The sequence below is a fragment of the Solanum verrucosum genome, unplaced genomic scaffold, assembly GCF_900185275.1.
Source record: "Solanum verrucosum unplaced genomic scaffold, falcon-dt-bn FXZP01000271.1, whole genome shotgun sequence".
Taxonomy (NCBI): domain Eukaryota; kingdom Viridiplantae; phylum Streptophyta; class Magnoliopsida; order Solanales; family Solanaceae; genus Solanum; species Solanum verrucosum.
In genome coordinates this window covers 1,332,335-1,620,692 of record NW_026019951.1, presented here as the reverse complement: position 1 = coordinate 1,620,692, position 288,358 = coordinate 1,332,335, and the positions used below count along the sequence as shown (strand labels likewise).

Here is a 288,358-nt window from a genome sequence, read left to right as displayed (position 1 = left end):
GGGCCTTAGGAAGATGGAGTGCATGAACAACCAACTGAAGACCACGGAAGGTTCCACGGGCCGTGGTCACCATAACGGCCCGTGGTGGTGATCGTGAAAAGTATCCAGTACTTAGTCCTCGAGAAGCTTAAATAGGAAGTGACCAAGTAAACACCACAGACACTATGACAGACCGTGGTCCCTATGACGGTTCGTGGAGTTGCCCGTAGTACCTACCCAGTGAGTTGACCTTGAAGATCCAACACTGCAGAAGTATCAAGTGAAGACCATGGGGGACTTCACGGACCGTGAAGCCCTTGACGGGTCATAGAAGTGGTCGTGAAGTGTCTGACAAGTCAGTCCTAATTCGAGTAGGACTTTTTCTAAAACACTTTATATGAATTAATTATGGCGTTTTTTGTTTTTTTTGGATATCTAGTCTGATCTTGAACGAAGAACATAGTTTCGATTATTCGAATCTTTTTGTTTTTGATTTTAACATTTAATTAAGTTTGAAGTTTGGATTTCCGGTTCTTGAATTATCGAAGTAGCTTATTGATATGCTTATTCTCTAAGTACTTTCTCAACATGTTTTCATTATATATTTCTAAATGTTTACGTGAAATCATGAGTGGCTAAATACCACAACTGGGATTGTGGGATCTATGACGTGAATTGAAATGTAATTCTGTAAAACGAATGATAGGCGATTATGTTTGCAAATTATAATCTAGCGTTAATTATTAACGTATTTTGATTATTGCACGCATTGGAGTGAGACTAAATTTATTATTTGTTCGAGAGAAAATAATAGTTAGGAAAAAGCTAAATTAGCTAGAAGAAATAGAGTCAATGTTAGAGTTCGAGAGAAAAGAACATTAGCATCATTGTAAACGAGGGTAAAACTAGTAACACTCTGGGACCGAGAGGACTTGAGTGAACATTATCTGATTAGATTGAGAAGTATCAAATATATCAAACTCGTCTGTATTTTGTAGAGTTAAATTGCTTGAAACTCAACTATGGAAGAACATTAGGTGAACGTTATGGGGAACACAATCCTAGTTTCTTTTAATCATCGAAACAAACTGAGAACTTAAAGCTCTGTTACTTGTTAATATGGATTTTGATTACAAATTTTAGTTACTAGAACATTACAACTAAACCCACTTTACTTTCTATAATTGTTTCTTTAGGAAATAATAACGACATTTGAGTAAACGCGACACTGAAATCATTTTTGTAAAGAAATTCTCGATGGGATCTACCTCAACTCACGTTGAGTTCTGTAAATTGACTTCGATCGTTTATATCTCTTAATTGAGGTGTAAGTTTGGACGTATCAAATTTTGGTTCCGCTACCGGGGAATTTCAATTTAGAAGTATTTTACTATCTTTTATTCGATTTGTAGTTATATTTCTTAATTTTACGTCGTGTTCTTTGTCTCTGTCTCTTTCTAGTGAGTTTGACTGTGCATGCCAAATACTAGGAGTAAAGGAACTCCATTGATTCCTTATGGTCCAGAACTTTGAAAGACTTTGAAAAATGGTGAATGCATAAGAACTTGAGGAACAGAGGCAAAGGCTGGGATTGGAAGCTGAAATTGATGCAAGAGGTGTTCAGCAGAACGTTGGGACTAACCAGCCTAGAGTGGTGGAAGAAAACCGAGGAGTAGATGGACTAATTCCACCCAACCGCCAACCAAAATATCCAAGGGGTAGAAAACAACATCCAGCTCACATGACGTATCAAGAAGATGATTCTGACTTGGATGGAGCTGGAGCTACAGGAGCGATAGTGTTACCTACACTACCTCCAGGTGTGAAATTCACAATCTCCAGCACTATGATTCAACAGTTGAATCTGAAAGGTATGGTGATGATGCTAATCAGCATATAATGAATTTTGTGGCGATCTACAAATCACAAGAAATCCCTGGAGTTAGACAAACAGCGATAAGATTAAGGTTGTTTCCATTGTCTCTTACCGGAGAGGCAACCAACTGGTTGAATGAGATGTCAGATGACTCAATCAGGACTTGGACTGAGTTGAATGAGGCTTTCCTGGGATGATTCTTTCCAAAATCAAAGCAGTTATCAGGAGAAGCAATGCATGACACTTGGTGGAGATTCAGCCAAAAGCTGAAGAAGTGCCCAAACCATGGTCTTACTGAGAGGCATCTAAAACAGGCTTTCTATAGATCCTTAAATTATGTTACTAAACATGTTGTTGATGCAGTTTGCGGAGCATCATTCATGATGAAGCCATTCTTAGAGAGCATGCAGCAGATGGACAAGGTGTCAAAGAACAAAAGGGCATGGTACACCAGAGATGCAGAAGTAGGAGATCTTGGGTACACTTTTCAACTTTCAGTTGAGCAAAGGAAAATAGAAGAAGAAAGGGATTAGGACATGGCACACATGAGGACCCAAATAGATATACTCACGAAGCATAGTGCCTTAAAATCTAAAAAGGTAAACGTTGTGGGTCAGCCAAACAGGTATGATGATAAGCATATTTATCTCGATGAGGAAGCTAATTATCTGGGCAACCAAGGAGGTTTCCAGAATTATAACTCAGGAAACAAGGGTTACAACTCTGGAAACACAGGTTAGAACTACTCTAGAGAAGGACAATATAATAGGTCAGTAAACAGAGAACAGGGAAACTGGCAGAACAGAGATGGGTATAGAAATGATCGCAGTGGTGTGTATGAGCCCAAGGTAATAGAGACCAGACAAGTGGTAGTTCCAGTGGGTCTAAGCTGGAAGACATGTTGGCCAAAGTGCTCCAAAAAGTTGAATCAACTGATGTAGGGGTAATGGAGATGAAAGGTCATTTCTCCAGTATGAGTCAATTGGTAGACTCTCACACTACCTCCATTAAACAAATTGAGCAGCAGTTGGGGCAACTTTCAGCCCCATTAAATCAGAGGAAGAATGGGTGACCAAGTGACACGATCCAATCCTAAGAAGGACGGGTATTGCATGGCTATCACCACCAGGAGTGGTAAGATTCTTGATGACCCAATTTCTGCAGGTACTAAACATGAGCAGGTGTTGGAACAAGCTGGAAGAGAAGAGGATGAAGCTCACCAAGTAGATGATTTGGAAGATGCTCAATCAATAGCAAAACCAGCAAGAGCAAAAGAAAAAAAGGTTGAGGGAACTATGACTCTTCAGCAGATACCAAGACCACCTCCACATTTCCCTCAAAGGCTCAAAAAGAAGGCCGAAGGTGGGAAGTTTGCAAAGTTCATCACCTGGAATAGATGCCAGGATATGCAAAGTTCATGAAAGACTTGGTTACAAAAAAGAGAGTTGTAAGTATTGATTTGACTAATAATGTTCATCATTGCAGTGCTATTGCTACCAGATCTCTGGTATAGAAGAAGGAAGATCCAGGTCAATTCACTATACCATGCACCATTGGATCAATCAAATTTGCAAAGGCCAAGATCTAGGGGCCAGTATAAACTTGATACCGTTGGTCATCTACAAGAAATTGGGGTTAGGAGTTCCAAGACCCACAACAATGAGGTTGATGATGGTGGATAGGTCAGTGAAGTGGCTTGTGGGCATCCTATATGACTTGCTCGTAAAGGTGGAAACGTTCATCTCTCCGGCAGACTTCATGATCTTAGATTGCGAAGTGGATTTTGAGGTTCCCAAAATTTTGGAAATACAATTTCTGGACATAGGATGGTCCTTGGTAGATGTTGAGAGAGGAAACTGAAGTTCAGACTCAACAAGGAGGAGGTAAAGTTTAATATCTGTTGGTCAATGAAACAACCACATGACATGAATGTGGTGTCTGCAATAGAAGTTGTTGATGAAGAAGAGATGGGATCAACCATTGAAGAGAGGTTGGTTGTTGAAACATTAGCAGCTGTGTTGATGAACTTTGAAGCTTATTTTCGGGATGATTATGTAGAGACCGTGAACGCTTTGCAAGGAATTGGAGCATACTCTTAAGTTCCAGAGAAACTGGACTTGGATTTGAAAAATATGTCAAGTCCTCCAACAAAACCATCTATTGGGGAGTCACCTGTGCTGGAACTGAAACAGCTGCCCAGTCACCTGAGGTATGTACTTTTGGGTACTAACAACACTTTACCTGTGATCTTAGCTGCAGATTTGAATGATGAACATGTCATAGTTGTGATTAAAGTGTTGATAAGGTACAAAATGGCAGTTGGGTGGACCATTGCTGACATCATCGGGATACCTCTAGGTATATGCACTTATTAAGATCCAACTTGAAGAGGATTGCAGCCCAAGCATTGAAGATCAGCGGAGGTTAAACCCACCGATGCATGAGGTGGTCAAGAAGGAGATTATCAAGTGGTTAGATAATGGGGTGGTGTACCCCATTTCTGACAGTCACTAGGTCAGCGCAGTGCAATGTGTACCCATAAAGGGTGGTATGACTGAAAGGTCATGAATGCAAAGAATGAGTTGGTCAGAGAAAGACCAGTCACTGGATGGCGAGTGTGCATGGACTAAGGAAGCTGAATAAGTGGACCTTGAAGGGCCACTTACCGATGCCATTCATGGACCAGATGCTTGACAGGTTGGCTGGAAAAGAGTGGTACTGTTTCTTAGATGGATACTCTGGCCACAACCAGATATCAATTGCTCCTGAAGATCAAGAAAATACCATATTTACATGTCCTTATGGAACTTTTGCGTTCAAAGGCATGCCATTTGGACTATGTAATGCACCAGCAACTTTCCAGAGATGTATGATGTCTATCTTCTCGGACATGGTGGAGGACACTTTGGAGGTATTCATGGACAATTTTTCAGTGGTAGGTGATGCCTTTGATGATTGTTTTCTTAATCTTAGCAAGGCCCTACAGAGATGCGAGGAGGTAAATCTAGTGCTGAACTGGGAGAAGTGCCATTTCATGGTCAAGGAAGGCATATTCCTTGGGCACAAGGTATCACAGAAGGGGTGATTGAAAAGTTCCTTCCACCTATTTGTGTGAAGGGTGTTCGAAGTTTCTTAGGACTTGCCGGATTCTATAGGCATAGTATTAAGGACTTATCTAAAATTGCACACTCCATGTGCAAGCTTTTTGAGAAGGAGGTGAAATTTGCTTTTGATAAGGCATGTCTTAGAGCCTTTGAATGCCTAAAGGAAAAGCTTATCTTTGCACTAGTGATCATTGGCCCAGATTGAGCTGAGCCATTTGAAGTAATGTGTGACGCTAGTGGTACCACTTTAGGAGTTGTGTTGGGGTAGAAGCACAACAAGATGTTTTATCCGATTTACTATGCTAGTAAGTCACTGAATGGAGCACAACGAAACTACACATTTACTGAACATGAACTACTAGCGGTGGTGTATTCTTTCGAGAAATTCAGAGCTTACTTGCAGGGTACTAGAGTGATACTCCATATGAATCATGCAACTCTGAGATACCTCATGGCAAAGAAAGATGCCAAGCCAAGGTTGATCAGATGGGTGTTACTTCTTCAGGAGTTTGATTTTGAGGTTAAGGATAGGAAAGGTTGTGAGAACAAGGTGGTTGATCACCTGTCGAGGTTGGAGGCTGTAAATAAAGAGGAACTCGAACTCGAAATAAATGATTTGTTCCCGGATGAGCAGGTATTAGCTGCTACTCTTGATCTTATTCCTTGGTTTGCTGATTTTTCAAACTTTCTTTTTAGTGACTTGATGCTTGAGGGGATGATGTTTCAGGTAAGGAAGAGGTTCCTGCATGATGTGGGTAAGTATTTTTGGGATGAAATTTATCTGTACAAGGTGTGTGCTGATAATATCATCAGGCGATGCATTCCTGAAGCTGAGATGTTGCACATTCTAGAGGCATGTCACTCCTGGAGGTGCTCGGACAGCCCACAAGGTACTTCAGTGTGGGTACTACTGGCCCACAATTCATCAGGATGCGATGGACATAGTAAGGAGTTGTGATGTGTGCCAGCGGCGAGAAGCCATCTCTCGGTGCCATGAGTTACCCATGTCACCTATTCTGGAGGTAGAGCTGTTTGATGTGTGGGGCATCGATTTATGGGCCCATTTGTGAGCTCCTATGGACAGAAGTACATATTGGTGGCAGTTAACTATGTCCAAATGGGTTGAGGCAGTTGCTTTGCCTGAAAATGATGGCAAGAGTGTTGCTAATTTTCTGAAGAAGAATATTTATTCAAGGTTTCGCACACCCAAAGCTATCATCAGTGATGGCGGTTCCCATTTCTACAACAAAGTATTCAATGTGCTTCTGGCCAAATACGGAATTAAACAGCACAAGGTGGCAACTGCTTATCATCCACAGACCAGTGGTCAAGTGGACGTGGCCAATAGATAGATTAAGGTGATTTTAGCTAAAATAGTGAATGTGAATGCCAACAGAACAAATTGGGCACGAAAGTTAGATGATTCTCTATGGGCATATTAGACAGCTTTCAAGATGCTTATTGTTATGTCTCCATATCAATTGGTGTTTGGAAAGTCATGCCATTTGCCAGTTGAACTTGAACATAAAGCACTCTGGGCTTTGAAGAAGTTGAACCTTAGTTGGAGCGAAAGTGCAAACCTTAGACTAGATCAGATTAATGAGATGGATAAGTTCCGTTTGAGAGCTTATGAGAGGTCTGCACTGTACAATGAGAGGATGAAGTTTTATCATGATAAGCATATTGAGAAGAGAACCTTCGCTCCTGGTGACTTGGTGTTACTTTTCAATTCTAGACTTCGTCTGTTTTCGGGAAAGTTGAGATCTAAATGGTGTGGACCTTTTAAGGTAACTCAGGTGTTCTAGTCAAGAGCTATTGAGCTAGAGAATGACAAGGGAGAGAGGTTCAAGGCTAATGGCCAGTGAATCATGGCATACTTGGGGGTTCCTAAAGAAGTGAAAATTGTGGAGGAATATAAACTTGAAGAAGTCTGAGTAATCAAGTTACTTGTGTCGCACCACGAAGTTAAATTGTGTGCTGCTTTGGAGGCAACCAAAGATGTTAATTGTGATAGGTAGGTTCCTTTTTATCATGTTTCTTTGTTTCTATAGAGTCACTGTGTGTTGATGTGTGCAGGAGAGACTGGGTTAAGAATTCCAGGAACTTAGTGTAGACAACTCTTCACGCTTCACGGGAAACTTCACGGCCCGACAATCTCAGCACCAACCTAAGGGAGCTACTAGAAATTGCAAAAAAAGGTGTTCACGGTCCGTCACGATTTGTACGGGCCGTCTAGCCTCTCGTGAACTACAGGTAAGCACTTTGCCTTTAAGTCAGGATCACGGACGTGTCCACGGACCGTGATACCTTTCACGGGCAACTTCACGGTCCATCATCAACAGCCCAGTCTGACAAGTACTTGACTCGACCCGCGCTGACATCAAAAATTAAAAAAAACGTATATTAGCTTCCTAAGCACAAAAGGTCGGGTTTTCCCCTTATTTTCTCTCCATTCTTCATATTATAACGGTTACTGAAGGGTTAAAAAAATGATTCCCTTCATCCTGAAGTTCTAAATATCAACAAGAATTGAAACCCTAGTCCTATTGTTTTCCAAGGCTTTAACATCAAGTTCATCTTCTGTTTTTGGGCGATAATTTTGATCCCATTCAAAGTAAGTTTACTATTACCTTGTTATATGCATGATCTTATCAATCAACGAGTTTAAACTACCTTGATTGTGTCGAATTTGAGCATTATTGTTGATATATGATCATTGGTGATTCCTAATTGTTGTGAGTTAGTTTGAATTGGATAAATATGATTGTTCCTGTATGTGGGTATGATCACAGTAGGTGGTAATTGTTTTTGTCTAAATTGGTTGTGATCTTATGAGGGTTAGTTGAATTTATGAAGAAAAGTGTTGATGTGTGGATATGTGTTTGGTTGAATGAGTATTATGTTCAGTTGCCTTGTGTTTGATGGATATTAGTATGCGTTGGGTAAAACTAATGATTTCTGTGTGGGTATGACAAGGGCATGTGCGTATTGAATGAATAGTTTTCTTGTTGGCATTGTGCTTGTTGAAGTTCAGTAGTGTTAGTAATTGCATTTTGATCCTATGTAAAAATGGGGGTTTCGTACTGTCAACCTACACTATAGTGTGAAGTTGGGGGAGAAAATGATTGGATGAACGGTCAAGTGTAAGATCACGAGAGGCTTCATGGACCATAGAGGCCACCACGAGCCGTGAAACCACTCGTGGACCACACTTACATTCCATCAACCCAGTAGATAAGTTCACAAGCATTATCACGAACTGTGGTTCACTCCACGGGCTGTGCAACTGTCCGTGAACAATACTTAGTCAACCCATTGTTGCACACTAATTCTGTTATAAATCCACGTGAGGTTTTACGGACTGTGGTACCTACCATGGCCCGTGTGAGCTCCCGTATAGTTTACTTATATTTTGTAAAGTTTACTTTTTGTACTTTTATTTCGGTTTTGTCTTTTGATTATGTGGCCCTTCCCAATGATAGATTGGGTGACAACATCCTTAACGCAAGGCGTCACGATCTAATTACACAGGGGATGTATGAGTACCGGATAGTGTGTCATTTTTCTTAAATTGGTTCTTAATAGGTATTTGCTTTGTTCAGGTTAGGGGTGTGCATTCGGTTTTTTGGTTTGGTTTTACACTATTCGGTTTGGATTTTCGGTTTTTAGTTTTGTAAAAGTGTAACCCAATCCGATCCAAAATAAATTTGGTTTGGTTTGGTTTTCCTCTATTCGGTTTGGCTTTCTTCGATTTGGTTATTCGATTATGTCAATAATTAATAACATATATAACCAAAGTAATAATATTTAATCCCTTAAATATACTTTCTAATATAAATCATAAGTAAAACTTAAAACACAACACTTATAAGTATACCTATTATAGATGTAATTCAAACATAAAAGGGAGAAGACACAAGTACCCCCTAGACTATGACCGAAATCACAGAGACACACCTTAACTAAATTAAGGTCCTATTACCCCTCTTGAACTCATTTTTTTTGTAATTTTGTACACCTTTTGACTTATGTGGCACACCACGCGACTCCACGCAGTATATATATATATATATATATATATATAAAATTCGGTTTTTTCGGTTTTTTGGTTTTTATCTTTTAAAATCCGAAACCAAACCAAAATATCAAACAAAGTAATTTATTAATCCAAAACCAATCTGAAAAACCAAAAAACCAATCCAAATAAAAATTCGGTTTGATTTGGTTTGGTTATTCGGTTTAATCCGAATAGTGCACACCCCTAGTTTAGGTACTATGCCTCCCCGAAGAAAGAACGCAGCTCCACGGTCCTCACCTACTGCTTCGCAATCCGAAAGTGATCATACTTAGAAATCTAGTAGTGCGGACTGAAGATCACCCACCTCGAGCTACTATGTCCAGAACAGCAAGGGTCATTCTCCAGGACACTCCTCCTAGTATGAAGAGTGAGGTAGTAGTTCCAGTAGTGGTAAGGAATCGGGATGCAAATCTGATGCTGGTTCGGGAAGCCAGTCGGGTTCGGGAGGCAATGCAGAGTCTGACAGCGGGTCTCAGGATAATGCAACCACATCACTACCTGTGGTAAATACAGAAGCTGAAACTGAAGTATGGGAGAAGGCAGATGCTGTAGATGATATAGAGGTCACCACAGATGACACCATGGTCCAGTATGTTCACATCCATGAACATGATCCTGCAGCGAGAGAGCAGCTGATGGACTGTTTCCGTTCCATCTGGATTGTGAACCGGTCCGAATAATTTTTTGACAATGGTATTTTGACCAAAACTGCCAGCTTCAAAGGCGAGCAATCATGCCTGAAACTAGAGTGGTGGTAGCTGATATCGAAGCATTCCCCAAAATTTATCAGACATTTCAGTTTCATTAGTTCGACTGGATGAACAATGCACCAGGAGAATACTCTAGCCACCTGGCCAGAGAGTTTTATTCAACTTATACAGCTACATTGATGAACTTTGCTGCGGAGACAGAGATAACAAAACGTGGATAGAAAGACATTGCCAGTACCTGGGGTCCATATAACTCATTATGGTTCGGGGAAAATCGGTAGATGTTTCCGAGGCTACTATCAACAGGATGCTGCATAGCCCAGAATACACAACACCAGCCTCGATTGGCCTTTTTTAGGGCAAACATCATGCAGCCACCAGTGATACTGAGATGAAGGTTCAGATTTCTAGAGAGCGAGTCTTGCACTAGATTGTGAGGAAAATTGTTGTAGATGGAGAGAATGCAGTTTGGGTGAAAGGAACGCCAATATTCATCATGAAAGCTTTCCTATCTTTTCCAGCCAAAGTGTGGTGGGATGTTGTCCGTGTATAATTGAGACCTAAAGGTAATGATAACACCTTGTCTCCCTTATTGGCATCTTTGGTAGCCTGCCTCATGGTTGGTTACCCGGTAAATGTGGGGAGAATCATAACGACTGAGATAAGAGATAGGGCATTGAATGAGAGAGTCAAGTTTCCATTTCCCCGTCTGATAGGGAAATTGTGTAGACAAGTATACATCCCCCCAAACAAGATAATTGACATTGGGGTGAAACATTCAGACTAACCCAGGCCTCGAAAATCAAAGATGTCGCTAACCATCTGATAACAGCAAGGTTAAGGGAGATCACAAATAGAGAATTGAATATTAGAATGCGGAAGCACAAAGAAAAGAAACAAAAAAACTAACTAAAGATATGGAAATTTCGAAGGAAAGATCCACGAATTTCCAAGGATTAGATGTTCTAAGGCCTTGAAAAGATCGAAGTTTACGTATAGATTTATGGAAGAAATCTAACGCCTTTACTTGAGAAAACGAATCAAAACGATAGATTCGGATCTTGACCGCTTTATGAGTAACTAAAGACAATAATTAATATGTAGAAACTAATCACCTTCTAAAGAATACCAAAAAGAAACCAAAGATATCACAAGAAGAAGTTATTTTATACCTTAAACTATGAAACTAGTAAAGGTTTAAAGATAAATTCTCAAAGAACAAGTCACAAAGGTTCAAAGAACTCTCTCAAATATTATTAATATCAATCTAAAGTGTCTTTAATGAATAAAAAGGACTCCTATATATAGGAGAAGGGGATAAAACGTCCAAGACCCCTTATAAGAAGCTAAAAAGTCAGCCAAACCCTAGAAAGACAATTACAAGGAATCCTACTCTAGAAAGGAAATAAAGTAACCTAACTAGGAACAAATTTAGTACTTCTAGGAAAGCATTAAATGGTACATAGGAGACAATAAATAGACTAAGGAAAATATTAATAACCTATATATAAACAAAGAAATAAGGTAAATCCCAACTAGGAAAGAATCTTGACAATCTTGGAAAGTTTGACTAGTCTTCTCTCAAAACTTGGGCAGAAAGCAACTCTTGTTGTGGCTGATTCTTGGATTCTTCTTGACCTTATTTGCACGAAGTTGGGCCTTAAAATTCCTCATCTTGGGCTTGAATTTGGGCCACCAAATAATTGTAGCATTTGGACAATTCCTCTCCCTTGGGCTTGAGCTCTTCTTCCCCAATAAGAAATCTTTGGATCAGCGATTGAAGCCCATTGAGCTTATCATTGAACTCCTTGGTTTGAGATCTTGTTATGGGCCTCCTTGGAGTTTCTAAAGCTTCATCCTTGTCCTTCAATGGAGTAGAGATTCCTTGGATGCTATCATTCCCCTCTTCTTAAAGAGAATTCGTCCTCAAATTCAAATCTGCATCAAAATGGGAAAGATCAGAAACATTAAAAGTAACACTAACTTGGAACTCACCAGGAAGATCAAGTTTATAAGCATTGTCTCCAATCCTTTCAAGGACTTTGTATGGCCCACTTCCTCTAGGATCTAGTTTGGTCTTTCTTTTGGAAGGAAATCTTTCCTTTCTCATATGCACCCAAACCAAGTCACCAGGTTTAAAAACAACATATTTTTTGCCCTTATTCCTTCGCAATGCAACTTCCTTATTCTTCTTTTCAATTGCAAGCCTTGTTTGTTCATGAATTTTCTTCATCATATAAGCCTTCTTCTTACCATCAAGATTAGCAAAATCATTAGTAGGCAGGGGGTAAGGGGTTGAATCCATATACAACTTCAAAAGGAGTCTTACCAGTAGAAGAATGGAAGGTCCTATTATAAGCAAATTCTACAATAGGTAAGTAATCTTCTTAAGAAGTCAACTTTCCTTTCAAAACATCCCTCAACATGTTACCTAAAGTTATTTTAGAAAAGATTTTGGAACCATATTGTTGGTCCAACATGTCATCAAGACGAGGGATAGGATGGCGATACTTTACCGTTATCTTGTTGATGGCTCGAAAATCTACACACATCCTCCATGTTCCATCCTTTATGGGGACTAATAGGACTGGAACAGAGAATGGACTCATACTCTCTCGAACAAAACCCTTTTCAAGCAATTCTTCAACTTGCCTTTGTAATTATTTGGTCTCTTTAGGATTGCTCCTATAGGCAGGCCTATTAGAAAGTTGAGACCCAGGCACAAAGTCTATTTGGTGCTCAATCCCTCTCAAAGGTGGCAATCCCTTTGGAGTGTCATCAGGAAAAACATCTTCAACATTCTGCAAAAGAGAAGAAACACTATTTGGCAAAGAAGGAGTTAGTTGTTCAAAATTAATCAATACTTCTTTGTAAGTAAGTAGTATTATGGGCAGCCCCTCTCTCCTAGCATTCTAACACGCTTTGGCTTTTATATAAAGGCTCTCATTTTTCTTTTCCTTAGCCTCTTTCCTCTCACCAAAACATTTTATTTTTTTACTCACACCCTCTTTTACCTCTTTACTTAGATCACTGCCCTCTCTCTCTTTCTCTCGGTCATCTCTCTTTTTTTCTATATCTTGGCCCTTTTCTTTTCCCTCAAGCTCACTTTTTACCTCTCCCTTTTGTTTCCCTCAATCGTTTTTGATCTTCAAACACTTGAGAAGGTGAAAAATGGTGCAAGAGTATACTTCTTACCATTATGCTGAAGACTATACCTATTCTTTCTCCCATGATGAGTAGTATCCCTATCATACTGCCAAGGTCGGCCAAGTAAAACATGACATGCTTGCATTGGAACTACATCACAAGAATTTCATCTTCATAACTACCAACATTGAATGAAATCATGCATTGTTTGTTTACTTTTACTTCTCCACAATCATTCAACCATTGGAGCCTATATGGGGTAGAGCGCTTCATGCATGCAATTCCTAGTTTATCCACCAAGTATGAACTCACCACATTTGCACAACTTCCCCCATCAATAATCATAGAACAAGTCTTCCCTTTTATCCCACACCTAGTATGAAACAAATTCTCTCTCTGCCCTTCATCAACACTACCCAAATTGATAGTCATAATTCTCCTAACCACCCCAATTAAACCATCATTAGGCAGTTCCAAATCATCTTCCTCACTTACACCTTCTCCCTCTTCTTCTTCCCCCTCACTTTTTTCACGCTCATATTCTCCATTCTCTCTAAGTAGGATGTTTCTTCTACTTGGACATTCATGCATCATATGTCCCCTTCCATGACATTTGTGACATTGAATAGAACTTGAAGGTTTAGAAGATTTAGGATTAATGGTTTTACCTCCCTCCTCAACTTTACCTTTACCTCTATCATCTTGAGGTTTGGAAGGAGCTTTCCTCTCTTGAGTTGACTATGGCTTTTTAGAGATAGTGTTTGGTCGACTTCTCCATGAGTTATTTTGCTGCTTTTTCTCAATTTGTTTTTCAACTTTTACAGACAAATCAACTAACTCATCTAAAGTTACATATTGTTGTATTTCTACTACATTAGCTATTTCTGTATTTAAACCATTTAAAAATCTAGCTATTGTAGCCTCTTCTTCCTCCATGCAGTTAGCTTGGATCATAGCCATATCCATGCTTTTGAAGTACTCATCCACCGACATGGAGCCTTGCTTCAAGTGTTGAAGGCGAGATTATAGATTTCTTTGGAAGTATGATGGAATAAATCGCTTCCTCATTACCCTCTTCATCTCTGCCCACGTAGCAATAGGTGGTAGCTCCTCTTGCAATCTGTCCCTAGCAAGCTTTTTCCACCAAGAAGCAGCATAATCAGATAACTCAACAACAACAAGTTTAACTTTCTTACCCTCAGAGTAGTTATGGCAATCAAAGATGGCTTCAACTCGTCTCTCCCAATCAAGGTACAAGTCTGGATCCCTTGTCCCCTTGAAAGATGGCATCTTCATCTTTATAGTATTTATATTATCATCTTCTACTCTACCTCTTTGTCCCTTCCTATATCTTCTTTCTAGATTAAATTCAACATCAAAATCATCATTATCATATTCAGGATTTACAAAAGGGATATGGGGTACATTCCTTGTAACTTGGGGTCTAACATTATTTGGGGGTACAACATCATTCTCCCTCCTAATTGCAGCTATGGTGTCATTCTGCTCGATAATCATATCTCTCGTCTCTTGAAATTGAAGGGTCCATCTCTCAAATTGTTGGTGCATAGCTTGAAGGGTGAAGTCGTTCCTTCCTTTGACCTTGGCTTCTAAACGAGCCCTTTCCTCATCACCACCTGAATTAGACATCTAAAAAAAAAGAATAAATGATCAAGTATCACACTTTTAATATGGCTTTTACCCTCTTTTAAACTCACCCACACTTGCCTTTTTCCACTTAAAATAACCTTTGAACGAGAATACTTTGTAGATTTATAATTAAACCAAAACGTGTATCTAGTTCTTACTAATAAAGTATTGAATCTTGGGGTACAACAAGAAAGTAAAGAACTAGTCCTAGAACAAGTAGGATCTTATTCTTAAAGATCTAGAATCCCCTCTTCTTGCTACCTTCTTGCTTGGAAACAAATTAATGCAAAACTTGGAGAGCAAGTAATAAGATTTCTTGAATAGCAAGTAATAAGCTTTCTTGGGTATCAAATAATCAAATTTCTTGGAAGACAAGTAATCAGATTTCTTAGAGAGCAAGTTATAACTTCTTCTTTTTTCTGTTCACGCTACTTAAATTTTATTTTTTTCACGACGCTACTGTTCACGCAACAATTTTTTTTTTCTGCTCTAATATAAGAAGAAATCCCAAGATTTATCAAGAACGGAATCTTGATAAAACTGCTCTGATACCACTTGATAATAGCAACGTTAAGGGAGATCACAAATAGAGAATTGAATATTAGAATGCGGAAGCACAAAGAAAAGAAACAAAAAAACAAGAAGAACCAAAACGATAGATTCGGATCTTGACCGCTTTATGAGTAACTAAAGACAATAATTATTATGTAGAAACTAATCACCTTCTAAAGAATACCAAAAAGAACCAAACATATCACAAGAAGAAGTTACTTTATACCTTAAACTATGAAACTAGTAAAGGTTTAAAGATAAATTCTCAAAGAACAAGTCACAAAGGTTCAAAGAACTCTCACAAATATTATTAATATCAATCTAAAGTGTCTTTAATGAATAAAAAGGACTCCTATATATAGGAGAAGGGGGAAAAACGTCCAAGACCCCTTATAAGAAGCTAAAAAGTCAGCCAAACCCTAGAAAGACAATTACAAGGAATCCTACTCTAGAAAGGAAATAAAGTAACCTAACTAGGAACAAATTTAGTACTTCTAGGAAAGCATTAAATGGTACTTAGAAGACAATAAATAGACTAAGGAAAATATTAATGACCTATATATAAATAAAGAAATAAGGTAAATCCCAACTAGGAAAGAATTTTGACAATCTTGGAAAGTTTGACTAGTCTTCTCTCAAAACTTGGGCAGAAAGCAACTCTTGTTGTGGCTGATTCTTGGATTCTTCTTGACCTTATTTGCACGAAATTGGGCCTTAAAATTCCACATCTTGGGCTTGAATTTGGGCCACCAAATAATTGTAGCATTTGGACAATTCCTCTCCCTTGGGCTTGAGCTCTTCTTCCCCAATAAGAAATCTTTGGATCAGCGATTGAAGCCCATTGAGCTTATCATTGAACTCCCTGGTTTGAGATCTTAATATGGGCCTCCTTGGAGTTTCTAAAGCTTCAGCCTTGTCCTTCAATGGAGTAGAGTTTCCTTGGATCCTATCACCATCTCTTTGGTGCAAAATCTGGAGTTGTGGGATCGTTAGCAGTTGTTCTCATGTACCACTTGACATGCCACATGCTGATAAAGGGCTAGAATAGGAGGAGTCATCACAGTCATCTACAAAGGCACCACCACTATCAGTTTCCACATCACAAGCTCCAGGTACCTTTGTCACAATTCCTATGCTTTTTCTAGAAAAATTGGTTGCTGATCAGTGCCATATTAGGACCCTAGTCGACCAAATGGTCCAACGAATGCCCCAACTGATAGAGCGAGATGTGTTAGCTTCGAAGAAAGAGATAAAAGATGATATGCGGAAGGAGCTGGGTTCCTTAATAGACAGGATGGATGGTTTGGAGATCCTTGTCCATGAACGATTCCAGGTTGCTGGGACTGTAGATACTGACGAGTTCAACTCCCAGTTGGCAGATATGCAAGCTCAAGTTGTAAAACAGGCGGAAAAGCCAGTACAGGTACTCACCCCGGTCATGCCAGAGATGTTGATGCAATTGTTGAATCGGGAACCCTTCACTCAATCACTTGATGACTTCTGGGGAGAACTACCAAAAAGTAAGTCCAACAAGAGAAAACATAAAGCCAGTGAGTTTGACTAGGAGCTACCTGCCGACCTGGCTAGAGAGGAAAGAAGGCAAGCAAAGAAATCTCGCATGGCATCGAGGAAAGAAGCTAGAGAAAGAGAAGCAGTTGAGCAACAACAACAAGATACAGTGTTAGTTGGAGCTTCTGGTAACAGAGTACCTGCCCTGGTGAGTGGTAGCTAACCTGAGCCTTCTTTGGTTTCTAAGAGTTCACCCGTTGATAAGGGTGCGATGTTGATCTAGATACCAGCGCCTAGAGCGCCGTAGGTATGACCCCTCCTCATAGCCCTATTTTTATTTTCTTTATTGACTTTGAGGGAAAAGTCTTTTTGTTTTGGGAGGGGGTGGTGAGCAACCTGCCATTCTAGTTGTTAGGATGAATGGAGGTTGACTCTCTGTGTATTATGTGAATAGTGATGGTTTTGTTTTTGTTTAGATAAGAATATGTAGTGTTTGTGTTTTGAGCTGTGCAACAACTAGTTTGCGAAAAATGAGGACCTTAATCTGAAATTTGACTGTTAGGATCTTTAGATGACATCTTAGATACTTACATGTTGAACATTGCTAGTCTGATAAATAAATTGGTGAACCAAGAAACTGGAGAATGTAGTCCTATGTCATGTGTGTGTGTGAGTGTTGTTCGAAGTCTAACACTAGGAGTAGAAACTAGAACTTGCCCGAGTAGTCTTGCTTAAATCTAAGAATAACCGGATAGGAAAGGATCACTAGGCCATTTTTGTTAAGCCATTAAAACGCTAGAAATAAAACAACCAAATAAAAAGGATATCACTTGAACCCGATTTGAGCCTAAAAATCAATTTTTGTTCTTACCCAATAAATATCATATCCTTTGGTCTCCGAAGATACGAAGTCATAACTCAAGACAAAAGCCTAATTTGAGGGTGATTGCAATTCGAGCAGAAAGAAGAAGTGAAAATGAAGGTTCAACCAGTGAGCTGAGGTCATATAAAAAAATGCATATAAAAAAAGTGTGAAGAAAAGAAAAGAAAAATAAAGGTTGCTGGGATGAGCTGAAATGAAGAAAAAGAGGGAATCGTTCAGAAAAGAGTTGTGTGCAAACGAAACTTTGGAAAACCAAGGGACTAGTCACTCACAAACCCAAATATTCATTCCCTAGCCTGAGCCTATGTTACAAACTGATAAAGTCCTACAATGATTCCATTCCAGGTGTTTGAAAGATAGAGCGTAGAAAACAAGGGCAAGCCTATGGTAGTTCGTTGTTAGTGTTAGAAGTTCTTTGAGAGTGCGAGCATAGTACTTAGTCCTAATTACCATGAGTGAGGGACTTCTTTGGTGTGAGGACACAGAGATTGCATTTGAAAGTAGATTGTGTTAGCTGTTAATTCACAGGCATAAGCATGATCGGTTGTGAGTAATGAGATGTCATAGATTGATCCTTGCATGTTAGATTCATGGTTTTGGATACAAATTGTGTTTGAGATGGCTACTGCGTGGTTTCAAAATTGTTTGAATAATTTGAGGACTGAATGTATTTGTAACAGCCCGTATTATACGCATTCTATTCCTGTGATACTTGACATAGCCTTATAGTATAGGTGAGGGACCATGTTTCTTATATGATTAGCGTTGGTTTAAACTAGCTCGGAAGGTGATGTGATGCCTTGCGCGTTGCAGCATGTGTACTGCAAGTTATAACTCCAACAGAAGTATTTAAACTCGAGACGGGAAGGTGGTAATTGAGCTTAAAGTTGAAAGTTAAGTTCTAAGTTAAAGAAAAAGAGATTACTAATTAGAGAATGGAATAAAATAGGTGAGTTGCTTGCTTGACTTAACTAAGCTAGTAGGTGACAAGTAGGTGCATCACCTACTTTGACTTATTGACCAGTCCAAAGAACCAAGTAGGTGCATCACCTACTTGAGCTATATGGATCTAGTTAAAAAGGCCATGGTTTATGGATCAGATTTGGGCCTATGCTAATGGACTCACTTGAGGCCCAAACTATGTTAAATAAAACAAAATGAAATTAAAGCCCAACAGCCAAATCTGCCAAGGCCCAATATATTTAAGCCCAAGTGAAAGCTAGTAGGTGCATCACCTAGTTTGACCTTTTGAGCTGCTTGATATACATAAGCAGGTGCATCACCTACTTGACCAATTAGTGGCTGAAAATGAAGCTTTCTAGTGGATATTCTTAAAGGTGAAGAAAGCTTAATATAAAGATATATTGGCTGCTATTCTCACTCATTTTAACACACATTATTGAGGATTAGCTCCAGCTCTTTCTCTCTCTTTTCTCTTAAGGATTAAACAATAGCCTTAAAGTTCTTCTAGGGTTCTTGAAGAAACCCTCATCTGTGCAAGACAAGGTAAGTGAAAACACTTATGGATTTAGCTTAACTCTCCCATGGATGATTAGGAAAACATTTTATTCATGCTCAAGTATAGATATAAAGGCATAATATTTCCAGAAGCTACTGCTCACTTCCTTGGTTATTAAGATACTTTTCTCTTATTCTTTGGTTTAAGTGTGAAGGGAAGTTGAAGTTCTAGAGGGATTCAAGTTATAAGGAGAAGTTGCAGAAATTGAGGTAAGGTGACTGCTCCATTTTCTTCCTCCTTATGTATTAGTTTGAGTGAGAAATTATGGGTGTGCCGTCATAAAGAACTCAAGGGGGTGGTGAGTTCAATAATTGGTTGTATGATAAAGAATACTTGAGGCTGTTTTATGTGTATTGTTGTTGGTGCAGTTTCGGTAATCTTGGAAAAGGATATATAATGCATGTATTGGGCATAGAAGGAGGGTGTGGTGATACACATTGTTTTAAGGGCTGTATGGGCTCATTATCCGTCAAAGTTAGCTACTAATTTACGAGGCTCACGGTGTGATAGCTGCTAATTTAAATTTATCATGACTTATATTGTAGATTAAAACCTGAAAGGGGAGGCTGAATCGTGATAGTTTTATTGATTATAAGATAAGGTATGTAAGGCTATTCGATTCAATATTCTTTGGCATGAAATCTGATACTTGAGATTAATATCAATAAGTGAATTTCCTAAGTTATATTCCTAGTAAAGGAATCATAGTGGCAGCGTATGATCTCCAAATAGCTAACAATATTTGCCCCTTCTCCTTAGTGTATAGAATTACTTCATTATATGTTTAGTACTCTATACTTGTGTAATTATCCTCCTATGTGCTGGTATAGAAATGGTATTTGCAAAACCAAGTTTGGTGAATCCTCCTCTTAGTCAGTTGAAGTCAATTGTGTCATTCAAGCTCACAAGTAATGCATTGATGTTACATAGCTCCTTATGTCATTGTTACTGCCTTGAAGTATTATTTTCATGTCTTCTACCACTGGTTCGTAGTTCCAAATATAAAAAATGATTATAACCACCAAAACAACAATCTCAAAGATTTAAGAATCTAAGTAAAGAAATCTATATAATTAAGGGTAGCAGCCCAGGTGTGAAAGCCTAGCATGGGCCGATCCCAATTGGTATAGAAGGGTGGTAACTCAGGGGCGTAAGCCTAGCATGGGCTGATCCCAATTTGTGTAATTATGAAGACCGCATCCCAAGGGTTAAAATGCATAGCATGGGTCATCCTCTTCTACCACTGATCAGCTGGTCATTCGTATCACATGCCTTATAAAGATTAAGGTAAAGACAAGAATGTAACATACATGATCCCACAAGAGTTAACAAAGGTGGTCTTCTGTTCTGATTTATGCACACATATATTGATACTTGGTTTCATTCGAACTCTTATTTTATATATGTTATTGCCTTACATATTCAGTACATTTTCTTGTACTGACGTTCCTCACGAGGGACGCTGCATTTCATGCTACAGACACAGGTACTTCAGCTAGTAGACCTCCTCAGTAGGAGCACACGAAACTCAGCTACTTTTGGTGAGCTCCAGATTGATTCGGAGCTTTACTGAGTCTTTGGTAGATTCATTTTGGGTATTGTATCGTAGTTAAGAGTAAGGCGGGGTATGTCCCGACCTACTCTAGGGTTTTCTATCTTTTAGACCTTTGTAGACTTATGTTTATGGTTTAGTTACGTCTTAACAAGTTGTGGCCTCAACGGACAAGTCTTGTATATAAGTTTTAGGTCTACTTATGATGGTTCGTATCGCTGCATCCTATGTAAACTTGTCACAAGATTCTAATAGTTATATGCATAGTAAGCGCATGTTACATGTTGTTCTCTTGGGCCTAGAGGGCATCGGGTGCCTGTCCGTCTTAATGGGATTTGGGACGTGACAATATTGCTTTCTCATCACTTGAGAACAAGTAGTGGTTTTGAGTTGAGGGTGTTGATGTGGCGCGAAATCTTGGCACATTTGATGCTTTAAAACTAAGGATTAATACTAGAATTGAGTGTATTTTTGTATGCTTTGATGTGTTCGTTGAATGTGTAGACATATTCTTGTTTGTGTGGAAAAATAGAAAAAGAAGCAGAAGATGATGGTGATCAAGGGAAGACCACGAGTACCTAGACGGGTCGTGGTCCTTGCCACGAACCTTGGTGCCAGTCGTGAAGTATTTCTAGTATGAAGGCTTGGAGGAGTTGAGATTTGGTTGGATCAAGTAAAGATCACGGCCAACCTCACGGACCGTGGTCCTCATAACAGTCTGTGGTTAAGCTCGTGAAGCTGACTCAGTGCTTGGGCCTTAGGAAGATGGAGTGCATGAGCAACCAAGTGAAGACCATGGAAGGCTCCACGAGTCGTGGTCACCATAACGGCCTATGGTGGTGATCGTGAAGATAAACCTGTACTTAGGCCTCGAGAAGCTTAAATGGGAAGTGACCAAGTAAAGACCACAGACACTATGACAGACCGTGGTCCCTATAACGGTCCATGGAGTTGCCCGTAGTACCTACCCAGTGTGTTGACCTTGAAGATCCAACGTTGCAGAAGTATCAAGTGAAGACCACGAGGGGCTTCACGAACCGTGAAGCCCTTGACGGGTCGTAGAAGTGGTCATGAAGTTTCCAACAAGTCAGTCATACTTCGAGTAGGACTTTTTTTAAAACACCTTATTTTAATTAATTAGGGTGCTTTTTGTTATTTTGGATATCTAGTCTGATCTTGAACGAAGAACATAGTTTCTATTATTCGAATCTCTTGGTTTTCAATTTTAACATTGAATTAAGTTTGAAGTTTGGATTTTCGGTTCTTGAATTATCAAAGTAGCTTGTTGATTTTCTTATTCTCGTAAATACTTTCTCAACATGTTTTCATTTTATATTTCTGAATATTTACGTGAAATCATGAGTGGCTAAATACCACAACTAGGATTGTGGGATCTATGACGTGAATCGAAATGTAATTCCATAAAATGAGTGATAGGCAATTTATGTTTGCAAATTATAATCTAGCTTTCATTATTAACGTATTCTGATGAGTGCACGCATTAGAGTGACCCTGAATCTATTATATGTTCGAGAGAAAAATAATAGTTTGGAAAAAGCTAAATTAGCTAGAAGAAATGGAGTCAAAGTTTGAGTTCGAGAGAAAAGAACTTTAACACCATTGTAAACGAGGTTAAAACTAGTAACACTCTGGGACCAACAAGACTTGAGTGAACATTATCTGATTAGACTGAGAAGTATCAGATATATCTAACTCATCGGTATTTTGTAGAGTTAAATTTCCTTAAACTCAACCAAGGAAGAACATTAGGTGAACGTTATGGGGAACACAATCCTAGTTTCTTTTAATCATCGATACAAATTGAGAACTGATAGTTGTGTTAATTGTTAATCTGGATTTTGATTACAAATTTTAGTTACTAGAACATTACAACTAAACAAGCTTTACTTTCTGTAATTGTTTCTTTAAGAAATAATAACGACATTTGAGTAAATGCAACAGTGAAATCATTTCTGTAAAGAAATTCTCTGTGGGATTCACCTCAACTCACGTTGAGTTCTGTAAATTGACTTCGATCGTTTATATCTCTTAATTGAGGTGTAATTTCTAAAGTATCATTGAGCTTGTAGCTTGATCTAGCTTTGTTGAGTTCTTGTTGAAGTCTATATAAGCTAGAGTTAGTTGGTGTAGTGAGCAATAAAGTTATTTCTTGGTTTTGTAACAAAGGTATTACAAGGGGGAAGGGATTAAGAATTTAGTTCTCAGCTTACAAGAGTTTGAAATCTAAATCTTTGCTCGTTGATCAATGGAGTTGTTTTTGAAATCCTTTGAGACATGTCATGGCTTTTTCCACTTTTGAGCAAGGAGATTTCCACATACACATTTGTTCTTTATTTTACGCATTACTTTCTGCATCGTATGTGTTTGTGTTGAAGGAACTGGTCAGTTGCGTTGTGATGGACTCATAAGTCATAAAAACCATCAATTGGTATCATAGTTATAACTCTATTAGGTAAATACCAAGGGAGGATCCTGTTCAAAATGGTTTCTTCCCCAAACATAGAGGAAGGACAATCTACCACTAGACCTCCACATTTTAATAGACAATACTATAGATGGTGGATACGAGGATGCATGATTACACTATGGCAGAAGATAATTAACTTTGGGAAATCATTCTTGATGCACCTCCTGTTACCACGAATGATCTTAAGGAAGAAGAAATGACTTGCTTTGTTCCTAAAACTCGATAGGGAATATAAAATTGATCAAAACAAGGTCGAGAACAACTACATGGATAATAAGTTATTGGTCTGTGCAATAGGACCAGATGAATACAACTAAATCGTAGCTTGTGAATCTGCCAAGGAGATTTGAAATTGTTTAAAAATAGCACATGAAGGAATAAGTCAAGTGAAAGAGTCCAATGTGGACATGCTTGCTACTCAGTATGAGAAATTCACTACTGTCACGCCTCAAATCCCATTAAGACGGATAGGCACTCGATGCCCTAACGGCCCGAGAGAACCAACATGTGACCTGTGCTTACTATGCATGTAACTATGAAAGTTTTGTGACAAGTTCGCCAGGGACACAACGATATAAACCGACATAAGTAGACCCAAAACTTATATACAAGACTTGGCAATTGAGGCCACAACTGGTTAAGATGCAACTGAACCATATACATAAGTCTACAAAGCCTCTAAAAGATAGAAACTCTTAGAGTAGGTCGGGACAGACCCCGCCTTACCCCTAGCTACGATACAATACCAAAATGAGTCTACCAAGGGTTCAGTAAAGCTCCGAAGCAACCTGGAGCTCACCAAAAGTAGTTGAGTGTCGTATGCTCCTACTGAGGAGGTCTACTAGCGAGAGTACCTGTGCCTGCAGCATGAAATGCAGCGTCCCCCGCGAGGGACGTCAGTACGAAAAGTGTACTGAATATGTAAGGCAACTACATATATAAAAATAAGAGTTCAAACGAAACCAGGTATCAACGTACAAGTGCATAAATCAGAATAGGAGGCTGCCTCTGTTAACTCTGGTGGGGTCATGTATGTTACATTCTTGTCTTTACCTTTATGTGTGTTATGATCTTTATAACCCATGTGATATAAGTGACCAGCTGATCAGTGGTAGAAGAGGATGACCCATGCTAGGCATTTTAACCCCCGAGATACGGTCCTCAACATTGCACAAATCGGGATCGGCCCATGCTAGGCTTTTGCCCCTGAGCTGCCACCCTTCTATACCCATTGGGATCGGCCCATGCTAGGCTTTCGCCCTTGTGCTGCCACCCATAGTTATACAAATTGCTTCACTTAGATTCTTTAATCTTTGAGATTGTTGTTTTGGTGGTCACAATCATTTTTGAGATTTGGAAATACGAGACAGTAGTAGGAGACATGAAAATAATACTTTAGGACAGTAGCTACAATATAAGGAGCTATGTAACATTAATGCATTACTTGAGAGCTTGAATGACACAATTGACTTCAATTGACTATAGAGTACTGAACGTGTAACTAACTAATTATGTACACTTAGGAGGGTGGGGATATTGTTAGCTATTTGGATATCGTACGTTGCCACTATGTTTCCTTTAGTAGGAATAGAACTTAGGAAATTCACTTATTGACATTAATCGCAAGTATCAGATTTCATGCCAAGGAATATGGAATCGAATTGCCCTACATACCTTATTTTCTGACCAATACCACTGTCACAATTCAACCTCCATTCTTGGATGCTAATCTACAATATAAGTCACAATTAAGCTAATGTCAGCAGCTAATCAAGGCCCTAAAAACAGTAGTTAACACTTGACGGAAAGTAGGCCCATACAACCCTTGCTCCAATGGTGAACCACCACACCCTTCTTCTATACATTAATACAACTTCATACATCCTTTTCCAAGATACCCAAACAGCCCCCAACAACAATATACATAAGGCAGCCACTATTAATCCCTAAAACTCTTTCAGCATTATAGGAAAATATTAACTCAAAGATTTATCACCATCCATTAGTTCTTGATAAAGATATACAAAATTCTCCACCCAAATCTGTATTTAAAGAGTGGAAAAAAATGGGCAGTAGTCTTACCTTAGTTTCTAGGAATTTATCCTCTAAAGTTGTACTCCAAGAACTGAAACTCTCCTTCAAACTTTTACTTGAAAATGGGGCAATACTCAAGGAACCAAGGTTTTCTAGGGCTGCTGATTGAAGCCAAGAGAGACCAAGAGAGAAACTTAAAAAATCTGAAATTTTTGCAAGTTAAAAATGAAGCAAAAGATCTGATCTTTATCCCTTTAAAAAGGAGGTGTAATGGCCGAATTTCTTGATTAATTTTGGCCATATATTGTCAAGTAGGTGACCCACCTACTTGGCCTTTTAACTTGGGCTTTTGGGAACTTCAGCACTTGTTGGGCCCTACTCCTAATTATCCCTCTATTCATGTCAATTTGGGCCATAATTAATGCAAGTAGGTGGTCCACCTATTTGGACTTTTCACTTGGGCCTTTTTGGACTTAAGACTATTGGGCCTTGGCTGTCCATTTTTCCGTTATCCTTCTACTCAACTTGGGCCAAATTAATGCAAGTAAGTGGTAGTGCATTTGGCCCAATTACCACTTTACTACCTCTAGTTTAAATACTTCCGTCGGAGCTAACTTGCAGTACACATGCTGAAACGTGCAAGGTGTTACATCACCTTGCGAGCTAGCTAGTATAAACCAACACTAATCATATAAGAAGCACAGTCCCTCACCTATACTGTAAGGCTATGTCAAGTATCACGTGAATAGAACTAGCATATGCATAATACAGGTTGTTACATTCTTTCCCCCTTAAAAGCATTCGTCCTCGAATGTTAGCATGGTTACCCAGCCCAAACAAGTTCAAGCCTAAGTTAGTGCTACTATTAATCACATCATACAAATAGACTTATACTTACCTGTCAGCGTCTAGGCTAAGCATTTTCATCCTTCACATGGATCTGAAAGAGATGAGGATACTTCAATTTCATTGCTTCTTCCACTTCCCATGTAACTTCTTCTACTTGTTGGTTCCTCCGTAATACTTTTACAGAAGCTACTTCTTTATTTCTTAACTTCCTAACTTGTCGATCCAGAATAGCAATGGGTACTTCTTCATAAGTGAAATCTCCCGTAACCTGTACATCTTCAGTAGGAGTAATATGAGATGGGTCACCTATGCATTTCCGAAGCATCGAGACATGAAACATCGGATGAACTGATGAAAGGTCTTGTGGTAGCTCTAACTCATAGGCTACTTGGCCAACTCTTCGAATAATCTTATATGGCCCTATATAGCGTGGACTCAATTTTCCTTTTTTACCAAACCTCATTACCCCTTTCATTGGTGACACCTTCAAGAACACCCAATCCCCTATAGAAAATTCTTGTCCTCTCCTTCTAACATCTGCATATGATTTATGTCGACTTTGAGCTGTTTCTAGCCGCTGCCGTATCACTTTGACTTTTTTACCAAACCTCACTTGTGTTCCTAAACACTTCTGAAATGACTTCCAAAAATTTGCAGTGAATTGAGCTCCGCTATCAGATATAATAGAGATTGGCACTCCATGTAGACGAACTATCTCTTTAATATACAACCTCGCATATTCCTCAACGTATAAGTAGTCTTGACCGGCAAGAAGTGCGCTGATTTGGTCAGTCTATCAACAATTACCCATATAGAATCAAACTTCTGAAATGAACGAGGCAAACCAGTGACAAAATCCATATTGATCATATCCCACTTCCAAATTGGAAGTTCTATACACTGCATATAACCTCCGGGCTTTTGGTGCTCTACTTTCACTTGTTGACAATTTGGACATTGAGCCACGAATTCCGTAATGTTCTTCTTCATGTCCCCCCACCAATACATTTCTTTTAAGTCATGATACATTTTAGTTGACCCCGGATGGACAGAATATCTCGAATGATGCTCTTCCATCATAATCCTCTTTCTTAATTCATCTACATTAGGTACACACAATTTGTTTTGACATCGAAGTACTCCCTCTTGCGTAAGCTCAAATGCCTTTGTCATACCCTATTGCACATTCTCCTTAAGCTTTAATAGAATAGGATCCGTGTACTGCTTCTCTTTCACTTCTACTACTAATGAGGATTCTGCCGCATTTTGCACAATAACCCCTTTGTCAGGAGATTCAAGAAGCCGAACCCCCAAGCTAGCTAGTTGACATAGATCCTTAGTTATTCCTTGTCTTTCCACAGACCGCCCATATATGCTTGCCATTATTTAACGACTTAACGCATCAGCTACTATATTTGCTTTCCTGGGATGATACAAGATATCAATGTCATAATCTTTTAATAGCTCCAGCCATCTTCGCTGCCTCAGATTTAGGTCCTTTTGCTTAAAGATATATTGCAAACTCTTGTGATCAGTGTATATGTCAACATGAACTCCATACAAGTAGTGGCGCCATATCTTCAAAGCAAATGCAACTGCGGCTAGTTCTAGATCATGTGTTGGATAATTTTTCTCATGTGGCCGCAGCTGCCTTGAGCCGTAAGCTATTACCTTACCATGCTGCATTAAAACACATCCTAGGCCCACCCCCGAAGCATCACAATAGACTGCATACCCTTCTGTTCCTTCTGGAAGTTCCAATACCGGTGTAGAAGTTAATTTATTCCTTAGCTCTTGGAAGCTTCTTTCACATTCATCACTCCATTGAAACTTGGTTTCTTCGTGTGTTAGCTTTGTTAAGGGTGCAGCAATGGAAGAGAATCCTTCAACGAACCTTCTGTAATAACCTGCCAATCCAAGGAAACTACGGATCTCCGTAGGCGTTGTAGGTCTTGGCCAGTTTTTCACCGCTTCTATCTTCTGATTATCAACCCTTATTCCTTCATCGGATACAACATGACCTAGGAATGCCACTGATTTTAACCAGAACTCACATTTAGAGAACTTTGCATACAACTTACGCTCACGAAGAATTTGTAACACCTGTCGCAGGTGATTAGCATGGTCCTCTTCCGATCTTGAATACACCAAAATGTCATCTATGAATACTATCACGAACACATCTAAAAATGGCTTGAACACCCTATTCATCAAATCCATAAAAACTGCTGGTGCATTCGTTAGCCCGAATGACATGACTACAAACTCAAAATGACCATATCGTGTTCGGAAAGCTGTCTTGGGTATATCTTCGTCTTTGACCCTCACTTGGTGATAACTCGATCTCAGGTCAATTTTTGAAAAACACCTAGCACCTTGTAACTGATCAAACAAATCATCAATTCTAGGGAGGGGATATTTGTTCTTAATCGTTACCTTATTCAACTGCCGGTAATCGATACACATTCTTAACGAGCCATCTTTCTTGCGTACAAATAAAGCTGGTGCTCCCCATGGGGACATACTAGGCCTTATGAATTCTTTTTCTAATAAGTCTTTTAATTGCTCCTTCAACTCCCGTAATTCTGCTGGGGCCATTCTATATGGAGGGATGGATATAGGTTGAGTATCTGGAATCACATCAATACCAAACTATATTTCTCGTTCTGGAGGCAAACCCGAAAGATCTTCAGGAAATACATCGGGAAATTCATTTACCACTGGAATGGATTGAAGAGTTGGTGGCTCCGCATCTATATTTCTCACTCTCACTAGATGACATATGTATCCTCTGGACATCATCTTCTTTGCCTTAAAATAGGAAATAAATTTACCTCTTGATGTCCCAATATTACCTTTCCATTCAAGAACGGCCTCTTTTGGAAAATGGAAATGCAGCGTCTTCGTTCGGCAATCTACCGTGGCATAACAAGAAGCTAACCAATCCATACCCATTATAACATCAAAATCCACCATTTCTAGCTCAACAAGGTCAGCCAACGTATCACGATCACAACAGTTACAATGCAATTACGATAAAGCCTTCTAGCTATAATAGAGTCACCAATCGGTGTAGACACCTCAAATGGCTTCACTAATAATTCGGGTGTTCTTCTGAACTTTTTAGCAATCAATGGAGTAACATATGATAGTGTAGACCCCGGATCAATTAATACATATACAATATGTGAAAAGATGGACAATGTACCTGTAACCACATCCGGCGAGGCTTCCAAATTTTGTCGATCCCCGAGAGCATATGTGCGATTCTGAACTCCACTAGAACTAGCTGCTCCCCTAGCTCCTCTACCACGACCAGTAGATATCTGTCCTCTACCTAAAGGAGGTGTTGATGACGAGGATGCAACAACTGACCTAGTAGGTTGTGCCACACCACCCACACCTCTATGAGGGCAATTTCTCATCATATGACATGGTGTACCACACCAAAAACAAGCATTTGTCCCAAACCGACATGCACCTAAATGATTCCTTCCACATTGTTTACAAAACTCTCGAGGAGGTCTTGATTGGCTCATACTTCCCTGCTCTTGGTATCCCGCTGTTCGTGAACCTTGACTTTCACCTCTTTGCCCAAATTGATTGCCCCTAGACCCTTGAAATTGAGGTGGGTACTAGCTATAGAGTAGGAAGATGATGGCCTAGGCGGTCTGTTAAAGAACCTAGACCTAAACTCACCTTGGGATGGTGTAAACTGCCCCATAGATCTGGCCCTCTTAGATTGCCCTATTTCTGACTCTTGTGTCCTTCTTCTTTGCCTTTGATCCTCTAACTTTTGCGCAAAAGCTTGCATCCTTGCTATATCCATATCTTTATTCAATGAAGCAATGGTACAGTCTCTAACCAGATATGAATCTAATCTATCCACATATCGGTGAACTTTATCCCCTATAGTAGCAACTACATTAGGAGCATACCTGGCCAAGGAATTAAATTTGAGACTGTACTCTCTCACGCTCATACTTCCTTGGTGGAGATTTAAGAACTGATCCGCACGGGCCTCTCGGATTTCCAATGGCAGGTATTGGTCAAGGAATGCCTTTTTGAACTCTTTCCATATAGCTGAAGGTGCATCTGTTCCCCTGGATTGCTTCCAAGCTTCATACCACAATATTGCCACACCTTTTAATCTATATGCTGCTAGCTCGAGTGCTTCTTTACCACTTACATGCATAACATCGAAAGTGTGTTGGATCTGATCTATAAAGTCTTGTGGATCTTCATTAGGATCTGTCCCGGTGAATGATGGAGGGTCCAAATTAAGGAAATCACGTATCCGCGTGCTAGTCGCTCTATCTACAGTACTAATACCCGCAATTGGACCTTCTTGCCTTTGGCCGTGGCCAGCAACTATACGAGTCAACAATTGGACTGCATTCCTCAAATCTTGCTCGGTAGCATTAATAGGGGATTCTTGAGGTGCAACTTCCCTCCTTAGTTCTTCTGGCGATGCAGGGGTGGGGGAAGTCTGTGATAGAGACTCATCTTGAGCCTCACCTTGAACAGCTTGACTAGGTGGTGGTTGGCTGGTCCCTTCTTGGGCAGCCACATCCACTCGCTTACCTGTACTTTTACTCCTTCTCGTAGCTGGCATCTTCGCTATAATAAAACAATTCAGAAGTTAGGTACTATTCACCACAACATTGGTTCTATCGCACGATCTAAGAAATGAAAGAAAAGAGACAACTCCTACATGTCCCGTCCCGTAGCCTCCTGTTTATAAATGTGGTGCACAACACATCCATAAGCAAGACTCTACATAGACACGGCTTTGTAGACTCACTAGGATGACCTGCTCTGATACCACTTTGTCACGCCTCAAATCCCATTAAGATGGACAGGCACTCGATGCCCTAACGGCCCGAGAGAACCAACTTATGACCTGTGCTTACTATGCATGTAACTATGAAAGTTTTGTGACAAGTTCACCAGGGACACAACGATATGAACCGACATAAGTAGACCCAAAACTTATATACAAGACTTGGCAATTGAGGCCACAACTGGTTAAGATGCAACTGAACCATATACATAAGTCTACAAAGCCTCTAAAAGATAGAAACTCTTAGAGTAGGTCGGGACAGACCCCGCCTTACCCCTAGCTACGATACAATACCAAAATGAGTCTACCAAGGGCTCAGTAAAGCTCCGAAGCAACCTGGAGCTCACCAAAAGTAGCTGAGTGTCGTATGCTCCTACTGAGGAGGTCTACTAGCGAGAGTACCTATGCCTGCAGTATGAAATGCAGCGTCCCCCGCGAGGGACGTCAGTACGAAAAGTGTACTGAATATGTAAGGCAACTACATATATAAAAATAAGAGTTCAAACGAAACCAGGTATCAACGTACAAGTGCATAAATCAGAATAGGAGGCTGCGTCTGTTAACTCTGGTGGGGTCATGTATGTTACATTCTTGTCTTTACCTTTATGTGTGTTATGATCTTTATAACCCATGTGATATAAGTGACCAGCTGATCAGTGGTAGAAGAGGATGACCCATGCTAGGCATTTTAACCCCCGGGATACGGTCCTCAACATTGCACAAATCGGGATCGGCCCATGCTAGGCTTTCGCCCCTGAGCTGCCACCCTTCTATACCCATTGGATCGGCCCATGCTAGGCTTTCGCCCCTGAGCTGCCACCCATAGTTATACAAATTGCTTCACTTAGATTCTTTAATCTTTGAGATTGTTGTTTTGGTGGTCACAATCATTTTTGAGATTTGGAAATACGAGACAGTAGTAGGAGACATGAAAATAATACTTTAGGACAGTAGCTACAATATAAGGAGCTATGTAACATTAATGCATTACTTGAGAGCTTGAATGACACAATTGACTTCAATTGACTATAGAGTACTGAACGTGTAACTAAGTAATTATGTACACTTAGGAGAGTGGGGATATTGTTAGCTATTTGGATATCGTACGTTGCCACTATGTTTCCTTTACTAGGAATAGAACTTAGGAAATTCACTTATTGACATTAATCGAAGTATCAGATTTCATGCCAAGGAATATGGAATCAAATCGCCCTACATACCTTATTTTCTGACCAATATCACTGTCACAATTCAACCTCCCTTCTTGGATGCTAATCTACAATATAAGTCACAATTAAGCTAATGTCAGCAGCTAATCAAGGCCCTAAAAACAGTAGTTAACACTTGACGGAAAGTAGGCCCATACAACCCTTGCACCAATGGTGAACCACCACACCCTTCTTCTATACATTAATACAACTTCATACATCCTTTTCCAAGATACCCAAACAGCCCCCAACAACAATATACATAAGGCAGCAACTATTAATCCCTAAAAATCTTTCAGCATAATAGGAAATTATTAACTCAAAGATTGATCACCATCCATTAGTTCTTGATAAAGATATACAAAATTCTCCACCCCAAATCTGTATTTAAAGAGAGGAAAAAAATGGGCAGTAGTCTTACCTTAGTTTCTAGGAATTTATCCTCTAAAGTTGTACTCCAAGAACTGAAACTCTCCTTCAAACTTTTACTTGAAATTGGGGCAATACTCAAGGAACCAAGGTTTTCTAGGGCTGCTGATTGAAGCCAAGAGATACCAAGAGAGAAACTTAAGAAATCTGAAATTTTTGCAAGTTAAAAATGAAGCAAAAGATCTGATCTTTATCCCTTTAAAAAGGAGGTGTAATGGCCGAATTTCTTGATTAATTTTGGCCATATATTGTCAAGTAGGTGACCCACCTACTTGGCCTTTTAACTTGGGCTTTTGGGAACTTCAGCACTTGTTGGGCCCTACTCCGAATTATCCCTCTATTCATGTCAATTTGGGCCATAATTAATGCAAGTAGGTGGTCCACCTATTTGGACTTTTCACTTGGGCCTTTTTGGACTTAAGACTATTGGGCCTTGGCTGTCCATTTTTCCCTTATCCTTCTACTCAACTTGGGCCAAATTAATGCAAGTGGTAGTGCATTTGGCCCAATTACCACTTTACTACCTCTTGTTTAAATACTTCCGTTGGAGCTAACTTGCAGTACACATGCTGAAACGTGCAAGGTGTTACATCACCTTGTGAGCTAGCTAGTTTAAACCAACACTAATCATATAAGAAGCACGGTCCCTCACCTATACTATAAGGCTATGTCAAGTATCACGTGAATAGAACTAGCATACGCATAATACAGGTTGTTACAATTACGAAGAAAGGTGAAACCATCCAAGAGATGCACACTAGGTTTACCTCAATTACCTATGAGTAGAACTAACTTGGAGAGGCATTTCTTCCAAGCAAATAAGTAAGGAAGATTTTGAGAATTTTTCATAAATCTTGAGAAATTAAAGTTCATGTTATCTCTAGGGAAGAGAATCAAGTTGGCCCTTGCGAACAACTTGATGCACTATCTCCCTTCAACCATTTGGGAGTGGACAGCTAATGCGTTCCACTTATTGATTGGGGTTCTATAGTTGGTCCGTGACCCGTTGATGCCAAATGCGTCCTTGGGTTGATCTCATAGTTCCTATGGGATGGAGATGATGGGGTCAGTCTATGGATTTTCCTTCTTTCTGAGGCAAGTGACCTTAAAACCCTTGTCATGTTTGAGCTGATAGGAAACCTCCAAACTCATAATGACCTGAACAGAAAACCAGATCACTCCAAAAAGGATCAGAGAAAAGACAAAACTATGGCTCTTACGGCCTCACAATGCGATGAGAGTGAGGAGACAAGAAAATGGCCTACCTGAATAGAAGGTTTCAAAAGGTTGTGAGAAAAATGATGGGTTCTTGAAGAAAGTAGGCTCCAAGACCAGAAATACTAATGGTCTGTGTCACAAATGTGGAAAATTTGGGCATTATATATGGGATTGTCCTATGCACAAGCTAAAATACAAAGATTGTGTCAAGGCTAGAGAAGACAAAAAAAAGGTGTATGGATCAGGTCTTAGATAAATTCAAAATGAGAGTTGGAGCTAACTATGTAGTCAAAAGGACTCTCGCAACCTAGGGAGACACATCAAGTGACTCAGATTAACCAGGCCATCCTAAAGATGTCTCAATGATGGTGCTCAAGGATGATGAAGCTGTGTTTCATTCTCTGTTTTCCTTGATGAAAAAAATGTAGATAGAGTAGATGAAGAGATAACCTTATTTGACCTCAATGAAAATCTAAATATTTACTCTATCAAGAAACTAAGAAAATTAGCTAGTGTCCTGATCGACTAACTTTGTGAGTTAGCTGATATAAAATTTCAAACAACAGTATGGATATTTTTCAAGATGAGAAAACTGTTTTGACTGCTTAAATTTTAGAAATTGAAGGAAAAATTGTCTCATTGGAGATAGAAAACACAAATCTCAAAGAGAATTTAAAGAAAATTCTTGAAATTGATATATCAAGGGTAAGGTAGAGGCTAGTAGATTTGAGCTAGAACTTGAAGAAAGTTTTAAAAACTCTGAACTGAAGTTAATTATGTTTTTGAGATAAATCTTCAGTTAGAAAGGCACCTAGTTCAACTTAAAGAAGATTTGAATAAATATCTTAAGTGTACTGCCTCCTCCAAAATACTAGAAACTCTCACAAATCAGGGTTATAACAATTGAAAGAGTCTAGATGCGTGAAGATAGATCCTCCATACAATCCACATAGCAAATATGTCTCTGTCTCTGACAATTTGTTGTGCATACATTGTGGTCGAAATGGTCATTTTAAGAATGATTGTGATGCTAGGAAAAGACCAGTAAAGAATTTTTCAATTTATTCTAAATAGAAGGAAAATTTGAAAATGGGATCTGACATTAAGATAAGGAAGCAAAAGTTTCCCTTTTGGACCAAGAAGTCGTTGATTACACCTTTGTCTACATTTTTGGAACTCAATCTCGAGTGGGTTCCTAAATCTAACAAGTGATTCTTCGTGTAGGTGAGAGTAGTAGGAAGTAATCATTGCTGATTTATACACAATGCATGCTCAAAGCACATGACTAGGAAAACTGAAATCTTCCTATCACTCTAGGCACTTCAAGGTAAAGGTGCCTGTTTTGGAAATGGAAAGAAGGGTTACATTCTTATTGTAGGAAGAATTGTAATTTTTTTTTGGAGCAGTCTATTGAAGACGTGTACTATGTAAGTGGTTTGAAGTATAGTCTTTAGTGTATCACTTTGTGATAAGAAAAACGAAGTCAAGTTCTTATGTAATAGATGAGTTATTACAAATCTAATATCTTGGGATGTTATCTTGACTGCTAAAAGATGCAAAAATATATATGCAGCTGATGTGGATACTGCTCGAGGAGATAATCTTATTTATCTCAATACTAAGTGAAAATGTTGATCTTAGGTATAGAAGACAAGGTTATGTCAGTGCATCTCTTCTATAAAACATGTGTTAAAGGACCTGGTCCATGGGTTGCCGAAAATCAAATTTTTAAATGACAAAGTTTGTGATGCTTGTGTTAGATGAAAACAGAGAAAATCTTCTTTTAGATCGAAGAAACGGGTAAGCACTACCAGGCCTTTCAAACTACTTCACGTGGATTTATAGAGATATTACTTAATAAATAAATTAATAAATATTAATTTAAAGAGTGTTTCGACACCACAAAAGTCGTTTGGGGATGAAATTTCAGGGAATTTAAATGAATCCACTTATGAAAACGTCATTCATAAACTTGAGGTCTTGAGCAATGATCTCGATTCCCCCAATAAAATTGACATTAATAACTTGTTGGATGGATGAAAATGATACATGTTCAGAGATCAAAGCTTAGAAGAAATATGGATATAATTGAAAAAAATAATATTGAAGATAAAGTAGAAGATGATACAATATCTTTGGAATCAGTTACGGTTAAGAAAACACTTATCACATTTCGAACTCTTCACAAATTTATTGTGCAGTTTGAAAAGACAACACCAAAATTTTTGGATACAATAAGAAAAGTTAGAGATGAGCTTCAACAAGATTTAAATTTTAACAAAAAAAATAGAACACAATAGAGTCATGTTTCACTATATTGCTTAGATATATTTGTACTTTTAACGAATTATTAATTTATAATATTAATAGGACCATACATTTATATAGGGGTCTTCTAAAAATATATTATCTCATTATCTTATCGAAATGAGTGCTTTTTTTCATTGGTCCAAGTCGGGACCGAAGGGAAAATATTATCTTAGAGAGGTTATTAATTATCTGAAAATTAATTTAGTGAGGTTTTACTGTATTTGTGATTCTAGATGATTTTTCAAGATATACATACACTACGTTTCTCAAGTCATAGGATGACACTGTTGATGTATTGATGATATTTACAAATTTGATTCAGACGATGCTAAACTGCAATATCATAGGGAACAACTCAGACTATGGTACTGAGTTTGGAAATGCCAAAGTAAAAAATTTATGTGCTGAACATGGAATTCACCACAAATTCTCAGCTCCCAGATATCCTCAGCAAAATGGTATAGCAAAAAGGAAGAACATAACCCTAGTTGATATTGCAAGAATTATGTGGATAGATTATGATCTTCAGAAAAAAAAATTGGGCTAAAGTAGTAGACACTTCTTGTTATGTTACAAACCACTATCTAATAAAATCTATCCTATAAAAAACCACATATGAGTTGTTGAACAATTGAAAGCTTAAATTGAGTTATCTTAGGGCTTTTGGTTACAAATGTTTTATTCTCAACAATGGAAAGGATGATGTTAGCAAATAAGATCCAAGAATGACGAACGGGTGTTTATAGGTTATCCATCAACCAACAAGGTTTACAGAGTGTATAATAAGAGAATATTATGCCTTTAAGATCAAAATGTTCATAGTTTCTTTGATGAATCTGGTAGAATTGATAATCTGAAAGACAAGGATGATTTAGAAATTGAAAAGCTACTTCAAATTCAGAGGGATAGCCTTATTGATATAGTCACTACTGATAATAAGGCTAAGGAAGTTGATGAACCTGAAAAGGATAACGAAGATAAAGAACCTTAAGAGGGATCTGGTCATCAGGAAAACTCTAAAGAAAATTATCAGGCTCAAGTTGTGTAACACCCTCAAAACTTGTAGGCTAAACTAGAGTTTGACATAAGGGTTAGAGTCGTAGATTTAGATTCTCATACTTAGAATGAAGGGTTTATGGGTTTAACGTCATGGTACGACTCCCCAAGAACCAACCAAGGGTCCTTGAGGAGGACCCTAGGACTGACCTAAAATTAAAGCTTCCCCAAAATAGTCCACTCACGTGAAGGACTCACGGGCAGTAGATGGACCCACGCGTGGGTGAGAAGTCATGGGTTAAAACCCCAAATGTGGACATGCAGAATCCCATCCACGAATGACAACACAGACCATGGGTGGACCCACAGCCCGTGGGCGCGGTCTCGTGGGTTGGGGGGTAGTGAAGTCTTAAGTCAGTTAAGTTATAGGGTTAAGGGGAGGTTCTAGAATTAATTAGTTATTAGGTGATGTCCTCTTACCATGGATTAGACCTACTATATAAAGACTTTAGACCCTTAATTAAGTGATTCCAAATCATTAGTTCAACTCTCCAAAAGAAACCCAATTCCCTCAAATATATTCTCTCTCTAGAAGAAGAAAAAGAAGAAGAAGAGGAAGAGGAAGAGGAAGAGGAAGAGGAAGAGGAGGGGCAGGGGGAGAGGGGGATAGGGAGGGGGAGGGGGAGGGAGAGGGAGAGGAAGAGGAAGAGGACGAGGACGAGGAGGAGGAGGAGGAGGAGGAGGAGGAGGAGAAGGAGGACGACGACGACGACGAGAGGGAGGAAGAGGAGGAGGAGGAAGAGCAGGAGGAGGAGGAAGAGGAAGAAGAAGAGGAGGAGGAAGAGGAAGAGGAAAAGGAAGAAGAGGAGGAGGAGGAGAAAGAAGAGGAGGAGGAGGAGGTGGAAGAGGAGGATGAGGAGGAGGAAGATGAGAAGGAGGAGGAGGAGAAGGAGGAAGAATGACGAAGAAGAAGAAGAAGATGAGGAGGACGAAGAGGAGGAGGAGGAGGAGAAGAAGAAGAGGAGGAAGAAGAGGAAGAGGAAGAAGAAGAGGAAGAGGAAGAGGAAGAGGAAGAGGAAGAAGAAAAAGAAGAAGAGGAAGAAGAGGAAGAGGAGCAGGAGGAAGAGGAAGAGGAAGAGGAAGAGAAAGAGGAATAAGAGGAGGAAGAGGAAGAAGAAGAGGGTGAAGAAGAGTTGGAAGAGCAAGAGGAGGAGGAGGAGGAGGAAGAGAACGAGGACGAGGAGGAAGAAGAGGAAGAAGAGGAGGAAAAGGAAGAAGAAGAGGAAGAGGAAGAGGAGGAGGAAGAGGAGGAATAGGAGGAGAAGGAGAAGGAGGAAGAATGACGAAGAAGAAGAAGAAGAAGAGGAGGAGGAGGAGAAGAAGAGGAGGAAGAAGAGGAGGAAGAGGAAGAAGAGGAAGAAGAAGAAAAAGAAAAAGAAGAAGAGGAAGAGGAAGAGGAAGAGGAAAAGGAAAAGGAAGAAGAGGAAGAGGAAGAGGAGGAGAAAGAGGAAGAAGAGGAAGAAGAATAAGAGGAGGAAGAGGAAGAGGAAGAATAAGAGGAGGAAGGGGAGGAGGAAGAAGAGGAGGAGGAAGAGGGAGAGGGAGAGGGAGAGGGAGAGAGAGAATAAGAAGAAGAAGAATTTATATCCAAGGGATGGTATCTCTTCATCCATGGATAGAATTCATCCATGGAGTCCCTTCAAAACCCCAATTTCAAAGTTAGAAATCCCAAAAGTTAGGGTTTGATTCCAAAGTCATGGGTTCTTCTAAAAAATGCTTTTAATGATTGATTTACGATATATTATGTATTAATTTATGATTTCCTATGGTTTTTATGTTTAATTTACCCTAGAACCCATGAAACCTCATATTACTCTATTATGATCTTGTGATGTGGGTTTGTTGATTATAGAAGTATGTTATGAGATTATGCTTATAGTAATTGAGCTAATTGAAATCATGTTATTATAAATGTCTAATGTAGTAATTTTAGATATGTTGATTGAATATGATATATGGTCCTTGAAGGGCAAAGTATGAGCATTATGCCTGATTATGAGATTTATGTATGTGCCTTAAGAAAACTTTGAGATTGAAGTGTCCATGATTATGATGATGATGTTGTGTAGGTTGAAAGGCTATTCTCAATTATACACTTATGAATGATGATGTTGTGAAAGGTCTTCTCACAATATGATGATTTTTAGGTTGAAAGGCTATTCTCACATATTGAATGTATGAGTTATCTTATGAATGATGTTGGATTGAGTGTTGATACATTCTTCCAGAAAATGAACTCAAATTATGATATGATAAGTACTCTGTGGGGTTAATGCTTAGCACCAAGTGGATAGTGATGAGATGGAAGCCTTCACGTGAGTTGAGGCGGGGTTTCTAGTAGCAATCTCTTGAGATGGATGCCCTAATGTGAGTTGAGGCGGGGTATCTAGTATCAATCTCCTTGTCCCATAACTATGTGCCCACATAGGTATTTAGCTAGTGGATTCCACCTATGCTATGTTAATGGTTCCAACTTAGGCAAGTAGCACACCCTTTTCGGTGAGGGTAACACGGGATTCCATGTTTAGCTCCCATAGTCTATGTCGGTTAAGGCTTATCCCCACTATGAATGATTATGAACTATGGCTCCTCAAGAATCTCTAATTAGTGTGGGTAGGAGTATGGGATCTCATTCATGTATTGCACAAGTAGGCTTTGAGGGTAGTTATGGTGTGTTTCTCTTATGTTATAAAGGCCTATGAAATGATGTATGCTTAATGTGGATTGTTACTATGAGTTGCTTTCCTTGTCTATGAGTATTAAACTAAGCATGAGATCAAAGGATGGTAAGTATGATTATGGTGGCCTAAAAGTGGTGTTTCGTATAGATGGGATTATGGGATCTTATTTATGCATTGCACAAGTATGACTTAGGGTTACTTATGAGATGGTCCTCTTATGACATGAAGATCTAAGTATTGACTATGTATATGAACTATGCTTCATGATGATTAATGTTTACATTATGTCTATGATGGAGGTTATGCTTATGATTATGTCTATGCTTACGATTTACATTTTCCAACTATCTCTATGATGATGTTCAAAATTGGCATATAGCATGGTTTCAACTAAAATGTCCCTTTTAGCATGATTTCAAGATTTTTATGCATGGCTATCATACTTAGTGAATTTTTGTACTAACCCATATTTTCCTACATTTTCCCCAGTGTAGGGTCCGGTTCTTGAGGTGATCTTCTATTGGTTAAAGTTTGGATCGACTATTCTCCTACTTTCTGGTGAGTCCTCGTGATTCGAGGACAGATGAGTCATTTGTAGTTCCTTTCTAGAATTTCATTTTCAGAATATGTTGCAAGGGTTATGTCCCTATTTTGATTCAAGGATTGTAATAGATGGCTAATTAAGACAAGTTTAGACCTCCGCTTTACTTTTATGAAAAACTTTTTAAGACTTGAAATGAATTTTACTCTTTATTGTTCTATGCTTATGTTATGACATGCTAAGGGGTTGTGTTAGGCCTTTCGAGGTCTAGTACGTATTGTCACATCTTGGGTGCATCCCTAGGTCGTGACAAGTTGAGCCTACTGATTTTGATTATGAACAATCAGGTGTAGATCAAACTCAAAAACTTTCAAGAAATCTTGTATAGAAGCATAAGTCATCTCATCCATTGGATAATCGGATTTCCCCTTGGGATTCTAGATTGCATACTAGATTTAAAATAATATATTTAGTTGCATTCTCAGATTTTACATCTATTATTGAGCTTAAAAGTGTGAAGTATGCTGATGGGGTAGACTCAATGCAAGAAGAACTTCACAAGTTTGAAAGAAGTAAAGTATGACACTTGGTCCACAAAGCTTTTGACAGAACTATCGTAATAACCAAGCGGGTATATAAAAAAAAGCATGGGATCATTACAAGGAACCAATAAAGGGTAGTGGTATTTGTACTAACACATATTTTCCTACATTTTTCCCAGTGTAGTTTCCGGTTCTTAAGGTGATCTTCTTCCGGTTAAAGCTTGGATCGACTATTCTCTTAGCTTGTGGTGAGTCCTCATGATTCGAGGACGGATGAGTCATTTGTAGTTCCTTTATAGAATTTCATTTTCAGACTATGTTGTAAGGGTTATGTCCCTATTTTGATTCAATGATTGTAATAGATGGCTAATTGAGACAAGTTTAGACTTCCACTTTGCTTTTTTGAAAAACTTTTTAAGACTTGAAATGAGTGTTACGCTTTATTGTTCTATGTTTATGTTATGACATGCTAAGGGGCTTGTTTTAGGCTTTTTGGGGTCTAGCATGCCTTGTCACATCTTGGGTGTACCCCTGGGTCGTGACAAGTTGAGCCTGCTGATTTTGATTATGAACAATCAGGTGTACATCAAACTAAAAAACTTGCAAGAAATCTTGTATAGAAGCATAAGTCATCTCATCCCTTGGATTATCGGATTTCCCCTTGGGATTCTATATTGTTGCATTCTAAGATTTTACATCTATTATTGAGTTTAAAAGTGTGAAGTATGCTGATGGAGTGAACTCAATGCAAGAAGAACTTCACAAGTTTGAAAGAAGTAAAGTATGACACTTGGTCCACAAAGCTTTTGATAGAAATATCGTAAGAACAAGGCGGGTATACGAAAACAAGCATGGGATCATTACAAGGAACGAATAAAGGCTAGTGGTACAAGGGTATAATCAAGAGGAAGGCATTGACTATGATGAGATTTTTTTTCTTGTGGAAAGAATGGAGGCCATAAGAATCCGTATTGCGTTTGTAGCCTTCATGGGTTTCAAACTCTATCATATAGCTGTGAAAAGTGCTTTTGTGAATGGATATCTTAAAGAGGAAGTTTATCTCAAGAATTCACCTAGTTTTGAGGATATTGATCAACCAAACCATGTGCTCAGGTTTGACAAGGCTCTCTATGAACTGAAACAGGCTCTAAGAGCTCGGTATGAAAGGTCGTCCAAATTTATTCTTAATAATGGGTTCAAAATAAATAAAATATTGGCAATACTCTTTTCTTAAAGTCTTGAGGAAAAGTTTTTTTATAGTTAAAGTATATGTTGATGACATTATCTTCGGAGCAACGACAGATTCTCTATGCGAAGACTTTCTTACACTCATCGGGAGTGAATTGAAATGAGTATGATGGGTGAACTAAGTTTCCATTTAGCATTACAGATCAAACTGCCCCACATGGAACCTCCATGTGTCAAGAAAAGTACATTAAAAAGCTATTGAAGAAATTCCACATGGTTCATGCCAAACGAATTTACACTCCTATGGGCACAAACTCCAAGTTTGATGCTGATAGACATAGTCCAGATGTGAATGAAATTATGTGCAGAGGAACCATTGGATACCTTCTGTATCTGACTGCCAATAGACCTGATATTGTGTTCTGTGTGGGAATATGTGCTAGATTTCAAGGAAAGTATGAAATAATCACATCTGAAAGTTACAAAGATTTTGAGATACTTGAAGAAAGCAGGGACCTAGTCCTATTCTACCCATCAAGAGATTCTGTTGATCTGGTTGGATATTTTGATGAAGATTATGAAGGATACCTGGTCAACAGAAAGAGCACCTCGTGAATGGCTTGTTTTCTAGGATCATCCCTCGTCTCCAGGTTTTTGGTTCAAACAACAACTTAAAGGTTTTGGAGTAATTACTCGCATTATTTATCACTTATGTATTAACACTAGCAAGAATGGCAATGGGATGGTGCGGGGTGGGGGTGGGGATGGGGTGGGTTGAGCCTAACCTGCAAAAAAATTAATCTGCCCTGCCCTGCCTTGCGTAACAACTTTTTTTCATTTTCAATCTGCCCTGCATAATTTTTTCAATATTTTCTTTTTCTAATTAAGTTTGATACTAAAAATAAAATTCATAAAATAGATTCATTTTTTCATAAAGTTGTATTAATTTAATAGATAATGACTTAAAAAATATTTTTAGAGGTTAATTGAGAATCATGTAAGAAATTATATTATTTTTTATTGAACCATTTTCATTTACTATCTTGAAACTTTTAGTAGATTAAAGAATTTATCTTAATAAATAATGTTATATCGCTCTTATAACATGTAAAAAATTTAAAATTAAGTTTAAAACCACATAAAATCACATATACCCATCCCGCATTAATTTTTAAAACTCCAACTTCAACCCACCCTATATCCCTCCCGCCACGCCCTGCCCCTGCATCCGCCCAGCATCACCCCCCACCCCATTGCCATCCCTAAACACTAGTGCTCTCAATATGACTAAAAATCCAATTTAGCATAAAAAAAAATTAAGTGTATTGATGTGAGGCATCACTTCTAAGGGATATTGTTGAGAAGGGTAACATCTGCATGAAATTTTGCAAAGCTGAAGATCAATTTTCAAACGTATTCACTAAAGACTTCGAATAGGGACCAGTTATATAAGAACAAACTGAAGTTTGGGATGATCAAACTCGACTACTTGATCCAACTTCATGCAGTCAACCTCTTCTTTGACTATGCTTGGGGAGCAAGTATCCTTGTTATTTACCACGTTTGTCTGATAAAAATTTAGTTCCATACCTTTTGTAGGTATACAGACATGGTGGATCGACTGAAGTAAAAAGGATGACAAGAAAGGTCTGGGAAAATTACATTCAACAAATGTAGAGAGAGACATGGTACTGTCTCAGAGGTTAGCATTCGTAACACTACTATTGAAATACTTGTAAGAACCGTTGTAACTCTCACATGTCAATCATTCCATTTCTAAGTCGTTGTCACATCATTTAGAAAACCCAAAAGACACCTCATATGAGGGACTAGACACATTGTTTTATTTTGTTTTATAATCGATCTATCCTCTTTCCACTTTATATCAATTTACTTTCTCAATTCGAATTTTTCTTTCTCCAAATCATCTCTAATCTACCTAATTCCTAATTAAACGCAAAAATATCTCAACCTTCCTCCCCAATTGAGAAAATTACCTACACTAGTAATGAAGGTGAGGAGTCGTCCAAAATCGATCTTCTTCATGAAAACCCTCCTCCCTCAACCACAGATCAAACTTCAATTGTTGATGAGGAAATGGAAACCTCAAATACTGAAGTTCTTGTTACTCCTAGTATCCCAACAAAATCCTCCTTCTCAAATTGCCACCCCCTCCCCCCTTTGTTCTCATACCCTTAAAATTTCCCCTTATCAAGGGTCTTCTTCAAATGCCTCTACTTATTCATAGGCTCAATATATGCTCAACCTCTAGATATGGAACCTTCAGTAGAAAATTTGTCAAACTTACAACGTGGTCATGTTTCTTCAACCATGTCTAAGCAACTCTTTGATGGAGATCTGCCCAATGAGCTGACCACTATTTCTAACATTCTATCAGAAAGTGATGAGTGAGTAGTGCAAAGTCTTACTGAAATGAGTGGGTAGTGCGAAGTCTTACCGAAATGAAGGATGATCTATAACTTTCATTTTCATATTTTGAATTTAAGTCACTAGATTCATCTATTTTTTTAGTCTGGGCATCTATTTGACTAGACTCCTGGACTGTTATATCAGTCATTCCCACTAAGAAGGATGAGGATTAAGATGAACTTCCATTCGTTCTGAAAAAAAAGGGGAAAGGAACTTGTTGGCTAACAAAAGGACATGGAGTATATTAGTCTTGAAAAGGTAAAGGTTGTTACTTATAAATCTATCAAGCCTAAGTTATATCCTACTCTAGGCTTAGAAAGGAAGTTGATGAGTGACGCAATGGAAGCTAACAAGGTCAAAACTTTGAAGAACATGAAAAGGAGAAGTTGTACAGTGATTGACAAGGATGAACTCCTCCAGAGAATGTGGATGATGACTCCAAATAAAAAGGGGAAGTGATACTGAGTTTGATGATATTGTGAATGAAGTTGAGAAAAGACGAACAGAAACACTCGCTAAGAAGCATGTGCAAGGAAACAAGAACCATAAATCCTAGGCCAGAGAAAAAGGATAAGGTTGAAATTGGAAAACGTAAGAGGATAGAAACTGTGGAGCCCAGTTCACGTCATGAGAAGGAACTAGGTTCCATTTTTAAGAATAGAAAGCTTGAGAAAGTGTTAACCAAAGCTAAAAGAGTTAACATCCTGAATACTCAGAAAGTTCTTAGTGGGAGGGTGTTTGACCGTGAAATCACGAATAGGGATAAAGGATCTAGTTGATGATGTCGAACTTCAAAGATGGTCTCACCTCTTTGATTGTCTTGAACTGACACTATATGAAAATAAAGTGAGGGAGATTTATTATAGTATTGAATTCATAGAGGAGGTGAGTCTAAACACTAAAGTGAAGGGTATTCTGATTTACTTGAATAAGGAGATTTCGAAGATTACTAGGAAAGGAATTGATACTTTTGAAAGGCATCCCCTAATTCACACTTTGTAAAGGAGGCTAGTACACTCTCTGGTCTGAGTTGTGGGGGTATTCCCAAGAAGTTTCTAAAGGGACAATTCTAATTATACTTAGGGGCCATTTGGTGTGAGGGATAAAAACAAATAGTGATGGGATAAATTTTTTGTATCTTGTTTGGTTGCCATGTTTGGGATAACTTATCCAATTATCAATATCATAGTGATGGTATAAGTTATCCCATACATATGGTGGAATAAGTTATCCTAGAATAGCTAACCCCAGGATAACTAATCATGGGATAACTTGTTCCCAATCAAACGACCCCTTTGAGTTTGTGAACAAGGTGGTTCTTCCCAGATCAGAAAAGAGGATTGTGGCTTTTGCGGCAGACCTGATCCTCTTAAAGGCACTCATTAAGGTTGATGAAATTAATCATCCAGCAATAATATTGGAACACGTGTTAATGACCATGACTGTGAAGAATGGTCGTCATGGAATGGGGTATGGTTACTTATTGCTTCGGTTATTCAATCACTTCGGCATTCCACTAGGAAAGGGTATTAAAGGGACTATCAAACATGCCTTTTCTCAGATTACTCTCATTGAATGTGAGTGTGTCAAAGGTAGAGCTGGAAATAATGTCAAGTCACAAGTGTCTGATCTGTTGGAACAACAAGAGCACTTGAAGCATGAGCTTGAGAAAATAAATGTCACTTTGGCTAGTAGGAATGCTAAAATTGTCAAACTTAATGCTCAGTTGTTGAAGGCACAAGAAGAGGGACCTGGTGCAGGTGAACTTTCTGCTGTAAAAGCTCAGAATGAAAGTCGCACTGTAGAAGTCACGGATCTCACCAAGTAGCTACTTTAGACTCATGCTGAGGGAAATTATCACATGACCTTACTTCTCCAATCCTTAGCCCCTAAGCCTCCTACTTCTTGAATTCTCAAATTACCCCCTCCTTGTGTTCTTTATTTTTGAACTCTGTTGGCAGTCCTCTAGTTCTTAATTATAATTTTATGCACTGTCCTATAATTATGAATGTTCTTGCCTTATGTCTACTTTCTCTCATTTACTCTTTATGCATTTCTATTCATGTTAAGTGTTGCCCAAGTGGCCATGAATTTACATGAACTGCATGATACGTACTTGGTTGATTGTTCTACTTTTTATGATGTAAAAAGATGGAGGTTTGTGTTAATACAAGATAGCTAGTAGTTGTGTGGGACATGTTTATATTGAGAAGGCGAATTCTCGTGAAGCACATGCATCACACGCATAATTGTAGTGGGAACTTGTTGTTAGGGGGAACAAGTTTGGTATGGTTTGTCATCATCAAAAAGGGGGGGCGGGATGTTATATTCTGATGTTTTGATGATTTAACAAATCATGGAATCTAGTAGGGGACCTGATCCATAAGCGACTGAAGCTTCAGACAGGCCTCAAAGGACAGTTGAAAAGTTGCCACAACTGCAATGGTTGGTAAGGCATGGTAACTGAGAAATTGTCACGACCCAGGGGTACCCCCTAGATGTAACAAGGTGTACTTACCCCGAAGGGGTCTCATACAAGCCCCTAAGAATATCATAACATAAGATAATAGAAATGATTCGGAAATTTTAAAACTTTTTCCATACAATCGAAGTCTTTATAAAAACAAGTTGAAGTGTACAAAACTTTGTCTCAAACCATCTAAACTCAACTTGAATAAAATTTGGGACGCAACTCATACAATAGTATAAAACATAAAATAAAGACATAAAGAGGGAAATGTGATCACATCCTCGATGCTATTGAGGACTCACTAAGTCTTCAACTCCGTTGCTTTTCTAGGAACCTATCCTCAAGAAATGAACTCAATATCGCCAAACCCTACATTTGATAAGAATGTAGGCAAGAGTATGCGTTAGTACAAAATGTACTAAATATGTTAGCTAGCACAACATCATGAGAACATATCATAAAGATTAGTCAACATGAAACATAAGCATAAGAGACAATAACATAATTATAAGAATAAACTATAACCTAGTCATAACATGAGCACAAGTAAACATAAGGCATAATCCAATAGCATAAGAGATATCACATATTCATAACATTGTCATTACTTAGACCTTCATATCATACAAGAACCATCTCATAAGTGGCCTCCAAGCATAATTGTGCAATGTATAAATAAGATCCCATAATTCTATTCACACTAAGTATTACTCTTAGGTCATCATAACCATACTTACCAACCTTTGGTCTCATCCTTAGCTTACTACGTATAGACAAGAGAACTATCACCTCTAGTCAATCATATCATGGAAGGAAACTATAGCAATAATCCAATCTAAACATGCATCATACAAGAGAAATACTACCTAGGCAACCTCAAGTAGTACTTGTGCAACGTAGGGACAAGGTCCAGTAACCGCACCCATACTAAGTACCACTTTAAGTCATCATGCATATTGATCATCTCTTTTGATCTCATATTAAGCTCAACATAAAGGACAAGGGAATATTCACCTTTAGTCCCACAGGCATTGGAAGGACCTTCCAAGCTACAATCCAAACTAAGCACATATCATGAGCATAAGTCATAAGCATAGATCATCATATCATATAAAGGAACATACCATAACTACTCTTAAAGCATACTTGTGCAATGCATGAATAAGATCCCATAATCCCATCCATGCTTAGTAAAGCTTCTTGAGTAACAATAATTCATAATCATATTCTAGTTTTTAGGAATTAGCCTTAACCGACATAGACCATGTGAGCTAAACATGGAATCCGGTGTCTACCCTACACCGAAAAGGGGTTGTCCTACTTGCCTAAGGTAGGACCATATATTTATGCTAAGTGGATCCAATGGCTAAGTAACCTATGTGGGCAGATAGTTACGGGATAAGGAGATTGCTGCTAGAAACCCGTACTCAACTAAAAGGCTTCCATCTCATGAGGTACATATTTTTGGGAACCCGGACTCAACTAGCGTAAAAGGAACCCATTTGGAAGGTCGTACTCAACTAGCGTAAAAGCCTTCATTGGGAAGTCGGACTCAACTAGCATAAAAGCTTCCATCTCATATTCATATCCTCTCGGTGCTAAGCATAATTCCCATTGAGTTCATATTAAGTCTTGACTTAAGTTCTTATTTATGGAAGAATGTCTTGACAGTCAATCCAACATAACTCATACTATAGCTCATAGATTCAATACGTGAGAATAGCGTTTCAACCTTAGAATCGTCATATTGTGAAGAAATCTTTTCACATCATATCATTTTCATACATAGGTGTGCATATGAGGATATCATCCAACAACACAACAACTACATCATAATCATAATCACTTTACTCTCAAAGTGTTCATTAGCATGTACATAATCTTCATAAAACATGCATACTATCATATTTTTCCCTTTCAAGGTCAAAGCTCACATCAAATCAACACGTCTAGAATGACTACATTGGACATGGATATAATCATAGCTCATGTGATTCTATCAATTTATGCATTCAAACATTCATGAGGTATGTTTGGTGAGTAAAATCCTTCCACCACTATTCTACCTAGTAGTCTACCATTATTAGGTAAGCTTCACTCTTAAAGACTTAACATGCATAATTCATCAAGTTGGTTTTACTCTTCAAAGCCCTAGTGATCAGCATTCATAATTACAAGCCCTACTCTCAAGGCTTTGCTTCTTACAATCATCATACATATCTAGATCACCATATATCTTCTAGTCATATACTTCATCCTTAAGCAATTCTAATCATATATCATCATAAAGACTCAATCCCAATCATTACTAATCATGATCCATCACATATACTTCAATCTAGTTCAATTTATGTTTACATGCTTCTATTCTTTAACAATTACTATGCATATCAACAATTTTAGAATATGACTTATGAATCCTCAATTTCCCTTCACAAGGCATAACCCCACATACTTTGATTTCATCAATTAGACTAGGGTTTACCATGGAATCATGTAATTTCATCATACTATCATCATTCACTATCAATTCAATCATAAACTATTATTTACTCAATTGGATCAACACCCATCATAACCCACAACATTGAAGAAACCCAAACTTTGAATTGGGGAGTTCTTCATCAAATTGGGGAATTCTAGGGGACTCCATGGATGGAAGAATCCATGGATGAATAAACTACCATACCTTGGATATAAAGCCCTACAAAGCTTGCAACAATGGAGACTTGACTTGACCTAGCTTGATCTTCTTCTTCTTCTTCTTCTTCTTCTTCTTCACTTTCTAGAGAGGATTTTTGGGAGGGCATTTGGGTTCTTTGGTGAATTGAAAATAATGACTAGGATCCATGTATTTAGGGGTCTATTAGGTTTATATAGGTGGTCTAATTATTAATAACATGACCCCACTTAATAACTAATTAATTCTAGACCCTTCCCTTAACCCCTAACTTACCAATTTAAAGGACCCAAAACTGCCTCACCCACGAGACCACGCCCACAGACCGTGCTGGTCCTCCGTGGGTGGTGGCCTGCAACTCAACAAAATGGGGTATTGACCCACGACCCCTTCCCATAGGGCGTGGGTTCATCCACTATCTATGGATCCTCCTCGTGGGTAGGCTGTTTTTTGACAGCTTTTAGGGCATTCCTAGGAGGAGGACCCTTGGTTGGTCCTTGGGGAGTCGTAAGTTGACGTTAAGCCCCTAAACCCTCCATTCTAAGTACGATGAGCAAATTTTACGACTCTAACCCTCACATCAAACTCTAGAACTCTCACGTAAAGCTCTAGTTAAGCCTACAAGTTTCTGGGGTGTTACAGAAACAAAGCTCTCAGCCAATGGCGTTGAACACTTGAACTACGTTGTTTTGTCCATCTTATATTGGTCATTTGGAAAAGAAAAAACCTAGATTTTTTTATCAAGTTTTTCACAAAAGCAAAGTCTTTCTTCTTTAAAAGGCAGATATTCTCTTATGCAGCAAGGGACCTACTCGAGGGATCAAGTGAAGTTTTTACTTGCTATGTGAGGTTAATGTAAGTGTAAGATCCATTCATATGTTATAGAGGAATTTAGATCATTTCAGTTGTAATCATTGTCGAGTCAAGTTTGTAGCTAGAGTTAGCTTTGTCGAGTTCTTATTTGAAGTCTATATCAGCTATAGTTAATTGGTGTAGTGGGGCAATAGAGTTATTGTTTGGTTGTCTTGTAACAAAGGTGTTACAAAGGGGGGCGGGTTAAGAGTTTAATTCCCACATGACAAGAGTTTGGAATTTGAATTTTGACTCATTGATTAATGGAGTTATTGTTGAAATCTTGTGAGGCAGTATGCGGTTTTTTCCTCCCCTGAGAAAGGAAGTTTCCATGTAAACATCTTTTTTTCTTTACTTTACGCATTACTTTATGTGTCGTTTGTGCTTGTGTTGAGGGACCTGGTTTGTTGTTTTGTGGTGGACTCATAAAAGCCATTAGAAAACATGGTTAATGACGATTCATTTGATTATATATTTTTTCAGCCCAAACCCCCAATTAATAGTTTGATCTAAAAATCTCTGTCGTTAATAATTTAATCCAAAAATGCTTTAATCGTTGTTAAATGAGCCAAAAATATTCTTTTTCCAAATAAATATATTATTTCTTTTTTTTATCATACCTTTTCTTAATAATATTTTTTTATATTAACAAATATTTATCTTACTTTAATTCGTGAAAGATTAGGATATACAAATATTTTCTCAATTTCATTAATTTTTTTATCGTTATCAAATGAAATTAATAATGAGGTGACTATGATCTTATATATATGATCGACATTATCAAATAAAAATAAATAAAATGGGTTTAGGAAGAAAAATTTACTTTCTACTTATTTGTTATTTAGAGTGATTTTAAAAGAAATAAGAAAGAGGCAAAGATGGAAGTTTCTCCACGGCAGCAACATTTCTTCATGTGTCCAAGTGTTTGAAAATTTGGAAAGTGAGCATAATAGGAAACCCTATCTTTTATAAAATATTTAAGCGTCGTATAAAAAGACCTGTTTTAAAAATGCCCTTAAATGTTTCAAAAGACGTATAAAAACATCTCAATAAAAGAAAATTCATGTCGATTCTTGAAATTTCAATTGTGTTATATTCTAGGTGTTTTGATAATCCTCACAAATGCAGGGACCTGGTCCCTGGCAGAGTGCTCTCGTCCAGATACAAATGGAGTACAGTTGTAAAGTTGTCATGACTGGTGGTAGGTGAAAAGTGCAGTGCCCTACACAATTACGAAGAGTGGACGAGATTGTATGCTTCAGTGTCTCACAAATGCAGGGACCTGGTCCCATGCAAAGTTCTCTCATCCAGATCTATAATGGGGTACAACTGGAAAGTTGCCCGTGTCAGAAGTTGGTGAAGCCGTCAGATGTACTACACCAATCAAAAGGGACGAGGTTGTTTGTCCAATGTGTATTAACTCTTTATGGTTGACTTAGTCAAATGACAAACAACAAACTAATTCACTCATTCAAAAGGAGAGAGAGCCAGCATGTCTTCTCAAGAACTTACTAAGAAAAGTCTGTAAGGGACCTGGTCACTGCAAGACTGCGTACGTGAAAGGATGACAGTACATCTGTAAAGCTGTAAGTTCTGATGTGATAGGTGCACGTCTTTACAAAAAAGGAAGGTTCTTGGCCAATGGGCTATCCCAAGGAGATTGTGTTCATTTTCATTATATTATGTCTTTCCAAAATACACAAACTCAAGACTTGGCAAAACAAAAACTTAGATTTTCTCTGAAAGTTCATAAGATTTAAAAGAAGGCCATCTTCAAGAAAGACCAATACTCATGCTCAACAAAGGGGCCTGACAGAGTGCTGAAGCGTCTTTGTTGAGTTTGAGTTTTGTTAGTTTTTGCAACTTGAAAATTCTCAAGAACACTTGCAAAGACTCACTTTCAAGAAGTATTCTCCGGCAAGCACAACAAGGACCTGATCAAGCTGCAATCATCAGAGTGTGTCTTAGGAGTTATACTTCCATGCATATATTGTAAATCTGTTCCTAATTTATAAAGGATTCAGATATTTGTTTTGGTTTCTAAAAGCCTAAATCAGTTTAGTTTAACTGGTTTAGTGGGCAACATTGTTTTGCTGCTTAGTCAAATTGTAAGTCATCTAGGAGCTAGTTGATTTAGTGGGCGGTGTGGTATCTGCTTGGCAAAGTCTAAGTTATCTAGGGGTGATAGCTAAGTGGGCAGTGTTATATATGCTTTGGCTCGTCTAAGTGATAGGAGGTATTGCTTAGTGTTGGAGATTTGCAGGCTAATCATTTTGTAAACTGACTTTTACTTTTGCTTGGAGAAGATTAGTGGAAGCAGTTTGAAAAGTCTTGTGTGATAGGTCGTGGTTTTACTCCCTTGAGCAAAGAAGTTTCCACGTAAAATCATTGATAACAACAAGGTTAAGGGAGATCACAAATAGAGAATTAAATATTAGAATGCGGAAGCACAAAGAAAAGAAACAAAAAAAACTAAATAAAGATATGGGAAATTCGAAGGAAAGATCCACGAATTTCCAAAGATTAGATGTTCTAAGGCCTTGAAAAGATCCAAGTAACAACGTATAGATTTATGGAAGAAATCTAACGCCTTTACTTGAGAAAACGAATCAAAACGATAGATTCGGATCTTGACCGCTTTATGAGTAACTAAAGACAATAATTAGTATGTAGAAACTAATCACCTTCTAAAGAATACCAAAAAGAAACCAAAGATATCACAAGAAGAAGTTACTTTATACCTTAAACTATGAAACTAGTAAAGGTTTAAAGATAAATTCTCAAAGAACAAGTCACAAAGGTTCAAAGAACTCTCTCAAATATTCTTAATATCAATCTAAATTGTCTTTAATGAATGAAAAGGACTCCTATATATAGGAGAAGGGAAAAACGTCCAAGAAGCCAAACCCTAAAAAAAACAATTACAAGGAATCCTACTCTAGAAAGGAAATAAAGTAACCTAACTAGGAACAAATTTAGTACTTCTAGGAAAGCATTAAATGGTACTTAGGAGACCATAAATAGACTAAGGAAAATATTAATAACCTATATATAAATAAATAAATAAGGTAAATCCCAACTAGGAAAAGAATCTTGACAATCTTGGAAAGTTTGACTAGTCTTCTCTCAAAACTTGGGCAGAAAGCAACTCTTGTTGTGGCTGATTCTTGGACTCTTCTTGACCTTTTTTGCACGAAATTGGACCTTAAAATTCCTCATCTTGGGCTTGAATTTGGGCCACCAAATAATTGTAGCATTTGGACAATTCCTCTCCCTTGGGCTTGAGCTCTTCTTCCCCAATAAGAAACCTTTGGATCAGCGATTGAAGCCCATTGAGCTTATCATTGAACTCCTTGGTTTGAGATCTTGTTATGGGCCTCCTTGGAGTTTCTAAAGCGTCATCCTTGTCCTTCAATGGAGTAGAGCTTCCTTGGATGCTATCATTCCCCTCTTCTTGAAGAGAATTCGTCCTCGAATTCAAATCTGCATCAAAATGGGAAAGATCAGAAACATTAAAAGTAGCACTAACTTGGAACTCACCAGGAAGATCAAGTTTATAAGCATTGTCTCCAATCCTTTCAAGGACTTTGTATGGCCCACTTCCTCTAGGATCTAGTTTGGTCTTTCTTTTGGAAGGAAATCTTTCCTTTCGCATATGCACCCAAACCAAGTCACCAGGTTTAAAAACAACATATTTTCTGCCCTTATTCCTTCGCAATGCAACTTCCTTGTTCTTCTTTTCAATTGCAAGCCTTGTTTGTTCATGAATTTTCTTCATCATATCAGCCTTCTTCTTACCATCAAGATTAGCAAAATCATTAGTAGGCAAAGGCAATAAATCAAGGGGGGTAAGGGGTTGAATCCATATACAACTTCAAAAGGAGTCTTACCAGTAGAAGAATGGAAGGTCCTATTATAAGCAAATTCTACAATAGGTAAGTAATCTTCCCAAGAAGTCAACTTTCCTTTCAAAATAGCCCTCAACATGTTCCCTAAAGTTCTATTAACCACTTCCGTTTGCCCGTCCGTTTGTGGGTGACAAGATGTAGAAAATAGCAATTTAGTTCCCAACTTTCCCCAAAGAATTCTCCAAAAGTGACTTAAGAACTTGGCATCCCTATCGCTAACAATAGTTCTAGGTATTCCATGCAATTTAACCACTTCCTTTACAAACAAGTCAGCCACATGAGATGCATCATTAGTCTTTTTACATGGGATAAAACGAGCCATTTTAGAAAATCTATCTACTACCACAAATATACTATCCTTACCATACTTAGTCCTTGGCAGCCCCAATATGAAATCCATAGAAATATCAATCCAAGGGGAATTAGAAACAGGTAAAGGAGTATAAAGACCATGCGACAATGTTCTAGACTTAGCCTGTTTACATTCAAGACAATAAGAACACACTTTTTCAACATCCTTTCTCATGCTAGGCCAATAAAAATGTTCAGAAAGTATTTCCAGTGTTTTGGGTACACCAAAATGTCCCATTAGCCCTCCACAATGTGCTTCCCTAACAAATAGTTCACGCAACGAGCAGTTAGGAACACATAATTTATTTTCCTTGAATAGAAATTCATCTTGAAGATTAAATTTCTCAAAAGGACCTAACTTACATTCAGCAAAAATCTCACCAAAATCAGAATCATTAGCATAGAGGAACTTGATTTGGTCAAAACCCAATAACTTTGAAGTAAGAGTAGAGATCAAAACATACCTTCTTGAGAGTGCATCAGCAACCACATTCTCCTTTCCTTGTTTGTAAGCAATTACATAAGGAAAAGTTTCAATAAACTCTACCCATTTAGCATGCCTACGACTAAGTTTACCTTGGCTCTTCAAGTATTTTAATGACTCATGATCAGTCTTGACCACAAATTCTCGAGGCCACAAGTAGTGCTGCCATGTAGCTAACGCCCTCACCAAGGCATATAGCTCTTTATCATAAGTTGAGTAGTTCAATGTTGCTCCACTTAGCTTTTCACTAAAGTAGGCAATTGGCTTGGAGTCTTGCATCAAAACTGCACCTATGCCCTTACCAGAGGCATCACACTCAACTTCAAAAGACTTAGAAAAATCAGGCAATTGCAAAAGAGGCGCAGAACACAATTTATCCTTCAGCAAGTTAAATGCATCATCTTGTTCCTTTCCCCATGTAAAAACCTTATCTTTTTTTATAACTTCAGTTAAAGGAGCAGCAATGGTGCTAAAGTCTCGCACAAACCTCCTATAAAAACTAGCAAGTCCATGAAAACTCCTAACTTCAGTTACACTATTAGGTTTAGGCCATTCTTTTATTGCCTTGATTTTCTCATCATCTACTTCAACTCCCTTAGAACTGACCACAAACCCTAAGAAAACCACACGATCCACACAGAAAGTACACTTTTTGAGATTAGCAAATAAGCGCTGATTTCTAAGAACTTCAAAAACTTGTTTTAAGTGCTCTAGGTGTTCATCCAGATTTTGAGAAAAGATCAAGATGTCATCAAAATACACCACAATAAATTTTCCATGGAAATCTTTAAAAACATGATTCATTAGTCTCATAAAAGTGCTTGGTGCATTAGTCAAGCCAAAGGGCATAACTAACCACTCATAAAGTCCATATTTGGTCTTAAAAGCAGTTTTCCATTCATCTCCAGGATTCATACGAATCTGATGGTAACCACTCTTTAGATCAATTTTAGAAAAGATTTTGGAACCATACAGTTGGTCCAACATGTCATCAAGACGAGGGATAGGATGGTGATACTTTACCGTTATCTTGTTGATGGCTCGACAATCTACACACATCCTCCATGTTCCATCCTTTTTGGGGACCAATAGGACTGGAACAGAGCATGGGCTCATACTCTCTCGAACAAATCCCTTTACAAGCAATTCTTCAACTTGCCGTTGTAATTCTTTGGTCTCTTCAGGATTGCTCCTATAGGCAGGCCTATTAGGAAGTTGAGACCCAGGCACAAAGTCTATTTGGTGCTCAATCCCTCTCAAAGGTGGCAATCCCTTTGGAGTGTCATCAGGAAAAACATCTTCAAAATTCTGCAAAAGAGAAGAAACACTATTTGGCAAAGAAGGAGTTAGTTGTTCAAAATTAATCAATACTTCTTTGTAAGTAAGTAGTATTATGGGCAGTCCCTCTCTCCTAGCATTCAAACACTCTTTGGCTTTTATATAAAGGCTCTCATTTTTCTTTTCCTTAGCCTCTTTCCTCTCACCAAAACATTTTATTTTTTTACTCACACCCTCTTTTACCTCTTTACTTAGATCGCTGCCCTCTCTCTCTTTCTCTCGGCCATCTCTCTTTTTTTCTATCTCTTGGCCTTTTTCTTTTCCCTCAAGCTCACTTTTTACCTCTCCCTTTTGTTTTCCCATTGTTTCCCTCAATCGTTTTTGATCTTCAAACACTTGAGAAGGAGATAATGGTGCAAGAGTATACTTCTTACCATTATGCAGAAGACTATACCTATTCTTTCTCCCATGATGAGTAGTATCCCTATCATACTGCCAAGGTCGGCCAAGTAAAACATGACATGCTTGCATTGGAACTACATCACAAAGAATCTCATCTTCATACCTACCAACATTGAATGAAATCATGCATTGTTTGTTTACTTTTACTTCTCCACAATCATTCAACCATTGGAGCCTATATGGGGTAGAGCGCTTCATGCATGCAATTCCTAGTTTATCCACCAAGTATGAACTCACCACATTTGCACAACTTCCCCCATCAATAATCATAGAATAAGTCTTCCCTTTTATCCCACACCTAGTATGAAACAAATTCTCTCTCTGCCCTTCATCAACACTACCCAAATTGATAGTCATAATTCTCCTAACCACCCCAATTATACCATCATTAGGCAGTTCCAAATCATCTTCCTCACTTACACCTTCTCCCTCTTCTTCTTCCCCCTCACTTTTTTCACTCTCATATTCTCCATTCTCTCCAAGTAGGATGTTTCTTCTACTTGGACATTCATGCATCATATGCCCCCTTCCATGACATTTGTGACATTGAATAGAACTTGAAGGTTTAGAAGATTTAGGATTAAAGGTTTTACCTCCCTCCTCAACCTTACCTTTACCTCTATCATCTTGAGGTTTGGAAGGAGCTTTCCCCTCTTGAGTTGACCATGGCTTCTTAGAGATAGTGTTTGGTCGACTTCTCCATGAGTTATTTTGCTGCTTTTTCTCAATTTGTTTTTCAACTTTTACAGACAAATCAACTAACTCATCTAAAGTTACATATTGTTGTATCTCTACTACATTAGCTATTTCTGTATTTAAACCATTTAAAAATCTAGCTATTGTAGCCTCTTCTTCCTCCATGCAGTTAGCTTGGATCATAGCCATATCCATGCTTTTGAAGTACTCATCCACCGACATGGAGCCTTGCTTCAAGCGTTGAAGGCGAGATTGTAGATCTCTTTGGAAGTATGATGGAATAAATCGCTTCCTCATTACCCTCTTCATCTCTGCCCACGTAGCAATAGGTGGTAGCTCCTCTTGCAATCTGTCCCTAGCAAGCTTTTTCCACCAAGAAGCAGCATAATCAGAAAACTCAACAATAGCAAGTTTAACTTTCTTACCCTCAGAGTAGTTATGGCAATCAAAGATGGCTTCAACTCGTCTCTCCCAATCAAGGTACAAGTCTGGATCCCTTGTCCCCTTGAAAGATGGCATCTTCATCTTTATACTATTTATATTATCATCTTCTACTCTACCTCTTTGTCCCCTCCTATCTCTTCTTTCTAGATTAAATTCAACATCAAAATCATCATTATCATATTCAGGATTTACAAAAGGGATATGGGGTACATTCCTTCTAACTTGGGGTCTAACATTATTTGGGGGTACAACATTATTCTCCCTCCTAATTGCAGCTATGGTGTCATTCTGCTCGATAATCATATCCCTCATCTCTTGAAATTGAAGGGTCCATCTCTCAAATTGTTGGTGCATAGCTTGAAGGGTGAAGTCGTTCCTTCCTTTGACCTCGGTTTCTAAACGAGCCCTTTCCTCATCACCACCTGAATTAGACATCTAAAAAAAAAAGAATAAATGATCAAGTATCACACTTTTAATATGGCTTTTACCCTCTTTTAAACTCACCCACACTTGCCTTTTTCCACAAAAAAATCACCTTTGAACGAGAATACTTTGTAGATTTATAATTAAACCAAAACGTGTATCAAGTTCGTAGTAATAAAGTATGGAATCTTGGGGTACAAAAGAAAGTAAAGAACTAGTCCTAGAACAAGTAGGATTTAGTTGAAACAAAACGCGAATAAAAAGGGACTTATTTTAGAATTATAAGAACAAGAAAAAAAAAAAAATTCCTCTTATTCTTAAAGGTCTAGAATCCCCTCTTCTTGCTACCTTCTTGCTTGGAAACAAATTAATGCAAAACTTGGAGTGCAAGTAATAAGTTTACTTGGAGAGCAAGTAATAAGATTTCTTGAATAGCAAGTAATAAGTTTTCTTGGGTATCAAGTAATCAAATTTCTTGGAGGACAAGTAATCAGATTTCTTTGAGAGCAAGTTATAACTTTTTTTTTTTTCTGTTCACGCAACTGTAATAAATTTTTTTTTTTTTTTTTTTTATTTTTTTTTTTTTGTTGTTGCTCTAAGAAGAAATCCCAAGATTTATCAAGAACGGAATCTTGATAGAACCGCTCTGATACCACTTGATAACAACAAGGTTAAGGGAGATCACAAATAGAGAATTAAATATTAGAATGCGGAAGCACAAAGAAAAGAAACAAAAAAAACTAAATAAAGATATGGGAAATTCGAAGGAAAGATCCACGAATTTCCAAAGATTAGATGTTCTAAGGCCTTGAAAAGATCCAAGTAACAACGTATAGATTTATGGAAGAAATCTAACGCCTTTACTTGAGAAAACGAATCAAAACGATAGATTCGGATCTTGACCGCTTTATGAGTAACTAAAGACAATAATTAGTATGTAGAAACTAATCACCTTCTAAAGAATACCAAAAAGAAACCAAAGATATCACAAGAAGAAGTTACTTTATACCTTAAACTATGAAACTAGTAAAGGTTTAAAGATAAATTCTCAAAGAACAAGTCACAAAGGTTCAAAGAACTCTCTCAAATATTCTTAATATCAATCTAAATTGTCTTTAATGAATGAAAAGGACTCCTATATATAGGAGAAGGGAAAAACGTCCAAGAAGCCAAACCCTAAAAAAAACAATTACAAGGAATCCTACTCTAGAAAGGAAATAAAGTAACCTAACTAGGAACAAATTTAGTACTTCTAGGAAAGCATTAAATGGTACTTAGGAGACCATAAATAGACTAAGGAAAATATTAATAACCTATATATAAATAAATAAATAAGGTAAATCCCAACTAGGAAAAGAATCTTGACAATCTTGGAAAGTTTGACTAGTCTTCTCTCAAAACTTGGGCAGAAAGCAACTCTTGTTGTGGCTGATTCTTGGACTCTTCTTGACCTTTTTTGCACGAAATTGGACCTTAAAATTCCTCATCTTGGGCTTGAATTTGGGCCACCAAATAATTGTAGCATTTGGACAATTCCTCTCCCTTGGGCTTGAGCTCTTCTTCCCCAATAAGAAACCTTTGGATCAGCGATTGAAGCCCATTGAGCTTATCATTGAACTCCTTGGTTTGAGATCTTGTTATGGGCCTCCTTGGAGTTTCTAAAGCGTCATCCTTGTCCTTCAATGGAGTAGAGCTTCCTTGGATGCTATCAATCATTGTGCCTGATTTACTTTGTGTTATTCATTTTCTGCACTTTATTCTATCGTGGACTTGGTCCCAAGAACACTGGTGGACGCGTACATTCCAACAATTGGTATCAAAGCTTGGACTCTCTATTTGTTTAACACCAAGAGAGAGATTCCTGAAGGAAATGACGACACCAGTGAGCATGCAAAGAAGTCAGTCTCCCACAAGACCTCATCTTCTTAATGGTCAGTTCTATAAACATTGGACGATTCGAATGAGAGACTATCTCATGGCTGACGCCATTGAAGTATGGGACGTCATATGCAAATGTCCTTATGTGCCAATTATGGAGGTTAAAGATGGAGAGGTCACAAGAGTCATTCCCAAAACTCGACAACAGTATAATGACTCTGACAGACGATTAGTCCAGAAAAATCACAAAGCAAGGAAGGGTCCCTTTCTCAAGGGAAAAAACAAGAGGACATATCTGATTGATGAGGCCAATCAGAAGAAACTAAAATCATGACAAGGCTACCAGCTCAAGTGAAGTGTGTGGGAAGTGTGATCAACCAGGTCACTCCATTAGAGACTTCTCTATAAACAAAGCTGACCACGGAGAATATGTCAAGTCTGGAGAAAGTAAAGACGAAGAGGGGGACCTGGTCCGTCCCAAGCTAAGCAGAACAGAAGCCTTTTTCCAGGTAGTGAAGAAGGATGTGGCTGCATGGGAAAATTCCTCAAGTGATTCAGATGATTCTGAGCACTCTAATGATGCTTTCATGGCAAAGTCAGATGAGGAGGATGCTGATGAAAAGGTAACCCTATCATATTTCAAGCAAAACTTGAATATGTTGTATTACTTGATGTGATAAGTAAGCTAACAACTGAGGATGATCCCGTGAACAATAGCCTAGACATCTCTCAAAATGGAAAAACTGCTTTAGTTCCCCAAATATCTTATATTGAAAATCAAATGGTTATTCTAGAGCTGAAAATCTAGAACTGAAGGAAAAGATAAAGGGGGTAACTACTACAGTTTTTAAAGGAAAAAACGAGGCAAGTATCTTGCGGAGCTTGAAAATAAGTTGCATACTGCTGAAATGAAGATGAAATTGACTTTGGAAATAAATCTTGGTTTGGATAGAGATCTGGTCCGTGTAAAAGAGGAACTTGAAAAATCCCTCAAATGGACCAATTCCTCTAAGATCCTTACAGATCTAATTGGTCAAGGAAACAACAGTATAAGAGGGATGGATTGTAAGAAGATAGATCCCCCGTACAATCCTCACAACAATTTTTTTTCTGATGCTGATAATTTATTGTGTGTGCATTGTGGTAGAGATGGACATCTTAGAAAGGATTGTCCTGTTCTGAAAAAATATGGAGAAAGTTCGTCAAACTATTCCCAACAGAGGAATAGATTGAAGAAGGGACCTGGTCCTGCTTTTGGTCTCAAGTTAAAGAAAACCAGTTTGCCTTACTGGACAAAAGACTTTCTTATCACTCCGTTATCTACTTACTAGGAACTCCGTCTCAAATGGGTTCCCAAGGCTAACAAGTGATTTGCTATGCAAGTGAGAGGAAGTAGTAACAGTCAGTGGTGGTTCATGAATTGCAAATGCTCAAAGCACGTGACTGGGAAAACTGAAAACTTCCTCTCTCTCAAGGCACTTCAATGTGAAGGTGTCTATTCTGGCAATGGTAAGAAATGGTGCATTCTTAGTGTAGGCAGGACTTGAAAATCTGTGGAATACTCCATTGAATTGTGTACTATATCAATGATTGGAGTACAATCTTTCAAGTGTTTCACAGATTTGTGATGAACAAAAATGAAGTCAAGTTCTTATCATACAAATGTGTGGTCACAAACTTGCTCTCTCGGGTGATGATCTTGAAAAAAAGGAGATGCAAGAACATGTACATTGCTGATCTGAATACTGCTCGTGGTGATTGTCTAACTTGCCTTAGTACTCAAGGCAAGAATGTTGAGGTATGACACAAGAGACGTGCTCATGTGAGTGCTTCTCTACTGCACAAACTTTTGTCAAAGGACCAGGTCCTCGGTCTACTCAAAATGAAATTTGCAGATGACAAGGGTTGTGACGATGGTGTTGAAGAGAAGCAGATCTGACCATCCTTCAAGTGGAATAAGCAAGCTTTTAATCTTTCAAAGAACTTTCGGGCTGAAGTGGTGAACACTACATGTTTTGAGACCAAAAGGATGATATTGAGAAGTTTGATTTCAATATTGATGAAAGAATAGTTGCGGTATACTCTTCCTCCAGCAAGGCTTATGGGGTGTATAAAAAGGTGATCATGTGATTTTTTGATGAGTTTGGAAGAGTTGAGAAGTTGCAAAAGAAAGAAGATTCTGAAATGAAAGGGTTGCTTCAGATTCAGAGAGACGGTTTTAATAGTGAGCTTGATAAAGAACATCCTCTTCATGAATACAACAATCTCAAAGAAGATGATGCAAATGATGAACCAGATGAGGGACCTGGTCTGTTAGACAGTGTTGAAAAAAGATGACTCATTTCAAACTGATAATGTGAATTCTGAAGGTGAGAATGAAGAGGCTGATAAAGCTCAGTTTGAAAAAAGCAAAGTATGACACTCGATTCCCCAACAAGCTGATAGGTTATCCAAATTCCTCCTCAACAATGGCTTCAAAAGAGGTTAAATTGTCAAAAACTCTCTTGTTGAAATCACAAGGAAAGGAATTGATGATTATTCAAGTACATATTGATGATGTCATCTTTGAAGCAACCTTTGAGGTGTTATGTGAAGAGTTTGTTGCACTCATGAATAATGAGTTTTGAAGTGAACAAAATGGAAGAATTAAATTTCTTCTTGGAGCTGTAGATCAAGCAAACCTCTAAAGGTATCCTCGGGTATCAAGAAAAGTACATCAATGAGCTGCTCAAATGGCTTAACATGCTTGAAGTCAAGACAATGTTAAAGAGGGGTAATGTCATAATGAAGTTTTGCAAAATGGAAGATCAAGAGGCTGACTTCTTCACTGAAGCCCTAAGCAAGGACCAGTTGTATACTCTCATAGGAACTTAGCTACAGAGAAGAAGATAACACAGAGTTCAAGGCAATTGATGTTTGAAGAAGACAGGGGACCTGGTTCTATTCTATCCATCAGGAGACTTTTTTATTTGGAGGAACATGTAATGCTGATTATGCTGGGTATCGAGTTGATGGAAAGAGCACCTCAGGAGTGACTTATGTTAAAGGATGAACTCTCACTCATGGGGAACTAAAAGGCAAGATTCAATTGCTCTTTCAACAACTGAGGTAGAGAATGTGGCAAGTGCAACTTGATGTGGTCAAATCTTATGGATCAAGCAGCAGACTGAAGCTCTTAAAGATTTGGCTGAAATAATCAATTGATGATGGAAATGTTGAAACCTTATTGATTCGGTCCTGCCTGAAGCAATCAACTCTCTCATGACTATGCAAAGGGAGCAGGTATCCTTGCTTTGCAGTTATGTATGCTTTAGCAAATTCAGTTTCATACCTTTTGTAGGTATACACACGTGGCAAAAGGGCTGAAGGAAAGGAGAGGTCAGAATAGATACAGGCAAATCACATTCAAACATCAGAGAGGGACCTTATCCGTTATCCAAGGTTAGCACTCTTAACATTGCAGTTTGAATTATCCATGTGAACCGTTACAATTGCCACATGTCTGTCAGTCAGGTATCTGATCATTGTCCCATCTTTTGAATGCCTAAATGACACCTTCTTTCCCATAATACATCCTTTCACTTTCTTTATACTCCATATGTCTTTTCAAATCCCCCTCCAAGATCAGAAATTAAAAAAAAAAACCTTTTTTCTCCTCTCTCAAAAACACTTCAAATAGTTAAACTCTTTGTTCTTACTGGAGATTTTTATGATGAAGATGTTTCAAGTGTGAAGAGGGACCAGGTCCACCAAGCAAAAGGAAGATGTGGAAAAGATGTTCAAAAGCGGGAAGTTGATATTCTGAAAAGTGAAAGTATTCTAAATAAGAGGGTGTCTGATTTTAAATAAAATTAGAATGAAATGAAATTTTCTTTTTGGTTCCTCAATATTGATCTATTCATCGCGGAGGCTTTGGGTAAGTTTGATTTTACCAATCTTTTTGTTATGAGAAACTCAGGCTAGTGTTGGAAGCTATGATAGTTGCTCTTGCTAACTGGGATACTGAAATGGGTTGTCTAAAAGCTCAGCCTTTGAAACAGCACTATCAGAGGGACCAGGTTGAAAAAAAAACTGGCAAGAGCCCTGAAGGTTCAACATAAAGGCTGGGCAGCAAAGAATGTGAGCTTCAAATGAGGCTTCTGAAAATACCATGCTAAGGGATATGCTCTACTAATTCTATTCTTTCAATCTCTTTCCTCTAAGTCATCCCTTCTCTTCCTAACTTTCTAAGTCAATCATCGTTCCTTCTTTTCTATTGAACCTAAGTAGGCATTATCTTGGTTCTCATTCGTAATATTATGTGCAATGTTTTGATAGCTGATCCTTTATTTTTGAATGAAAAAATGTCTTGCTTCTATTGACCTATCTCATTACTTTATGCATTTATACTCATGCTCAGTGTCGCCCAAGTGGCCATGAATTTGCTTGAACTGCATTTCTGTCAACTTGGTTTACTGCTTTAACCCTTTTTATGATATCAAAAGGGGGAAAGTAATTGTTAAAGGTATGAGATCAATGATGTTAGCTACCTTGAAGAAGACAAGGACATGCCGATAAGGGGAATAAATGCTAGCTACTTGAAGAAGACAGGATCTTGCCAATAGGGGGAATCAATGCTAGCTACTTGAAGAGGACATGGTCTTACCGATAGGGTGAAGAAGTTGTTTGTCAACATCAAAAAGAGGGAAAATGCTATTTTGATGTTTTGATGATTTGACAAACTTCGAGGATGATGAAATTGCAGTTACCTGAAGAGTTCTTGTTGATAGGGGAAACTGGTGAATAAGTTTGTTATCATCAAAAGGGGGAAAATGATATTTTGATCTTTTGATGATTTGACAATCTTCGGGGATGATGAAACTCAAGTTACCGAAGAGTTCTTGTTGATAGGGGAACTGATGAATAAGTATGTTATCATCAAAAAGGGGGGAAATGGAGAATGTTAGTTTGAAGCTGAAATGAGATGTTAGTTCGAAATTGATATGAAGTTTTGATGATTTAACAAACTTATCAATCTAACAAGGAACCAGATCCTTGTTATTGGGACTACTGACAAGGAAATGAATGAATAAACTTAGTGTGAGGAATATTTGTGTGTAATCATCAAAAAAAGGGGGAAATGTTATATTCTAGGTGTTTTGATGATCCTTACAAATGCAGGGATCTGGTCCCTGGCAGAGTGCTCTCGTCCAGATACAAATGGAGTACAACTGTAAAGTTGTAATGTTAGGTGGTAGGTGAAAAGTGCAGGGTCCTACACCAATAGAAAGAGCGGACGAGATTGTATGCTTCAGTGTCTCACAAATGCAGGGACCTGGTCCCATGCAGAGTTCTCTCGTCCAGATCTATAATGGGGTACAGCTGAAAAGCTGCCTGCATAAGAAGTTGGTGAAGCCGTCAGAAGTACTACACCAATCAAAAGGGACGAGGTTGTTTGTCCAATGTGTATTAACTCTTTATGGTTGACTTAGTCAACATGACAAACAACAAACTAATTCATTCATTCAAATGGAGAGAGAGCCAGCACGTCTTCTCAAGAACTTACTAAGAAAAGTCTGTAAGGGACCTACCACCCTACAAGATTGCGTATGTGAAAGGACGACAGTACAGCTGTAAACCTGTCACTTTTGATGTGATAGGTGCACGTCTTTACAGAGAAGGCAGGCTCTTCGCCAATGGGCTGTCCCAAAGAGATTGTGTTCATTTTCATTATATTATCTTTTTCCAAAACCCACAAACTCAAGACTTGGCAAAACAAAAACTTGGATTTTCTCTGAAAATTCATAAGCTTTAAAAGAAGGTCATCTTCAAGGAAGAACAGTACTCATGCTCAACAAAGGGACCTGATAGAGTGCTGAAACATCTTTGTTGAGTTTGAGTTTTGTTAGTTTTTGCAACTTGAAAATTCTCAAGAACACTTGCAAAGACTCACTTTCAATAAGTATTCTCCGGTAAGCACAACAAGGACCTGATCAAGCTGCAACCATCAGAGTGTGTCTTAGGAGTTATACTTCCGTGCATATATTGTAAATTTGTTCCTAGTTTATAAAGGATTCAGCTATTTGTTTCGATTTCTAAAAGCCTAAATCAGTTGAGTTTAACTGGTTTAGTGGGCAGCATTGTTTTGCTGCTTAGTCAAATTCTAAGTCATCTAGGAACTAGTTGATTTAGTGGGCGGTGTGGTATCTGCTTAGCAAAGTCTAAGTTATCTAGGGGTGATAGCTTAGTGTGCAGTGTTGTATCTGCTTTGGCTCATCTAAGTGATAGGAGGTATTTCTTAGTGTTGGAGATTAGCAGGCTAATCTCATTTTATAAACTGGCTTTTACTTTTGCTTGGAGAAGATTAGTGAAAGCAGTTTGAAAAGTCCTGTGTGACAGGTCGTGATTTTACTCCCTTGAGCAAGGAGGTTTCCACGTAAAATCATTGTGCCTGATTTACTTTGTGTTATTCATTTTCTGCACTTTATTCTGTCTGGGACCTGGTCCCAAGAACACTGGTGGACGCATACATTCCAACAAACTGTCATATAAATTAGATGGATGGAGTAGTAATAATTAGGTGTTCTTTTTTCAAAATGAAAAAAATATTCTGAATTATTTTTAAAAAAAAAACTATAATTCAAATATTTTTCGTGCAAACAAAGGATTAATAAAATTCTAACAAGCTGAAAAATCGTAAGTTGTTATGATAACTTTTGAATGATTTTGACTTATGAGCTTAACCACACACATAAATAAGCCACAAATATCTGTAAATCAACTTATAAATTTAGCCTAACACCCTCACATTTATTTGTGTTTGTCCACTCAAAAGTTCCGTGCCTCAATAGTTCAATGTTAGGGCAACATTGCATTTGTCTCGAAACAATGTGTCAAATCTGAACCAAATATCTGGCTCTAATGCAATTTCAAGGTTCTAAATGCAATGTATTTTCGTTCACAAAGTGCGGTGTAACGTCTCTTTTTTCTCCATTGTGAAAAAAGACGATGAACTAATGGTCATTATTCTCATAGGGGGAACCTTTATTAATGAATAAGTATGTATCATCATTTGCATGAAGTTGAGAAATCAGCTTATAACCGGGGTGTGACGCGAGGGGGATCCCAAGGAGTTGTGATATGGCTACGACTAATTTCCTTGATTGAGCGACAACCACTTAAGGCCATTGTCAGTTCAAACTCATCATGGAGCATCTGAAGTACTTTCCTAACGCCTGCCTCCCCATCGACAGCCAATGAAAACACAACTGGTCTTCCAATCTGTAAATGTATCAAGCAAAATAGACGGCTGTCAGCACCTCCACACAAATGATCTCTTTTGTCCTAATGAAAAAACGTTTGATTTATGTGTAGAAGAATTTAACCTTAAAGATACGATTTTATCAGCATTATGTGCGTAAGAGGTGATGAGAGAAGGGTAGGGTAGGGTAGGAGGATGAAGAAAAAAGGAAATATGGCAAGGGAGGAAAAAGAGAATATTCGATCATGTGAATTAAATAAGAATGCGAGTAAGTTGGCCTCTTTTTGAAGTAGGTACACTCTAGAATTAGTGACACATAATGTGATAGCTTTACTTACAAATACACCAGATGCTCCCAGAGCCAGTGCTTTAAAGACATCTGTCCCACGGCGAATTCCACCGTCAAGGAACACAGGAAGTCTTCCTTGAACTGCTTTGACGACCTGCAAGTTTTTAAGAGGCGGAAATTTTATCAGAAGAAACAAGAAATAAGCTCATGTGAAACACATCTGGAAATTATGATCACATACACTCCTTTAAAAGAGGTCATGGGGGGGAAGCCCCAGCCCCCTACATGAATTAAGCGACAACGGCTCAAGCTAACTAAACTATTTGTCATAAAAGAATAGAAAATTACAACAAAGATCTGATTAAGAAAATGACTAGGAAAGAGGCAGTCTAAAGGTTCAACGAGTTGATTAGCAATAGATACTTGCAATAGCCAGTAATAAAATCTGTAACAACTCAAGTTACCACACAACGAGGATATATATTATAATCGCTGAAGAACACAAATACAATTGAGAAATGGAAACAATTAACATCCTTACAACGAAACTGAGAAAACTTAACCGAAGGGAAAGAAGATCAGGAAATATAGAGCTAGATAGAAGGAGATGGGAAACTTAGACTAAGAAGGGAGATGAGAGGAAACAGACTCTTTTCTTAACAATTTTCATAATCCCTAAAACACATATCACTACCCTTTTTGTTGGAACCGTTTCATGCCCACTACTCAACCCGGATTCCAAATTAACCTGGCCCTATTGCTCGTTCTCGGCCCAATAGCTCTTGTCAGCCCAATAACAACTTGTATGTATCTACATGGACTTGGTTCATAACAATACTCCCGTCGTCAATAAGAACCTTGTCCTCAAGGTTCAAGGCAATAACAATGGAAATAGCATGCTCCTCACCAATTGCCTCAGATAACAGTAGCTGAGTAGATTGAACAATCTTGACCCATTTAAAAGTCACAATACCTGCAACATAGATGCACTCAAAACCACACATGCAATTTATATTAATCATTGGACACACACTAGTATGAGTATCAACCCAAAATGAGATGTCATCAGGAGAAATATATATCATTTTCAAACACCAATAAGCACATTGATCTGTTGACACTTTTTCATGCTGCATTATAACTTCAACAGTTAAATATTTGTCAATCCATGCACCAAGTGGTTTCGTCATTGATATTGTGATTTTGTGCACTACTTGAAACAATGAATTAGTCCCAAATAAAACCAAATCACAACTCACTATTTGGGATGAAGTTTTTGCACTGAACATAGGCATGTTGAAAGCCATATTTCTGAGATTTGGGTGAATCTGTACTAACCAAGGAGGTAAAATGTACTCTTGACCTTAAACCAACACAATTGTCGTTTTAGGCACACTGATAGGTACCATAAGAATTGTGCAGTCAATTGACATATATTGGCCATTATAATGGGGTTGTCCATTATAAACAGGTCTCTCCTGCTTTGGCTCCAGTAACGCAACATAAACAAGAGTAAGAACACAAAGCTTAATATCACTAGGCATATACTTAGCTTCCACGCACGTATATATATCAAGTAAAACTTGCCATCCATTATCTTGTGACAAACTCAACCACACATAAGAAAATACCAAGAGTCCCCTTAATGTCGTCTTCCTCCTTTTTTTAGATTGAGTACTCTCTTTCAAGTGAGCATCAAAAAAGTAATGAAAAAGTCGAGAAGTATTATCAATAAATTCGAACAATAGGTGTGCCTCGGTGGTCTCCATAAGACCATTTTGGTGCATAGTCTTGGAACTGATTCCCGGATCCCACACACAATTAACCTTCACCGTTCCACCAACCTTAACGATGAACATATTCACTCCGGCATCCATAGAAAGAAACATTCAGCATGTCTTATTCCCTCGTTAATTTTTTCCTGTTTAACATCATTCCTCACATCATAAGATTGAATCTCACTCTTTGAAACACCACCCTTATTCTCAAAAAGTAGTTTATCAAGATATAGATCCTCAATTATGGTAAGTTTCAGGAAAATTATGTCAGCATACATTTTGTCAGATGCCACCAAATCAATTTTATGTCTAGAAAAGCCACTACAAGGAAAGTTGGCATCTAAATACCTCATTGGTAGGGCGTGTGTGGATTGTGAGGGTGACACTACAGGTTCTCGACCACCAAAAGTAATAAACAAATACTCTTTGTCTGTTAAGTGCAGTTGCTGAATAGTTCGTGTTTCTTTAGGTGTTTCAACTAGCACCCCAACCAGTAACAAAGTAAACATAACATTGGATACCTTCCAAGCTTCATTGGATATTGTGTTGAACACTTGGTGCACCTTTGAATTGCCCGATTCTTTAGCTAGGACGTAACTCACCAACACGTCGAGCAACCAATTGTGAGCTGCTCCTTCACAAGCTGTTTTTGAGTCGTCCCCACTGCTATAACAACTTGAGCACATAATGGCAAAAAATTGGACATTGCCACCTTGAGCGCCAATAATAGGAAGATAATCATTCTTATCAAAGTCCGTTGCAGATAAATGATCACCACATTTCCTACGTCTGAACACGAAGGTAATGGACTGAGAAACATATTGCCCAGTGTCAAACCAATAACAAGTGGGTAAGCCATCTTTCATGCTCTCAATTGCTAGAGCCCCAAAATGGGCAAAAAATGACTGATTGAATAGGCTTGGATAAGACTCAGCAATCTCATCCTCATCATCACGAGGGATAAGGGAGATCTCACCATCAACTCTTATTGGTGCATCAAAGTTAGAACTCAAAGTCTCATGGAAAACAGAATTTTCAGTCACTACAAGCTTCAGATTTGCGAATTGTCCCTGTAGGGTGGACTTGTTTCGCTGGAGACTTCCACCAAACACTATGTCTGTATTAGTTTCAAGACATTCATCTTCCGCAACATTTGATTTCCTAGAGTGCATATCACCACGATAATCAATTTCAACGCACCAAGTAGGTGTACTTACCACCTCAGTTACTTGCAAAGGCATTTGCAACCCCATTGAATTATCCTCTACCAAGTCAAATGCCATGTCAAATTCATGGACCAAGTCTTCAATCTGGTGAGAACTTTCATCAAACACTTGGTCTGCATGACTTGAATGTTCATCTCCCATGACCGAATCTGTCCTAAAAGGAAGTTTGTATCGATCAAAGTGTCAAGATGTACCTCAAAATTATTTGCAATGCTTGATTGTCCATCACCCAAAGCAGAGGCAATCTCTTCGCTATCCCTCGTAGTAGCACTGTCAAATGCATCTTCTGTTGCAGCCTCTTGAATTATTGTTGGTGACAAGCCCGTGATATTGGAAATATTGGAAGTTGGGATATGGGTGTTGTCTAGTTGCTTAGAAATAACTGAAAAATTGTCCTGCACCTTCTGTAGCAAAGTAAGAATAATCGTGATTTGCGATTGTGCAACTGGAGACTCTGGGGTGGTTCGTGCTCGAAAGCACAAAGATAACTTTTCCTTGAAATGCTTCCAATCCCAAAATTGTTTGTTGCGATACATCCAACGGAACCAGTCAAGTGCCTCACCATCGAGATAGAAGAGAGGAAGAGGTAGCCAATCATTCTCCGGGAAGCCAAGGTCCGCGAAGTATCGTTCGGCCTGAAAGATCCAGTCATCTGGATTACCCATGCCGGTGAATCGATCTAAAACCAGCATTGCCCTTAGAGTACGAAAATGAAAGCACCAATGTAACAACTCAAGTTACTAGACAACGAGGATATATATTATAATCGCTGAAGAACACAAATACAATTGAGAAATGGAAACATTTAACGTCCTTACAACGAAACTAAGAAAACTTAACTAAAGGGAAAGAAGATCAGGAAATATAGAGCTAGATAGAAGGAGATGGGAAACTTAGAATAAGAAGGGAGATGAGAGGAAACAGACTCTTTTCTTAACAATTTTCATAATCCCTAAAACGCATATCACTACCCTTTTTGTTGGAACCGTTTCATGCCCACTACTCAACCCGGATTCCAAATTAACCTGGCCCTATTGCTCGTTCTCGGCCCAATAGCCCTTTTCAGCCTAATAACAACTTGTATGACATTAGTATCTACATTGGGCTGGACTTGGTTCATAACAAAATCACACACATGGTACACAATTTACATTCTCCTCCCTTTAACTCCCACCCCAAACCCCACATTTTTAAAAGAGGGAAGTGAAGGAAGCACAGAGTGAAGCAAGAGAAAAGCACCATTAGTTTAACTTTTACGGGATTTTCTACTACGCACAGCTTGGTGAAGATGAGAAGTCTCTACATGCTTATTATATAGATGAGGGGGAAAGAAAGGGGAGAAAACGTACAAAAGGTTTGCAATATGCATCAATTTAGTAACAGTTGAGCAGTGTAGCTCAACTATTTTGCAACGTAGAAAGGCATCAAAGATTAAATAAACTAGTAAGCTAACCTCTTCCAAGGCCATAACTGTAGCAGGAGCATAATCAAGTTGTCGAGCCCCATGGTTAGACACAATAATTCCAGCTGCTCCAGATTCTACAGCTAGCCTTGCTAAACTTATCAACAAAGGGAAGTCACTAAATGCAATCGACCAGACGAAACTGGAGGTATAAAGAAAGATGGAGGTGGATAGAAGAGAAAAAAAAATTAGGGTGTTCACGTATATTATTTTTGAATACCATCTTCTGTAGTTAATACACCCTTCAGTAAGATTGGCAAGTGTGTTATTGTCTGAAGCCATTTCACATCCTGTCCAAATTTAACAAGAGAGTTTTCAGATGACAATAAGTATACATCCATTATTCCTGCACGGATTAAGTAAAACAGCAGTGTACCTTCCAGCTAAGAGACCGGTCAACTTGCCCGGCAACATAAGAAGCAAGTCCAGAGTCATCAGTCTGCAGGTTCACCAAACAAAGTGTGCAGTCAGAAAAAAATGCACAACTTAAAAACTTTAGTCTCAAGTATGTCTGATTTTAATGTTGTTTACCTTATCTATCTTTCCAAGATCCAGTCCTTCAAAGTTCTTCAGTGACAGGTTAGGTGGCAAAACAAACCTGTCAGAAGCCAAATGGAAACCACCATATCAATCAACTCTGCTTATGGAAAAAGACTAGCTGAAGACCAAATTAAACAATCAGAACCTTCAGATCATGAACTGCCAAAATAGATACTTGTGCCAAATACCTGTTCTTTATATCAGCTTCCCTACGGCCAAGTCTAGGTGTATCCACAGTAAGGGCAATTGCCTTAAAACCAGCCCTTTCCGCTCTTTTCACAAGTTGCATAACAACATTCCTGTCTTTATACAGCTGAAAAGTATAATAAAACCTAAAGGTTTCAAGGTTGCGTTCTAGATAATAACCTCATCTAAAAATGGAAAGCATGTTAAACCAGTTGTCATATAAATATCTGTTAGTTATGACTAGGTGTAGACAATATCAGAGGAAAAAGAAGGAAAAAGGAAATTAACCAGAGAAAGAAAGACTAAAGATTTGGCAAAGACACAAAAAAAGACTTCAAAAACAATCGATAATATGGTATCAAAGCCTCCACGATTTTGGTAGAGATCTAAACAGATTCTGCATCCAGGAGAGTGGCCTTACGCTGCCCACCTGACCAATGATTTTATTCCCTTCACGCTTTACTATTCTGGTATATTTCCAATTACCACTCCAGCAGCACACATTTTTCCGATATGTATCTTTTATGTTATATGTTCACGTCGGCTGACGGCTGACCTGTCAAGTCATCAAATAACTTTTGTCCAGTCAGCGATAAGTTATTGCAGAATCAATACTATTTCATTGTCTGGTCATGTCATTGTCAAATCATCGCCTACTCCGAGCCAAATCTGGTTTGTCAGGATTTGGTCAAGTTGGCAGCCTATTTGCCTTTGTCATCTAGTCAAACTAGTAGTACCCAAGTCCTCAAGTTCCGCCACTTCTCAGGGATTCAACACAACCAAGTTAGTTTCACAGCACCACAATTGAATTTTGTCATGGCAGCATCAAGTGAATTTATATCCAAAGACAGTATATTTAGACAAATATTAGCCAAATGAATGCTTCTTCAGCGGCTACTTTTTCTGATATTCAACTCTATTTTCCAGTTTTTATTTGCGACTTAAGTTGTTTTACTACCTAACATTTGAAGCTGCATGTTGAAAGTGGAGAGAATCACTAAAAGTGTTGCATAGAAAATTCTTAATGAACTTTCTGAAAGTCGAGAATCAGCAAGATTTTGATTGAATTTTCTTAATAGTTAGTAGAGTATGTCATTACAATTGGGGAACTTCATGTCATTACAACTAGGGAACTTCCTTATTTCACGTAGCTCAAATTACTGCATGCTATTAATGAACCAATTCTTAAGACACTTCCTATCTTACTTCTCTTCTCTTCTCTCACTGTTTATTTGCATGATGAAGCAATATTAGTTCATATCCATGATTGGCTTCTGTAATATGAATATAAATCCATCGAAGGTAAACAAAATAAAGCACTTCCTCCTTTTGACCCATGCTTCACAACATATATAAGAGCTAATCTGAACAATGAACAGAAAAACTCACATAGAGCTGGAAAAAGCGAATGCCTGGTCCTGTTGAAGCAACCTCTTCTACACTGGAAGTACCCCATGAGGATAATGTCTAAAATTACCAACTAAATTTCAGTTGATAGCAGGGATATGTATGTAAATAATGAAATGTAGGGCTATAAGCACAGAGGGGGGCTATAGAAATCCAAACCATGATGGTACCAGCAGCTGATGTTGCTCGCGCTGTTGCATATTCTCCTGCATCGAAGTATTGGATTATAAGACAAGAGTTGCTGGTCACCACAAGATTATGATCACTTAAGCAAATTGAAAAACTTCCAATATCTGAATGAACCAAATCAGACACACTCCAAGAAGAAACGCACAAAAAGTTCCTGCCATCTAACGAAAATAAGATAAAACATGCTGCGATTCCAGCCAAGTATCACTTACAATCTCAGAATTCACAGTATTAACCATGTCTCAAGTTAATCTGAAGTTGATAGTTATTTAGCTTAGCATATGCTACTAACTGAAGCTACCACATTCAAACAGTTGTCTACCTATAGCATAAAGCTTTTTAAAAAAACAAGTAAAAGCTTCTGATGTGAACCCCTTGAGTTTTTGTGACAAATATAACTCTAAAAGAAGGAGCTCACTTGCTATATTTTCCGTGAGATGTGGTAAGTCAAAGCTCACAACTGTACGATACAAGACAGGATGTGAAACACTTGCTACAATTTGGAATCATTTCTCTTGGTAATTCTGAAAAAGGGCATTCCATACTCTAAACAACAAAGTAAACTATTTCAAATTCTGACTTTTCAGGAGTGTTACCCATCGAAAACAACAATGTATTCCATCCAAACTTTCTTGATGTGCACCATTTTAGTACCAATCAGTAATTATCCCTTCAAGAAGAAGAAAGGAAGAAGATGAAGAACAGCAGACTGTAGCTCCAGACCAGTATGAAGTCCCATACATGCATGTCCGAATCACAAACACAGAATCACTACGATAGATAGAACTCAACGAACTCTCTTTGCCATAATTCAAACAAACCATAGAAGATACCTTCGGGATGAGCCATTTTCTGCATTGCAGTCGGTGCAACCATGATGGGCATTGAAATCTTAAATCCCAAGACACTTGTGGTTGTATCAATGTTGCTAACATCTACAAGAATACGGGGCCTAAACCTATTTGGAAGAAGAGGAAATCTCAGTGGCTTATAGAAGATAATTCTTTTCAAACTTTCAATCTTATTACATATCAAATGCTTCAGGTTAACAGGTCAGAATACCAACAGTGTTGATACGTTTATAGAAATATTTACAAAATCCTAGAAAAAGCATTTCGATTCTCTTGGAGTGTCCACTGGTCCTCTGCACCAGAGGCATAATAATCATATATCATTTTGGGTAGCCTCTCCTTTGCTAGGATCTCATACTCCATGACATTGGTAACGCTCTCCATTTTATGGGACATTAGTGCTGTCTGCTGGAGCAAATACCACAATGAATTTAAGATCAATAAGGTTGGTATTTAAATCATTTGACAAGAAAGTCAAGAAAGAATCATGTGAAACAATGATTTAGGAGACCATGCGAAGTAACAGAAAAGAGTAATACAAGTTTAATTTAGAAAGGGAAAAGAAGAAAAAATGAACGGAAGTAAAACTGTAGAAAATGAAAGCATGAAACAATTAGGAAAAATGTGTGCAGAAACATAAAAGCACTACCACTGAAATGGCTCCCGAGTCAGTGTAAACAGTTACGATAGTTTAGGCTGACTTCCCTAAAGCAGCAGAATGATAACTTGGCTGATACTGCTAGCAAGGAAAAATAATACAACGGTCCCACATTTCTCTGTGTAATGTCATAAGCTAAGTTGCGCGAACTTTTCACTTTCATTGCTGCATCCGTGTCAAATTCTCCAAAAATACACTACTTTTGGAGAATCCAACACGCACCCGTTGACATTTTTGAAGAGTCCGAGCAACATAGGTCATAAGTGATAGCAATGCTCATTGAGTTTCATCTCCAATCAGTGAAATTGTTAAAAATGGAAGAGATTAAAGAACAAGATGTACAAGATAATATGATCATCCAAAAAGAAAATGACACGTTATTTGCTCTATTTAAATATTATACTATCATGGATCCTCGAAAATTCTACAGATATTTGATTACAGTTTAATCTACTATAATGTGAATAGCGTTCCTGTCTGCAACATCTACTCGGCGTGTAACATAGAAAACACATAATCTAGCAAAAAGCTTTTATTTTTGCCCTCAATTCAGACTAAACATTTCAGTATCTAGCCATCCATAAGTGGGATACAGGGTAAAAAGGAACAAGAGAAATTCACACCCCTTGAAGTGTGTTGTTCATTTTCTTTTTTTTTCACCAATTAAACCGATTGCCTTCTTCAGGATACAGAGTGATTGTTTTAAAATTAAAACGCACGACGCCCCACATTTAACTATCAAGTGTATTAGGCGATAACATCTTATGACCTGTTGATAAAACAATGATTGTAATCATAACGTCAATGACCTGTTGATAACCGCAACAATACCCCTTTTTGAGATAGAAAGTCTAGAGGAAAATATTTTTCATAACAGTCTGAGTAACCATTACCTTACACCAACACATACCAACTAACTCTATTCACTAAGGCATAAAAAAAAAAACTACTAATAGTAAGCAGTTTCTCAAATTTTGGAACAAGAAAATCTCAAATCTCCAACTAGTCAAGTAGTGAATATTCTCTACGTTTTTGAATGGGAATACACGTGGTTTGTTTCATCTAAACATCATTAAGAAAAATCACACACATTATCTCTTCCGTCTAAACATCATTAATCAATCAATGTTTTGTTCACCTGATTAAAAAACAATTACACTACTAGAAACAAAGGTTTTACTCACCGTGAATCAGTGGAAAATTTGTGCTATAGAACATGATTTTCCCACCCATTTCCCACCAAACCAACTCACTAAGAAACATATTCTTATTGGGAACTTTGTAATTTTTCCATACGAAAACACTACTATTTTTTTCTTTTCACACCGATTCAAACAGAATATCTATGAAAATAGCCATATTTAGTAGTGTTACAACTTTTTTTTTTCCAAGAAGAATGATTACATGACCTAAAAATGAGTTCTTGAACTTGAGAAATCTAATATATTCAGACAAGACCATTCTCACTGTTTATGGTCACACCACCAAAAGATCAAAATCTAAACTCCAATATCCAATCCAACAAACAGAAGCAGAACAAAAAAATATTCCAAGATTGCTCCAGATTCCATCAAACTCATATCTTTTTTTCAGACCCATGAAGGAATTTATGAAACAGCACTCACTAATCAAATCAAATTCAACAAAATCTTAGGAAAGAAACAAGAACGGACCTGCGCGGTGGCTGTTTTTCTTCTGTCTTACTGCGTGGAATTCCTAAACGGTGGCCTACAAAGGGTTTTTTGTAAAGTAACAAATAAATATAAAATATTAAAAAAACGTAAAGAAATTTGATTGAGGAAGTAAAAATAGAAATAATTTGATGCGGGGATATATGTCCAAAAAATGGGTAGTATTTAAATGTTACCTTCTTTGTTCTATAATAGTTGTTTATTATTGACTTTACGTAATTTTAAAAAAAGTACAAGTAGAACAATATTTTTATTCTATCGTCTTTTGAATATAATAAATACAACTTAAAAAATGTAATAGAGAATGACTATAATTACTGATAAATGTAAATTAGAAACAAAATGTAAAACTATCTATTGATTTCATAAAATGGAACATGCAAAATAGTAAAATCGACAACTATTATTGAACGGAGAAAGTATATGATTTCTGTTATGGAATATTATTGAGAAAATGACATAAATAGTCCCTTAACTATATGAGTAGGTCAAAAATGGTCCCTTAACTATACATTTAACAGATTTAGTCATTTAACTATTCAAAAACTTATCAGTTTTGGTCTCTTAACTATAAACTTACCGATTTTAGTCTTTAAGTATTCAAACACTTATCAAGTTTGGTCTTTGTCCATTTTTTAAATACAAATAGCTTAGGTTTATATTAACGAAAATCTTCGTGAAATTAAATCTTTAATCCATTTTTAAAATTCTTTCTCTATCCCCTCCCCTTTTTCTTCAAACTACTCTTATGAAAAGAAGAATAACGTCAATGATTCAAAATAAAATTAATGAGGAAAGATGATATTTTATTCAATGAGGATAAAATTAAGCATATAATTGTTAATGACTTGAATCCGCACTTGAATATGCTAATCAGTGCGGAGTTTATTTAATTTACTCAAATTTCTTTACGTAAAATAAAATAGACTAATAAAATTGATCTATTTGAAAAAATAAAAAAATTACAAATCTATCATTTTATAAACTTCAATTTCTGAAAAATTAAACAAATTTCGTTCAATGAAGTCGTTGGGGTACAAACTTTGGATTTAACGGGTAATAGTTTTTTTTTCTTTTTATAATAAAGTTTTGCATATTCAAGACATTAGTAGCAATAATATGCTTCATTTTATCTTCCGTTGAATAAAATTATGACTTATATTTTCTTTCCTCGTGAATTTTATTTTAAATCGTTGAGATTAAGGTTCTCGCATAAGGTTAATTTGAAGAAAAAGTAGTGGAGTGAGAGAAACAATAGGATAAATTGCTAATGGATTTAATTTCTCGATACATGGATTCCGTTAATATAAGTCTAAGCTATTTGTATTTTAAAAATGGACAAAGACCAAACCCGATAAGTTTTTGAATACTTAAAGGACTAAAATCGTTAAGTTTATAGTTAAGAGACTAAAACTGGTAAGTGTATAGTTAAGGGACCAAAGGTGATAAGTTTTTGAATAGTTAAAGAACTAAATCGGTTAAGTGTATAGTTAAGACACAATTTTAGACCTACTCCTATAATTAAGGGCCTATTTATGTCATTATCTCGAATATTATTCATCACATGCCTAAGATAGAGTCGATCCAAGTAATTAAATAAGTTAATATGATACGGGTCATGTTAAAATGGAGCGGTTCATAACGACTACTAAGGTTTTTTTAATTCATATATCCTACTAATTTTATTGTATTATATAAGTCATTAAAAGTAAAACAAATTTTAGTTTGTAAATTTTATTTACTTATATTCTTTAATTTATAATTTTTCATAATTAATTTTTAAAAATATTAATGAATTAATAACAAATATTAGTTAATTTTAATTTAAAATTTGATTAGTTTTATAAACTTAAAGTTATTAGTACACATTATTATAAGGAAAAATTATCTATATACACACCTTTATTTTCCATTATTTCCATTATTTCCATTATTTCCTATCATTTCAAAATCCATTATTTTTCCCAATTCTCAAGTCAGTCGGATATATAAGTATCCCAATCTTAACCCACGTTTTCCCTTCCTTTTTTCACTCATTTAATCTCTCCCTAATTTCACTTCACAATCTTATCAGTTACAATTTTTATCTCAATTTGAAGAGTTTTTGGCCAAAAACATCCCTTAAAATACTCTATGTTTAAACTACATCCTTGCTCTATCACAATGAACGAAAAACATCCTTCAATTATCTTACAAAATCGCAAGATTCATCCTTCAATTAGTTTTTGTTAAAAAACTAACGATTGATGAAGCTAGAAATCCCCCATTTCGTTTGCTCCCATTCTTCTCTTAACTTATAATTAGTAATAGACAATCCTAACCAAACTGAATGAGCTAGGAAGATAGGTTTTCATCCTCAACTTCACAGTAGCAACCACGATGTTTCCGTAAAAAGTGAGTAAAAAATTTCGAGTAAACTATTTTTCGCCCTATATAATTACTGATCAGATAAGCAAAAGAATATTATAAGAAAAAAAATGTACAATTTTCTCGTTATTTCTTAGACGAATGAGGAAATTTGAAGTATGTAGGTAGTCTATTTTTATTTTTGTTTTTGTGTAAATTTGATAGGCCGTATTTTTTAAAATATTAAAATAACATATTTAGATATTACATAAAAAAAATACTCTTTTGTTTCAATTTATGTGACACTTTTCGTTTCTTAAGATTCTAATTATGTGAACTTTTTATAAATATTTTACTATGTATTTTTCATCATATTGACATGAGAAGAATTGCAACTTTAATATGTGAAAAATGCCACATGTTTATCCATAGTTAATTCTAGCTTTATTTACATAAAAGGAAATGAGTTTAACAGTTAGTTTCTATCAAGAAAAAAAATGAAAGGGTGAATCTGACCAATTTTAGGATAGTTAAGGGATGTGTTTTTGGTCACTATGGTAGTAGAGGGATGTCGTTTAAATTTAGAGTATATTTGAGGGATATTTTTAGCCAAAAACTCTCAATTTGAATTTCAAAAGGATTCTCTCTCTAGTCAATCAAATTCAAACCATTGAATAAGTACTTTTCGTATTCTCCATTGTCGTTTTTTCAAAAAAAAATTTGTTTTTATCCTTTTTTCCTGATACATATGGATCATGCTCATTCATTTAATATTGGTATTGCCCAACTAAATTCAGGAAATAGATCCAAAAAAGGCACGATCCGTTATTAATGAAGAATTCAAATGTGGAGAAGTTAAAGTCGAAGAAGGATGCACCTTCGACTTCTAAAGTTATTGTGGAAATCTCCCCCCCCCCCAACACCTCGGAAACTAGTAGGCTTAACTAGAGCTTATCGTAAGTGTAAGAGTCGTAAAACTTGCTTCTCAAACTTAGAACGAAGGGTTTAGGGGTTAAACGTCAAGGTACGACCCCCCAAGGACCAACTAAGGGTCCTTGAGGAGGACCCTAAAGCCTAACCCCAAAACTGCCCCAACAAGTGAACCACAGATAGGGCCTACGGGGCGTAGGTCCATCCACGCCTCGTGGGAGAGGTTCGTAGGTCAAGGGACAAATCTAGTAGCTATAGACCCCAACCCACGCCCTGCCAATAGGGGTTGTAAGTCAGTCCATGCCCCATAGGTAGGGGCGTGGATGGGGCCTGCTTGTTGTCCCAAGTCGGTTAAGTTAGGGGTCTTTAGGTAAATTCCTTTTTAATTAAGCATTAAGTGTAGTCATTTTGTATAGTATTAATTCACCTATATATGAGTTTTTAAGTCATTAACTAACCTATTCACCTCTTAAATCCCAAGACCCCAAACCCATAACCAACTTTTCCCCAAATAAACTCTCTCTAGAATTCTAAGGAGGAAGAAGAAGAAAGGTGAAGCTAGGATTGAAGAATCAAGATTTTCTCCTCAAATTCGTGGGGAATCTTCAATAATGTATGGTAGCTCTTCATGTATGGGTAGCCTTCACCCACAGAGCCCCTCCAAAAACCCCAATTTCAAAGTTAGAAAACCCAAATGTTAGGTTTGACTTCAATCTCATGGATTCCATTCAAATTTGTTTTAAATGATTTAATTATGTTTTTGTATGGATATATTGATGATTTTTTATGATTTTAAGTTGAATTCTTCAAGAATCCATGAATTACCCTATTTTCTCAAATTGGATCTTAAAGTGAGGGTATTGATTGATGCAAGTTGAATGTTATAGACTTATGAATGTTATGAATTGATTACTTGAATCATGTTATCATCCATGTCTATTGTAGTAATTCTAGATGTGCTGGTGAATTATGATCCATGGTCCTTGAAGGGAAAATTAAGAGAATTATGTATAATCATGATGTTTAGGTACATGTTTTATGAATACTTTGAAAGTAATGTGATTATAACTATAATGTAATTGTGGTGTTGTTTAAAGGCTATTCTAAATTATACACTTATGAATGATGATGGCATGTTGTGAAATGTTTTCCTCACTTAAATGAATCGGTAGGCTAATGGCATCCCTTTCATGTGTGATTAAAAGTTATCTTGATTGATATACCTTGAGTCGGTAGGCCTTAGCATCTTTTGCATGTGTAATTAAAGAACTATCCTAATGATATACCTTGAATCGGTAGGCCAATGGCATCCCTTTCATGAATGACTAATGAAGTATTCTAAGGCTTTGTCTTGAATCGGTAGACCAATGACACCCCTTTCATGAGGAGTCAATGAACTATTATAATGAACCTTGAATCGGTAGACCAATGGTACCTCTTTCATGAGGATTCAATGAGTTTTTCTAATGTTGTACCTTGAACCGATAGGCCAATGACGTCCCTTTCATGTGCAATGATGTTAAAAGATAATTAACTACTCCATGGGAATTTAATGCTTAGCACCGAGTTGATATTGTGAGGTGGAAGCTCTCTCTATAACTGGTCGGCTTCCTAGTAACAACCTCCTTATCCCATAACTATGTACCCAGATAGGTTATTTGCTAGTGGATCCACCTAAGCTAAAATGTTACCTGTTCTACCTTAGGAAAGTAGACCAATTCTTTTCGGTGTGGGACATGACACCGGATTCCATGTTAAGCTCGCATGGTCTATGTTGGTTAAGGCTTATTCCCACTACAAACAAGAATATGAGTTATGCACTATGGTTACTCAAAAAGCTCTATAAAGTGTGGGTGGGGGTATAGGACTTCATCCATGCATTGCACAAGTACGCTTTGAGAGTGGTTATGGTGTGTTCCTCAAATGTTATAATGATTTATGAAATAAATATGTTTATGATGATGCTACTAAGTATGTTGATATGAAGGATAAATATAATGATGAATGCTTAACTTTGATTGTTTCTATATGTTGCTTTTCTTGATATGACTTGTTAAATGTGAATGTTCCTTGTCTATGAGTATGAATAAAGGATGAGGTTAAAGAATGGTAAGTATGATTATGGTGGCCTAAAAGTGGTACTTGGTGTAGATGGGATTATGGGATCTTATCTATGACTTGCACAAGTATAACTTAGGGATTCTTATGAGATGGTTTTATTATGCTATGATGATTTATATGTTGGATATGCTTGTGACTTATACTTATTCTCAAACTTGGTAAATGCATGATTTTCAAATAAAATGTCCTTTTTAGCATGTTTTCAAGGAATTTTATGCATGGCTATCATACTTAGTGCATTTTTGTACTAACCCATATTTTCTACATTTTTCACAAAGTGTAGGTTCTGATTCTTAAGGTGATCTTCTTGTGGTTCAAGCTTGGATTGACTATTCTCCTAGCTTGTGGTGAGTCCTAAAGATTCGAGGACGTATGAGTCATTTGTAGTTCCTTTCTAGTCATTTTATGTTTCAAGGGCTGTGACCCTATTTTTTATTCAAAGATTGTATTAGATGGCCAATTGAGACAAGTTAGACTTCCGCTTGCTTTTATAAAACACCTCGATTGTATGGATAAAAAATTTAAATTCCACATCATTTCTTTTATCCTCTGTTATGATATGCTAAGTGCTTGTATGACACCCCTTCAGGGTCAAGTACGGTGTGTTACACCTAGGGTGTACCCCTGAGTCGTGACACCCACCCATGGTTTAAAAAGAAGTTGGATTTGTATTATCTCGTCCAACACTACCTAAGGTACACATATTGAATGGATATACTTTAGTTTGATTTTTGATCTAGCTTTTGATAGTGGTTTCAACGTTCTGATACATTACAGTTACACTAGTCTCTATTTTATGTAATGTATCTTTGTTGAAAAACCTTCCAAAAAATAGGATGGAAAGTCGAATCTTGCAGTACACCCCCTTCAGTACTAAAGGTTCAAATTTACAATATTTCTAGTTCTAAATCATGTTCAATTTAAAGGTTTTGATGCATAATCCTATTATTTTGAAACATAGATTAGTATTTATCAAGTTCATTATACATGTATTTAATACATAACTTCTACAAATTGTATTATTTATCATGTATCAGGTGTTTCTATGTATCTTCAACCTTATTCAAATTGGAAGGATATGTATATACACACAATTGCAAATCATATTCGTGATACATAAATCTTCCTGTAAAATATATCAATCAGTGTGTCGCATGCTTTTGATTATTTATTTGAGACATAATTATAACAATGTACAGTCGATCATGTATCAGTTGTTGTCATGCATATACAATCTTTATTTTTTGTTTAGAGTTACTTAAATTAGAAGGTTATATATCTGTATACATTATCGAATAATATTCATGATACATAAATCCGAATGTTTTATAACTAAAGCACTGTGTATCAAATTCACTGATATGTATATGATACATATTTGTGTCAAATTCGACTAATTCACTATATATCGGATCCTTTTATATATCTTCAGTCTTTTAAGTATTGTTCATATTTTTTAATGTATAGAATTTCAAGCTGCCTTTGCTGAGTATCTTAACGATGAGTTTCCGATCCCACCTAATGAATTTCAAGCTAATTACCTACGTACAAAATATGCAACATTGTTATGAAAATATGGTAGCGAAAAGGCCAATGGAGATTATGTTAGTGAAAAAGATGATCCATCCAAACCTAAGGGTCATTTCACACGACCTGCTGAAGAAGATTTTGTTAACGTATAGTAGTTATTTATCTAATAGACACCTTTAATTTATTTTTTTTGTTGAAGATTTGGTTAAGTTTTAGAGGATTACTCTTAAAATTTTATGAATGACCTAATGTTTTAAGATACTTCTACTCAAGTTTTAGTGTATAAAAACTTATTTATTTTGACTTTAACTTTCATTTGTTTATTTTGACTTTAACTATCATTTGTTTAGTTGTTATTTACAGTATGAATTGTATTATACATTTGTCTTATATAACCTGGTAGAAAAATGTCATAAAATTAAGTATCAGATTCATTCATGCATACACATACAAAATTCTTTTTTCTCACTAGTTCTAGTTAGTTGTTGATTCATTTGACACCTAATTAGTGCAATGTACTCGATAACTTGATTGTTAATCCATTCATAAATATACTTGATAACTTAGTTGTAGTTAGTTGTTGATTTATTCATGTTGATACATTGGACACTTAAGTGTTGTTAGCTGCTAGTTCATTCATGTATCTAATTGATAACATAATTCTTATTTATTGTGAATTTGTGATACATTTATAGATACATTTTATTTCAGCTTACATACACCATTTTTTCACAACCTTATTGCATAAGATACATTATTATCAACTACAAAATAATACATTATATAAAAGTGAATATGAAATATATTGAGTAATACCATATTCAGAAACATAATGTATGGTACATTATTATCAACTATAGAATGTACATTATACAAAAAGGTATATGAAACATAATGTGTGGTTGAAATGAGCACAAAGTTGAAAAGATTAACTTGTCAATTTATTGTATCAGAATTTGATCTTCTACTAGTAAATTGTATTGTTTATCAATGTAATAGTGGAAAATCCAAAAATTAAAAATATCTAATCTCAAATTAATGTATCTTAAACATAATAGTAATCCCAAAAAAGATTTTGTCAATCTTCTTTCGGAAAGAAAGTACAAGTTCTTCAGTTGTGACCTTCTTGCCCACAATGACCACAACAGTTTGTGTTTGTGCTTATCTTTTTATCTGGATTTTTTTAATTCTTTTCCTTGGTCTTCCAGACATTCTATTATACCTAGGTGGCAAGACAATTTCTTTCAAAACAATTTTTTTTAATATACATGCTAAAGAGGATAATAGATACATTAAAACAATATATTATCTTCCACATTGGTACATTATAAAAAAGAAAAATTCATATTCTGATACTTTAAAAGACCACATTTATATGATACGTTATAGTAACAACACACTGAGCCATAGTGATAAAAATCCATTACATATACGTCAAACTAGTGATGTATCAAGTTGTAACTACTAATGTATCATGACTTATATATACATATACAAATTCAAAAATAAAAAAATACTTATTAAAGAACAAATAAAAAATAAAAAAATAAATTCACATGTATTAGATACTTTATATTATCAGCACACTAACTCAAAGATCTAAAAACACATTACATATATCACACCCCGAGGCTACCCCTTGGATGTAAACACACGACCTAGGATCATGAGTGACCCCAAGCTAACCTTGAGCTGGCATATCAAAAGCATACTTTAAACAACTGAACAAAAGATACTATGAAGAAGCTTAAAACATGAGACAAACTGAATGATGGGGAATACCCAAAATAGGTCTCAATATATAAATGTTGAACAAAAGTTAATGATACTACACTATAACTCAAAATACTAAACCTGAATTATATCTATGTCTGAAATAAGCCTCTAACTGACTAGAGATGCTGAGAAATGCCCCCAACTAACTCTAGTAAAACTGAAACTAAAATGAAAGACTGAAATAGAAAACATGTCTATTGTTCTCGAAGTATGAAGACTCACCAATGATGCTGTTGAATAATGATCGGGAACCGATCTACACATGATCTAATACTGAGGACCTAAACCTACATCACGAAAAGATGTAGCGCAGAGTATGCGTCAGTACTTGAAAATTACTGAGCATGCAAGATAGGATAAAGCTGAACAAACACATAACTGAACAAAGCGTATTGAGCAATGATATAATCTGAACATGATAAAGATGCTGAAATATACTTAATATGAACTAAACTGAATGCAATGACCAAGTACATAACATGGTGAGATTGAATACTGAAGTATATCTCAAAACCTGGTCAATGCACAGGAATCTGACCGTGTGAGCTACTATTAACAGACATAAAACTACGTGAGCTAAACGTGGAGTTCGATGTATACACCTGATGCTTATCGTGACCAATGACACTAACCTACAGAATGAGTGTCTACGATTGTCGATAGTATAGTAACCCAACTAAAGGTTGGGGTCGTGTCCCAAGGGAGTGGTTTTGAGAATTGATAGAAAAATAAAATTTAGCTCTAACTAGTCGTAGCTAAAGACATTAACGAGCAAAAACATAGTAAATTAAAGGGGGTGACACAAAAGTGTCAAATATCAATTGGGGTTTTTGTCACAAGTAGTAAAAACAACAAAAATTAACAAGAAACTCAAGTATGGAGAAATGTTCTTGGGGTGTGACGACAATACAAGTTGAGATAAATCATTGGGTACATGCTTTAAATAGGAAATTTGCAAGATAATAGTGACTAGGCTAAGGTTTAGATGGAAATAAGTTCCCTCTCGAGCAACTTACCCCGTTTCAAATAGGTTTCTCTCGGACACCCATTTGCCACATGAAGACCAACCTACGCCTTACCCCACTAACTTTCTCGAGGTGAGTGTTAGGATATGGCACTAGGGCTCACCCTCTCGGGCTGAACCTCATGTCGACCCACTCCTTAGGCCATCAGTCTAGTGGTCTTGGTTTCGCGACCTCCCTCTCGGGCAAGCCGAAAATACATGGGTGGTTTTGTATTTACAACTACAAATCCATTAAATTAAACCACAACCACTAGGTGAAATCACCATTAAAATACATCTAACCTATCAGCAAGCAAGACCCAACAACAATTTCAACACATATTTGCTAAATCACACCCCAAGAATGGGATTTTTAGCCACACATTAAGGAATAAAAAAATACACCTAAAATGATACTAAAATCAAATGGGTATAAAAAATTAAACCTTGATTTAAGCAAAGGAAGAAACTTGGGGAAGATGAAATCCTTCTCTCTTCAAGTCTCCCACAAAACTCTCTCCAAACTTGAGAGAAAATAACTAAAAAGTGCTATTCTATTATGAAAAATAATAATAATGATTCGGAACTCCTAAAATTAATAAAGAGTTTAGTATTTATAGCCATCAAAAATTAGTGTTGGCGGATAGTTCAGCGAGGTTAGTCGATGCCGAATGACTCGGTGACTCGCCCTTCTTCTTTCTCATCGTCGTTTAGTGCTTGCCTTCAGCATCTTCACATTCTGGACCATTGGCGGTGTAGTAATGCTTCGCAGAACTATTCGGTGAAGCGACGACTGCTCCTTTCATTGCCGTTTTGATCTTCGACCTTTAGGGCTTTGCATACTGGAACAAAGGGCGGAGTCTGTCCTTTCGGCGAATCGCCAAAGATGCTTGGCGATGCTCAGGCTTTAGCTTTTTCGTTCTTTTCAGCCTTTTTGTTCTTTTTTGCACCTAAGTGTCCATGCTTCCACTAAAACTTCTAATACCTGAAACTTAAGAGTTTTCATCAGATATTGAGACAAAATAAGCATTCGAGGACACTATTTCTATCAAAATAAAGCCCTAAATGAGTCCAATTTGTGGACTCATCAACGCCCCATCAAGAGGACCCAATATACCTTACCAGAGGTATAAAGGCATAACTAGCATGATCACTAAATCTGATGCCAAACAGAGGGGACATATCAACCTACAGGGGCACGTAGTTCTTGGACTGTGGGGGTGAATGACCCTAGTCCAACTCGGTGTTAAGCCTACTCCCAACTAGAATTGTGTACAATAAACCATAACTGAAATATACTGGATAGCTCAACATTCTGACATGCTAACTGTAAATGCAACATTTAATTACTCATAATGAAGCATTTGAAATCTGAGGCATGTATATCTGTATATCTGTCCTAGCTAGTGTAATTCATGAACTAAATGAATCTACACAACTAGGATTCTGAGTTTCATGCAAAACGCTACGCAACATCGTTACAAAGACATGATAATCTGAGTAAGATCTCTATAAAAGCTAAAACACAACAATTTCTCTAAAGTTCAAGAAACCCTAGGTATAAACAATATGAAGGAAATCAAGAATCTGACTGAATTCTAGGGACCCAATGGGAGAAAGGAACCCACTAGTGAAATCCCATATACCTAGTGACGAATTTCACGGAGAAAGCTTTCGATTTTGGGGTTGGAACTGAAGAAAACTTGTTGTATTCTTGGAGGGGTTGGGTCGCCTCTTTATCATCATCTCATTCTAATCTTGGATGAATTTGGTGATTCAAGGTTTTGGTTATGTTCTGACTAGTCTAATAGGTTGAAACTGACCAAAACGACGTAGTTTATGGATTAAATAATGTAGTTTAGGTGCCCAATGCATAGGGGAAAATACCAAATGGTCCATTACTTAAAAGTTATCGGGTCCAGTGACGGGCCTGACCGATGGATCATAGACTGACCTAAGGTTTGTCTTGGTTAGTCGTCGTTTGGCTTCAGAGGATGGGTTTGAGGGTCACGATCCACGGACCTGGACCACGATCTGTGGTCTGACCTACGGTCCGTAGGTCCGGCTGTGGGTCGTGCCTTTTCTAAAAAAAATTAGGCAGGCTGCAGTTGGCCAGCTACAGGCCCTACCTACAATCTGTGGGTCAACCTAAGGTCCGTAGGGGCACCTGCAACTTCTGAAAAACTGAAATCCTTATCCTTTTTAATCTAGGGTGTTACATTATCTCCTCCTTGTGAACATGCGTCCTCAAATGAAGTCTAAACTAGTTGAATATAGAGGGAAGGAGCTGCAATCCCTACCACTAAGTACTAAACTGATATCTAACTGAACTGAGTTCTATGAACATGCAAATACGTTGAAAATGCAAATATAACTGAGTGAACATGATACTAAGATTGAATTTACGTAAGAGTAAGCTAAGAGACTGGAGAGGAACCATTACCTGAAGCTAAAACTTAGTCGAAAGGAAAGAGATGAGGATACTTTGCCTTAATGGCTATTTCTGCTTCCCAAGTAGCTCCCTCTACGAACTGACTCCTCCACAAAACTTTCACTGAAGCAACTTCTTTATTTCTCAACCTTCGAACATGATGATTAAGAATTTCAACCGGCTCCTCTTCGTTAGTAAGACTATCCTTCACAGACACACTCTCTAATGGTACTATTGATGCTGGGTCACCCACACACTTTTTCAACAAGGAAATGTGGAAGACCGGATGGACTGCTGCTAGTTCTGCTAGCAACTCTAACTCATAAGCCATATTTCCAACCCTTTTCAAGATTTTGTAAGGGCCTACATATCTAGGAATGAGCTTTCCTTTCTTTCCAAATCTCATCACCCCTTTCATAGGTGATACTTTCAGGAAAACCCAATCATCGATTTGGAACTCTAAGTCCCTTCTCATTACATCTTCATAGGACTTTTGATGACTCTGGGCTGCCTTAAGTCTATCTCTGATGAGCTGAACTTTTTCCATAGCATCATGAACCGAATCTTGCCCTATCAAGGCTGCTTCTCCTACTTCAAACCAACCAACTGGATCTCTGTATCTACTCCCTTACAATGCCTCATAAGGGGCCATATGAATACTAGACTGATAGCTATTATTTTAGGCAAACTTTATAAGAGTAAGGTGATTATCCAAACTTCCCTTGAAGTCGATCACACAAGCTCTCAACATGTTCTGTAAGGTCTGAATGGTATGCTATGCCTGACCGTCCGTCTGTGGATGAAATATTGTGTTGAGGTTTACCTGGGTACCAAGACCTTTCTAAAATGACCTCTAAAAATGAGAGGTAAACTGAGGGCCCCTATCTGAGATAATAGATAAACAAACCCCATGCAACCTGACTATCTCATTAATGTAGAGTTTAGCATAGTTCTCTACTGAATCTGCAGTCTTGACAACCAAGAAGTGAGCGGACTTAGTAACTCGGTCTACTATTACCCAAATGGAGCTATGCTGTCTGCGAGTACGAGGTAAACCTGCAATGAAGTCCATGTTGATCACTTCACACTTCCATGTAGGAATGTTAATCTCTTGAGTTATACCTCCTGGTTTCTGATGTTCTACCTTCACCCGTTGACAATTAAGGTACTTAGCCACAAAATCTGCTATATCCCTCTTCATGCCATTCCACCAACAGACTTCCCGTAGATCACGGTACATCTTGGTGGCACCTAGATGAATAGAATTGTTGGAGTTATGGGCTTCTGCAAGGATCTTCTGTCTCAACTCACCCACCGATATTGTTGCCCAACTTTAATAATGGCAACAATTTAATTAATTTGTTGCTATCTTAAAAAATATTTGGCAACAATAATTTTTTTATTGTTGCTAATGTGTTTAGTTTCACAACAACTTATACATTGTGGCAAAAATTAGATTTGTTTTTTTTAGTTTTCTGCCAATACAATTGCGGGTTTTTTTTGTTTCCGCCAATTTTTTTTTAGAAGTTCACCAAATTTTATTTTTCTTTTCCACACAGTTGCGCCTCTTCATCAGGTTTGGGGAAAACGTAAACTAGGTTTATTTCTTTGTTCAAGTGTTTCGCTAAAGATCAGTGTTCTTGAAGTCTTTCTCCGGTGAGTTCTCTTTATGATTTAGTTTCTTTTCACAAAGTTTGGTGAATTCTTGCATATGATTATCTTATGATTTAGTCTCCTAGGTTATTTTGTAAAATCCAATAGCTTTGTTAAAGTTCAATTGTTTTGATTTAGTCGCTTTGGTGAGATCAGTGGGATGGTATTGTATTCCTCTGTAGAAATTATCTGGGTTTGAAGAGACAGGGAAGAAAATTGTTGAGGAATGCTAGGGATTACCCACTGCTTTCCATACCGAATGTTGTCTTTATGTCGCGCTTTCTTCTGTTCGATTATCTAGTAAAGGTTAGTCTGGCACTACAGACTAACTTTGGTTAGTGGTACGTTTTGAGCAGCAGATGCTACCTCAAAGAATGGACTCAGGAGGTCCTTATCGTCTTCTGCACTGTTCAAGTCTTGGTGACAAAGAGGGAGTGATGCAAGAGCTTGAGAAAGGAGTGGAACCCAATCTGGTTGACTATGATAAGAGAACAACATTTCATTTAACCCAATCCAAATTCCAATTTTTAGTTCTTTTGTACATCTTTTATCTGAAATCTAAATGACATGAAATTTTTTGGAAAACTTGAAATATAAATCATTTACCTTGGGTGGGTTATGGAGCAGGTATAACATGGACTTCAAGGTAACAAGGAAAGCATTTTTGTTATAGCTTACGGAGTTCTTTTCACTGTCAGCTTTACAATCTATGCATCATATCCAGCCTCATTGAAATAAGGCTTTTCATTGAGCACAAGAGCTTGAAGAGAAAGGAGAACTTGTAGAATCGTGGAAATTTTGGGGTTCCACACTTCAATTCCAGAGCCCGTCCATATGTTTAAGAGGCTAAGGCAAACCTTTCCTGACTCATACATGTTCTGATTGACACGAAGCCCGCCAGAGTGATAGTAGACCATCTGCACAATTTTAGTTTTGCAAAATCTAAATAAGCTTTATCTGGAAAGTGTATGCTAGATCTTATAAATCAGAAAAACAGATGGACTTCACAATTGGATGGCGGAGTTAGATAATTGGATACCTAAGAATGCCTAAGATCCAATGAAAACATATGATATTAATTCAGATTCCAAATGAAGGCAAGGCTCGTGTCTATCAATCAGAACATTGTGGAAATAGGCAACTACGATTTCTTGCCAATCGACTTGTGCAAGAGTTTGTTCTTGATGTGCTCCATCTTTCCTAACCATTATAACATCCCCATGGAAACCTTGACTAGATACTGCATGGGATTGGCCTTAATCCCAAACATCGAGAGTGTTAAAGAAACAAGAGACAATATTCATCAAACAGTGGAAGAACTCAAAGCTGCTTGTTTGCTCTTAGATGGCGATAATGAGGAAACTGTCAAAATGCACAATTTTATACCGATTTTAAAATATCACAGGTAGCTTAATGTGTTTGTCTTAAAATATCACGTATGTGCTGTTATATATTGATTGATTAATGTGTGTCTTATTTTTTCTAATTAAGGGTAAGATATGTTTAAGTTAGTGTCTGCTGTTACTTTTTATTCTTTTAGGAAATATAGTTTTTGACCAAAAACTAGTCTATTCCACCTTTTTAAAAAAGAGTTAGTTATCTTAGGTATCTATTGGTATAGTTTGACATCGTGATCTTCATTGTTGAGTTTCAACACCCATTGATGGTTCAAAGTCAACTATTATGTTTATGATACATTGTGTTGCTACTATATGTATAATTTTCTTAATAGCGTCTTAAAGCTTGTTCCTTGTACTAAATTGCACCTTTTCATCTAATACCTCATTACTTTTAAGGTATGGTCTCTCAAGAGGAAATTTTCTCTTCTTATCGTAGGTGACAATATTTGCTTGGTTGAATAATCTAAGAATTTAGATTAATTATACTGATATTCTTAGCATGGTTTATTTTTCTGCAGGGTCTCATCTTCCATTTATTGTCACAACTAAAGTTAAGGTTGTAGGTGCTGGAGCAATATTGCGACCTATTTCCAGTGGTAATTTACCTTTTTATTTCAGTTCTTCCTTACATATTGAAGTAATGTTGATGTAATACAAGTTTGGTCATGTGTATGTGCTTCTCTGAAGATTTAAATTACCAACTTGTTGCCATTGGTGCCTATGAACTTGTTATATTCACACTTAAGATATGAAAAGATGTGACAGATAACTTGCATGCATAGCTATCTTTAGCATACTTTTTTTTTTGAAATTGGTAAGTTGGTGTATTTCTATCAGTAATTAAGATCATACAGTACATCCTCCATACTTGACCAGTTATTTTTCGGTGGAGGAAAAGGTGATTAACTGTGTCTGTAGTTTCCCTACATAGGCAACAACTGGGACAGATAGTAATCCCTCTTTTCATCAATTTATCTTGAGTAAGAGATGTATTTTCCAACTCATATAGTTTCATAGTTGCACCACTCATTTATTAGGCCATCTTTTTTTTAAGTTGCTTATATTGATACTGAAATATCACATGCAGATTTGAATTTAAATTGTTTAGCTATTCTAATATTATCTATTTTATGAGAGGTTGTAGATATATGAATGATTTCTGAAGATGTTCGTAGATGTAGATATACAAAAAAGAATTACTGGTCTTAAAACCACTTTCTGTTTTTATATTGACCTTTTATAATATGAAGTTTTTCTCTAACATTTTCTTTCTTTATTTTTTATTAAAAAATCATATAACTTTATATTAATTGATTTAAAATTGTTGTAGGTACAAGTATATAATGGATAAAAGTTGGATACTTATTGGAAATAGAGTGTTACCACAATATTTAAATGGTGTGGAGCAATTTTTGAATTTTGCATTTTCTAATCTTGAGGTTGGTGTAAGAATTCAATGTCCGTGCATAAAATGCAATAATGTTCTTTGGAAAACGCGCGATGAAGTGAGAATAGATTTATGTAGGTTGGGAATGAATCAAACGTATAAAAAGTGGATTCATCATGGTGAACTAGATCTATCTTCAGATGATGAAACAAATATTAGTGAAGATTCAAATTTAGAAAATGATGATGCTCCAATTTATGAAATGTTGCATGATATATATCCTGGTGTTCCGAATACTAGTTATGACTTTAATGAGACAACTGAGTCACCGCACGAAGAGCCTAATAAAGAAGCTAAGAGATTCTATAAGTTAATGAAGGATGCAGAAAATCGATTGTATCCAAGTTGTGAGAAGTACTCCAAACTCTCTTTTATAGTGCATCTTTTTCAAATGAAGTGTATGTGTCACGACCCAAGCCTAGGGCCTAGACGTGACCGGCGAATGGGAAACCCGAAGGAACCCCAAACAAGCCTCATAGCGTATCATTACACATCCTTGGTCGCGGAAGCAATTAAAATAACCATAAGCGATAAGCATAATCAAGGGGGAAATCGGGACTAAGGGAGCAAGAAAAAAAGAAGAAGAAATGATACATAAATACCATAGATGAGTCAAGTTCAAGCATAATACACAACTTGTCCAACACCACCTCTAAACATGAGTACTTAGCGGGGGCCAAGACAAACTACCGGGCTCACCCTCATAGTCAATACATAACAAAAAAAAAGAAAAAGAAAAGTCCTATACATAGCAAAAGATCATAAGCAACGTCCCCGGAATGGGGGACTCACCAATAGCCTCGATAGAAAATCGTATTAGCCACGCGGATGAGGATGGTCAAGCGGTGCTCCGGTCCCTACATAGTGACATCATGTAGGCATAGAGTATGCATTAGTACAATTGAATGTACTAAGTATATGGGATGCAATGCAATGCTACAATAGATGGACATCATAGGAAAAATGCATAATCATACCCGATAGATAGCACATTAATGAAATGATATATATAATGACGCTTACATAAAAATCATATTTAGTGGGACGTAGTACATGTGTGGCGAGTGACCATCAATATAGTATTTCCAAGGCCTACCACCCCCTTGGAGAGGCGAAAGAGGTACAAACCCCTCAATGTGGTTACCCGGGCCTACCACCCCCCGAGCTAGGGACCAAGGTACAAACCCCTCGATATAGTTATACGGGCCTACTACCCCCCGTACTAGGCAACCAAGGTACCAACCCCTCGATACGGTTATACGGGCCTACTACCCCCCGTACTAGGCTTGGTCGACTCACAACACTATATAGAGAAATCATATACATGTATCCTTTTCATCATCATTTCAATAATTATATAATCATCCGACTCCTAGGATGTACATTGGACCTTCCATTTCCTAAGAATTCTATAAATGACATTTTATCAAACACATGGTGGGCTATTGTTCATGTAGATAAAATTATGTCTTTCAAGAGTACTAAGTCCAACCAATTCCGAAATACATATAAATCAGCCCACCAACAACATACATATATATATCAACCTTCATAATTTGATCATGGAAGCATGAAAACCATAAACATCACATAATAATTCCATTTCATGATAATATGCAAAAATAGACCATAATAGAATGTGTAGTAGTAATTCCATAATTCAAGAGTTCATAAATGATCATAAGGACCCATAAACTTGAAGTAAAATAGAGGATAAATGATTGGACTTGTGGAAAGAAAGGTTTCCACAATCAACCCGCATACCTCAACTTTGGAGAATCCTTGATGAAGATTGGAATGGAGAATTAAAGCTTGAGATTGAGTCTTGAATCTGGAATTAGAGCTTGAGATCTTTGAATTTGGTTGAAGATCTTGGTGGAATTTTGGAAAGGGCTTAGAGAGTGTTTTTGAGTGTTTTGGAGCTAGAAAAAATTTATAACTAAGTATGGGACATATCCTCTTTTTATAAAAGAAAAACGTCTCCAGCCGCTACAGTAACTTTGCTCACTGGAATTTGCAATTCTGCCGAGACAGGTTTTACGAAAATGGTCATAACTCCCTCATCCTAAGTCGGAATGAGGTGAAACTAGGTGCGTTGGAAAGCTAACTCAAAGGGCTTTAATTTAATAGGTGGTGGCCCTTCCAATTCCTTGTGTTCTAAGAGATATGCCCCTTTAAAGTTGACCCTGAAAATCGCATTTTTTGCGATTTTCGAATTTTGATACGATTGTTCTAAAATTCGGGTTAGACCCATTTCCTACTCAATTTGATCCCCTGAATAAGAATATTAAGTCGAATTTCCGAAATCATGCACGGATTTTGAGATATATGGAAATTACAATTATAGGTGTTTCCGAAGCACATTTTCGGGCATTTTGGGGTCGTTTCAATATCTCCCCCTTGGGAACATTCGTCCCCGAATGTTAAAGAAACGTACATAAGGGACACAAACATGGCAATATCAGCCCACATAAGGATGCAACAATGCACTTACACCTTATTTCAAAAACCTCAACATAGTTGTAAAACCACAATGAACTTGTCAACTTAAACATGAATATATGCAATGACATGGGGGCTGAACTTAAGACATGAGATTTTATAAAGGGCTTAGATCAATACCTTAGGCTTGAGTGGAGTGGAAAAGATAAGGATATCGTCTTTGCATGTCCGCTTCGGCCTCCCAAGTAGCACTTTCAACTTGTTGATTTTTCCAAAGGACTTTAACGGAAGCCACATCTTTGTTTCTCAACCTCTTCACTTGTCTATCTAAAATCTGGACCGGAACCTCTTCATAGGTCAAATTATCTTCAACAACACCCACAACATCAAGAGACACAATGGCATTCGGATCACCCACACACTTCCTCAACATAGACACATGAAATACCGGATGAACCAAATCCATTTCGCTAGGCAATTCCAACTCATAAGCTACCTTGCCAATTCTCCTCATCACCTTATAAGGACCCACATATCTTGGGCTCAACTTGCCCTTCTTACCAAAATGAACCTCACCCTTCATGGGTGACACCTTCAAATAGACCCAATCACCAACTCGGAATTCAAGAGCCCTTCTCCTCACATCGGCATAGGACTTTTGGCGACTTTGGGCCGTCTTCAACCTTTCTCTAATCATTCTAACCTTCTCAAGAGCCTCCATAACTAGGTCTGGTCCTAACAAGGCCACCTCACCAACCTCAAACCACCCAACCGGTGATCTACAACTCCTCCTATAGAGAGCCTCAAAAGGAGCCATACCGATGCTAGAATGATAGCTATTGTTATAGGCAAACTCAATCAATGGAAGATGATCATCCCAACTACCCCTAAGCTCCAATACACAAGCCCTAAGCATATCCTCAAGTGTTTGGATAGTCCTTTCGGCTTGTCCATTCGTTTGCGGGTGAAAGGCCGTAGTAAGCTTAACTCTCGTACCTAGACCCCTTTGAAAGGACTTCCAAAAGTGTGAAGTAAATTGAGTACCACGGTCCGATATGATGGATAGAGGAATCCCATGCAACCTTACCAAGTCATGAATATATAACCTTGCATAATCTTCCACTCCATATGTTGTCTTTATCGGTAGAAAATGAGCCGATTTTGTCATCCTATCAACCACCACCCAAATAGAATCAAAACCTTTTCTAGTCTTGGGTAAACCAACTACAAAATCCATATTAATTTCTTCTCACTTCCAAGTAGGAATCTCTATGTCTTGGGTTAGACCACCCGGCCTTTGATGTTCGGCCTTGACTTGTTGACAACTATGACAACCGGAGACGAATTTGGCAATGTCCTTCTTCATGCCTCCCCACTAATACACATCCCTCAAATCTCTATACATTTTGGTGGAACCGGGGTGAATGGAGTAGGAAGAATTATGAGCCTCCTCAAGAATTTTCTCCCTCAAACTATCAACACAAGGCACACACAACCTACCTTGGTACCTAAGGGCACCATCTCCCCCTTAGGAGAAAACTTCCACTTTGTCCTCTTTCACCAAGGCCTTCAATTCTAACAAGGAAGAGTCAAGATCTTGTTTTGCTATCACCTCATCAACCAAGGAAGACCTAGCACCATCAACAACGACCACACCACCATTACCAACCTCTTCCAACCTAACCCCCAACCTAGCCAACCGATGCACCTCCTTAGCCATTTCCTATCACCAATATCAACATGAGCTAGGCTACCCATAGACACCCTACTCTAAGCATCCGCCACCACATTAGCTTTACCGGGATGATAATGCACACTCATATCATAATCTTTAAGAAATTCTAGCCACCTTCTTTGTCTCAAGTTGAGATCTTTTTGGGTGAAGACATATTGGAGGCTCTTATGATCGGTGAACACATCAACATGTACCCCATACAAGTAATGACGCCAAATCTTTAAAGCAAACACCACCGCGGCTAATTCAAGATCATGCGTAGGATAGTTTTTTTCATGCACTTTGAGTTGTCTAGAAGCATAGGCTATCACCTTACCATTTTGCATTAGGACACAACCCAAGCCAACTCTAGAAGCATCACAATACACAACAAATCCCTCAAGCCCATCCGGTAGTGACAATATAGGAGCGGACACAAGTTTATCTTTCAAGGTTTGAAAACTCCTTTCGCACTCGTCGGTCCACTCAAACTTAGCCTTCTTTTGTGTCAACTTAGTCATGGGAGAAGCAATAGAAGAAAACCCATTCACAAATCTCCGGTAGTAACCCGCTAAGCCCAAGAAGCTCCTAATATCCGACAGGGTCAATGGCCTAGGCCAATTTCTAATCACATCAGTCTTCTTAGGATCTACCTTAATACCATCCCCCGACACCACATGACCTAGGAAGGCAACCTCCTTCAACCAAAATTCACACTTTTCATACTTGGCATACAACTTCTCCTCTCTCAATCTTTGCAACACAACCCTCAAGTGACCCATATGTTCTTCCTCGCTATGCGAATAGATTAAAATACATCAATGAAGACCACAACAAAGGAATCAAGGTAGAGTTTAAAGACCCTATTCATTAGGTCCATGAAGATAGCCGGTGCATTGGTCAACCCAAAGGACATGACCACAAATTCATAATGCCCATACCTAGTCCGGAAGGCTGTCTTGGGAATGTCACACTCCCTCACCTTCACTTGATGATACCCGGATCGAAGATCAATCTTAGAGAAATGGCTAGCCCCTTGCAATTGGTCAAACAAGTCATCAATCCTAGGAAGAGGATATTTATTCTTGACGGTGACCCTATTGAGTTGCCGGTAATCAATACACATCCTAAGGGACCCATCTTTCTTCTTTACAAACAACACCGGAGCACCCCATGGTGATTGGCTAGGCCTAATAAAACCCTTCTCCAACAAGTCCCTCAATTGTTCCTTCAACTCCTTTAACTCCGCCGGGGCCATACGGTAAGGGGGAATAGAAATGGGTTGAGTATCGGGGAGGAGGTCTATGCCAAAATCTATTTCCCTTTCGGGAGGAACACCGGGAAGGTCATTAGGAAAGACATCAAGGAATTCATTTACGATCGGAACCGACTCTATAGGAAGGGTTTTGGACTCCACATCCTTAACCCTCACAAGGTGATAGAGACACCCCTTAGAGATCAACTTACGGGCTTTAATGCAAGAGATGAACCTACCCTTGACTACCACATTTTGGCTTTCCCATTCAAGAATGGGTTCACTAGGGAATTGGAATTTGACCCTACGGGTTCTACAATCAATGGAAGCATAGTATGCATGCAACCAATCCATCCCAAGAACAACATCAAAATCGACCATGTCCAACTCAACAAGATCACAAGGCAATATTTTATGCAAGATGCAAATAGGACAATTCCTATAGACCTTCCTAGCAACAATATATGCACCAATAGGAGTAGACACCTTATATGACTCACGCAACAATTCGGGCTCAACATGAAACTTTTTGGCAACAAAGGGGGTGACAAAAGAAAGAGAGGCACCCGGATCAATTAATGCATATACATCAAAGTCAAAGATTTTCAACATACTGGTAACGACATCGGGGAATTCATCGACCCCTTGCCTCCCATGCAAAGCATAAAATCGATTGTGCCTTGGGGCACCATCTTGTCGGCCCCCTCTCCCCAAAGGAACCACATTGGCACCTTGTGGAAGGACCTCCTTACCCTTGTTACGATTTCGAGGACAATCCATTGCCTTGTGCCCCATTTCCCCACAATTGTAGCAAGCACCGGTATTTCTCAAGCACGGGCCACCATGGCCCTTACCACACTTCGGACATACATCAATAGGACCCATACCACCAACACCTTGGGCCCTTGGAACATCATTGGAAAACCCCTTATGGGGCGCATGAGAAGACCATTGGCCTTGATGAAACCGGCCTCCCCTTCGACTTTGGAACCTGCCCTCAAAACGGGCCCTCTTGGCCTCATGACCCCTCCTCTTCCTCAACTTCTCCTCCTCCATTTGTTCGGCATAGACCATCAAGCGGGACAAGTCCATGTCACTAATCAACATTGCGGACCGGCATTCTTCACTCACTAGGTCGGACACACCCATCACGAATTTGTTCATTCTAGATCGTGAGTCGGCAACCAAGTGTGGAGCATATCTTGAAAGTTGATTAAACTTGAGGGAATACTCCCTCACACTCATAGACCCTTGTTTTAAATTCATGAACTCCACCAATTTGGCTTCCCTAAGTTCAAGAGGAAAGAATCGATTAAGGAAAGCCGTTTTGAACTCTTCCCAAGGCACCACATAGTTTGCCCCCTTCTCTTCCTTCCATTGGTTGTACCATATTTGGGCCACCCCTTTTAGTTGGTAGGCCGCCAACTCCGCCTTATCTTCTGACCTCATGCCCATGATAGCTAATATCTTGTGCACTTCATCAATGAACTCTTGAGGGTCTTCATCTAACTTAGACCCATAGAATTCCGGGGGATTCATCCGCACGAAGTCTCTCACCCGAGATGCCGGGGTAGGAGCCTGAGGGGCTTGGGCCCCGTGGTTGGCTTGATTAGCCATAGCTTGAGCAAATAAAGTAAGGGCATCCCGAAGATCCCCATTGGTCGGTTGCTCCTCGGGTGCGCGGGTTCGTCTTCCTCTTGTATTAGGCATGATCTAGCATAGCAAAGAACAACCATTAGGGAAGAACTTAATTCAACTCTATAGCACGACTTAGAACAAGGAGAAGGGAAACATTTCCTAAAACGTCTCATAGCCTCCTACTCATAGTTGTGGTGCACAACACAACCATGAATCGGACTCTAATCAACGCGGTGTGTTGGACTCCAAGGATCTATCAACCTAGTGCTCTGATACCAAGTTTGTCACGACCCAAGCCTAGGGCCTAGATGTGACTGGCGAATGGGGAACCCGAAGGAACCCCAAACAAGCCTCATAGCGTATCATTACACATCCTTGGTCGCGGAAGCAATTAAAATGACCATAAGCGATAAGCATAATCAAGGGGGAAATCGGGACTAAGGGAGCAAGAAAAAAAGAAGAAGAAATGATACATAAATACCATAGATGAGTCAAGTTCAAGCATAATACACAACTTGTCCAACACCACCTCTAAACATGAGTACTTAGCGGGGGCCAAGACAAACTACCGGGCTCACCCTCATAGTCAATACATAACAAAAAAAAAGAAAAGAAAAGTCTTATACATAGCAAAAGATCATAAGCAACGTCCCCGGAATGGAGGACTCACCAATAACCTCGATAGAAAATCGTATTAGCCACGCGGAGGAGGATGGTCAAGCGGTGCTCCGGTCCCTACATGGTGACATCATGTAGGCATAGAGTATGCATTAGTACGCTTGAATGTACTAAGTATATGGGATGCAATGCAATGCTACAATAGATGGACATCATAGGAAAAATGCATAATCATACCCGATAGATAGCACATTAATGAAATGATATATATAATGACGCTTACATAAAAATCATATTTAGTGGGACGTAGTACATGTGTGGCGAGTGACCATCAATAAAGTATTTCCAAGGCCTACCACCCCCTTGGAGAGGCGAAAGAGGTACAAACCCCTCAATGTGGTTACCCGGGTCTACCACCCACCGAGCTAGGGACCAAGGTACAAACCCCTCGATATGGTTATACGGGCCTACTACCCCCCGTACTAGGCAACCAAGGTACCAACCCCTCGATACGGTTATACGGGCCTACTACCCCCCCGTACTAGGCTTGGTCGACTCACAACACTATATAGAGAAATCATATACATGTATCCTTTTCATCATCATTTCAATAATTATATAATCATCCGACTCCTAGGATGTACATTGGACCTTCCATTTCCTAAGAATTCTATAAATGACATTTTATCAAACACATGGTGGGCTATTGTTCATGTAGATAAAATTATGTCTTTCAAGAGTACTAAGTCCAACCAATTCCGAAATACATATAAATCAGCCCACCAACAACATACACATATATATATATATCAACCTTCATAATTTGATCATGGAAGCATGAAAACCATAAACATCACATAATAATTCCATTTCATGATAATATGCAAAAATAGACCATAATAGAATGTGTAGTAGTAATTCCATAATTCAAGAGTTCATAAATGATCATAAGGACCCATAAACTTGAAGTAAAATAGAGGATAAATGATTGGACTTGTGGAAAGGAAGGTTTCCACAATCAACCCACATACCTCAACTTTGGAGAATCCTTGATGAAGATTGGAATGGAGAATTAAAGCATGAGATTGAGTCTTGAATCCAGAATTAGAGCTTGAGATCTTTGTATTTGGTTGAAGATCTTGGTGGAATTTTGTAGAGGGCTTAGAGAGTGTTTTTGAGTGTTTTGGAGCTAGAAAAAATTTATAACTAAGTATGGGACATCCTCTTTTTATAAAAGAAAAACGTCTCCAGCCGCTACAGTAACTTTGCTCACTGGAATTTGCAATTCTGCCGAGACAGGTTTTACGAAAATGGTCATAACTCCCTCATCCTAAGTCGGAATGAGGTGAAACTAGGTGCGTTGGAAAGCTAACTCAAAGGGCTTTAATTTAATAGGTGGTGGCCCTTCCAATTCCTTGTGTTCTAAGAGATATGCCCCTTTAAAGTTGACCCTGAAAATCGCATTTTTTGCGATTTTCGAATTTTGATACGATTGTTCTAAAATTCGGGTTAGACCCATTTCCTACTCAATTTGATCCCCTGAATAAGAATATGAAGTCGAATTTCCGAAATCATGCATGGATTTTGAGATATATGGAAAATACAATTATAGGTGTTTCCGAAGCACATTTTCGGGCATTTTGGGGTCGTTTCAGTATGCATGGATGGAATAATACTTCATTTGACTCTTTGTTGAAATTACCTAATGATGCTTTACCTAAAGAAAATGTGCTCCCAGATTCTATTTATGAAGTTCAAAAGATAATAAAAGATTTGGGTTTAGATTATGTGAAGATAGATGCATGCATTAATAATTGTATCTTATATAGAAAGGAATATGCGGATCTTGAACAATGTCCTAAATGTGATTAAAAAAGATGGACAATGAGAAAAGGAAAAGATGCCAATAGTGAGGTTGCTTCAGGTAATTTGAATAACAAAAAGAAAGGAATTTGTAGAAAGATTCTTAGATACTTTCCTATTATACCTAGATTACAATGATTGTTTATGACAAAAGGAACCACAAAAGAAATGAGGTGGCATAAGGATGAACGAGTTGACGATGGAGTGTTACGACATCCTGCTGACTCATTGGCATGGAAAAGTTTTGATGAAAAATATCCAAATTTTTCTTCAGATCCTCGTATTGTAAGACTTGGACTTGCTTTAGATGGTTTTAATCCTTTTGGTTCAATGAGTAATTCATATAGCATGTGGCCAGTTATCTTGATTCCATATAATCTTCCCCCATGGCTATGCATGAAACAATCTAATATTTTGTTGTCTTTACTTATTTCTGGACCAAAAGGTCCTGATATGGATATTGATGTGTATCTCCCCTTTGATTGATGATTTGAAAATCTTATGGGGGGATGGAATTGAGACTTATGATGCTTTTATGAAACAAAATTTTCAATTACATGCTTCTTTGTTGTGGACAATCAATGATTTTCCTGCTTATGGTATTTTATTTGGTTGGAGCACTAAAGGTAAATTAGCTTGTCCAGTTTGTCATGTGCATACTTGTTCTGCTTACTTGAAACATGGTCGAAAGCAATGCTATATGGGTCATCGTAGGTTCTTGGAGATAAATCATCCTTATCGTCGAAATAAAAGTTTTTTCGATAACACAAAGGAAGAAAGAATTGCACCACATGCTTTGAGTGGTGACGATGTGCTTGTGCAACTTAATACCTCTTCACAAAGATCAGTCAATGACAACACAAGAAAAAGAAAACGAGATACTGAAAGATATGATAATTGGAAAAAGAAAAGTATATTCTTTAAACTCCCATATTGGAAGACTTTATTGTTGAGACATAATTTGGATGTGATGCACATTGAAAAGAATATTAGTGAAAGTGTGTTAGGTACATTGTTGGATATTGAAGGAAAAACAAAGGACACCCTGAAATCTCGATTGGACTTTCAAGAAATGAAGATCAAAAAGTCCCTCCATCCCATAAAAATTGGGGATAAATACATACTTCCTCTAGCAAGTTACACAATGTCTAAGGCGGAAAGGATTCAATTTTGTCAGCTTATCAAAGAAGTTAAGTTTTTCGATGCTTACGCTTCTAACATCAGTCGTTGTATCAAGGAAGCTAAAATTTTTGGGCTTAAAAGTCATGATCATCATGTTCTTTTTCAACGTATTGTACCACTTATCATTAAAGAAATTTTGCCGAAAGATGCACATGACCCATTAATTGAATTGTCATTGTTCTTTAATGATTTGTGTTCTAAAGAGTTATCTGTGGAGAAGCTAGAACAACTAGATAAAAGAATACGAATGACATTATGTAAATTAGAACGTGTGTTCATGCCGACGTTCTTTGATGTTATGGTTCATTTGGCAAATGAGGCGAAGTTGGGTGGTCCGGTTCAATTTCGATGGATGTACATTGAAAGGTTAGTTTCTTACTTTTTAAATCTATTCTTTTAATTTAAATTTATTAAAATATTAATATTTTTTTCATAGATTTTTGCGAACCTTGAAAGGTTATGTACGCAACAACTATCGTGTAGAAGGATCAATTGCTGAGGGTCATATTGCAGGGGAGTGCATTACATTGTTCTCTAGATATTTGAGTGATATGGAAACAAAGCAAAATCGTCCAGATAGGAATTCTAATTCTTCTAACACTGATCACAATAACTTATCTATATTTAATTGTCAAGGTAAACCACTAGCAGGGGGTAATTGGACAAATTTGAATACTTCTGAAATCAATCAGGCTCATTTTTACATTCTCCAAATTTTTAGGTAGTCAGACCTTGGATTGAGTAAGATATTTTTCACCTTTACATTATTTTCTTACAAACACTTAACAATTGTGTCGGATTTTTATTACTTTTTTGATTTTTTTTCAAAACCTCCACAATCTATAGGGAACATTTAGATATTTTAACAAAGGAGAATAATAGAAATATAGCAAAGAGACACAAGGAAGAATTTCCTTTATGGTTTGAAAAAAAGGTAAAATCTTTCATTTGATAATTTGTAAATTTATTTTTTAATATAACATTAATTTTATTTGTGATTTTGTAATAAAAATACTACAGGTGATAGAATTAAAGAAAAATGGTGATAACTGAATTACTGAAGAATTACTAATTTTGGCAAGACCTCCAGATCCTCGAGTTTTTTGTTATAGTGAATATATCTTGAATGATTCTCGATTTCGAACAATGGAATCTAAGCTAGGTTTGAAAACTCAAAACAGTGGTGTGGTTGTGAAGAGTGATGAACATACAGGAAATGTTGATTATTTTGGAAGGATAAGAAGAATTTTAGAGATCCAATATATGAACAATAAATCAGTTATATTATTTCAATGTGACTGGTTTGAAGTTCCTTCTCAAGGTCATAGTCAAAGTAGAGGTTACAAAAAAGATGAATATGGATTTGTCTGTGTAGATATAACACGACTTCATTACACAAGTGATCCATTCATTCTAGGCTCACAGGCTCAATCAGTGTATTATGTGAAACATGGTCAAAGTGAAAAATGGCATTCAGTGATAAGGGTAAGACCATAGATTTTGTATGATCTTCCTGAACAAAAAGATGAAATGGAACCATATCAATTGATTGACTTAGTTGAAAGAGGAGAAACAAATCAAGAAGTAGAGTTGGAGAATGATAACATCATAATAGAAAGAGAAGATATTGATGGAGTGAGTGTTGAAGCACCTTCTCTCAATAATGAGCAAAAAGTTGACTTAGTAGTTGTAGATGAGCCTGATCATGAAAATTTAGATGACTTCAGTGATTCTGCAACAAATGAAGATACTAGTGAATATGATGAAGTTGAGGATGATGATTGGTTTTGATTTTCAACTTGTCATAAAGATAAACCGTAGAAGTTTTGTTTTTCACCTTACCGAAATAGTTAATTTCTATTTTCTACTTTTCCCATATTTATTTATCTTCTTGCTTAGAAGCTTTATTGGTTTCTCTCGATTTTTAAACATTATTTGTTTATCAATTGCTATCTTTTACTTTCATGATTTGTACTTTTGACTAGTCTTTATTTATATAATATTATAGTATGTTGCAGCTAATCATGTAGTGGGATTTTACTGGGTTTGTTGATATTGTGGTTGCAGCCAATCATGATGCAAAATATGCATATTTCTGATGATAGTGAAACTGCCGATGTAGGTGCAATCCTACCTCCAGGTAAGTTTGTTAAATTGAATCTCTTCAAAATCTCTACATCATATATGTTTTATTTATATATATTTTAATATATTTATGTATTGTTAAAGAAAAAAAGAGAAAGGGAAGAGGAAAGACAATAGGGCTTTCAACCCAAAAGAAACGTAAAGAAAATGACAATGGAAAATTGAAGGTGATTATCCCACTAGATCGAACAGTTGCGGTAGGTCCTGGAGCTAAAGATTTTATTACCGAGCTCTCAGTGAAAGTTCTCCACAATGCTAGACATGACGTCAAGAATTGGAATGGAGTTCTTGATCTAGCAAAGAATATGATTGTTGCTTATATGCTGGTAATGTACTTTGCTCTTTGTCTTTTTTTTTTGGTTGAAATAGTAAATGGTTAGTATTGATATATCTGATTATCTAGTTCTCTGTCTCTTCTGTCTTGTCGAAGAAGTTCAGCTATTTGGCTTTCTTTTGCATTATAGTTGTAATTCTGATTATCGTCATAGCTCTCTGACTACTTTGTTCGTTGAATTGGTAAATGATTAGTACTTGGCCTTCTTATGCATTGTAATGTGCAACAACTGATCCTTCAATGTTATTTTTCTTTTTTTTCTAGGATCTGATCATTTTCTAACTGATAACCATTAACAAGATTTTGTGTTATTCATAACTTGAAATTGAAAGTTTAAGCTAGCTATTGATAGATAGACAATGCCTAAATCATTAGTTGTGTTTCTTATTATCGTAGCTCTCTGTCGTCTTCTTTTGTTGAAATGGTAACTTGGTCCATAGTAGTGTTTCTGGTTTTCTAGCTCTCTGTATCTTTTTGATGTTGTTGTTGAAATGGTGAATGTTCAGTAATGGTAGTTCTAGTAATGTAGTTCTCTGTCTCTTTTATCTTGTCGAAGAAGTTCAGCCATCCATGTGGTTATTTTAGCTGTGATTTTGTTTCATCTCCTCTCGCCTAGAGCCCTGTTTGAGATTAGGTTTGCTTGGAGCCTTGTCTGAGACCTCTATTAACTTTGATAGTGTCTTTTTTTTTGGTAAGTAAATTTTAATACTACAGTGAACAATTCAAAACAAAACCATCCAGTAGGCTTGGACAAGCAGCCCTAAGCTCTACCAAACATCACATTCTAGTAACTATCCCTATGCTTAAGGATATACATTAAGTTGTTGTAGTCTTCCACCTAATCTAGCATGCTGAGATCCTCTTCCATGTATATCTCAAATGATACGTCTAATAATACTCTCCTCAGATGTCTGTTTATTTTGAAAGATCCCGTAGCTGCGTTCCATCCACAAGCAATAAATGATCTATAATGTAGTGTTTCTTCTAGCATTTGATCATTTGTTTAATGTATTCCTCGCCGATTTTGTATCTATGGCATATTTTTCTTTCCTGTTTATCTCTATATCTTATCAAATGAAATTCGTTAGCTTCTTCATTATTTATTCTTCAACTGTGGCTCGAGAAAAGATTGTTGGAAATCTTACATTTTTCCATCACAACCTATTTTGAAAAAATAATAATTCATTAGTTGATCAACTGTAAATGAACTCAGGAATCGTGATAGCATGAAATAAACCATAGTACTACCTCTAATAAGTCAGATATCAATAGAGGATGTTCAACTATATCTCCAAATTCCGGTTCAGTAGCTACTTGTTTCTCCAAAGTTACTTCCAAGTTTTGTGAACTAATATTTCCAGTTGATGCTGAGACCATTTTAACTGTTAAAAAAGAACACTTCATGTGCAGATTACTCAGAGGAACTGTGGGGCATTATGAAATATTGTTAACTTGTTCCAATCTCAACCCTCCTAATCTGTGAAACGATAGCATCTCCCATGACCATAGCCAAAAGAACAACACCAACTCATTTCAGACACCCATGTCCATGAGACAGCCTTGTTAACAACATTTTATAGTACTTTTCTGCATTTTTGAAGTGCGACTGGAGGTCTGAGATTGTGGCCTCCTGCATTCAGTGTTGCACCAACAATGACCCAGCCAATACTTATAATATTACCAAACAAAACGCTAAGGGGTCGTTTGGTTTGAAAATGAGTTATGATGGGATAAGTTATGTTGGGATAAGTTATGTTGGGATTAGTTATGATGGGATAAATTGTGTTGGGATTATTTTTTATTGAGTGTTTGGTTTGTTGTATTCAAAATAATAAATTTTAAGAACAATTTATTTGTTTACAAAAATGCCCTTCATTAATGTAAAAAGTGATATAACAAAAGGGTTGAAAGAGACATTTTTGTCATTTACCTATTTTATCCCGGGATAAGTTATCCCGAACTTGCCAACCAAACAACAAAATAAGCGGTACTATAATTTAATCCCGGGACTATATGGTATTATCCCTCACACCAAACGACCCCTAAATGCCACAAAATCATCCTAGCTGCCTCAGGAACCAAATCAAAGGTCGTTGTAGATGAAATTCGACATTCTAGAGCTAACCGCGCAAACAAAATTCCATTCGGAGCGTGTTTAATAAGAAAGCTGACCGAAGGAAATTTTTTCGTAAAACTCCAAAGCTAAAACACCTAATTACACTAAATCCAAATAAAAGCCTCAAAATCCGAACCGATCATTACACTAGACCAAAATGACCCTTTTGAAGCTGATGGAACTGATAGAATTCTGATTCGACGTTCGAATCTCCGAATGTTGACTGAAGTCAACTCTTTCAAGCATTAAGCCTCCAAAACTCAAAAACTCACACCAAACTAAACCGAACACTTAGGAAAGCATGCCATACAACCCAACACCATATAAAAGCTATAAAGAAACTACGGGAAGGGGTAAAGTAGAAAAAGCATGCCAAAAACACAAAAATTACCTCGAGGATCATTACACTAATATTGTTCTAGTATGTGCTGAATCCAATCAATGGTCAAGGAGAATCAAAGAGCTTATAGCTTATGAAAAGATTTGAGTGATAAATTTGATATAGCAGATGTTAAAATTTTGAGAACTACAGTTGGGTTGGAAACTAACTAAGACACATTTTATTTAGCCTAATTATTTATACTATTTTGAATGCAGGACACCTTTCAGCTTCCGGACATACAACACAATCGGAATACCATTCTTCAAACAACAAAAAATTTGTATCGATATCGTCGGAGTAGACATCATGACCATTTCAAGAAATTTGCTACAAAAGAGGAGAGTTTGCAAACATACCAACAGATGTTAATGAAGCTGAATGGAAATTCTTGGTAGACTACTTCAGCTCTGATGATTTTAAGGTATTTAAAAGTGAAAAATTTAACCTTTTATATTTTTTTTGGTAATAACTGTGAATACTACTATTACTCCAAACATGAAAAATTCAAATTTACAACCTAAAGAGCACCTCTTGTCCCAACCACCTCCAAGAAGAGGTTTAGGACTATCCAGGTCTCAATCAAAGCTATTCAAGGAAAATAAAACATAAGCTATTACCAAATACAAACAAATTCATTCTTTTGATCTAACCTATTTGCTCTCTAATTAGTCTTCTCAACAGCATCCGACACCTTGTGTTCTGGAGAATGGCTATTTGAGCTCTCACTTCTTTCTGTATTTATACAATCGCAAAACTTGTAATCACATCTATGCTTTGAAAAATCTTTCAATTTCTTGCTTTCCATGTGTGATAGATCATTGCCTCCCATATTGCTAGCAAATTTTGTATTTGCTTCCATCCCCTTTATTTCAGCCATTTCAGATCCTTCTGAACCATTTAGACTTTTGTCCAGTTTGTCAGACCATGTCGAACTGCAGTAATCCAGTCACACTCGGAGAATAGGTGTTGAGGAGTTGCTACTACCCCTGCCAAACAGAGACAACACTTTGCATCCTCCACATGAATGTTCACTCGCATCATTCTAGACTTGGTAAGCAGTCTGTTCTGATTTGCTAACCATAAGATAAATCTATGTTTTGGCTGCAAATTTTTGTCCATATAAGATTTGCTTCCCATATCCTGTGGTTTGAGCCCCTATCAGTGCATTATAGCTCCTTGTGACTGAATAAGTGCCACCTTTTATCAACTTCTACTTGTCATTTTCGTACCAATCTGCCATTTTTGGTTTTCAGAGAGGTCAACTTCCTCTAGTACCAACTACAGTCAGTAGGAATGTGATTCCTGATATTCCTATGTTGCTTTATATACACTCCATGTACCCATTTTTACCCAGAGAATGTCTTTCTTCTCTGAAACCTGCCATAATAACTTGCCAACTGAAGTTGCATTCCAGTTTCTGCATCCCTTAACATTTAGTCCTCCGAATTTCTTTAGGAGGCACACCTTGTCCCAGGCAACCATAAGAGCCTTTCTTTGTGATCTGCACTACTTCCCCATATAAAATCTTTGCATTTTCTATCCATAGCCTTGAGTACTCTTTGAGGTAAGATAAAGACTCCACCGCAAAAGTTAAATATAAAAAAGAAAACAACATTGACTATTTGTAGTCTTCCTGCATAAGAGAGCTTCCTAGCATAAGCATTACTTACCCTTTTAGTAATCTTCTCCATGAGTTGATGACACTCCATCTTACCCTTTCAGTAACCTTTTATATTGTTTGTTTTCTTTTTTGACTTGTTATATACTTAGATCAAAATAAATTTCTAAACTTAACATCAATGCAGAAAATTAGTGAAAGAAACAAAAATAACAAGGCAAAACAAGAAGTGAATCATATTTGCGGCAGAAAAACTTTTCAAGCAGTGTCTTATGAAGCGGTGAGATATATGTAAATTCTTTTGATCGATTATTTTTACAATTTCAACAATAACATAATTTCATTTGTTTTGACAGAGGGACACAACCACTGGAAAAGAGCTGAATTTTCAAAAACTTTGGGAAATAACTCACATGAAGCCAAATGGGCAATGGGTTACTAATACTTTTGCTGAAGTGAATGTACTTTTATTTTTACCTTTATTCATAGAATGAGTTTATTTAAATAAATACGGAGAGCTAGTATAACCTTTTTTGTAGGATAAAGTGAAAGATGTTGTTGCCGAAAAAATTGAAGAAATTGAAGAGGGTACGAATGTGGATCCTATTATTAATGTTGCATTTGTGCAAATAATGGGAGAAAAATCAAAGTACATTCATGGTCAAGGATCTGGAATTAAGTCAGCAAGTAGAATATCTAGAAATGAAATTCAAGAACAACAAAAGGAAGTAGAAGAAGAACGTCGTAAACGAGAGAGTGTAGAAAGCAAGCTAATGGAAGTTAAGAATTAACTTGAAGAGGAGCGAAAAAACCGAGAAGTAATGGAAGTTCGTTTAGTGCATGACCAAAAATTATTAAAAGAGAGCATGATGACGCTAGTATCTCATTTGCAGAATCCCAAGGTATTTGTTTATAGTATACATCGCTAAATTAGTAGATGCTACATTACTACTTGAATTTTTTTCACTCTCACTATACATCTTCGCCTCTTCCTCATTCTATTCTTCTTTTATCGACATACTAATTTATTAATTTGTACCATATTTAACAGAATGGCCTTCCTGCTTCGATTTTCAATATCATTACAACTTCAACTAATTCAAAAGAGACAAGTTCTGCAAGTCTAATGAATAACAATTGGGTAAGTAAATGTCTCATATCTATTTTTTCTATTCTCAAGGGTAAAAATTTAGACTTGCATTGGCTGCTGGTAGGCGTGCTTGATATGATCATCTGAACACGACTTCTTGGATTATTTTCCTGGTTACCTTTTGGGGAACCCTTGTTATTGTGAATCAGTTTCCACCACTCTACCACTTGGAAATTACCTCTCAATCACACATACATCTTTTTAATGGAAAATGCATCCATTGCTGCAAGCTCCACCTCCCTTATGTCCGCTTCCTCCAGATACTTCTTTGCTTGAAAAATCTTCTGCACCACCTATGAAGCCTGTTTTGGCGTGCATTTCTAGATAGAATTTCCCTTTATGTACTAGAAGTGGACCCACTTGACCCATAACTTATCTTTTTTACAGCACAAATTTCATAGCAACTTGCATATAGCTATCTTGTTCCAATAGGCTACATCTAGGATATTTAGTCCTCCTGCCTCTCTAGGTAAGCAAACCCTAATTACTATTATTATTACATGTTGAACTAGTTGCTATTGTCGGGTATTGCTCATTGATCTCAAAACATATGTTGTTAGTTTGTTCGAGCATCACATCTGGTAATTAGATGAAAATAGTATATGTTGCTGAAAATTTGTTTTTGTTTACAAGTATATGTTGCTGGTAATTAGATGAAAATAGAGATTGTTCTTTATTGTTAACATTGACTTCCTATATTATTATTGGAATATATTTTTCCTCTCCTTGTGTCAGTTGTATCTCTATGCATATTCATCTATCATTTTAATTACAACAAAAAAACACAATATGTAATAAATATATTTTAGATATATGTTTACTTCAAGCTTATAATCTTTGTATTGATGAGCAATTGCAGGAAGATTTACATGGAAAGCAAAACCAAGAATCACAGATGCAAAAAGAATTGGATAACTTGAAAGATATCTTGACTTTTGAGTAGCAAAACTTAAAAATGGCTATTTATGATTGTGATAAATTCAGTTCATTGTGCAATGAAAAAGATGTAGAGCTTAAAGTATTTTTTTAATGTTATTAAATTTGATTTATTAAGGGGACAATCATTCATTTTACTACTCCATTCCTTATAGGCTGCCCTATCAGAGAAGCGAAGCATAGAGATGTGCCTTCCAAAGTTGAGTTCTCTTGGTTTAAAGAAAACTATTCCGAAAGAGTTGGTTGACGCAAATAATCAGGTAAAGCTATAAAATATTATTTGGCCTTTATATTTTGTCCAGATTAGTATCCATAAAGCAGAAACTCATGTGACTTCACTAATTGCAGGTCTTTGAAAAGATCCATGAAGAGTTGAAAGCTCGTTCTATGTTGCGTACCGCAGAAGAAACAAAAAAGAGGCATTTGAGTGAAAAATCATCACTTGAGGCAAAAATTGTAGAGCTGGAAAAGAATAAATCAAGTGAGGTATGTTGCCTAAATATCTCTTGTTTTGCATTTTCAGCTCGAAAAGTTGTGAATTTGAGTCATACTGGTATTACAGCACTGCCTTCTTCAATCAATAGTTTATGTCAACTACGATCTCTAATACTACAAAATTTCAATGAGTTGAAAGAGTTTCCAGATATTGGTAATCTTTGTCATTTGCAATTGCTTGATTGTGCATATGATTTGGCTGTCTTAGATCGACTTCTTTTGATGAAATATTGTCTGCATCTGATTTGGAGAGTAGTATGCCAGCAGGAAGTTGATTGTGAACAAGAAGAGTTTTGATGGATTAAAATCACTACACATAGAGAGTTCTTGTGATTTCACATTCAGCTATTATCTCTTTTTAAACTCAATCAATATTCTTGGTCAGGTTTGATAAGAAGGGAAAAGGGAAGTCTCCAGGAAGCTGGAAACTGTTTAAAAAGTTTATTTCACAAAATTATTCCAAGAGATTAAGATTATACGTTTTACTTCCTTTTGTTTTTTTGACATTCTTGGGGTTGAAGGAAGTGAACAGATGATCCTTTGCCAAATCTGGAACATCTCACTCTCTCTTCTGTACATAATTTATAGTGCTTCTGATTTTGGTCATTTTCAAATGAAAAGGAGATTTATCAAGAGGGTTAAAGTGTGTTTGGGTGTATTAGTGAGTGCATTCATGCGAATATCTCTGCTTTTTAGATTTATATTTGTGTATTTTATAACTTACTTTGTCAAATTATAATTATATTTATCTTTTATTTGCAGGATGAACATGCATAATTGATCCATTGCTTCAATACCAGTACTATTGGAAGATCGGACTATTCAAAAGTTATAACTAGTAGAATTAGAATATAATTAATGACTTGCTTATTATTTTTTCTTACAAGTACAAACATATGTAGAAGTATTTAGTTCTTTGGAATATCAATCTTATAGTGACATATTTGCAAATTTATATAATTCTTAATATAAATATTTGTGAAAAATTTCTAAAAGAAAAGTGTATTGTGTATATAGCAACTATTCACAAATTGTTGCTAAAAGTGTAGAAATATTTGTATAAAATTTCTAAAAAGAAAATGTGTATTATGTATTTAGCAACAACTCACAAATTGTTGCTAAAGGTATATAATAAATATGTTTATTGCAATAAAATTTGTTGTTGCTAAAAGCCTTCCCAACACATTACTAACTAACTTTTTGTCAATTTTTTTACAACAACTGATATTGTTGGTAAAAAAGTTAATTTGTGGCAACACTAAATTTTGTTGCGAAAATTTTTATGAGCCACAACTATATTAATGTAAGGCAACAATTATTTTGGTTGCAATAAGTTAGTTTTTGGCATCAATATATTTTGTTGTTGCAAAAACTTTTTGCATCAGTGTTTATTGCAACAACTTTTATATTGTTGCCAAAAGTACTTTTTGCAACAACATCCTATATATAGCAACAAAACTAATTGTTGGGAAATGCCTTTTTTTTTGTACTGTAAGCTCTACAAAGAGGTATGATCTGAAACACATACCATCGAATTAAAAAGGAAATCATACCCACACATAGAATAACAAGACAGTGAAGTTTTTTCGAAAATACTTCGTAGCCTTCCCCTTATAGGTGTGGCATGCTTCACACTCATGAAAGGGACTCTATTGTGTGTGGCTTTTCAAACATCCTAGGACTCTTAAACCTAATTCTCTGATAACAAGTTTGTCACTCCCCCAGGCTACCTCGTGGATGTAAACACGAGATCTAGGATCACAAGTGACCCCAAGTTAACCTTGAGCTGGCATATCAAAAGCATACTTTAAACAACTGAACAAAAGATACTATTTAGAAGCTTAAAACATGAGACAAACTGAATGATGGGGAATACCCAAAATAGGTCTGAATATATAAATACTGAACAAGAGTTAATGATACTAGACTATAACTCAATATACTAAAGCTGGATCTATCTATGTCTGAAATAAGCCTCTAACTAACTAGAGATGATGGAACATGCCCCAAGCTAACTCTAGTAAAACTGAAACTAAAATGAAAGACTGAAATAGAAAACATGTTTATTGTCCTTGAAGTATGAGGACTCACCACTGATGTTGCTGAATACAGATCAGGAACCAATCTACATGTGATCTGAATGCTGAGGACCTTAACCTATCTCATGAAAAGATGTAGCGCAGAGCATGTGTCAGTACATGAAAGGTACTGAGAATGCAGGATAGGATAAAGTTGAACAAAGCGTACTGAGTAATGTCATAATCTGAACATGATAACGATACTGAAATACATTGAATATGAACTAAACTGAATGCAATGACGAAGTACATAACATGTTGAGACTGAATACTGAAGTATGTTTGAAATCCTAGTCAATGCACCGAAATATGACTGTGGGAGCTACTATTAACCGACATAAGACCACATGAGCTAAATATGGAGTCCGATGTATATGCCCCATCGAGAGGACTCAATATACCTTGGCAGGGGTATAAAGACATGACTGGCGTGATCACTAAATCTGATGCCTAACAGAGGGGACCTGTCAACCCACGGGTGCATGTAGTTCTGGGACTGTGAGGGTGACTGACCCTAGTCCAACTCGGTGTTAAGCCTACTCCCAACTAGAATTGTGTACAATAAACCATAACTAAAATATATTGGATAGCTCAACATTCTGACATGCTAATTGAAAATGAAACATTTAAGTACTGATAATGAGGCATTTGAAATATGAGGGATGTATATTTGTATATCTGTCCTAGCTAGTGTATTTCATGAACTCAACGAATCTGCACAACTAGGGTTCTGAGTTTCATGCAAAACGCTAAGCAACATTGTTACAAAGACATAATAATCAGAGTAAGAACACTACAACAACTTTAAACACAATAATTTCACTGAAATTCAAGAAACCCTAGGTCTAAACAATATGAAGGGAATCAAGAATCTGACTCAATTCTAGGGACCCAATGGGCGAAAGGAACCCACTAGTAAAATCCCACATACCCGGTGATGAATTTCATGAAGAAATCTTTAGATTTTGGGGATGGAACTGAAGAAAACTTGTTGCGTTCTTGGCTGCCTCTTTCTCCTCCACTCATTCTTAACTTGGATGAATTTGATGATTAAATGTTTTGGTTATGTTCTGACTAGGCGAATAGGTTTAAACAGACCAAAATGGCATAGTTTAGGGATTAAACAATGTAGTTTAGGTGCCCAATGCATTTGGGAAAGTACCAAACGACCCATGACTTAAAAGTTCTCGGGGCTACCGATGGACCGTGGACTGACCTACGGTCTGTCCTGGTCAATCGTCGTTCGACTTCAGAGGATAGGTTTGAGGGTCACGATTCACGGACCTGGACCACGATCGGTGGTCTGACCTACGGTCCGTAGGTTTGGCCTTGGGTTGTGCCTTTTCTGAAATTTTTGGGTAGGCTGCAGGTGGTCAACCACGGACCCCACCTATGGTCCGTGGTTCAACCTAAGGTCCGTAGGTGGCCTCCGTAGGGGCACCTGCAAATTCTGAAAAACTGGAATCCTTATACTTTCTGAATCTTGGGTGTTACAACATATACGTCAAACTAGTAATGTATCAATTTGTAATCAGTAATGTATCACAACTCATTTATTATTATACAAATTCAAAAAATTTAAAAACAGACGGTATGCATAACAAATCCAGACAACTTCACCAATTGATACATCAAAACTTTGTATCTCGCCAACATTCTTATCTGTTGTATCAATACAAAGGGGATACATAACAAATCCAATGTCACGACCCGAGAACACCCCCAAGTCGTAACACAGCGTACTCGACCCCGAAGGGGTCTAATACAAGCCTCATAGCATTCTTGAACATAAGAACATAGGAAAATAGAGAAGAATTAAAAACTTTCCTTTAAAATCGCAAAGACTTTCATTAAAAAGCAAGCGGAAGGCTTTCTAGACATTGCACACTATGTCTCAAACCATCTAATACTTTGAATACAACATTGGGACTTAGCCCATACAAAAGCTTTAAACATAACTAAAAGACATAAAAGGAACATAATGGGTTTTGTCCTTGAACTATAAGGACTCACCAAGTCTTCATCTCCAAGCACCTTAGAAACCTATCCTTCAAGCATATAACACCAATATCTCCAAACCCTACACTTTGGTAAAAAGGGAGAAGAAATATGGGTTAGCACATTAGATGTACTAAGTATGGAAGCCATGCAAAAACATGCTTAAAACGGACATTTTCTTAGATAGTCATGAAATATGCCATTTTGATAAAAACTTTCATGAACATAAACATAAGAGGCATAATATTCAATCACAACCAACATACAAGTCATTTAAATCACAGTAGAACATAATCATCATATAAACATTTACCTTCACACTAGGCCTTCACCTTAAGTACCGCTCAAGCTATACTTTGGGCAATGTATGGATAGCGTCCCATACCACTATCCATACCAAAGTACCACCTTAAGGTCACCAAAAGTGAACTTACCATTCAACCTTTCCACCTTTACACAATAAAGCATATAAGAGACATAAACATTACATAAGTCACATCATCACACTAAAACCAACATCTAAGAGAACTCTAAGTCATACTTGTGCAATGTGCAAGTAGCATCCCATACTATTACTCACACTAAGTACTACTTTGAAGTCACCATAGACAAGGCACATTCATATTAAACAAGTCATCACAAGGAAGTAGCTCATAATACAATCCAAGTATAGCATGCATCATCTCATTTAAGCATAAGTCACATTCTTCATTACATTAAGAGCACCTTCATTCATTAGACATTAAATCAACCTTCTTCATTAGCATCATCATAAGAGCTCATTCATTCCATTTAACATTATAAAGGAAACACACCATGACCTTTCTCAAAGCCTACTTGTGCAATGCATAGATGGCGTCCCATACCACCACCCACACTAAGTAGTGCATTCTAAAGAAGCCATAGTTCATTAACATTCTTTGTGGGGTAAGCCTTAACCGACATAGACCATGTGAGCAATTTATGGAATCCTGGTGTCACTCTCACCGGATAAGGGATTCCTACTTGCCTAAGGTAGGACCATTGTTCTTTAGCTTAAGTGGATCCACTAGCTAGACTTATGTGAGCACATAGTTATGGGATAGGGAGATTGCTACTAGATACCCCGCCTCAACTCACGTGAGGGCATCCATCTCAAGAGATTGCTACTAGAAACCACGCCTCAACTCATGTGAGGGCTTCTATCTCACTTCAAATCCACTCGGTGCTTGGCATTATCCCCCACAGAGTACTTGACATTCATTACATTCGTTCATTATGGGATAAAAGATTGCTACTAGATACCCCGCCTCAACTCACGTGAGGGCATCCATCCCAACCCAACATTCATTCATTGGAAAGCTCATAGATTCAAAGATGAGAATAGCCTTTCACCTAAGAATCTCATATTATGAGAAAGTCCTTTCACAACATGTCTTTTCATTCATTAGAGTACAATTGAGAATAGCCTTTCAATAGACTCAACATTCATTAATATTATCATAGAACTTCATTTATTCATTCATTCAAGTGTGTGTATGTGAGAATAGCCTTTCACATATAACCTCATCATTCATACAATTGCCTTCTAAACATGATTATAACTCATTCATAGGGATCACACACACACAATTCTCATCATATTCATACATTTACCATTCATTCATTCATGAGTGTCAAATTGAGAAATAGCCTTTCAATAATAACACATTTACATTCTAGAAAAGACCATTATTCTATCATTGAAATCCCATGCATATCCTTCACATCACATTCATATATACAACATCATGATAATACTTCAATTACTCACACTGTGCCTTCAAGGCCATGTTCACATTGTACATAATAAGTAAACACTTCCACCTTTCAAGTGGATCAATATACAAAGTAAGTAAACACCTCCACCTTTCAAGTGGATCAATAGTTCAAGCATAATTCTAACTCAACATGAAATTAGGTCATCACTTGCCCTTTCAAGGCCATGATCATAAGTCACCAACAAGCCTTTAACTAATATAATTAGGCATGAATAGTGATTCAATTCAACAATCTAAATCAATTTAGGCATAATCCATCAACATTCATTCATGATCATCAAACCCACTTCAAAAGGTACAATTTAGGAATTGAGAGAATTCATGGGTTCATATAGTATTTTCATATTAAATCATCAAACAAACATCAATATAATCACAATTTGTCATTAGAAACCATTTGAAAATGTTTGATGAAAGAACCCATAAGATTGAGTAAAACCCTAGATTTTCATAATTTGAAATCTTCTTTGAATTGGCTTCTTGAATGGAAAATTAGACAAGGATCAAGACCACCATACCTTGCTATTGATTCCTCACGAAAATTGAAGAAGAAACACTTTGGAATCCACAACCCTAGCTTGAACTTAACATTGATCTCCAATGTAGTTTCTAGAGAGAAGACTTTAGGAGGGGAGGGGTTTTGAAAATAATAGAATGTAAAATAGAGTTTAACACTTTTAATACTCTTAAAATATGTTAACAAACCCAAAATAACCGTCCAAACACTTAACTAAACAAAGGGTGAATTTACCACTTCACCCTTCACTTGGCTGTGTTACTTGACAGATTGCAGGCATGGTTCACGAAACCCCCATCTACGGACCGTGGATGGGGTCACGGACCGTACTGTCCTTCCGTCATCTGGGGTTGTGGCTTGCATTTAGGGGCCATGACCCACGGAGGCCATCCACGGGGCGTGGTCCCCTTCCGTAGGTCACCAAGTCCTTGGCAACAATCAAGTTTCTTTGGGGTCTTGGGGGTTAAACTTAGTGTCCTCCTCAAGGACCCTTAGGGTGGTCCTTGGGGAGTCGTACCTTGACGTTTGACCCCTAAACCCCTCACACATGACTCGGGATAATATCAAAAACTATAAACCTCACACCAAACTCAAATGCACACACATTAGGCTATAGTTTCACTAGTTCATTTTTAGGGTCGTTACATTATCCCCCACTTAGGAATATTCGTCCTCGAATGACACTTTAAACACATTAAGGGGTAACGACTCAAGACTAGCAGCCCACAATCATGCATGAAACATCTATATAAATGCATAAACATAAGAGGAAGCACCACTTCACATCAAAAGGCTCAATGCAAACAAGAAGGTAGGAACTACATCTACAAACTCATTATGCATCAAAACTTCACATTTCTCATTTCATTGGAGGAACTTCCTTCTCCAAATCACATCATGCTCATCATAACATCATTAAGCACATTTAAGAAATTTTCTCATAAAAGCACATTTAGGCATGTTCAACATTTCACCTCATGAAGTATGTAAGTAACTCATACTAAATGCACATTCACATGAGAAACATAATTTATGAAAACTCATTTTTCTCATATAAACAAGAATTCATCATGAACATGCATAACATAAAGAGAACATGGAAACACAATATCACACATGACTTCATAACATGAAACAAGCCAAAATGAACTCTTTGTCTTAGGCTTGAATAGGCACATAAAAGAAGAGGTAAGGATATCGAAACTCTCAACACTATTCAACATACTATCCCCAACTTAGGAGTAAACCCAACTCAGGAACCTTAACAAGACATTCTCAACTTACAAGAAACCATCAACATACCAGTACCTTTAAACTAGGAAGATCCTCATTAAGCAACTCTTGCTCACAATCAACCTTACCACACCACTCAAGGTCTCATATGAGTCTACCACATTGGGTCTAAACTCCTCAAACTCACCACACCTCATAAGGCATCACTCACACACCACAATTCATCAACTCTTTGAACATACCTCAAAACTCATCAGGACTAAGTCGAATTCTACCAACAACACACATATCCATAAAGCAATCCATTCATACTAAAGTCAACACCACAATATATCATCTCAATCTATCAAGTCACATAGCCATAGTTGGCATCACAACCAACTTTTTCTCTCCCACAACCCAAGTAACATAAACCTTATAAGGGTCATATTCTAAAGACCATCGGATAAGGAACAAGAGAGAGACATTATAGAGTTAAACTCTATGACACGACTTGAAGAATGAAGAAGTGAAACTTTATTAACACCCAATAGCCTCGTATTCATAATGTGGCGCGCTTCACATTATGAACAAGACTCTACTAGATGTGGTTTGAGACATCCTAAGACCATTCCAAAATCTTATGCTCTAATACCATGTTTGTCACGACCCGAGTGCACCCCCCAGTCGTAACACGGCGTACTTGACCCCGAAGGGGAATAGTACAAGCATCATAGCATTCTTGAACATAGGAAAATAGAGAAGAATTAAAAAATTTCCTTTACAATTGAAAAGACTTTCATTAAAAAGTAAGCGGACGACTTTCTAGACATTGCACACTATGTCTCAAACCATCTAATACTTTGAATACAACATTGAGACTTAGCCTATACAAAAGCTTTAAACATAACTAAAAGACATAAAAGGAACATAATGGATTTTGTCCTTGAACTATGAGAACTCACCAAGTCTTCATCTCCAAGTACCTTAGAAACCTATCCTTCAAGCATAGAACACCAATATCTCCAAACCCTATACTTTGGTAAAAAGGGAGAAGAAATATGGGTTAGCACATTATATGTACTAAGTATGGAAGCCATGCAAAAACATGCTTAAAACGGACATTTTCTAGATAGTCATGATATATGCCATTTTGATAGAAACCTTCATGAACATAAACATCAGAGGCATAATATTCAATCACAACCAACATACACGTCATTTAAACCACATTAGAACATAATCATCATATAAACCTTTAACTAATATAATTAGGCATGAATAGTGATTCAATTCAACAATCTAAATCAATTTAGGTATAATCCATCAACATTCATTCATGATCATCAAACCCACTTCAAAAGGTACAATTTAGGAATTGAGAGAATTCATGGGTTCATAGAGTATTTTCGTCTTAAATCGTCTAATAAACATCAATATAGTCATAATTTGTCAGTAGAAACCATTTGAAAATGTTTGATGAAAGAACCCATGAGATTGAGTAAAACCTAAGATTTTCATTATTGGAAATCTTCTTTGAATTGACTCCTTGAATGAAAAAATAGACAAGGATCAAGCCCAACATACCTTGCTATTGATTCCTCATGAAAATTGAAGAAGAAACACCATGGAATCCCCAACCCTAGCTTGAACTTGACCTTGATCGCCAATGGAATTTCTAGAGAGAAGACTTTATGAGGGGAGGGGTTTTGAAAATAATAGAATGTAAAATAGAGTTTAACACTTTTAATAATCTTAAAATATGTTTATAAACCCAAAATAACCGTCCAAACACTTAACTAAACAAAGGGTGAATTTACCACTTCACCATTCAATTGGCCATGTCACTTGACAGATTGCAGGCATGGTTCACGAAACCCCCATCCACGGACCGTGGATGGGGTCACAGACTGTACTGTCCTTCCGTCATCTGGGGATGTGGCTTGCATTTGGGGATCATGACCCAGGGAGGCCATCCACTGGGCATGGATAGACCTACGGGACGTGGTCCCCTTCCGTAGGTCACCAAGTCCTTGGCAACAATCAAGTTTCCTTGGGGTCTTGGGGGTTAAAATTAGGGTCCTCCTCAAGGACCCTTAGGGTGGTCCTTGGGGAGTCGTACCTTGACGTTTGACCCCTAAACCCCTCAACCATGACTCGGGACAACATCAAACACCATCAAACACCATCAAACCTCACACCAAACTCAAATGCACACATGTTAGGCTCTAGTTTCACTAATTTATTTTTAGGGTAGTTAATCCAACCTCACGTTTCCTCACCTCAATGTACATCTTTATACTTATATCATTACTAATAATCAATGAAGATGGATTACCTTCTACAATGTATAGAATCTCGATTTTTTCCCTAAATTCATCAATATTCAACTCAGCAGCAATGAGTGAAATTAGATTCACGAATAAAATATTTTTCCCAACCACTATCTCATCTCTCTTGTAACGTTCATATCATAGTTACAACCAAAAATTTGAATCTTAGTGGAAAATTTCTTCGACGAAATAGGGAGAACGATGAACAGGGAGAACGACAAAACAGGGAGAACGACAAAACAGGGAGAACGATGAATAGGGAGAAAGACGAAATAGGGAGAATGATGAACAGGGAGAATGACGAAACAGAGAGAACGATGAACAGGGAGAACGAAGAAACAAGGAGAAAGATGAACAGGGAGAACAACGAAACAAGGAGAACGATGAACAGGGAGAACGAAGAAACAAGGAGAAAGATGAACAGGGAGAACAACGAAACAAGGATAACGATGAACATCGAGAATGACGAAATAGGGAGAACAATGACGTATATGCAATTTTGAATTTTGAATTGGTTTGTTATGTTAGAATCTATGCTTCAGTGATTGACAGTAAGGGAGGAACTGAATAGAGTAATTGTAATTAGCTTTTTTTTTTCCGTTTTGTTTTCCTTTTTAAGCGTAATAGCCGCACAACATTGAATCAAAATTAGTGTATCTGGACAACCAGTGATGTATCCAGATGACTGGTTCTTAAGGCATTTTTGTAAAATAGAAAAGAGTAGGGATAAGATGTAATTTAGGTTTTACACTATGGGATTTATATAAGTTTGATAAGGGAAACAACTCAAATATGCCATCAAACTTTGAAAAAAAGGCTCATTTATGTCAACCGTTAAAAGTTTGGCTCATCTATGCCATTACCACTTAAGAAAACGCTCATCCATGTGATTTAGTTTTAGCTCCGATTTTGCAAAACTATTTTTACACCTCAAACAACTTTTAACACTTTTCAATTGAGGTTTTTGGATCAAGTGTACTTTTTTTGCTTCTTCTTTCTTAAGAACACCAAGAACACATAAAGAACATCAACAAACTCTCGAATTTCAAACTTTTCGATTCTCCATGAAATCACTTCAAATTTCAAGAGTAGCTTCCCTCCTAGTTAGATACCAAAACTCAATATTTTTTGCCTCGAATTCAACCTAACTCACCATGACCCATTTGAAATTTATTCAAAGTTTCAAAACTTCATCATTCTTTAATGGTAGAATTTTCTCCACAACTTCAAATCATTTGAAATTTTGAAAAAAGACTCAAAAAATACTAGTGAACAAAGATCTAATGTCAAAAACAACAAAAACATGAATCAAAGCACATTTTTGAAATTTTCGGACTGATTTTCATTTTCTTGAATTTTTTTTTTAAAATAGGGATGAATTTTTTAAATCCACAAAAGATTTTATAATTTTATTTTTTAAGAAAAATTAATGATGTGGCCGAATTTTGAGGTGATTTCATTAAGAATTGAAGATGTTAGAAATTTGGGAGTTATTGATGTTCTTCAGGTGGTCTTGGTGTTTTTGAGGAAGAACAAGCAAAAAGAGTACATTTGATCCAAAACTCCAATTGAAAAGTGTTAAAAGTTGTTTGGGTGTAAAAAGTTATTTTGCAAAACTGGAGTTAAATAATGGCATGAATGAGCCTTTTCTTAAATGACAATGGCATAAATGAGCCAAACTTTTAATGGATAAATAAGCCTTTTTTGAAAGTTCAATGACATATTTGAGTTTTTTCCCTTATAATAAACCTCTTTGACTGCTAACCAAACTTATGTGTCATTTTTTTACTGAATCAGATAAAAAAGTGGTTACACACGTTTAAAAGTAAGTGAAGATAATTATTTTAATTTAAAAAATATTAAAACTAAAAGAAAAAAATTAACAATAAAAAAATTGCCATCCCCAATAGATCTATGTAGGCTTCTTCTTTTTCCTCATAGCTTCTCCCAATCCGACCATCACCCCACACAAACACTTCTTCTTCTATCTCTTCACATATTCTTAGACACAGTTCTTCCTCTATCCCTTCTCATATTCTTTCTATCATTTAAAACATTTAGAATGACTGGAGAAAAATATTATTTAGATTTGTGTAAAAGATAAAGGGAGAACACAAGAAAGGATGTTCTTGGTTGTGAAATAGATGCGATTTTAGATAAGTTTATGAAAAATATATGTTTGATTATCTCGAAATTGAACTCAAAATTATGTAGAGCATTTTGGATGAGTTCTTTTGTAATGACCTATTTCTTTGCTCACCATCCATTTTAGTCACTTTCTAACCATCATTAAAATGACAAAATTTATAATAAAATATCATAATAAAGCTTTACTTGTCGCTAATTCCTCTTCAATGTAAAAAAAATACTAGGAAAGAAAAAAACAATAAGATAAAATCTAATTTGCAAAATAGATGAAAGATATAGAAAGAGAAGAAATAACTGAAAGAAATCAAGAAAGAAAGGGTTTTGGAGAGTTTGAGATTTCTTTTAAAAAATATTATTTGTAATAAGAAAAATAACGTGGTAATTTATATCTGATGTGGATAGTGATGTGTTATCCACACCAGCACGACTGAAAGACACACAAAGTCAAATGAATTTAAAATAATATGTTTTAATAACCTAAAGTGTTCAGTTGGCAAGGAGGTGAGTAGAAGGGTCGAGGTGGCAAACGAAGCCACATACATGGGTCTTCCAAGTCATTCTGTCTTAAAAGAAAGTGTAATGTGACATGTCATCTCATTAGGAGCGAGGAATATATTTTGAGGAAATAGGAATAGTTGGTTAATATTATAATTCTAAAAAAACAAAAAGTGATATCGAGGGAAAATTCTCAAATATGGGTAGACTATCTAAGGAATTTATTCTTCTTTTATATTTTATTGAAATATTTATCATATCTTAAGAGTACAAAACATCAAAAAAAAATTATACAATCAGATATTTATCTATGTGAATATTATTAAAGGATCAAGATATTAAGGACTCCCGTAAATTCAAGTAGTGAATTCTGAAATTGTCAAGTGTCGGAAGTAAAATTTTATGTTACTGTTTTAAAGAAAACAAAAGTAGCTTACATATTTTTGTGTCATATATTAAAATTTTGTTTGTTGAATTTTATAGGCAAATGGTGGATATGACTATTTTTGTTGGGAAGATAATTTCTTGACAAAGTAAAGACCCTCGAATGATGAAGATACATTTACTTCACACAACAATGTGAGATTTGATATGCGGTCTAACATGAATGAAGTTGGAGAAGATAGAGATCTACTTAGTTCCGTATTAAGAGACACTCTGCGTGAGATAGATGTTTTGAGAGAAAAAATTATCGACAATAAATTGTTTGAGAAAAAATAATCTCTTGTTATTATATTTATTTTGGAAATATTACATAGTTGGTTATGTTTATTAGATTTTATGTAACATTTGATTTGTTTGTTTGTATAGTTACGTTGCACTTTTTATGTATTAATTATTTTATATGTATTGTGTAAAATTATATTATGTAATTGGATATTAGAATTCTAATGTAGTTTCTATGATTTGAAATGTTGTTCTCTTTCATTTTCTTTATGTATGTAATACTTGTCATTTGTCAATTCTAATATGTTTAAACAATATTAATAGTATAAGAATAACATTAAATTTAAACCCACTATATTTTTAGATTAATGATATTATCATAAATTAAAAATATAAATATTATCATCAAATCCTTAATCATCAAGATAGAAGTCTTTGATATTGTCCTTAGAAAAAGTGACATGATTTTTTTAAGACGTATTTTTTTTTTTTCATCTTACTTGTTCTTCCGTCAATTTAAGCACATAAAATTTACAACGTCTTGCTAGTATTCGATTATTTTTTTTGCTAATTCTTTTTATTGTCAACTTGTAAGACTCTTGATTAGTTCAAGGCATAATCATAGAGAACGTTATTGGGTTGGAGCTTTGAGATTTTTCAAATCACAAGACGCTCTGATTAGGCATTATCGATGTGTCCATTCGTGACGTAAAACAAAATAATATTCCTAATGATTTGAAAACTTCACCTGGCGAAAAGCATCAATACTCTCTATTAAAAAGGTGATGCTTATATTCATCTAACTCAAATTCACTGTTATCGGGTGCACAATCACCAAAATAACTATTTAAGTTGATTTTCAGTTCCTGTCATCTAACCCGAAGAGGTTTTTACTTCACCAAAAATAATATAATGTTTTTTAGTAAAGATGTAAATGGATCGAATCAATACCATAATTATCCTTAGCCCCGCGGTGGGCTCCAAACATCCCAAAAAAATACAACTAAATTTATTAATGAGATTTAAAGAATAAGAGGTCTTGATTTGATTGGATATAACATAATAAAGTATAGTGTTCAAAAGTGAAAAAGAGCAATATAAAAGGGTTTAGTGATACAAGAGCATTTTTAAAAGCATAAAATCACAAAGTCGGTCTAAAATATGGGTGAGATTCATCATTCTCAATTGTAAATAAAATAAAGAACGACATAGTCGGAGCTAAGAAGTGCTTCAAGATCGCAAACATGATCTTTTATAGGGGTGATACATTCTAATGAATGAATATTATGTGTTAAACTCTTATTTATGTCTAATTAAATGTCATAAATAATAAATGAGTAACACTTGATGTTGTCTTCTGATTACTAATGTAATGACAACCAACACTAGTGTAAGTTGATTGAGTTTCCTCGAGCCAAGATGTTCTTCTGATGCGATTTACTAATTTGATGTTATTAGTGTGATCTGTTCCTAGTTTTCTCGATCAGTAAATCTATTATTTGATTTTGTCCAGTTGGCTATCGAGTTATTCCACATGTCATTTTTTTATGTGTGCACGTGTTCAAACTATTTTTGTTCTTTATATACAATATATTTTTGACAGCCTCTTTGCTCCCTAGGTCGTGCCACAAAGATTATATTCTCGTCAGACGAGGCTCTTTTATTTATTTCACATTTAGCTGATTTTATAATTATTTCACCTATAATTCACATAATACATTAAATTATAGGGTACAATAAGAATAAAAGGAAAATGAAGGAAATATGAATTGAGGGAATATGAAGTGTTTTCCTATGCTTTAGTGAAAAACATTTCTCCCTTATTAGTGGTGAAAATTAAAAATTCAAATATTTAAATAAGAAAACACGTATACATGTTGTTATAAGAGTTGAAAAGAGAACCCCTCACATCGTCGTTGTAGTCGCTCAGCTCGACTTCAACTTCGGCTTTGGGAAATGATCGATCGAGAGATTATTTTTGGATAATCTTTTTAGTTATATAATTATTTATTTATTATTAATTATTTAGTCATTAAATTAACTTATCCAACCTCAATAGGATCTATGTTACCCAATTATGAATAGAATTGCGTGAGTTGATTCAATTTCTTTCTCGAATTTTATTTCAAATTCTCGTCGTTTCTTAAGTGGTTGTTCAGGAAGGTTGCAATCTTTCAGAAACAATACTTTTGAATCTATAAATACATTTGATTCTTTAGACTTCAAACAAAAAAATTCTAAACTTCTTCTTCTGCACAAATAAATTTTAGTTTTGGTACCAATACAGTGGTGGGTGAAATCGTTCTATCTTGAGAGAATATATTTCATTAAACTTGAGTACTTGAGGTGAATAATTTCCTCAAGGACAAATTGTGCATTCAATGGACTCGATTTTCTTCTTATCAATATTATTTCTGACTAGTTATAGATTTTATTTTCTTTACTAATCTTAACTTTCTGAAAATATATGTGCTTTTAACTTTTTTATTTCTTACAAAGGGTTGCAAATATATTTTTGTAAGTTTCTTAGAAATACAAAATAATAACAATCTTAAGAAAATAACTATTTTATATTTTTAGTTTTTGATCTATGGAGATTAAAACCTCTTTATTTTCTACTCCATTTGAATTTGATATTGATATGAAGACATAAAAACTTCATCAGGACTCAAAGTTTGTTCAGTTGATGATTTGAAGAACATAAAAACTTTATCATTTACTAGAAACAATCTGTATACAGAATCAGTGTTTATTGTTAGTATTCTAAATACTAAGTTGTATATCTAACAGTGAATATAACTGACTAATGAACATGAAGTTGACGAGTCAGGAATTTTAACTCATTGAATGTCTATTATTTTATGAATTAGTGTCCTCAATGCCTATTTTGTGTTCATAATTGATGTTAAATTGTTCAAGTGCATCCATGAAGGCTTATACAAGGCAAGGACATTACATTGTGAAAAGAAGCAAAAAAGTTGGAAAAGTAAGGTTGGACCTCGCAAAAGGCACTCAGCGACTCACCGAGTGAGTGTTTAGCTCGCCACAAGATCCAACAAGGTTGGCTCATGAATCAAGCCAACTTAGCGAACTCAAGTGCAAAAATGGTGCACCGCCACATGAAACCGCGAGCTCGACTCACATCGCCTAAATGATCAGAACAATTGAAGAATGAAGTCAAGTCCAATCGGTGAGGAAGGATCCAAACGATGAATCACCGAAGTCATTTTGTGGTATCCACTGGGTTCGCTAATTGAGAAATCAAGAATTTAAAAGTTGAAGAAGAAAATTGGCGATATGGCCAGCCCAACGGTGGATTGCCTAGTCCTTCGGCGAACATGACTAATACTGCCGAGCCGTTCTCGAGGTGAAATTTTAGGAAATATTTGGTAACATATAAATTAATTTTTGAGGAGAGATAAAGGAGACTTTTACATCCCAAAATAATTTTACTACCAAAAACATCTATTCTCTTGGAGATTTTGGGCTAAGATATTGAGGTTTTAGGGTTATAGTTTTAATTTGTGGCATTGAGTATTGAAGATTTTGGCATCTTGGTGAAACATCTTTTTCGTAACTTAACTTACTTTTTACTATGTTTTGCTAATCCCCCTTACCTTAGGGGTGTGATTATGTAATCTAGCACACAAATTAGCTTGTGGGTATTGTTAATTTCTAGATTTAATGTTGTTTTGAAATGAGTTCAATTATTTACTCATGTTTTCATTTATGGATTGAAGTTGCAAATTCAGTTCTACCTTTAGCTTTTTGTGCTTGCTTGTGAAAGATGCTTAGGGTGGAGTATATAATTGGTAGTTGTATCGATTCTTGTCTTTACAACTCAGCTTGATAAAGTGAGTTAAATTAAGGAATTGGGATGCTTCACATCGTTAAGATTATAAAGGTTCGAAAGAACTTACTTGAAACATAATAGCTGATTGAAAAAATGGTTGTTATAGTTGAAATCCATCTTACCCATTGAGATTCAATGACTTAAAGGAATTAGTCATTATCCATTAAGAAAAAATAGTATTCGGTTGCACACACACTTTTAAGGTTTCCTCTCTATTTGTTCAAACCTCGAGTTAACTGTCTTCGTTAGCAATAGGTTACTAAATCCTTTTAACATTGATAATAGAAATTTATTGATTTACATTATGTTGTGTTTTGTTTATTTCCATTCTACAAAAAGTTAGAACACTTTCATACTTCGTATTTGAATTCTTTTCCATACCATTCCCCGTGGGATCAACCCCAACTCATTGTTGGGTTTATACTTGTTAGCGACCGCCTAAGCTTTGAATCATAAGAAGTGTAGTTGAACATTATCAAAAATGGCGCCGCTACCGGGGAGTCGTATTTAGAATTCCTTTTGTGGAGTGTTTTCGTGCACTAATTTGGTTGTAGTAGAACACTTTTATTAGTGTTCTTATTTTTTTCTCTCAATAGGTGAAGACAAGAGTGTGAATGGGAGTAAAACTGTCAGTTAACATGGACAAAATGAAGACATCAGAGACTTGAACGATGTTAATGCAAATCAAATGGGAACTGTCGGTGCTATTTGTTTGCCTCAACTGTGGGCAACACTATTTTTAATGTGAATGGAACTATGCTTCAGCTGCTGCAAATGAAAGGTTTCTTTGGGGAACTTGCCCATGAGGACCCTCATAATCACATTCAAAATTTAGTGGATGTGTTTGGACCATTCTCCTTCAAGAATATCTCTCAAGAGTCGATATGACTCCCTTTGTTTCCCTTTTCTCTAGTGGGGGAAGCAACAAAGTGGTTGCCGAACTACCAAGGAACTCTATTATTGTCACGTCGCGAAAACTATTGAACTAAACTAGATAGTTCTAGAGCCTTGTGCTAGAGTTAGAGTTTGATGTGAGGGATAAAATCATAAAGATTATTCTCGTACTTAGAATGAGGGATTTTAGGTTAGGGCGTCAAGGTACGACCCCTCAAGGACCACCCAAGGGGTCCTTGAGGAGGACCCTAAAACAGCCCAAAGAAAGTGACCCACGGAGGAACCTACGCCCCGTAGGGTGGTCCACGCTCCGTGGGTGGTGCCTCGTGGACCAAGGCCAACTCAAGGGGCTGCAGACCCCAACCCACGAAGGACCAGTACAGTCCATGGGTCTATCCCCCATAGGTGGGGGTCGTGGATGGGGCCTACAAGCTGTCCCATTTCGGCAAAAGCAAGGGTAGAGGGGTAAGTTCCTTAGTTAGTTAGTTTATTGTAGGGTCATTTTATATGGTTTTAGTAGACCTATATAAAGGTTTTTAAGTTATTAATTAACCCTTAAAACTTCATAAATCCCCAACCCAAAATCATAATTAACTTTCCCCCAAATAATTCTCTCTCTAAAACTTCATAGAAGAAGAAAAAGAAGGTGAAGTCTAGGGTTGAAGGGGCTGCCTATTCTACTCAAATTCATGGAGAATCTTCTATAAGGTATGTTAGATTATTCATCTATGGGTTCTTCCACCCGTAGAGCCCCCCAAGGTTTCCCCCAATTGTGAAGAAAAACCCCAATCTAGCTAGGGTTTCTTCCTACATTGTGGGTAGTGTAGAAGCATAATTCCAATTAAGTGGATAATGCTTAATTATGATTGAATGGGTATTGAATTGTAATATTATGATCAATTTATGTGATTTACATGATTAACCCTAGCCTAATTGATGAATTTGGTATTATGTGGGTTTATGCCATGAAAGGTGAACTTGATGATTCTTAGGTGATCTTCTAGAATTAGTGCTATGAGTAGTAATTGATTAAGAATGCAAACATATAAAAATCAATTGAATTAGAATAATGTGAATATGATGGATGTTGACTAGTAAAGTTCAAGTTGAACCTCTATGATGAATTGTTATTAGAATCACCTAATATTGAAGAATGTGATTAGAATACCTTGAAATCTAGGTATGAATGATGATAGTAAGAAGTAAATCTTTGAGTGTAAGGCTTGTAGTCTTGAATGTTGATCATTAGGGTTTTGAGAGTAAAACCAATTTGATGAACTAGACATGTTAAGGCTTTGAGAGTAAAGTCTATCTGAGAATAGAAGCTTAATGGATAGAGTTATGGTGGAAGATCTTTACCTACCTAATCTACCTTATGAATGCTTGAATGTATGAAGTGATAGAATCATTCAAGTCATTATGATATCCATGTCTAATGTAGAATTCTAGATATGATATTATGCATGAATATGATATGACATGAAATGTTCTCTCACATAGAATGATTTTAGGTTGAAAGTCAATTTTCACCTAAAATGAATCTAAGTCCTAGGACTATGAGATGTGATGAGGCTTGTGGTGATTCCTAATCGAATAACACTATCAAAGACACTTAATCCAGTTCTAAGAGTCAATGATCGTTAGTAAGTATATAACCCAACTAAATGAGTTGGGGTCAAATGTATGTATTTAAGATTCAATAGGAAAGTACAAATATGCTCAAGTCAGCCATAGGAAAAGACATTATCGAATAAAGACATAATGCAAATCGGGGGGGGGGGGGGTGACACGAATGTCAAATAAAGGGGGTTTTGGTTTAAACTATCAACTACAACAACAACAATTAATACGAAAATAACAATAATGATACGTATTCTTGGGATGTAATTCAATTATAGGCTAATATAGACAAATGGATAATTGCAATTGTTAGGAAATAACTGTAAATTAGTGAATAAGCTAGACTTTAGAGGGGATAAACTTTGTCTCGAACAATTTACCCCGAATCAAGTCGATTTCTCTCGAACATCGACAAACATGCAATTAAGAACAACCTACGCTTTTAGTCCATTCACTCTCTCGAGTTGAATGTGTGGAAATGGGTTTAGGATTCACTCTCTCGAGTTGAACCCATGACAACCCAATATCCACAGACCATCAATCAATAATCTTGGTTTTAAAACCTCTCTCTCAAGCAAGCCAAAAACACAAAGGTAGAACTGCATTTGCAACTACAATTCTTTAAATTAAACCACAATTAATGATTGAAATCACTTCTAAACATTTAAACTAACAATTAGCAATACCCATAAGATAAATCAACCCATAATCACAACCCAAGAATTGGGGTTTTAGCTAGACACCATAAAAAGATAAAAATCATTACCAAATTGTGTTTTCATCAACTAGGTAATATTAATTTCATCTTTACAAAGGTCCAAATTGAAGAATCTCAAAGACCCACTTCCAATTTCTCAAAAATGGAAAACTTCAATTCTTCAAAGCTAAGGAAAACTTGTCTCTCAGTTCATAATACTCAATATTCAAAAATAAGATACTTGATAATAATGAAAAGCTCTTAAACGAAATGTTTAAAAACGTATTTATAGTCGCCAAAACTATGCTGCGAAGGACCATTCGGTGCAGCAAATAGGGCTCGCCGATCAACTTGGCGATCCTCCTTTTGGTCCATCTCTTTGCCTTTCTACCTTTGTCCTTCAGCTTCCTCAAGTTCTGTAACTTTGGGCGATCCGACACTGCATCACGGAACCACTCGGTGATTCGTTGACTGCTCCTTTCTCTCGCCAACTTCATTTTCTCCATCAGGGCTTGGCACATTGGAAATTTAGGCGATCAAATGGCCACTCGGCGACTCGCCAAATGGACATGGCAATCACCAGGCTCTCTTTTCTTCCTTCGTTTAACTCGCTTTGTTCCTTTTTGCAAATTTGTGCCCTTGCTTTGTTCCTCAATCCAAATACCTTGAAATCAAGGATTTGACATCAGTTATTTAAACAAAATAAGCATTTGAGGACACTAAATCTATACAAATAAAGCCCTACATGAGTCAAAATCTAGGACTCATCAACACCCAACTTAAACTTTTGCTTGTCCTCAAGTAAAACTCAACTTTAGCAGTTCAAAAAGGATGTCTCAAACAATGCTACACAAAACTCAATCATGAATGCAAACAATAAGACTCAACTTACTTATGCAAATGATCAATTTTTACTCAAAGCTTCAAGTCGTGACTCACCATTATCAAAGATTCTCAAGCTCACAATACTTGCTTCAAATGCAAGTTCAAGCTCAACGAAGGTACTGAAATGTCCTCACACAAAGATGATTCCATATTCACACAAATGGTTCAACTATTTATAGCTCCGGAATCACATGCAATTCTCACACTCACAAAGATGAATGCATGCATGACTCCACCAATAAGTTTGTCCTTATTTTCTAACCAACACTTGTTTCAGCTCACTCAAGATCAAAAAGGTCTTTTCAAGGCTTGTAACGGGGCTGAGTGTAAAGGTATGATCATTTAGGCTCAGTGCCTGTTATCCTTATGAAATGTGGTATGAACTACACTTTCTTCCCTTTTCTTTAACAATTTCATTCATGCTCAAAATTCAACCCATTATTCATTTTTCATGAAACTTTGGACACCCTATTTCTTTTTGCAACTTTGTTTCAAAACTTTTTCATTCTTTTTCTTTTTCCTCCTTCTTTTCTTTTTCTCTTTATTTTTTGTATGGAGGGATTCCATTTTTTTCAAAATCATGGATCAAGGGGTAGTTCTTTGCACTTCTTGATTTACCTTCTCTTTTCACCACACCCCCAACTTAGGCTTTTGACCTAAGTTTGCTATTCAAACAAACCACAATTCATGAGGATTATAGGTGAAGGGATAAAGAGAGGTTTCATTTGCTCAAGTTTCTTCCAAGAAAAAGGCTAAGACTCAAGCAAAGTTCACACACTCACAAGGTAGGCCACAAAAGATGTATAATGTCAAATTGTTTCACTCTTTAAAATTGTTGCCTAAGATCATTTCAAGAGCTCACATCACTTGATCAACCGGACCAATGGGGTAAATTCTAGGTGTCATCACACCAAGTTCACAGTAAGCTCATCACACAAGGCATTTCCATTGATGTCAAACAAGACTCCACACTTTCTGTAGTGTGCAATGTTCATAACAAGAGACTCAATTCGATAATCGGCTAGTCACAACGAGATGCAACAAGTTCACATATTGTCTATGTAACTTCATTTGGCCTCATCGTAGCTGCACATTCATGTTTATTCTATTGAGAGCACTATTCAAGTCATCGATATTGATCACAATCGACACTCAAATTTGTACAAGAACAGCCACAATTAAATACACAAGAGGTGGCAAATTTTTTTGGAAGGGTCCAAAAATAATTTATTTTCAAAATAAGGAGCCACAAGCTCAAACATCCACAAAAACAGTGTCAAAACATAATATATACAGAAAAGTCATAATCACAAGAGGTAGGTATGTAAATACCTCACTCTACCACAAACAAAAAGCAATTTGTCCTCAAATGCAATAAAGTACTAAAACATCAATTGAAATGACAGAGAGAGATGTAATGAGAAGTCATGTCTAAGAAGTCGCTTCCTCTGTCGGGGCATCAATGAGGTGCAGGTGCCTTACCCTTTCCTTTTCCTTTCCCACCTGTGGTGGGAAGTTTAGCAACCTTTGCCCTGGATGAAGCTGCATCCTCATTGATTGTTATTCCCTTGGCCCTCTTGCCGGGTGACATGTCTCTACCAGCCACTTTTGGTCTAGCCATACTTGCAAAAAAATATCAGAAGAAAGTGAGAAATAGTTCAAGCAAAAGAACAAAAATCATATTGCAGATAGACTCGCCGAACTGGTCGGCGAGTTGCCAAATCACTTTGGCGAGCAAGATCGGGCTCGCCAAAAGGATTGGCTCAAAATTATTTAGAAAAATGGCATGTTGACGATGGGATTGACCTTTCGGCGAATCACCGACAACATTCGGTGAGCAAGGACTAGCCCGCCGAAAGTTATAGTGCATTTTAGGGGTTAGGGGAGTAGAAAGGGCAATTAAGAAGCACTTTCGGCGAGTCTTCGAGTGCACTCGATGAACTCAGGCTTCTCGCCAAAAGTTACAGTGCTCAATGACTAATTTAGCATGAAATTAAAGGTGATCAAGGGAGATTCAGCGAACCGGCGAGTGGTTCGGCGAGCTTGACCCAGCTCGCCAAACTGCCCAACGTGCATACTTTCATCCCAATTTCTAGAATTCAACACTGCTGCCTCAAAAACAAAATAAAACCATGTACTCATTCAATTAGGCTTATACCCATTATACCCATGCCCTCGGGATATTCAGACTTCTCCCGGTTTGTCGAAATTTGGCCATTTGATGACTTTTGCCCTTAAGAATGACGTCAACCGCTCCATCATTGGGCAAAGCACGTCATTTGGCACAGATGCGGGTTACTTAGACTTCACCCGACTAGAACCAACAACAATTTAGCACAACCTAACAAGATTGATCAATTTTAAGCGCACAATTTTTGGAAATCAACACTATAGGCAATATAGGCATGATATTCAAATTAAAACAGGCACACAAGCATACAATTATAGATCAGAGAGGCCCAACACACATCACTAAGATATGAACAATTGAAAATGAGTAAATTACTAATTACAAGTTTGGGGTTCGAGAAACCAACCTTTAAGGCCGAATATATAAGTTGAAAAGCTAGGCGGTAACGATATCCACTCCGAACATACAATCGACGACCAAAAAGTGATAATAAAGCAAAAATATGGGAAAATATAATGCGGGTGTGAGTTTGGAAAGTTGAAAAGTGAGGGAATGTGACAAAGTTTGAAAGTTTAAAAGTTTAAACCTTGGGCTTTTAAAATTGTCCAGTTCTCACCCATTCAGCGACATTAGTCTTGATCGCCGACCCACTTGGAGACACGCCGAGTGGGCACTTACCTCGCCGAGTTTTACAGGACCTCCAATTAATGTGGGGGTCCAAACGGCGGACAAAATCGTGATCACTGACTTGGTCGGCGATTCGCCAATTTGCTCCGGGGCTCGCCTAGTTTTACAGACTCAAATTTCAAAATACCATGAGTCCAACGGTGGTCCGGGTCGGGCTCGCCAACCTCTTCGGCGAGTTGCCGACTGGACCCATTGCTCACCAATCTGCACTTTTCAAACACATTCCACACTTGACCTGCACAATCAACACACGATTATTTCAACAACAAAAATAAAGAAAATAAAACTTGGGTTGCCTCTTAAGTAGCGCCTTATTGAACATTGTGGCATGCACTAGTCCTCACTCAAACTTCATTCTTGGGTTTGGCCATAGTGTCACTAGGCAATCCCCTTTGTTGTCTTGGGTTCAAATGAGACGAGATATGACCCATTTGGGTCTTAAACTATTTGATAAAGACGGAATGAGAGGTAACCATCTGGCTAAGGGTCGACACCTCTTCCTTCATCTCTTTCAAAATTTTGTCCGACCCCTCAACCTTGTTGAGAGTACGAGACAACATATCCTCAGACCGGCCAACCTCAGAATCCTTGGGCTTTTGGCGCTCATAGGGAGGAAAATATCTCTCGTTCTCCCCGTCTCTCTCTTTCCCAGTGGGGTTATGATCCCTGATAACAACATGGATAGCATGGATCGCGTAAAAGCATTAGAGGAGCTTGATGGACACAAAATCAAGAAGTACAATGTGTGGAAGGTCCATCTAAGTGAAGAGAAAGAAGAAATAGGTCATTTGTGCAAATGGTCATCTCATAATTTCAAGAATTCACAAAAGAAGACAACCAAACAAGGCCCTTACCTCATTAAGGGTAAAATTGTCAAAGAAGTGTCTTCTTTACTTTATTTTCAAGAATTCACAAAAGAAGTCAACCAAACAAGGCCCTTGCCTCATTAAGGGTAAAATTGTCAAAGAAGTGTCTTCTTTATTTTATTAGTATAAATAGTAGTCTCTTTTATTTTGGAAGATTTAGACTATATGGATTTTGAAGGTGAAATGAACAAACTCTTTCAAGAGTGTAGTTTAAAGGTGGAATCCCTTTAGGATAGCCTAGCTTAGTGTAGCTTAATCTAGATTAGTGATGGGTGGATTCTCATTGTTGATTTAGGACTTCTTTAACCTTGATTTCACTTGAGATTGCTCATTTGTGGTTTTCAATTTGAGTTGTTTCTTTTCGAATTCAAGTTTCTCTTCTTCCTTGGTTGATTGTTTATTCAATTGCCTTTCTTTCTTCTCTTCTCATCTCTTATTTCTCATCTATCTTACTTTTGTGTTGTTTCATTCCACATTTGATTTCAATTGGTTTCTTCCCCAATTGGAACCCTTATCAATCCCTCCACTCTCTATCACGATCCTTCCAACCTTCATCCCTATTCCAACCTTGGTTACCACCCTGCCTCGGGTAGTTTGAACGATAACCACCTCCTTGGTTGGCTAGGAAATTCACCTCTTCATTGTATAAAGCCTCAAAGTTGGCCTTATCAGGATTAACTCACCCGACACCCACATCATTGACACTTCGAGCACCAGCTCCGATTCCATGACATTTTTAGACAAAATTTAGACAAAATGTCAAGTTGTGTAATGATCTTTGCCATGTTCTGGTCCCTCTCTTGGTCTTTCTCCAGCTTCTCATTGGTCAATTTAAACGTGAGAGGGGAGACCTGATCTTCGCGGGTGTACCAAGCCCAATTAATTGTGGTCATACCATCCAAAAGCTGGGCTATTATAATGTAAGGTTGCTGCATCAAACCTCCTGGAGAAAGTTGGTCAGCTACACCCTTGTTCACTGAATCAAGGCTTCGGTAAAAATACTGCAACAAAACAGTGTCGGGCAAACAATGAGTTGGGAATTGTAGCACCAACTTCTTGAATCGTAGCCAAGTTTCATAAATTGGCTCGCCTCCAAACGGTTGAAGCTTTGGATGTTGTCCCGAAGTGTCATCATCTTAGAAGGAGGGAAAAATCACACTTGAAATGCGATGACAAGCTCTTCCCACGAAGTGATTGATTCTCTTGGCAATTCAGCCAACCATTTACATGCTTCTCCCATTAAAGATAATGGAAACAACCTCAACCGGACAGACTCTTAGGATATGTTCTTGAAGGAGAATATCTGCAAACATCAACAACGTTTCTTATGTGCTCATGGGGATCCTCATGAGCCAATCCACCAAACAATCCTTTTGATTGCAAGAGCTGCAACATGGTACTTGTAATATGGAACACAATGTTCCCTTACGCCGGAGGCACGCGAATGGCTCCAATTCCACCCATTAGATGAGGGTCATTGACATTAGGCTCATTGACAACGTTGAGGTTGCTGATGTCATCTTGGTGGCCCGCTTGGCTACCATTGCTCCCGTTGACACTCATTTCCTCTATTTCAGATAACAACACACAAACCAAAATTGAAAGTAAGTAGATTCAACTATAAATAACAAGAACAAAATTCAACTTAACTAAAGAATCTTAACCAACACCACTTCCCGACATCGGTGCCATTTTGATCGAATAACGCTATCAAAGACACTTAATCTAGTTCTAAGAGTCAACGATCGTTAGTCAGTATATAACCCAACTAAATGAGTTGTGGTCGAATCCCACAGGGAGTGGTATGTGTTCAAGATTCAATAGGAAAGTACAAATATACACAAGTTAGCCATAGGACTATACATTATTGAATAAAGACATAATGCAAATCAGGGGGTGACACGAATGTCAAATAAATGGGGTTTTGGTTTTAACTATCAGCTACAACAACAACAAATTAATACATAAATATAAATAATGAGATAGGTTCTTGGGATGTCATTCGATTATAGGCTAATATAGACAAATGGGTAATTGCAATTGTTAGGAAATAGCTGTAAATTAGTAAATAAGCTAGACTTTAGAGGGGACAAACTTTCTCTCAAACAATTTACCATGAATCAGGTCGATTTCTCTCAAACATCGACAAGCATGCAATTAAGAACAACCTACGCTTTAGTCCATTCACTCTCTTGAGCTGAATGTGTGGAAAAAGGTTTAGGATTTACTCTCTCGAGCTGAACCCATGACAACCATTACCCACAGACCATCAATCAATAATCTTGGTTTTAAAACCTCTCTCTCGAGCAAGCCAAAAACACGAAGGTAGAACTACATTTGCAACTACAATTCTTTAAATTAAACCACAATTAATAATTGGAATCACTTCTAAACAACATTTAAACTAACAATTAGAAATACCATAAGCTAAATCAGACCATAATCACATAATTACACCCCAAGAATTGGGCTCTTAGCTAGATATCATAAAAAGATAAAAAATGTTACCAAATTGTGTTTCCATCAACTAGGTAAGATTAATTTCATCTTTACAAAGGTCCAAATTGAAGAATCTCAATGACCCACTTCCAATTTTTCAAAAATGGAAAACTTCAATTCTTCAAAGCTAAGGAAAACTTGTCTCTTAGTTCAAAATACTCAATATTACAAAATAAGATACTTGATAATGATCAAAAGCTCTTAAACTAAATGTTCAAAAATGTATTTATAGTCGCCAAAAATATGCTGCGAAGGACCATTCTGCGCAGTAAGTCGGGCACACTGATCAGCTCGGCAATCCGCCCTTTTGTCCAGGTCATCGCCTTTTTGCCTTTGGCCTTCAGCTTCCTCAAGTTCTGTAACTTTGGGTTATCCAACACTGCATCACGGAACCACTAAGCAATTCGCTGATTGCTCCTTTCCCTCGCCAACTTGATTTTCTCCTTCAGGGATTGACACAATGGAAGTTTAGGCGGTCAAATGGCCACTCGGCGACTCACCAAATGGACTTGGCGATCACCAGACTCTTTTTTCTTCCTTCTTTCAGCTTCCTTTGTTCCTTTTTGCAAATTAGTGTCCTTGTTTTGTTCCTCAATCCAAATATCTGGAAATCAAGGACTTTACATCAGTTATTTGCACAAAATAAGCATTTAAGGACACTAAATCTATACAAATAAACCCCTAAATGAGTCCAAATCTAGGACTCGTCTATTTCCCAAAATACCTTTACGTGATAAGAATGTGTGGTGAGTTCCATTACTCCTAATTAGTTACACATGGGGAGTGTGAGGTGATTACCCTTTATGTATGTGTGAATCCCAAGGTAAGCGGTGATTACCCATTAGTTTTTAGGTTGATCATGGAGGCGATTACCTATGATCCATATGTGATGATGTGGAGGGGAATACCTACATTACACATTAAAATAAATATGGAGGCGAATACCTATATTCCACTAATAATGAACATGGAGGAGAATACCTATGATTCATTGATTCGCATGACTAGAGATAACTCCCCTTGGCTCTATAATTCATTAGTATGTATGACTAGAGGTGGATACCCTTGTATTTATGATTCCATGATATGTGTTGCTTGAGGTGACTCCACTTGTCCTTCATGATGAACTAAACATTTATTCCTTGAGGTGCACTACAAGAAAAATAGCTTCTAAGGAAGGGAAATATGGTCCCTGAAAGTTCAAATCTAGTCCCAAATAGTCTATTGAGACGGGAAAAGGCTGGTCGTGACCCGTCCTAAAGTGCTTCTTCACTAAAGGTCAATTGGGATGAGTCCCTTTAGCTGATCACTAAATGAGTTTAGAGACGGAATCATAGCTGGTCCCAAAATATTTTTGAAGACTGTATATCTCATCCCAAATAGAGGATTTTCTTCTCTGTAAACTAGTCATTTTCTAGTCGTTAAATCCCTTTAGGGACTAGCAATGAACTAGTCCTAGATTACTCTTTAGGGACGAGCAACTACCTCGTCCTAGATTACTTTTTCTTGATGAGCAACTATCTCGTCTTAGATTGTTTTTTCGAGACTAACAACACCTCGTCCTAAATGAACCTTTAGGGACAAGAAGTTGTCTAATCCTAGATGAAACATTTAGAGACAAGAAACTATCCCGTCTTAGATGAACTTTTAGAGACGAGCAACATTTTTGGTCACTAACTGAGCATCAGTGTTCTGGATCTTCATTTCACAAAAGTAATATAAATTTTATCAATAAATAAAAGATTTATATGGTAAATCTCCGTGAAAAAGGCTGATATAAATATAAAAATAGTTAAACATCCCATGGTGTTAGTTTCACTATTTGTTTAACAAAAAAAAGCTTAGCAAATTAACAATATCCCGAGCTAGACTATGATTTCATGTTTTGAATAACTTTCCTAGAAAAATAATAATGGTCTTGTGCATCTTCTAAACTTGCATCTGGACTTGTAGCTTCAATCTTCACAAAAGTACATCGAAATTCACCAAGGGTTATCAAAAAATATTAACAATTCAGTAAGAAAACTTTGATAGTGTATCCCAAGTCTAAAATGTCTACAGATTGCATTCATAATAAATGGATTAAATCCCAGAGAACTATAGACTGCATGAAATTCCAGAAAACTTGGGCTACATTCACTATGTAAAGTTCTGCAGAAAATAAAAGAAGTTAATCCTATGCCTAAATTCACTACAGGCTACATTCACTATGTCTCTAGATTGGATTCATAATAAATGGATTAAATCCCAGAGAACTGTAGACTGCATGAAATTCCAGAAAACAGTAGGCTACTTTCACTATGTATAGTTCTGCAAAAAATAAAAGTTCGCACAAAGTTGTACAAAACAAAAAAAACAGAGGAAAAAAATGTGTGTATGCTATTGTATTTGTATAAAGTCGAAACAACACAGATAAATAAGGCAATAATCTTTTAAACAATTCTAATGCCGGCGAAAAAGCTGCTGCCGCCGCCTCCCGTCGTTCCCCTTATTTGTTCCTTACGTATTTTCCAACTCTCTGCTTAAAAATTTCAGCAAAGACAGGCTCAATCCTTATTCATTCGTAAAATGGAAAACAGGCACACTATTGTTCTCATGTACACATCTCAGAACCGAACAACTCGCATTTTCATGGATTACGAGTCAATAAGTCAAGCAACGGATAAAATTTGTGCTTTGTATGAGAGGAATCTCAAGGAATTGAACCATCAGAGAAATAACTTACGAAATCTCAGATCTTTAAAATTTCGTAGATGGCCTTGCTGATAAGAGTGCATTAGTGTATGATCACTCAATCCAGGCTTACCTCTCCTATGAACGACAGTGGATAAAATAGAAAATAGTGCAACACCTAAAAAACTGGCATTGCAGAGATAATATATCTTAAACGCTAGTTTCTATATACCATTTTCAATTAATTTCCTGATAGCTTTTATGAACAGAAGAGTTGTGGATTGGAAGATTTCTGCCAGGAGTAAAAATCAATGTATAATACACTTCTTTTCCCTCAAATCCAAATCCTATCTACAGAACTACAAGTGCGAAACCAACTATTATCGGAACTGAACCTATACTGGCTTTGTAATTCAAATCATGAATGTATAACTATGCATAGTTAGTTCTATAAATTGAGCACTTTAAACTTGCTAATGATTTTATCTCACAGCTACTTGTAGTGGATGTACAAGTTCATCTTTCACTGTTTTATCAACCAAATCAGCATCTTTACTAGAATCTCCTAAACGAAACTGGTCATCATTCTACTGAAACATCAAATTTTCCACTACACAGGGAGACGTTTAAGTATTCTGTTCATCACAGATGCTCAAAAAGCAATATAGTTTTCCATTATCAATCCAACAAACAAAAAAATTCCTGATATGTATCATGAATCATAGCACAAATATGTCAAACAACCACCAGCTAAGAGAAGAGAATCACCAAGCGAAGTACCTCACAAGTGAAGAATTCCTTTAAATAGGATCAATAATCTTATTCTTGTAAGCATGACAATAATCTAATCTAAGCTACACAAATTATCAATCCAAGAGGCATATCAATAATAATAGAAAAGCTGATGGAAAACATGTCAATTATGAATCTATCATCTTCCAGTTTCAAAAAGGATAATGGATATGCTATTTGTTCATTCCTCTCTTCATTAGTTTCGTAAGAGTTCAGCCATACTCTAACTACTTAAACAACTATCCGCAAATAGAGTTTGGTATATTGTTACTTACTTGATAAGCAAAAGAAGTGAGTGGTCATTCAATTGATACATGTGATGTCGTATGTGGGTTATGCAATGTTTAGCAGCAATAAATTCTTTCATTTTTCCTATTTCATTCATCTCATCTTCTAAGGTAGACAAGCGATCATTCAAGGATTTATTTTTCTCATTCAAAGATTTATTTTCCTCTTGAGTTGAACGTAGCTCAGACAATAATTCAGTCTTTAAAAAAGTGCCACCTCTCATATCCTTTGACTTTACTCCACCACCAAAGACAAATACATGGCTATGAGTTTGAGGTCCACAACACTTTTCTACAATCTCTATGCTAGGTAGAGATGGCTCAACTTTTAGTATTTCTTTGATTTGAGCCTGCAAAATATATACAAATACATTTCAACAGATCCCATAGTAATTTGAAGTAATTTACATATTGAATTTACCAAACGCACATGTTTTTCAATCTATTCTAGTTCAACAAGCATGTTATCTTTCTTACGAGTCTCAAAGAAAATAGTTGCCAAATTTGGCGGATTGCCATATTTTTCGCCCTTTACATCAAAGAGAAACATGTCAAAGAGAACTTCTTAAATATTTTCTTTAGGAAAGTAATTTTTCGATAATACCTGCTGATAAATAATCTCTCTAATAGGCTTGCTACCAAGATGATGATACATCTTTAACTTAGTTCACTTTTCTGCATTTCTATTGCTCCTCGCCTGTATTGTTATGTAAAACTTTAATATCTAAGAAAACTTACCAAGTTAAAAAAGAAGTTTAACATCTAAATATCACGTTGAGTTGCAAAATGGATGCTTCGAAAATATGTACTATTAGATCACTAGGCATACTAGAAAACTTTCGGAACAAAAATGTTCCTTAACTAACAACTCTCATTCCTTCTTTTCTACTCCCTTTGGAATATTCTTAAGTGCCTGAACGATTTGCTTATTTTTCACATAAGTAGCATGCAAGTATCCTCTCCATTTGTTCCATAACTCATTCATCCATCCAAATATATGGTCACGATGATCATTCAAGTCAACACTCTCAAATTTATCCAACGATAATTTAAAAGTTAGTTTAAATAAAAAAGGAGAGTGAACATTGTCGGTCAAATATACAAAAGTATGTATAAAATTTAGCAAGAAAAAGATGTGCAACAGTGATTAATGTTGGAAATCTAGGAAAAGTAAGTTGTAATACATAGAGTAGGTATATGTATTCATGAATCAGTAAACTAAAACTTATTGCATATATGTTGTAATGAACACTGGATGGTAGTTAAGGTGTGAGTGACTGAGATTTCAGTTCTCGCTTTTAGATATCCATGCTCTTCTTTTTAAATTTCCTAAGGTTTTTGTCTATTTAGATGTTAGGAATTCCTTCCGTAAAGACCATTCTAATGGTTTCTGTTTTCATTAACATAGTGCACAAAAAAACTAAATATAAAGACAATGATGATGTAATTCAAAATTGTTACCGTAACAGCTGGCCACATGTGATCGAACTTATGTTGCTTAATGTCACTACACGATGATACTCCCAGCGGACACATATTGCAGTCACAAATAATTTTTCCCAAGTTCCTCGAAAATAGATTGCTATTTGTTCCAACCGTTCGATTATTGTAAAATGTTACTTTCAGCTTCGTTCCAGCTTCAAGTGATGCAACTTCTTTACACTTGTTGCTCCCTCGAACTCTTTTTACCTTTCTAGGATTATATGATCCTACAGTAGTATAATTTATTAGAACTGTAGCAATAAAATTTAATCTTACAGATTGATAGTGCATGGATTCGTAAATCTTCTCACCTGTTTCAGTTGTTTGGGAGGGCTACATAACTTGATCAATAGAACCAGGGGATTTGTTTTGTGCGTTCTCTTTCTGAAGGACTAGGGTATTCTTATCGATTGATGGCAATCCTTGACTAGATTTCAGATTATTTTCAGAAACTCCAAAAGATGAGCAGAAAGATCAAGGTGTTTATTTTCTGTTATTTATGGAATAAAAAAACAACAGATTTTTAAAAAACCTACTTGTTTCAACTTCTTTAGTACATTGCTTTACTTGATTAGTAAATGAGCGAAAGGGAGTAGAAACTTGACTAGAAGACATGGTGGAGTTTTTATGTCCTGTTCCTCGTCCCTTACTAATAGCGCCTGCATAAAAAAAGTCACTACTATTTGAATACAATTTCACCGTGACTATTTGATAAAGTATTGTATTGACATTACAAGGAATGTGGATAAAATTAGCAAAAAGGGCACAAGTCATGAAAAAGCATACTTGTTTCAACATCATTGATGTATTGCTTAGCTTGCTTGGCAGATGGATTGAAATGAAGTATTAACTTGCATATACTCTTTTTCAAGAGACATGGACTTCTAATTTTTCATGACTAGAAAACATTGGGATGCTGCTGTTATCGTCCCTTCTCAATAGCACCTAGAGAAAAGTAACACTCATCGATAAATTGATATAAGATAATAGATTGGCGAAAGGATATGTATATACTGTAAAGAGAGATAAGAAATATATATATATATATATATATATATATATATATATGCAGTTAAGAACTCAACATATATTTAAAAGCTTACTTGTTTCAACTTCTTGGATGTATTGCTTAACAAGATCAGTAGATGGAAAAACTAAACTCTTTGCTGGAAATTTTCCTTTTGATGTCAAAGATTTAAGCCCTCGTCCTCTTCCTCTTTCAATTGCCCCAGGAGCAACAAATGAGTATTTGATAGTACCCTTCATAATTGATCCATCCTCATTTTCAGTTTTCATATTGAACTTGCAAAAATAGCCAAAAGTACAAAAACTATAAGAAAACTTTTTGTCTAGTAAATTGAAGAACAAAATATAATTAGTCTGTCAGATAGTTACCAATGAACTAAAATGAAGTTGTTGCGTCTGCTTCTAGGCAGACCTGTGCTTTCTCTATTTTGAGAAAACAAAGATTTTCAGTTGAGAGCTACTCTTAGATTTAGAGAAGAAAAAAACAACTCGCCAAAGACGATAAATAACTCAGATACAAGTACACAGAAATAAGAGAACCAGCTAGAAAAAAATGGATTAATGTTTTAAACAAAGTGTTAGAATGTCTCTTCTTGAAAGATATCAAGCTTTTCAAGTTACAGACCCAAACAAAACTATCACATTTTGAACGTTCTATGTGCATCACCACATGAGGTCATTTGCATAAGTTCTATTTTGTTTTACATCTTTTATTAGTTTCAGAATCAAACAAAACTATCATTTTTTCTCTTTCCAGTAGTAACATACAACAATCAGCTTTCTCACTTTCTCTGTTAGGCTTAAAAGCTGAACAACAATTCACTTGTAATTCATAATGATTTTCTCAACTTGAACACAACTCTCTTGATATTGATATTGTTTTAACTCGTCTAGTTGTTAGTGCCTCTTTTCAAATTTAGTTCATTGTTCTAAACCTTTAGGAATACTTAGTTCTTTAAGGATAGATTCCCTTCATTTTTGGGATCATAACACACTATAAAACTGAATCTTTTTTACAAATAATGTTCCGCAACTAGTGTGAGCGAACAAAAGCAACTTAAACAAGAAGAGTTATAACTCAAACAAAACAAACAACAAATCGGCTTTATAGAAAGAAACAAATATACTGGCAGAAGTGGAGTAATACCTGAGATTCAAGTGAATATAAGATACAGATTGAGTTGAGATCGGTGCTTGGCAGACCTGTGCTTTCTTTGTTCTGAAAAAAAACACAAATGAAATACTGAAATGAAGTTGTTGCGTCTACTACTAGGCAGACCCGTGCTTTCTCTATTTTGGGAAAACAAAGATTTTCAGTTGAGAGCTACTCTTAGATTTAGAGAAGAAAAAAACAACTCGCAAAGGACGATAACTAACTGAGATACAAGTATACATAAATAAGAGAACCAGTTAGAATAAAATGGATTAATGTTTTAAAAAAGTGTTAGAATGTCTCTTGTTGAAACATACAACAATTAGCTTACATCTTTTATTAGTTTCAGAATCAAACAAAACTATCATTTTTTCTCTTTTCTAGTAGTAACATACAACAATCAGCTTTCTCACTTGCTCTGTTAGGCTTAAAAGCTTAACAGCAATTCACCTGTAATTCATAATGGATTTCTCAACTTGAACACAAGTCTCTATATATTGATATTGTTTTAGCTCGTCTAGTTGTTAGTTCCTCTTTTCAAGTTTAGTTCGCTATTCTAAACCTTTAGGAACACTTAGTTCTTTAAGGATAACACACTATAAAACTTAAATCTTTTTTACAAATAATGATCAGCAGCTAGTGTGAGCGAACAAAAGCAACTTAAATAAGAAGAGTTATGACTCGAACAAAACAAACAACAAATCAGCTAAATAGAAGGAAACAAATATACTGGCAGAAGTGGAGTAATACCCGAGATTTGAGTGAATAGAAGATAGAGATTGAGTTGAGATTGGTGCTTGAAAGACCTGTGCTTTCTTTGTTCTGAAAAAACACAAATGAAACACTGAAACCAAACTATTGCGTCTTCTTCTAGGAAACCCTGTGCTTTCTCTATTTTGAGAAAACAAAGATTTTCAGTTGAGAGCTACTCTTAGATTTAGAGAAGAAAAAAACTACTCGATAAAGAGGAGAAATAACTGAGATACAAGTAGATTTAAATAAGAGAACCAGTCTGTAAAAAATGGATTAATGTTTTATGAAACTGCTGGAATGTATCTTCTCGAAAGATATCATGTTTTCCAAATTTCGGACCCAAACAAAATCACATTTTTAACCTTATATGTACATCACCACTTGAGGTCATTTGTATCAGTTCTATTTCGTTTTACATCTTTTATTACTTTTAGAATCAAACAAAACTATCATTTTTTCACTTTTCCAGTAGTAACATACAACGATCAGCTTTCTCACTTGCTATGTTAGGCTTAAAATCTTAACAACAATTCACTTGTAATTCATAATAGATTTGTGAACTTGAACACAACTCTCTCAATATTGATATTATTTTAGTTCGTCTAGTTGTTAGTGCCTCTTTTCATGTTTAGTTCATTGTTCTAAACCTTTAGGAATACTTAGTTCTTTAAGGATAGATCCCCCTTCATTTTGGGATCACAACACACTATAAAAATAATGATCAGCAACTACTGTGAGCGAACAAAAGTAACCTAAACAAGAAGAGTTATAACTTGAACAACACAAACAACAAATCGTCTTTATAGAAGGAAACAAATAAACTGGGAGAAGTGTCGTAATTTACACCTGTGCTTTCTTTGTTCTGAAAAAATATAGAGGAACGACTGAAACCAAGTAGTTGTGTTTACTTTTACAGATCCGGTGCTTTCTCTATTTTGAGAAAACAAAGATTTTCAGTTGAGAGTTACTCTTAGATCGCTGTATTGTGAAGATCGTTGTTAGGAAAAATCGTTGCTAGGGTTGTTCTATTTCACGACATGTTTTGAGAAATACAACGTATTTTATTTTTTGTTTTCCTTTTAGAATTTTAATCAGTAATGGACATTTTGGCACATAGTTTTGGTAAAAATAGATTTTTTTTTCTAGCATTTCAGTACTTTCCCGCCTTTGTAAATCTCTCAAGACCCCTAAATTTTAAATTGGGACCAGTTTATACTTTCTTTAGAGGCCACATTTAGTACCTTCACAATAACACAAGAAATCGTCCCAATACATGCACCTTTAAAGACGGGATTATTAACTTGTCCCTAAATATTGGTCTTAAATAAAGCTTTTTCTTGTAGTGGTGACTCCCCCTTGTATTTATGAACACGAGCATGACTAGTTTGGAGTGTAGCTATAGAGGCCCCTCCAATACATGCATGACTAAGAGGTGATTCCCCTTGTCTTGATGATGTTCAGAGATGATAAACATGAATGATGAACCTAAAGTGTCTAGTTTAGCATGGGTAGGATTATGGGGTCTTGTTCATGCATGACACAAGCTTGCCTTAAGGTGACTCATGAAGTGTTTCTCTTATATGAAGTATGCTTAAATAGGATTGTGCCATAGTTTCCTTCCTTGTTAGTATTGACTAAAGGTGAGAGATTCCCTTGGTTATGAAGTATGCTAAGAAGGAGACCAATGAGTAGTAAATATGCATATGGTGACTTCAACGGTATGCTTAGTGTGAATAGTATTATGGGATGCTATTCATGCATTGCACACGTATGCTTTGAGGTTACTTGAGAGTAGTATTTCTATGATGTGAATGACTAGGAGTTGAAAAACGCTTATATGATGCTTATATTGGAGACTTTGCTTATTATTATGATACTGTCTCTTATGCTTATAATTGATGTTTCGTGAAGTATTTCATATGATTGTGGATTATGTCTTATATTGACTAACCCTTATCTTATGCTCTTATGGTGTTATGCTAGCTAATATATTTAGTACATTTTGTACTAACACATACTTTGCCTACATTCTAATCAAATGTAGAGTTTCGAAGATTGAGTTCCATTCTTGGAGGATAGGTTTCTAAGGAGCAAATGATTTGAAGATTTGGTGAGTCCTCATAGCTTCGAGGACAAACCTACCATTTCCTTTATGTATTTTATTTCATTTCATGAGACTATTGTATGGGCTATGTCCCAAAGGTTTTAATTCAAGTTGAGTTTAGATGGTTTGAGACATAAGTGTAGTAAAGACTTCCGCTTGCATTTTATGAGAAGGCTTCGATTGTATGGATAAAGTTTTAAATTTTCCACACTTTTCTATTATCTTTTGTTATGATATGCTAAGGGCTTGTATGAGACCCCTTCGGGGTCAAGTACGCTAGGTTACATCTAGGGTGTACCCCTGGGTCGTTACAAACTTCGTAATTAGAGCACAAGGTTTAGAATGGTTCTAAGATTATCTCAAACCACGTCTAGTAGAGTCTTGTTCGTAAATGTAAAGCGCACCACATTTATGAATAGGAGGCTACTGGATGTTTAGGAAATCTTACATTTTCATTATCTAAGTCAAGCCATAGAGTTAGGTTTTGGTAGGCCCTTCTTCTAATCCGTGCCCGTTGATTTTCAGGGTATGACTAATACAAGGGCAAATTCTAGGAGAAATGAGGAAGGAAATATGGATGAAGAGTTTCTTCTCCAAGTTCCACCCCAAGCTCCAATTGACCCTAAAGGGGAGAATGTGACTCATGCATAATTTAGGTTTGCTATGTAATTGATGGCTTAAGACGTGACGGCTCAAGCCAATAGAGAGGTCATAGCTCCGATGAACCCTTATGTGAATTTCGCAGCCTTAAGAGTGAGGGAGTTTATTAAGATGAAACCTCTGGAATTTCATATCTCCAAAGTGGAGGAAGATCCTAAGGAGTTTATAGATGAGGTTTATAAGATTCTTGATGTTATGGGGGTGACTGTGGTAGAAAAAGCGAAATTAGCCGCTTATCAATTGAAAGGGCTAGCTCAAATATGGTATGGTCAATGGAAGGGGAGTAGACAGGTAGAAGCGGGTCCCATAGAGTGGGAGGTGTTTGAGAAGGCATTGCTTGATAGGTTCTTTCTTTTAGAGTTGAGGGAGGCTACGATGCAATAGTTTATTAACCTTAAGCAAGGTAGTATGAGTGTTCAAGAGTACTCTCTAAAGTTTACTAAACTCTCCAAGTATGCTTCAACTTTAGTGGAGGATTCAAGGGCTAGGATGAATCATTTCATTATGGGAGTGTATAACTTAGTGGAAAATGAATGTCGTATGTCAATGCTTATTGATGATATGGATATCTCATGTCATGTTTTTCGCCCAACGAATTGAGGAGTCAAAACTCAAAAAAGAATCTAGGGAGAAAAAGAGATCTAGAGTGGATGATGATAAGTATTTTGATGGACATGGCCACCCTAGGTTTAGACAAAAGTTCCCTAGGCAAAGTCCCTCAAGTACTCCTAAGTTCAACCAAAAGAGGGAGTCTAACCCTAAGTCTCAAGAATATGGTAATGAGATTCTATTGTCGGGGTGTAGTAAGTGTGATAGAAGGCATGAGGGTGAATGCTTAGCGGGTTCTAATGTTTGTTTTGGTTGTGGTGAGTTGGGCCCCAAGATAAGGCATTGCCCTAAGGTTGCTAGAAGAGGATAGTCGTCGTAGGTCCCAACCCTATCCTTCCTCCGGTCCAATTGGTTTGGGTGACAACGCTCCAAGGAAGAATATGTCTTAAATTCCCCAAGCTAGAGATGGACAAGAGTGACCTCCTTATGTTGCTACTAGTATGCGTTTCATGCTTTATCAAGATTCTGGTGTTGCATGTCTTTTGTGACTTGATAGATTTGATATGATAGATTTTGATGTTGTATTTAGTATGAGTGAGCTTCATGGGTGCCTTATGTTATGAAAGATGTTTAGAAGAATTTGTATAGGCTTGCTCCCAAGGGGGAGATGGTGTGCCTAGCTAGCAAGGTAATTGTGCGTTTAGGTGTTGCCATGATTTCCTTATATGATGCATGCTCAAGAAAACTTATGATTGAAACAAGAAATGAGTTGCATGATTATTTCCTCATGTTGTGATGCATTGAGTATGAGTTTCCTATTTTGACTTCATGAGATAAATATATGAGCATGCCTTAGTTTGGAGTTAAAAGATTCCTCCTTGAATAAATGCTTTTTGAGAGTAAATTGCATTTAGGCTCCATGAGTGTATGTTGAGCACATTTTAGTTAGGAGTTGGCAGTTCCTCCTTGAAAATGATTAAATATAGAATTGCATGCATTTTGGGTTGGTAGATGTAGTTCCTACTCCCTTGTGTTGCATTGAATATGTTTAGTTTGGAATTGAAGTTTTCCTACTTTGTTCATGTGCATTTGATGTGTTACACGCATGATGGGTTGCTAGTTTAGAGTGGTGATCGTAAGGACTGTTTAGAATCGTCATTCGAGGATGAATGATCCCAAGGGGGAGATATTGTTACGTCCCAGAAACGAGTGAACTAAACTAGAGATTTCTAGAGCCTTGTGGTAGAGTTTTAGAGTTTGATGTGAGGGATAAAATCGTAACAATGATTCCCGTACTTAGAATTAGGGTTTTTAGGGTTAGGGCGTCAAGGTACAACCCCCCAAGGACCACCCAAGGGGTCCTTGAGGAGGACCCCAAAACACCCCTAAAACAGCCCAAAAAAAGTGACCCACGGAGGGACCTACGCCCCGTAGGGTGGTCCACGCTCCATGGGCGGTGCCTCATGGACCAAGACCAAGTCAAGGGGCTGTATACCCCAACCCACGAAGGACTAGTGTGGTATGTGGGTCCATCCATGCTCCGTAGGCGGGGGTCTTGGATGGGGTTGGCAAGATGTCCCATTTTGGCCAAAGCAAGGGATAGAGGTGAATTCCTTAGTTAGTTAGTTTATTTTGGGGTCGTTTTATATGGTTTTATTAGACCTATAATGGTTTTTAAGTTATTAATTAACCCTTTACACTTCATAAATCCCAAACCCAAAATCATTACTAACTTTCCCCCAAATAATTCTCTCTCTAAAACTCCATAGAAGAAGAAGAAGGTGAAGTCTAGGGTTGAAGGGGCTGCCATTCTACTCAAATTCGTGGAGAATCTTCTATAAGGTATGCTAGTTTATTCATCTTTGGGTTCTTCCACCCACATAGCTCCCCTAGGTTACCCCCAATTGTGAAGAAAAACCCCAATCTAGCTAGGGTTTCTTCCTACATTGTGGGTAGTGTTGAAGCATAATTCCAATTAAGTGGATAATCCTTAATTATGATTGAATTGGTATTGAATTGTGATATTATGATGAGTTTATGTGATTTCCATAATTTACCCTAGCCTAATTGATGGATTTGGTATTATGTGGGTTTATGCCATGAAAGGTGAACTTGATGATTCTAAGGTGATCTTCTAGAATTAGTGTTGTGAGTAGTAATTTTTTAAGAATACAAACATATAGATATGAATTGAATTAGAATAATGTGAATATAATGGATCTTGACTAGTAAAGTTGAAGTTGTTTATGATGAATTGTGACTAAAATCGCCTAACAATGAAGAATGTGATTTGAATACCTTGAAATCTAGGTATGAATGATGATAGTAAGAAGTAAAGCTTTGAGTGTAAGGAATCTAGTCCTGAATGTTGTTCATTAGGGTTTTGAGAGTAAAACCAATTTGATGAACTAGACATGTTAAGGCTTTCAGAGTAAAGTCTATTTGAGAATAAAATCTTAATGGATAGAGTTATGGTGGAAGATCTTTACCTACCTAATCAACCTTATGAATGCTTGAATGTATGAAGTTATAGAATCACTTGAGTCAAGATGATATCCATGTCTAATGTAGAATTCTAGATATGATATTATGCTTGACTATGATTTGACATGAAATGTTCTCTTACCTAATGATGCTAGGTTGAAAGTCTATTCTCACCTAAAATGAATCTAAGTCCTAGGACTATGAGATGTGATGAGGCTTCTGGTGATTCCCCAAAAAGACCTTTAAATGATGGGAATGTGTGGTGAGTTCCCTTACTCCTAATTAGTTAAACATGGGGAGTGTGAGGTGAATACCCTTTATATATGTGTGACTCCCAAGGCAAGTGGTGATTACCCATTAGCCTTTAGGTTGATCATGGAGGCGATTACCTATCATCCTTATGTGATGATGTGGAGGCGAATACCTACATTATACATTAAAATGAATATGGAGGTGAATACCTATATTCCACTAATAATGAACGTGGAGGCGAATACCTATGATTCATTGATTTGCATGACTAGAGGTGACTTCCCTTGTCTTTATAATTAATTAGTATGTATGACTAGACGTGAATACCCTTGTCTTTATGATTCCATGATATGTGTGGCTTGAACTGATTCCCCTTGTCCTTCATGATGAGCTAAACATTTATGCCTTGAGGTGACTCCCTCTTGCATTTATGAACATGAGCATGACTAGTTTGGATTGTAGCTTTAGAGGCCCCTCCAATACATGCATGACTAAGAGGTGATTCCCCTTGTCTTTATGATGTTAAGAGATGATAAACATGAATGATGAACCTAAAGTGTCTAGTTTAGCATGGGTAGGTTTATGGGGTCTTGTTCATGCATGGCACAAGCTTGCCTTAAGGTGACTCATAAAGTGTTTCTCTTATATGAAGTATGCTTAAATAGGATTGCCATAGTTTCCTTCCTTGTTAGTGTTGACTAAAGGTGAGAGATTCCCTTGGTTATGAAGTAAGCTAAGAAGGAGACCAATGAGTAGTAAGTATGCATATGGTGACTTGAAGGTTATGCTTAGTGTGAATAGTGTTATGGGTTGGTATTCATGCATTGTACAAGTATGCTTTGAGGTTACTTGAGAGTAGTTCTATTATGATGTGAATGAGTAGGAGTTGAATAATGCTTATATGATGCTTATATTGGAGACTTTACTTATTTATATGATATTGCCTCTTATGCTTATAATTGATGTTTCATAAACTATATCATATTATTGTGGATTAAGTCTTATATTGAATAACCCATATCTTATGCCAATATGGTGTTATTCTAGGTAACATATTTAGTACATTTTTTACTAACGCATACTTTGCCTACATTCTAATCAAATGTAGGGTTTCAGAGATTGAGTTCCATTCTTGGAGGAGGTTTCTAAGGAGCAAAGGAGTTGAAGATTTGGTGAGTCCTCATTGCTTCGAGGACAAACCTACCATTTCCTTTATGTCTTTTATTTTGTGTCATAAGTCTATTGTATGGGCTGTGTCTCAAAGGTTTTATTGAAGTTGAGTTTAGATGGTTTGAGAGAAAAGTGTAGTAAAGACTTCCGCTTGCATTTCATGAAAATACTTCGAATGTATAGATAATGTTTTAAAATTTCCGCACTTTTCTATTATCTTATGTCATGATATGCTAAGGGATTGTATGAGACCCCTTCGGGGTCAAGTAAGCCATGTTACATCTAGGGTTTACCCCTGGGTCGTAACAATTACTTCTTAGGAAGAACTCGCAGAGGTGTTCTATGAAAGATTTTTCCCTCCCTCGAGGATGTTGAAGTTGAGGGACAACATTTAGAATTTCAAGCGGGTTGATGGTGAACCCATTCATGAAACTTGGTTGAGGTTTCAAAAGCTACTCCTCCAATGTATTACTCATGGGTTGCCGGACAATGTACTCTTAAAATATTTCTACCAAAGTCTTGACACCGTCAACAAAGGTGTCGCCGATCAACTTATTTTGGGTGGAATCATGAGACAACCATTTTCTGTGGCATCGACTTTGCTTGATTATATGACCAAGCTTAATCAATCATGTCATACAAGGAAGGATAATGTGTCTCCTTTCAATATTGGGTTGACCAAAGAACAAATGGAAAAGAACCAGGAGTGTGATGAAAACATGGCCAAGATGATGGCCCAAATGGACTTGTTGACGAAACATGTCATTGGAGGTGGTTCTAAAGTCGTGAATGTGGTTGGTGCTAGTAGTGAAATGATGATGCACAATTTGACGCCATGTATAATGAAGAGGTACGATTCTTTTGAACCAAGTGGGGGGTTCTCGTCTGAGCTATCCCAGGCTAGATTGAAATCAAGGTTGGAACAAAGATCGTGATGGTGGTTGGAGAGGTAGGGAACGATATTAGTGTGATAGGGGTGTAAATTAGAGAAAAATGGATGGAGATAGAGATCGTTATATGCCTCATCATGACCGTCCAAAACCTACGAAATCAAATGCCGACCCCGAAAGCTTTCAGATATAGGATATGCTTTCCCACATCGTAAAAAAGGTAGAAGGATCGGATAAAGTGCTCAAGGAGATGAGGGTTGATTTCTCTTCTTTGAATCAAACGGTAACCTCTCATTCGGTTTGTATAAAACAATTTGAGACCCAAATGGGTCGATTTTTTTCTCACTTGAATCCGAGGTAAAAAAGGGAGTCTTCCTAGTGATACCATAGCCAATCTAAAGAATGATAATGCACAGTTCGTGGCTATCTTGACCCGGAGTGTTATGGTTGTGGGAAGTAATGTGCCAAATGATGATAATGCAAGTCCAAGCAAAGGGAAAGCTATTGTTTTTGAAAGTGATCTACATGGCGAAGAGTTGAACAATGAAGCTTCCAATGAGGTTGATGATGCACCAAAAAATGTGTTTTTGGTGATGCTAAAAAGTCAAATGCGGGGGTTGTTCCTCCCTCTGTTCCTCCAAAGCCACAGCCTAAGGTTACTCCACAATTCCCTCAAAGATTGAAGAAAAGAGATGAAGACATGAGGTTTGAAAAATTTCTTTCTATCTTCAAAACTCTGTCTATTAATCTTCCTTTGGTGGAGGCGTTGTTAGAAGTTTCGGTTTATGCAAAGTTTATGAAAGAGTTGGTCACTAGGAAGAGAAATATGGATTTCAAGACGATTAAAGTATCCCATAGTTGTAGTGCCATTAAGTCAAGCAACGTGGTTGTCAAGAAGGATGACTCGGAGGCATTTATTACCCTTGAACTACAGAGATATTCCTATTCGCTAAAGCAATGTGTGATTTGGGAGCGAGTATAAACTTGATGCCCTATGCCATTTTCAAGAAACTTGGGCTAGGTGAGCCTAAACCTACAACTATGTGTCTTCTCATGGCCGACCTCTCTATAAAGTGCCCTATCGACATCCTTTATGAAATTTTGGTGAAGATAGACAAATTTTTATTCTAGGCTGATTTTGTGATCCTGAATTGCAAGATTGATGTCGAGGTCCCTATTATTCTTGGTAGGCCATTCTTGGCTATCGGGAAAGCTTTTGTAGATGTGGATATTGGTGAACTAAAGTTATGGGTAAATTGTGAGGAAGTTACATTTAATATTTGTATATTGATGAAGAAACCAAGTGACCTCCATGTGATATCGGTCATTGACATGATTGATGAAGCGGTTGTTGTGTGAGCAAAGTTTCTTGTGTTGGTGAGTCTTTTGTTGCCATCCTTTTGAACTATGATGGGGAGGAAATTCAAGATTATGATGAGGTATTTGCTACTCTATCGTGTTTAGGTTCTTATTCTAAAAACCCTTTGAAACTTGATATCGATTTGAAGAATAGGGAAAGTCCTCCCGCAAAGACATCTATTGAAGAACCACAAAAGCTCAAATTGAAGCTAATTCCACCTCACCTTCGTTATGTATTCTTGGGAGCCAATAACACTTTACCCATGATTATTGTTGCGGATTTGCTTGAATGGTAAACGCAAACACTTGTTAGTGTGTTGAAAAGATTCATCAAGGCTATTGGGTGGACGATTGCCGACATTGTGGGAATTCCTCCTGGTATTTGTACCCACAATATTCAATTGGCTAGTGATTGTAAGACAAGTATTGAACATCAAAGAGGGTTGAATACTACAATGCAAGAAGTTGTCAAGAAAGAGATTATTAAGTGGCTTGATGCAAGACTTGTCTACCCTATTGCGGATAGCAAGTGGGTTAGTCCTGTCCAATACATTCCAAAGAAAGGTGGTATGACTGTGGTCCCTAATGAAAAGGGAAGCTTATGTCAATGTGATTGGTTACCGATTGGCGTTTATGTATGGACTATCGAAAGTTGAATGTGTGGACCGAGAAGGATCATTTTTCGATGACCTTTATGGTTTAGATGCTTCATAGACTTGTGGGTCGTGGATGATATTGCTTCTTGGATTGTTACTCCGGCTATAATCAAATCTCTATTGCACCAGAGGATCAAGAAAAGACAACTTTCACATGTCCCTAAGGGACGTTTGCTTTCAACAGAATGCCCTTTAGATTGTGTAATGCGTTTCAAAGGTGTATGCTCTCAATTTTTGTTGATATGGTAGAGGATTATATGGAAGTATTTATGGATGATTTTTAGTTGTGAGAGATACATGAGCACCTTGGTAAAGTCTTACAAAGATGTGTTGAAATAAACCTTGTTCTCAATTGGGAGAAATGTCACTTCATGGTCAAGGAAGGTATTGTATAGGGGCACAAAATTTTGGAAATGTCATACAAGTTGATCAAGCTAAAGTTAAAGTTATCGCTAAGTTTCCTCCTCCTATTTCGATTAAAGGTGCTAGAAGCTTCTTGGGTCATGCGGGTTTCTGCCGAAGGTTCATAAAAGAGTTTTCTAAGGTGGCTCATCCTCTTTCCATGCTACTTGAAAAGAAAGTGTCTTCGAGTTTGATGAAGCTTGTGTCAATGTGTTTTTGTGTTTAAAAGAGAAGCTAATTTTGGGTCCTATCATTGTTGCTCCGGATAGGAGCATTCTATTTGAGCTAATAAGTTATGCAAGCTGTGTGGCTTTGAGGGCTGTAATTGGCCAATGCAAGGGAAATTTGTTTCACCCGATCTACTATGCAAGCAAGACCTTGAATGTAGCTCAAAACAACTACACTGTCACTGAGCAAGAGTTGTTAGCCGTGGTGTATGCTTTTGAGAAGTTTAGAGCCTATCTTTTGGGGACCAAGGTGGTGGTACACACCGACCATGCTGCTATACATTACTTGATGGCCAAGAAAGATGAAAAGCCAAGGTTGATCCGATGGGTGATATTATTATGAGAGTTTAACTTTGAAGTCAAAGATCGAAAGGGGTGTGAGAACCAAGTAGCAGACCACTTGTCCAGGTTGGAATCAAATGTGGTTGTTTCTGGTGAAAAAGATAATGAGGAAGCCTTTCCCGATGATCAGGTGATGGTTGTGTCGAATGGTATCCGGTGGTATGCTGATTTTGCCAATTATGTGGTGTGTGGGATTCTTTCCGATGAGCTAAATTTTTACCAATGAAAGAGGTTCCTTTTTATGCAAAGAAGTATTTTCGGGATGAACCTTACCTATTTCAGGAGTGTGCTGATCACATGATTAGAAGATGTGTTCCAGAAGTTGAGGTAGATGATATTCTCAATGGCTGCCATGCGTCACCAGTTGATGGGCAGCATAGTGGAGTACAGATAGCTGCTAAGGTAGTACAGAGTAGTTATTATTGGCCAACGTTGTATCAAGATGTGAATTCTCTTGTTAAGAAGTGTGTGTACAATGTCAAAATCAAAGAGGAGTGTTGTGAAGGCATGAATTACCTCTCACTCCTAATTTAGAGTTTAAGGTTTTTGCTATACGGGGAATCGATTTCATGGGGCCTTTTGTGAGTTCTTATGGGGTAAAATACATCTTGGTTGCCGTTGATTATGTCTCTAAATGGGTAGAGGCGGTGGACTTACCTAATAATGAAGGGAGGAGTGTGTCTCATTTCCTCAACCGATACATTTCCACGAGACTTAACACAACACGTGCAATCATTAGTGTTGGGGGATCTCTTTTATGTAATCGAATGTTCGCCCATTATTGAGTAAGTATAAATGTCAAGCATAAGGTTGCCACCCCTTATTATCCGCAAACAAGTGAGCAAGTTGAGGCGTCCAACCAGGAAATCAAAGGGATTACCGTTAATGCAAATCGAACTGATTGGTCCCGAAAGTTAGATGACGCTCTTTGGGCGTAAAGAGCTGCATTAAAGAACCCAATTGGTATGTCCCTGTATCAATTGGTATTTGGTATATCTTTTCATCTACTGGTTGAACTTGAACATAAGGCCTTGTGGTCCTTGAAGGCCATGAACTTGAATTGGAAGGATGCGTCAAAGGATCGAGTTGACCAACTCCATGCTTTGGAAGAGTTTTGGCTTTGAGCTTATGATAGCTCAACCTTTTATAAGGAAAAACTAAAGAAATGGCATGATGCAAAGATCCTTCATCGAGAGTTTAAAGTTGGTGTTCTTGTGTTGCTCCACAAATCTCATCTCACGCTCTTTCCAAGAAAACTCAAATCAAAATGGCTAGGTCCATTCAAAGTTAATCATGTGTTTGAAAACGAGGCAGTAAAATTGCAAATGAGGATGGGTTGATGTTCAAGGTGAATGGGCAAAGGTTGAAGCTTTACTTTGGAAATCATCCAAATGTGACTATAATTGATGTGGTGTATTTGGATGATGCTTGAATGCATGTCCAAATCATGCCACGACGTTATTAAAGGCGCTTCTTGAAAGGCAACCCAAGATTTACTTTTTGGTTATTTGAAACGTTTGTTGGATTAGTAGGTTGGAGTTCATATTTTGGGAAAAACACAAATGGGCAGGGGGGTGGTTTACTCGGCGAGTCGCCGAATTGCCCCCATAATCGCCAAAATGCATCGCCCCATGAAAGTAAAAAATAAGGAAGGTTCTGGATGTTTGGGCGAGCTTACAACTTACTAGATGAGTTGCCTAGTCTAATCGGCGAAATCGACTGACCTTGCCCAATGCACTTGAGGAAAGGCTGAGGTTCCTGTTACTTTCGGTGGGCTGAGACTCATATGGCGTGTCGCCGGATCAATTTGGCGACGTTAATTGAGCCCACCGAATTTCTCATGCACCGAAGAGTCATCTTCTTTTAACTTTCTAAATTCAAATTATTATTTTTTCTTTTAGGTGAAAGTTTCTCCGATCCTACTCATTCATTGAACCTTAGGCTATTATTTTCTAGTTGTTTTACTCATCCTTGTGTTGGAATTGAATCACATGACTGAAGTGTCGTCGTGATTCCTCTACCCTCCTCTCTATCGCATTTGTGTGTTTGTCTCAATTGGAGGTTGGTTTATCGAACTTTGTTTAATTTTATGCAATACTTGCAATGCCTTATGTAGTGTAGAGTGTTTATCTTTTTTTAGTTAAATTTTATGCCTTCAATTGTTAAATTTAAATCGAGCATGTTAAATCATTCATTTGGGTCGAATTGTTTATGCTTCTTTTTTTGGTTGTTGAAATTGTGAATTTTAAATATTGGGTAATGCGTGGGTGAAGTATAAGTAGCCCGAATTGACCAAATGACTTGAATTCGCCCGATGATGGATTGGGTGATGTTGTTCTTAAGGGAAAAATCATCGTTTGTCTGAATTGGAGTTAATTGGGGGGAAGTCTGAGTACTCCGACTTGTCAATTCATTTGTGGTAGTTGTGAATTGTATGTGATTATGACTAATTTGGTGTTTCGTGGGCTGTTGTTTGTAAATTGAGACGGGGGTTGGGGAGGTGATGAGTTGGGTCATTTTGGCGAGCTTCGTCGAGCTCGCCGAATTGACTTGGCGCGTCGCCGAAAGCCTTCCCAATTGCCTAACTTGTCAGGCTTGTGAAGAGGAGCCACGATTCATTTTGGTGATGACTCTTCAGCTCACCGAAGTGAATTCGGTGAGTCACCGAATGGTCTTAAGATCACCCTTCTGACCTAGGATTTAGCCTCTTTTCACTATAATATTTTGCGAGTTTCCCTGCTATTTTTTGTGATTTTTGTTTCACTAACCTTTCACAAATAATTTGTTCTCGTTTGTGTGCATTTACAGGTATGGTTCAACCTAAGGTCCCAACTAAGCATGTATTTGATGAGGATTGTCCTCCACATCAGAGGAGGCCCAAACCATAGGCTCCACCACCTCGGAAGAAAACAAAGGGGGTTGTTATTGTAGAGGAAGTTGAACATCCCCAAACCACTCGTCGAAAACCTTCACAAGCTAGTGGTAAGGGTAAACAAAAGGTGGTAGATGAAACAAGCTTGGATGAAAGTGTGGAAATTGATTCAATGCAATTCACCTCATATGAGTTGGAGAATGAACAAGTTGAGGGGTCCGGGACTCCAATCCATACACCGGTGCCTGAAGCTGAATTAACCAAAAGGAGGACCCACTGGCTCTCCCATAGGAACCACATGTACCCCCGTTCTGGATAATCTTCGTCGGTCTATGAATCGTGTAAAGGTTATTGGGTTGCGGACTATACTTGAGGAGAAGAGGTTGTATATGGATACAGTAGTAGATAGGAATTCGAACGTTTGGGAGACGTTGTTGTATCACAAATTCTAGCAATTGACAGAACCTTGAAGCCCATAAGTTCCTACATGGGTTTAGGAGTTTTACAAAGGGTATTCCAAGTTGATCCCAAAAGGGAAGAAGAAAGCTAGTTCTATGGGCCCCGTTGATGTTGTAGATGTGTGGGGCAAGAAAGTGTGGTGTATTGAAACAAATATCAACAACGAGTTGGATTGTATAGTGCAAACTGTCACTTTTTGGCTGATAAAATCAAAACTCAGACATTGGATGATTTGAAGAGGTGGCTTGCCCCATTGTTGAGTGATGCAACATCACAGCACGATATTGGTTCGAGTTCATCAATAGAACGTTGATGCCTTGGCAAAATGAGTCCATTATTAGGCATCCGAAGGCTGCTTTTTAGGTGCATCATTGATCGGGAGAAACTGAATCTCGGTTCCATTATTGCACAATAAATGCCATTTCGGTATTGATCAGTTCTTTGTGTCGTAAAGCAAATGTGCCTTTTGTGGCGAAGACGGATATTGAGATCACTCCATCCTCGTCTTGTGATATTCTTCAGATAGAAGCAGAGTACCTGAGAGATTAGGTAGAGAAAAAGAAGAAAATTCTAGTGGACAATTCTTTGGTAGTTGATGTGGAGTCCATGGAAACTGGTCCTACACCTCCCACCCCCACAGTAGAGCCAACATGTATACCTACCCCTTCGACCTCTACTGCTCCTGCTCCCACCTTCCGTTCCCCTTTGACTCGGGCCATGATTTACAACATGGGAACCCTTGCCCATTCGGTCGATGTGAGAGCTTCTCTGGTTTAATTTGTTGTCCCTTCTAAGATTGATCATGATATTGCTGTTGATCTTGCTCCCATTTGAAAAGATTTGAAGGGACAATGTGAGTTGATCACTTCTCATGGACAATCTTTGGATGCACCTCACCACTCGAGTTGAGGTGTGTGAGAATACGGACCACATCCCCATTGATTTGACATCCCTAAAGGATGATATTGCTGGTTTGCGTCATGATGTGGACGAATTGAAGTCCACCGATATATCGATGATTTGGGGAGGTGTAGATGTCCCCAAGGACCCTAGTTCTGAGTTGCCTCTGGTTTCAAAGATAGGGCAGGTGGGACCCGTTGCTTCTGAGATCCCTCCGGCTACTGTGATCGGCGATGTTGTTGCGGCTGATAAGGATGGGGATTGCGACACTCCCGAGACTGATGAGGAGGACATAGTTGATCATGAGATTGATGTGTGTGAGGATTTGGAGGACCTAGAGGGTGATATGCTACAGGTGGCCATAGAGGCATCGCTTTGTGACACTTCCATGATTGGTTCTAATGGGTCTAAGCCCAAGGAGGAGGTCGTTGCACAACCTTCTAGAGTCAGAGTTGAGCAGGGCACTGATGCCCAGGTTAAGGCCACACTAGTGAGCTGGAGTTCTCCTCAGGCTTAGCCTGATATGGGGATCCTTACTCTCTCTCCATTTTATTTTCTATTTTTAGCATTGAGGACACTGCTAGTTTCTTTTTGGTGCGGTGAACGTACCTAACCACCTGCCCTTTTGGTTTTCTTTTTGCCATTTTGAGATATTGTGTTATTTTCAGTTGGGTTGGAATTATAACTTCTTCATTTTGTTTTAGTAGTTTAATGATGTTTTGATTATGATTCAGTGGCCTCCCTTTTAATTGTTTTAAAGTGAATGTTGGTTGGTGTTCTCTTGTACATTTGAGTGTCGATTGTGGTCAATATCGATGACTTGAATAGTGCTCTTGATGAATGATATGTTTGTGTGATTCCAATGAGGAAATTTGAGATTCATAAGTCTTGTGTGAACTCTTAGCATCTCAATGTGACTAGTCAAATATCAAGTGTGAATATTGTAATGACCGTTGCACGTGAGATTAACTTGTAGAGTTATGATCATTGATTTTGTTTGGATGCCATGTGTGGCGATGTTTACTTGAAAAGTGTGCATGAGAATACGTAGAACTTGCCTCTTTGGTCCAATTGATTAGCATTGGTGAATGAAAGAAATGATCTTAGGCATGCATTTTGAGTGTAAATTTAATTGCTATATCTTTGTGTGACCACGTTGTGAGTGTGTGAATCTAGTTTGGCACCATTTGTGCCTAACTTTTTCTTTGGATGAAACATGAACACAAATGTTTAAACCAGTTGCTGAAATTATTGTGTCCTTCCCACCCTTAACCTTCATGAAGCATTGGTTTATTTGAATAGCCAACTATCATTCATTTATAGTTGTGCATTGTTGTGGAAATAAAAGGGGTGTCCGAGAAGCTATACAAAAAGTTGTGTGTGCTATGAATAGGCCAAGGATGAGTTGTGAATATGAAAAGAATGGCAGAAAAGGAAAAAAAGTGAAATTTGAGCCATGCTTTATGAAGGTAGAGTCACTAAACCGAAATGATCATATTCTTACCATAAACCCAATTACAAGTCTTAAAAGACCTTTGTGATCTTGCATAAGCCAAGTGATATGTTGGTTGGAAAATATAGGCAAGCCTATGGGTAGAATCATGCATGTTTTTTCTCATTGGGAGTGTGAGAGTTGATTTCGATTCCTTAATTTCATTCCTTGATCGACTTTGTGAGAGCATGGAATCATTATTCATGCGAGGGCATTCAAATACTTTGTTGGGAATAAATTTGTATTTGAAGTAAGCATTTGTCAGCATGAACTCTAATTGATGATGGCTAGTCATAATTTGATGATTTGAGTGCACAATTGAATATTGCATGTTTAGATTGAACCTTGTGTGGACTTTCATGTTGGCTCTCAAGGAGCATTGCTTGTAGATATCCCTGTTGACCTGATTGATCTCGTGTTTTACTTTAGGACAAGCAAAAAATTAAGATGGGGTGTTGATGAGTCAGGAATTTAACTCATTAAAGGTTTATTATTTCATGAATTAGTGTCCTCGGTGTCTATTTCGTGTTCATAACTGATGTTAAATTGTTTATGTGCAGCCATGAAGGCGTAACAACAAGGCAAGGACATTACATTGAGAAAAGAAGCAAAAAAATTGGAAAAGTTGAAGAAAAGTAAGGTTGGAGCTCGCAAAAGTTACTAGGCGACTCGCCGAGTGAGTGTTTAGCTCGCCAAAATATCCAGTAAGGTTGGGTCATGAATCAAGCCAACTCATTGAACTCAAGTGCACAATTGTGCACCGCCAAATGAAACGGCGAGCTGAACTCGCATTTCCTAAATGATCAGAACAATTGGAGAATTAAGATAAGTTCAATCCATGAAGAAGGATCCAAACGTCGTATCGCTGAAGTCATTCGATGGTATCCATTAGGTTCGCCTATTGAGAAATCAAGAATTCAAAAGCTGAAGCAAAAAATTGGCGATATGGCTTCCCATCGGTGGATCGCTGAGTCATTCGACGAATACGACTTATACCGCTGAGTTGATCTCGAGGTGAAATTTTGGGAAATTTTTGGAAAAAGGAGACTTTTACTTCACAAGATATTTTTACTAGCAAAAACTTCTATTAATTTTGGGCTAAGATATTGAGGTTTGAGGGTTGTAGTTTTAATTTATAGCATTAAATATTGAAGATTTTTGCATCTTGATGGAACATCTTTTTGGTAAGTTTAACTTCCTTTTTACTATGTTTGGCTAAACCCCCGTACCTTAGGGGTGCAATTATGTAATTGAATACACAAATTATCTCGTGGGTATTGTTAATTGCCAGATTTAAAATCGTTTTGAAATGAGTTCAGTTATTTACTCATGTTGTCATTTATGGATTGAAGTTGTAAATTCAGTTCTAGCTTTAGCTCTCTATGCTTTCTTGTGAACGATGCTTAGGGTGGAGTATATAATTGATAGTTGTATTGATTCTTTTCTTTACAATCCATCTTGATAAAGTGGGTTAAATTAAGGAATAGGGATTCTTCGCATCATTAATCTTGTTAAGGTTCAAAGAACTTGAAACATAATAGTTGATTGAAAAAGTTGTTGTTATAGTTGCAATCCATCCTACTAATTGAGATTCAACGTCTTAAAGCAATTAGTCATGAACCATTAAGCAAAATTAGTATTCGATTGCACACACACTTCTAAGGTCTCCTCTCTTGTCATGACCCAGGGGTACTGATGAGTCCACGATTTGCACTCATTTAGGGCTTTATTTCAATAGATTTAGTGTCCTTAAATGCATATTTTGTTCCAATAACTAATGTAAATCCTTGATTTTTAGGTATTTGGATTGAGGAACAAAGCAAGGACACTAATGAGCAAAAAGGAACAAGGAAGTTGAAAGAATGCAGAAAAAAGGACTTGATGATCGACTAACTCATTAGGCAAGTCAACGAATGACCATGATCTCGCCTAAAGTTCCAGTGTGCCAAGCCCTAAAGGAGAAAATTGAGTCGGCGATAGAAAGGAGCAGTTAGTGAGTCGCCGAACGGTTCCACGATGTAGTGCTAGATCGCCCAAAGTTATAGAACTTGAAGAAGCTGAAGGCCAAAGCAAAAATATGATGGAATTGACCAAAGGGCGGATCGCCGAGTGGATCAACTATTCCGAGTTATTGCGCCGAATGGTACTTTGCATCATATTTTGGCGACTATAAATACATTTTTATACTCTTAGTTTAGTATCGAAGTTTTATTATTATTCAGTTTTCAAGTTTGGAACTTAGAACTGAGAGTATTGACACAATTTTTTCCTTAGCTTTGAAGATTTGAAGATTTTCATTTTTGAGAAATTGGAAGTGAGTCTTTGAAATTCTTTAACCTTGACCTTTATAAAGACAAAATTAATCATACCTAGTTAATGGAAACACAATTTGGTAACGATTTTTATCTTTTTATGATGTCTAGCTAAACACCAATTATTGGAGTGTGATTATGTGATTATGGGTTGATATAGCTACTGGGTATTCTTAATTGATAGTATAAATATTGTTTAAAAGTGATTTCAATCAATAATTATGGTTTAATTTAAAGGGTTGTAGTTGCAAATGCAATTCTAACTTCGTGTTTTTGGCTTGCTCGAGAGAGAGGTTTTAAAACCAAGATTACTAATTTGATGGTCTGTGGGTATTGGGCTGTCATGGGTTCAGCTCGGGAGAGTGAATCCTAAACCCTTTTCCACACATTCAACTCGAGAGAGTGAATGGACAAAAGCATAGGATGTTCTTAATTGCTGCTTATTGGTGTTCGAGAGAAACCAATTTGATTCGGTGTAAATTGTTCGAGAGAAAGTTTACCCCCACTAAAGTCTAGCTTAGTCACTGATTTACAGCTATTTGCTATCAGTTGCAATCACCCATTTTTCTACCTTAGCCCATAATCCAATCACATCCCAAGAACCCGTCTCTTTACTTGTTTATTCGTGTTATTTGCTGCTTTTGTAGTTGATAATTACAATCAAAACCCCCCATATTTGACACTTGTGTCACCCTTAATTTGAAATATGCTTTTATTCATAAATGTCTTTACCTATGATTGACTTGAACATATTTATACTTGGCTCTTGAATCTTAAGCACGTACCCCTCTTTGTTGGATTCGACCCCAACTTACTTAGATAGGTTATATTACTGACTAACGATCGTTGACACTTAGTATTGAAAGAAGTGTCCTGATATGTGAAATCAGGTACCCCTAGATGTAACAAGGCATACAAGACCCCGAGAGGTCTCTGTAACGACTTGGAAAAAAATGATAGGTTAAGCAAGAGCCTATGACTTTGTGTTGACTTTATAATGAGGTTCTATGAGGGGTTTATATGTAATTTCGTTTTAATTGTGTAACTCCGACAATTTAAAATGAATAAGAAGAAGCTTGAAATTGGAAGTAGTCATTTTTGGAAAATAATTCAGAATCTGGAAATTCGGCCAAGTGTGGAAATCAGTGAGTTTTTGGCCAACTTTGAGCAGTCATAACTCCTAGCTCAGGATGATCCAGGAGTAGTTCCAGTTATGTTTGGAAATCCCTTGGAACGATCTTTCCAACGCCACTGAGTTTGCTCGATTCCGAGTTCGTATGAGCGAGTTATGCCCTTTGAAAGTTGGGCAGTTGGCAGAGAGTCCGTCCGGAAATTTAAGGGCATTTCGGTCTTTTCACAAATCTTTTCTTTTGAGGTTATATTGTTGTGTTAGGCTGTTTGGGGATCATTTTTGTTCCATTTTAAAAGAATAAGAGTTAGGGTTCTTGAGTGAAGAAGAGAGGAAGAAGAGGAGTTGGAGCTAGGGTTGAAGATTTCTTGGTGTTTCTTCTTCAAATTTCGTGGGAAATTCATCTTTAAGGTATGGGGATCCTTTATCCTTGATCATTCTTTCTTTCAAGGAGCCCAATCAAAAGGTTTTCAAGGTCTTTCAAATACACCAAAATCCTATTTCGAATTCTAAGCATGGGTCCTTGCATTAAATGATTTCCAATGATGTTTTATGTTGTTATTAATGATTATTGATGGTTTTAGGAAAGAAATCTTCATGAACCCATGCCTTTACAAATTCTCTAAATTTGGCCTAAAGTGGGTGTATTGATTTTGTGTAATTTGATGGACGATTATTGTGTAAATTGTTGTGGGCTGTTCATGTATGTATTTATCTATGTTGAATTGTTAAGAATTGTTATTGAATTGAAGGATGTGGGATGTTAGCCTTGAATGGGCAAAATTGTGAATTGGTCTTCATGTTGATTATGGGCTTATGCTTAGCTTAGTTTGTATAGTTGAATGTTGTTATTATCATTGTTATTGTATTGTTAATTGTTGGAATATGAGGATGATGAAGATTGCCATGGAAAGAGGGTAAGTTGATCAAACTTGATAAATATTGTATAATTGGCATGAAATTGAGTATTGTGGCTTATGGCCTTTGAAAAGGGTGGTAAGATGGCTTGATCTCTTAGTATTAATATAATTGTTATTGGTTGGTTTGATCCACCTTTGGTGGAGGTGGTTATTTGTTGTATTATTGTGAATTGAGGCCATGAAGGGCATTATGTGAATGTTATTATATTGTTGTATTATTATACACATATGAGGCTATATGTAAAGTCCTATATGAAGCTATATGTAGAGTTTGATGTGAAGCTATATGTGAAGGTATGATGTGAATGAGTTTTATATGAAGCTATATGTGAAGGTATGATGTGAATGAGTTTTATATGAAGCTATATGTGAAGGTATGATGTGAATGAGTTTTATATGAAGCTATATGTGAAGGTATGATGTGAATGAGTTTTATGTGATCTTGTGATGATCCTATGTAAAGTGGATAGCATTGTGAGTTAAAATATGATTTCTTATGATGTATATATGAAATGATGTTGGATTATGAAGTATCCTTAAATGAAAATGTTGTGACTTGGGTGGTAGACTAAAGTGTCCCTCCTTGTTACTTAAAGTCTTGAATGCATGAATGTGTGAAATGGGCAGAACTAAGAAATGGTGCCCTTTCTATAAATGCTAAAAGAGGAATTCCATGCCAAGACTTGAATCGGCAAAACTAAGAAATGGTGCCCTTTCATAAGTCTAGCTTTCCTAAGTAAATGTAAAACCATGAAATCGGTAGACCTAATGGTGGTAGCCCTTCTCATGTGTGAAATGATGAACCTTGGACCGGCAGGCTTAAGGCACCCTTAATGAAAAATCGGTAGGCCTAAGGCATCCTTCCAGGGGGATTTAATGAGCTATCCTTATGAACCTTGATTGGCCATGACTAAGAAATGGGGCCTTTCTTGGGAAGAGGTACTATGAGTTGGTTGAACTAGAAAAGGAACCTTCTCTAAGTACATATGTGATTGAATACTCTATGGGAAACAAGGCTAGCACCGAGTGGATGTGGTTAGGAAGGTGGCCTAGTTGAGTATGAGATTAGGCACAATGAACTTCCTTGGACATCCCCTAAACCATGTGCCTACATGGGTTGCTTACTAGTTCTACCTTTGGCAAGTAGAACAACCTCCACGGAGTAGGATAGACTCCGGATTTCATACCTAGCTAGTATGGTCTATGTCGGTTATGCCTATTCCCATCATGTGGGATGTGCACTCTAGTTATTGGATAGGTTCTACAACGTGTAGGTAGTAGTATGGGATGCTATCTACACATGGCACGAGTAGGCTTTGAAGATACTAAAGTGAGTTCCCTAAGTCTAACGACTATTATGTGAAAGTCCCCTTATGTGCTTGAATGTCTCCAAAATGGTTTCTTAAAGAATGTTGGCCTATTGATGTTATGTTGTAAAGGAAATGTCCTTATCTAAGGTAATCTTGAGGAACACTTAAGTGTGCTTGAAGAGGTTGTATGGGCGGTCACTTCTTGTCTTACTCAAGTGTGTCTTAAGATTATATTAGGTAGAGGTCTTATGGTAATGAAATGACATGTGTTCTTTTAAAGTTAAGCATGGGTTGTATATGGACATATGTTGATTATATGTATGGTGGGCTATGGTCTTATATGTTAATGTTGACTTGTATTATGTCTCTTATACTTGTAAAGGAAAGGTTTTATCAAATTGATATGAAAGCATTTATTCTTTGAAAATGTCCTTTTTGACATGTTTTTGCATGGTCTCCATACTTAGTACTTAATTGTGCTAACCCCTTTCTTTCCCCTTTTTTGAACTAAAGTGTAGGGATTTGGAGAAGATGACATGTCATGGCTTTGATAGGTTTCTAAGTGTTGAAGATGAAGACTTGGTGAGTCCTCATAGATTCGAGGACAATACCCAATACGTTCTTTTATGTCTTTTAGTATTGTTTAAGTTGTGTACGGGATTAGTCCCGAAATTTGTACTCTAAAGTATTAGATGGTTTTGAGACATCATGTATAAAGTCTAGAAAGTCTTCCGCTTGCTATTGTTTTTTTTAATGAAATGTTTTCTTGGTAAAGAAAGTTTTTAATTCCCTATGGTTTTAGTGTCTATGCGATGAATGAATGCTAAGAGGCTTGTATTAGACCTCTTCGAGGTCGAGTACGCCGGTTACGACTAGGGGGTGATCCCGGGTCGTGACAAACTTGGTATCAGAGCATAAGTTTCCGGGATGGTCTTAGGTTGTCTCAAAACCACATCTAGTAGAGTCTTGTTCATAATGTGAAGCGCGCCACATTATGAATAGGAGGCTATTGGGTGCTAAGAAAGTTTCACTTCTACATTCTTTTAGTCGTGCCATGGAGTTTCTCTCTATAATGTCTTCCCTTTTTCCGTAGGTGATGGTCATTTGAGTGTAACCTTTGAGGAAGTTTAATGTTGCAAGGATTGAGGGAGAGAGAATGTTGGTTGTGATGCCAACTATGACTTGGTGACTTAGTAGGTGTGAGGTGAAAGATTGTGGTGATGACTTTAGTATGAATGGGATTCCTTTGGTTATGCGTGTTGTTGGTAGTATCCGGCTTAGTCATGAGGAAGTTTTGTGATGTGTTGAAGGAATTTGTGAAATGTGTGGTGATTTAGAAATGCTAGGTGTAATGAGTATAAAAGCCTAGTGTTGTTTTGATCCGACCTTAGGATGGAAGGAGGTGAATTTGAAAGAACTAGTAAGAGTTTCTCCTAAGTGGGGGAAATATGTGGTTAGATGATAAGGTCTTTAAGTGTGGTTGATGTTTCATTACAAGAGGTTTAGTGAATTAAAGAGTTGGGTAAAAAAATGGTTTTGGTAAGATTGATGGTATGTTGAGTAGTGAAGTTGTTGAGAAGTGTTGATATCCTTACCTACTTCTTTATGTGCTTACTCAAGCCTAAAACAAAGAGTTCCTAGAAGCTTGGTTCATGTTTTGGAGTCTTATGTGAAAAAGAGTTTTCCATGGTTTCCTTATGTCATGCATGTTTTAAATGAATTCTTATTAAATGAGAAAATGATTTTTCATAAATTTATGTTCCTCATGTTGATGTGCATCTATAATGATTTTCCTAAATGTTGCATGAGTTGACTTATGAGCATGTTTAAAAGTGTTTTGATGATGTTGCCTAAAGTGCTTCTATGAGAAAGTTGCATAATGTGCATTTAGCATAAGTTGTCTATTTGCTTTATGAGGTGATAATGTGAGCATGCTTACTTGAGTTTTGGAGAAGGTTGCATGATGTGTTTTAGTGAGAAAATTGCATATTGTGTCCTTTGATGTTATGATGAGCATGAGATGATTTGGAGAAGGAAGTACCTCCAATGAAATGAAATGAGAAATAAGAAAAGGTAAAGATGATGCATAAGGAGTTAGTAGATGTTGTGCCTACTTTCTTGAATTGCATGAAGTTGTGTGAGACTTTTTATGTGGAGTTGATGTTTCCTCCAATATTTATGCATTTGTATTGATGTTGTATGCATGTTGATGGGCTGTTTACTTGAGTCGTTACCCCTTATGTGTTTAAAGTGTCATTCGAGGACGAATGTTCCCAAGTGGGGGATAATGTAACGACTTGGAAAAAAATGATAGGTTAAGCAAGAGCCTATGACTTTGTGTTGACTTTATAATGAGGTTCTATGAGGGGTTTATATGTAATTTCGTTTTAATTGTGTAACTCCGACAATTTAAAATGAATAAGAAGAAGCTTGAAATTGGAAGTAGTCATTTTTGGAAAATAATTCAGAATCTGGAAATTCGGCCAAGTGTGGAAATCAGTGAGTTTTTGGCCAACTTTGAGCAGTCATAACTCCTAGCTCAGGATGATCCAGGAGTAGTTCCAGTTATGTTTGGAAATCCCTTGGAACGATCTTTCCAACGCCACTGAGTTTGCTCGATTCCGAGTTCGTATGAGCGAGTTATGCCCTTTGAAAGTTGGGCAGTTGGCAGAGAGTCCGTCCGGAAATTTAAGGGCATTTCGGTCTTTTCACAAATCTTTTCTTTTGAGGTTATATTGTTGTGTTAGGCTGTTTGGGGATCATTTTTGTTCCATTTTAAAAGAATAAGAGTTAGGGTTCTTGAGTGAAGAAGAGAGGAAGAAGAGGAGTTGGAGCTAGGGTTGAAGATTTCTTGGTGTTTCTTCTTCAAATTTCGTGGGAAATTCATCTTTAAGGTATGGGGATCCTTTATCCTTGATCATTCTTTCTTTCAAGGAGCCCAATCAAAAGGTTTTCAAGGTCTTTCAAATACACCAAAATCCTATTTCGAATTCTAAGCATGGGTCCTTGCATTAAATGATTTCCAATGATGTTTTATGTTGTTATTAATGATTATTGATGGTTTTAGGAAAGAAATCTTCATGAACCCATGCCTTTACAAATTCTCTAAATTTGGCCTAAAGTGGGTGTATTGATTTTGTGTAATTTGATGGACGATTATTGTGTAAATTGTTGTGGGCTGTTCATGTATGTATTTATCTATGTTGAATTGTTAAGAATTGTTATTGAATTGAAGGATGTGGGATGTTAGCCTTGAATGGGCAAAATTGTGAATTGGTCTTCATGTTGATTATGGGCTTATGCTTAGCTTAGTTTGTATAGTTGAATGTTGTTATTATCATTGTTATTGTATTGTTAATTGTTGGAATATGAGGATGATGAAGATTGCCATGGAAAGAGGGTAAGTTGATCAAACTTGATAAATATTGTATAATTGGCATGAAATTGAGTATTGTGGCTTATGGCCTTTGAAAAGGGTGGTAAGATGGCTTGATCTCTTAGTATTAATATAATTGTTATTGGTTGGTTTGATCCACCTTTGGTGGAGGTGGTTATTTGTTGTATTATTGTGAATTGAGGCCATGAAGGGCATTATGTGAATGTTATTATATTGTTGTATTATTATACACATATGAGGCTATATGTAAAGTCCTATATGAAGCTATATGTAGAGTTTGATGTGAAGCTATATGTGAAGGTATGATGTGAATGAGTTTTATATGAAGCTATATGTGAAGGTATGATGTGAATGAGTTTTATATGAAGCTATATGTGAAGGTATGATGTGAATGAGTTTTATATGAAGCTATATGTGAAGGTATGATGTGAATGAGTTTTATGTGATCTTGTGATGATCCTATGTAAAGTGGATAGCATTGTGAGTTAAAATATGATTTCTTATGATGTATATATGAAATGATGTTGGATTATGAAGTATCCTTAAATGAAAATGTTGTGACTTGGGTGGTAGACTAAAGTGTCCCTCCTTGTTACTTAAAGTCTTGAATGCATGAATGTGTGAAATGGGCAGAACTAAGAAATGGTGCCCTTTCTATAAATGCTAAAAGAGGAATTCCATGCCAAGACTTGAATCGGCAAAACTAAGAAATGGTGCCCTTTCATAAGTCTAGCTTTCCTAAGTAAATGTAAAACCATGAAATCGGTAGACCTAATGGTGGTAGCCCTTCTCATGTGTGAAATGATGAACCTTGGACCGGCAGGCTTAAGGCACCCTTAATGAAAAATCGGTAGGCCTAAGGCATCCTTCCAGGGGGATTTAATGAGCTATCCTTATGAACCTTGATTGGCCATGACTAAGAAATGGGGCCTTTCTTGGGAAGAGGTACTATGAGTTGGTTGAACTAGAAAAGGAACCTTCTCTAAGTACATATGTGATTGAATACTCTATGGGAAACAAGGCTAGCACCGAGTGGATGTGGTTAGGAAGGTGGCCTAGTTGAGTATGAGATTAGGCACAATGAACTTCCTTGGACATCCCCTAAACCATGTGCCTACATGGGTTGCTTACTAGTTCTACCTTTGGCAAGTAGAACAACCTCCACGGAGTAGGATAGACTCCGGATTTCATACCTAGCTAGTATGGTCTATGTCGGTTATGCCTATTCCCATCATGTGGGATGTGCACTCTAGTTATTGGATAGGTTCTACAACGTGTAGGTAGTAGTATGGGATGCTATCTACACATGGCACGAGTAGGCTTTGAAGATACTAAAGTGAGTTCCCTAAGTCTAACGACTATTATGTGAAAGTCCCCTTATGTGCTTGAATGTCTCCAAAATGGTTTCTTAAAGAATGTTGGCCTATTGATGTTATGTTGTAAAGGAAATGTCCTTATCTAAGGTAATCTTGAGGAACACTTAAGTGTGCTTGAAGAGGTTGTATGGGCGGTCACTTCTTGTCTTACTCAAGTGTGTCTTAAGATTATATTAGGTAGAGGTCTTATGGTAATGAAATGACATGTGTTCTTTTAAAGTTAAGCATGGGTTGTATATGGACATATGTTGATTATATGTATGGTGGGCTATGGTCTTATATGTTAATGTTGACTTGTATTATGTCTCTTATACTTGTAAAGGAAAGGTTTTATCAAATTGATATGAAAGCATTTATTCTTTGAAAATGTCCTTTTTGACATGTTTTTGCATGGTCTCCATACTTAGTACTTAATTGTGCTAACCCCTTTCTTTCCCCTTTTTTGAACTAAAGTGTAGGGATTTGGAGAAGATGACATGTCATGGCTTTGATAGGTTTCTAAGTGTTGAAGATGAAGACTTGGTGAGTCCTCATAGATTCGAGGACAATACCCAATACGTTCTTTTATGTCTTTTAGTATTGTTTAAGTTGTGTACGGGATTAGTCCCGAAATTTGTACTCTAAAGTATTAGATGGTTTTGAGACATCATGTATAAAGTCTAGAAAGTCTTCCGCTTGCTATTGTTTTTTTTAATGAAATGTTTTCTTGGTAAAGAAAGTTTTTAATTCCCTATGGTTTTAGTGTCTATGCGATGAATGAATGCTAAGAGGCTTGTATTAGACCTCTTCGAGGTCGAGTACGCCGGTTACGACTAGGGGGTGATCCCGGGTCGTGACAAACTTGGTATCAGAGCATAAGTTTCCGGGATGGTCTTAGGTTGTCTCAAAACCACATCTAGTAGAGTCTTGTTCATAATGTGAAGCGCGCCACATTATGAATAGGAGGCTATTGGGTGCTAAGAAAGTTTCACTTCTACATTCTTTTAGTCGTGCCATGGAGTTTCTCTCTATAATGTCTTCCCTTTTTCCGTAGGTGATGGTCATTTGAGTGTAACCTTTGAGGAAGTTTAATGTTGCAAGGATTGAGGGAGAGAGAATGTTGGTTGTGATGCCAACTATGACTTGGTGACTTAGTAGGTGTGAGGTGAAAGATTGTGGTGATGACTTTAGTATGAATGGGATTCCTTTGGTTATGCGTGTTGTTGGTAGTATCCGGCTTAGTCATGAGGAAGTTTTGTGATGTGTTGAAGGAATTTGTGAAATGTGTGGTGATTTAGAAATGCTAGGTGTAATGAGTATAAAAGCCTAGTGTTGTTTTGATCCGACCTTAGGATGGAAGGAGGTGAATTTGAAAGAACTAGTAAGAGTTTCTCCTAAGTGGGGGAAATATGTGGTTAGATGATAAGGTCTTTAAGTGTGGTTGATGTTTCATTACAAGAGGTTTAGTGAATTAAAGAGTTGGGTAAAAAAAATGGTTTTGGTAAGATTGATGGTATGTTGAGTAGTGAAGTTGTTGAGAAGTGTTGATATCCTTACCTACTTCTTTATGTGCTTACTCAAGCCTAAAACAAAGAGTTCCTAGAAGCTTGGTTCATGTTTTGGAGTCTTATGTGAAAAAGAGTTTTCCATGGTTTCCTTATGTCATGCATGTTTTAAATGAATTCTTATTAAATGAGAAAATGATTTTTCATAAATTTATGTTCCTCATGTTGATGTGCATCTATAATGATTTTCCTAAATGTTGCATGAGTTGACTTATGAGCATGTTTAAAAGTGTTTTGATGATGTTGCCTAAAGTGCTTCTATGAGAAAGTTGCATAATGTGCATTTAGCATAAGTTGTCTATTTGCTTTATGAGGTGATAATGTGAGCATGCTTACTTGAGTTTTGGAGAAGGTTGCATGATGTGTTTTAGTGAGAAAATTGCATATTGTGTCCTTTGATGTTATGATGAGCATGAGATGATTTGGAGAAGGAAGTACCTCCAATGAAATGAAATGAGAAATAAGAAAAGGTAAAGATGATGCATAAGGAGTTAGTAGATGTTGTGCCTACTTTCTTGAATTGCATGAAGTTGTGTGAGACTTTTTATGTGGAGTTGATGTTTCCTCCAATATTTATGCATTTGTATTGATGTTGTATGCATGTTGATGGGCTGTTTACTTGAGTCGTTACCCCTTATGTGTTTAAAGTGTCATTCGAGGACGAATGTTCCCAAGTGGGGGATAATGTAACGACTTGGAAAAAAATGATAGGTTAAGCAAGAGCCTATGACTTTGTGTTGACTTTATAATGAGGTTCTATGAGGGGTTTATATGTAATTTCGTTTTAATTGTGTAACTCCGACAATTTAAAATGAATAAGAAGAAGCTTGAAATTGGAAGTAGTCATTTTTGGAAAATAATTCAGAATCTGGAAATTCGGCCAAGTGTGGAAATCAGTGAGTTTTTGGCCAACTTTGAGCAGTCATAACTCCTAGCTCAGGATGATCCAGGAGTAGTTCCAGTTATGTTTGGAAATCCCTTGGAACGATCTTTCCAACGCCACTGAGTTTGCTCGATTCCGAGTTCGTATGAGCGAGTTATGCCCTTTGAAAGTTGGGCAGTTGGCAGAGAGTCCGTCCGGAAATTTAAGGGCATTTCGGTCTTTTCACAAATCTTTTCTTTTGAGGTTATATTGTTGTGTTAGGCTGTTTGGGGATCATTTTTGTTCCATTTTAAAAGAATAAGAGTTAGGGTTCTTGAGTGAAGAAGAGAGGAAGAAGAGGAGTTGGAGCTAGGGTTGAAGATTTCTTGGTGTTTCTTCTTCAAATTTCGTGGGAAATTCATCTTTAAGGTATGGGGATCCTTTATCCTTGATCATTCTTTCTTTCAAGGAGCCCAATCAAAAGGTTTTCAAGGTCTTTCAAATACACCAAAATCCTATTTCGAATTCTAAGCATGGGTCCTTGCATTAAATGATTTCCAATGATGTTTTATGTTGTTATTAATGATTATTGATGGTTTTAGGAAAGAAATCTTCATGAACCCATGCCTTTACAAATTCTCTAAATTTGGCCTAAAGTGGGTGTATTGATTTTGTGTAATTTGATGGACGATTATTGTGTAAATTGTTGTGGGCTGTTCATGTATGTATTTATCTATGTTGAATTGTTAAGAATTGTTATTGAATTGAAGGATGTGGGATGTTAGCCTTGAATGGGCAAAATTGTGAATTGGTCTTCATGTTGATTATGGGCTTATGCTTAGCTTAGTTTGTATAGTTGAATGTTGTTATTATCATTGTTATTGTATTGTTAATTGTTGGAATATGAGGATGATGAAGATTGCCATGGAAAGAGGGTAAGTTGATCAAACTTGATAAATATTGTATAATTGGCATGAAATTGAGTATTGTGGCTTATGGCCTTTGAAAAGGGTGGTAAGATGGCTTGATCTCTTAGTATTAATATAATTGTTATTGGTTGGTTTGATCCACCTTTGGTGGAGGTGGTTATTTGTTGTATTATTGTGAATTGAGGCCATGAAGGGCATTATGTGAATGTTATTATATTGTTGTATTATTATACACATATGAGGCTATATGTAAAGTCCTATATGAAGCTATATGTAGAGTTTGATGTGAAGCTATATGTGAAGGTATGATGTGAATGAGTTTTATATGAAGCTATATGTGAAGGTATGATGTGAATGAGTTTTATATGAAGCTATATGTGAAGGTATGATGTGAATGAGTTTTATATGAAGCTATATGTGAAGGTATGATGTGAATGAGTTTTATGTGATCTTGTGATGATCCTATGTAAAGTGGATAGCATTGTGAGTTAAAATATGATTTCTTATGATGTATATATGAAATGATGTTGGATTATGAAGTATCCTTAAATGAAAATGTTGTGACTTGGGTGGTAGACTAAAGTGTCCCTCCTTGTTACTTAAAGTCTTGAATGCATGAATGTGTGAAATGGGCAGAACTAAGAAATGGTGCCCTTTCTATAAATGCTAAAAGAGGAATTCCATGCCAAGACTTGAATCGGCAAAACTAAGAAATGGTGCCCTTTCATAAGTCTAGCTTTCCTAAGTAAATGTAAAACCATGAAATCGGTAGACCTAATGGTGGTAGCCCTTCTCATGTGTGAAATGATGAACCTTGGACCGGCAGGCTTAAGGCACCCTTAATGAAAAATCGGTAGGCCTAAGGCATCCTTCCAGGGGGATTTAATGAGCTATCCTTATGAACCTTGATTGGCCATGACTAAGAAATGGGGCCTTTCTTGGGAAGAGGTACTATGAGTTGGTTGAACTAGAAAAGGAACCTTCTCTAAGTACATATGTGATTGAATACTCTATGGGAAACAAGGCTAGCACCGAGTGGATGTGGTTAGGAAGGTGGCCTAGTTGAGTATGAGATTAGGCACAATGAACTTCCTTGGACATCCCCTAAACCATGTGCCTACATGGGTTGCTTACTAGTTCTACCTTTGGCAAGTAGAACAACCTCCACGGAGTAGGATAGACTCCGGATTTCATACCTAGCTAGTATGGTCTATGTCGGTTATGCCTATTCCCATCATGTGGGATGTGCACTCTAGTTATTGGATAGGTTCTACAACGTGTAGGTAGTAGTATGGGATGCTATCTACACATGGCACGAGTAGGCTTTGAAGATACTAAAGTGAGTTCCCTAAGTCTAACGACTATTATGTGAAAGTCCCCTTATGTGCTTGAATGTCTCCAAAATGGTTTCTTAAAGAATGTTGGCCTATTGATGTTATGTTGTAAAGGAAATGTCCTTATCTAAGGTAATCTTGAGGAACACTTAAGTGTGCTTGAAGAGGTTGTATGGGCGGTCACTTCTTGTCTTACTCAAGTGTGTCTTAAGATTATATTAGGTAGAGGTCTTATGGTAATGAAATGACATGTGTTCTTTTAAAGTTAAGCATGGGTTGTATATGGACATATGTTGATTATATGTATGGTGGGCTATGGTCTTATATGTTAATGTTGACTTGTATTATGTCTCTTATACTTGTAAAGGAAAGGTTTTATCAAATTGATATGAAAGCATTTATTCTTTGAAAATGTCCTTTTTGACATGTTTTTGCATGGTCTCCATACTTAGTACTTAATTGTGCTAACCCCTTTCTTTCCCCTTTTTTGAACTAAAGTGTAGGGATTTGGAGAAGATGACATGTCATGGCTTTGATAGGTTTCTAAGTGTTGAAGATGAAGACTTGGTGAGTCCTCATAGATTCGAGGACAATACCCAATACGTTCTTTTATGTCTTTTAGTATTGTTTAAGTTGTGTACGGGATTAGTCCCGAAATTTGTACTCTAAAGTATTAGATGGTTTTGAGACATCATGTATAAAGTCTAGAAAGTCTTCCGCTTGCTATTGTTTTTTTTAATGAAATGTTTTCTTGGTAAAGAAAGTTTTTAATTCCCTATGGTTTTAGTGTCTATGCGATGAATGAATGCTAAGAGGCTTGTATTAGACCTCTTCGAGGTCGAGTACGCCGGTTACGACTAGGGGGTGATCCCGGGTCGTGACAAACTTGGTATCAGAGCATAAGTTTCCGGGATGGTCTTAGGTTGTCTCAAAACCACATCTAGTAGAGTCTTGTTCATAATGTGAAGCGCGCCACATTATGAATAGGAGGCTATTGGGTGCTAAGAAAGTTTCACTTCTACATTCTTTTAGTCGTGCCATGGAGTTTCTCTCTATAATGTCTTCCCTTTTTCCGTAGGTGATGGTCATTTGAGTGTAACCTTTGAGGAAGTTTAATGTTGCAAGGATTGAGGGAGAGAGAATGTTGGTTGTGATGCCAACTATGACTTGGTGACTTAGTAGGTGTGAGGTGAAAGATTGTGGTGATGACTTTAGTATGAATGGGATTCCTTTGGTTATGCGTGTTGTTGGTAGTATCCGGCTTAGTCATGAGGAAGTTTTGTGATGTGTTGAAGGAATTTGTGAAATGTGTGGTGATTTAGAAATGCTAGGTGTAATGAGTATAAAAGCCTAGTGTTGTTTTGATCCGACCTTAGGATGGAAGGAGGTGAATTTGAAAGAACTAGTAAGAGTTTCTCCTAAGTGGGGGAAATATGTGGTTAGATGATAAGGTCTTTAAGTGTGGTTGATGTTTCATTACAAGAGGTTTAGTGAATTAAAGAGTTGGGTAAAAAAAATGGTTTTGGTAAGATTGATGGTATGTTGAGTAGTGAAGTTGTTGAGAAGTGTTGATATCCTTACCTACTTCTTTATGTGCTTACTCAAGCCTAAAACAAAGAGTTCCTAGAAGCTTGGTTCATGTTTTGGAGTCTTATGTGAAAAAGAGTTTTCCATGGTTTCCTTATGTCATGCATGTTTTAAATGAATTCTTATTAAATGAGAAAATGATTTTTCATAAATTTATGTTCCTCATGTTGATGTGCATCTATAATGATTTTCCTAAATGTTGCATGAGTTGACTTATGAGCATGTTTAAAAGTGTTTTGATGATGTTGCCTAAAGTGCTTCTATGAGAAAGTTGCATAATGTGCATTTAGCATAAGTTGTCTATTTGCTTTATGAGGTGATAATGTGAGCATGCTTACTTGAGTTTTGGAGAAGGTTGCATGATGTGTTTTAGTGAGAAAATTGCATATTGTGTCCTTTGATGTTATGATGAGCATGAGATGATTTGGAGAAGGAAGTACCTCCAATGAAATGAAATGAGAAATAAGAAAAGGTAAAGATGATGCATAAGGAGTTAGTAGATGTTGTGCCTACTTTCTTGAATTGCATGAAGTTGTGTGAGACTTTTTATGTGGAGTTGATGTTTCCTCCAATATTTATGCATTTGTATTGATGTTGTATGCATGTTGATGGGCTGTTTACTTGAGTCGTTACCCCTTATGTGTTTAAAGTGTCATTCGAGGACGAATGTTCCCAAGTGGGGGATAATGTAACGACTTGGAAAAAAATGATAGGTTAAGCAAGAGCCTATGACTTTGTGTTGACTTTATAATGAGGTTCTATGAGGGGTTTATATGTAATTTCGTTTTAATTGTGTAACTCCGACAATTTAAAATGAATAAGAAGAAGCTTGAAATTGGAAGTAGTCATTTTTGGAAAATAATTCAGAATCTGGAAATTCGGCCAAGTGTGGAAATCAGTGAGTTTTTGGCCAACTTTGAGCAGTCATAACTCCTAGCTCAGGATGATCCAGGAGTAGTTCCAGTTATGTTTGGAAATCCCTTGGAACGATCTTTCCAACGCCACTGAGTTTGCTCGATTCCGAGTTCGTATGAGCGAGTTATGCCCTTTGAAAGTTGGGCAGTTGGCAGAGAGTCCGTCCGGAAATTTAAGGGCATTTCGGTCTTTTCACAAATCTTTTCTTTTGAGGTTATATTGTTGTGTTAGGCTGTTTGGGGATCATTTTTGTTCCATTTTAAAAGAATAAGAGTTAGGGTTCTTGAGTGAAGAAGAGAGGAAGAAGAGGAGTTGGAGCTAGGGTTGAAGATTTCTTGGTGTTTCTTCTTCAAATTTCGTGGGAAATTCATCTTTAAGGTATGGGGATCCTTTATCCTTGATCATTCTTTCTTTCAAGGAGCCCAATCAAAAGGTTTTCAAGGTCTTTCAAATACACCAAAATCCTATTTCGAATTCTAAGCATGGGTCCTTGCATTAAATGATTTCCAATGATGTTTTATGTTGTTATTAATGATTATTGATGGTTTTAGGAAAGAAATCTTCATGAACCCATGCCTTTACAAATTCTCTAAATTTGGCCTAAAGTGGGTGTATTGATTTTGTGTAATTTGATGGACGATTATTGTGTAAATTGTTGTGGGCTGTTCATGTATGTATTTATCTATGTTGAATTGTTAAGAATTGTTATTGAATTGAAGGATGTGGGATGTTAGCCTTGAATGGGCAAAATTGTGAATTGGTCTTCATGTTGATTATGGGCTTATGCTTAGCTTAGTTTGTATAGTTGAATGTTGTTATTATCATTGTTATTGTATTGTTAATTGTTGGAATATGAGGATGATGAAGATTGCCATGGAAAGAGGGTAAGTTGATCAAACTTGATAAATATTGTATAATTGGCATGAAATTGAGTATTGTGGCTTATGGCCTTTGAAAAGGGTGGTAAGATGGCTTGATCTCTTAGTATTAATATAATTGTTATTGGTTGGTTTGATCCACCTTTGGTGGAGGTGGTTATTTGTTGTATTATTGTGAATTGAGGCCATGAAGGGCATTATGTGAATGTTATTATATTGTTGTATTATTATACACATATGAGGCTATATGTAAAGTCCTATATGAAGCTATATGTAGAGTTTGATGTGAAGCTATATGTGAAGGTATGATGTGAATGAGTTTTATATGAAGCTATATGTGAAGGTATGATGTGAATGAGTTTTATATGAAGCTATATGTGAAGGTATGATGTGAATGAGTTTTATATGAAGCTATATGTGAAGGTATGATGTGAATGAGTTTTATGTGATCTTGTGATGATCCTATGTAAAGTGGATAGCATTGTGAGTTAAAATATGATTTCTTATGATGTATATATGAAATGATGTTGGATTATGAAGTATCCTTAAATGAAAATGTTGTGACTTGGGTGGTAGACTAAAGTGTCCCTCCTTGTTACTTAAAGTCTTGAATGCATGAATGTGTGAAATGGGCAGAACTAAGAAATGGTGCCCTTTCTATAAATGCTAAAAGAGGAATTCCATGCCAAGACTTGAATCGGCAAAACTAAGAAATGGTGCCCTTTCATAAGTCTAGCTTTCCTAAGTAAATGTAAAACCATGAAATCGGTAGACCTAATGGTGGTAGCCCTTCTCATGTGTGAAATGATGAACCTTGGACCGGCAGGCTTAAGGCACCCTTAATGAAAAATCGGTAGGCCTAAGGCATCCTTCCAGGGGGATTTAATGAGCTATCCTTATGAACCTTGATTGGCCATGACTAAGAAATGGGGCCTTTCTTGGGAAGAGGTACTATGAGTTGGTTGAACTAGAAAAGGAACCTTCTCTAAGTACATATGTGATTGAATACTCTATGGGAAACAAGGCTAGCACCGAGTGGATGTGGTTAGGAAGGTGGCCTAGTTGAGTATGAGATTAGGCACAATGAACTTCCTTGGACATCCCCTAAACCATGTGCCTACATGGGTTGCTTACTAGTTCTACCTTTGGCAAGTAGAACAACCTCCACGGAGTAGGATAGACTCCGGATTTCATACCTAGCTAGTATGGTCTATGTCGGTTATGCCTATTCCCATCATGTGGGATGTGCACTCTAGTTATTGGATAGGTTCTACAACGTGTAGGTAGTAGTATGGGATGCTATCTACACATGGCACGAGTAGGCTTTGAAGATACTAAAGTGAGTTCCCTAAGTCTAACGACTATTATGTGAAAGTCCCCTTATGTGCTTGAATGTCTCCAAAATGGTTTCTTAAAGAATGTTGGCCTATTGATGTTATGTTGTAAAGGAAATGTCCTTATCTAAGGTAATCTTGAGGAACACTTAAGTGTGCTTGAAGAGGTTGTATGGGCGGTCACTTCTTGTCTTACTCAAGTGTGTCTTAAGATTATATTAGGTAGAGGTCTTATGGTAATGAAATGACATGTGTTCTTTTAAAGTTAAGCATGGGTTGTATATGGACATATGTTGATTATATGTATGGTGGGCTATGGTCTTATATGTTAATGTTGACTTGTATTATGTCTCTTATACTTGTAAAGGAAAGGTTTTATCAAATTGATATGAAAGCATTTATTCTTTGAAAATGTCCTTTTTGACATGTTTTTGCATGGTCTCCATACTTAGTACTTAATTGTGCTAACCCCTTTCTTTCCCCTTTTTTGAACTAAAGTGTAGGGATTTGGAGAAGATGACATGTCATGGCTTTGATAGGTTTCTAAGTGTTGAAGATGAAGACTTGGTGAGTCCTCATAGATTCGAGGACAATACCCAATACGTTCTTTTATGTCTTTTAGTATTGTTTAAGTTGTGTACGGGATTAGTCCCGAAATTTGTACTCTAAAGTATTAGATGGTTTTGAGACATCATGTATAAAGTCTAGAAAGTCTTCCGCTTGCTATTGTTTTTTTTAATGAAGTGTTTTCTTGGTAAAGAAAGATTTTAATTCCCTATGGTTTTAGTGTCTATGCGATGAATGAATGCTAAGAGACTTGTATTAGACCTCTTCGAGGTCGAGTACGCCGGTTACGACTAGGGGGTGATCCCGGCTCGTGACAGTCTCATACAAGCCACTTAGCATTCATAACATAAGATAATATAAATGATCGGAAATTAAAACATTTCAACACAACCAAAGTCTTTATATCAAAAGGGGAAGTCTATTACACCTTGTCTCAAAACCATATAAAACATGAATATATTGGGACACAGCCCATACAACATTGTTTAAAACATAAAATGAAAGAACATAAGAGAAAGGGTGGCCAAATCCTCGAATGCTATGAGAACTCACCAATCTACAAGATTGCCTTCTACTAAGATCCTAGCTACAAGAATGAGAGTTGAGATCACCGGACCCTACATTTGGATAAGAAATGTCGGCAAGAGTATGAATTAGTACAAACATGTACTAAATATGATAGCTTGCATAAACATCAACATAAGCATAAAAGTTAGACAACAGAAGTCATAAGCATAATCAATGCACATAACTAATAATCAACATATGAGGAACACTTGTTGAAGTAACCTCAACTTATCCTTAGTCATGACTTGGGTCATTCACCTCTATCCTTATGTCACGCCTCAAATCCCATTAAGACGGACAGGCACTCGATGACCTAACGGCCCGAGAGAACCAACATGTGACCTGTGCTTACTATGCATGTAACTATTGAAAGTTTTTTGACAAGTTCGCCAGGGACACAACGATATGAACAGACATAAGTAGACCCAAAACTTATATACAAGACTTGGCAATTGAGGCCACAATTGGTTAAGATGCAACTGAACCATATACATAAGTCTACAAAGCCTCTAAAAGATAGAAACCCTTAGAGTAGGTCGGGACAGACCCCGCCTTACCCCTAGCTACGATACAATACCAAAATGAGTCTACCAAGGGCTCAGTAAAGCTCCGAAACAACCTGGAGCTCACTAAAAGTAGTTAAGTGTCGTATGCTCCTACTGAGGAGGTCTACTAGCGAGAGTACCTGTGCCTGCAGCATGAAATGCAGCGTCCCCCGCGAGGGACGTCAGTACGAAAAGTGTACTGAATATGTAAGGCAACTACATATATAAAAATAAGAGTTCAAACGATAACAGGTATCAACGTATAAGTGCATAAATCAGAATAGGAGGCTGCCTCTGTTAACTCTGGTGGGTTCATGTATGTTACATTCTTGTCTTTACCTTTATGTGTGTTATGATCTTTATAACCCATGTGATATAAGTGACAAGCTGATCAGTGGTAGAAGAGGATGACTCATGCTAGGCATTTTAACCCCTGGGATACGGTCCTCAACATTGCACAAATTGGGATCGGCCCATGCTAGGCTTTTGCCCCTGAGCTGCCACCCTTCTATACCAATTGGGATCGGCCCATGCTAGGCTTTCGCCCCTGAGCTGCCACCCATAGTTATACAAATTGCTTCACTTAGATTTTTTAATCTTTGAGATTGTTGTTTTGGTGGTCACAATCATTTTAGAGATTTGGAAATACGAGACAGTAGTAAGAGACATGAAAATAATACTTTAGGACAATAGCTACAATATAAGGAGCTATGTAACATTAATGCATTACTTGAGAGCTTGAATGACACAATTGACTTCAATTGACTATAGAGTACTGAACGTGTAACTTAGTAATTATGTACACTTAGGAGGGGGGGATATTGTTAGCTATTTGGATATCGTACGTTGCCACTATGTTTCCTTTACTAGGAATAGAACTTAGGAAATTCACTTATTGACATTAATCGCAAGTATCAGATTTCATGCCAAGGAATATGGAATCGAATAGCCCTACATACCTTATTTTCTGACCAATACCACTGTCACAATTCAACCTCCCTTCTTGGATGCTAATCTACAATATAAGTCACAATTAAGCTAATGTCAGCAGCTAATCAAGGCCCTAAAAACAGTAGTTAACACTTGACGGAAAGTAGGCCCATACAACCCTTGCACCAATGGTGAACCACCACACCCTTCTTCTATACATTAATCCAACTTCATACATCCTTTTCCAAGATACCCAAACAGCCCCCAACAACAATATACATAAGGCAGCCACTATTAATCCCTAAAAATCTTTCAGCATAATAGGAAAATATTAATTCAAAGATTTATCACCATCCATTAGTTCTTGATAAATATATACAAAATTCTCCACCCCAAATCTGTATTTAAAGAGAGGAAAAAAAATGGGCAGTAGTCTTACCTTAGTTTCTAGGAATTTATCCTCTAAAGTTGTACTCCAAGAACTGAAACTCTCCTTCAAACTTTTACTTGAAAATGGGGCAATACTCAAGGAACCAAGGTTTTCTAGGACTGCTGATTGAAGCCAAGAGAGACCAAGAGAGAAACTTAAGAAATCTGAAAATTTTGCAAGTTAAAAATGAAGCAAAAGATCTGATCTTTATCCCTTTAAAAAGGAGGTGTAATGGCCGAATTTCTTGATTAATTTTGGCCATATATTGTCAAGTAGGTAACCCACCTACTTGGCCCCACCTACTTGGCCTTTTAACTTGGGCTTTTGGGAACTTCAGCACTTGTTGGGCCCTACTCCTAATTATCCCTCTATTCATGTCAATTTAGGCCATAATTAATGCAAGTAGGTGGTCCACCTATTTGGACTTTTCACTTGGGCCTTTTTGGACTTAAGACTATTGGGCCTTGGCTGTCCATTTTTCCCTTATCTTTCTACTCAACTTGGGCCGATTAATGCAAGTAAGTGGTAGTGCATTTGGCCCAATTACCACTTTACTACCTCTAGTTTAAATACTTCCGTCGGAGCTAACTTGCAGTACACATGCTGAAACGTGCAAGGTGTTACATCACCTTGCGAGCTAGCTAGTTTAAACCAACACTAATCATATAAGAAGCACGGTCCCTCACTTATACTATAAGGCTATGTCAAGTATCACGTGAATAGAACTAGCATACGCATAATACAGGTTGTTACATTCTTTCCCCCTTAAAAACATTCGTCCTCGAATGTTAGCATGGTTATCCAGCCCAAACTAGTTCAAGCCTAAGTTAGTGCTACTATTAATCACATAATACAAATAGACTTATACTTACTTGTCAGCGTCTAGACTAAACATTTTCATCCTTCTCATGGATCTGAAAGAGATGAGGATACTTCAATTTCATTGCTTCTTCCGCTTCCCATGTAACTTCTTTTACTTGTTGGTTCCTCCATAATACTTTTACAGAAGCTACTTCTTTATTTCTTAACTTCCTAACTTGTCGATCCAGAATAGCAATGTGTACTTCTTCATAAGTGAGATCTCCCGTAACCTGTACATCTTCAGTAGGAGTAATATGAGATGGGTCACTTATGCATTTCCGAAGCATCGAGACATGAAACACCGGATGAACTGATGAAAGCTCTTGTGGTAGCTATAACTCATAGGCTACTTGGCCAACTCTTCGAATAATCTTATATGACCCTATATAGCATGGACTCAATTTTCCTTTTTTACCAAACCTCATTACCCCTTTCATTGGTGACACCTTCAAGAACACCCAATCCCCTATAGAAAATTCTTGTCCTCTCTTTCTAACATTCGCATATGATTTATGTCGACTTTGAGCTGTTTCTAGCTGCTGCCGTATCACTTTGACTTTTTCCATAGCTTGATGAACAAGATCTGGCCCAAATAAGGTGGTTTCACCTTTTTCGAACCAGCTAATTGGGGATCTACATTTTCTTCCATATAAAGCTTCATAAGGTGCCATTTTAATACTTGAATGGTAGCTATTGTTGTATGCAAACTCGATCAATGGCAAATGATCATCCCAACTACCTTTGAAGTCCAATATACAAGCTCGCAACATATCCTCGAGTGTTTGATTTGTACGCTCTGCCTGACCATCTGTTTGAGAGTGAAAGGCTGTACTTAAATTCACTTGTGTTCCTAAACACTTCTGAAATGACTTCCAAAAATTTGCAGTGAATTGAGCTCCCCTATCAGATATAATAGAGATTGGCACTCCATGTAGACGAACTATCTCTTTAATAAACAACCTCGCATATTCCTCAATTGTATAAGTAGTCTTGACCGGCAAGAAGTGCGCTGATTTGGTCAGTCTATCAACAATTACCCATATAGAATCAAACTTCCAAAATGAACGAGGCAAACCAGTGACAAAATCCATATTGATCATATCCCACTTCCAAATTGGAAGTTCTATACACTGCATATAACCTCCGGGCTTTTGGTGCTCTACTTTCACTTGTTGACAATTTGGACATTGAGCCACGAATTCCGCAATGTTCTTCTTCATGTCCCCCCACCAATACATTTCTTCTAAGTCATGATACATTTTAGTTGACCCCGGATGGACATAATATGTCGAATGATGCGCTTCTATCATAATCCTCTTTCTTAATTCATCTACATTAAGTACACACAATCTGTTTTGACATCGAAGTACTCCCTCTTGCGTAAGCTCAAATGCCTTTGTCATACCCTGTTGTACATTCTCCTTAAGCTTTAATAGAATAGGATCCGTGTACTGCTTCTCTTTCACTTCTACTACTAATGAGGATTCTGCCGCATTTTGCACAATAACCCCTTTGTCAGGAGATTCAAGAAGCCGAACCCCCAAGCTAGCTAGTTGACATAGATCCTTAGTTATTCCTTGTCTTTCCACAGACCGCCCATAGATGCTTGCCATTATTTTATGACTTAACGCATCAGCTACTATTTTGCTTTCCCGGGATGATACAAGATATCAATGTCATAATCTTTTAATAGCTCCAGCCATCTTCGCTGCCTTAGATTTAGGTCCTTTTGCTTAAAGATATATTGCAAACTCTTGTGATCAGTGTATATATCAACATGAACTCCATACAAGTAGTGGCGCCATATCTTCAAAGCAAATACAACTGCGGCTAGTTCTAGATCATGTGTTGGATAATTTTTCTCATGTGGCCGCAGCTGCCTTGAGCCGTAAGCTATTACCTTACCATGCTGCATTAAAACACATACTAGGCCCACCCCCGAAGCTTCACAATAGACTGCATACCCTTCTGTTCCTTCTGGAAGTACCAATACCGGTGTAGAAGTTAATTTATTCCTCAGCTCTTGGAAGCTTCTTTCACATTCATCACTCCACTGAAACTTGGTTTCTTTGTGTGTTAGCTTTGTTAAGGGTGCAGCAATGGAAGAGAATCCTTCAACGAACCTTCTGTAATAACCTGCCAATCCAAGGAAACTACGGATCTCCGTAGGCGTTGTAGGTCTTGGCCAGTTTTTCACCGCTTCTATCTTCTGATTATCAACCCTTATTCCTTCATCGGATACAACATGACCTAGGAATGCCACTGAGTTTAACCAGAACTCACATTTAGAGAACTTTGCATACAACTTACGCTCACGAAGAATTTGTAACACCTGTCGCAGGTGATTAGCATGGTCCTCTTCTGATCTTGAATACACCGAAATGTCATCTATGAATACTATCACGAACACATCTAAAAATGGCTTGAATACCCTATTCATCAAATCCATAAAAACTGCTGGTGCATTCGTTAGCCCGAATGACATGACTACAAACTCAAAATGACCATATCGTGTTCGGAAAGCTGTCTTGGGTATATCTTCGTCTTAGACCTTCACTTGGTGATAACCCGACCTCAGGTCAATTTTTGAAAAACACCTAGCACCTTGTAACTGATCAAACAAATCATCAATTCTAGGGAGAGGATATTTGTTCTTAATCGTTACCTTATTCAACTGCCGGTAATCGATACACATTCTTAACGAGCCATCTTTCTTGTGTACAAATAAAACTGGTGCTCCCCATGGGGACATACTAGGCCTTATGAATCCTTTTTCTAATAAGTCTTTTAATTGCTCCTTCAACTCCCGTAATTCTGCCGAGGCCATTCTATATGGAGGGATGGATATAGGTTGAGTATCTGGAATCACATCAATACCAAACTCTATTTCTCGTTCTGGAGGCAAACCCGGAAGATCTTCAGGAAATACATCGAGAAATTCATTTACCACTGGAATGGATTGAAGAGTTGGTGGCTCCGCATCTATATTTCTCACTCTCACTAGATGACATATGCATCCTTTGGACATCATCTTCTTTGCCTTAAAATAGGAAATAAATTTACCTCTTGATGTCCCAATATTACCTTTCCATTCAAGAACGACCTCTTTTGGAAAATGGAAATGCAGCGTCTTCGTTCGGCAATCTACCGTGGCATAACAAGAAGCTAACCAATCCATACCCATTATAACATCGAAATCCACCATTTCTAGCTCAACAAGGTCAGCCAACGTATCACGATCACAAACAGTTACAATGCAATTACGATAAACCCTTCTAGCTATAATAGAGTCACCAATCGGTGTAGACACCTCAAATGGCTTCACTAATAATTCTGGTGTTCTTTTGAACTTTTCAGCAATCAATGGAGTAACATATGATAGTGTAGACCCCGGATCAATTAATACATATACAATATGTGAAAAGATGGACAATGTACCTGTAACCACATCCGGCGAGGCTTCCAAATTTTGTCGATCCCCGAGAGCATATGTGCGATTCTGAACTCCACTAGAACTAGCTGCTCCCCTAGCTCCTCTACCACGACCAGTAGGCATCTGTCCTCTACCTAAAGAAGGTGCTGATGATGAGGATGCAACAACTGACCTAGTAGGTTGTGCCACACCACCCACACTTCTATGAGGGCAATTTTTCATCATATGACCTGGTGTTCCACACCAAAAACAAGCATTTGTCCCAAACCGACATGCACCTAAATGATTCCTTCCACATTGTTTACAAAACTCTCGAGGAGGTCTTGATTGGCTCATACTTCCCTGCTCTTGGTATCCTGCTGTTCGTGAACCTTGACTTTCACCTCTTTCCCAAATTGATTGCCCCTAGACCCTTGAAATTGAGGTGGGGTACTAGCTGTAGAGTAGGAAGATGATGGCCTAGGCGGTCTGTTAAAGAACCTAGGCCTAAACTCACCTTGGGATGGTGTAAACTGCCCCATAGATCTGGCCCTCTTAGAATGCCCTATTTCTGACTCTTGTGTCCTTCTTCTTTGCCTTTGATCCTCTAACTTTTGCGCAAAAGCTTGCATCCTTGCTATATCCATATCTTTATTCAATGAAGCAATGGTACAGTCTCTAACCAGATATGAATCTAATCTATCCACATATCGGTGAACTTTATCCCCTATAGTAGCAACTACATTAGGAGAATACCTGGCCAAGGAATTAAATTTGAGAATGTACTCTCTCACGCTCATACTTCCTTGGTGGAGATTTAAGAACTGATCCGCACGAGCCTCTCGGATCTCCAATGGCAGGTAATGGTCAAGGAATGCCTTTTTGAATTCTTTCCATATAGCTGAAGGTGCATCTGTTCCCCTGGATTGCTTCCAAGCTTCATACCACAATATTGCCACACCTTTTAATCTATATGCTGCTAGCTAGAGCGGTTCTTTACCACTTACACGCATAATATCGAAAGTGCGTTGGATCTGATCTATAAAGTCTTGTGGATTTTCATTAGGATCTGTCCTGGTGAATGATGGAGGGTCCAAATTAAGGAAATCACGTATCCGCGTGCCAGCCGCTCTAGCTACACTACTAATACCCGCAATTGGACCTTCTTGCCTTTGGCCATGGCCAGCAACTATACGAGTCAACAATTGGACTGCATTCCTCAAATCTTGCTCGGTAGCATTAATAGGAAGTTCTTGAGGTGCAGCTTCCCTCTTTAGTTCTTCTGGCGATGGAGGGGTCGGGGAAGTCTGTGATAGAGACTCATCTTGAGCCTCACCTTGAACAGCTTGACTAGGTGGTGGTTGGCTGGTCCCTTCTTGGGCAGCCACATCCACTCGCTTACCTGTACTTTTATTCCTTCTCGTAGCTGGCATCTTCGCTATAATAAAACAATTCAGAAGTTAGGTACTATTCACCACAACATTGGTTCTATCGCACGATCTAAGAAATGAAAGAAAAGAGACAACTCCTACATGTCCTGTAGCCTCCTGTTTATAAATGTGGTGCACAACACATCCATAAGCAAGACTCTACATAGACACGGCTTTGTAGACTCCCTAGGATGACCTGCTCTGATACCACTTTATCACGCCTCAAATCCCATTAAGACGGACAGGCACTCGATGCCCTAACGGCCCGAGAGAACCAACATGTGACCTGTGCTTACTATGCATGTAACTATAAAAGTTTTGTGACAAGTTTGCCAGGGACACAACGATATGAACCGACATAAGTAGACCCAAAACTTATATACAAGACTTGGCCATTGAGGCCACAACTGGTTAAGATGCAACTGAACCATATACATAAGTCTACAAAGCCTCTAAAAGATAGAAACCCTTAGAGTAGGTCAGGACAGACCCCGCCTTACCCCTAGCTACGATACAATACCAAAATGAGTCTACCAAGAGTAAAGCTCCGAAACAACCTGGAGCTCACCAAAAGTGGCTGAGTGTCGTATGCTCCTACTGAGGAGGTCTACTAGCGAGAGTACCTGTGCCTGCAACATGAAATGCAGCGTTCCCCGCGAGGGACGTCAGTACGAAAAGTGTACTGAATATGTAAGGCAACTACATATATAAAAATAAGAGGTCAAACGAAACCAGGTATCAACGTATAAGTGCATAAATCAGAATAGGAGGTTGCCTCTGTTAACTCTGGTGGGGTCATGTATGTTACATTCTTGTCTTTACCTTTATGTGTGTTATGATCTTTATAACCCATGTGATATAAGTGACCAGCTGATCAGTGGTAGAAGAGGATGACCCATGCTAGGCATTTTAACCCCTGGAATGTGGTCCTCAACATTGCACAAATTGGGATCGGCCCATGCTTGGCTTTCGCCCTTGAGCTGCCACCCTTCTATACCAATTGGGATCGGCCCATGCTAGGCTTTCGCCCCTGAGCTGCCACCCATAGTTATACAAATTGCTTCACTTATATTCTTTAATCTTTGAGATTGTTGTTTTGGTGGTCACAATCATTTTTGAGATTTGGAAATACGAGACAGTAGTAGGAGACATGAAAATAATACTTTAGGACAGTAGCTACAATATAAGGAGCTATGTAACATTAATGCATTACTTGAGAGCTTGAATGACACAATTGACTTCAATTGACTATAGAGTACTGAACGTGTAACTTAGTAATTATGTACACTTAGGAGGGGGGGGGATATTGTTAGCTATTTGGATATCGTACATTGCCACTACGTTTCCTTTACTAGGAATAGAACTTAGGAAATTCACTTATTGACATTAATCGCAAGTATCAGATTTCATGCTAAGGAATATGGAATCGAATCGCCCTACATACCTTATTTTCTGACCAATACCACTGTCACAATTCAACCTCCCTTCTTGGATGCTAATCTACAATATAAGTCACAATTAAGCTAATGTCAGCAGCTAATCAAGGCCCTAAAAACAATAGTTAACACTTGACGGAAAGTAGGCCCATACAACCCTTGCACCAATGGTGAACCACCACACCCTTCTTCTATACATTAATCCAACTTCATACATCCTTTTCCAAGATACCCAAACATCCCCCAACAACAATATACATAAGGCAGCCACTATTAATCCCTAAAAATCTTTCAGCATAATAGGAAAATATTAATTCAAAGATTTATCACCATCCATTAGTTCTTGATAAAGATATACAAAATTCTCCACCCCAAATCTGTATTTAAAGAGAGGAAAAAAAATGGGCTGTAGTCTTACCTTAGTTTATAGGAATTTATCCTCTAAAGTTGTACTCCAAGAACTGAAACTCTCCTTCAAACTTTTACTTGAAAATAGGGCAATACTCAAGGAACCAAGGTTTTCTAGGGCTGCTGATTGAAGCCAAGAGAGACCAAGAGAGAAACTTAAGAAATCTGAAAATTTTGCATGTTAAAAATGAAGCAAAAGATCTGATCTTTATCCCTTTAAAAAGGAGGTGTAATGGCCGAATTTCTTGATTAATTTTGGCCATATATTGTCAAGTAGGTAACCCACCTACTTGGCCTTTTAACTTGGGCTTTTGGGAACTTCAGCACTTGTTGGGCCCTACTCCTAATTATCCCTCTATTCATGTCAATTTAGGCCATAATTAATGCAAGTAGGTGGTCCACCTATTTGGACTTTTCACTTGGGTCTTTTTGGACTTAAGACTATTGGGCCTTGGCTGTCCATTTTTCCCTTATCCTTCTACTCAACTTGGGCCAAATTAATGCAAGTAAGTGGTAGTGCATTTGGCCCAGTTACCACTTTACTACCTCTAGTTTAAATACTTCCGTCGGAGCTAACTTGCAGTACACATGCTGAAACGTGCAAGGTGTTACATCACCTTGCGAGCTAGCTAGTTTAAACCAACACTAATCATATAAGAAGCACGGTCCCTCACTTATACTATAAGGCTATGTCAAGTATCACGTGAATAGAACTAGCATACGCATAATACATGTGTTACACTAGTTTCATAGTTTAAGGTATAAAGTAACTTTCTCTTGTGATATCTTTCGTTTCTTTTTGGTATTCTTTAGAAGGTGATTAGTTTCTACATACTAATTATTGTCTTTAGTTACTCATAAAGCGGTCAAGATTCGAATCTATCGTTTTGATTCGTTTTCTCAAGTAAAGGCGTTAGATTTCTTCCATAAATCTATACGTTGTTACTTGGATCTTTTCAAGGCCTTAGAACATCTAATCCTTGGAAATTCGTGGATCTTTCCTTCGAATTTCCCATATCTTTAGTTAGTTTTTTTGTTTCTTTTCTTTGTGCTTCCGCATTCTAATATTCAATTCTCTATTTGTGATCTCCCTTAACCTTGTTGTTATCACCTTAAAGTCTAGTCTAGTCACAATTATTCTATGAATTCTCTATCAAAAGCATGTACCCAATAATCTCATTTATCCCGTATTCCTATCACATCTCAATAATCCCATCTCCTTGATTATTACTTTTTGTATTTTTGCTATTTTTTGCTTACTTGTGACAAAACCCCCATTGTTAATAGATTCTTGCGTCACCCCCTTTGATTTGTAATGTTTTTAATCGATAATATCTTTAACTATGACTAATTAGAACTTAGTTTTATTTTTCTATTAATTATCAAAACCACTCCTTGTGGGAACGATCCCAACCCTTGGTTGGGTTACTAAACTATTGTACGATCGTAGACACTTGCATTGGAAGTTGTGTCTTGATTACACAAACATCAAAATGGCACTGCTGCCAGGGAGTGGTGTTATTTGAGAATTCTTAGATTAGTAGTATTTTTGTTCTTCTTAGTTGTAGTTTATTCACTTAATTTTTTGTTTTTTGAGTATTTGTGTCACAACAGGACATATGAGAGTAAACGGGGAGAATAGCTGCCAAGCGGGTCATCCAGTGGGTGGTGTTCTTCATCGAGGCGACATCGATGATGTTAATAGTGTTTATAACCCTGCCCACGTGGGTGAGATGGGCAATTTGCATGCCACAAGCCGACGGAAATGCAATGTTTGAAGTTACTAGCACGACACTCCACCTCATACATTCAAGAGGTTTATTTGGAGGGTTAGAGCATGAAGATTCGCACGAACATATATGAAGATTTGTGGGAGTGTGCACCTCTTTATCGTTCAAGAATCTATCTCAAGAATCCATACGGCTTCGCTTATTTCCATTATCATTGACCGGGGGAGCTACTAAATGGTTGGTCGAGCTTCCAAAGAACTCCATTAAATCATGGGAATAGCTGGTTATGGCCTTTCTCGAAAGATTGTTTCCTCCTTCAAGAATGATGAAACTGAGGGACGACATTCAGAATTTTAAGCAAAAGGAGGGTGAACCAATTCAGGAATCATGGACAAGGTTCAAGAGATTTTTGCGTAAGTGCCCAATACATGGACTTCCAAGTGAATTGTTGCTCCAATACTTTTACCGTAGTCTAGACTCAGTTAATAAAGGGATAGTTGATCAATTGGTGCAAGGAGGAATAATGTTAAAATCATTTGAAGTAGCCTCATTTCTCCTAGATGGTATGACTAAAGTAAACTAGGCATGGTACACCAAATATGATTAAGTTTCCCCACTGTGCTTCAGGTTAACACAAGAACAACTCGATAAAGAAAGGGAGAGGGATGAAAACATCAAAAAGATGTTGTCTCAAATGGAAATTCTACAAGAACACACGAAAGGGACATATGGAACATTTTGACTTGAGGAGGGTTCTTCTTCTGGTTACTCAAGACTGGGGGAGAATCAAGGTTGGAACTCCAGAAGATACGAGGAGGGTTTCCACCCACGCTACCAATAGCAGGGCAGAAATCAAGGTTGGAACTATTATAGGGGTGAAGTACCAAGGAGATATTGGCAAGATTGGGCTGAGCAGCTTGATCATGAGGAGGACCATACTCACTTGAGTGAAGGCGCGAAATCTAAATGGAGTGCAAGTAGTCCTCGGTTAAATGATTTATTGTCACTCATACTCATATCTTATATTGAAATATGTGGAGGCGAATACCTATATCTTATGTAGAATGATGTGGAGGTAAATACCAGTGTCATGTGATGTTGGGTATGGAGGCGAATACCTATGATCCCATAAGATGGACATGGAGGAGAATACCCATGACCATATATGTAAGGCAAGAAGCGACTGCCCATTGGCCTTAATAGGAAGGCACAGTGGTGATTACCCATGTCTATAAAAGATAAGCTAAAGAAGAGAATGATAGGTGATAAGCTTTGATGATTGCTAAGGTTGCCTACTATGGTGAGTAAGACTTGTGGAGGATTACTCATGTCTTAGTTAAGTATGATTTGAGATTACTTTATGAAGTAGTCCTTGTATGTAATGATGATCTACTTTATGCATTGATTATGCCTATGCCTTATATTGTCTAACTCCTATGTTTAGGTTTATGTTTATGTTTATGTTTATGTTTATGCAAACTATCATATTTGGTACATGTTTGTACTAACACATAATCTTGCCTACATTTCTTATCCAAATGTAGGATTCGACGATATCGACTCTCATCCCCGTGGCTAGGATCTTAGTAGAAGGCAATCTTGAAGATTGGTGAGTCCTCATAGCATTCGAGGATTTGACAACCATTTCCTTATGTCTTTCATTTTATGCTATGAACTATTGTATTGGATGTGTCCCAAAGATATTCTTGTTTTAGACAGTTCGAGACATAGTGTAATAGACTTCTGCTCGTTTTATAAAGATTTTTGGATTGTGTTGAAAATGTTTTAAACTTACACATTATTTCTATTATCTTATGTTATGAAAGCTAAGTGGCTTATATGAGGCCTCTCGGAGTTTTGTATTTCATGTTACGTCCAGGGTGTACCCTTGGGTCGTGACAAACTTGGTAATCAGAGCACAAGGTTTAGAATGGTTCTAGGATGTCTTAAACCATGTCTAGTAGAGTCTTTTTCATAAGTGTGAAGCGCGCCACATTTATGAATAAGAGGCTACTAAATGCTTAAGAAACTTCACTTCTTCATTTTTCTAAGTCGTGCGATAGAGTTTAACTTTATAAGGTCTTTATCCTAATCCTTACCCGATTGTCTACAGGATATGACTACTCAAAGGGATTTTGCTAGAAGGAATGATGGAAGAAAATTTGGATCAAGGAATTCCTCCTCAAGCTCCTCAAGCTCCGGTTGACTGTAACACCCAAGAAAAATGGTAGGTTAAACTAAAGCCTAAACATAAGGTTAAAAATTGTAAAATGACTCCCCGAACTTTTAGTAAGTCATTTAGGGTTAAAATGGGGTTTATAGAGTCAAGACCAAGGGGCAAGTGCGAAGGCCAAAGGCCTAGGCTGCCCCTACCTAGGAGCTACTACCCCAACCTTCACGAGGGAGACCACGAGTCATGGTCCACTACACGGCTCGTGAAGGTGGTCTTAAAGATTCCTTGTCCATAGAAAGATGGCCACCTAAAAGGCTAGGCACTGCCTCAACTTCACGGAAGGGACCACGACTCGTGGATCCCTTCATGAAGAAGACTTGGGAATGGGAGCATGGGGGCAAGGAGTAGCCTAGCTACTGCCTCACCCTACACGAGCATGACCACTGGGCGTGGTCTACTTCACGAATCGTGAAGGTGCTCGTGAGAGGCCCTTAGGCGATGGAGCCTTGAGCTCCAAAAAGGGAGCTACTGCCTCAATTCCACGGGTAGGACCACGGGTCGTGGTCCTCTCCACGGCTGGTGGAGTGGGTCGTGAGGCCGGGACGGGGTCAATTAATGAGTGTCTTTTAAGTCATTTTCTATTTTAGTCCAAATAAAGTGGGGTTGTTTTGGGTATTTTAAGGGAATTTTATATATTGTTTTAAAGTCAAATTTCAGAAGACTTAGTCATTATTCACAAACACCCAATTGAAATAAATAAACTCCCTACTCTCTCAAAAAATTTCTCTCTAAACTCAAGGAAGAAGAAACCATTGAAGATAGGGTTTTTAGATTCTCAAGGTTCTCCCCAAAATTTCTTGAAGGTCCTAAATTACGGTATGGATGCTTTTCATCCTTCGGTATGTATCACCCAAGGAGCCCCTTCAAATTATGTTTTCAAGATATCAAATCCCCCAATACTAGGGTTTTCAATCTATAACATGTGTCTTCTGTCCAAAACATTTTTATTGTTTAATTATGATTGTTTATGGTTGATTATGGTGAATTATGAATGGGTTGATAGAGTATTGACGTTTTATAATGAAAATTCTCCATAGACCCATGTTTCCCCATATTGATAGATCTTGAATTGATGTTGTGGGTTGATTGATATTATGAATATGTCAATTGAATATAGTTATGTTAATTAAGCTATTGAATCATGAAATTCCTCCTATATTATGAAGTAATTGTATATGGTTGGGTTGATTGTGATTCAAGACCCTTGAAGGGAAAATGTATGAGAGGGCTTGTACCTCTTTATGAGAATTACGTATGCGATTGTGATTTACTCGGATAGTAATGATCCTATACCTATTGTGTATTTGTGGTATTGATGCAAGTTATATTTTCCCTATACCCTATACACTTGATTATGCATGAAGTATGTATGTATGCCTATGATAAGTTTGTTGTGTTGGTTGAAAGACCATCCTCATGAGCACACTATGAATACGTAGGGAAAGGTGTGCTCACATGTTGATGATTCTAAGGTGAAAGGGCATTCTCACTTAAGGAATCCATGAGCTATTATGATGATATGTTGACATGAAAATATGTCATGTTACTCCTAGGGGGTAACCCTAGGTTGTGACAAACTTGGTAATCAGAGCACAATGTTATAAAATGATTCTAGGATGATGTCTCATGAACCACGTCTAGTAGAGTCTTGTTCATAAGTTTGAAACGCGCCACACTTATGAATGAGAGGCTATATGATGTTTAGGAACTTTCACTTCTTTCATTACTCTTTAGTCATACTTGGAGTCCTAACTCTATGAAGTCTATTCCTAACCCTTCTCTAGTGATTTTAGGCAAGTACAAGAAGAGGAAATGCAAGGAGGATGCAAGAGGAGAATGCCAATGAGGTAGCTCCTGAAGATTCTCAAGCTCCAAATGAAGAGGGGTCTATGACCAATGTGGAGATAAGGACTCTCCAAACATTAACTCATACTTTAACAACTCAAGTCACTAGGGATGCTAGAGTTCAAGTGAACCCCAATGCAAGTACAACCGCTTCAAGGATTAGGGATTTAACAAGAATGAATCCCCCTACATTCTATGGCTCCAAAGTGCATGAAGACCCATAGGGTTTTATTGATGAAGTGTTTAAGGTGCTTGATGCTATGGGTGTGTCTCCATGAGAGAAGGCAGAACTAGCCACCTACCAATTGAAAGATGTGGCTCAAGTATGGTATGAGCAATGGAAGGATGAGAGAACCGTGAGAGCGAGGTCGGTTGATTGAGGAACGTTCAAGTCGGCCTTCCTTGATAGGTTTTTCTCAATGGAGTTGAGGGAGAGGAACATGCAAGAATTCATCAACCATCGCCAAGGAGGTATGAGTATGAAGGAATATGGCCTTAAGATTGCCTACTTGTTTAAATATGCTCCAACCTTATTAGTAGCTGACTCTAGGGCAAAGATGAACAAATTTGTTATGGGGATATTCGACTTGGTAGTCAATGGATGTCGTTCGGCAATGCTCATCCCAAGTATGAATATTTCACGGTTTATGGTTCATACCGAGCAAATTGAGAAACAAAAGCTCAAACAAGTGAATAGAGAAGTAAAAAGGGCAAGGACTAATGATGGGAATTCTTCCAAGGGTAAGTTTGAGGTTCAAGAAGAGGTTTTCCAATCAAAGCTCATCTAGCACTCCAAGGGTCAACAAAGATAGGGTGTTTAACCTTAAGTATGTATCATATTGTTAGGGTTATGGATGTCGAGTCCAAGGTCCCTTCTTTAGAGTCGGTCCCTGTGGTGAGTTTGTTTATGGAAGTCTTTCCCGATGACTTGCCCGACATTCCTCCCGAAAGGGAAATAGACTTTGGCATTGATCTTTTGCCAGATACACAACCCATAGCTATCCCTCCTTATAGAATGGCTCCCGCCGAATTAAAAGAGTTGAAGGAGCAACTCAAGGACTTATTAGACAAGGGTTTTATTCAACTAAGCATATCTCTGTGGGGTGCTCTGGTATTGTTTGTGAAGAAGAAAGATGGGTCCCTTAGGATATGTATTGATTACCGCCAATTGAACAAGGTCACTATAAAGAATAATTATCCACTTCCTAGGATTGATGATTTGTTTGATCAACTCCAAGGGGCTAACTTTTTCTCCAAAATAGATCTTCATTCGGGTTACCATCAACTAAGGGTAAGAGGATGTGATATTCCTAAGACAGCCTTTAGGACCCGGTACGGTCACTATGAATTTGTGGTTATGTCTTTTGGGTTAACTAATGCTCCGGCAGCATTCATGGACCTAATGAATAGGGTATTTAGGCAATATCTTGATTTGTTTGTGATCATTTTTATTAATGATATTTTGATCTACTCAAGAAGTGAGGGTGAACATATGGATCATTTGAGGATTTTATTTTAAGTCCTTAAAGACCACCAATTGTTTGTAAAGTTTAGCAACTGTGAGTTTTGGCTAAGATCGGTTGATTTCCTTGGTCATATTGTGTCGGGTATGGGTATTGAGGTAGATCCTAAGAAGATGGATGCGGTCAGAGTTGGCCTAGACTTCTATCTCCTACCGATATTAGAAGCTTCTTGGGTTTGGCCGATTACTAAAGGAGGTTTGTTGAGGGTTTTTCCGCCATTGCTTCTCCGTTGACGGCTTTGACTCAAAAGAAAGCTAAGTTTTTGTGGTCGGAGACTAGTGAGAAAACCTTCAAAGATTTTAAAGATAGGCTTACATCAGCTCCGGTGTTGACTTTACTGGAGGGTACCGATGGGTTTGTGGTATATTATGATGCTTTTTGAGTGGGTTTGGGATGTGTCCTTATACAACATGGTAAACTGATTGCCTATGCTTCAAGGAAACATAAGGTCCATGAGAAGAATTATCCGACTCATAATCTTGAATTAGCGGCGGTAGTGTTTGCTTTGAAAATATGGAGACATTACTTATATGGGGTCCAAGTAGAATTGTTTACCGACCACAATAGTCTTCAATATGTGTTAAGCCAAAAAGACTTGAATCTACGAAAAAGATGGTGGTTAGAACTTTTGAAAGATTATGAAATGAGTGTCTTATACCACTCCGGTAAAGCTAATGTAGTTGCGGATGCCTTAAGTAGAACGTCCATGGGTAGTGTGGCTCATGTAGAAGATGAGAAGAAGGACTTGGTTCATGATGTGCATAGGTTGGCCCGGTTAGATGTCCAACTAGTGGATTCCACCAAGGGTGGATTCATGGTCCATCATAGTTCCAAATCGTCCTTTGTGATTGATGTAAAGTCTAAACAACACCTTGATCCCATATTAATGGAGTTGAAAGAATCGGTTCTCAATAAGTCCATTGAGGCTTTCTCCCAAAGGGGAGATGGGGTGCTTAGATACCTAGGTAGATTATGAGTTCCAGATGTTGATGGCATAGCAAATTTTAGAAGTGGCTCATGGTTTGCGGTATTCTATTCATTCGGGAGCCACCAAGATGTACCGTAACTTATGGGAAGTCTATTGGTGGAATGGTATGAAGAAGGATATAGCAGGCTTTGTAGCCACGTGTCTGAATTGCCAACAAGTTAAGGCCGAGCATCAAAGGCCCGAAGGGTTGTCCAAAATATAGATATTCCCACTTGGAAGTGGGAGGATCTGAATATGGATTTTATTGTGGGGTTGCCTCGTACTCGAAGGGTTGTCTAAAAATAGATATTCCTATTTGGGTCATTGTTGATAGGATGACAAAATCAGCCCACTTCATTCCCATCAAGACTTCATTTTTCGGCGGAATACTATGCCAAGTTGTACATCAATGAGATAGTGTAGTTGCATGGGGTCCCCTCATTTATCATTTCGGATCGGTCTACTCAATTTACTTCACATTTTTGGAAGGCATTCCAAAAAGTATTTGGTACCAATGTCAAGCTTAGTACTGATTTTCACCCTCAAATGGATGGTCAAGCGGAACGCACCATTCAAACCTTAGAGGACATGTTGAGGGCATGTGTGATAGATTTCAAGGGTAGTTGGGATGACCATCTCCCATTGATTGAGTTTGCCTACAATAATAGTTACCACTCAAGCATTTCCATGGCTCCATTTGAAGCCCTTTATGGTAGAAGATGTAGATCTCCGATTGGCTGGTTTGAAGTAGATGAATTTTCTCTAGTTGGTCCTAAACTAGTTTATGAGGCCATTGAAAAAGTTTGACTCATTAGAGAGAGGTTGAAGACGACCCAAAGTCGGCAAAAGTCATATGCCGATGTTAGAAAGAGGGATCTTGAATTTGAGGTTGGTGATTGGGTCTACTTAAAAATCTCATCTATGAAGGGTGTGATGAGGTTTGGTAAAACGGGGAAGCTTAGTCCCCGGTATGTGGGCCCTTATCAAATTTTGAAGCGTATTGGGAAAGTTGCCTATGAACTAGACTTGCTAAATGAATTGGCTCCGGTCCACCCGGTATTTCACGTTTCCATGCTTAAGAAGTGCATTGGTGAGCCGGTATCCATCCTTCCTTTAGAGGGCTTAGGAGTTGATGAGAACCTTTCTTATGAAGAGGTCCCGGTGGAAATTTTGGACCGACAAGTTAAGAAGTTAAGAAACAAAGAGGTAGTTTCCGTTTAAAGTCTTATGGAGGAATCACATAGTTGAGGGTGCTACATGGGAGGACGAGGCCGATATGAAGTTCCATTATCCTCATCTTTTTGCTTCTACTCCTATCCAAACTTGAGGTAAGTAGTTTTCTTGAGTTTGGTGTTTTGGAAGTCATTTGTGCTATGAGTTTTCTTTATGATTTCCTTATGTTGTGCATGTTCTTATGAGACATATCTTGAGTTTTCATGAGTTAGTGTCCCTCATGTTGGTTTGCATTTTAGTATGATGATTGCATATTTGGCTTCATGAGGTTAATTGATGGACATGCTTAGTTATGTTTTGATGATATGGCATATTGGCTCCTTATGGTTGTGTTGAGCTTGTTTGAGTTGGAGATTGTTCCTAAAATGATATGAAGTGATGAGTTTTGTGCATGTTGGGTTGCGGATGTAGCTCCTACCTCCTTGTGATTGCATTGCTCATGTCTTGAGATGGAGTTGATGTTTCCTCCTATAAGTTGTGCATTTTTGTTATGTTGCATGCATGAGGGGCAGCTAGTCTTGAGTCTTTAACTCCGTAGGGTGTCTAAATACTCTTTCAAGGACGAATGTCCCCAAGGGGGAGATAATGTAACATCCCGAAAAATGGTAGGTTAAACTAGAGATTAAACGTAAGGTTAAAAATCGTAAAATGACTCCCCGAACTTTTAGTAAGGCATTTAGGGTTAAAATGGGGTTTATAGAGTCAAGACCAAGGGGCAAATTCCAAGGCCAAAGGCCAAGGCTGCCCCTAGCTAGGAGCTACTGCCCCAACCTTCACGAGAGGGACCACGAGTCGTAGTCCACTCCATGGCTCGTGAAGGTGGTCGTAAAGATCCCTTGGCCATGGAAAGATGGCCACCTAAAAGGCTAGATACTTCCTCAACTTCACAGAAGGGACCACGGCTCGTGGAGCCCTTCGTGAAGGAGACTTGGGCATGGGGGCATGGAGGAAAGGAGTATCCTAGCTACTGCCTCACCCTCCATGAGCATGACCACGGGGAGTGGTCCACTTCACGGATCGTGAAGGTTCTCGTTAGGGTGCCTTAGGTGATGGTGCCTTGAGATCCAAAAAGGGAGCTACTGCCTCAACTCCACGGGCAGGACCACGAGTCATGGTCCTCACCACGGCTCATGGAGTGGGTCGTGAGGCCTGGACAGGGTCAATTAATGATGGTCTTTTAAGGCATTTCCTATTTTAGTCCAATTAAAGTGGGGGTGTTTGGGTATTTTAAGGGAAGTTTATATATTGTTTTTAAGTCAAATTTCACAAGACTTGGTCATTATTCACAAACACCCAATTGAAATAAAAAACTCCCTCTTCTCTCAAAAATTTTCTCTCTAAACTCAAGGAAGAAGAAGAAACCATTGGAGCTAGGGTTTGTAGATTCTCAAGGTTCTTCCCCAAATTTTTTGGAGGTTGTAAATTGAGGTATGGATGCTTTTCATACTTGGGTAGCTATCACCCAAGGAGCCCCTTCAAATTATGTTTTCAAGATATCAAATCCCCCAATTCTATGGTTTTCAATCTATAACATGGGTCTTCTTTCCAAAACGTTTTTATTGTTTAATTATGATTTTTTATGGTTGGTTATGGTGAATTATGAATGGGTTGATGGAGTATTGATGTTTTATAATGAAAATTCCCCATAGACCCATGTTTCCCCATATTGTAGATCTTTAATTCATGTTTTGGGTTGGTTGATATTATGAATATGTCAATTGAATATGGTTATGTTAATTAAGCTATTGAATCATGAAATTCCTCCTATATTATGAAGTAATTGTATATGGTTGGGTTGATTGTGATACCCTTGAAGGGCAATGGTTTGAGGGCTTGTACCTCTTTATGAGAAATACGTATGAGATTGTGATTTACTTGGATAGTAATGATCCTATACCTATTGTGTAGTTGTGGTATTGATGCAAGATTTATTTCCCCTACCCCCTATACACTTGATTATGGTTGAAGTATGTATGTATGTCTATGATAAGCTTGTTGTGTTGTTTGAAAGGCCATTCTCATGAGCACACTATGAATACGTTGTGAAAGGTTTACTCAAATGTTGATGATACTAAGGTGAAAGGGCATTCTCACTTAAGGAATTCATGAGCTATTATGATGATATGTTGACATGAGTGCTTAGTGAATTCTCTTATGAACATGAACTTAAGTAAAGACTTAATATGAATTTTTAAGGGAATTATGGTTAGCACTGAGTGGATATGAGTATGAGATGGGTTCCTTCACGTTAGTAGTTGGGTTCCCAATACGGTGTCTCATGAGATGAAAACCTCCATGTTAGTAGTTAGGGTTTCTAAAAGCAATCTCCATATCCCATAACTATGTGCCCACATAGGTCTTAGCTAGTGGATCCACCTAGAAGCTAAAAATGTACGTTCTACCTTCAAGTAGGACACATCTTTTCGGTGTGGGGGTAGAACACCGGATTCCATGTAGCTCACATGGTCTATGTCGGTTAATGCTATTCTTCCCTATATGATATGAATATGAACTATGGTAAGAACATGAACTTTAATTATGACTTCCTAAGAGGTACTACTTAGTGTGAGTGGCGGTATGGGACTTCACTTATGCATTGCACAAGTAGACTCTAAGAGAGATTATGGTGAGGTTCTTTTTTGTTATGATGGCTTATGGATTATGTATGAAAGATATGTATGAATGTTAAAGTTGATTTCACTTATTGTAAGTTAAGAACATCTGTGACTCTTTACTTATGTATGTTGACTATGAGTAAGGCAAAGTAAGATATGTATGACGTTGGTAGCCTAAGGGTGACACTTAGCATTTGGTGAGGTTATAGGACATTACCTTTGCATTACCTTTGGCCGAGAATGTGACTAATGCGGAGTTTAGGTCTATTTTTCAAGTGTTGCCTCAAGCTGTGACGGCCCAACCCAATAGGGAAGTTATGAACCCCGTGAACCCAAATATGGGTATGACAACGGCTAGAGTGAGGGACTTTACAAGGATGAATGCCCCGGAATTCTATAGTTCTAAAGTTGAGGAAGATCCTCAAAATTTTATCGATGAGGTCTATATAGTGTTGTTTATTATGGGGGTGACTCCGGTGTAGAAGGTAGAATTGGCCACTTACCAACTTAAAGGGGTTGCTCAAATTTGTTTCAACCAATGGAAGGAAGCAAGAATGGTAGAAGCGGGTCCCATAGATTGGGAATGGTTCAAGTCTGCTTTTCTTAATAGGTTATTTCCTCTTGAGAGGAGGGAGGCTAAAATGCATGAGTTTATTGATCTTCGACTAGGAAATATGAGTGTTAAGTAATATGCCTTGAGATTCACTCAATTGTCTAAGTATTCTCATTCTACAGTTGATGACTCTAGGGCAATGATGAGCAAGTTTGTTTTAGGTGTGTTCAAATTGGCAGTGAAAGAGTGTTGTACGGCTATGCTAGTCCATGACATGGATATTGCTCATCTTATGACTCATGCCCAACAAATTGAAGATAAGAAACTTAAAGAGAGGTATAGGGAGAATAAGAAGCCTAGAACCAGTGATGGTAATTTCCCTTATGCTAGGTCTGATGGACATGGTCATCCTAAGTATCAACGAAGATTTTTCGGGTAAGGTTCATCTAATGCTCTTAAGCTCAACAAGGAGAAGGTATCTAACCCTAAACCTCAAGGAGGTGTTACTGGACCTTCTTTGCAAGATTGTGGAAAGTGTGGAAGAAAGCATACGAGAGAATGTCTAGCGGGTTCCAATGCTTTTTTGGTTGTGGTAAGACAGATCACAAGATAAGGCATTGTCCTTCAGTTGCTAAAAATGAGGGAGATAGTCGTCATAGGGCTCAACCCTATCCTTCATCCAGTCCAAGTGGTTCGGGTAAGAATGCTCCCAAGCAAAATAAGTTTTATGCTCTTCAGACACAAGTTGAATATGAAGGGTCTGCTAATGTAGTCACTGGTATGTTGAAGGTTTTTCAACTTGATATATATGATTTATTAGATCCCGGTGCTAATTTGCCTTCTGTGACGCCGTATGTGGGCATGAGATTTGATGTGCTTCCCGATGTGTTGTTAGAACCTTTGTCTGTCTCTACCCTTGTTGGTGATTCTGTGGTAGCTAAGAGGGTCTATAGAAAATGTGGCATTTCCTTATCCCATTGAGTTACTCTTGTTGACTTGGTAGAGCTTGATATGATTGATTTTGATGTCATCCTTGACATGGATTGGTTGCACTTTTGTTATGCCTCTATTGACTGTAGAACTCATGTAGTCAAGTTTCAGTTCCTGAATGAGCCTGTCCTAGAATGGAAGGGGGGCAAATTCTATGCCTAGAGGTCATTTTGTTTCTTTTATGAAAGATAGAAAGATGATTTCTAAGGGTTGCTTGTACCATCTACTTAGGGTGAGGGATATGAATTCTGAAACCCCTACTTTTGAGTTGGTCCCCGTTGTTAATGAGTTTCCGAAAGTGTTCCAAGATGATCTACCCGGTATTCCTCTCGAAAGAGAAATAGACTTCGGTATTGATCTTCTCCTAGATACGCAACCTATTTCTATTCCTCCTTATAGAATGGCTTTACCAGAACTTAAGGAGTTGAAAGAAAAATTGATGGATGTGTTAGATAAAGGTTTTATCTGACCGAATATCTCACCGTGGGGTTCTCTAGTTTTATTTGTTAAGAAGAAAGATTGTTCACTCTGTATGTGTATTGAGTACCGACAATTGAACAATGTGACCATTAAGAAACTTTTATAAGATTGACCTTAGGTTGGGTTATCACCAGTTGATGGTGAAGAATGATGATATTTCAAAAATGGCTTTTAGAACCCGGTATAGTCATTATGAGTGCTGGTGATGTTGTTTGGCTTGACTAATGCTCCGACAAAATTTATGGATTTGATGATTAGGGTGTTTAGACAATACCTTGATATGTTTGTAATTGTGTTTATTGATGATGTTTTGATCTATTCAAGGAGTGAGAATGATCACACCAATCATTTGAGGATTTTCTTGCAATTCCTTAAAGAATAACAACTCATTGCAAAGTTTAGAAAATGTGAGTTTTGGATAAGGTCCGTAGCTTTACTTTGTCATGTTGCTTCAAGTAAGGGTATTGAGGTAGATCCGGAGAAGATGGATGCGGTTAAGAGTTGGTCGAGACCTATTTCACCTACGTATATCAGGATCTTCTTGGGTTTGGCTGTTATTACAGAAGATTTGTTGAGGGATTTACTATGATTGCCTCTCCATTGACAGCTTTGACTCAAAAGAAGGCTAACTTCATATTGCTTGAAGCTTGTGAAAAGAGTTTTCAAGAGTTGAAGGATAGACTTACTTCCGCTCCAGTGCTGACTTTATCGGATGGTACATATGGCTTTGTTGTTTATTGTGATGCCTCTAGAATTGGGTTGGGATATGTGCTTATGAAGAATGGTAAGGTTATTGCCTATGCTTCAAGAAAATTAAAGGTTAATGAGAAGAACTATCCTACCCATGACCTTGAATTAGCGGTAGTCATTTTTGCCTTAAAGATTTAGAGGCATTATTTGTATGGTGTACATATTGATGTTTTCACCGACCATAAAAGTTTGCAATATGTGTTCAATCAGAAGAATTTGAATCTTCGCAAAAAAAGGTTGCTTGAATTATAGAAAGATTATGATATGAGTGTTCTCTATCACCCCAGTAAGGCGAATGTAGTAGCGGATTCTCTTAGTAGGTTTTCTATGGGTAGTGTTGCTCATATTGATGATGATAAGAAAAAATTGGTACGAGATGTACATAAATTAGCCCGATTGGGTGTTCAATTATTTGACTCCACCAAAGATGGTGTTATGGTTCACAATGGGTCAGAATCGTCTTTTGTGGCGGTTGTGAAGGTCAGGCAAGGTCTTTATCCAATTTTATTAGAGTTCAAAGAAGCGATGCTTAAGAAATCTGTTGAGGCTTTCTCCCAATGAGGAGATGGTGTCCTTAGATATCAAGGTTGTTTATATGTTCCAAATCTAGATGACTTGAGGGAACAAATCTTATATGAATCCCATAGATCTCGATATTATATTCACCCAGGAGCCACCAAGATGTACCCTGATTTGCGAGAGATTTATTGGTGGAATGGCAGAAGAAAGATATTGCGGGATTTGTGGCTAAGTGTCCTAATTGCCAACAAGTGAAAGTTGAGCATCAGAAATCGAAAGTTTTATCCCAAGATATTAGCATTCCTACTTGGAAGTGGGAAGACTTGAATATGGAATTCATAGTTGGGTTACCTCGTACTCAGCGACAACATGATTCGATTTGGGTTATAGTAGACCGAATGATGAAATTGGCTCATTTTATTCCCGTCAATATTTTCTTATTCAGCGGAAGATTATGCTAAGTTGTATTTGAGGGAAATGGTAAGGTTGCATGGAGTTCCTTTGTCCATTATCTCCGATAGAGGTACTCAATTACTTCTCAGTTTTGGGAATCTTTCCAAAAGGTTCTTTTTGCACTAAAGTTAAGCTTAGCACGACTTTTCATCCACAAATCAATGGGCAAGCGAAACGAACTACCAAACTTTGGAAGATATGTTGAGAGCATGTGTCATCGATTTCTAGGGAAATTGGGATGATCATTTTCCATTAATTGAGTTTGCTTATAATAATAGCCACCATTCTAGTATTTGTATGGGTCTATTTGGGGATCTCTATGGTAGGAGATGTAGATCTCCTATATGTTGGTTTGAGATGGGTGAAATTTCCTAGATGGGACCCGAGCTAGTTCATAAGGCTATGGAGAAAGTTTGACTTATTAGAGAGAGGTTGAGATCAGCCCAAAGTCGACAAAAGTCATATGATGATGTTAGAATAAGAGATATTGAATTTGATGTTCATGAGTGGGTTTACTTGAAAATATCACTCATGCATGGTGTAATGAGGTTTGGTAAGAAAGGGAAGCTTAGTCCCCATTTTATAGGCCCATATGAGATCTTGAGATGTGTTGGTAAGGTTGCTTATGAGTTAGTTTTGCCTAATGAGTTGGCATCGGTGCATCCGGTTTTCCATGTTTCTATGTTGGAAAAGTGTGTTGGAGATCCGACATCTATACTTTCCTTAGAGGGTTTGGGAGTTGATGAGAATCTCTCTTATGAAGACGTACCGGTTGAGATTTTAGACCGGCAAGTTAAGAAGTTGAGAAACAAGGAAGTTGCTTTCGTGAAAGTATTATGGAGGAATCATTTAGTTGAAGGGCTACTTGGGAGGCCGGGGCCGATGTGATGTCTCGATATCCTCATCATTTTCATTCTATTCCTCCCATATCTTGAGGTAATGAGTTCCTCATGGTTTGCTCTTTGTTTGAAGTCATGTGTGTATTACCTATTCCCATGATTTTCTTATGTTATGCATGTTCATGAAAACTTATGTTTTGAAAGAAAATGAGTTCATATGATTGATTTTTCCTCATGTTGTAGTGCATTGAGTATGAGCTTCATATAGACTTCATGAGAGAAATTGATGAACATGCTTTAGATATGCTTTTTGAGAATGAATTGCATATGAGCTCCATGATATTGTGTTGAGAATTCTTTTAGCTTGGAGAAGGTAGTTCCTCCTTGAATATGAGAAATATTGAAATTTCATTCATATTGGGTTGTTAAATGTAATTCCTACCTTCCTTATGATGCATTCAGTATGTTGTGGCTTGTAGATGAAGTTCCTCCTTGGTTGTATGCATTTTCTAGAGTTGCATGCATGATGAACTGCTAGTATTGAGTCGTTTCCTTTAAAAGGTGTTTACAATTCCATTCGAGGACGAATGTTCCCAAGGGTGAGATAATGTAACACCTCAAAATCTAGTAGAGCAAGCTAAGGCTAAGTGGGAAGTAAAAAACTAGAGAAACTAGCCTAGTTACCCTCCACAAAGGTCCACACGGCTCATGAAGGGCACAATGGCTCGTGATGGTGCCCATGGACCTAGGCAGTGGGTGATCAAACACTGCTCACCTCCCACAAGAGCCAAGACGGCTTGTGATTGTCACCACGGATCGTGGTGGTAAGGCAGTAGCCTCTCCAAGCTGCCGAAAAGTTGGACCCTCTCTACTAGCCACTAGATGGCTCGTGGAGGACTTGACGGGCTGTAGGAAGGGTTGTAGTGATGCCTTAGAATTTTAGGGGTTAAGGAAAGGTGGCCTAGCTACTGTTCCAAGACAATGAGGAGGAGCACGGCTCGTGGAGCCTCATCTGGTAAGGGCCAGACCATTGTTAAGTTGAGGATTAAATGGTCTTTTCCGATTTTAATTAAATTGAAGTAAGGCCATTTTACCCAAGGCTAGGACCCCTATATAAGTCATTTTAAATATAAAAACTCACCCATTCAAGTCATTATTTCCAAAAACCCAAAAGAAATCCCAAAGTTTTCTCTCAAATGTTTCTCTCTTTAGAAGTTGAAGAAGAAGAAAGAGTTGTAACTAGGATCAAGGTCAAGTCTCCATTCCTCAAGCATTAGTGGGCTTTGTAATCAAGGTATGATGTCTTTTCTTCCATGGATTCCTTCCATCCATGGAGTCCTTAAGATTCCCCAATTGAGAAGATGAATTTCCTAAATTTTAGTTAGAGTTTCTTCCAATGTTCTGGGTATGGATGAATATTGATCCAATTGAGTGGATTATGATTGTTTATGGTTAAATTGATAGAATTATGTGTTTTTATAATGATATTACATGTACCCATACGTAATTCATGTTCCCAAGTTGAAGTTGATATAATTGGGTTTATGTCATGAAAGGAGAATTTGTGGGTTTAGATGTATTCTTCTAGGATTGATGAGATACACTAGAAGTGCTTTGAGATTGAAGCTTATATGATTAATTATGATTATAATTGCTTTGAGAGTGAAGCATATATGAGAATTTTGATATATAGGGATTTGTGAGTAAAGCTTATGTTATGAATTGATGTAATTGTTGTGGAATAGTTCCCACATGAATTGCTTATGTTATGAATGTGAAAGGGTTTCTCACATTGAATGATTCTAGGCTGAAAGGATTTCTCACCTAAAATGAATCTAGAATAAAGACTAAAGTTTATGAGGCAAGAGATGATCACCAATGACCGCTAGATGAGAATGATATGAGGCAATTCCCCATATTATTGAGAGGAGAGTAAGAGGCGACTACCCTTATTCCCTAAAGTTGGACATGGACGCAAATATTTACCCATGATCCCCTATGATGAAAGATGTGGAGGAGAATTTATGCATCTTATGTAGAATAATGTGGAAGCGAATACTCATGTCATGTGATGTTGGGAATGAAGGTGAATACATATGATCCTATAAGATGGACATGGAGGTGAATACTCATGACCATATATGCAAGGCAAAAAGGGGAGTACCCATTAGCCTTTATAGGTAGGCAAAGTGGTGATTACCCATATCTATAAAAGATAATCTAAAGAAGAGAAGGATAGGTGATAAGCTTGGATGATTGCTAAGGTTGCCTACTATCGTGAGTAAGACTTGTGGAGGATTACCCATGTCTTGGCTAAGTATGCTGAGGTTACATTATGAAGTAGTCCTTGTATGTTATGATGATCTACCTAATGCATTGATTATGCCTATGCCTTATATTATCTGTTTACATCCCTAGTTTATTTAAATAAGTAGAAACATCGTGGTGACTCAAAAAATAATCAGTTAAATCAATTTTAAAAGAATTTTAAGAAAAAAGAGTTTTAAAGGAGTCACCACCTAATTTTAGGAAATTTAGGAAACCAATTAAAAAATGTCTACAAAACTAATAGATTCTAGGTAAGGGGTTCAAGTTATTCCGAAGGGAAGTTATCTAACTAGACTGAGAAGTGTTGGATACATTTAACTCGCCTACAATTTGCAAACAATAAATTACTCCAAACTCGTTCATGAATTAACACTAGACTGTAACGTAATGGGAACACAACCCTGGTTTCATTCATTTATTGGTTCAACCTAAAGAGCAATACTCTGTTAATTGTTAATTTGTATCTTTTACCATCATTGGTTACCTGAATCTTACAACAAAACCCAATTTATATTCTGCAATTATTTCTCTAGGAAATAATAACAACATTTGGGTAAACGCGACAGTGAAATCATTTCTCTAAAGAAATTCTTTGTGGGATCGACCTCAACTCATGTTGAGTTCTATAAATTGACTACGACCTTTTATATTTCTTAATTGAAGTGTAAGTTTGGACGTATCAATATGCCTTTTAAAATATGCACAAACTATTATTATTATTAGTATTATTATTATTATTATTATTTTGAAACTTGAAAAAAAATGAACACCGAACCCAAGAAGGGTTGCCTACGTATCTCACCGAGATGAGAATCAGGTTCTCATAGTTTGTTAAGATATGTCTTTAAAATATGCACAAACTATTTGACTCTTTTTTTTTGAATTTAAAAGAATGAATACCGAACCCAAGAAGGGTTGCCTACGTATCTCACCAAGATGAGAATCAAGTATGCGTAGTTTGTTCAGATAAGGCTTTGAAAATGCGCATACAATATTTTGCATTTTCAACTTTGGAAATAAATGAGTACTGAATCCAAGAAAGGTTGCTTACGTATCTCATGGAGATGAGAATCAGATTCACATAGTTTGCTCAGATAAAGCTTTGAAAATATGCACACAATATTATTTTATTTATTTTACTTTTGAAAAAAATGAATATCGAACACAAGAAGGGTTGCTACGTATCTCACCGAGATGAGAAAAAGGTCCGCGTAGTTCGTTCAGATAAGGCTTTGAAAATATGCACACAATATTTAATTTTTTTGAGTTTTGAAATAAATGAATACCGAACCCAAGAAGATCGCCTACGTATCTCACTGAGATGAGAATCAAATTTGCGTAGTTCGCTCAGATAAGGCTTTGAAAATATGCACACAATATTATTCTATTTTATTTTTTACTTTTGAAAAAATTGAATACTGAACCCAAGAAGGGTTGCCTAGGTATCTCACCGAGATGAGAATCAAGTTCGCGTAGTTCGTTCAGATAAGGTATAAGACAAATTCAAGATTTAGACAAACTCGGAGTGATTCCTTATATCCTCTTAACTGTCGGTCTTTGTACTACATGTTGAATGTGGTCTCTCATTTTTTTACAGTAAGCACTTGCTATTGTATTCTTTTTGAATGTCTCTTGGAACTTTGTCTTCTACGAATTATCCACGAGAATCTGACATTGTTATGACCATCCCCGACTGTTGTCAGGGATGGTCTTCCTGAAAAAATATAAAAAATGTGTGAGAGCAGGACCAGTATGCCAAATAATAAAAAATAAATGAGTGCGACCTCATAGTCAAATACTCCCCTGATTTATTTTCTTGACTTGATATTAATGTCTTGTGAAATACAAAGACTCGAATTTCATGAATCCTCTTGTCCCTTGCAACTTCGGATGAACAATGACTTCTAAATTCTGACATAGATCAATCTCTCTCTTAAAAAGAAGAAAAACTCACAAGGCAGAAGTATTAGTTCATGTTCATAATGGATAATGCAAAATATCACACAAAGAATTAAGTAAACACATAATCACTGCTCTGAGTGAAAACAAACTCAATTATATCACATAAAATACTGATAGTTATTACGCGTCCTATACAAATATGTGACTCTTTTGTGCCAAGAATAGGCCTACCGATCTGAATGGTGTATTACGCCATTTGACAACATTGTCTCTCAAAACACTTCGCACAAATTTTATGAATAAATCAAATAGGATTACAAAATAAGGGAAAAAATACAAATATTAGTCTCACGTAGGGGTATCATCCTAAACTAAGCCCTCATGGTCTTTCTTGAACTTCTTGTCATCTCAGAATGCCAACACCTTTTGGATGGGATGGTAGCTTGTAAAGATCCTTCGACTAGAGTTAGTAATTAAAATAAACCCTCAAACCCCGAGTGACAATGATTTGCCAAATGTTGTATATATCCTTCAATAAAACACATAAGCATGATTGTCTTTTATTGACCAGTGGGACAATAGACACAAGGTGGACTTCTAATGGGCCCAACACGCCTTGGGAGTTGGGTCAACATAGTTCAAGTGGGCTAAATTTGGGATTTGGTTTCGCTCTACGCTAGTTGACTAAGAGTGACTTTTGAAAGACCGAAAACCCAAGAGGACAACTTAGGTTGGAACTCACGACAACTATTGGACGCATGATGAACCGATAAATTGCCGATCATCTCGGAAAAGGGTTGAGTATAAAAAAGCCTGGCTGCAATTACGCAAAACTGTTCTTTAATATACTATATGCATGTCGAAAAATGACATGAATGAAACAACAATGTATAGACAAGAAAACAGATAAAGAATAAACCACAAGGATAATATACATTAATCAACAAAATATACGACATACAAGATGTAACACATAAAAGAAAAGCCTCCTCAATTTGAAAAAATGAAATCATAATGGTTAGAACATCTATATCCCCAAAAGAGTAACCATTCTGTTTACATCCCTACTTTATTCAAATAAGGAGAAATGTCATGGTGACTCAAAAAATAATCAGTTAAATCAATTTTTAAAGAATTTTAAGAAAAAAAGAGTTTTAAAGGAGTCGCCACCTAATTCTAGAAAACACTAGGACCAATTAAAAAATGTCTACGAAACCAACAGATTCTAGGTAAGGGAAGGTGTTAGGCATCCATCAAAATCCGCAACTATGGGTCCCGACTAAATTCATTTTTTTCAAATTGAGGAGGAGATAAAAATAGTATACAAGAATAACAAACATGCAATATACGCAAGCAATAAAATAAAACAATAATATAATAAATGACCTAAGTTTGCCTAACGTCAATAATATATACAATAATGAATAGAAAATATAATTCGAACTCCTTACGAATAGTTTCAAAAGGAAGCGACTACAGGTTACTTGTAAAGACAATTAGTAAATGTGTTAGTAATAAATAGATATTAATAAAATGAAAAAATCAAATAATAACTTAAAAATAAAAAATTGTCTTACTAAGAGTCCCCGACATCCATTATTCCCTTAGAAGGGTTGGGAGTTGACAAAACTCTTTCATATGAAGAGGTTTCGGTAGAGATCCTAGAGCCGCAAGCCAAGATATTGAGAACCAAGGAAATAGCTTCCGTAAAGGGTTTATGGAGAAATCATTTAGTTTAGGGTTCTACTTGAGGGCCGAGGCCAATATGAATTCCCAATATCCTCATCTCTTTCCTCTTACTCCTATTCAAGTTTGAGGTAAGTAGTTCCTCTTGAGATTTAGTGTTTTGGGAGTCATACGTGTTATGTGTTGTTCCATGATTTCTTTATGTTATGCATTTTCTTGAGAATTTTATGTTTAGTAAGAGAATGAGTTTTTATGATTGATTTTCCTTATGTTGTTGTGCATTGAGTAAAAGTTGTCTATTTGACTTTATGAGATGAATTGTTGAACATGCTTTAGTATGCTTTTGAGAGTAATTACGTATTGGCTCCATGATATTTTTTTGAGCTTGTTTTTAGTTGAAGAAGGTAACTAGTTACTCCTATGATTATGTGAAATGTTGAGTTTCATGCATAATGGGTTGTTAGATGTATTTCCTACTTCTTTGTGTGCATTGATTATGTTTGAGATGGAGTTGAAGTTTCCTCTTTTGAATTGTGCATTATTTTTTATGTTTCTTGCATAATGGGCTGCTAGTTTTGAGTCTTTAATTCCATAAGGTGTCTAGATTGTCATTCGATGATGAATGTTCCCAAGGGGGAGATATTGTAACACCCCGGAAACTAGTAAGATAAACTAGAACTTAACATGAGGGTTAGAGTTGTAAATGTAACTCCCTGTACTTAGAAATAAAGGGTTTCGTGTTAGACCGTCAAGGTACGACCCCCAAGGACCAACCATGGGTCCTTGAGGAAGACCCTAGAAAGTGTCCTGGACAGTGATGAGCCCTGGATTTGGACTCATTTTGGGCTTTGTTTATATAGATTTAGTGTCCTCAAATGTTTATTTTGTGCCAATAACTGATGTTAAGTCCTTGATTTTAAGTAATATGGATTGAGGAACAAAGTAAGGACACTAACAGTAAAAAGGGAACAAAACAGGCTGAAAAAATAAAGATGGGCGAGCCTGAGGATCGCCAAGAGCACTCGGCGTGTCACCGAGTGGCTTATCAAATAGCCTAAAGTTCTAGTGTGCCAAGCCCTGAAGGGAAGAACCAAGTTGGCAACGAAAAGGAGTAGTCGGCAGATCGCCGAGTGATTCCGCAAAGCCAAGATAGATCGCCCAAAGGTACAGACCTTGAAGATACTGAATGCTAAGACAGAAGGGCGATGGAAGAGACCAAAGGGCGGTGGAAGAGACCAAAGGGCGGCTCGCCGAGTGGTTCGGCGAGCCCGACTTACTTCACCGATTCAGCTTTCGTAGATTATTTTTGGCGACTATAAATACACTTTTTGAACATTAAGTTTAGTATGAAATACTCTTTAGAACAATATATTGTTAAGTTTTGAGCATCTGGAGATAGTTTTCTCTAGTTTTTCCTTAACTTTGAAGAATTGAGGAAATTCACTTTTGAGAAATTGAAAGTGGGTCTTTGAGAATCTTCAAATTGGAGCATTGTAAGGATGAAATCATGTTTACCCAGTTGATGGATAATCAATTTGGTAACGGTTTTTAACTTTTATAATGTCTAGATAAAACTCTAATTCTTTGGGTGTGATTATGTGATTATGGGCTGATTTAGTGTATGGATATTGCTAATTGTTAGTTTACATGCTATTTAAAAGTGAGTTAAATCATTAATTGTGGTTTACTTAGGAATTTTAGTTGCAAATGCAGTTCTATGTTTACGTTCTTGGCTTGCTCGAGATAGAGGTTTTAGATCTAAAATTATTGATTGATGGCTTGTAGGTATTGGGTTGGCCTGTGTTTAGCTCGAGAGAGTGAATCCTTAACCCAATCCCAGACATTCAGCTCGAGAGAGTGAATGGATTAAGGTGTGGGATGTTCTTATTTTGTATGCTTGTTGATGTTCGAGAGAAATCACTTGATTCTGGGTAAATTGTTCAAGAGAAAATTTACCTCCACTATAGCCTAGACTACTCACTAATATCTAGTTATTTGCTAATAGTTGCAATTACCCATATGTCTATATTAGCCTATAATCGATCACATCCTAAGAACCCGTCTTATTATTGTTAATTTGTGTTGTTGTGACTGTTGTGACTGTTGTTCGTAGTTGGTAATCAAAACCAAAAACCCCGATTTGACATTTGTGTCACCTCTTAATTTGAATGATGTCTTTATTCGATCATTTTTATTCTTATAACTGATTTGACCATGTTCATACTTCCAATTGAATCTGAAATATGTACCACTCCATGTGGTATTCGACCCCAACTCATTTAGTTGGGTTTTATACTGATTGACGATCGTTGATGCTTAGAATTGGATGAAGTGTCTTTGTAGCGCTAATTAATCAAAATGGTGCCGCTGCCGGGGAGTGGTGTGGTTTTACATTCTTTTGGTGAAGTTGAATTGTGTTCTTTTTCGTTATAGTTGAATCTACTTATTTTTTAGTTTTGGTTTTTGTGTTGCTTGTAAAACATAGGAAATGAGTATCAACGAAAACAATGGTAGCCAAGTGGGCCACCAAGATGACATTGGAAATCTCAATGATGTAAATGAACCGAATGCCAATGACCCAAATCTAGTGGGTGGAGTTGGTGCCATTCGCTTGCCTCTAGCTGAAGGGAACGATGCGTTCCACATTACAAGCACCATGTTGCAGCTCTTACAATTGAAGGGCTTGTTTGGTGGGTTGGATCATAAGGATCCACATGAGCATATAACGAACTTTGTTGATGTATGCGGACCATTCTCCTTTAAGAACATATCCCAAGAGTCGGTCCGGTTGAGGTTTGGTCCCATTTTCTCTAATGAGGGAAAAGTGTAAGTGGTTGGCTGAGTTGCCAAGAGATTCTATCACTTCGTGGGATGAGGCTATTATTAATTTCAAGTGTGATTCTTCCCTCCTTCGAAGATAATGACTCTTCGGGACAACATGCAAAGCTTCAAGCGTTTAGAGGGTGAGCCAATCCATGAGACTTGGCTAAGATTTAAGAAATTGGTGTTGCAATGCCCAACTCATGGATTTCCCGATAATGTGTTGTTGCAGTACTTTTATAGAACCCTTGATTCAGTGAGCAAAGAAGTGGCTGATCAACTTTCTCCGGGAGGTTTAACACAACAACTTTATGTGATAGTAGCCCAACTCCTTGATGACATGACCAAGATAAACCGGGAATGGTACACTCGTGAAGATTAGGTCTCCCCTCTCACTTTTAAATTGACAAAGGAGCAGCTTGAGAAAGATCACTAGAGGGACCAAAATATGGCAAAGATGATGACCCAACTTGATATTTTAGCCAAAAATGTCATGGGTGTTGGTGCTAGGAGTGACAATGCTATGGGTGTTGGTTGTGTAAACCCCGATGAGGCCAAGATTGAAGCGTTGTACAATGAGGAAGTAAGCTTCCTAGCCAATGAAGAAGGAGGTTATCATGCTAACTACACTAGACCGGGTGGAAACCAAGGTTGGAATAGAGATGCGGGCTCGAGAGACCGTGATAGAGAGTGGCATGATCGTAACGCCACCTGGAAGTAAAGAGAAGGGGAGAAGGATAAGTATGTTCCTCCCCACGAGCGTCAAAAGCCCAAAGATTCTGAGGGTGGCTGGACTAAGGATATGCTCTCACTTATTCTCAACAAGGTTGAAGGGTCCGATAAAGTTTTGAAGGAAATGTAGGAAGACGTATCGACTCTAAATCAAACGGTGACCTCTCATTCTGTCTCTATCAAGCAGTTGGAGACCCAAATGGGTCCCATTTGGGTAAAATTTCTTCACATGTAAACCCAAGACAACAAGGGGAGTAGCCTAGTGATACTATGGAAAACCCCAAGAATGAACTTTGAATGGTACTTATGTCGTGCCACGACGTTAACTAAGGCGCTTCTTGGGAGGTGGTCATGTTTTTATTGCTTTATGTTTGTTTTTGGAATAAAAAGTGTTGATTGTGAAGGTGGAAAAGTGGAATGTGTTTGAAAAAGTGAAGGTTGAACATCCAAATGTCCAGTCGGCAACTCGCAGAAGAGGTCGGCGAGCCCGAACTGGACTGCCTTTGGACTCAAGAAAATATTAGGATGGAGTCAGTAAAACTTGACAGGCCGATGGACGAGTTGGCGACTCACCGAGCAGGTTGGCGAGTCTGACTTTATCCGCCGTTTGGACCTCCAATTTAACTGGAGGTCCTGTAAAACTTGGCGAGACAAGTAATCACTCAATGTGTTGCTGAGTGGTTCAGGGAGGACGCCTAATATCGTCGAAAGGGTAGTGGACTGAACGGTTTTTAAAGGCCAGAGGTTTAAAATTTTGAACTCGTCCACCTTCCTTCACTTTTAGCCTCATACAATCACAACCGCACTATATAGTTTCTATATTTTTTCATTAATATTACTTTTTGCCCTTGATCTCGTGCTTGGAGTTGGAATACATTGCCGCCTAGCTTTACAAACTCATATTTCAGCATTAAAGGTTGGTTTTCGGAACCCCGAACTCTTAAATAGTAGTTCTATTTGATTGCATTTATTTAAGGTGTATTGATGTGTGCCGGGCCTACTCTGAAATCGTAAATTTGTGTTAGTTTGCTTATCTTAATTTTGATGTTGTGCCTAAATTGCTAAATTGATGATTTCCCAAATTTTGTGCTTTAAAATTGATCATAAATTGTTGGGTTGCGGTATTTTATTGTTGGGTCTAGTAGGGTGAAGTTTGAGTAACCCAAATAGTGCTAAATGACGTGCTTTGCCAGATGATGGAGTGTTTGACATCATTCTTAAGGGCAAAAGTCGTTAAAGGCCAATTTTGGCCAAACCGGGGGAAGTCTGAGTACCTCGGTGGCATAGATCTAATGGGTCTACTAGGCTTAATTGATTAAGTGTGTTGTTTGATTTTGTTTTCGGGGATTGCGGGCTTGATTTTGGGAAATGGTGTGAAAATTGGCACGAGCAGTTTGACGAGCTGGGTCGAGCTCGCCGAACCACTTGGCGGTTTGCCAAAGTCCCCCTTGATTGCCTTTAATTTCTTGTTTTGGTTGAGTTTGGTTCTGTAACTTTCGGCGAGAATCCTGAGCATGCCGAGTTCACTCGGCGACTCACCTAAAGTATCCCTTGATCGCTCTTTCTGCGCCCTTAACCCCTAAAACACACGGTAACTTTCGGCGGGTTAGTCTGAGCTCGCCGAATGGTGTTGGCGATTCACCAAATGGCCCTTCCTATCGCCAACCTGTTATTTTTCTTGGAAATTTTTAGGCTAATCCTTTCGACAAGCCCGATCGGGTTGGCCAAAGTGATTCAGCGACTCGCCGATCGATTCGGCAAGTGTTTCTGCAACCTATATTCTGCACTTTTCTTTAATTGTTTGTAACTATTTCAGATGTGTTTTGTAGATATGGATTGACCAAAAGTGGCTGGATGAGACATGCCGCCCCACAAGAGGGCAACGGGAATCACTATAAATGAGGATGCAGTTGCATCCAGGGCAAAGCTCACAAAAACTTCCTACCACAGGTGGGAAGGGCAAAGGCAAAGGAAAGACACTGGCTCCTGAGTCATCGGAGGTCAGCTCAGACAGTGAGGGAGTGTATGCTACTCACCTCACCACTTCTAAGAGTGAGGGTGAGCACCAGGACCCTCAGGCTGTCATCTTTGCGCCTGACGATGATCAGTTGTTATTGGCTCGCAGAGATGAAATGCACTCCAAGAGGATGCATGATCCGTCTTGGATCCGAGTACCACAGGCCACTACTCCTTTTCCTGTCCCAGACCAGGATGTGGTCCCACCACCACCTACACAGGGTCTTCCTCCCCGGTCTATAAATAGACTAAAGGCTGAGGGATTGAGGACCATCATTGAAGAGAAAAGATTATCCACACACGGTGTGGTGGACAGATACCCAAAAATCTTAAGCACATTAAAATCCCATAAGTTCCAGATATTTACTAAACTCCGTGGCCCTTACATTTCTAATTGGGTCCGGGAGTTTTTTACCACCTATGGAACTCTAGCGCCCCAAGGAAAGAGGAAGGTTGCAACCTTTAAACCGGTCGACTATGTAGTTGTCAGGGGGAAGAAGGTGAAGTGTGACAATGGGGACATTAATGATCTATTAGAATGCGCTGCCAACATTACTGATGACTACCAATACATGATCAAGACAAAGTCCTTAGATACTATAAAAGAATGGTCGGGTCCTCTTTTATCTAATGGTACTCCTAGGAGGGTCGACACTAGAGTGCAAATCGAGAAGAAGTACCTCAATGTGGCAGCGATGTATTGGTTTGACTTCATCAACACCATTATGCCGTCTCAAAATGAGTCTATCCTCCGCCACACAAAGGCGGCTTGCCTTGGTTCCATCATTGCAGGGAAGCACATAAATTTTGGCATGATCATTGCACAAGAGATGGCCATGAGGGCAAAGCAACGCCAAACCTCCCTCCATTTTCCGATGTTGATATCGAAACTTTACCTGCAGAGGCAGTATTACCTACTCTGGCCCCTGGGACTTCAGGTATATCTAGTACTTCTCCTTTTATGACTCTGAATTCTTCTACTGCTCCCCTGCCTCCTAGGTCTACTGCTAGTACCACTGCCTCCCGACCTCTACTCACCTAGGTTGTGATACTACGAATGGGGCATCTAGCCCATTCTGTTGATAGGCGTGCCTACAGGCTTAAGATTTCAGTCTGAGAGGGCTCTCACTACTGTTGTGACACCTCTTAGTGTGTCTATTGATGCCCTTGCGGCAAGGATAGTGGTGTGTGAGTGAGGCCACGGGACCACTGATGAGGTGACGGCCCTAAAGGCCATAATTGCTGAGATGAGGAACGATGTGGATCAGCTAAAGTCCACAGATATGTCTATGATTTTTGGGACTGTGGAAATCCCCGACATGCACTACAAGAAAACAAGTCTTTAGCGAGGGGAAATTTCGTCGTTAAAGGTCTTTATCTGGTCGCTATTAATCAATAACTACCGAAAATGATCTGTCGTCGCCGGTCGCTAAAAGCTTCATCGTTGAAAGTTAAGGACCGGCTTGTCAATCCGATCGTTAAAGTACTTTTTGCGACGGCTAGAATCCAGTCGTTGTATATTCTTTTAACAACAAAATTTTCCGTTCGTTAGTAATAATTATGATTGTTAAAACATTGATTACAGCTACAAATTATGTTGTTATAAGTTCTTGTAGAAACTTATTTACCTCTGCAATAATTGTCTAGTTAACTTTAAACAACTAAAAGTTGTAAAACAAAATATTAATCATTCTTTTCATAAGCATTCACATGTATATATAATTAACAAATATAAAAGCATACAAAACAATCAATATTTATATGAAATTTCGTAATAAATTATGAAGAACCAAAAGCATCACATTACATAAAAATATAACCATCCAATATTGTACAAAATTGCCTTTGTCACTCCTAAGGAAAGATCACAATATAATTTTTGCGGGTACAGATAGGAACATAATTAACCACCCTAAGAGAAACAAAACTTGGTTCCTCTTGTTCTTCAACTTGCTTTAAAGCCAAATTTAAAGGTCACTCAAATCTATCATCCAAATAGCTAAACTCAACTCACTTTTTTGGGACAGTGATACGTTTTAATCCATCAACAACCAACAATTGAAGAAATGACGATGAACTTGATACTATCAGACCTGTTTATCTTATGGAGATTATCCTTCTTGACCTGCACGGTCAATAAATTATCATTAGTCAATAAAGAGTAGAAATCAGAAATTATCCTTAAAAGATTGTATTTCTCTTATAGATAACTTTTTTTATTACAAAAAAACAAGTAATTATAAGAGGGGCAGATTCTTTTTTCAAGAATCCGACACGAACTGGGGAGACTCCAAAGTAGACAAACTCACTATTCAAACAAGTTTCCACTTAATTACACAACAACATAAAATACACCTTCTATAATATTATTCACAACACAATGCATGAATATAAAGTCCAATTATTTAACAAAGCATGTTTCAATAAGACAAAAAAAGTCTAATAATCAAAATACACTAGGCAACAAGAAAAGATTGATTATATCACGCACCTTAACTTTAGTCAGTATTATGCTGTCTTAGTTGAACTAGTGTTGCACCCCATTTTTCCAAATCCTAAGCATCTCTTCAACCCATCCCAATGTCAAACTAGTCTCCTATAGACACCAAAAGAAACACACACACACCAATATACTCGATGCCAACTTACAAAGATAAGACAAGATAAGACGAATATATTAAACTATAAAACATTGTGTGTGTGTGTGTATATATATATATTCAAGCAAAGGTTTATTAATGGTAATATCAATCCAGTGATACCTACGATTTAGGAATAAGGGTCAAGAACTGAAGCAAACATGCCTTTGGAGATGAATGCATATGCACATGATAACATAGGTATTTAGAAACCAACTAAGAAGATAGAGAAGTAACAAAATATCTGATGTCTAGTATTTATCAAGCTAAGCCAAAACACTCGTTTATTACATGATCCTTAATTGAGGCAAAACCAAATAGATCTTAAGGTATATTTGAGTACGCATAGCTTCAAAAGGACTTATAGCCAATGCAAGAGAGACATGGCACTGGTAGATAAATCAAAAATATATTTTTTGTAATTTCTATGTATTGAAATACATCACTCAGTCTTCATAAAACATATCAAGAAAGGAGAAGACAACAAGTGAAGTCCTAATAAATTTTATGAGTCAACATTCTTAATAGTGTTAAACTAATTAAGTTCTTGATGAAAAAAACCATGCACCCAAAATACACTCTCAGGCAAGAGGCAGTAGCGTGACATCCTATATAAACATACTCCAAATAGTAGGCACAAGTTTAACACTTTAGACAAATATCCTAGTGTCACATTACACAACATGAGATTCAAAGATCCATTCAGCTTACGAATATCATCAAGTTTAAGGTCTTGGGGGCACATATAGGATCAGGAATACGTACATGTATTCTTTCATAGAATGCCTAATGCATTCAAGCTTTCCAACATGTATAGTTAATGAAAATACAACAAACTACCATATTAAGAATTGAAATTACTTTGATGGAAACTAACCGATCAAGAAGAAACAGTCTTCCAAGAAGAACATGAGAACAATAACACTTGATACACAACGGTTCAAGCAAGCACAATCCAATCTCGACACATCAAGATCACAAGAATTATACAGATTGTGAGCAGTGCTCATCAAGGAAGGTAAAAAGACAAAGTAACCAAATCTTCCTAGCTAGTTGAGAGTAGGGCCATAAAGAAAGACATTGCTTATAGTTTTCAATTTAAAAGATGAAAGTTTTAAAATGATGTGAAGGGGATAATAAAGGTGTGTTCTCTCTTTCAAGAACTTCTGTTTATCAAAGAAAAAGGAGAGAACCGTGAGGGGATTTCCCAGTGATCCATGATTCAAAAGAAAAATGATGCCTTTTTTAAATAATTAAAGAAAAGGAGGAGAGTTTTCTGTTACCAGTAAAGAAAGAGGAGAGAGCTCCAGAGGTTGTCTTGTAGTTCAGTGATCAAGCCAAGGAAAGATGAGAGGATTTTTTTTATAGTAGAAAGAATCAGCCCAAGACAGTAAGCAAAACTTCTATCACGGAGTACCAAAAATTCTTAAATTCAGCAAATCATATTACTAATCTAAAAGTCCTTTCGAGGACATCTGATAAAAAAAAGATTACTAAGCTAAAATCAATCAAATTTTACCAAAAATAGACAAGTACCAAGTCTATCACATGATTTCAAATCAAGCAATAACGTAGAATCTGTTAGCTACTAAAATATTTCCGTAAAGTCGAGTAAATCAATTAATTAGATACAAACTTAACATAAATTACTCAAATACTAAAGTTGAGTCCATTGTTTAAGGGAAGCATAAATCATAACGATCCTCTTAAACCGAAAAGATTGAACCAATCAATGAGCATGAAATCAGGGCAAATTTTGGCCAACCAAGAAAACTCAAGGCTGTCACAAGACAAATTTTAAAACAAAGATATATATATTTTCTTACTAATCAATGCAAATCCTAAGATATAAACTATATACACTAAAAAAAATAAAGGACCAAAGTGAAGAAAAATTATCAAATCCATTAACAAAAACAACAATTGAAAGGAAACTTACAAAAGAGGAACATGATTATCATAACAATTCCCTAAGGGGTAGATAGTTGGATAAGGCATTCCATATGGTGGCACCATGGTTGCATGAATGACTCAGTAAGCAGAAACTAAAAGTTACATGTTCTTTTGTTTGGCAGTACTCAACAACTCGAAAAGAAATGTTGAGATCAGAATATTGTCGACTACCTTAAGAAGTATTGGTGTACATGTGGTGACACCCATAGGTGAAACCAAGATGTCAAGTGCAACTATTGTGTTATACAATACAAAGATAGTAAAGATATTCTAGGCCCATATCATATGTAGTGTTTAAAAAGATAAATTATATCAAAAATTTGCTAGTTAATCAAATATAATCAGCCTCGTTGCCCCCATATGTTCAGTTGTTTCTTGTTTTCAGTTAACTTAATACTTCAAAATTAGAACAAATTGTCTTGAGCTGATTCATAGTAAAGTAAAAGATCTCAATTTTGCCAACTCTAATCTTTCTTAAAGGTGGAATACTTAGCAAAAAAAATATGTATATCCAGAAGTTTTAGTTGCAAATTGTGTGGACAAAAAAGGATCCAATATGAATCACCAAGACTTTGTTGTTAATTGTTATAATGAATAAATCAAATTAATTTTTCATCAACAACAAACTAAACCTCTTACGACATTTGCATCACTACAGTTATCATTTCAATGGGCAGTGATTCACCTTATTCATAAGAACTGGACAATAATTCTCTAAAAGAGACAACACAAATTAAATAAAAGTTTAAAATGTCACCTTTCCCAACAAGTTGTGAACTCGAAACATACTGATTTAGTGAAGCCAAAACACGAACATTCTAACCTTAAACTCAAAAGATAACTTTAGGCCATAAAATCCAAAAAATTGCAGATCACAAATCACAGTTAAGCTTCCACCACCAGAATGACCATCGAATTTTAAAGCAATCTTTTCTATTCCTCTAAGGATCTAAATTTTCGAAAAGTGAATTGGAGAAAGATTTAATTTTTGAAAATCCACATAAAGAAAAACAAACACCACTTTATAAAGAAGGAGAAAATAAGAGAATACCACAAATGGATTGCACACTGAAATCGATCATGCCACAAACTCTTGCTTGCTAAGGCCAAATTCAAAAACCCTAAATTAGGATAATTGTAATCAACAATACCACAAATTCTTGAGCACCAACATCCCAAAAGAAACGTCAACATCCATATACACACAAGTGTAATCATACCCCTATTGATTTGAACGAAAATTAACGAATTAATAAGTTAAATTTTGAATCTTACCTTGAGAAGAAACTCTATGACGAACAATTGATTTCCGCAGAGGTGATACACAATCTCTGTTCTCTAGAAACTTATAGGAAAACAATGCTTGTTATAAGTAGACTAGCAGTTCTTTACGAGAATAGTATGGTTGTGGTTGTGGTTGTGTCTGATGGAATTTAAGTGAGGGTGTATTTTGATGAGTTTTTTACCGATGGATTTAAAGAGAGGCAATGGGTTGGGCTAGGAGAAAAAGGAAAACTGGAAAAAACCTAGCAACTAATATTAATTAAATAATTAATTTCTTAACGACATGCTATTATTTCTTTTAGAGTCAAAATATTATCCTATGTTAATATTGTTAAAAAATTAACTTTTAACGTCCGAAAAAATATTTGGTCGCTATAATTATATTAATAACGACCGGATTGATATCCATTCGTTAAGAAATGGTCGTTAAAAGTCATATTTCTTGTAGTGATGTCAGCTGATGCGGATGTGGCTTCGGCTACCACCAGAGATGAGGTTCGATCTGGGGAGGTGGCTGCTGTTGAGTTTGAGGAAAGACGGATGAGGAACAACTCGGTCTCCAAGAGGAGACCACATATGAGGGTTTTATAGTGGTTGAGGAGGCTATGGTGGAGTTAGCCGTGCAGATTTCATTTGTAGATACACCCATGGCAGGCCTTGCTGGAGCTAGTGTTGATGTGACCCCGAGCTGTGATTCCCCAAAAGATGGAGCAACTGTGTAGACAGGATTCCTCTTTACCTCCCTCTCTGACCTTTTTTTTTAATTGATTTTTGATTACTTTTGTTGCATTTGAGGACAACTATTTTTTATTAGTGGTGGGGTGAGGTATTTCCATACCTACCTCTTGTTGACTATATTCTATATATATATTGGGTTTTTGTGTTCTGAATTGTGTGTTGATATTGTCTTGTGGACGTTTGAGCTTATGGCTCCTTATTACGAATGAAAATGGTTTTCGACCCATCCGAAAATTTTTGCCACCTCTTTTTTTGTGTGAATGTGGTTGTTCTTGTGCAAATTTGAGTATCAGTTATGATCAATACCAATGACTTGAATAGTGCTCATAATCGAACAAAAAGGAATGTGCGGCTATGATGAGGCCAAATGAAGTTGCATAGACAATATGTGGACTTTTTGCATCTCGTTGTGACTAGCCGGTTATCGAATGGAGTCTCTTGTGATGAATATTGCACACTAGCGAAAGTGTGGAGTCTTGTTTGATATTGGTGTCAATGCCTTGTGTGATGAGCTTACTGTGAACCTTGTGTGATGAGCTTACCGTGAACCTTGTGTGATGATACCTAGAATTTGCCCCGTTGGTCCGATTGACTAAGTGATGCAAGCTATTGAAATTATCTTAGGCAACAATTTTGAAGAGTGAAACAATTTGACAATATACCTCTTTTGTGGCCAACTTTGTGAGATGTGTGAACCTTGTTTGAACCCCCTTTGAACCTTATCCTTTTCTTGGAAGAAACTTGAGCAAATTGAGACACCTTTTTATCCATTCACCCATAATCCTCATGAAGTGTGGTTTGTATGAATAACCAACTTAGGTCAAAAGCCTAAGTTGGGGGTGTGGTGAACATAGAAGGTAAATAAAAAATGTGAAAGTTTCCCGTTCTAGCAATGGACTTGAAAAAGATAGAATCCCCTCATATAAAAAAAAGAGAAAGAAAAGAAGAAAGCAAAAGAAAAAGAATGAAAAAGTTGTGAAATAAAGTTGTGAAAGTTGCAAAAGAAATTGGGTGTCCAATATTCCTTTGGAAGTTGAATAATGGGGTGAATGTTAAGCATGATTCAAATGTTGAAAGAAAGGAAGAAACTAGTGTTCAGACACATTTCATGAGGGTAGCAACAACTGAGCCTAAATGGCCATACTTTTACACTCAACTCTGTTACGAGCCTTCAAAAGACCTTTTTGATCTTGAGCAAGCTGAAACGAATGTTGATTGGAAAATAAGGGCAAATCTATGGGTGAAGTCATGCATGTGTTCATGTTTGTAAGTGTGAGAGTTGTATGTGATTTCGGAACTATAAATTGTTGAAGAATTGTGTGTGAATATAGAATCATCTTTGTTGTGAGGGCATTTGAGTTCTTTTGTTGAGCTTGAACTTGCATTTGAAGCAAGTATTGTGAACTTGAGCATCTTTCATAATGGTGAGTCACAACTTGAATCATTGAGTGCACAATTGATCCTTGCATGAGTAAGTTGAGTCTTGTTGTGTGCATTCATGATTGCGTCTTTTGTAGCACTGTTTGAGACATCCTTTTTGAACTGCTGAACTTGAGTTTTACTTGCGGACAAGCTAAAGTTTAAGTTGGGGTGTTAATAAGTCCTGGATTTGGACTCATTTAGGGATTTGTTTATACAGATTTAGTGTCTTCAAATGCTTAGTTTGTGCCAATAACTGATGTTAGGTCCTTGATTTTAAGGAATATGGATTGAGGAACAAAGCAAGGACACTAATAGGCAAAAAGGAACAAAACAGGCTAAAGAAATGAAGATGGGTGAGCCTGAGGATCGCCAAGAATACTCGGCGCTTATCAGGCCGCCTAAAATTCCAGTGTGCCAAGCCCTAAAGGGAAGAACCAAGTTGGTGATGAAAAGGAGCAATCGGCGGATCGCCGAGTGATTCCACGAATCCAAGATAGATTACCCAAAGTTACAAACCTTGAAGATGTTGAATACCAAGGCAGAAAGGTGATGGAAGAGACCATAGGGCGGCTCGCCGAGTGGTTCGGCAAGCCTGACTTACTTAGCCGAATGAGCTTTCGTAGCTTATTTTTGGTGACTATAAATACATTTTTGAACATTTAGTTTAGTATGAAATACTCTTTAGTACCATCTATTGTTAAGTTTTGAGCACCTGGAGATTGTTTTCTCTAGTTTTTTCTTAGCTTTGAAGGATTGAAGAAATTCACTTTTGAGAAATTAGAAGTGGGTCTTTGAGAATCTTCAAATTGGATCATTGTAAGGATGAAATCACTTTTACCCAGTTGATGGATAATAAATTTGGTAATGGTTTTTACCTTTTTATAATGTCTAGCTGAAACCCTAATTCTTGGGGTGTGATTATGTGATTATGGGCTGATTTAGTTTATGGGTATTGCTAATTGTTAGTTTAAATGCTATTTAAAAGTGAGTTTAATCGTTAATTTTGGTTTAATTTAGGAATTGTAGTTGCAAATACATTTCTATGTTTGCGTTCTTGTTTTGCGAGAGTGAGAGGTTTTAGAACTAAAATTATTGATTGATATTTGTGGGTATTGGGATGACCTGGGTTCATCTCGAGAGAGTGAATCCTAAACCCAATCCCACACATTCAGCTCGAGAGAGTGAATGGATTAAGGTGTGGGATGCTCTTATTTTGCATACTTGTTGATGTTCAAGAGAAATCACTTGATTCACGGTAAAATGTTAGAGAGAAAACTTACCTCCACTATAGCCTAGGCTACTCACTAATATCTAGCTATTTTCTAATAGTTTCAATTAGCCATATGTCTATATTAGCCTATAATCGATCACATATCAAGAACCTGTCTCATTAATGTTAATTCGTGTTGTTATGACTATTGTTCGTTGTTGGTAATCAAAACCAAAACCCCCTATTTGACATTCGTGTCACCCCTTAATTTGAATGATGTCTTTATTCAATAATTTTTATTCCTATGACTGATTTGGCCATGTTCATACTTTCCAATTGAATCTGAAACACATACCGCTCCGCTCCCTGTGGGATTCGATCCCAACTAATTTATTTAGGTTTTATACTGATTGACGATTGTTGACGCTTAGAATTGGATAACGTGTCTTTGAACTGTCAATAAATCAGACAGTAACCCACGAGGGGACCTACGCCTGTAGATCCCTCCTCACTCGTGGGTGAGGGGTCGTGGATGGAGGCCCTAGGAACCTGGTCTCTGAACCCAGACCACGGTTCACCAGCACGGGCCGTGGGTCCAACCACGGTCCATCAGTGGTGGGTCGTGGGTGAGGCCTGGAACTACATTTTGGCAATTAAGTTTAGGGACACTTTGGGGTTTTCTGAAATTAATTAGTTATTATCTGACGTCATTTTATACTAATTTAGACTAACTATATAATGATTTAAGACCCCTAAATTAAGTCATCTTCCTTATTATTCCAAAATACCAAATCAAAACCAACTTTTCCCCAAATATTCTCTGTCTAGATCTTAACGGAAAAAGAAAAAGGAAGTTGGAGCTAGGGTTGAAGGACAAAGGTTTTCTTCTCAAATTCGTTGGATTTCATTGCTAAGGTATGGTAGTCCTTCATCCTTGGATAGCCTTCATCCATGGATCCCCTTCAAAACACCAATTTCGGAGATAGAAATTCTCCAAAAGCTAGGGTGTGACTCCAAGTCATGGATTCCTTTTAAAAACCATTCTAATGATATAATTACTTTATATTATGATTGAATTGATGATTTATTATGATTTTTATGTTGAAATCCCCATATTCCCAATTCATGACTTTGTGATGTGGGTGAATTGATAAAATAAGAACATTATGACATTATGCTTGCAGTAATTGAGCTATTTGAATTATGTAATCATCCATGTCTAATGTAGTAATTATAGATGTGTTGATGAAATATGATCTATGGTCCTTGAAGGGCAAAGTATGAGAATTATGCATGATTATGAGATTTATATAAATGCTTTAAGAACACTTTAAGAGTAAAGTGATTGTGATTATGATTATGATCTAGTTGTTGTGTTGTTGAAAGGTTATTCTCATATACACATCTAGGTATGAATATGATATGATGTAAAAGGTTTTCTCACAATATGATGATTCTAAGGTTGAAAGGATATTCTCACCTATTGAATCTATGAGCTATAGTATGAATTATGTTGGATTGAGTTTCAAGACATTCTTCCATGAATATGAACTTAAGTCAAGACTTAATATGTAATTTGTGGGAATTAATGCTTAGCACCAAGTGGATATGAATATGAGATGGAATCTTTTACCTTAGTTGAGTCTGGCTTCCCAATGAATGCTTTTACACTAGTTGAGTCCGGCTTTCCAAATGGGTTCCTTCTAGCTTAGTTGAGTCCGAGTTCCCAAAGTATGTATCTCATGAGATGGAAACCTTCTACCTTAGTTGAGTCCGGGTTTCCTGTAGCAATCTCATTATCCCCTAAACTATGTGCCCACATAGATAGTTACCTAGTGTATCAACCTAAACTAATAGTATGGTTCTACCTCAGGCAAGTAGGACAACCCATTTTCTGTGTGGGTAGACACCTGATTCCATGGTAAGCTCACATGGTCTATGTCGGTTAAGGTTTATTCCCCACTATGACAATAGTATGAACAAGAATATGAATTATGAACTATAGCTACTCAAGAAGCTTTACTTGGTATGGGTCAGATTATGGGATCTTATATATTCATTGCATAGGTATGCTTTTAAGGTATTTATGATATGTTCCTCTTATGAGATGATGATCTATGAGTTGATTATGCTTATGACTTATGCTTTTCCACTATCTTCACAATGATGTTTTAACTTAGTAAATTTCATGCATTCAAATGAAATGTCCCTTTTAGCATGTTTTCATGATTTTGTGCATTGCTATCATACTTAATGCATTTTTGTACTAACCCATATTTTCCAACATTTTCCCCAAGTGTAGGGTCTGGTTCTCAAGGTGGTCTTCATTGTAGCTAAAGCTTGGATTCACTCATTTCTCCTAGCTTGGTGATGATGAGTCCTCATGATTCGAGGACGGATGTTTTCACTTAGTAGTTTCATTCTTGTATTTCCTTTTCGGATTATGTTTTATGGGATGTGGACGTCCCTATTTGATTCAAGTATTTTAATTGATGGCTATGTTGAGACAAGTCTAGACTTCCTCTTTCCTTTATGAATATTTTGTACTTGAAATGCGTTTTTACTCTTTATTGTTCTATGATTATGTTATGATATGCTAAGTGGCTTACATGGTACCTTTCGGGGTCCTATGTGCCTTGTTACATCTAGGGATACCCCTGGGTCGTGACAAACTTGGTAATTAGAGCACAAGGTTTAGAATGATTCTAAAATGATATCTCATGAGCCACGTCTAATCAATCTTCAGTTAATCCTTTGATTTGAGACTGTGACCCATGCAGAGTTTAGGTCTACTATCCAAATGTTGGCTCAAGTCATGACAGCTAAAGCCAATAGAGAAGTTGTAGCTCCAATGAATCCTAATGTGAATTTGGTTGCTTCTAGGATTAGGGATTTTGCTAGAATTAACCCTCTCGAATTTCATGGCTCTAAAGTGGAGGAGGATCCCCAAAGGTTTATTGATGAGTTTTACAAAGCTCTTGATATTATGGGGGTGTCTTCGTAAAAGAAGGTGGAGTTAGCCGCCTAACAACTAAAATATGTTCCTTAAGTATGGTATGATCAGTGGAAGGGTGGAATACCTGTAAGAGCGGAAGCGGTACGATAGGAATCATTCGAATCGACATTTCTTTATAGATTCTTTCCCCGAGATTTGAGGGAAGATAAGGTGGAAGATTTCATTAACCTTCATCAAGGAAATATGAGCATGAAAGAGTATGCCCTAAAATTCACTCAGTTGTCCAAGTATGCTTAAAATATGGTGGCAGATTTGAGAAATAAGATGAGTAGTTTTTTTATGGGTGTGCCCGACTTGGTTGAAAAACAATGTCATACGGCAATGCTCCATCATGACATGGATATCTCAAGGCTTATGGTGTACGCTTAACAAATTGAAGAGTCAAAACTCAAGGAAAAGAATAGAGAGGTGAAAAGAGCTAGAACCGGTGATGGGAACTTCTCCAATGCTAGGTCCGATGGACAAGGTCGACCAAGGTTTAGACAAAGTTTTTCCAACCAAGGCTCCTCTAGTGCTCCAAGGGTCAACAAGGATAGGGTTTCCAACCCTAAATATCAAGGAGGTAAGAGTGGTGGTTCTTATATGGCTAGGCCTAATTGTGCAAAATGTGGTAGAAAGCAAGATGGTAAGTGCCTAGTTTGCACCGATGGGTGTTTTAGTTGTTGGAAGATTGGCCCCAAGATGAGAGATTGTCCGATGATCAAGGTTAAGGGAAGAGAATATAAACAAGCTCCTCCAAGCAGTTCAAACTCTAATGCCCCAAAGCAAAACCGCTTGTATGCTCTTCAATCCCAAGGTGGCAAAGAGAGCTCCCTGGATGTGGTAACCGGTATGTTAAAATTATTTCCCATTGATGTATATGCCTTGTTAGATCCTTGGGTAAATTTGTCCTTTGTGAGACCTTATGTGGCCATGAACTTTGATATACTCCCCGAAGTGTTAGTAGAATTTGGTCTCTACCCCGGTTGGTGATTTTGTGGTGGGTATGACGATTTATAGAGGTTGTCCCATTTCCTTGTCCCATAGAGTCACTTTGGTGGATTTGGTATAGTTAGACATGTTAGACTTTAATGTGATTTTGGGTATGGATTGGTTTCTTGCATGTTATGCCTCTATCTATTATAGGACTCGGGTGGTTAGATTCCAATTTCCAAATGAGCCTATATTAGAGTGGAAGGGAGAAATTATATGCCTAGAGGTCAATTTTTCTCTTGTCTTAAAGCTAGTAAGATGATCTCCAAAGGGTGTATTTACCATCTTGTTAGGGTGAGGGATGTTGAACTCGAAACCTTTTCTCTAGATTCGGTTCTGGTAGTGAATGAGTTGCCGAAACTTTTCCCCGGTGATTTACCTGGTATTCTTCCCAAGCAGGAAATAGATATTGGTATTGACCTTCTACAAGATACGCAACCTATCTCCATTCCTCCTTATAGAATGGCTCTGGCTGAGTTGAAAGAGCAACTAAAGGATTTATTAGATAAGGACTTCATCCGACCGAATATCTCTCCATGTGGTGCTCCTGTGTTGTTTGTTAGAAAGAAGGATGGGTCTCTTAGAATGTGCATCGATTATCATCAATTGAAAAAAGTGACCATCAAGAATAAATATCCTCTTCCGAGAATTGATGACTTGTTTGACCAACTTCAAGGGGCTAGCTATTTCTCTAAGACTTATCTTCATTTGGGTTATCACCAATTGAGGGTGAGAGGGGATGATATTCCAAAGACAGCCTTTAGAACCTGGTATAGTCACTATGAATTTGTGGTTAAGTCATTTGGGTTGACTAATGATGCGGCGGCATTTATGGACTTGTTTGTGATAGTGTTTATCGATGATATCTTGATCTAATCAAGGAGTCAGAATGAATATATGGACCATTTGAGAATTGTACTGCAAATTCTTAAGGACCAACAACCTTTTGCAGAGTTTAGCAAGTGTGAATTTTGGTTAAGGTCTGTAGCTTTCCTTGGTCATATTGTGTCAAGCAAGTGTATTGAGGTAGATCCTAAGAACATGGATGTGGTCAAGACTTGGCCTAGACCTCTAACTCCTTCCGACATTAGAAGCTTTTTGGGTTTGGTCGGGTACTATAGGAGGTTTGTTAAGGGATTTTCTTCCATTGCTTCTCCTTCGATGATTTGACTAAAAAAAAAGCTAAGTTTACGTGATCGAAAGCTTGTGAGAAAGGTTTCCAAGAGTTGAAAGATAGACTCACTTTCGCTCCGGTGTTGACCTTACCGGAGGGTACATATGGTTTTGTGGTGTATTGTGATGCCTCTAGAGTGGAGTTGGGATGTGTCCTTATGCAAACGGTAAAGTGATTGCCTATGCTTCAAGGAAACTTAAAATATATGATATGAACTATCCTACCCATGATCTTAAATTAGATGTGGTTGTGTTTGCCTTAAAAATATGGAGGCATTATTTGTATGGGGTCCACGTGGATATTTTCACCGATCACAAGAGTCTTCAATATGTGTTTAGTCAAAAGGACTTGAATCTTCATCAACGAAGGTGGTTAGAACTCTTGAAGGATTATGAAATGAGTGTCCTTTATCACCCCAGCAAAGCTAATGTGGTAGCGGATTCACTTAGTAGATTGTCTATGGGTAGTATGGCTCATGTAGAGGATGAAAAGAAAGAATTGGTTCGTGATGTGCATAGGTTGGCTCGGCTAGGTGTTCAACTAGTGGATTCCACCAAGGGTGGTGCAATGGTCTATAATGGTTCTGAATCGTTCTTTGTGATGGATGTGAAGTCTAAACAAGGCCTTGTCCTAAATTAGTTGAGTTGAAAGAGTCGGTACTCAAAAAGTCCATTGAGGCTTTATCTCAAAGGAGAGATGGGGTGCTTAGGTAACAAGGCAGATTATGTGTTCCAGATATTGATTGTTTGAGAGAACAGATTTTAGAGGAAGCTCATAGTTCACGATATTCTATTCATCCGGGAGCCACTAAGATGTACTGTGATCGACGGGAAATCTATTGGTGGAACGGTATGAGGAAATACATTGCGGGATTCGTAGCCAAATGTTGTAATTGTCAACAAGTTAAGGTTGAGCATCAAAGACCGGGAGGCTTGTCCCAAGATATAAGTATTCCCACTTGGAAGTGGTTAGATGTAAATATGGATTTTATAGTGGCTTTGCCTCGCACCCGAAGGCAACATGATTCTATTTGGGTCATTATAGATCAGATGACAAAATCAGCCCACTTTATTACCGTCAAAGTTTCTTATTCGGCGGAAGACTATCCTAAGTTTTACATAAGTGAAATGGTGAAATTGCTTGGAGTTCCTCTATCTATTATTTTCGATGGGGGTACTCAATTTACTTCTCACTTTTGGAAGTCGTGCCAAAAAGGGCTTGGTACTCAGGTTAAGCTTAGCAGGGCTTTTCATCCCCAAACTGATAGGCAAGTGGAGCGTACCATTCAAACATTGGAATATATGTTTAGGGCATGTGTTATAGATTTCAAGGGTAATTGGGATGACCACTTGCCACTAATAGTTACCACTGAAGTATCGGTATGGCTCCCTTTGAAGCATTGTATGGTAGGAGATGTAGGTCTCCGGTTAGTTGGTTTGAGGTGGGTGAAGTTGCTTTAATAGGTCACGAGCTAGTTTATGAAGCTATTGAGAAAGTTCGGCTTATTAGACAGAGGTTGAGAACGGCTCAAAGTAGACAAAAGTCTTATGCCGATGTGAGAAGAAAGGATCTAGAATTTGAAGTTAATGATTGGGTCTATTTGAAAATCTCACCCATGAGGGGTGTGATGAGATTTGGCAAGAAAGAGAAACTTATTCCTCGGTAGGTAGGCCCATATCAAATTTTGAAACGAGTTGGTAGAGTTGCCTATGAGTTGGATTTGCCAAATGAGTTGGCCCTGGTTCATCCGGTATTTCATGTTTCTATGCTTAAGAAGTGTATAGGAGATCTAACATCCATTATTCCCCTAGAAGGGTTGGGACTTGATGAAAGTTTTTCATATGAAGACCTCCGGTAGATATCCAAGACTGGCAAGTCAAGAGATTGAGAAACAAGGAAATAGCTTCCGTGAAGGTTTTAGGGAGAAATCATTTAGTTGGGGGTGCTACTTCAGAGGCCGAGGCCAATATGAAGTCCCAATATCCTCATCTCTTTCCTCTTACTCCTATTCAAGCCTGAGGTAAGTAGTTCATCTTGAGTTTTAGTGTTTTGGGAGTCATGTGTGTTATATGTGTTTTTCCATGATTTCCTTATCTTATGCATGTTCTTGAGAAATTCATGTTTAGTTAGAGAATGAGTTTTTATGATTGATTTTGCTCATGTTGTTGTGCATTGAGTAAGAGTTGCCTATTTTACTTCATGAGATGAATTGTTGAACATGCTTTAGTATGCTTTTGAGAGTAATTGCATATTGGCTCCATGATTTTTTGTTGAGCATGATTTCAGTTGGAGAAGGTAGTTCCTCCTATGAATATGAGAAATGTTGAGTTTCATGCATAATGGGTTGTTAGATGTAGTTCCTACTTCCTTGTGTTGCGTTGATTATGTTTGAGATGGAGTTGCAGTTTACTCCTTTGAATTGTGCATTATTTTTTATGCTGCATGTTGATGGGTTTCTAGTTTTAAGTCTTTAATTTCGTAAGGTGTCTAGATCGTCATTCGAGGATGAATGTTCCAAAGGGGAAGATATTGTAACACCCCAAAAATTAGTAGGCTAAACTAGAGCTTAACATGAGGGTTAGAGTCGTAAATGTAACTCCCCTTTACTTAGAAATAAAGGGTTTCGTGTTAGAACGTCAAGGTAAAACCCCCAAGGACCAACCATGGGTCCTTGAGGAAGACCCTAGAAAATGGCCTGGACAGTGACCCACGAGGGAACCTACGCCCCCTAGGTCCATCCATGCCCGTGGGTGAGGGGTCGTGGATTGAGGCCCCAGGAACGTGGTCTCTAAACCCAGACCATAGTTCACTAGCACGGGCCGGGGGTCCAACCACACTTCGTCGGTGGTGGGTCGTGGGTGAGTCATAGAATTTCCTTTTGGCTGTTAAGTTTAGGGGAACTTTGGTGTTTTCGGCAATTAATTAGTTATTAAGTGCTGTTGTTTTATACTAATTTAAATTAATTATATAATGATTTAAGACCCCTAAATTAAGTCATCTTCCTCATTATTCCGAAATTTCAAATCAAAACCAACTTTTCCCCAAATATTCTCTCTCTAGAACTTCAAGGAAGAAGAAGAAGGAAGTTGGAGCTAGGGTTGAAGGAGCAAGGTTTTCTTCTCAAATTCATTGGATTTCACTGTTAAGGTATGGTAGTCCTTCATCAATGGATAGCCTTCATCCATGGAGCCCCTTCAAAACCACAATTTCAAAGATAGAAATTCTCCAAAAGCTAGGGCACTCCAACTCATGGATTCCTTTCAAAAATGATTCTAATAATTTAATTACTTTATATTATGATTTAATTGAATGATTTATTATGGTTCTTATGTTGAAATCCCCAAAAATCCATGAAATCCCCGTATTCCCAAATTATGACCTTGTGATGTGGGTGAATTTATGAAACAAGAATATTATGAGATTATGCTTGTAATAATTGAGCTATTTGAATTATGTTATCATCTATGTCTAATGTAGTAATTCTAGATATGTTGATGGAATATGATCTATGGTCTTTGAAGGACAAAGTATGAGAGTTATGCATGATTATGAGATTTATGTATATGTTTTAATATCACTTTGAGAGTAAAGTGATTATGATCATGATCTAGGTGTTGTGTTGTTGAAAGGTTATTTGTCACCACCCAAGTTTACACCATGCAAGAGACACGGCATACTCGACCCCGAAGGGGTCTTATACAAACCTCATTGCATAGTCATTGCATAAGATACTTAGAAATAGTATGGAATTAAAAACTTTTATTCAAAAATCATACAATCTAAGACATTCATTTAAAAGCAAACAGAAGTCTATATCTCTCATGGCCATCTAAACAATACTTGAAACAAAATAGGGTCACGGCCCTTTACAATCGAATTCTTAACAATAGTCTTAAAATATAAAAGAACTAGAAACTGTAAAAGTCCTTGTCCTCGATTAATGAGGACATACCAAAAGATGTCTTGGAAGAACTCTATTCCAAGCTTCAACTAGGGAGAATCAAATTGAGTGTCAATCCCTACACTTCATAAAGTAAAGAAAATATGGGTTAGCACAATTATATACTAAGTATGATAGCCACACAAAAACATGCTTAAAAAGGACATTTTTGTTTGAAAGTCATGCTTGTATGCCATTTGATAAAACTTCATGAATATAAACATAAGAGGCATAATACAAGACATAATCAACATTCAAATCATTTAAACCACATTAGAACATAATCAACATCAAACCATTACCCTCACATTAAGACTTCACCCCAAGTAACCCTCAAGCTATACCTTGTGCAATGTATGGATAGCGTCCCATACCACCACCCACACTAAGGTACCACATTAAGGTCACCAAAAGTGAACTTACTATTCAAACTTACCATCCTTGCACCATTCATAAGAGAAACAAACATTACATAAGTCATATAATCACATTAAGGACCATCACCTAAGGCAACTCTAAGTCATACTTGTGCAATGTGCAAGTAGCATCCCATACTACTACTCACACTAAGTACTCCTTTGAAGTCACCATAGACAAGGCACATTCATACTCAACAAGTCATAACAAGGAAGTAACTCATAATACAATCCAAGTGTAGCATGCATCTTCACATTAAACATATAAACATTTAAGTCACCATTCTTCATTAACTTCATTACATTAAGAGCACCTTCATTCTTTAGTCATTAGATCAACATTCTCATAAATATCATCGTAAGATCCCATTCATTACACTTAACATTATAAAGGAACACACCACAACCTCTCTCAAAGCCTACTTGTGCAATGCATAGATAGCGCCCCATACCACCACCCACACTAAGTAGTGCATTCTTAAGAAGCCATAGTTCATTAACATTATTGTGGGGGTAAGCCTTAACCAAGATAGACCATGTGAGGTTGACATGGAATCTCGGTGTCACCCTCATCGAATAAAGGGATTCCTACTTTCCTAAGACGACCATCGTTTGTTTAGCTTTAACTGGATCCACTAGCTAGACCTATGTGGGCTCATAGTTATGGGATAAGTAGATTGCTACTAGATGTCCCACCTCAACTCACGTATGAGCATCCATCTCAAGAGATTGTTACTAGAAACCCCGCCTCAACTCAGGTATGAGTATCCATTACAACCAATATCCACTCGGTGCTTAGAATTATTCCCCATGGAGCATTTGACATTCATTACATTTATTCATTATTATGGGATAAGAGATTGCTACTAGATACCCCACCTCCACTAACGTATGGGCATCCATCTCAAACTCAACATTCATTCATTGGGAATAGCCTTTCACCTAGGAATCCATATTGTGAGAAAGTCCTTTCATAACATGTATTTTCATTCATCAGAGTACAATTGAGAATAGCCTTTCAATAGGTCATATCATCATTCATAGGGTTAATTGAGAAATATACTTTCAATCACTACATACTACATCCTAAACATGATCATCATTCATTCATTTAGATCACACACATACTTCATATAAAAATTATACATAGTAATTAAACACCTTCACCTTTCAAGTGGATCAATAGTTCAAGCACAATTCTACTTCAACATGTAATTACACCATAACTTGCCCTTTCAAGGCCATGAACCAACATCAACCCATAAATCCAAACTACTACAATATAATAGGAAATTGACATGATCCAATCACTTAATTCAATATAAGCAACAATAATTCAACAATCTAAATCAATCTAGGCATAATCCATTCATGATCAACAAACCCACTTCATAAAGGCACAATTTAGGAATTGAGAGAATTCATGGGTTCATAGAGTATTTTCATCATAAATCATCAATTAAAGACTAATGCAATCATAATTTTTCATTAGAAACCATTTTAAAATGTTTGATGAAAGAACCCATGAGATTGAGTGGAATCCTAGATTTTTCATACTTTGTAATCACCTTTGAATTGGCCCGTTGAATGAAAAGTTAGACAAGGATCAAGACTACCATACCTTTCTATAGATTCCCACGTAATTCCCTTGAAAATCCTTTGAAAACCTTGAAGATTTGACCTTGGAAGGTTGAATTCTTCCCCTCCAATGGAGGTTTCTAGAGAGAGACATTTGGAGGGGAGGGGAGGTTTTGATTTGGGTTTTGAAGTAATGAGATGAAAAATAGAGTCTAACACTTTTAATACTCTTAAAATACCATAAATAATATAAAATAACTATCCCACAACTTAACTAAATTAATTAGCTAATTAGCAAACAACCCCTAACCTTGGCCGAACCACACCACCAACACAGGTGCAATGGATGGATCCCCGTCCACGAACCGTGGATGGGTTGACGCCGGATGTTGTCACCTTGTGGTTTGTTGATGCAGCATGATTTATGGGGCCTTCACCTATGGAGGCCATCCTTGGGGAGTGGATGGACCTACGGGGTGTGGACCCCTTCCGTAGGTCACCCTCAAATTGGCAAGTTTGCTCATTTGGGGCAGCCTTGGGGTTAGACCTAGGGTCTTCCTCAAGGACCCCTAGGGTGGTCCTTTGGGAGTCGTACCTTGACGTTTAACCCCTCAACCATAGCTCGGGACAACATCAAAACACCTTAAACCTCATGACAAACTCTAAGAGACACTCATTAGGCTCTAGTTTCACTTATTTGTTTTACGGGTCGTTACATTATCCCCCACTTAGGAACATTCATCCTCGAATGACACTTTAAACACATTAAGGGGTCAACGACTCAAGACTAGCAGCCTATCATGCATGCAACATCAAAAAAATGCACAAAACTAGGAGGAAACATCAACTCCACATCTATAAGCTCAAAGCGAAACAAGAAGGTAGGAACTACATCTACAAACTCATTATGCACCAAAACTTCATCATTTCTCATTACATTGGAGGAATTACCTTCTCCAACTCATATCATGCTCATCATAACATCATTATGCACACTATGCAACCTTTTCATAAAAACACATTTAGGCATGTTCAACAATCAACCTCATGAAGGATATAGACAATTCATACTAAATGTGCATTAACATGAGGAACATTATTCATAGAAACTCAATTTCTCATTTAAATAAGAATTCAACTAGAACATACATAACATAAGGAGACCATGGAAACACATCTTCACACTTGACTCAAAAATATGAAACAAGCTACAAGGAACTCTTGGTCTTAAGCTTTAATAGGAATAGAAGGAAAGAGATAAGGATATCAAAACTCTCAACAACCTTACCATTCAACATACTATCCCCCACTTAGAATAAAAACCAACTAAGGCTAACATGAAAACAACATAGGAACCTCAATATAACATTCACAATCTATAAGGAAGTATCACTTACTGGTGCCTTTAAACTAGGAAGGTCCTCATTAAGCAAATCTTGGTCACAAACAACCTTACCAACACCACTCAAGGTCTCATATGAGTCTACCACACCGGTTCTAAACTCCTCAAACTCACTACACCTCATAAGGTGAGAATATCAAGAAAACCTAACTCCTGAACCTCAAAGCACCCAACGACCTTGCTATCTAGGCACATTATCTCCCACTTGGGAGTAAGCCTATATAAACTCCTTTAAACATCAGTTCTTTCAATTCTAAGATCGGAGCAAATTATCACTAAACCTTCACACTCATCACACAAGATGATTCTAGATCATGATAAATGCACTTCTACCCTTCTTAGAGGAGTCTACACACTTCAAACACCTAGTAATTTCTAAAACTCCACATTTCATCAACTCTATCAACATACCTCAAAACTCATCATGACTTTCTACCATCAACAAACATAACCATAATGTAACCTATCCTAACTAAAGGCAACATCACAATTTCTCACCTCTAATCTAACAAGTCACATAGCCATAATTTGCATCACAACCAACCTTCCTCCCTCACTCCACCAAGCATAAGCCTTCCAAATGGTCATACCCTAAAGACCATTGGATAAGAAATAAGAGAAAGACATTCTAGAGTTAAACTCTATCGCACGACTTGAAGAATATGAAAGAAGTGTAACTTCCTAACGTCCTATAGCCTCTCACTCATAGATGTGTCGCGACTCACACTAATGAACAAGACTCTACTACACGTGGCTCATGAGACATCAACCTAAAAACCATTCCCAAAACCTTGTGCTCTGATACAATGTTTGTCACGACCCGAGTTTACACCCCAGAAGTGACACGGCATACTCGACCCCGAAGGGGTCTTATACAAGCCTCATAGCATAGTCATTGCATAAGATACTTAAAAATAGTACGGAATTAAAAACTTTTATTCAACAACCATACAATCTAAGACATTAATTTAAAAGCAAACAGAAGTCTATATCTCATATGGCCATCTAAACAATACTTGAAACAAAATAGGGTCACGGCCCTTTACAATCAAAATCTTAACAATAGTCTTAAAATATAAAAGAACTAGAAACATTAAAAGTCTTTGTCCTCGATCTACGAGGACATACCAAAAGATGTCTTGGAAGAACTCTATTCCAAGCTTCAACTAGGGAGAATCAAATTGAGTGTCAATCCCTACACTTCATAAAGTAAAGAAAATATGGGTTAGCACAATTAAGTACTAAGTATGATATCCATGCAAAAACATGCTTAAAAAGGATATTTTTGTTTGAAAGTCATGCTTGTATGCCATTTGATAAAATTTCATGAATATAAACATAAGAGGCATAATACAAGACATAATCAACATTCAAATCATTTAAACCACATTAGAACATAATCAACATCAAACCATTACCCTCACATTAAGACTTCACCCCAAGTAACCCTCAAGCTATACCTTGTGCAATGTATGGATAGCGTCCCATACCACCACCCACACTAAGGTACCACCTTAAGGTCACCAAAAGTGAACTTACCATTCAACCTTACCATCCTTACACCATATTCATTCATAAGAGACACAAACATTACATAAGTCATATAATCACATTAAGGACCATCACCTAAGGCAACTCTAAGTCATACTTGTGCAATGTGCAAGTAGCATCCCATACTACTACTCACACTAAGTACTCCTTTGAAGTCACCATAGACAAGGCACATTCATACTCAACAAGTCATAACAAGGTAGTAACTCATAATACAATCCAAGTATAGCATGCATCTTCACATTAAACATATAAGCATTTAAGTCACCCATTCTTCATTAGCTTTATTACATTAAGAGCACCTTCATTCTTTAAACATTAGATCAACATTCTCACAAACATCATCATAAGAGCCCATTCATTACACTTAACATTATAAAGGAATAAACCACAACCTCTCTCAAAGCCTACTTGTACAATGCATAGATGGCGTCCCATACTATCACCCACACTAAGTAGTACATTATTAAGAAGTCATAGTTCATTAACATTATTGTGGGGGTAAGCCTTAACCGACATAGACCATGTGAGCTTGACAAGGAATCCCGGTGTCACCCTCACCGGATAAAGGGATTCCTACTTGCCTAAGGTAAGACCATCATTTGTTTAGCCTTAAGTGGATCCACTAGCTAGACTTATGTGGGCACATAGTTATGGGATAGGGAGATTACTACTATATGTCCTGCCTCAACTCACGTATGAGCATCCATCTCAAGAGATTATTACTAGATACCCCACCTCAACTCACGTATGAGTATCCATCTCAACCAATATCCACTCGGTGCTTAGAATTATTCCCCACACAGTATTTGACATTCATTACGTTCATTCATTATTATAGGATAAGAGATTGCTACTAGATACCCCGCCTCTACTAACGTATGGCCATCCATCTCAAACCCAACATTCATTCATTGGGAAGCTCATAAATTCAAATATGAGAATAGCCTTTCACCTAGGAATCCCATATTGTGAGAAAGTTCTTTCACAATATGTCTCTTCATTCATTAGAGTACAATTGAGAATAGCCTTTCAATAGGTACTTCATCATTTACATAATCAAAGAACTTCATTCATGAGTGTGTGTGAACATGTGAGAATATAGCCTTTCACATATATCATCATCATTCATAGGATAAATTGAGAAATATACTTTCAATCACCACATACTACATTCTAAACATGATCATCATTCATTCATTTAGATCAGACACACATACTTCATATCACAATTATAAATAGTAATTAAACACCTCCACCTTTCAAGTGGATCAATAGTTCAAGCACAATTCTACTTCAACATGTAATTATACCATAACTTGCCCTTTCAAGGCAATGAACCAACATCAACCCATAAATCTAAACTACTACAATATAATAGGAAATTGATATGATCCAATCACTTAATTCAATATAAACATCAATAATTCAACAATCTAAATCAATCTAGGCATAATTAATTCATGATCAACAAACCCACTTCATAAAGGCACAATTTAGGAATTGAGAGAATTTATGGGTTCATAGAGTATTTTCATCATAAATCATCAATTAAATACTAATACAATCATAATTAGTCATTAGAAACCATTTGAAAATGTTTTATGAAAGAACCCATGAGATTGAGTGAAACCCTAGATTTTTCTTACTTTGAAATCACCTTTGAATTAGCTCCTTGAATGAAAAGTTAGACAAGGATCCAGACTACCATACCTTTCTATAGATTCCCACGTAATTCCCTTGAAAATCCTTTGAAAACCTTGAGGATTTGACCTTGAAAGCTTGAACTCATCACCTCCAATTGAGGTTTCTAGAGAGAGACTTTTGGAGGAGAGGGGAGGTTTTGATTTGGGTTTTGAAGTAATGAGATGAAAAATAGAATCTAACACTTTTAATACTCTTAAAATACCATAAATAACTTAAAATAACCGTCCCACAACTTAACTAAATTAATTAGCTAATTACCAAATAACCCCTCACCTTGGCCGAACCACACCAGCAACACAGGTGCAATCGACGAATCCCCATCCACGGACCGTGGATGGGTTGACGCCTGATGTTGTCACCTCGTGGTTCGTGGCTTCAGCATGGTTTGGGGGCCCTTGACCTACATAGGCCATCCACGGGGTGTGGGTTCGCCTACGGGGAGTGGACCCTTCCGTAGGTCACCCTCAAATTCACAAGTTTGCTCATTTGGGGAAGCCTTGGGGTTAGACTGAGGGTCCTCCTCAATGACCCCTAGGGTGGTCCTTGGGGAGTCGTACCTTGTATTTTAACCCCTAAACCCCTCAACCATAGCTTGGTACAACATCAAAACACCTCAAACCTCATGACAAACTCCAAGACACAATAGTTAGGCTCTAGTTTCACTTATTCATTTTACGGGTCGTTATATTATTCTCATATACACACCTAGTTATGAATATGAAATGATGTGAAAAGTTTTCTCACAATATGATTATTCTAAGGTTGAAAGGATATTCTCACCTATTGAATCTATGAGCTACTGCATGAATTATGATGGATTGAGTGTCAAAACATTCTTCCATGAATATGAACTTAAGTCAAGACTTAATATGTAATTCATGGGAATTAATGCTTAGCACCGAGTGGATATGAATATGAGATGGAAGCTATATCCTTAGTTGAGTTCGGCTACCCAATGAAAGCTTTTAAACTAGTGGACTCTGACTTTCCAAATGGGTTCCTTCTACCTTAGCTGAGTCCGAGTTCCAAAGTATGTATCTCATAAGATGGAAACTTCTACCATAGTTAAGTCCGGGTTTATTGTAGCAATATCATTATCCCATAAACTATGTGCCCACATATGTAGTTAACTAGTGGATCCACCTGAGCTAAGAGTATAGTTCTACCTTAGGCAAGTAGGATAACCCCTTTTCGATGTGGGGTCGATATCAGATTCCATGGTAAGCTCACATGGTCTATGTCGGTTAAGGCTTGTTACCTACTATGACAATAGTATGAACAAGAATATGAATTATGAATTATAGCTACTCAAGAAGCTTTACTTAGTATGGGTGAGATTATGGGATCTTATCCATGAATCGCACAAGTATGCTTTGAGGGTATTTATGGTATGTTCCTCTTATGATATGATGATTTATGATTTGATTATGCTTATGATTTATGCTTTTCCACTATCTTAAAAATGATGTTTTAACTTAGTAAATTGCATGCATTCAAATGAAATGTCCCTTTTAGCATGTTTTCATGATTTTGTGCATGGCTATCATACTTAGTGCATTTTTGTACTAACCCATATTTTCTTAAATTTTCCCCAAGTGTAGGGTCCGATTCTCAAGGTGGTCCTGATTATGGCTAAAACTTGGATTTACTCATTTCTCCTAGCTTGTTGGTGAGTCCTCATGATTCGAGGATGGATATTTTCAATCAGTAGTTTCATTCTTCTATTTCCTTTTCAGATTATATTGTATGGGTTGTGTTCCTACTTGATTCAAGTATTGTAATTGATAGCTATGTTGAGACAAGTCTAGACTTCCACTTTCCTTTATAAAATTTTGGACTTGAATTGTGTTTTTACTCTTTATTGCTCTATTCTTATGTTATGATATGATAAGTGGCTTACATGGTACCTTTCGGGGTCCTATGTGCCTTGTTACATTTAGGGGGTACCCCTGGGTCGTGACACTTTGTACTGCCTATTGAATGTGGTCTCTCATTTTTTACAGTAACCACTTGTTGTTGTATTCGTTTTTGAATGTCTCTTGGAACTGTGTCTTCTCCCAATTATCCATGAGAACCAGACAATGTTATGACCATCCCCGACTGTTGTTGGGGACATTTTTCCTAAAAAAATATGAGAAATGTGTGAGAGCAGGACCAGCATGCCAAATAATAAAAAATAAATGAGTGCGACCTCATAGTCAAATACTCCCCTGATTTATTTTCTTGACTTGATATTAATGTCTTGTGAAATACAAAGACTCAAATTTTGTGAATCCTCTTGTCTCTTGCAACTTCGGATGAACAATGACTTCTAAATTCTAACATAGATCAACCTCTCGCTTATAAAGAAGAAAAACTTAAAAGGTAAACGTTAAAGTTCGTGTTCATAATGGATAATGCAAAATACCACGCAAAGAATTAATTAAACACATAAACACTGCTCTGAGTGAAGACAAACTCAATTATATCACATAACATACAAATAGTTATTACGCATCCTATACAAATATGTGACCCTTTTGTGCCAAGGGTAGGCCTACCGATCTGAAGGATGTATTACCCCATTTGAAAACATTGTCCCCCCAAAACACTTAGTACAAATTTTCTGAATAAATCAAATAGGATTAAAAAATAAGGGGTAAAATACAAATAATCAATCTCACGCAGGGGTATCATCCTAAACTAAGCCTTCATGGTCTTTCTTGAACTTCTTGTAATCTTCGAATGCCAACACCTTTTGGATGGGATGGTAGCTTGTAAAGATCCTTTTTCGACTAGAGTAAGCTACTAAAACAAACCCCTAACCCGGAGTGACAATGATTTGCCAAATGACGTATAAATCCTTCAATTAAACACAGAAACATGATTGTCTTTTATTGACCACTGGTCCAAATAGACACAAGGTGGACTTCTAATGGGCCCAACATGCCTTGGGTGTTGGGTCAACTTAGTTCAAATGTACTGAATTTGGGATTTGGTTTTGCTCTACACTAGGTTACTAAGAGTGGCTTTTGAAAGACCAGAAACTCAAATGGGCAACTTAGGCTGGAACTCACGAAAACCATTGGACGCATGACCAATAAAATGTCGATCATTCCATAAAAGGATTGAGTATAAAAAAGTCTGACTGCGGTTACACAAATTTTTTCTATAATATACTATATACATGTAGGAAAATGACATAAATAAAACAACAATGTACATACAAGAAAATAGATAAAGAATAAACCACAAGTACAATATACAAATAATCAATAAATAATCAACAAAATATACAACATACAAGATATAACACAAAAACTAAAAGCCTCCTCAATTTGAAAAAAATGAACTCATAATGGTTAGAACCTCTATATCCCTAGCAGAGTCGTCATTGCACTATAACAAATATGATATATAGCTACGAAATTATTAGCTACGACATAAAATTCGTCATTAATTGTTCACTTTTAGTGACAAAAATTACTTTTCGTGCTTAAATGTACAGGGCAGATACTTTTGGTGACGAAACATAATAGTTCGTAGCAAAGTTTTGTCCATTAAAGTTTCCCACCAAAAAATGTATTGTCGCTATTTATTGAGTACTGTCAATCACGAATTTAAAGTTATCAGTGACACATTATTTCGTCACTAATGATGTTTTTAATTTGTGAAAAATTATTTTTGTCTTAAAATTAATTAATTTTTAGACACAAAATAATTTCGTCTCAAAAAATATGTTGATACAATAGTGACAAATTAGAGCTTGTAGTTAAATATTCTAAATTTTAGCTATAAAAAATTAGATTTTATTGTAACATTTATTTTCGTCACTAATAATATAAACAATTGGTGACAATTATTTTATTGTCTCTAATCAACCTACGATTTAGTGACAACAAAAAATTGTCACAAAATATGTAAGATATTAAATAGCGACGACTTAGAATTTGTAGTTGAATAATTCAACTATTTTCTAAAAAAAATTCATTTTGGGTACGATTGTTCATAATTAGAGAATTTCATAAATGGTCCCTCAACTATTAAAGTAGGTCTAAAATTGTCCTATAACTATACATTTATCATATTTAGTCCTTTCACTATTCAAAATATTATCATGTTTGCTCTCTTAATTATAGACCTACCATTTTTAGTCTCTTGACTATGCATTTACTAGTTTTAGTCCTTTAAGTATTCAAAAATTTATCATGTTTGGTCTCTTGACTATTTTTATACAAATAGAACTCATGTCTATGTGAAATTAGGTCTTTAACCCATTTTTTAGTTGTTTCTCTTTCCCACTACTTTTTCTTCAAATTACTCTGAAGAAAAGAACCTTACCTCAATGATTCAAAACAAAATTCATAGTAAAAGAAGATACAAGTCTTGATTCTTATTCAATGGAAGATGAAATGAAATATATTATTGCTACTAATGACTTGAGAATGCTAAAATTTATTACAAAAAGAAAAATGTTATTACTCGTTAGTTGTAGAAAGAAATTTATTTATATTTAATAGAAATGAATTTCCTGCAATTAGAATAAAATTTAAAAAATTTACTTGTATAATTTGATTTCAAATTTTGTACTCCAACGACTTTATTAACGGGAATTTATTTGATATCTTAGAAGCTAAATTTATAAAATGGTAGATTTTCCACCATTTTAAAGATTTTTTTTATTTTGAAATATATCAATTTTATTATTCTGTTCATTTGATTTTACGTAGAGAAATTGAATAATAATATCAAATCTTTTATTTATTTTATATGAAAAATGAAAAAAAAAATCACGCTGATTATGAACCGTTAACCACTAAAGAAGAGAACATTTTATTTTTTGTTGGTAAAAGTACATACTAACTCGATCTATTTGCTTCTGTCTAAAAATACATACATAATTAGTAGTGGATCCTTTTACGTAGAGCAACTCTATAGAGATAATATCGACTTACAAACTTAGACTGCAAAGATGCAAAATATTTCATGGGTTCTATTACCTTTTTCATCCGTGTGAAAATTGAAATAAACAAAAAAAAATGAAAGCACAAATGAAAGAAATTAACCAACTAAGATTTTGAATATATTAAGATAAAGTACTATCATTGTGGGTATCAATATATTTTTAAAATTTGATTTACCGATCGAAGTGAACCAAGTATTAATTAGTATTTCTTTTAATAAAGTCGAAAGTTTAATTTTATATAACTTTATAATTATACTGAATAATTTTTTAATTTAAAATAGTGTGTACACTTGTATATACGTGTATAATATTGTATAAAAGGTTCTTATATACATTTTTATATTGTTATACATAATTAAACAACACATACAAAAATCAATTGTAGATAATTTTTAAATAATGTACCTGCACTTTATAAGTGTGTATAAACATTGATTATATACAATTATAATATAGGACACCTTTCAATCATCACGAGTGTTGACACCCAATTTTGATCATATGCACTTCATATTAATTATCGAGCTTCTTCAATTTGAAATCATTATTTTTGAAAATTTCAAAAATATTTTAAATATATTCTTTAAATACTTTGTGTATATATATATACACACACATACATGTATAACTCTAAATTAGTTAACTTCATATTTATATATAATTATTAATTAACTTATGTCTTAAGAAATAATTTGTCTTATTTAAATTAAGAACCTCAAATAAATAATCGATAATTACTTGTCTTATTTCAACTTCAATCGAATTTAGCTAATTGATTCGATTTGGCAATATTTAAATTCAATTGACTAAATTCCTAATACAATAGGCCACTCAATTTAGCTAAGATTACAATCATTTGGCCATATTTTGAATTCTTTATTCTAAAACCCTCATATCCTCATACATCTATAGTCAATTAGGTCATTTTATAGATTATTATATTTGATTTAATATATTGTGTCGACATGTAATTTTTTATCAAACTTAAGTTTTACATTATTTTTAGTGCTCAAATATTTTTTTAAAATTTAAATTAAATATTTTAATTTTAATTTTATTTTATTAAGTTTATTTTAAATGATTTGAAAAGCACAAAAAATTGAATCGCAATTTTAGGTAAGTTTTATTTTTTCAATTGTTTTAAAAAGAAATAAAAAAATATAATTTTTTTATATGTTTTCTTTTAATTTAGGTTAAATTAATAAGCTAGTAATTTTAATATTTTCTTTAATTACATTTTTAGATTAACTAATTATCTTTTCTTATATTTTCATTAGTTCAAAATAATTAGCTAATATTTTTATAATTTTTATATAAATTTAATAAATAAATAAAAACCAACCTAAACTACCTCTTACCCCACTACTGCACCTACACCATCCTATTTTCCTCCCACTACCTTAATTGTTTACCCACTATCTACCCACACACACAATCATTACATGTATTAACACAACAATAAATCAAAACTAAAAGAATCAGCAACACACCTACACTACTCCAAACCCAGCAAACGACAAAAAAGAACAAAAGGAAAAAAAAACTCCTATACTACCATCACACAAAAACACAGAAAAAAAGGGACGATCAGCAAAAACAAAAAAAAAACAATATACACGCAAAGCAACAACTACACACAGAAACAAAAATACAATACAGACTAACACCAAAAAAAGTATTTATGAGCGTTTTAATAGAGCTTCGATCAAAATTTTGTGGTTCTTATTTCTTCATTTGTGGTACTCAACTTGACCTTATCTTTTAATTTATTTATGGAAATTTATGCAATTATGTGATAAGTTTTTCTATAGTTTTGTTTTATTTATAATTTGATTGAAATGAAGATTGGGTTATATCTCTATTTAATGAATGAAGTCCTATATAATGTAAGAATTTTTTTTTTTGTTGTTGTTGTTGTTGTTGTTGTTGTTTAATTTTTTCATGTCCAACCCACTATTTTTATGACATTGTTGTAGCTTAATGTTCATGTCAATTGTCTATTTTAATTTACATAATTTAAAATAAATGTGATTACCTAATAACAAACAAATGGGTTATGTTGTTAAACTTGAATTTACTTCATTTTGAATTAGTTGAATCCTTTGATATGAGGATTAATTTATTTAAAAATAGTATCAATTAATATAATAATGGAATGAAAGATTAGTTCTCTAAAATTCACCAAAATAAGAGTAAGTACTTTTAATACTAGGTGAGTTTTAGGCACGTTAGAAATATTTGTTTCAATTAAGAGACTTTCATTCATTGCCTAAACAATATCAGTTCTTGGCTTTTGTATTCACCTGCCACATGCATGAGTTATTTTAGGGCTTTTGTATTTAGCAAATGTGAATTACATTGTTGATAACATGCACCTAATTAACTAACATAATATTTCAATTTTTAGTTAATGAGCTAGATAAAAAAGATTTGGACTTACAAGTATTTATCTGTCAACTTTATGAAAAAAGAGCCTTTTGATTGCTTCATTTGTGTCATTTCTTAATCACATTAATTTGTTTTATAACTGATGGCCTTTTTCTATTCTGTTCTAAGAAATTGCTTGCGTTTTGTTTTTTAGAACTCTCGTCTTTTTTTTTTTGCAACAAAATGGATGAGGCTATAAATTCTAGTTATATGTAGTTTCTCTTTTAATTCACGCATGTTTGATTCGAATGTGAGAATTCCTACATAGATTACATTATATTTTAATAATTAATAGTTTTCATGAATGATAGAGTTAATGTTGCCATGTAGAGTAGTTTGTGATGATAATACTCCATAAACTTTCACTTGTGTTAAACTTGTAATGATAAAATTTATATTGTAAATTAGAAAGTGTATATATATATATATAATGGTAATACAAGGGACAATCCATCCAATAAGCCTTATAAAAGTGGGCAATAAAACATATGAAAGACAAATTGTGTTACAGATTTTACTTTTGACTCTAGTATAAACATCTCAATCTAAATTTTTGTTTTATTTTCCCTCTCTTTGTACAGGTATAAAGGGTGAGAAATGAATCAAGATTGATTACAAGCTATGTGTTACCACATTATTGATATTTTGGAAAGAATTTTTACTTATATGTCTTTGTATAGGAGTAACATTTAGTATATTTTTGGTTTGATTTTCTTGTCATTGGACATATTTTACTTTTATTTTAGGAGTTTGTAATGAGATATTATTAATTTAGTATAATTTTAGTTGTTTTTATTGTATGATCATGGGTGAATTTTATGACAAATATTTGTGTCATGAATTAAATTAATTCATCACAAGTTAATTACATTCAGTGACACAAAATGTATTGTCCTAGTACCCCTTTTATTGAATATGAATTATTTTTTTATTTTGTAACAATTGTAATTGTCACTATTTATGATAATATTTAGGGACAATATATGTCGTCGATCAAAGCTACACTTATAGTGACAAAATGATATATTTAATCACAAAATTATTAACCTTTTTTATAATAATAAATTTGTCCCTAATTTTTACATTTAAGGACAAAAAAAAATTTGTATATAAAAAAATAGTCATTAGTGACAATATTGTATTTTTTCAACTAAGAAATACATATAGCTTTAGAGACATTTGATGTCATCAGTGATTGAACAAAATAATTAGTGATGATTTAATTTTTTCACTAATAATAATATTTTTAGTGACAAAACATACTACTAACTACAAAAAAGTAACACTTTTTATGACAAATAAATTCGTCACAAATGTTTATGCATTTGGGGACAATTTTTATTTTTGTAGTTAATATAATATTTTAGTGACGAAGCACTAAATCGTCTTTGTATACTTTTAGTGACGCACGTTTAGTGATGACTGATTGACGAATTTTTTTTCGTCACACAAGAGTTTTAGTGACGAAATATGATTTATAGATGACAAAATTATTCGTCCCTGATAATCAAATTTGTTGTAGTGTTGTTTTTACATCTCTAATTCATTCAAATAAGGAGAAACGTTGTGGTGACATAAAAAATAATCTGTTAAATCAATTTGAAAAGAATTTTTTTTAAAAAAGAGTTTTAAATGAGTCGCCACCTAATTTTAGGAAAAGTAGGCTTTGAAAGGGGTTATGGTGTGGTTTCCTTATGCTATGAAGATATAAGAATTTATGCATGTATGATATGAATTGTTGCTAAGAGTGACTTTAGTTTCTACAAGCTATGAACATGAATGTTTCCTTGTCTATGAGTATTAACTATGGTTGAGTTCAAGGTATGATATGCATGATTATGGTGACCTAAAAGTGGTACTTAGAATTAGATAGGATTATGGGATCTTGTCTATGCATTGCACAAGTATAGCTTAGGGTTGCTTATGAAATGGTTTGACTTATGTATTTACACTATTGTGCATGATGATTCTTAAAGTTGATAAAGAGCATGGTTTCAACTAAATTGTCCCTTTTAGCATGTTTTAAAGGATTTGTATGCATGACTTCCATACTTAGTGCAATTTTGTGCTAACCCATATTTTCTTCATTTTTCTATAAGTGTAGGGCCCGGTTGTTGAGGTGTGCTTCCTTCTTGACTAAAAGCTTGTATAAGAAATATGGGTTAGCTCAAATATGTACTAAGTATGATAGCCATGCAAAAACTATGCTTAAAAGGGACATTTTAGTTGAAAACTATGCATTTAACAAGTTTGAGAATAATCATGCATCTTTAGTATAAACACCTAAGACATAAGCATATTCATCATGTAAGTCATTAGAACATAATAGAGCCATCATGAAAGTAACCTTAAGTTATACTTGTGCAATGTATGAATGGGATCCCATAATACCAGAGGCCACCATAACATACTTACCATCCTTTTTTCTCATCTTTAGTCAATAATCATAGATAAGGAACATTCACATTTAATAAGGCATGACAAGAAAAGAAACTCATAATAACAATCCAAGTTATGCATTCTTCATTACCTTAAGCCTTTAAGTCAACATTCTCATTTAGCATCATTATGAACACATTCCTTTCATTAGACATTAAGACATTAGAGAAACATACCATTGCCCTCTAAAAACCTACTCGTGTAATGCATGGATGGAACCCCATACTACCACCCACACTTCATAGAACCTCTCAAGTAACCAAAGAACATAACTCACATGATGGGAATAAGCATTTACCGCTATAGACCATGTGAGAAACTCATGGAATCCGTTGTCTATCCCACATCGTAAAGGGTTGGTCTACTTGCCTAAGGTAGGACCGATAATATTTTAGCTTAGGTGGATCCACTAGCTAATAACCTATATAGGCACATAGTTATGGGATAAGGAAGATGTTCATTGAAACCCGGCCTAAACATGGGGAGATCTTCCATTTTTCCATATCCACTCGGTGCTAAGCTTTAAATTCCCATAGAGTATATCATTACTTTAACATTATTACACATGAGAGGGTGCCATTGGCCTACCGATCCAAGGTACATTGATTCACACATGAAAGGGAGTCATAAGCCTACCGATCTAAGGTACATTATTTAACACATGAAAAGGCGCCATAAGCCAACTGATTAAAGGTACATTATTTGGAAATCTCATTGAATCCTCATGAAAGGGTGCCATAAGCCTACCGATTCAAGGTTTATCATTATCATTCATGGAAGGGTGCCATAGGCCTACCGATCCAAAGTTCATCATTATTATACATGGAAGGCTGCCATTAGCCTACCAATCCAAGACACATCATTAGAATACTTCATTAATCATTTATGAAAGGGCTACCACCATTAGGTCTATCGATTCAAAGTTCATTAAGTTAAGATACTTTAGGTACACAAGAAGAGGATGCCCTAAGCCTACCAATTCAAAGTACATCAATCAAGATCACTTTCATTTACACAAGATGAGGATGCCCTAAGCCTACCATTTCAAGGTATAACATTACATTGAAGAAACCTTTCACAACATATCATGATCATTCACATGTGTATAATTGAGAATAACCTTTCAATAGTAACACAATTGCATTGTAGTCATGATCACATAACTTTCATTGAAATCACAAAGCATATACATAAGCATCATGATTATACATCAATCTTCATAATTTGCCCTTCAAGGCCATGAATCACAATTCACCAACACACCTAGAATACTACAATTTTGGAATTAATAATGACATAATTCAAGTAACTAAACCATTACAAGATCAATTACATAACATTCATCTTACTACAATTCACCCACACCAAAGTCACAAATTAGGGTTATGGGGAAATCATGGATTCATGGGGGATTTTATCTTAAAACCATCATAAAATAGAAATTCAATCTCAATAAATGATAATTAAACATTTGAAAATGTTTTGAGAAAGAATCCATGACCTAGAATGAAAACCCTTAGTTTTGGAGAAATTCCAACTTTGAAATTGAAGATTTGAGGACTTCATGGATGGACAGTTAACCATGAATCAAAACTATCATACCTTAATTCAAGATTCCTATTGAAATTGTGTGGAAAAGTTCAGTCCTTGATCCCTAGACCTTGACCTCTTCTTTTTCTTGAATGGATTTTTAGAGAGATTTATTTGGAGAAGAGTTGGTTACTTATTTTGGGTTTGGGAATTATGAAGTGAAAAAGGGTAGTTAATAGTTTAAAAGGTATTAAATAATTGAAATAAAACAATATAAAACGACCCCTAACTTAACTAACCACCCTAGGAATTTACCACTTTGTCCCTCACTTGGCCGAATTGGGCAGCATCTCAAGACCCCATCCACGACCCCCACCTACGGGACGTGGATGGCCCCACGACCCCCACCTACGGTACGTGGATGGCCCCACGACCCCCACCTACGGGGAATGGGTGCCCTTTTCATGGGTTGGCTGCCTTTTGGCAGATTTTGGGTTCTAGGGGATTAGGATTAGGGTCCTCTTTAAGGACCCTTGGTTAGTCCTTGAGGGGTCGTACCTTGACGTTTAACCCCTAAACCACTCCACCTAAGCTCGGGAACATATTTTACAACTTAAACTCCACATCAAACTGAACAACTCACTCGTAAGGTTCTAGTTTCACCTACTAGTTTTCCGGGTCGTTACATTATCTCCCCCTTGGGAACATTCATCATCGAATGACACTTTAACCACTTTACGAAATTAATGACTCAAGACTAGCAGCCCATTATGCATGAAACATCATAACGATGCACCTTTCAAAGGAGAAAACATCAACTCCATCTCAATACGCTCAATGCAACACAAGGAAGTAGGAACTACATCTACAAACCCATTATGCATGAAAACTTCAACATTTATCATTTCATTGGAGGAATTACCTTCTCCAACTCAATTCATGCTCATCATAACATCATTAAGCAAATTATGCAATTACTCCCAAAAGCACATTTAAGCATGTTCAACATTTCATCTCATGAAGCATATAAGCAACTCATACTAGATGCACATCAACATGAGAAACATAAATCATTAAAACTCATTTTCTCATTAACCATGAATTCATCAAGAACATGCATATCATAAGGAGACCATGGATACACATAATCACACATGATTCCAAAACATTAAACATGCCATAAAGAACTCTTGGTCTCAAGCTTGAATAGGAATAGAAGGAAGAGATAAGGATATCGGAACTCTCAATAACCTTGCCTTCTAAGCATACCATGTCCCCCTTGGGAGTAAACCCCATACTAAGTCTAACATGAAAATAACATAGGGACCTTAATAAATCATTCACAACTATAAGGAACTATCAACATACCGGTGCCTTCATCTGGAAGGGCTCCTTTGTCCTCTCTAGACCAAAGTGCATAGAAACGACCATAATTTGGAGGAATAGGAACCGTACCATTAGGAGAAGCTTGCTTGGCACCTCTTCCCTTTTCCAAGAGTGTAGGGCAATCTTTCACTTGATGGTCACTCTTTCTACAACCATAACACCTATTTGTACCGGCTAGGCACTTCTCATGGTGCCTCTTTCCACAATTAGAGTAAGTAGGTTTAGGAAATGGAGACCAATTACCTTTCTCTTGGGTAACACTAGGAGTGCTTGAAGAATCTTGGTTAGAAGATCTCTTTTCGAACCTTGGTTGACCTTGTTCATTGGACCTAGATCTCTTCATCTCCCTATTCTTTTTCTAAAGTCTGGACTCCTCAATTTGTTAGGCATATACCATAAGCCTAGAAATATTCATGTGATCATGGAGGATTGTTGTACGACATTCTTCCTCAACTAAGTCGGACACACCCGTCACATATCTACTCATCTCATCCCTCGGATTCGACACCAAAGATGGAGCATACTTAGACAATAGGGTAAATTTCAAAGAATACTCTTGCACACTCATGCTACCTTGCCTAAGGTTGATAAACTCTTCCATATTAACTTCCCTCTTCTCACAAGAAAAGAACCTATCAAGGAATGCTTTCTTAAATACCTCCCAATCTATGGGACCCACTCCTACCGGCCTATAACTCTTCCATTGAGTAAACAAAACTTGGGTAACATCCTTCAATTGATAAGTGGCTAGTTTCGCTTTTTCTACCGAAGTGACCCCCATAGCATCAACTACCTTATACACCTCATCCACAAATTCTTGGGGATCCTCCCCCACCTTGGAACCAAGAAACACCGGAGGATTCATCCTCACAAAGTCCATCAACCTAGAAGTCATTGTGCTCACATTAGGGTTCACATGACTCTCAACACCCCTATTGTCTTGGGCCGTCATATCTTGGGCTTGAGTAGTTACGGCTTGAGCCATCATAAAAGTAACCCTAAGTTATACTTGTGCAATGTATGAATAACATCCCATAATCACTACAAGAAAAGGCTTTATTTAAGACCAACATTTAATGACTAGCTAATTATCTCGTCCTTAAAAGTACATGTATAGAGAGGAGATTATATTCTAGTCCCTAATTCTATGTTTTATTGTGAAGGTACTAAATCTAGTCTATAAATAAATTAGTATCTGGTCCCAAATTACAACTTGAGAGTGGGAGCGGGAGAAAAGTGCTCTCAAACGTACATTAAAAAAATAAAGTTGAAAGATATATTTTCCCTAAACCTCATCAGGCACTAAAAGTGAGAATTAAAATTCTTAAAAAATAAAACAAAAACTCTTTGTATTTTAATACATACTATCTCGTTTTTATATTGTGCCCTAGCAGCAGCTCTTCTACAAATCGCTATTCTCAGCCAACACTCAGCAAAGAATGGAGTTTGTAGTTCATCACGACAACTAGCTAGCCCAAAACAGAGAAAGCACAACAGTTTGCCCAAATCTATTTTCGTCTTCTCTAATCTTGGGTTTGCCTCCTCTTCTGCAAGTTTATCTTTTTCTTTTCTAAATTTGCTTTGCTAAAGTAACTCTTCATCTTCTTCTTCTCTTGCACAATCTGTTGATAATTTATTTGTGCAATTATTTAAATATTATTGATTTGGGAGTCCTAGTTGAGGGAGTAGTCATTTTTTTTTTTAATTTGTACAATATGTGAAAGATTGCCGAGTTGGAATTCCTAGTTTGAGTGTGTATGATGTTTGGCTTGATCACATACAAACTTTTGTTACTTCTTGTTGTATTTCTTACTACTGTTTATCTCATGAAATCACACTACTATGTTCTTATCATTGTTGTTGAAACCTTAGTTTTCATAATCTATTATATTCAATAAGCAATTTGGTTTGCAACTAGTTCAAGTTCATCTCTTGTCAATCTCAAACAGTAGATGTTCTTTCCTCTTCAATTTACTACATCTACTCTTACTATTATTAAAGTTGGAACAAACTAATAGAAATTTACCAGAGTATATATGTTAAGTAGAATATTATATAGGTTTTGAATGTAGATAAGATGCTCTGTCATTGTTGTTGTACTCTTTCTTAATGGCAGTTCGTGGCTAATCACAAATTTAAGCCAACTGTCAATAAAAATGTTGTAGCTTTTCAAAATAGAGAAAGGCAAGTTAAAAGTGATGAGTATATAAGACTTCTTAAGTGTGAATCCGAGTAGATATTTAAAAACAAATGAGCCTTTTGTTGTAGCAGATCAAGCATCTCAAGTGTTATATGCTAATTATAATTCCCAAAAAGATTGTGATGTAGTGAAGAAGACTCCACCTCGTGATTCAAATGGTTGATGATGTTCTAGATGACTTAGAAAATCTTTCACAAATTAAACGGAAAGGAACTAATGATGTAAAGTATCTTCTATTAATTAATATGTTTGTTGTTACCCATTCTTACAGGCATGCCTTTATTATCACGCAGGCTGCTTATTGAGGGAAAAGTCGTGAGACTGATTTCTCCTTTTGATTCTCGATCAAGGTGTTTGTGTTTTGTAGGGAATAATAATACACTTTAATTATGCCACACTAAAAACAACACTTTTAAAAAGGCGTATTTTGATAATTACTTATTTGTTGTATGGGAAAATTATAATTTATAGTACTCTTTGTATAGTTTTGACATTTTGCAGAGCTCAACTTAAAAACCCCATTTTGTTAATGTGTTAACTGTTGTTAGTCTTCTTTGTAGGGCTAACCAAGGGATGAGCTGATGTTTACCAGATTTCCATTTTCTATAGTGAATTTCTTCCATGTAGTTACAGGATATTGTGGAAAAAATTATTTATAAGCACTCTTTATGTTGAACCAATCACAGCTGATGAACCTGTCCAGATCAATTTAATAGAGAGTTCCAATAGCTAATAAGGATCTTGCATCCAAAACTTTTTTAACCACCTAACCAGATTGTTTAGGTGTAGGGACATTATCTATATAGTTATTTTTTATGTAAAAGTTATGAATCCTTAACTGGTTTTTCTTCTTTGCTATAGTCCACTACAACTTTAGTATTCCAACCTTATTCCAATTTGAGACTTGGTCGAAGAGAATAATTTTTGATTGAATAGAATATTTTTTATTGATAACACTTGTAAGTATTGAAAAAAACAAATAACTAAATTAGCTCGTAGTTGTTCTTACTCACCTATCTCTCTTTTCAGTTGTGGTTTGACCGCCTTCTTATTCCAAATAGCCTATGTACTCTCCTCCATGTATGATTTCTTGCTATTCAAACTACTTCTCATAACATAGTAATATAGTTAGCACTATTGATAAGGGATGAGAACAAAGACTTACAAACCTTACCATGTCTTCTAATTAAGGAAACAAAGTGATACATAAGAACTATGTGGTTCTTGAGAAAGAGTATATGCAAGTTAATACTCTATTTCCTTCTTCTACTAATAAAGTTAAGCAATACACCCAAAGAGAAGAAACAAGTAAGTTTTTTCATATCTATTTAGATTTTAAGTCAGCTTCTTGATTGTCTCTGCTATTTTATATTGTGTTTCTTTAGATTTCTTAAGTATCTGCTGATTACGCTTTGTTGTAATTTTCTTTCTTGTTCAAGTTTGGTTACTGTTTCATGGCCAGTATAAGGATTCCAGAATAGCCTGAATACTTTTCTAGTTCAACCTTTTCTTGTGATTTTGATCCTAACTCGGACTTCTGATCGTTTAAACTAAAACTTGCTTCTGTTCTAATTTAAGTTCAAGACTCTTGGTTGTTTAAATCTCCCTTTTTGTACTCGTCTAAGCTCTGTTTCTTTGCTACTCGTCATAACTTAGTATCTCATGATTGGTTTTCAACAAGACTTTTCGATTCATATGCACTCTTTACGTGGTTATGAAAATAATCAATGGTTCCATTTTGTTTATAATGTATGATTATTAGTTGATTCGAGGTTCTGTAGTTTACAATTTGACAAATATCCTGATTTGCCAAGTTTAGTATCCCATGGCTGCATACATGAACTTCTTGTTGAATTATTTCGAAGATTATAGATTACATTTGATAGATTGAGTTGTATGTTTCCAGTAGCAACACTCTTGATTACATCTTTTTCTCCCTTAAGATTGTTTATCATTCCTCTCTTGGGAAAATCCTAATTTTAAGTTCAATTTTAGTTGTGATATTTAGATATGAAACTTTTTTTTAACTTGGTAACTTTTCTTAGTGAAACTTTTAATTTGCAATATTGGACTTCAGTTTTTGTCTTTGAGCTTTTGTTTTGTAGCTTTGTGTCAACCAAAATGGATGATTTTGTGGTAGTCATGTTTCAACCGAATGACCATTGACATATTTTGCTAACAAAGTAAGTGAGCATATACCCATATTGATTTACATATAGTCGTTTAAATGGTTATTGTAAGGCTGAACTGTTAGGAAACTTATAAGAGGGTTGATCGTGTTTGAATGCTTTCTTCCCTTGTGAGGTCCTTTGCTGGGTGATTTTATTCTCTCAATTGGTGGTTGTTTGATTACCTATAGCCTTTGGCTCTCAATTATTGGACCAATTCTTTATAGCTCGATTTATTTGTGTCATGATGCATATCTTTGCTTGGCTTTTGTGAGAACAATTTAATGATGTAATTGAAAGAAAAAACCTAGTTCCCCAACTACATACATAGTGAAATAGCTAATGAAAAAACTAGATCCCTGTTAATAGGCATGATTGAACAGATCATTATGCAAGAATCATATAGATCTGATTCATGATACATAGCTGAAGTTGATTCCTCTGTCTTTTATTTCCTACACAGCTATATGTACTTGTCCTTCTCATCTATTTTTTATTTTCAGTACACCTGCATGTTAACTCTTCTTCCTCTGTTTTTTATTTTATACAAAGTTGCACAAACGTCTTCTTCTATTTTCTATTTTCTAAATATCTGCGCGTGCAAATTTTTTATTTTCTGCACAACTGTATTTGCACATTTTTTATTTTCTACATAGTTACGTGCACACATTTTTTATTTTCTACACAGTTGTACCTAATCATACTCTTCAATAAGAACATAAAAATGTGATTTCATAAGATATATAGTACCCTTTTAACTAGAATTCTAACTCAATAATCATAAAATGGTTTCCAAGAGTTGGCTTAGATTTGTGATTTGTTGAGAGCTACAACTATGATAGAATATAGAAACTCCAGTGTAGTTCTCCCACAACGAGATAAACAAACTTGATATTCTTTCACCTATTGTACTACATCAAGACATATAAACTTAAGAATTATAGATGTTTTAGACTTCTGATACACTACCGAATGGACATTTGAAGTTCTAATAGGAAACTCTAGGAGCCAAAAACAATTTCGAATTTAGTGAGGCTGCTATCAGAAAGGGAAAAAATGCTTCCGTTAAATGACAATCGAAGTTAACAATATGATGAAATCATTGTGTCCAGTACTCTTATCTGTTTTTGTCTCCAAACACTACATCAAGATGTATAAACTTGAAAATTATAGATGTTTTAGACTTGTAATGTAGTACCAAATGGACACTTAAAGTTCTATTTTTATGCATCACTGGATGGTTTCTTGGCATAATACTTGTACTGAAGCAACAATGCCTCTGCATTTTAGTAAGGTTTTATGTTTTTTTGGTACATTTCTTTTATCCAGAACATTTTTGTTCTTCTTTGATGGAAAAGAAAGCGAAAGCTCGAAGAATGATTTTTAAAAGATATAAATCTTTTTTCCTAGAAGATGATCATAGTTCTATGGATATCTATAATGTTTAGCAGTAAAGAAATTCTTAATTGCAACAGATTATGTAATAATGAACACTGGAGTTGTATTAAAACATTTTTAATGAAAATGACTAAAATGGTTGCTTGATCATGGCGATTGTTCTGATTCAAGGGGTCGGCATGGAAATTTATTCTTGCATTTGTGATAAAAATTTGAATTATTGGTCAATACATCTTAAAGCTTTCCTAATTAATTTTGTTTACTTCCTTGCAGCTTGCTCATGTTTCTGGATAGCTCTGGGAGAATTTTTGAAATTGAAGTTATAAGTCCAGATGCAAGTTTAGAAGATTCACAAGATTAAAATTATTCTGCTATGAAAGTTATGTAAAACATGATATATATTAGTGTTTTGCATGGAGATTTCAGTAGAAATCTTATATTTATTGATTTTTTAAAAAATTTATGATATGAAGCTCTAGAACCATTCGTAATCAATTAGAAATAAGGTACTTTCTCGTCCCTAAAGGTTACTTTAGGATGAGGTATTTTTTTTCCATGAAGTTTTATCTAGGACGAGTTAGTTTCTCATCCCTAAAGGTTCATCTAGGGTTAGGTGGCTTCTCGTCCCTAAAGGTTAATCTAGGACGAGGTAGTTGCTTATCGTGAAAGTGTATTAATGACTAGAAATTAAGTACATTTCAAAGAAGAAAATCATCTATTTGGGACGAGATATGTAGTCTCTAAAAGTGTTTTGGCGACCTGCGTTGTTTCCGTCTCTATAAACATTTAACGACCGGCAAAGATATCCCGTCGCAGTTAACTTTTAGCGAAGAAAGCTATTAGGATGGGTGGCGACCAGCCTTTTCCCGTCGCAATAGGCCATTTGGGACCAGTTTTGGACTTTTAGGGACTAGATTTCCCTTCCTTAGAGGCTGATTTTCTTGTAGTGAATACCATTCATACTAAGTACCACTTTTAGGCTACCATAATATACTTACAATCCTTCTATCTCATCTTTAGTCAATAATCATAGATAAGGAACATTCACATTTAATAAGGCATGACAAGGAAAGCAACTCATAATAACAATCCAAGTTAAGAATTCTTTATTACCTTAAGCCTTTAAGTCAACATTCTCATTTAACATCATTATAAACACATTCTTTTCATTAGACATTAAGACATTAGAGAAACATACCATAGCCCTCTCAAAATGTCACGACTAAGGGGTACCCCCCTAGATGTAACATGGCATACTTGACCCCGAAGGGGTCTCATACAAGACCTTAGCATATCACAACATAACATAATAGAAAAGTATGGGAAAATTTAAAACTAATTACAATCGAAGTCATTTTCATAAAATCAAGCGGAAGTCTTTCTATACTTTGTCTCAAACCATCTAATACAACTTTAGAATAAAACTCTTGGGACACAGCCTATACAATAGTCTCAAAAACATGAAATAAAGACATAAAGGAAATGATGTGTTTTGTCCTCGAAGCTATGAGGATTCACCAAGATCTTCAACTCCTTAGCTAGAAACCTAGCTTCAAGATAGCACTCAAGTCTCCAAACCCTACATTTGATTAGAATGTAGGCAAAGTATGTATTAGTACAAAATGTACTAAATATGTTAGCTAGCATATTCATAAGAGCATAATACAATGGTTAGTCAATATAAGACATAATCCAAAATCATATGAAATACTTCATGAGGAATCAATAATAAGCATAAGAGACAATAACATCATAATAAGCAAAGTATCCAACATAAGCATCATATAAGCATTATTTGACACTTAGTTATCTATACCATAATAGAACTACTCTCAAGTAACCTAAAAGCATACATCTGCAATGCATGAATATCATCCCATAAAACCACCCAAGCCAAGTATCCCTTTTTGGTCATATTAATTGTAGCCTATATGCATGGTAAGTCTTAAGCTTTTCCACACTAAGGGCACCATACTCCTAAGTAACCTCAAAGCACACTTGTGCAATGCATGAAACGAATCCCATACTACCCTTCACACTAAGCATAACCTTGAAGTCATCATAGTCATATTTACCCTAATTTGGTCTCATTATTAGCTTACTTCATGTAGATAAGGGAACTATCACCTTTAGTCAATCATATCATGTCAAGGAAGGCAATTATAGCCCAATCCTATCTAAGCATATATCATATAAGAGAAAACATGTAACGACTTGAGAGCATCCCCTAGTCGTTACCGGCGTATTTGACCTCGAAGAGGTTTCTACAATTCCTTAGCATTCATCATAGAATGTATCATAGAATAAAAACACGAAAAATTTAAAACTTTTACTTTGGAAGTTCAACTTCACTTCATCTATGAAAAAGAGAATCTAACTTCGTCACAATGTACCATCTAGACATAGAAGTATCGAAAATGGGACTTTGCCCTTACATCAATAAGAAGTATAGAAATAGGAAAGTACAACAATGTCTTTCAACATAAGCAAAGAACTAAACATAGAAGCTAGATCATGGGGTCTTGTCCTTGGACTTGAGGACTCACCAACTTGGGAAGCAATTCCAAGTGTCTTGAGAAGTAAGCTTGAATCCTTAACGGCCCGAACCTAAATGTTTGGGGAAAAAGGAGACAATATGGGTTAGTACAACACATGTACTAAGTATGGCTACTATGCATAAAAACCATTGAAACATGCATAAAAGGTCATTTTAGTCGAAACATGCTTTTTACCAAGTAAATCCAATATGCACACAAAGTAAGCATCATAGTACAAACCAACATAATATCATCCCAACATGTAGACAACCCAAGTAATACTAGTGCAATGCAAGGAATAGAATCCCATAACCCTATTCAAAGCCAAGTATCACATTAAGAAACCTACTTCATGCATACATACATAAGATCATACTTCATCATAACTTACCATATTCATAATGATCATACATAGCATAGCTTCAACATACATAAGTTATAATCATCATAATCATAAGAGAACACTACTACAACCATCTCTTAGGATCCCACAAGTGCAATGTGCAAGAGATGTCCCACACCCTCCCTTACACAATGTAGAAACCCTTAAGAAAGCCCTAGTAAGAGTGTAGCATCATTATGATCTAAGTAATTCACCTTTCTTACTTGAGTTCAAAGAAGAACCAACCTTCATACCTTCTTGCCCTTCATAGGACATTCATACTTCAATCACCAATCAGTTCATAACCAATACATAATACAAGGTAATTCATAAAGTAATACATAATCAACATCAATATAAGCAATTGGCATATTCCCTTCATAGCCTTCAAGGCTTCATTCAAGGACTCAACCCTAATTTCATAGAAATTATACATAAACTAGGGTAGAATCATCATACAAACATGAATTACATAACATCACATTCAATTCATAGACTTCACTCAATATCCAGCACAAACTAGGGTTAGAATTAGGAAAAGAAGGAGAAACATGGGTCTCATGGGGAATTCCTCAAGAAACCACAAATACAACATAAATTCATTCATAATTGTTCATATAACATCAATCAAATTCAGTTTATAACAACAATTTCACTTTAGAAAAAAGACCCACGTTTTTGGATTGAAAACCTAGAAATTGGAGTTTTTGAAATTCATCTTGAAGGGACCTCTTGGGGAAAGGAATCCCAAGAGTGATAAGCAACCATAACTTAGTTGATTCCTTGAGAATTAATGGAGAAACTCCAAGAAATTTGGGAAAGAACCTTGAAACCCTAGCTCCAATGTATTCTTCTTCTTCTAAGGTTTTTAGAGAGAGAGTTTAGAGAGAAGTGGGAGAGTTTTGATTTCAATTGGGTTTTGTGTATAATGACCAAAACTTGTGAATTTAGACTTAAAACCAATATATAATTAACCTCTAAAAATACCCAAAACACCTCTACTTAAATAGGACTTAAAAGGAAAAGTCCCCAAACTACTCATTTAAATGGTCCCCGTTAGGGACCACGGCCAACATTCACGGACCATGAAAGTGCACCATGGGCCGTGGTACTGCCCATGGTGTTGGAGGCAGTGGCTCCCCTTTCGTCCACAAGTCAACACTTGGCCAAGGCAAGACCACGGAGCCTCCCACGATCCGTGGTGATGATCTTGACCTTGTGGAGGCAAGGCTTTCAAGCCTTGGTGCCAAGTGATGTTCACGAGCCACCCCTCTCCCTCGTCAAGTGCACCACGGCCCGTAGTGGTGCCCGTGGTGGCTTGGGCAGTAGCTACCCTAACAACCCCCAACTCCCTAAAAGCTAAGAGAACTCCACGCCCACCTTCACGAGCCGTGAAGTGGACCACAACTCGTGGTCCCTCTCGTGAAGGGTGAGGCAGTGTCTGGGACACTTGGAGGTCCCTCTCCCTCGACCAAGGAAACTCCACGAAGCCTCCCACGGTCCGTGGTCATGACCACGAGCCGTGGTGATGGCCGTGGAGTTTGAGGCAGTCGCTCCAAATTTGGGGCAACCTTGGCCTTAGGCCTTGGCTTGCCCCTTTTGTTTGGCACTCCTCCCTTAGGCCTTAACTCATAGACCACCATAGCACACCTAGATGGTCTACTAACTTAGGGGAATTCATTTTATACCTGATTGACACTACGTTTAGGCTCTAGTTCAACCTACGAAATTTCCAGGGTGTTACAAAACATCTCATGAGTCACCTTAAGGCAAGATTGTGCCATGCATGAATAAGACCCCATAATCCTACCCATGCTAAGCTAGACACTTTAGGTTCATCATTCATGTTCATCATCTCTTCACATCATAAGGACAAGGGAAGTCTCAATTAGTCATGCATGTATTGGAGAGGCCTCTAAAGCTACAATTCAAACTAATCATGCTCATGTTCATAAATGCAAGGGGGAGTCACGTCAAGGCATAAATGTTTAGATCATCATGAAAGACAAGGGGACTACCTCAAGCCACACATATCATTGAATCATAAAGACAAGGGTATTCACCTCTAGTCTCACATACTAATGAATTATAAGGATAAAGGGAGTCTCCACAATTCATACAAGTTAATGAATCATAGGTATTCACCTCTATGTCCATTTTAATGTGATATAGGTATTCACCTCTATATCAATTTTAATGTGTAATTAAGGTATACGCCTCCACATCATCACATAAGGATCATAGGTAATCGCCTCCATGATTAACCTATAGGATAATGAGTATTCACCGCTTGCATTGGGAGTCACACATATATAAAGGGTAATCACTTCACACCCCCCCATAACTAATTAATTAGGAGTAAGGGAAGTCACCACACATTCCTATCATGTAAAGGTCATTTAGGGGAATCACCACAAGTCTCATCACATTTTATAGTCCTAGGACTTAGATTCATTTTAGGTGAGAAAACCTTTCAACCTAGAATCATTCTATGTGAGATAACCTTTCATGTCATGCTATATTCACGCATAATACCATATCTAGAATTCTACATTAGACATTGATATCCTCACGATTCAAGTGAATCTATCACTTCACATATTCAAGCATTTATTAGGTAGATTATGTAGGTAAATATCTTCCACCATAACTCTATCCATTTAAGCTTCTATTCACATTTAGACTTAACTCTCAAAGCCTTAGCACATCTAGATCATCACATTGGTTTTACTCTCAAAACCCTAATGATCAACATTTATGGCTACAAGCCTTATACTAAGGCTTTACTTCTTATTATCATCATTCATACCTAAATTCAAGGTATTCTAATCATATTCTTCATTAGTAGAAGATTCTAGTGATAATTGATCATAAAGGTTCAATTTCATCTTTACAAGTCATGATCCTTCATATTCAATAAAGTGTAGTTCAATTCATGATTATATATTCCTAAACTTGAACAATTACTACACGTGACATTGATTTAAGAAGGTCACATATGAACCTTCAATTTCACCTCTAAATTGCATAAACCCACAAAATATCACATTCATCAAGTAGACTAGGGTTTACCATGGAAATCACATAAATTCATCATAATATCACAATTCAATCTTAATACAATCATAATTAGGTATTATCCACTAGATTGGAATCATAGCTAAGTCCTACCCATAATGTAGAAGGAAACCCTAGCTAGTATTGGGTTTTTGACTTCACCATGGGAGAAAACCTTAAGGGGATCTATGGGTTGAAGAACCCATAGATGAATAAGACAACATACCTCAATTCATAGCCCTAATCAAGCTTGAAACAATGGAGGAAAATCTGCCCCTCTTCCTTCTCTTCTTCTTCTTCTTCTTCACTTCTAGAGAGAGAATTATTTGGAGAGAATTTGGGGTTCTTTGATGAATAAGTTAATGACCTAGTTTAGGGGCCTAATTAGCTTATATAGGTGGTTTAATAACTAACTAACCGACCTCCCTTAACCCCTATGTAATTACTAATTAACCCCCAAACCCATAACTTAAAAACTAAACTTGAAAAAACTGCCCCTACCTATGACTCCCCCAACCACGGACTGTGGGTGGGTCTACTGGACGTGCTGCACCTCCGTAGGTGAGGTATGCAGCTTAAAATTTTCAGGCTATCACAAGCATTGACCCACGACCCGAACCTACGGGGCGTGGGTCCACCTACGGCCAGTAGGTGTCAAACGTAGGTTGCTGAAATTTGACAGTTTTGGGGGCTGCTTTGGGGTCCTCCTCAAGGACCCCTTTGGGTGGTCCTTGGGGACCGTACCTCGACATTTAGCCCATAAAACCTCCATTCTAAGTACGGGAGTTATTTTTACGACTTAAACCCTCTCATGAAGCTCTAAAAAATCTTAGAAAAGCTCTTGAACTCTCTAGTTCAACTTACTAGTTTCCGGGGCATTACAATATCTCCCCCTTGGGATCATTCGTCCTCGAATGATGATTCACAACTCTAGACTAGCATCTCATCATGCATGCACTACATCTAAATGCACACAACCAAGGAAGAAAACTTCAATTCCAAGCTAAACAAATTCAATGCAATACAAGGGAGTAGGAACTACTTCTACCAACCCAAAATGCATGAAATTCTATATTTAATCATTTTCAAGGAGGAACTACCATCTCCTAACTAAAACAAGCTCAATACACACCCATGGAGCCTAAATGCAATTTACTCTCAAAAAGCATTTATTCAAGGAGGAATCTTTAAACTCCAAAACTAAGGCATGCTCATATATTCATCTCATGAAGTCTATATACAAATCTACTCATATGCACTACAACATGAGGAACATAATGCATATAAGTCATTTCTAACAAGACCTAAGAATTTTCATGAACATGCATAAAGTCATGGCAACATATAAATCACACATGGCTTCATATAAAAGCAAATCAAGAGGAACTTAAAATCTCAAGATCATAAATGCTAAAGGACGAATTCAAGGAAGAAGGATGAGGATATTAGGACTTCTCATTGGCCCTAGGCCTCCCAAGTAACACCCTCAACTAAACCCTTAAAATATCACTCCTACAACTTAATGGAAGAACTTTCTTGTTATTCTATTTCTTGACTTGTCGGTCTAAGATCCCCACCGATACTTCTAATTTAGAGAGGTTCTCTTTAAGCAATTCTAGCTCCCAAGCAACCTTACTAACACCACTCAAGATCTCATATGAGTCTACCAAACTGGGACTAAACTTCTCATACTCACTACACCTCTCAAGGTGAGAATTTCAAGAAAACCTAACTCATGCACATCAAGGGTACTCAACGACCTTGCCATCTAAGCACATTATCTTCCCCTTGGGAGCAAGCCTATACAAACTCTGTTAAGCATCATTTCTTTCAATTCTAAGGTCGGAGTAAGTTATCACAAAGCTTTCCCATCCATCATACAAGATGATTCTAAACCATCGTGAATTACACTTCTACCCTTCTTAGAGGAGTCTACTTACCCAACCCATCTAGGCATTATTTAAACAGCCTATTCAACTAATCTATCAACATACCTCAAAACTCATCATGACTAAGTCGGGTTCTACCATTAACTAAACATAACCACAGAATAACCTTGCTAGATACGCACACTATCTCCCCCTTGGGAGTAAGCCTACTAATTCGGATACTCCCATCATGAAATGGTTCATCTCAGCCCTTGAATTATCCACTAAGGTTGGAGCATACTTAGAGAGTTGAGTAAACTTTAGGAAATACTCTTGAACACTCATGCTTAAGGTTGATAAACTCTTACATCTTAGCCTTCCTCAGCTCTAGGGGAAAGAACCTATCAAGAAATGCCTTCTCAAACACATCCCACTCTATAGGAACCATTTCTACTGGTCTACTCCCTTTCCATTGACCATGACATATTTGAGCTACCCCTTTCAATTGGTAAGCGGCCAACTCCGCTTTCTCTACCAAAGTCACCCATGATATCAAGAATCCTACACATCTCATCTACAAACTCCTGGGGATCTTCCTCCATCTTGGAGCCATAAAACTCCATAGGTTTCATCTTAATAAACTCTCTCACTCTTAAGGCTGCAGAATTCACATTAGGGTTCACATGGGGCCCAACATCCCTATTTGCTTGAGCCATCATAGCTTGAGCCAACTATTGCATAGAGGACCTAAATTCTGCATGAGTCACATTCTCCACTATAGGGTCAATTGGAGCTTGAGGTGGAGCTTGGTGTGGGAGGAACCTCTTGATCCACATTTCCTTCCTCATTTCTCCTAGCATTAGCCCTTGTATTAGCCATACCCTGAAAAAAACATAGGGCACGGATTAGGAGAATGACCTACTAAAGCCAAACCCTATGGCACGACTTAGAGAATGAAGAAATGAGATTTCCTAATCATTTAATAGCCTCCTATTCGTAAATGTGGCGCACTTCACATTTATGAACAAGACTCTACTAGACGTGGTTTGAGACAATCCTAGAACCATTCTAAACCTTTTGCTTTGATACCAAGTTAGTCACGATCCAGGGGTACCCCCTAGATGTAATATAGTGTATTTGACCCCGAAGGGGTCTCATATAATTCATTAGCATAACACAACATAAGATAATAGAAAAGTATGGGAAAATTTAAAACTTTTTACAATCGAAGTCATTTTCATAAAAGCAAGCGAAAGTCTTTCTATACTTTGTCTCAAACCATCTAATACAACTTTAGAATAAAACTCTTGGGACACAGCCCATACAATAGTTTCAAAAACATGAAATAAAGACATAAAGGAAATGGTGGATTTTGTCCTTGAATCTCTGAGGACTAACCAAGATCTTCAACACCTTAGCTCCTTAGAAACCTATCTTCAAGATAGCACTCAAGTCTCCAAACCCTACATTTGATTAGAATGTAGGCAAAGTATGCATTAGTACAAAATGTACTAAATATGCTAGCTAGCATAATCATAAGAGCGTAAGATAAGGGTTAGTCAATATAAGACATAATCCAAAATCATATGAAATACTTCACGAGGAATCAATAATAAGCATAAGAGACAATAACATCATAATAAGCAAAGTCTCCAACATAAGCATCATATAAGCATTATTTGACTCTTAGTCATCTATACCATAATAGAACTACTCTCAAGTAACCTAAAAGCATGCATGTGCAATGCATGAATAGCATCCCATAATACCACTAAGCCAAGTATCCCTTTTTGGTCATCTTAATCATAGCTTTATATGCATGGTCAAGCCTTAAGCTTTTCTACCCTAAGGGCACCATACTCCTAAGTAACCTCAAAGCACATATGTGCAATACATGAAAGGCATCCCATACTACCCTTCACACTAAGCATAACCTGAAAGTCATCATAGTCATATTTATCCTACCTTGGTCTCATTATTTGCTTACTTCATGTAGACAAGGGAACTATCACCTTTAGTCAATCATATCATGTCAAGGAAGGCAACTATAGCACAATCCTATCTAAGCATACATCATATAAGAGAAAACATCTCATGAGTCACCTTAACACAAACTTGAGCCATGCATGAACAAGACCCCATAATCTTACCCATGCTAAGCTAGACATTTTAGGTTCATCACTCATGTTCATCATCTCTTATTCATGCATGTATTAGAGAGGCCTCTAAAGCTACAATCCAAACAAATCATGTTCATGTTCATAAATACAAGAGGGAGTCACCTTAAGGCATAAATGTTTAGTTCATCATGAAAGACAACGGGAATCACCTCAAGCCACACATATCATGGAATCATAAAGACAAGGGTATTCACCTCTAGTCGCACATACTAATGAATTATAAGGACAAGGGGAGTCTCCACAAGTCATACAAGTTAATGAATCATAGGTATTCACCTCCATGTCCATTTTAATATGATATAGGTATTCGCCTCCATATCAATTTTAATGTGTAATATATGTATTCGCCTCCACATCATCACATAAGGATAATAGGTAATCGCCTCCATGATCAACCTATAGGCTAATGGGTATTTACTACTTGCCTTGGGAGTCACACATATATAAAGGGTAATCACCTCACACTCCCCATAACTAATTAATTAGGTGTAAGGGAACCCCCACACATTCCTATCATGCAAAGGTCATTTAGGGGAATCACCACAAGCCTCATCACATTTTATAGTCCTAGGACTTAGATTCATTTTATGTGAGAAAACCTTTCAACCTAGAATCATTATATGTGAGATGACCTTTCATGTAATCCTATATTCATGCATAATAGCATATCTAGAATTCTACATACGACATTGGTATCCTCATGACTCAAGTGAATCTATCACTTCACTTATTCAAGTATTTATTAGGTAGATTAGGTAGGTAAAGATCTTCCACCATAACTCTATCCATTTAAGCTTCTATTCTCATTTAGATATTACTCTCAAAGCCTTAGCACATCTAGATCATCACATTAGTTTTACTCTCAAAACCCTAATGATCAACATTTATGGCTACACGCCTTATACTCAAAGCTTTACTTCATATTATTATCATTCATACCTAAATTCAAGGTGTTCTAATCATATTCTTCATTACTAGAAGATTCTAGTGATAATTTATCATAAAGGTTCATTATCATCTTTACAAGTCATGATCCTTCATATTCAATAAAGTCTAGTTCAATTCATGATTATATGTTCCTAACCTTGAACAATTACTACACATGACATTTATTTAAGAAGATCACCTATGAACCTTCAATTTCACCTCTAAATTCCCCAAAATATCACATTTATCAGGTAGACTAGGGTTTACCATGGAAATCACACAAATTCATCATAATATCACAATTCAATGTTAATACAATCATAATTAGGTATTATCCACTAGATAGGAATCATTGCTAAGCCCTATCCACAATGTAGAAGGAAACCCTAGCTAGAATTGGGTTTTTGACTTCATAATTGAGGGAAAACCTAGGTGGCACTATGGGTGGAAGAACCCATAGATTAATAAGCTAATATACCACAATTCATATCCCTAATAAAGCTTGAAACAATGGAGGAAAATTTCTTCTTCTTCTTCTTCTTCTTCTTCTTCTTCTTCTAGAGAGAGAATTATTTGGAGAGAATTTGGGGTTCTTTGATGAATGAGTTAATGACTTAGTTTTGGGGCCTATTTAGCTTCTATAGGTGGTTTAATAACTAACTAACCGACCTTCCTTAACTCCTATGTAATTACTAATTAATCCACAAACCCCTAACTTAAAAACTAAACTTGAAAAACTTCCCCTACCTACGACTCCCTCACCTACGGACCGTGGTGGGTCTACTGGGCGTGTTACACCTCCGTAGGTGAGGTCTGCAGCTTAAAATTTGCAGGCCATCACAGGCCTTGACCCACGACACCAACCTACAGGTCCAGGGTCCACCTATGGCCAGTAGGTGGCTTACGTAGGTTGCTGTAATTTGACAATTTTGGGGGCTGTTTAGGGGTCCTCCTCAAGGAACCAAAAGGGGTGGTCCTTGGTGATAGCATCCAAGGAAGCTCTACTCCATTGAAGGACAAGGATGACGCTTTAGAAACTCCAAGGAGGCCCATAACAAGATCTCAAACCAAGGAGTTCAATGATAAGCTCAATGGGCTTCAATCGCTGATCCAAATGTGTCTTATTGGGGAAGAAGAGCTCAAGCCCAAGGGAGAGGAATTGTCCAAATGCTACAATTATTTGGTGGCCCAAATTCAAGCCCAAGATGAGAAATTTTAAGGGCCAATTTCGTGCAAATAAGGTCAAGAAGAGTCCAAGAATCAGCCACAACAAGAGTTGCTTTCTGCCCAAGTTTTGAGAGAAGACTAGTCAAACTTTCCAAGATTGTCAAGATTCTTTTTCTAGTTGGGATATACCTTATTTATTTATTTATTTATTTATTTATATATAGGTTATTAATATTTTCCTTAGTCTATTTATGGTCTCCTAAGTACCATTTAATGCTTTCCTAGAAGTACTAAATTTGTTCCTAGTTAGGTTACTTTATTTCCTTTCTAGAGTAGGATTCCTTGTAATTGTCTTTCTAGGGTTCCTTGGATGTTTTTTCCCCTTCTCCAATATATAAGAGTCCTTTTCATTCATTAAACACAATTTAGATTGATATTAATAATATTGGAGTGAGTTCTTTAAACCTTTGTGACTTCTTCTTTGAGAATTTATCTTTAAACCTTTACTAGTTTCATAGTTTAAGGTATAAAGTAACTTTCTCGTGTGATATCTTTGGTTTCTTTTTGGTATTCTTTAGAAGGTGATTAGTTTCTACATACTAATTATTGTCTTTAGTTACTCATAAAGCAGTCAAGATCCGAATCTATCGTTTTGATTCGTTTTCTCAAGTAAAGGCGTTAGATTTCTTCCATAAATCTATACGTTGTTACTTGGATCTTTTCAAGACCTTAGAACATCTAATCCTTGGAAATTCGTGGATCTTTCCTTCGAATTTCTCATATCTTTAGTTAGTTTTTTTTTTCTTTTCTTTGTGCTTCCGCATTCTAATATTCAATTCTCTATTTGTGATCTCCCTTAGCCTTGCTGTTATCACTTGGGGGTCGTACCTCGACGTTTATCCCCTAAAACCTCCTCCTCCTTCTTCTTCTAGAGAGAGAATTATTTGGAGAGAATTTGGGGTTCTTTGATAAATGAGTTAATGACTTAGTTTTGGGGCCTATTTAGTTTATATAGGTGGTTTAATAACTAACTAACCGACCTCCCTTAACTCCTATGTAATTAATAATTAATCCACAAACCCCTAACTTAAAGACTAAACTTGAAAAATTGCCCCTACCTACGACTCCCCCACCCACGGACCGTGACAGGTCTACTGGGCGTGTTACACCTCCGTAGGTGAGGTCTGTAGCTTAAAATTTGCATGCCATCACAGGCCTTGACCCACGACACCAACCTACAGGGCCTGGGTCCACCTACGGCCAGTAGGTGGCTTACATAGGTTGCTGAAATTTGACAGTTTTGGGGGCTGTTTTGGGGTCCTCCTCAAGGACCCAAAAGGGGTGGTCCTTGGGGATCGTACCTTGACGTTTATCCCCTAAAACCTCCATTCTAAGTAAGGGAGTCATTTTTACGACTTAAACCCTCTCATCAAGCTCTAAAAACTCTTATGAAAAGCTCTAGAACTCTCTAGTTCAACTTACTAGTTTCCAGGGCATTACACAAAATCTACTCGTGCAATGCATGGATGGCATCCCATACGACCACTCACACTTCATAGAACCTCTCAAGTAACCATAGCAAATAACTCACATGATGGGAATACACATTAACCAGCATAGATCATGTGAGCAACTCATGGAATCTGATGTCTATCCCACACCGTAAAGGGTTGGTCTACTTGCCTAAGGTAGGACCAGTAACATTTTAGCTTAGGTGGGTCCACTAGCTACTAACCTATGTGGGCACATAGTTATGGGATAAGGAAGATGTTCATTGAAACCCAGCCTAAACATGAGGATAGCTTCAATCTTACCATATCCACTATGTGCTAAGCTTTAAATTTCCATAGAGTATTTCATTACTTTAACATTATTACACATGAGAGGGTGCCATTGGCCTACCGACCCAAGGTACATTGATTCACACATTAAAGGGCGTCATAAGCCTACCTATTCAAGGTACATTATTTAACACATTAAAGGGCACTATAAGCCTACTGATTCAAGGTTCATCATTATCACTCATAGAAGGGTGTCATAGGCCTACCGATCCAAAGTACATCATTATTATGCATGGAAGAATGCCATTAGCCTACCGATCCAAGACATATCATTAAAATACTTCATTAATCATTTAAGAAAGGGCTACCACCATTAGGTCTATAGATTCATCATTAAGTCAAGATACTTTAGGTACACAAGAAGACGATGCCCTAAGCCTACCAATTCAAGGTACATCAATCAAGATCACTTTCATTTACACAAGAAAAGGATGCCCTAAGCCTACCAATTCAAGGTATAACATTACATTGAAGAAACCTGTCACAACATATCATGATCATTCACATGTGTATAATTGAGAATAACCTTTCAATAATAACACAATTGCATTGTAGTCATGATCACATTACTTTCATTGAAATCACAAAGCATATACATAAGCATAACGATTATACATCAATCTTCATAATTTGCCCTTCAAGGCCATGAATCACAATTCACCAACACTCCTAGAATACTACAATTTAGGCATGAATAATAACATAATTCAAGTAAATAAACCATTACAAGATCAATTACATAACATTCATCTTACTACAGTTCACCCACACCAAAGTCATAAATTAGGGTTATGGGGAATCACTGATTCATGGGGGGGTTTTATCTTAAAACCACCATAAAACAGCAATTCAATCTCAATATATTATAATTAAACCTTTGAAAACATTTTGAGAAAGAATCCATGACCTAGAATGAAAACCCTTAGTTTTGGAGAAATTCCTACTTTGAAATTGAAGATTTGAGAACTTCATGGATGAAAAGTTAACCATGAATAAAAACTATCATACCTTGATTGAAGATTCCTCACGAAATTGAGGGGAAAAGTTGAGTCCTTGAGCCCTAGACCTTGACCTCTTCTTGTTCTTCAATGGAGTTTTAGAGAGAGAATTATTTGGAGAGTAGTTGATTACTTATTTTGGGTTTGGGAATTATGAAGTGAAAAAGGGTAGGTAATAGTTTAAAAGGTCTTAAATAAGTGAAATAAAACAACATAAAATGACCCCTAACTTAACTAACCACCCTAGGAATTTACCACTTTGTCCCTCACTTGGCCGAATTGGGCAGCATCTCAAGACCCCATCCACGACGTCCACCTAAGGGGCGTGGATGGCCCTACGGACTGTACTGGTCAAACCTGGGTGGGGTCTGCAGCTTGAAGGGTTGAGGGAAGGTCCATCCTTGACCCACGACCCCCACTTACGGGGAGTGGGTCCACCCATGGTTCATGGGTGCCCTTTTCGTGCGTAGGATTCCATTTGGCTGGTTTTGGGTTCTTGGGGGTTAGGGACCCTTGGTTGGGCTTTAGGGGGTCGTACCTTGACGTTTAACCCCTAAACCCCTCAACCCCTCAACCTAAGCTCGGGAAAATATTTTACAACTTAAAACTCCACATCAAACTCAACAACTCACTCGTAAGGCTCTAGTTTTACCTACTAGTTTTTCGGGTCGTTACATACATCTAGGGGTAACTCTAGGTCGTGACACAAATTGAGGTGGAGATAAAAATAGTATAGAAGAATAACAAACATGCAATATACGCAAGTAATAAAATAAAACAATAATATAATAAACATCCTAAGTTTACCTAACGTCAATAATATAAACAATAATGAATAGAAAATATAATTTGAACTCCTTTTAAATAGTTTCAATGGGAAGCGACTCTGGGGTACCTGTAAAGACACTTAGTAAAAGTATTAGTAATGAATAGATATGAAAAAAATTGAATAAATCAAATAATAACTGAAAAATAAAAATTTGTCTTATTAATATGGGAGGCCTTGAAAATCGACGGTAATTTCTTCATTGACCAATTTTAACATACACAAAATATATAAACATCAACTAAATTTCCGTTTGCTACAATGGGGAGGTCTCTAAAACCGATGGAGAGATTTTTTCATTGACCAATTTCAACATACTACATAAATTTAAACTAGATTTCCGTCTTTTAAAATGGAGAGGCCTCCAAAATAGACAGAAAGACTTTTTCATTGGTCAATTTCAACTTATAATAACAACATAAATTAAGAGATAAAAAAATGATAAAATAACATATGAATCAAATAAATAGTAAATCAAGGATAATGAAAATAATAACATGATATATAAAAGAAAAAAAATGAAATAATCCAACATAATCATATAAGTTTAACAAATAACATTATAACATAAATTGTATGACAAAATAATAATAACAAAAAAAAACAACAAAGGTCACTAGAAAGTTTTAGAAAAATGAAGTGTAATCAATTTTAACAAATCTAATTCACATGTGAACAAATAAAAGGCAACAACTAATTAACTTGAAGTCATTAACAACATTACTAACAATTTGAAGAAATAAATTAGAAATTAAAAATAATAAAATAACAATCAATTTAACAGGTAAACTTAGAACTAAAACTAAAAATGAATAAAATAGTGAGTAACCAAATAATAACAACGCATTTTCCAGAAAACACTACATTTGGATATATATGTACAAGAAACATACAAAAATCGACCCAAAAAAAAAAATACAGACGACCCAAAATGTAGTAAAATAGAAAATAGAGGAGAATGATCGTTGCTTAGTTACCAGAAAATTTGAGCCATCCACCGACAACCTTGTGAATTTGGTCAGATCTGTAAGATGGGAAACGTCGAAGCAAAACTGGAGTTTTAGAGCTTGATGTTTTCTGGTCACTGGGTTTCGCCAGAATACCTGCAAAACAAACAAACAGAGAAACGAAAAATCGAAAAGGGTAAAAGGAAAGGGATCTGGTCGTTGTTTTTATTTTGCTCCAAATTATCGGAGCTTGAAACTACTCGCCGGAGCTAATTGGTTCATTTGGTGGTGTTCTCGCTTGTCGGAAAATAAGTGTGTGGAGGCAGGGAGATGAAATGGGTTTTGCTTCATTGTTTTCCGGTGGAGTTTTGATCGGATTTGGAGCTCCGAGCTCGCTGTTCAGCTGAGCTAAAGCTCACTGGAAAAAATGGAGAAAGGGGAGAATAGCATGTGGGTTGAGGTCTGGTGTGGAGAGGGTCGTTTGATCATTCGTTGCTGCTATCTATAGCGGAAGAAAAAAGAGGAAATGGGGGTCTTTTGGTTGTGTTGTTGGCAGTGAGGAGAGGAGAAAGGAAACAGTGGTGCGTTGATGTTCGCCTGAGAATAGAAAAGGTGAGGGATCCGGGCGAGTTCGTGAAAACAGTGACCCTATAACCAGAAAAGGAAGGCGAAAAATGGGGGGTTGGGTTTGCCAAAGCTTGGCCGAAATCTGGGGTGGTGGTGACCGGAAAACTAATGAAAAGTGAAATTCTATTTTGAACAAAAATCTGAAAATTTCCAAACCCAATCTAAAAATATATATTTCACCGCCCTTTTTATTTTATGCCTAATAATTACTTAAATAGAGAATTGTCATACAATAGGCTCAAATCATAGGCTCGAGATTGTGGCCAAAAATCGTTAGTCAATCTGTGTATGCAAAGCTTATCCATATTTGAATGAATTTCTAAACTGTGTAAAATATCAAAATGAATATTAACAAATGTAATGAATAAAATGAATATTAAAAATGGTAATGAACGTAACCAATGACATGTAAAAAATGTAATTTAACAAAAATAATGATTTAGTCAAAATGAACAAATATTTGAACGTATTCAACCGGCTGTGACAAAAAAATAATGTAATTAAAATTAACTGATAAAAAATCTAAAATTTTGATAAATAAGGATAAATATCGATAAACTTATTTAAAATTATATAAAAAAAATATTTTGAACTATTGAATAAATAAAAGTTAAAATTTACGAATTTTGAAAATGTTACGCCAAATTTGGGTGTCAACATTGTCTAACTCCTATGTTTATGTTGATGTTTATGCAAGCTATCATATTTAGTACATGTCTATACTAACGCGTACTCTTGCCTACATTTATTATCCAAATGTAGGGTCCGGCGATATCGACTCTCATCATCGTGGCTAGGATCTTAGTAGAAGACAAGCTTGAAGATTGGTGAGTCCTCATAGCATTCGATGATTTGACCACCATTTCCTTATGTCTTTCATTTTATGTTTTGAACTATTGTATAGGTTGTGTCCCAAAGATATTCTTGTTTTAGATGGTTTGAGACTAAGTGTAATAGACTTCCGCTCGTTTTATAAAGATTTTTGGATTGTGTTGAAAATGTTTTAAATTTCCCCCCTATTGCATTGGCGGAGGGGCTTCCATCTCATGAGTTCCCTTGTGGATGACCCTCGATATTGCATTGGCGGGAGGGTCTTTACCTCATTGTCCATATCCATTCGGTGCTAAGCAATATTTCCCAAATTATACGTCATTAGTCTTTGAATTGTATTTACATGTGTGAAAGAATACTTTATCCTCGTTCAATATAATTCATAAAATGGCTCATTGATTCATTAAAGTGAGAAGGTACTTTCAACTTCTAGAATCATAATTAGTATGTGAGAATAACTTTCACACCAAGATCATGTGTTCTCATGAGAATGGAGTTTCAATCAACACAATAGGATCACCATGGTTTATGTACAATTCATGCATAACAATGTGTAAAGGTGCATATGAGAACTATACTTTCAATTAACACCATTTTCTTACATCATAATCATGTCTTATACATGAGGTGTGCATGTGTGTGTAATTGTCCTTGCAACAACCCAACAACAACAATATCATCATACTAGACAATACATATAATCTCAAGTGTAAGGGTAAGGGAAGAACTACCTTTCAACAATACCAACTTTACACATTAGTCGTAGGAGATTACTTTCTAAATGAATCAATAGTTTATACACATCTTTCATTCATATGCACAAACCCTATCAATATGCCCCTTTCGAGATTCATGACTCATGTTTCACAATTACACCCAAAGATACTACAATAGGCATGAGTAGAACAAGATTCAATAACTAAATTCATATACGAGCAATTCATAGTAAATCATCTTGCATCAATACACCCATCACAATACTTGGAATTGGGGTCATGGGGTATACATGGGTTCAAGGGGAGTTTTACAATGAATCACCATTAAACATCAATTCATCCATAGTATAATGAAATTAACAAGATGAAATCGTTTTTAAGAAGAACCCATGGTTAGAATAGAAGTTTATTATCAATTTACCAAATTTCAAAATTAGAGTTTGAAGGGCTTCATGGAGAAAGAAATTCCATGAATGAAGGTCCCCATACCTTAATCAAAGCCTTGCCACGAATTGGAGTGAAAACCTTGGAGCTTGAGCGCTAATCTTCAAGTTCTTGGGGTTCTTCAATGGAGGAACTTCTAGAGAGAATTATTGCAAGGATTTGGGTCTTCTTTTATTTCT

General features: G+C 37.0%; 2 protein-coding genes and 1 pseudogene across 3 annotated transcripts; 1 reads left to right on the top strand and 2 right to left on the bottom strand.

The window, feature by feature from the left end:
- Positions 1 to 67,288: 67,288 nt before the first annotated feature.
- LOC125814065 (glycolate oxidase 1) lies at positions 67,289 to 264,804 on the bottom strand. Of its 2 annotated transcripts, none has more exons than XM_049493518.1 (13): positions 264,801 to 264,804; positions 77,805 to 77,832; positions 75,718 to 75,881; positions 75,456 to 75,580; positions 74,593 to 74,639; positions 74,416 to 74,493; positions 73,029 to 73,153; positions 72,832 to 72,898; positions 72,677 to 72,739; positions 72,521 to 72,590; positions 72,292 to 72,392; positions 67,884 to 67,988; positions 67,289 to 67,565 (listed from the first exon to the last, which is right to left on the bottom strand). In XM_049493518.1, exons 3-13 carry the CDS (start codon positions 75,867 to 75,869, stop codon positions 67,380 to 67,382), a joined length of 1,119 nt encoding a protein of 372 aa, XP_049349475.1. In that variant the 5' UTR covers positions 75,870 to 75,881; positions 77,805 to 77,832; positions 264,801 to 264,804; the 3' UTR covers positions 67,289 to 67,379. The 2 variants fall into 2 exon arrangements, with proteins under 2 accessions (XP_049349475.1, XP_049349474.1); XM_049493517.1 differs by having other exon boundaries at positions 75,718 to 75,878.
- On the top strand, positions 106,318 to 115,166 carry LOC125814077 (uncharacterized; annotated as a pseudogene).
- LOC125814076 (uncharacterized) lies at positions 192,076 to 194,205 on the bottom strand. The gene is made up of 3 exons (XM_049493526.1): positions 193,191 to 194,205; positions 192,259 to 192,923; positions 192,076 to 192,168 (listed from the first exon to the last, which is right to left on the bottom strand). Exons 1-3 carry the CDS (start codon positions 194,203 to 194,205, stop codon positions 192,076 to 192,078), a joined length of 1,773 nt encoding a protein of 590 aa, XP_049349483.1.
- Positions 264,805 to 288,358: the final 23,554 nt, after the last annotated feature.

Coding starts and splice junctions, on each gene's coding strand:
- LOC125814065 (XM_049493518.1), bottom strand. CDS start 75,869: ATGTCCCATAAAATGGAGAGCGTTACCAATGTCATGGAGTATGAGATC. Junction 75,581..75,717: donor AATGCTTTTTCTAGGATTTT/GTAAATATTTCT, acceptor TCTTCCAAATAG/GTTTAGGCCCCGTATTCTTG. Junction 73,154..74,415: donor TTCGCTTTTTCCAGCTCTAT/GTGAGTTTTTCT, acceptor TATACTTTTCAG/CTGTATAAAGACAGGAATGT.
- LOC125814076 (XM_049493526.1), bottom strand. CDS start 194,205: ATGAGCCAATCAAGACCTCCTCGAGAGTTTTGTAAACAATGTGGAAGG. Junction 192,924..193,190: donor AAAAGGATTCATAAGGCCTA/GTATGTCCCCAT, acceptor TTGAGTTTGTAG/TCATGTCATTCGGGCTAACG. Junction 192,169..192,258: donor ATCTAGAACTAGCCGCAGTT/GTATTTGCTTTG, acceptor TATATCTTTAAG/CAAAAGGACCTAAATCTAAG.